Source organism: Lagenorhynchus albirostris, chromosome 4 (assembly GCF_949774975.1).
Source record: "Lagenorhynchus albirostris chromosome 4, mLagAlb1.1, whole genome shotgun sequence".
Classification (NCBI taxonomy): domain Eukaryota; kingdom Metazoa; phylum Chordata; class Mammalia; order Artiodactyla; family Delphinidae; genus Lagenorhynchus; species Lagenorhynchus albirostris.
In genome coordinates, this window is record NC_083098.1 from 126582373 (window position 1) to 126870730 (window position 288358).

Genomic DNA, 288358 nt, shown 5'->3' on the forward strand with positions numbered 1-288358 from the left:
AACTGTACAATATAGTATGTCAAACCTTTCTGGAACCCTCTAGATACTGAAATGCAAAGACCTTGCATTGGAAATCTTTGAAAGAATTCATATCATTAACCAGTAGATGGCAGTCTTATGCTATAGTTAATACATGGATTTTCTTCAATAAATACATACAAAGCGATCGGTTGGTTGAATTTGTGGTTGCAGGACTGCAGATACGGAGGGCCAACTGTAAAGTAATACTTGGATTTTCGACTGGGGAGCGGGTGGCGCCTCTAACCCCTACTGTTGTTCAAGGGTCAACTGTACTTTGACATGTTCATCCATCATCATCCTTCCCTCCTGATCCCCACAAAACCTCCTCCCACTTCAGTTCTATCCCAGACAACTATCTTACCCATCTAGTCACCTCTCTTCAGGTGCCCAGGGATGTCTTACTGCTAGTGTCTAATTAATCACAGGAAAATATCTTTTATACTTACTTATTCATAATCATCTCCTAGGAACGGGACTGGCTACATAATTTGCAGGTCTTCCTGTTCAAAATTTATTGAGAATTTTGAGACACTAGCAGCAGAGCATTAAATTAAGCACACAGCCCTTCTGAGCCTACACAGGTCACACACCCATGAAGCAAGCCAGGCTTCAGAATTTAGAAGATATTTCCTTCTCCCCACCCCACCCTCTATCATTGCAACACCTCCCTGTGATACATACCCAAGGGGCTACTTAAAGGAGGAGTCACTGACTGTTATTCAGATACAGAATCTCAGCACTGGATCTTAGCACTAGAGATCATCTGGTCCAGTTAACTCATTTTAAAGATGATTGAACTAAATTCAAAGCTTGCCCAAACCTCTACCAGCCAAGGCTCCATCTACCACACAGGCCCTGTGAGAGATATTTTAAGAAAAGTTTTCCCATCTACCTAAGCCAGACTTTGCTCTGCTTTCTCTTCAAGAGTAGGGCACAGGTTTGTATTACTTAGTAACATTTATTGAGTACCAGCCATGTGCTGAGCACTGTGCTAGATGTTTTATATATAATACCTCAGTTGACAACACTCTCAGAAAATCATTGCTATTTTCCCTATTTTTCAAGTGAGAAAAATTGAGGCTCAGAACTTGAATCTTAGTTAGTAACTGGAAAGATAAGTGTTTAGGTAAGTCTGTGTTATTCTAAAACCCATTCCTTTTTTACCACATCATTCCTGAGTTCTAGGAAGACTGGGTCAGCCTATATTTCCTGAACATCAGTCTTGTTTTTGATCATCTCTGGATGATCTTGGGGACTCTTACGAGGTAATCCATGTTCTTCAAATTTACCAGCCTTGCTCCTGCCTTAGGGCCTTTGCTCCAGGGTATTTCCTCCACCTGAAACATTCTTCCTCCAGATATTCCATGAAAACAGGAACACATGTCAGATAGGTAATAGGGGATCTGATCACATAGGATATTGCAGGCCATTGTAAGGACATTGGCTTTTTCTCTGAATGAAATGGGAGACATTTCGGTACTTTGTGTAAAGGAGTGACATGATCTGATTTAGATTTTTAAAGGATCGTTCTGACGCTGTGTTGAAAAAGAGACTAAGTGGGCGGAGTAAGGAAGGTAGAAAGAAAGTAGGAGGCTTTTTAGGGATTATTACAGTAATCAAGGGAAGGATAAATGGTGACTGACCAAGGTGATAGCAGTGGAAATGAAATATGTTAAAATTTTTAACCTTTTGTTGTGGAAAATATCGAATACATACAAAAGTAGGGAGAAAAGTTTAATGAATTGCCATGTTCCTACTAGGTACCCCATGAACCTATCATGTGTCAGCATGGGTTGGGCACTTTTCAACAGCTGCAACAGTTGTCAACTTGTGACCAATCTTGTTTCTTCTATACTCCTCCCCACTACCTCCCTGACCCTAGATTGGGGAGGAAGCAATTTGAAGGAGACCCCAGATACTATATTTCATGTGTAAATATTTCAGCTTTTACTACCCCAGCTGCTTCTAACTGCTCCTCTATCCTGCAGTTTACCCTGTGGCTCCTGCTTGTTCATAGCTTCGCATACTCATGTCTTTTACTTACTGCCTGCCCTCTTTGTCCTGTTTAAACCTTTTCAAAAATTTTTTTTAATTTTATTTTTGACTGTGCTGCGCGGCTTGCGAGATCTTAGTTCCCTAACCAGGGATCAAACCCGCACCCTCAGCAGTGAAAGCGTGGAGTCCTAACCACTGGACGCCAGGGAATTCCGGAAACCTTTTTCCTTCTACCAATAATTGTGTATTTCTCACATTCAGACTCCCTAAAGGGAGGTTCTTCTAGGTTCAGTTCATTGTGTTGTTCCTTCTGCACAGAGAAGGAACATAAACTGGCCAAACTGTGTTAGATTGGCTGCTCTTGGGTCAGGCACCCTCTCTTGGTCAATCAAATTGGCATGATATCAAGGTCAGTTTCCCAAAGAGGGGTTATAGCAATGGTAGTCACTTAGCAAACAATAGGCTGCTCTCCAATACTAATAAATAGTGGAGATTTAATGCTAGAAAGGATATAAATTGTAAAAAAAAAAAAAAAAAAAAAAAAGTGAGCCTGCAGTGAGGCTAGAAATAGATAAGTGCCTAATCACTTAATTGCCATTATTTTACAGTCTGACCTGACTCATTTGGAGTGCTATTATTGGGTGCCACTAAGGAATTAAGGGACTTTTTTTCCTTAAGATATTTTTGTTTATAATAGGCTGAGTAATAGCATAGATCATAATGTACTGGACTAAAAGTCAAGACCTACATTTAATTCCTGTGTTCCTCATGGACTCTGTACAACATTAGACAAGCTAATAAACCTCTCTGTGCCTTAGTTTCTCCACTTTCAGGTGAGGTTAATACCTGCCCTATTCCTATTTCACATACGTAGATAAGATCAGAGAGGTAGAAGCACTTTGAACCTTTGTTTTTTCTTTTCTTTTTATTTTTTTTATGGTACGCGGGCCTCTCACTGTTATGGCCTCTCCCGTTGCGGAGCACAGGCTCCGGACGCACAGTCTCAGCGGCCATGGCTCACGGGCCCAGCCGCTCCGCGGCATGTGGGATCTTCCCAGACCGGGGCACGAACCCGTGTCCCCTGCATCGGCAGGCGGACTCTCAACCACTGCGCCACCAGGGAAGCCCTGAACCTTTATTTTTAAAAAGTGTGTGAAAAATCTGAATCATTACTATTTTCAATGTGAAGTTTTTAATGAAGTTATAACATGAACAGTGGTGCTCGCTTCGGCAGCACATATACTAAAATGAACAGTGGATTTAAGTTCTTGTTTTTGCAAAAGATTACATATTCTCTAATCTATTCATCTTCATCACGTATGCCAAACATTTTTCTTCCCACATTGTAATGTATCTGCCATGTTTATATACAACTTAGAATGATACCTGGAACTTGGTAAGAACTATATAAATATTAGCTGTTACCTTCTGCAGTGTGAAAAATAATTAGTCAAAACAAAAGTCCGTAGAGTTAAATGCTTAAAAAATTGACCACCCTCTGTGCCCTGTAATACACAACCACCTAAAATGCAATTGCTTGAAATACATAAAATAGTATATCATGTGAGCATATGAGTGAAAGAAAACTTTTGAGGCCCTAAAAATCTGTCTGTATGTGTATGCGTTTATGAGTAAAGGGGGGATGCCACTTGAAGGTGACACTTTTGGTATCTGATAGCCCACTTTTTCTCAAAGACAGGTTAATGTACCTGCTGCATCAGAATCACTTGAGAGTTTTCTAAAATCCCTGGTTCTATTTTCAGAAATTCTGATCTAATAGGATAACAGTGGAGACTAAGCATGCAAACATTTCTTAAGTTTCTCAGATTATCCTGATGCTTACCCAGGTCTAGGAATCACTGACAATGTAGAAAAATATAATACAGTTCTTTACCCTATTACATCATTTGTTTCCTACCAGATTATTCAAAGTGGTATGTATGGGGAAATATACAAATCCACACCGGGAGAAGGGGACTGGGAGGTTATCTATTAAAATCAGAATAGTGATTATCTCTGGATTATGGGTTTATGGAAATATTTATTTTTCATTTGCTTTTTTATCTCTAAATTTTCTGGTTGAATGTATATTATTTTTATAATAAATGTTACTAAGGAAAATATTTACCACCAGTACAAGATTTTAAAGACCTCCATGCAATGTATGTTTTTAGTTTACCAAATGTGGGAAAAAACCCAAAACCATCTATCAGTGCATATGCTGCATAGCTTTTTTTTTTTTTTAAAGGAGAGACGACTTATAAAGCAATGTGGGAACAATATTTATTCATCTGTTTTTTAAAATGTGACAAATTCTTTTAGAACACCAATAAATGTACATCTTAGAGAATGTAAAACAAATTAAATCCTAATTAGCTTTTACGTGTTTTGCTTTAGCAAGACTGGAAATATAAGCCATTGGCTAATGTTCATAAAAGGACTAATCAGTCAGCAACCTTACACTTGGTGAGGAGAGGAAAATAAGTTCTGGTTCAGTATAGATTTTCCATCTCATATGTGTTCTGGGCTCTGTTCCAGGAACAATGCTCACTCCTTTTTGAAGATCCTCTTGGCTTCCACTCCTTCATATACATAAGTCTGAAACGTGTTAACAAACAGAAGAATTTGCCATTAAGATTAAAGGCTAAATTAAGAAAAATATTAGTAGTATTATAGCTTTGAAATAAGTTTATAGTTTTTTTTTCTTGTACCTGATAACAACACTTTATACAGATACAGGATACATCCATTTAAAAACACGTTTTGGTTTTTAGTCACATTTTTAGTTAAAATAGGCTCAATGTATTGACATATATACGTTTTCTTCAATAAATAGGCATCAGAAAATATCTGTATTTTAAAAATCAGTAAGATTAATGAGAAAAGTAATAGTCTATTTATTGATGATATAACTCAACAACCCCCAAAATAAAATCATTGCTGTGTGATTATTTTCGCCTTTGGAAAATAACTATAATAACCACTCACCTGGACCATTTCACCACCTACAATTTCTCGGACAGTATTTAGTTCATTTCCATTGTCCACCCGTTTGAATTTTCCAACAAGTTTATTTCCCTCTAGGCTCCAAGTCCCCTATATAAAATTTAAAAAAAATAATAAAATAGCATTTTTTAGGGTCTTACATGTGTCAGGCCCTGTTTTGAGGCCTACAGGTCTACTTCTTCAAACTTCACTATGACCCTATGAAGTAAATATTATCTCCATTTCACAGATGAGAAAACTGAAATACAGTAATTTACCTAAAGTCACAAAGCCAGGGTTGAACCTAGGTTATTGGGCTCTAGAGTATGCGCTGGTAACCATCATGCTGTCCTCACTCAATTGTTTCCAAATGCCAGATTTTAAGGCAGATCATCAGGGCTTCTTTTTTCTAAACCTTTCACATTCAAAAGAGTGTTCTAAATTTAGTCATAGTTCATATTAGTTTCATGGAGAAGCTAACAAGCTTGTGCTTGTTTTAATTTATGTAATTGTTGTAGTAATTAAAACATAACCACAATGGATAAAATATTTGACAGTGTGATTGTCATTGGAAACATGTTTAATTTAACCAGAAGAATTCTAAGGGCAAAAAAGTTTTTCAAAACTCAGTTGAAAAATGTGACTCCATAAAATTTTATTTCAAATATTAAAAGTTGAATTCCCAATGACCTAGATTGTAGCATTAGGCCTTTCCATTTGGTCACAAATTCATTCACTAATTTATTCATTTATTGTATTATTTCAGTTACATTAACTAAATGTCTATTACGTTTACGTTAGATAACTCTAAAAGCTTTTGTTGCTGTCAGATATGTAAAGTTGAAAACACTGAACTTTAGTTTTCTTTATGAAGAGGTGTATACTCAGTCATTCAAAGATATTTTTCTAATTCTTATTGTTTAATCCTTTACAGATGTGTATGAAAATCAAAATGTTATGTTTAAATACTCTGCTAACTAACTAACTTGTTTGATATATAATATGGATAAACTCCATTGGCTGCTTCAGTAAATGAAGGAGACCTACATTAATTAAACCATTCAATGACAGAAAGCAGAGATTATTTTAGTATTGTGTAGAAAAATCAAGAATACATTGCTTATAAAAAATTTCTTACAGTGAGTTCAGTTCCATCTGCGAGGCTATAATTAAAAGTGACACCAAGCTCAAACACAACTTCAATGTTTCGAAAAGTGCTTGATTCTTTGACTGTGAATTTGTTTCCTTCTTGTGTAATTATCAGTTTCAAATTGTCATGAGATGCAAGCTTCCTTTTCACCACATTAATACCTGCAAAGGGAAAGAGATTTAAGGAAATAAAGTTAAAAAATGCCATGGAAAATGCTTACTTTTCCAAGTTTTGTTTTAACTAGTTAATTAACCAATTAATATTTTGAGGGGGGAGGAAAACCTGATAGCATTGACTTTGCACAAGAGCATCCAGATTGCTTCTGTAGAAAAAGTTCAGGCTCAATCATATCAAGCTATTTTTCCAAAACTTAAGAAAAATTAAATGAAGCAGGAATTATTGAATCTTAGAACTGAGTAAGTTTTTTAAAATTATCAATATTTTTGTTTCAGTGTTAAGTAAACCAAATTCCAGGAGTGTCAAGTGAAGGATTTTAAAAGTATATTTATATATTTATAAGGATATACAACTTTAATTCTACATGTATGGTACTCTTTTTTTTTTTATTAATGTCCTTTTGCTTTCCATAATGGCTTTAAAATTTTGAACTTCATAATTCTCTTTGTTTTTTGTGGCATTTCCGACTGTCTCAAAAATGAGAAAATTAGCAAACATTACAGTCAAATTTATTATGTCAGAGGAAAAGAGAATTAAGTCTCATTTATTCAGAGCTGTGACTTTTGATAGAATTCATTTTCATTGCTTTATTTTATGGACTTTGCTTTTCCATTCCCTAGAATTTAATGTTTTAAAGTCTGGAAGTTATCATTACACACTGCCATATTTTACTTTCCAAACAAAAAAACTATCAATTTTCAATCAGCAGTTAACGTGAATGAAATGTATCTGGATGTTTTTTGTGTTTCAGAGAATAGCACCCAAGAATCTTTTCTTCCAGTGGTGAGACAGTGTATTCCTTCCAATGTAAGAAGTGGGAATATGGTTTTTGCTACTCTGAACCATCGACCATTCCTGAGCCGCACCGCCACAGCAGGTGTCATTCTCTAAGCCTTAAGGTTTAGAAGGAGTTAGAAAGATGTCTGTGAGAAACAAAAGTACAAGCCATTAAAGTATTAAGCCCTTACCCATTTTTTCCATGAACTTTTCATAGTTCTCGTTTCGGTCTATCTTCCAAGTACCATCGAACGCCATGGTCTCCAGCTGATTGAGCCTCTAGGCAATCAGAGATTCAGGGCTGTCCTTAGGAGAGAATTTATGCTATTTCTTATCTTAGAACCAACTTCATACTGTGATGTGGAAGTTTAAAGTTCAAGAAGTCACTTAACTACATTAATGCCAAACCATCATAGTTTCCCCAGTTTCTATAAATTCCTTAGCTCCTCTCCTGAAATTCAGCTGTATTAAAGCATGATAAGCATACCTACTGTGTCTTAAACTATGATTGTGGGCACATTTATTTCAAGGATTAGAATGCATATTGTCTGTAGATAGTTTTTCCACTTACAAGTTCAAAGTGCACGCTGTGTTGAATGTAACATAATTTAGAGCATATATCAAATAACATCTGGGAAGTGAGACTATTAATGACGTATCCCTTTTTTACAATAGCAATTACCTTGTAAAGTAAGACTTCATGACCGAACACAGCTGAAAAGTTAAGGTTAATAGGATATTGATACTGAATATTTATTTATTTTTCTAATATGTCCTTTTGCATTGTGTTTTTGGATTGCCAGGGCTTTGGGTAAATATCCTGGCACCTGGTACAGTGTGTGACACACAATAGGGACCCATTATATTTTTGTTTTGGTCTTGAATGGTGATAGGCCACTGAGAAAAATTTCAAGAGGTAGCAATGTGGCTGGATAACATGACAACTCCCATAAGAGAAAGAACATCTTTAAACATCTGCCACGTGCTGAAAAAACAAAAGCCAGATGTCAGCTATGCCATTAACTAAAACCATTCCTTTGTTTAACTCTCACTCCCTCTCATCCCCAAACCTGGTGCTGTCCTAAGCCAAAACTCAATGTGTGTGTTGGATGGGTTGGGCATATAGAGGGTAGCTAGAAAGGTGAAGAGAGAAGAAGGTCACCGTATCTGTCCCTGCCCCCACTGCAGGCTTCCAACCTGGAGCATGCTCTAGCTGGTGCGGGAAAAACCATTAACTTAGTGTGAAGTGTGCAGTTTTGATTATTAGTGAGCCCGAACATGCTCATTATTAAAAAGAGACTATTATTGTGCATGAATGTGACCAGAGAACCTCTTATTAACTAAAGCTCAGTAGAGAAACTACAGAGCATGCCCAAGATTTCATTCAGGGTCAGTGGAGGGACGTATCTAACAGATTTGAACAGGACATTGGGAAATAGAATAAAGTTTAAAAATTTTTAAAGAAATATTTATCTATCTCTTTATTTGGCTGCATTGGGTCTTTGTTGCAGCATGCAGGATCTTCTTTGTGGCATGTGAGATCTTTCATTGTGCTGTGCGGGCTTCTCTCTCTAACTGTGGCTTCTGGGCTCTAGAGCGTGCGGGCTCAGTAGTTGCAGTGTGCGGGCTCAGTTGTTGTGGCATATGGGCTCTCTAGTTGTGGTGCGTGGGCTCCAGAGAGTGCGAGCTCAGTAGTTGCAACACGTGGGCTCTAGAGTGCGCGGGTTTAGTTGCCCCGCGGCATGTGGGATCTTAGTTCCCCAATGAGGGATCGCACCCACGTCCCCCTGCATTGGAAGGCAGATTCTTAACCACTGGACCACCAGGGAAGTCCACGTTTTAAAAATTTTGATATCTATTGGGCACACTCTTTCAGTGGAGTTGCCCACTTTTTATTTTCTCAAGCACATTAAACAGTAAACTACCTTCAACCAAATCCGTTATTCATTTAAAAAGGAAAATACATCCAAATATACACACAGACATACACACACACAGAGAGAAAGAGAGGGAGAAAGTGGGTGGGTCAGGGAAGAGAGATCATAATTTGAGAATAATGGGAAGTCCTTTACATATGAAAAAAATTGACTACCTTATCTTTGTACTTCTCTCTTTTGCCAAAGATAATGAAAACCTCATTATTTGGGAACCATCACCGTAGTGTACTTTCAACTTGGAGAAGAGAAGAAAAGTTCATGGTTACTCTAGAGCCAGGGTTTAAATAGTCTCTCAGGTAATCCACTACTTATGGTGATTTGTGAATTTAGCAGGCCATGGATAATGGATCCAATCTTTTTTTTTCTAGATTAGAAAAAATAGATGTATCTGGTCACTGGAATAGAAGTGTAGTGCAGTAAAAAGAACATGTGTTTTAGAAACAAAAAGACTTGGTTTCAGTACTGCCTGCAAAACCCATTATACACTGTACAGGACCTCGATCATATCAGTCAATCTCTCTGAGCCTAAATAATTACTAATAATTAATAATTATTCTCATTTTATAGATGAGGAACTGAGGCTCAGAGTGAGTGATATGATCAAGGTATATGATCAATACAAAAATTATATAAAGCATGAGCCTGAGCAACTGATAGACATCAAGTACTCAATAAACCTTTGCTTCTCTTCTTGTTCCCTGAGAAAGAAAATCAATCTCAATAATAAATTTTTAGAAGTATCCCAGGTCCCAAACCACTTTGATATTTGAGAAGGGAAATCTATGTCTTTCAATTGTTTATTAGAAAGTCACCTGAAATTTATTTATTTAGGTATTTTTTGATTTGCACTAGTGATTAACTTGGGGCTAGGTATGACTTGGATTTGCCTGTTAAGGTTAGCATGATACTTAAGACCCCTCTGGGAATACAGCTTTTCTCTCTATGATCTCACAGCAATGGAAGTAAAAGTGCCTGACTCAGGAAGGTGGGGAGGAGGAAACTAGAATGGCTTCTTACCATTTTTCACCTAACAGTGCCCTTTTTCTCGTGGCCACCTTGAGCTTCCCAGGAGGAGCAGAATAGGATCAGATGAAAGCAAATAGCACTTGGTCTCATGCAAACCTGCTAACAGAATGGACATGTTAAACTTTCAGTCTTCCATTTATCAGTGGCAGTAACCTAATTTAAAGTTGGTAAGGAATCCCTGTTATCTCTGCAGTGTGGCATCATTGGAGTTTTTTTAAATGATTAGATCAAATGTTTAACATTACACTTTTCCTTCTGCAGCTTCTGAACTCTGTAACTCCCCAATTCTTATCACTTACCTGGACCCCATCTAGAAAAGGTTGTACAGAACCTATGGACCAGTTTCCCTTACAGACCTCTCGTACTGATGATACAGTTGGGCTAATCAGCTGAGGACAGACCCAGTCCTTTATTTTCTTCTTTGATAATACTTGAAGATTTAAGGTCCTGCAGCTTGGGAAAGTGGGTGGATTAGGCGTGTGTTTGGGGGGGTTGCAGATGCTGTGGAGGTAGAGTTGTACTCTCTGTGTGGACTCTGTGGTCTGCATCAGCCACTGAGTGGTATGGAAGAAGTGGAAATCAGCAGAAACTCCTGCTCATCCCTATCGCATTCCTCCAAGAGAAAGTACAAACCACATTCCTTAACGTGGCTTCTGAAGCCCCTACTTATATCTCCAGTCTCCTGCCATTCCTTACTGTGTACTCTAAAATCTAAATATATCAAACTTCTTGTAGTCCTCAGGCTGTTAAATGTGCTTGCTTTCTGTTGCTTCAGGTCACAGCTTGGTCACTGAGTGCTCTAAGAAGGCTGCCCTGAACCACCAAGAATGGGTCAAGTAAGTCTACTTCTCCCAAGTACAATGACCTTCTAAAGGTCTCAGCATAGCTCATAAGAGGTAAAAGCAGCTGATTCATAATAACCAGGAAAACAGTATCATCATGAAGTCCAGAGATATCATGAGGAGGGGCAATATGATGTTTCAAGCTCATTTCAAAGGAATAGCTTTCTGGAGATCACAGAAATCCTTTTACCCCATTGTAAAGCAGAAGGGAAAGTTGGTTTTGTTTTTTTTTTTGGCGGTACATGAGCCTCTCACTGTTGTGGCCTCTCCCGCTGCGGAGCACAGGCTCTGAACGCGCAGGCTCAGCGGCCATGGCTCACGGGCCCAGCCACTCCGCGGCATGTGGGATCTTCCCAGACCGGGGCACGAACCGATGTCCCCTGCATCGGCAGGCGGACTCTCAACCACTGCACCACCAGGGAAGCCCAGAAGGGAAAGTTTTTATAGAGCATTTATATATATATATATAATTTATGGGATATAGCATTTTCAGGCATTTACTAACCACTTCAGAATTTCTGAAGCCTCCTATTCAGTCCCAAGTTATTTAACTTTTACATGTCAGAAAAAAATAGTGGTCTCTATTAGGGCCATGTAAGAGAAGGATTTGAGGGACAGATGGAAAGAGCAACAGGAAATTCTTAAGGTTGCTGTCCAATCCTTAGCAGTGAATGGGGAATGAGGGAGAATTGTAAAGTTTGCCTAAAGAGTTTACTTCATTCTGTTTTAACCATAAGCCTCTAAATTTTAGAAATATTAAGACCTTTTAAATTATGTTTTAGGATTTCGTACCTGAGATGGCTGGTTGATTTTCTTCCAAAAAGACTATAGAGTTACAGCAGTGTACAGGGAGGTATCTACCAAATAATGGTGAGTGCAACTTGCTGATTCTCATTAATAACAAGACAGCCATCAGTGGCAGTTGAATGATGTTGCATGAAGGATTTATGACTTCATCTTCTGTCTTATCTTTTTTAATCTGGGTCTGTTTCCCCAAATAATGAGTCTCCCTCAAGCAATTTGAATGGGAGGTTTCTCAACTCCTATACCCCTCATACCACAGAGGAAGATAGGTGTGCATTATCTCAGCTCCCCCCTCCCACATCCATTATGTTTCTGCCTTTTTTTTTTTTTTAAAGAAAATCTTTTCCTTTGAGACCATTTCCATTTGGCTGTCACCTTCCAGCCAACTTCATCATCATTATCTACCATCTATCCCATCTATTGTTGTTATCTACCATCTATCACGGAAAATCATGGCACCAGGCTCACCATCATCCTCTTTGTCTTGCCATCATCCTGGGTGAGCTCAAAGTCCATGTGGATAAGCTACTTGTCACTCTGGCTTCACGGTACCTTAACCTCCTCATCTCTAATAATCTTTACCTCTACACTTTATCCAGTTACGTCCAGGGCTGTAACCTGTGGTTTGTCACTACTAGAGTTGTTCCTTCTGTGAAATTTAACATGCCGCTCTCCGGCCACAACTTTTCATCCTCTCAGCTCCTTCATTTTCTCCCACAGTATCAGCTCTTAGCTGGGAGAGAACTTCAGTCAGTTGTCGCCTCCGTTTTCCCCCAAGTTGGAATCCCCTCCTGGTTTGTTTACATTCTCTATCCAGTCAATACCTGTTGCAAATAAAATAACTCCTGTGCTCTTCCAGGTGCTATTACACGTGCACGGTTTCCAGCTTCAACTGAATCCTCTGCCCTGCCTGGCAAGACTTTTGTGTACCTCAGTCAACTCCCTCCTCATTTGTGACAGTGACTGGATCTTTAATCGTTCTCCTATAGTCTTCTTCCCTTGCCTTCAGCAGATGACCTGGGTATTACTCCACAGGGGAACTAAAACAGCAAGCAATAATTCTCCCAATTTATGTGCTTTCCTTTTCAGTGTTATCTGTTACTACTTCACTTCTATAAATTCTTTCATGCACTTATTCATTCGACATATATTAGAATTCCCACTATAACCTAGGCACTATGCTAAATTATAGAGATAGAATGATGAACACATACAGTTTCAAGAGAAGCAAGGCTTGAAATTACAATAATTTGGTACATATAAAGATTTTTTTTCCTATCTCCATATCTCCCTTTTAATTATTTATTTGGCTGAGGTGGGATCTTTTCTTCTTCACATTAAGAAAATCCAGTCTCTCCCATCTTAAGAAATGAAAAAAAGTCTCCCTGGCTTCTATTGACATTTCTAGAACCTACTCAATCTTTCTCCTTTCCCTGATAGCCAGGCTTCTTGAAAAAGTAATCTATACTGTCTCCTCATTCTTATCTTCTGTTAGAGCCTCAGTCTGCTGCAGTGGGGCTTTCATATTCACCCCTCCACTGAAACTACTTACTAAGCTCATTGCTGAATTTTTTTGTTGTCAAATCCAGTGCACACCCCTTGGCCCTTATTTTATGTCATTACAGCATTCCAGACTATTGACTCCTCCCTTTTTGAAATTTCTCCTTTTCTTTTCTTGACTTCATTCTTTCTTGATATTCCTCTTACTTCTCTGAATGTCCTTTTCAGGCTCTTTCACAGGCAACTCTTTCTCAACCAACACTTTATATTTTGAGGTTGCATCTTAAGATCTCTTTTTATTCCACACAATTTACCTGGGCTATTTTTGCCATTCCCATGGCTTCAGTTTCCGTCTATGTGACTCTAAAATTTTAAGGTACAACCCAGATCTCTCTCCTACCAGGGACCTATTCCTTACCAAGTTGCTCTGTGTGCATGTTCAATTGGCAGCTCAAACTCCACAAACTGGAAAGGACCTTGATGTTCTACTCAGCCTTGTTCTCTCTTTTTGTATGTCCTGGTATCAGTGAATGATACTGCCATCCTAGGAATCATTCTAAAGTCTTTCCTCTCCTTTATCCTTGGCTTTCCATTTTATCAACAAATCAATACAATTTTTACTCCTTAATATCACTTAAATATATCCCCTCTTCCTTTGTATTCCCAGATAATCACCATTTTTCACCTAGGTGACTGCAATAATCTCCTAAATGATTTTCCCCTTTCTATTCTCCCAGAATCCAGTTTATCCAGAGAATATCTTTATAAAATGCTAATTTGACTATATCCTGTCCTTGCCTATGTTTTTCTTTTCTGTCCTTGCCTATTAACATTCACTGATACCCTATTGCTATCAGCATAAAATTCCAGATTCCTTACCTCTCCTGTTCACCCCCATTTACTCTTCCTTCACCAGATGCTATCATCTCTCACATCTCTCTTTGTGCATCCTCTTTCCTCTGCATGGAAATCCCACCTCTCTTGCCATGCTTTTCCTGCCTAACATCCACTCAGCCTTTAAGAAGTGGCTCAGTGTCACCTCTCCAATAGGCCTGACTTGCCTATGTCCTTCCTCCTTGCCTGGGCTAACTTTCCTTCATATCAGTATCATCATCATAACCCTATTTCTTTACACTTATTGTATTGATTGTAATAGTCTGTTACCCTGTTTGTTTCTTCTACTCTTCTACTTTCAGATTTGAGGGTAGAGATGATGTAAAATGGATACATAGTATGAATGAAATAAGTTCATGTATTCTAATTAAAGCCCTTGTTGCCCCTTTAGAAGTGTCACTTTTTCCTACTCTGGTTACAGGATGTGAATATTGACTAGCTAACAGGTTGTTTGATAATGAACAGTACACCAGTGCTGTTTTTTTCTTAGATTTTTTATTGATGTATAGTTGATTTACAATATTGTGTTAGTTTCAGGTGTACAGCATAGTGATTCAGTTTCTTTTCAGATTATTTTCCATTATAGGTTATCACAAGATTTTGAATGTAATTCTCGGTGCTATACAGTAAATCCTTGTTGTTTATTTTATGTATAGTAGTTTGTATCTGTTAATCCCATACTCCGAATTTGTCCCTCCCACCCTCCCTCTCCCCTTTGGTAACCATAAATTTGTTTTCTATATCTGAGTCTGTTTCTGTTTTGTATATAGACTCATTTGTATTATTTTTTAGATTCCACATATGTCATATCATGTAGTATTTGATACATGTCTGACTTACTTCACAAAGTATAATACATGTCTGACTTACTTCACTAAGTATAATCTTCTGTGTGAGGTGATACCTCATTGCAGTTTTGATTTGCATTTCTCTAATAATTAGCAGTGTTGAGCATCTTTTCATGAGCCTGTTGGCGATCTGTATGTCTTCTTTAGAAAAGTATCTATTTAGGTCTTCTCCCCATTTTTTGATTGGGTTGTTTGTTTTCTCAATATTGAGTTGTATGAGCTGTTTGTATATGTTAGATATTAACGCCTTTTTGGTCACATCATTTACAGATATTATCCCATTCTCTAGATTGTCTTTTCATTTTGTTTATGGTTTCCTTTGCTATGCAAGAGCTTTTAAATTTGATAATGTCCCATTTGTTTATTTTTGCTTTTATTTATTTTCCTTGGGAGACTGATCTAAGAAAATATTGCTACAATATATATCAGAGAATGTTTTGCCTATGTTTCTCCTAGGAGTTTTATGGTGTCATGTTTTACATTTATGTCTTTAAACCATTTTGAGTTTATTTTTGTATATGGTGTGAGGCAGTGTTCTACTTCATTGATTTACATGAGGCTGTCCAGTTTTTCCAACACGAATTGTTGAAGAGACTGTCTTTTCTCCATTTTATATTCTTGCTTCGTTTGTTGTAGAGGTGTGTGGGTTTATTTCTGGGTTTTCTGTTCTGTTCCATGCTGTTTTGATTACTGTAGCTTTGAGTATAGTCTGAAGTCTGGAAAGGTTATACCTCCAGCTTTGTTCTTTTTCTTCAGACTTGCTTTGGCAATTCTGGGTCTTTTGTAGTTCCATATAAATTTTGGGATTATTTGTTCTAGTTCTATGAAAAATGTCATGGATATTTTGATAAGGATTGCATTAAATCTGTAGATTGCTTTGGGTAGTATGGCCATTTTAACAATATTAATTCTTCCAATCCAAGAGCATAGGATATCTTTCCATTTCTTTGAATCATCTTCACTTTCCTTTATCAGTGTTTTATAGTTCTCAGCATCTAGGTCCTTCACCTCCTTGGTCAAGTTTCCTTAGGTAGTTTTAGTTTTTCCTGTTTTTTTCCTTCTATTCCTAGATATTTTTTGGCACAATTTTAAATGGGATTTTTTTTTATTTTCTCTTTCTGATATATCATTATTAGTATAAAGAAATGCAACAGATATCTGTATATTAATCTTGTATCCTGCTACCTTGCTGAATTCATTTATTAGTTCTGATTGTTTTTTATGTGGAGACTTTAGGGTTCTCTGTACAGAGTATCATGTCATCTGCAAATAGAGACAGTTTAACCTCTTCCCTTCCAATTTTGCTACCTTTTATTTATTTTTTATCTTTCTATTTATTTATTTATTTTTCTTATCTGATGGCTGTGGCTAGAACTTCTAATACTATGTTGAATAGAAGTGGTGAGAGTGGGCCTCCTTGCTTTATTCCTGAATTTAGTGGGAAGGCTTTCAGCTTTTTACTGTTAAGTATTATGTTGGCTGTGGATTTGTCATAAATGGTTTTTATTATATTGAGATATGTTCCCTCTATACCCACTTTGGTGAGAGTTTTTATCATGAATGGGTGTTGAATTCTGTCAAATGCGTTTTCTGATCTGTTGAGATGATCGTGTGTCTTTTGTCTTTCCTTTTGTTAATGTGGTGTATCACACTGATTAATTTGTGTATGTTGAACCATCGTTGCAGCCCTGGAATGAATCCAACTTGATCATGATATATGATCCTTTTTGTGTATTGTTGGATTTGGTTTGCTAATATTTCGTTGAGGATTCTTACATTTATATTCATTAAAGATACTGGCCTATGATTTTCTTTTTTGGTAGTGTCTTTCTCTGGTTTTGGTATCAGGGTGATGGCGGCCTCATAGAATGAATTTGGGAGTGTTCCCTCCTCTTCAATTTTTTGGAATAGTTTGAGAAGGATAGGTATAAGTTCTTCTTTGTATGCTTGGTAGAATTCCCCAGTGAAGCTATCCAGTCCTGGACTTTTGTTTGCAGGGAGTTTTTTATTTTATTATTTTATTTTATTTATTTTATTTATTTATTTTGCGGTACACGGGCCTCTCACTGTTGTGGCCTCTCCCGTTGCAGAGCACAGGCTCCGGACACGCAGGCTCAGCGGCCATGGCTCATGGGCCCAGCCGCTCCGCAGCATGTGGGATCTTCCCAGACCAGGGCACGAACCCGTGTCCCCTGCATCGGCAGGCGGACCCTCAACCATTGCACCACCAGGGAAGCCTTGCAGGGAGTTTTTTAAATTCCAGATTCTATTTCACGTCTAGTGATCAGTCTGTTCAGATTATCTGTTTCTTCTTGACTCAGTTTTGGCAGGCTGTATGTTTCTAGAAACTTGTCCAAATTAGACCAGGTTGTCTAATTTGTTGGCATATAGCTCTTCATACTATTCTCTTACAATTTTTTGTGTGTCTATGGTATCAGCTGTTATTTCTCCTTATTTGGTTTATTTGAGTCCTCTCTCTTCTTGGTAAGCCTGGCTAGAGGTTTGTTGATTTTGTTCATCTTTTCAAAAAAATAGCTCTTGGTTTTATTGATTTTTTCTATTTTTTAATCTCTATTTTATTTATTTCCTCTCTGATCTTTATTCTTTACTTCTTTCTGCTAACTTTAGGTTTTGTTTGTTCTTCTTTTTCTAATTCTTTTGGGTGGTAGGTTAGGTTGTTTATTTGAGTTTTTTCTTATTTCTTGAGGAAGGCCTGTATCTCTATGAACTTCCCTCTTAGAACTGCTTTTGTTTCATCCAGTAAATTTTGTAAGGTTGTGTTTTCATTTGTCTCAAGGTATTTTCTGATTCCTTTGATTTCATCATTGACTCATAGGTTTTTTTAGTAGCATGTTGTTTAGTCTCCATGTGTTCATTCTTTTCCTGTTTTTCTTTCTGTGGTTGATTTCTAGTTTTATGCCATTGTGGTCAGAAGAGATGCTTAAAATAATTTCTGTCCCCTTACATTTGTTGAGGCTTGTTTTGTGACCTAGTATGTGCTGTATCCTAGAGAATGTTCCATATGTGCTTGAAAAGAATGTATATTCTGTTTTTGCTTTTGGTTTTATTTTTTTGGATGTAGTGTCCTGTAGGTATGAATTAAGTCCAACTAGTCTGTTGTGTCATTTAGGACCTCTGTTGCCTAATTGATTTTCTGTCTGGATGATCTGTCCATGGATGTCAGTGAGGTGTTAAAGTCTCCTACTATTATTGTATTATTGTCCATTTCTCCCTTTATGTCTGTTAGTATTGTTTTATATATTCAGGTGCTCCTATATTGGGAGCACATATGTTAACAAGTATCCTCTTCTTGTATGGATCCCTTTATCATTACATAATGCCCTTTTTGTCTTTCTTTATGGTCTTTGTTTTAAAGTCTTTTTTGTCTTGTATGAGTATTGCTACCCTCACTTCCTTGTTGTTTACGTTTGCATGAAATATCTTTTTCCATCCTCTCACTTTCAGTCTATGTGTGTGTCTTTTGCCCTGAAGTGAGTCTTTTGTAGGCAGTATATTCTAGGTTCTTGTTTTTGTTTATCTAATCTGCCACTCTATGTCTTCTGATCAGAGCATTTAGTTCATTGACATTTGAAGTAATTATTGATAGGAATGTACTTATTGCCATTTTAATCCTTGTTTTCTGGTTGTTTTTGTAGTTTTTCTTTATTTCTTCTTTTTGTTTTTCCTTTTGTGGTTTGATGACTTTCTTTTGTAGTATGCTTAAGTTCCTTTCTTTTTTGGTTTTTGTGAATCTGTTTTATGTTTTTGATTTGTGGTTACCATGTTGACCCGTATGTTGACCCGTAACTAAATCTACGTTCTTTAAATTAACAGTCATGTAAGTTCAAACAAGTCCTAAAAGATCTACATTTTTATTCTCCCTTCCCCCACATTTTGTGACTTTGAAGTCCTATTTTACATCTCCATGCTTATCCTTTTACTATTAATTGCAGTTATAATCGTTTTTACAATTTTTTGATTGTTTTTTTTGTATGCACTGGTTTGTTTAAGTGATCTTCATTCCTTTTATGTATTACCTTCATTCCTACTGTGATTTTCCCTCTTCCATAGATTTTTGCTTCTCTTCTATTTAGAGAAAACCCTTCAATATTTCTTTTAGGATAGGTTTAGTATTGCTGAATTCTTTTAGTTTTTGCTAAAAAACTGAGAAATTCTTTATCTCTCCTTCTATTCTAAATGATAATCTTGCTGAGTAAAGTATTCTAGATTGCAGGTTTTTCCCTTTCAAGACTTTGAATATATCACTCCTTTTTGGCCTGCAACGTTTCTGCAGAGAAATCAGCTGATAGCTTTATGGGAATTCCCTTGTAACAGATTCTTTGTTTTGCTCTTGCTGCCATTAGAATCCTCTCTTTACCTTTAACTTTTGTTATTTTAATTATGATATGTCTTGGTCTGGGTCTGTTTGGGTTCATCTATTTTGGGATCCTCTGCTTCCTGTACCTGTATATCTGTTTTCTTCTTTAGATTTGGGAAGTTTTCAGCCTTACTTTCTTCAAATACATTTTCAATCCTCTTCTCTTTCTCTTCTCCTTCTGGAACCCCTATTATGTGTAGATTGACACATTTTATATTATCCTGTAGATCTCATATGTTGCTTTCATTTCTTTTCATTTGTCTTTCTGTCTGCTGTTCTGGATCACTTATTCATTCTTCTGTGTCATTTAGTCTGCTATTCAGTGCCTCTAGATTGGTTTTCATCTCTGCAATTAAATTGTCTATTTTTGATTGGCTCACGTTTATAGTTTCTAGTTCCTTGTTACAGTGATCTGTGTTTCTGTCAATAATCCTTTTAAATTCAGTTAGCAGTTTTATTACCTCCTTTTTGATCTTGTTGTCTAGTACACTGGTAAGCTCTGTTTCATTTGTTCTTCAGGCGATATCTTTGGTTTTTTTTAGTTGGAGTAGTTCCTCTCCATTTTCATTTTACTTAAGCTTCTCTGTCTCTATGAATTTAGGAAAAACAGTTATCTACTGTGGCCTTGAAGGAGTGTTTTTATGTGGGAGAGTCCCTGTGTACACTGTGCGTGTCTAATGTTTTTGGTGTGAGGGCTGGTTTTGGTATGGATGCCAGCCATGCCTTTCCTCAGGGTGTGCTGGCTGTTACCTCTTGATAGGGGGAGTGGTTGGTGTCGTAGTGTCTAGAGCCTGTGTTGGATGTGAAGCGGGGCTTCCTCTCTGATCTGTAGCTGTTGTCACCCTGTCAGGGCCAGTGTCTGCTCCCCAGATGTTGAAGTAGAAGCCTTGAAGTTTGGGATTGATCAGGCTCTGTTGCCCTTGAGTGTGTGCCCTGCCTCAAAGGAGGTGATTGCTGAAGCAGTGAGGCCTATGTGATCACTGAGAACCTATGCGCCATGTGTGTAGGCATCTGCAGTTCTGCTCAGAAGCAGCCCAGGGTCACATCTCTTTCTCTCTTGTGTTTGTCCCAGACCTAGTTAGTGCAAAGTGTTGTGAGGAGTAGGGTAGGGCTGGGGGTTGGGGTGTTGTGGCTGCAGGAATTGAGGTAGGTGTGCTGCTGTCTGAGATCTGGGCTGCCTCTGTGGCAGTTTTCTCCCAGGACCTGTCTACCCCAGATCTAGTGCTAAGCTGTGGTGTGGAGTAGGCGGTGCCAGGGAGCTCTCCATGGGAGAGGAGCTGCTCTGTACTCCTGAGTGTGCTGACAGTGGCTTCTGCCACCCCACTCAGACAATACCTCAGGCCCTCTGGGCTGTCTCTGTGTAGCTAGACGAGTTCTCTCCCAGGGCTCTCTGCCTGAGATTCAGCAGTTAGCTGCTAAGTGCTCTGTGGTGCTGTCCCTACACGTGTTAACAATGGCTACTGTGGCCCTACCTGCTGCCAGATGTGTGCACTGACAGTGGCCTTCATGGCTCCACCTGGATTATTCCCCAGGCGCCCTGATCTGTCTCCATGTGACTAGACCGAGTCTTTGCCCACATCTCGTGCCAGGCTGTAGTGTGGAGTGAGCAGGGCTGGGATGTTTGCACCTTTGGATTGGGAAGTGCGGTGAGGCAGCAGCTGCCAGTGCAAGGCTCTCTCCACCCTGACTGTTAGCAAGCCAGCACATGTGCACTTCTTGTGAGTAGAGTCTAGGCTTCTCCAGCCCTATCTGTCTCAGTGGATTTCCCAGCAGGCAAGGGGGCTTGTCTCCTCCATGTAGGACCCTAGGACTGGGATTCCCAGATTGTGGCTCCACCTGGTCTCTCCCCAAGGCAAGGGTCCACCCATGTGGACCTTCTGTTCCTTACAGATCCCCCCAGGGGGCGCAGGTCCCAGCTTGATGCCTTTTTTTCCCAGTCCTACCTGATTACATGGAGATCTTTCTTGCAGCTTTGGTTGTACAGGAGTTCTTCTGCCAGTTTCCAGTTAATTTTCCATGAAAATTGTTTCACGTGTAGAAGTATTTTTGATGTGTTTGTGGGGGGAGGTGAACTCCTCGTCCTCCTACTCTGCCATCTTGATCCCTGCTCTACTTCACTGCTTTCTATTCTGACGCTAAGGTCATGGGTTTACCTTGTGTAGTATTTTGACTCCCTGCCTACTTTGCAGCCTAACTGAGGAGCATGCATTTGCAAGCTTTCCAAAAGAAAGTTAGTTGCAGATAATTGGCTCAAAAGCTATCTAGTTGGTAAAATACTACAAGAGACTTTGGCTCCTTGATGAAATGAAGTGAATTTTCATCTCAGAGTGAAAGAATGATATTGCCAAAGTGCTACTTTTTAGGCTTGGCAGAAGTAATATTTCAGAAATAAAGAACATGTTACCAGTTTTAGGAAAAGCATCAATGGGCTTTGCTATACCTTTTATATAGCTTTACCTCCTTGCCACAGAGAATCACGTTTAGTGGGGAGACTATCATGACTATATATACTCACTGTAGACAATTTTGAATATATAGCTAAGCACAAAGAGAAGTAAAAATTGCTCAAGGTATCATCTCCGAAGGTAATCAGTGCTAGCGTTTACATGTATGTGTTTATAGATATATATATGTATATATATGTATATACACACACCATTCATTTACAGTAAGTCCCCTACATACAAACCTTCAAGTTGTGAACTTTCAAAGATACGAATATGCGTTCATGTGTCCAGTCACGTAAGTTGGTGCTATTTGAGGAGGCACTGTTAGTTTTTGAGGCGCAGGACCTGAACATAGAACGGTACACAAAGTTTGCAGCAGCCGTTCAGAATGTAATCCAGTGCTACCATGTCATCTATGATGAGATAAAAAGAGCTACTACCCAGACATCACTGGATCGTTTTCTCAGGCGGGTAGATAGAATTGAATCCAGCAAGGACCCAGAACCTGTGCCATCCACATCAGGCGTGAGTGAAATTGCAGCCTGCCCTCCGTCTCATGTTGCTGACGATCCTTCAGCTCTACCATCTCCCACGTCTTCTCCCTCCTCCAGTCAGTAACTCTTCTTTCCTGTTCACTCAGTGCCAGCCCCTGTATGCCAGCTGTTGTACTCAACTACTGTACTTTTTAAGGTACTGTACTGTAAGATTAAAAATGTTTTCTTAATTTTTGTGTTTATTTTTTTTTAGGTATTATTCGTGTGGAAAGTATTATAAACCTATTACAGTACAGTACTGTATAGCCGATTGTGTTAGTTGGGTACCTAGGCTAACTTTATTGGACTTACGGACACTCTCTTGGAACAGAACTGGTTCATATGTAGGGGACTTACTGTGTATAAAATATACATTTTACACAGATAGATGGGTTCATACTATATATACTATTTCGTAAACACTTCAAAAATTAACAGCTATTTAAAATTTTCTCATTTCATTAAATGTTCTCTATATCATTAAGAAATTTTTAAAAATTATATTAATGAACAGTCAATGCAGTAACTTAGAAAATGTAAAAAAGCATAAAGAAAAATTTAATCAAGGACTCATAATCCTACCAGCTGAACATAATTACTGTAATACTTATGTGTGATTCTTCTGGTTTTAAGTATATGTGTATGTACACACACATACATATATGTATATTTTCATGTATTCCATGTACATACATGTCTGTATATGTATGTATATACATCTTGTATATATACGAATACATAAGTATGTATATGTGTATACTCACATATGTTTGTGTGTGTGTGGATACCTACACACATATTTTCATTTGATCAGATTTATATTTTAGAAGGCTTCATTTGGCACAAAATATAGAAAAGATCTGAGGCACACATCTGGAAGAGAAGGCTAATTAAATATTACTGTGATCTTGGTGAGAAATGAGGACTGAAAATAAGATGGTGAAAATGAGATTGGAGAAAAGATAACCACAGATATGTGGGAACACCCTGGTGCTATCAGAGGCTAGAATAGCAAACAAGACGGTAGATGACAGCTGTACCAGATGGGTATGGTATTTCCCAAGGTCATCAGGGCACAGTATTCTCTTTTCAGCTAGCTCATCTATATGGGAGAACAACCTTTGAAATACAGATAAAGTCTCTAAATAACATCAGTCAATCAGACATTGAAATTTGCCCCCAATGAATGTTTCTACCCTTTTCAACAGGAATTTTCTTCTTAAATCAACTCACTGTTAAGGAAACAGATTAATTTAAATAGAATCACTCTCTTCAGTAACTTAAATTTCCTTTTACTATCTAGTTTTTAATTCATTTCATTCTCCCCCCATCCATCCTTCTGTAACGGTTAAGTGGAATAAGCATAATTTATGGAGTTTAAAATGCAAATTCATTTTTGTCTCTAACTTTCACTGGGAGTTTTTCTTGTGCCTGTATAAAAACCTATGCAGTCCCATGATTTTTCTGACCATTCAAGTAATAAAATGTTCTATCGGGGCCTCCAAGTTGCACAATTCTCGGGGGTACCATTTGCATTGTAATCTTTGTAAATGAGTCTCCTGGAGCCCAGCTCCGATAAATTATAATGGGAATGGTACCGCTGGAGTTTTGCAACACGGCCTTGAGTCCTAGGGTCATTTGAATATCAAAATCATAGTTTTAATTTAGTATTTAGGTTTTGTGTAATATATTAAAGAATACTTTGCTCTTCCTTCAGTTAAGACTTCTCCTCCCCACCCCACCTTCATTCCACGGCCTGGCTACAGGCATGCCAGCAGTCTTCCGGGAAGAGTATGCTATAAACCTTCTTGCTCAACTCCTAGTGTTGTACAGTTGGGAGGAGGGTGGAAAGGTGGCCCCTCTGATTGCCCTGGCCCTCAGCCTAACTCTCCACATGCAGCAGTGCCTCATCTTCAGTTGGTCACCCCAGTGCCCCTTGGCTTCTCCCTTGCAGCAGTTTTCCCAAAGTCCCTTTCTCCTAGGTCATTGTCAACTCTCTCGGTGTCAACCATCCTGTTGGAGAGGATACCTTTTTAAGTGACCCCAGGCAGATATTTAGACCACTATTTTTCATCTAGTCCCTGGAATTCCCATACTTTTGACCCATTACTAGAGGAGAGTGCAGTACCTTCCTAGTCACCCACCTATGTCCTGCTGTCATAGGTGGCTTTTGCAGATACAGGTGAGGGTCAGACGTTATTACCTTGTGCCCATCAGTCAGGACTGGGATTACTGTGAAGCTAGTGAGGCACTCACCTTGAGTGCAGAATTAAAGAGAGTGCCAAAAACCTCAGCAGTCAAGGTAAACAATATTTTAATGAAATATTTTTAAAGTAAATATTAATGCAAAAAAGCATGATGAACAAGATATCAAAACTTTAAATAAAGACAGGATTAGTACAGGAGATGCTTACTGAGTTCTGTGACTGTCTTGAGGTGCATTGCAAACAAGCCTCATCATTGTTCCCCCATAGCACTTCTCTCTTTCCAATGAAGTATTCCTCAAAAAATTTTCTCGGGCTTCCCTGGTGGTGCAGTGGTTGAGAGTCTGCCTGCCGATGCAGGGGACACGGGTTCGTGCCCCGGTCCGGGAAGATCCCACATGCCGCGGAGCGGCTGGGCCCGTGAGCCATGGCCGCTGAGCCTGCGCGTCCGGAGCCCGTGCTCTGCAACGGGAGAGGCCGCAACAGTGAGAGGCCCTCATACCGCAAAAAAAAAATTCTCAGTTGCCATCATTTTTTATATCTGTGTTGAAATTTAGTCTCTGTGTTCTAACAGCTCACTTTGAAATGTGTTTTTGTATATTGTTGCATCAGTCAAAATTTCCAGTTTAAATTATAGTTATCCATCTATCCATTCATTTAATGGGCTTTTGTATGAAGGAGAATAAAAACAATCTTCAAATGCTAATGATTAATTCATTTTAAGAGATGATTAAAACTAATGACTGTTAAATGGAAATGTTTACAGTTACAAAGGGAATACCAAATTGATCTGCCTCACCAAGTAGGCCGTGAGATAGATTTGTAAAATTAAAGGGATCTGCAATGCGTTCTACTTTCCTGTTAGAAATGTCCCATAAAACATTTTCATGTTACCAACTCCTCTATTCTGCTTATCTGTGTAGAGTTAGCCCTTGTGAGCTGTTTTGAAACAGCTCATTTCATGGTTTCTGATTGGTTTGTCAATGTAAATAGAGATCTTCAGAAGTAGAGTGATGAGCCTGATCTTGTTCAGAGAAAAATTAAGGGCCCTTCAAGCTAGTGGATTGTCAGTTCCTTTGTAAGGAGTGTTTTTATTACCCTTCAGCTGCCTTAGAGGTAGTTGTTAACAAAGGATTAACTCAAACTTTGTATCAAGGAGTACAGATATGTATGTCATTGTAGGCATTGAGATTTTTTTTTTTGAAATTTATTTTCAAAGCTTTTTTTTTTTTTAAAGCTGATGGATTAAAGGGGTAATTTAATCAGTAAACATTTGTTATCTGTTTATTTAGCTTACTTCATACAGAGCAATTGGCTCCATTGATTTTGAGTGGTCAAAGACAATTCTCTAAAATCAATTCAGTCACCTTCAGCCTATTTGTGTAACCAGGTACAAATTAGTGAGTTTCCTTCTTGAGTCCAGCTGCAGTGTATTGTTCTGTAAAGTGTCCAGTTGTCTGCTCTAGTTGCCTTGGTCAATTGAATGACCCTGCTCCATAAGCACAGCCTATAGTGCATTTGGCTTAATATATTAAATAAACTAAACTGTAACATGCTGGCCATAGAAGCTAGGACTTTATAGAACCATTCCTGCTTGGAAGAGCATAATTGGGGTTTGAATTAATTATAATCCAAAAAGTTGTCTTAGCCCAAGGCGTATGGCCTCTGAGACCCCAAATGCCAAAATCTTACTATGTAAAAATGATCCATATAATAAAAAAACAAACACATAAGTTGAATTGAATTTCACACCAGGATGTTTTCCTAAAATATACTGTCTAAAGGGTTCTTGCAAATCAGTTCCTGCTGCTATATAAATGGCCATATTTAAATCTAATCACAATATCCCTCCTGCAGTGAAAGGCTCATTTGTTCAAAAAATGATTTAGGGCCCAATGACACCAGGAAGTCTGTGGTCCTGTTGCTGCATGTGAGCAGAAGGTCAGTGAAAATGAAGAATGAACACATACTATAAAGTCCACATTTCTAACAGAACATTTTGCAAAGAATAAAATGGGAATTCAAGAAACATGTACGTTTACTTAATATTTTTATTAACATTAGCACTGATATGAAAATATATTTCACGTATATAGTACAAACAGTAACCAAATAAATCCCATTTTAGCCCCTTCTAGTTTAAAAAGTAGAGTGGTACTGCAGCAGGCCTATCCCATTAGTGCTCAGTATTCCTGAAAAGCACTAATGGCATCTGCTGTAAGCACCTGAGGTGCTTTGCCTTCAGGCTTTCCTCTGGTCACAGAAATATGCTTAGCCCCTGCAAATATGGTATGCTGGAAGTGCCAGAGGATCAAGGCCACCAGGAGCAGCCCTCAACTAATAATGGACGGAGGTGGTAAATAAATATCTAAGCTTCCTTGCCCCTCAGGTAGGATGACCTTGAGATATATTCTATACAGTCTCCAAGAGGTCCCAGTGAAACTGAGCCTTGGTTGTTCATGGTAATAATCTGCTTATTAACTCACCCTTTATAACTTCCTACCTTTCCTTTCCCATCTCACTTCCCTACTCCTTTACCAGTGTTTCCTGGGATAGTCTCCCAAATAAGCTACAGTTGACCCTTGAACAACACAGGGTTAGGGGTGCAGACTCTCTGCACAGTCAAAAATTCACACATATAGTTTATATTGGCACTCTGTATTTGCAGTTCCTCCATATTCGCGGTTCCTCCATATCCCTGGTTCCACATCCACAGATTCAACCAACCTTGGATCATATAACACTATAATATGTACTGTGGAGAAAGATCCATGTGTAAGTGGACCCACACAGTTCAAACTCATGTTGTTCAAGGGTCAACTGTAATTACACCCAAATTCTTGCATCAGAGTTTGCTCCTGAGGTATTCTAACAATCACCAGTACTGTTGAAGCTCCTCATCTTCATCCCCAATTTCAACTCTGTCTCTCCCCAACCAAGGCTAACTACTACTTCGATTTTCTTTAATGTTGTTTGAACTGACTAAATTTATTTCATACTATTCACATTCTTTTGCAGTTTTTTAAAACTAACCATTATGTTTCTAAGATTCATTCATGAGTTACTTCTGGATTTTTGCCATTATGCCAATGCTACTGTAAATATTTCTGCACATCTCTCCTGGTACACATGTCAAGAGTTTACCTAGGAGCAAAACTGTTTAGTCATAGAATCTGCATTTTCATTTTTTTTAAAGTCACATTTCCTAGTAAAGACAGTAGATTTAATACATAAGTCCAATTTTATTTTCTTTCAAAACCCAACTAAAGCTTTTCAAAAATCCATAGAGATGGGGAAAAGAGAAGATGAGACAATATCAATGCAAGTTTTAAACCTGGAAAGTAGATGGTAAGTGGCGAATTACTTGGTAGAACTGAGAAAGCCAAATCTAGGATGGGGTGAGGGGCAGTGGATGGGAATCAGGGAACCAACTTAATTTATACTGCAGAATCTTCAAAAGACTCCATGATTGATACCTCTGGAAGATGGGATAAAGGGGGTTAGCTGAAATATAGTGAATTGATTGAAGAGATTAGAATATACATATAGATAGAATATACATATTACATATGTTATATCATATGTCCTATATATTGTTTTATTACATATATACTGTATATTATTATAATTAAATTGTTGTCTTAAAACTTTTCTCATGAAGAAGATATCAGCTTCAGACAGATTTACAATGAATTATAACAAACTTCTAAAGGAAAAATAGTTATTGATGAGGATGTGGCCTAAGGGAACTTTTACGTACACTGTTTTAGGGAAGGTAGATTGATATTTCACTTTGAAAAAGTATTCAGTATTATATTTCCCCATTTTAAAATATACTTTAAAGTTTTTTTAATCCAGCTTTTATATGCATATTTTATCCTTCAGCAGCATATTTTTTCTTTGTCTCTTTCATATATTTTCTTATTTATTTGTTTGTTTTTATTTTTGTCTGCATTGGGCCTTCGTTGCTGCATGCAGCTTTCTCTAGTTGTGGTGAGCGGGGGCTACTCTTCGTTGTGGCGCACATGCTTCTCATTGCAATGGCTTCTCTTGTTGTGGAACACGGGCTCAGTGGTTGTGGCTCGCAGGCTCTAGAGCGCAGGCTCAGTAGTTGTGGCGCATGGGCTTAGTTGCTCCACGGCATGTGGGATCTTCCCGGACCGGGGCTCGAATCCGTGTCCCCTGCATTGGCAGGCGGATTCTTAACCACTGCGCCACCAGGGAAGCCCCTCATACATTTTCTGAAATGTTTCTTTATCACTTAACTCTTCTACTAAGTATTTCATTTCTTCCATCACATTTTTAATTTCCAAGAGCTGTTTTTTTGGTTCTCTGTTTAATTTTTCATGGCATCCTGTTTTTTTTCCCAGAGATACATATATTCTCTTATATCTGAGTATATTAATTATAGATATATTCCTGTTTTGATTTTCGAGGTTTTATACTTCCCACATATATCTAAAATCATTTCATCTATTTGTTTTGCTCTCTATCTTTCATATTAGAGTTTTTTTCTCAAATGTCTCCTTGATTAAATGTTCATTTTTAGAGGCCTGGTGAGCTTGCCAACCGTGAACTCCCTGTAGAGTGACCTGGGTGGGCCATTTGTTGGGAAAAGTGCCATGTAGTTTTCTTTAGGTCTTTCCACATGGGCTGGTCAGCTCCCACAGAGAAGACTCTTCCAAAATCTTGTGTAGAAAGTCAGGGCTTGGGACTTCCCTGGTGGCACAGTGGTTAAGAATCTGCTTGCCAATGCAGGGGACATAGGTTTGAGCCCTGGTCTGGGAAGATCCCACATGCCTCGGAGCAACTAAGCCCGTGCACCACAACTACTGAGCCTGCATTCTAGAGCCCATGAGCCACAATTACTGAGCCCGCGTGCCGCAACTACTGAAGCCCACGTGCCTAGAGCCCGTGCTCCGCAACAAGAGAAGCCACTGCAATGAGAAGCCTGCACACCACAATGAAGAGTAGCCCCTGCTCACCGCAACTAGAGGAAGCCCGTGCACAGCAACAAAGACCCAACACAGCCAAAAATAAATAAATTAATTAATTAAAAAAAAAAGAAAAAGAAAGTCAGGGCTTGGCTCCTAGTGTTCTAAAATGGGAATTGGGTGGGTCTCTCAATATTTAATAGGCACACATTCAATCAATCTTCCTGTTTCTTCATGTTTTTTGTATCTCAATTGTGTCTAGTATCCCTCAGTCAAGAGTTCTTCTGTTTACCCTCTCCGTAGAATAATTCTGCTGGCTGTGAGAGGCAATTACTCATGGGTGTAGTACAGAGAAGGCGATTCGGGAATTTATCTGCTTCTTTAAAAGCTTTCAGTCCTGCCCTTCTTTCACTGTGGCTGCTGCACTTATCCATTTTCTTTTAAAATTTGGCAAAGAAATACTAAAAGATTCTCCAGTGGGTCATGGGGATACCAAACGTATTCCTTCCTCCTCCTATTGTGTAAGAGCAACCCTTCCTTCTGATACTCGGGGTTGATTACTCCTGCTAGGATGGTGACTTCTTGCCTTGTCTTGGTCTCTTGGGAAATAGAATTCCTAACTTGCTGAAGCCAGAGTTGAAGGAGTGGGAAGTGATGGCAAAATGGCAACGTCTACTTTTACTCTTTATTTCCCAGCACCGGATATTCTACCTATTGATGATAGAGTCTCATATAATGTTTATTAATAAGTATACTATACCCTGGAGACTGATCCCCACCCTTGCAGTGTATGCATACCTTTATTTCCTTAGGAGAAATTCATAAAGTGTATTTATTTGGCCAAATGGTCACAGTAAAATCAGCTCTCATACAGATGAGGGTAAGTGTTCCTACGTCTAGGCCATGACAGAACACACTGGGCTGCCTACAAATGCCCACCACCCCCTTTCCATTCCAAATTGTTTGCTCTGCCTGGTAAGCAGTACCCTGGGTTAGTGCTGTGCAGGAACCCTGCCGTAGGGGACTGGATTCTATCATGGAATTGTCCTGGCATATAGATTATTAAGGGAAGGATATTATTGTAGGTGACAAATACAAACTGAAGTATTCGGTAATAACTTCACTCTTCTGTAATAGTTAAACAAATCTCCAATGGGGAATGACAGATATATACCCCAGGAAAAGAGTCTGTTTCTACAAGAAGTTAGTTTGGCCAGCTTGAAAATGGGAAAACAAACTTCATGGGAAACGGTTCTTATGACTTAGGCAATCACAAATGAATGATTAACTGGCCGAAATCTCATTGATGATTATGACTGTATTGTATATCAAGCTTGATCAGGGGAAGTAAGAGAGCACTTAGGGGATTGTGCTGAAATAAGCAGATTGCAGCAAATGCTCTTTGGTTACCGTTGCAATAAAAAGCTCACTCACCTCAGCCTTTTTTTTTTCCCTTGCGTAAGAGATTAAAAAAAAAAAAAGATGATGGATTTCTGTTTAACTGGGATGTGTGGGAGTGATTTGGAGGAAGGAGGTTTGGATGGAGAAAGAGGAGTAGACAGCACACATTCGGATCATCCATGAGAAGGACTCCCAGCTCAGCTGCCTTTGATCTCCAGTGCCCTCTGAGATAGTAGAAGTGCATAGTGACTCTTCTCTCTGGACAGGATAATTAGGATGTGTGTTTGCAGGCCAAGAAAGATGGCACAGGTGAGATATACACTGTACTCGCCATTGATCTGTGGGCCACAGCTCACACAGGAAGGCCTGAGGTGGCCTCTCAGAGACAGGTGATTAGCCCATTGGGTCACTTCTCCTGTCACAGCACAGTAGTGACAAGAGCAGGGACTTTGAAGCCAGACCTGAGTTCATATTCTAGCTATGTCACTTGCAAGCTGTGTGCCTTTGAGTAGGTAACCTTTCTCTGCCTTGTTTTCATTTCTGAAAACTGGGGACAAAATTATCTACTTAATAAGATTGTTGTAAGGATAAAATGAGTTAATGTATGGAAAGGGCCTGGCACATTGTTGCTGCTCAATAAACGTTCACCTCCTTCCCTCCACTCTGCTAGAAGGCCTTTCTGTAACACCAAGAATTGTCCTCTGGTAATTCTATACGAAAGGCCTCTTTAGTGTGAAATCATCTGCCAGTTGTGCCCAGGACACAGACTTCACAGCTCTTCAGAGCCCTCTAAGGGGCAGGGCTCAGGCCAGAAAGATACTTCACTTTACCTGCAGCAGGGTGGTCCTGAGGACCTCCGCCCTTGCCAAGGTAGAGCTCTCTTTCTCTGCGTAGTTGGGACGGCCCCATCCTCATCTGGAGTTTACCCTGGGTTTTGAAGAGCCTGTAAACTAGAGCAGCTAGGAAGGCCTAGGGCTGAGCAGGAGATCAGCACCCCCCCTCAGATTTTGGCTTCTGATGAAAGCACCACTGGCTTCACCTCCTCTCCTAAATCTCCTTTGAAATGCTTGTGTCTCTGATAGACTTGGAACAGACTGCATGCTCAGGGATGCTTTTTTCCCAGGTCTTCTGCCAGGGCCTTCTTCAAAGCTGGACTGATCCCTTGGTTCTGGTAATGCACAGTGACTGTCAAGACTTGTGGGGTGGAAGCTGGCAGAAATCTTTGCCCTCCCAAATTGCTCCTGGATGTTGATCCAAGCCATCTGGACATATTTAGATGATAAATCAGAAAGAGCACCTTTGCCCTCTTCTCCCAGATCTAGAAACAATGGGGAGAATTATCGGTAAGCAGTATCTGTAAAATATGAAATGTCAGCTCTCCCTTTGCCCATCTCAGCCTATGACATGCCACATCCAATTTGTCTTTGTTCCAACTGTGAGAGGACTTAATTTCATCATCCTGGCCTTTGGCAGTTAAGTGTTCTCCAAAGATATGATCTATGCTAATCTTTCAAAGTCCTGCTTAAGCAATTGTAGATAATACAGGAGGAGAGGAAACCTTGGAAACCATCATGATTATCCTACTTCTGCCCTGCTGAAACTCAATCCAAACTCCCCATGTTTTGACTTCTCTCTTCCCTACATAGATGGAATATGTTGTGCTTTTGTTAAGATGAAAAATCCAAATAATTAGAGAGTGAACAAAGTTTCAGTGAGTTTGCTGTTTCAGATTTCTCTTGAATAAAACTGTTACTTTAATCATTAAATCATTGCTTAAATGGCTTTGTTTGGAGGTATCTTATTTCTCTTTAACCTTGGGATTGTTAGCAGTTAGAAGAAAAGAGCAGTGTCTTAGATCGGTGGTTCTCAGACTTCAGCGTACATCAGAATAAAATGGAGGGCTAATAAAAAACTCAGATTGCTCAGCCTGACCCTCTGTAGGTCAGGCATAGGGCTCAAGAATTTGCATCAATGCTGATTGATGATGCTGGTGGTCCAGGAACCACAGCATGCTGGTGATGCTGATGCTGGTGGTCCAGGAACCACACTTTGAAAATTACTGATTTATATAATAAAAACCTGACCATTTGGAACCTTAGAGAGTGGAATTATTTTGTAATGCAAAGTATACCAGATTTGATATGGGTTCAATTGGCAACTTTGCAAATTATAAAAGGTGAAACAACTGAGTCTCTCAGACTCAGTTTCATCATCTGATAATCAGGAATGAAAATAATGCCTGCCTCACAGAATTGCTATAAAGGTGAGATTAAGCTCATGTATGTGAAAGAGCTTGGTAAATGGCAAAACACAATCTAAGTTTAATTCATCCTAGATATACTTTTAATAGTCAACTTTTATCTTAAAAATGAAAGCTTTTATTTTAACTTCTGGGATAGAAGTCTTTCATTGTTACCATCATAATAACAGTGACAATAATATTGATAGAAGTCTACTAGTCTACTCATTGCACTTTCTGTACTGGGCACTTAACACATTTTCTTTATGTCTTTCAAAAACCTCATAAAATCTACCTTATCATGTAAATTCTTTGCCTATCTAAAAGGAGTATACTGGACAGAATTTAAATTTTTCTTGAGGCCTCAGGGCAGGGCAGCCTCCTTGGGTGTGTGAGGCCCCTGTCTATATAAGCAATATGACTAAAAATGTATTACATGTGGTACACCCATACCATGGAATATTATTCAGAACTAAAAAGAAATGGGCTAGCAAGCCAAGAATAGACATGGAAGAAACTTAGCTGTATATTACTAAGTGGAAGAAACCAATTTGAAAAGGTTACATAGTATGTGATTCCAACCATGTGACATTCTGGAAAAGGCAAAACTGTGAAGACAGTAAAAAAAAAAAAAAAAAAATCAGTGGTTGCTAGGGGCTGAGGGAGGGGAGAGGGATGAATAGGTAGGACACACAGGGTTTTTAGGGCAGTGGAACTACTTTGTATGATACCATAGTGATGGATACAAGCAGGGAGTATATGTGAAATCTCTGTATGTTCCTCTCAATTTTGTTGTGAAACTAAAATGCTCTAAAAAAAAGTCTTTAAATTGAAAAAAAAAGGTAAGTGGTTGTCAGGTGTTGGGGGAGATGAATAGGCAGAGGACAGAGGATTTTTAGGGCAGTGAAATTACTGTTTGATACTGCAATAATAGATGCTTGTCATTATACATTTGTCCAAACCCATAGAATGTACAACACCAAGAGTGAACCCTAATGTAAACTTTGGACTTTATGTGGCAATGATGTGTCAATGTTGGTTCATCACCTGTAACAAATGAACCACTCTGGTAAGGGAAGTTGATGGTGGGGGAGACTGTGCGTGGGTGGGTATGGGGGTATCTGGGAAGTCTGTACTTTCTGTTCAATTTTGCTGTGAACCCCAAACTGCTCTATTTCCTTTGCGTGTGTGTGCGTGTTTTATTGACGTATAGTTGCTGTATGGTATTATATAAGTTACAGGTGTACAATATAGTGATTCACAATATTCAAAGGTTATACTTCATTTATAGTTATTATAAAATACTGGCTATATTACCCGTGTTGTATATCCTTGTAGCCTATTTTATACCTAATAGTTTGCACCTCTTACTCCCCCACCCCTATAGTGCCTCTCCCCTACTCCCCACTGGTATCCACTAGTTGCTTCTCTTTGAGTCTGCTTCTTTTTTTGTTATATTCACTAGTTTGTTGTATTTTTTAGATTCCACATATAAGTGATAGCATACGGTATTTGTCTTTGTCTGACATTTCAGTCAGCATAATGCCTTCCAAGTCCATCCATGTTGCTGCAGATGGCAAAATTTCATTCTTTTTTATAGCTGAGTAATATTCCATTGTATATGTGTGTGTATATATACGCACACCACATCTTCTTTATCCATTCATCCATTGATGGATGCTTAGGTTGCTTCCATATCTTAGCAATTATAAATAATGCTGCTGTGAACATTGGGGTGTGTGTATCTTTTTTTGAATTACTGTTTTTGTGTTTTTTTGGATATATACCCAGGAGTGGAATTGCTGGGTCATTTGGTGGTTCTATTTTTAGTTTTTTGAGAAACCTTCATGCTGTTTTCACAGTGGCTGCACTAGTTTACATTCCCACCAACAGCATATGAGCGTTCTCTTTTCTCCACATCCTTGCCAACATTTGTTATTTGTTTTCTTTTTGATGATAGCCATTCTGACAGGTGTGAAGTGATATCTCATTGTGGTTTTGATTTGCATTTCCCTGGTGATTAGCAGTGTTGAGCAACTTTTCATGTGTCTGTTGGCCATCTGCCTTTCCTCTTTCAAAAAATGTCTGTTTAGGTCTTCTGCCCATTTCTTAATCAGGTTGTTTGTTTTTTTTGATGTTGAGTTGTATGAGCCATTTATATATGCTGGATATTAATCCCTTATTGATCATATCATTTGCAAATACTTTCTCCCATTTAGTAGGTTGTCTTTTCATTTTGTTGATAGTTTCCTTTGCTGTGCCAAAGCTTTTAAGTAGGTCCCATTTGTTTTTTTTTTGCTTTGATTTCCATTATTCTAGGAGATAGATCCAAAAAAATATTGCTGCGATTTATGTCAAAGAGTGTTCTGCTTATGTTTTCCTCTAGGTGTTTTATAGTATCCAGTCTTACATTTAGGTCTTTAATCCATTTTGAGTTTATTTTTATGTATGGTGTTAAAGAATATTCTAATTTCACTTTTTTTAACATGTAGCTGTCCAGTTTTCCCAACACCATTTATTGAAGAGACTGTCTTTCTCCCATTGGATAGTCTTGCCTCCTTTGTTGTTGATTAATTGACCATAGGTGCATGGGTTTATTTCTGGGCTTTCTATCCTGTTCCATTGACCTGTATGTTTGTTTTAGTGCCAGTACCATACTGTTTTGATGACTGCAGCTTTGTAGTATAGTCTGAAGTCAGGGAGCCTGATTTCCTCCAGCTCTGTTTTTCTTTCTCAAGATTGCTTTGGCTATTTGGTGTCTTTTGTGTCACCATACAAACTTTAAGATTTTTTGTTCTAGTTCTGTGAGAAATGCCAATGGTAATTTGATAGGGGATGCATTGAATCTATAGATTGCCTTGGGTAGAATAATCATTTTGACAATATTGATTCTTCCAATCCAAGAACATGGTATATCTTTCCATCTGTTTGTGTCAGCTTTGATTTCTTTCATTAGCAGCTTATAGTTTTCTGTATACAGGTCTTTTGCCTCCTTAGGTAGGTTTATTCCTAGGTATTTTATTCCTTTGGATGCAGTGGTAAATGGGATTGTTTCCTAAATTTCTATTTCTTTTAGTTTGTTGTTAGTATATAGAAATGCAAAATATTTCTATGTATTAATTTTTTATCCTGCAGCTTTACTGAATTCATTGGTGAGCTCTAGTAGATTTCTGGTGGCATCTTTAGGATTTTCTATGTGTCGTATCATGTCATCTGCAAATAGTGACAGTTTTACTTCTTCCTTTCCAATTTGGATTTCTTTTATTTCTTTTATTGTATCACTATAAACTTCCCTCTTAGACTGCTTTTGCTGCGTCCCATAGGTTTTGAATTGTTGCGTTTTCATTTTCATTTGTCTGTTGGTATTTTTTAAAAATTTATTTATTTTATATATTTTATTTTTGACTGTGTTGGGTCTTCATTGCTGTGCGCGGGCTTTCTCTAGTTGCGGTGAGTGGGGGCTACTCTTTGTTGCAGTGCATGGGCTTCTCATCGCGGTGGCTTCTCTTGTTGTGGCTCATGGGCTCTAGAGCACAGCCTCAGTAGTTGTGGCGCAGGGGTTTAGTTGCTCCACAGCATGTGGGATCTTCCCGGACCAGGGCTCAAACCCATGTCCCCTGCATTGGCAGGTGGATTCTTAACCAGTGTGTCACCACGGAAGCCCCCTCTCTTGGTATTTTTTAATTTCCTTTTTGATTTCTTTGATGCATTGCTTGTTTAGTGGCATATTGTTTAGCCTCCATGTGTCTGTGGTTTTTTTGCAGTTTTTTTTCTTGTAGTTGATTTCTAGTCTCATAGTGTTGTGATTGGAAAAGATGCTTGATAAGATTTCAATTTTCTTCAATTTTAACAAGGCTTGTTTTGTTGCCCAGCATGTGATCTATCCTGGAGAATGTTCCATGTGCACTTGGAAAGAGTGTGTATTCTGTTGCTTTTGGATGGAATGCTGTCTATATATCAGTTAAGTTAATTTGGTCTAATGTGTCATTTAAGGACTGTGCTTCCTTACTGATTTTCTGTCTGCATGATCTTTCCTTGATGTAAGTGGAGTATTAATGTCCCCTACTATTCTTGTGTTACCGTCAGTTTCTCCTTTATGTCCATTGATATTTGCCTTATATATTTGGGTGCTCCTCTCTTGGATGCATATGTATTTACAATTGTTGTATCTTCTTCTTGGATTGATCCCTTGATCATGAGGTAGTGTCCTTTGTCTCTTGTAGCAGTCTTTATCTTAAAGTCTCTTTTGTCTGATATAAGTATTGCTACTCTGGCTTTCAGTTGATTTCCATTTGCATGGAATACCTTTTTCCATTCCCTCACTTTCAGTCTGTGTATGTCTCTAGATCTGAAGTGAGTCTCTTGTAGGCAACATGTATATGGGTCTTGCTTTTGTATCCATTCAGCCACTCTGTGTCTTTTGGTTGGAGTATTCAGTTCATTTACATTTAAGGTAATTATCTATATGTAGTCATTATTGCCTTTTTGTCAATTGTTTTAGATTTGTTTTTGTAGGTCTTTTTTTCCCCTTATTTTCCTCTTCTCTTGTGATTTGATGACTATCTTCAGTGTTATTTTGGATTCCTTTTTCTTTTTTGTGTGCATATATAATTATAGATGTTTGGTTTGTGTTTACTGTGAGGTTTTTGTATAGTAATCTCTCTCTCTCTCTCCCTCTCTCTCTCTCTCTCTCTCTCTCTCTCTCTCTCTCTATATATATATATATATATATATATATATACACACATGATTGTTTTAAGTTGCTGACCTCTTAATTTCAAAGCAAGCTGGCTAAGAACAAAACAACTAGTGAAAATGAAAGAGGTCTAGAACCCGAGGCTTAGCATGTGTTCTTTTTTTTTCATTTTTACATCTTTATTGGAGTATAATTGCTTTACAGTGTTGTGTTAGTTTCTGCTGTATAACAAAGTGAATCAGCTATATGTATACATATATCCCCAGGTTTCAGTTTTTTTTTTTAACATCAAATGCATTTTAAAACCCTGCATTTGTATTCTCCTCCCTTCATGATTACTGTTTTTGATATCATATTTTACATCTCATTGTTCTGTATATCCCTTAATTGCTTATTGTGGATATAGATGATTTTACTACTTTTGTCTTAACCTCCCTACTAGCTTTGTGTGTAGATGATTTCCTAGCTTTACTGTATGTTTGCCTTTACCAGTGAGCTTTCTCATTTTGTAATTTTCTTGTTTCTAGTTGTGGCCTTTTCTTTTTCACCTATAAAATTTCCTTTAATTGGTTGTAGAGCTGGTTTGGTAGTTCTGAACTCTTTTAGCGTTCGCTTGTCTGTAAAGCTTTTGATTTCTTCCTCAAATTTGAAGGAGAACCTTGCTGGGTAGAGTATTCTTGGTTGTAGGTTTTCCCCTGTCATAACTTTAAATATATCATGCCACTCCCTTCTGGTCTGCAGAGTTTCTGCTGAAAAATCAGCTGATAGCCTTATGGGAGTTCCCTTTATGTTATTTGTTGTCTTTTTTTGTCCCTTGCTGCTTTTAATATTCTCTCCTTATCTTTAAATTTTGTCATTTTAATTATGTTGTGTCTTGCTCTATTCCTCTTCATGTTAATCCTGTATGGGACTCTCTGCGCTTTCTGGTTTTGGGCAACTGTTTCCATTCCCAGATTAGGGAAGTTTTCAGCTATTATGTCTTCTATATTCTCAGCACCTTTCTCTTTCTCTTCTCCTTGGAGTCCTATAATACAGACGTCAGTGGGCTTGATGTTGTCCCAGAGGTCTCTTAAACTGTCCTCATTTCTCTTCATTCTTTTTTCTTTTTTCTGTTCAGTGGCAGTGATTTCCTCTACTCTGTCTTCCAACTTGCTGATGTGTTCCTCTGTATCATTTAGTCTACTGTTGATTCCTTCTAGTGTATTTTTCATTTCTATTATTGTATTCTTCACCTCTGTTTGGTTGTTCTTTATATTTTCTAACTCTTTGTTAAAAATTTCTAACTTCTTGCTCTGTGCATCCATTCTTCTCCCGAGTTCTTTGATCATCTTTACATCTGAACTCTTTCTTGGGTAGGTTGTCTGTCTCCACTTCACTTAGTTCTTCTTCTGGGGTTTTATCTTGTTCGTTCATCTGGAACATAGTCCTCTGCTGCCTCATTTTGTTTAAGTTGCTATTTATATTTTTATGTATGTGGTAGGTTAGTTATGTTTCTCAACCTTGGAGAAGTGGCCTTCTGTAGGAGATGCCCTATGCCTCACACACTCCCCTCTTGTCACTCAAGCTATATGCTCTAGGGGTTCCCCCTAAGAGGGCTGTGTGGGTCCTTCTGTTTTGATGGGCTATGTGGGTGGTCTTACAGGTTTGGGTGACCCCCAGCCTGGTTGGTTGCCAGGCCCTGCCTCATGTGGATGTTGCTGGCTGCTAGTTAGTGTGGCCTGGTCATGAGGCGGCTGGCTGCAGAACCCTAGGAGGCCCTGGGGCTAGTCCTGGCTCACTGGTGGGTGGAGTCTGGGTCCAGAAGACTCCAGGGCTGGTGCCAACTCATTGGTGGATAAAGCCAGGTCCTGGGGTTAGTGCCAGATTACTGGCAGGCAGAGCCAGGTCCTGAAGTTGCTGCAGGGCCCAGAAATCCTGGAGCTGGTGTCAGGTCACTGGGGCAGAGGTGGGGGGGTGGGGTGGGGGGCACCAGTTCCTGACACAGTTGGGTATGGGGTCTGGGGAAGCTTGTGCTGGCCTGCTAGTGGGCACAGCCAGGGCCTGGCTTGTCCCAGGGTGGGGTCTGGCCTGCTGTGGGTAGGCTGTGTCCACAGGTTGTGTGAGTGTGGTTTTCTTGTGTCTCATGTCTGCCCCCTGATGATTGAGGCTGGTCTAGAGGCTAATACAGGCTTCCTGGAGGGCACGGTCAGTACCTGCCCACTGGTGGATGGAGCTGGGTCTTGGCCCTCTGATGGGCAGGGCCATGTGTAGGGGAGTGTCAAGAGATGGCTATGGGCTCAGGAAGTCTTTAGGAAGCCTGTCTGCTGATGGGTGGGGCTGTGTTCCTGCCCTGTTAGTTGTTTGACCTGAGGTGTCCAAGCACTGGTGCCCTAAAGGCTGTTGGGTAAGGCCAGGTTTTGGCACTAATGAGCTAGAGGGAGGATCCCAAAATGGCAGCCACCAGCAGGTAGGTCCGTGTGGTAGAAGGAGCTCCCCAGTGTGGCTGCTGCCAATGTCTATGTCCCCAGGGTGAGCCTCAGCCACCCCTGCCTATCCGGGAGACTCTCCAAGACCGGCAGTTAGGTCTGGCCCTGGATCCTATCAAATTACTGCTTTTACCCTGGGTCCTGGTGTGAGATTTTATGTGTACCTTTTAAGAATGAAGTCTCTATTTCCCCCAGTCCTGTGGGGCTCCTGAAATTAAGCCCCACTGACCTTCAACACCAAATCCTCTGGGGGCTCATTTTTCCAGTGCAGGATCCCTGGGCTGGTGAGCCCAACAGAACTCTCACTCCTGTGGGACAACCTCTGCTGTATAATTATTCTCCAGTTTGTGGGTTGCCCACCTAGGGCTATGGGACTTGGTTATATCATGAGTCCACCCCTCCTACCTGTCTCACTGTGGTTCCTGCTTTATGTCTTTAGCTGTAGAAGATCTTTTTTGGTAGGTGCAGTCTTTTCCATCAGTGATTGTTCTGCAATTAGTTGTGGTTTTTGTGTGCTCATGAGAGGTGATCTCAGGGTCTTTCTACTCTGCTATCTTGGCCAATCCTCTTCCAACCCAAAACTGCTCTGAAAAATGGTCTATTAAAAGAACACACCAAAAATGTATTACATAATTCGTGAGTCCATGTGAGAGTGACTGTGTTAGACAGAATAATGGCCCCCAAAGATGTTCACATCCTAACCCCTGGAACCTGTGACTATGCCACTTTGCATGGCTAATGGAGCTTTGCAGATATGATTGTTAAGCATTTTCAAATAGGAAACTCATCCTGGATTATCTGGGTGGGCCAAATGTAATCATAAGGATCCTTATAAGAGGGAGACAGGAGTGTTAGAGAAGACAATGTGAGGATGGAAGCGGGGGTCAGGGGGAGTGTGTGTATGTGTGACTGTGAGAGAGGGAGAGTGCTTTGAAGATGTTATGCTGTTGGCTTTGAAGATGGAGGAAGAGGTCATCAACTAAGCAGTGCAGGCAGCCTCTGAAAGCTCAAAAAGGCAAGGAAATGGCCTCTAGATGGAATGTAGCCTTGCTGACACATTTTAGACTTTTGATCGCCTGAATTATAAGATAATAAATTTGTGTTAAGTCAGTACATTTGTGGTAGTTTGCTACACCAGCAGTAGGAAACTAATATCATGTTTTTTCAATGAAAATTTAGGAAACTGAATACAGAAGAGATATGTACATATTTCATTACCATGTAAAAATCAATTCATGTTGATAGTGTTCAATTTCAGGAACCACCTGCTTGTATTCTTTACTGTCAAATGTGTTCTTTGTCTCTAACTTCATAACTCCCACTGACAGAAGAAAATAGTGACTGTTATACTCACAATGCTGTGGTCTTTAAAACCAGTTTGTACAAAAATAATGTAGATCTTCTTGCCTCTGCAGTTCCCTAATACCATTTATTTATATTGGTTATATGATTACTCATGACGCTGCCTCATTCATTGTGCTGCCTGTGAATACTCGCTTCCAATGACTCAAAGTTTGTTCGTGTGCTTCAGTGCTGACTATCACAGATGCAAGTCTTAAACAGGATAGGCAGGAAAAAAATGTGAATGGTAAGTTCTGGTCGTGTGAAATTTACTTTTCAGAATTTTCTAATATAAAATAGAACAACATATCTTCCAACTATGCTTCTCTTGAATTCTTTAGTGAATTCACTGCATTCCTAAAATGGGATCTCTTTCAGTGTTGACTTCACTCCTGCCTTCTATACAGCCAGCAGCAGGAAGGAGAGAGGAGGAAGATGTTCTTATTTGCACATTCTCTGTGCTCTCAAAGGGCACAGCTTACAAGCAGACCCAGGAAAGCGCTGATTTACCACATTCATCAGACACAGGAGAGGACATTGATTGAAAAGACCCATTGGTATGAGCAAGTCTCTAAACCCTAACAGGAGGTAGGCATAGCACTCCAAGAACATCATGGCGACAGTGGCTCGTATGGAGCTTTGTAGAGGTGGTCCTGTAAATAAGTTCCTTTGGAGAGCATGCTGTGGTCAGATGACTTTACTGACACTCCCTGCCTTGACCCCCACCCCTCCGTAGGCTATACCTTGGGACAGCGCACATACTGAACACACTTACCTAGGATTTTCAACTTGCACTGGATCAGGGTAGAAAGAAACAAATCCCCAGTGTTTACTGTTTTTATTAGATTAATCACACCCGTTTTAGGACTGTGGACTGATGGCTGTCACCCTCCAATCACATATCTGACTGGGTTAAGGGTGGAACAGGAGACCAAGAGTGCCATTTTAGGGGTCTCCCTTCATTTGGAAACACAAGAGTGAGGAATCAATGATTCCTCCCAACCACCTCTATCAAAGAGTTCTGTTGCCTGAATTTCTTGGGTATCTGATCGTACAGTCTTGTGGCTTCTGACTTTGTACACTGTGAATTGTTTCCTCATGTATTTTGCAATTACGAATTTTTCTTTAGTGGCATTATTTCTGTGGAAATTTCATGGGCCTATTTGAGGCTGTGTTCTTCCAAAGACATTTTGCCTTTGCTTTTGCCAGTTGTTCAGGGATATTACCTGCCTGAGACTTCTTTTTCTGCTATTTATCAATAACTTGGGTAGTCCTGCATCACATTCAAACCCCAAATCTGTGTTAATGTGAGGATGGACTCAATGTTACAATTTTTTTTTTTAAACCAGAGCTCAGATTAAGACAGGCATGCTTCCTTCAGTTGTCCTGTGTCTCTGAGTGAATTTTACCCCCTCCCCTTTCTACATGTTGAGAGCACAGCTTTCAGAGTTTTCAGTCTTGCTTGGAGGGCCATACCCCAAGTGCTTCACTGGATCTCAAGACCATGTTTCCTGGTCTGATTTAAAACCCCTTCATTATATAGATCTGCAAATATTCCCAGGCCTGACATAGTATCAGCTCACATGCTTGCTGATTGGATTTTTAATTTGCTTTATTTTGGCCTGTGGGGATTTCTCTTATTTTCTTAAAAGCTCAAATATACATTTAAAGGACATTAGCTGGAGTATAATATATAAAAATACTGAATCATCATGTTGTACACCTGAAACTAACATATTGTAAATCAACTACACTTCAATTTTTAAAAAAATGACATTTGCTTTATTTTATATAACATTCATAAGTATTCATAATATTTGTAAATATATTTTTAACCCTTATCATTTAAAAATATAAAATTTATAATTATTTAAATAAATTGTGAGAAGGCTTTCAAGTTCTCAAGTTTGCTACTTCTAGGTCTTCACATGTTTTCTTCTGCCTAGGAATACTCTTCTTCCTTTTCACTTAGCTATAAACCAGTTGTCACACACTTAAAGAACCACCTGTAAACCCTCCACTCCCATCCTCAGTGCATAGACATGGCTGTCTCTTTGCCCTGGTGTGTAGCCTCCTCTGGACTAGATGCTTTGTGAGACCATGCCTATTAGTTTACCCCAGCCTGACACTCAGGAGAGAATCAAGTATTTATGAATGAATGAACGTCTTCTGTTTGCTTATTTTTATTTTTAAATGTAAATCTTGTCTTTTCCACAAGATCATTGGCCTCTAGCCTTTGTGAATTTTCCTTGGCTCCTAGCAATATGGTAAAACTCCCTGGGAGTAACTCCACCAATGGTTATCAATTTATGAATTAAAGCCTGGTAACTAATTTTTCACAATAGAAAACAAATATTCTTACCCCAAATTGTTTTATTCAGTTTTTGTTTTTCATCTTAAAATTCAGCTCTTTTCCAACTGAGAATTTCGAAAAATGCTGTATTGAGTTTTCTGTTGTCCTTCATTGGAATTACCTTCTCCTTTCTTTATAAAAAATTCAATTTTATGTCAAATGGGAAAGGAGAGAAGTCTAGTCTTTCACTCAGTGTTTGTTGAGTACCTTCAAAGTACAAGACAGAGTACAGAGATGCTGGTGGGAGGGCTGTGTGATTCAGGTAGGTGTTCTTAGAGCAGGGGAGAATCAAGTATGTTTGAAGCCCTTATGAATGGAGCCAGAACAGAAAAAGAGAAGCAGAGGTTTAAGAAACAGAGGAAATAATGATAGGACATGGTCCTGCCTTCATACACTCCTCCAAGTGCATTACTCATTCTAACAGACTTGGTAGAGCACCCTTAGTAACTACTTCTGTTGGCTTTTCTGGAGAGAGAGCAGCTGTAGCCGAGGTAGTTGTTGAGCATGTTTTACACTTTTTCTCCTTGGTCAGGGTGCATCAGCGAGATCAGGGAATTAGTGATTTTCAGAGAGCTGGTTGGTAAAGGGGGAAGCTAGTGTCTTAGAGGAATATATGCTGGATTGGCGTCATATAAAGCCTAAAAAACACTCCTGTTGGGTAGGGGAAACAGTGATATGAAATATGGCTCTAAAAGTAATATAGGGGATATTAACGTTTAAAGCTATTGTGATAGTTCATGTTCATTCCTTTTTTCTCCCCCTTAGCCATGCAGTCTTGTCCCTTAAATTCACTTAGAAAGATGAATCCTAAAATGTGCCATTGGGATTCTGTCAGATGACTTGAGTCAACTCAGTTCCTGAATATTTACACACCACACACATACACACACATGCACGCTCATACGTACACTTAAAATGAGGCAAACGTGCCATTTAGTTAGATTTCTTTTGATTCAAATAATTATTTTGATTCCATTCATAATTCTTGTGGATGTTTATTTTGAAAAAATGGGTTGTAAATTAGAAACATAGAGTCTTTCTCCTGCCAAGGCTGAATATAGCTTAAAATCAAGGAATATTCTCTGCAGGTTTCAAAGTGTTTCTGTTAATTTGTTATATGCCTTAAAAAAACAGAAAATTATATACTGACATTTGCATATATCAAATATATCCCTGTTTGCTGAGAAGGCAGCACAGCGGATAGCAAGAATGTGGGTTCAAGAGAGTTGTCAAATGCCTCCCTTTTCTACAAGAAGGGATGATGTCTCTGTGGATGGAATATTGAGTATCAATCAGAGAGACTTCAGGTGATCAGTTATTGTTTGGGGAAAATCTTAAAGAAATGATCCTGGACAAAGGAAAGTAAGCAAATCTTAATTCCCCATTGATTTTTTCCATTTGTTTTTCTTTAGCTGGTAAAAATCTTTAAAAAAGCAGTTTTATTCATTGTTTGTACCCAGTAAGATTACTTCTTTAAATACAGCTGAGACTGGCGCACTCTAGTGATCAGAAGGTCTAAAATACTGTTTTACATGAGCTTTCATTTTACTTTTGCCTTTAGCTTTGTGAATTAGGCATAGCCTAGATATTCTGCTCCACGTGAAGAGGGCTTGTCTAGTGGCAAAAGTAAATAACGAGTCAGAAATCTTGCATTTAATTATACCTCCATGCCTCTAGACTAGCAGCACTGAAGCACGGTGGTACCTGGGATCCTGTGATGGCACGGCATTAGCTATTACTAGATGAACTAAAGGAACGTTAACTCTAAAATCCCAAACAAAACCAGATCTGCTGGGTGTGGGAAATCTTGTATCTAATGCTTCTAGGTAGCCCATTTGATCCACTAAGAGTGGATTTGGGACCTTTTACTATTAAAATTCAAAAAGAGAATTAAGTGGAATAAATACCTGCTTTCAAACTAGACAGATCTGGGATCGAATCCAGCTCATGCCATTTGGCAAGTATTTAATTCCTAAGCCTTAGCTCCGCATGCAACCTGAGGATGGTAACAATCATCACCCTCTATAGAATTGTTAGGGACTTGAGAAGTGGTGAGGTGTATGGAAAATGTTGCCCTCAAACTGGTAGCAAAGAATATTAACAAGAAGACTATTACTGAGGTGTCTAGGCTGAGGAAAGAAAGGAGTTTATTAAACCACATCTTTTTCAGCTAACAGGACCACAGGTTAGCCTGATTAAAGTCTCTCAAACTATTGGGCCCATTCTCCCTGCCTAAAATTCAGAGTCCCTAATAATCACACAACACTCATACCTGCTTGTTCACTCTTCTTTTTATTCTTACAAAGCATGGCAAAATGAGGAGGCAACTGACAAGCGAAGAGTTTGCGCAGTGGAGAACCACCCTGACCGTCTCTTGACTTTACAGGGATCGTAGGTGGGTAAGTGTTCCTTTAAAGTGATTTTGTCATAGGAGAGTCACATGAAATGGTTCTCATGGTGGGGGGAGAGGAAAGACAAGAAATCAACATTCACAATTATTTAAAATGACTTAAAAGCTAAACATAATATACATAGTAACTCCTTTATCCTAGTACAAAAATAGTGCCAGAAACTATATATTTGTTCAAATGTATTGAAAAGGTGTAAGAATACAAATAGATATTAACAGTGGCTAGTGATGATTCATAAGCTTTTTCTTAAACTGAAATAGAAATTTATATTTTCAACTATTTACATGGTGTTCAACATCTATTAAGATATGTTTACACAGACTTTTGAGAAGCATATGGAAGGGCAAAGTGAGCTTTAATACTTTCTTCCTCACTCCCTACGCTGGAGCAGAAGGGGTCCAAAACTGTGTGCAATTTAACAGTCTAAAAGAACTCTTGAGTAATCTCTACCTGGCTAGCATATGGAAAAATAATCTACATAGTGGAATATATGACTCCTTACTTACATAAGGTGTTCTGTAAGCTATCAGGAGGCTAAGTGATTCATGCTTGCAAGAAGACAAGATGTTCACTGACTGACAGATTCTTAATAAGTTCCAGGTAAAGAAGGTCCTTGGAAAACTATGTAATACATATGTTATAGATGGAAATGAAAGTGATAACTGTACCCTATATTTTCATGTTAAATCGGCAGGATCAGAAGCTGGTAAGTCTCTTATCCAGCACTCCCTGCAGAGACTGTGAGCTCCTTGAGGTCACTGCTCTCTCCCCAGTGGAGCACAGTGCCTGACATGCAGCAGGAACTCAATAAAAGGTGGATCGAGGCATGTCTAACACTGAGCAGTTACATTATACCACCTTGTTTTAACTGTAGTTGTTCTCAGGAGAGGAGAGCAGTTACATCCCTTCCCCACCCCGCCTTCTTAAATCAATCTTGTAAAACAAAACAAGCAGCATTTCTTTTGATGGCCTGTAAAGCTTTAGGAGTACAATCAGGTGGAAAACACAGGAAAATTGAACATCAGATTGGAGTAGGTCTAACATTTGTGCTCTGTGCTGAAAATAAAGGCACTTCACTGCTAGGCAAGAATATATCTGTAACCGGTTTCCTCCCGCAATCCATTATTTCCAGTACACTTTCATACACTTTCTTTTCTCCAACACTCCTATGGAAGGAAACCATTCTTCATAGTAAAGAGATCAGTGGTGAAACATCATCGTCCAGGGTTTGTACCGTGAGATGAGGTGCTCAAACAGCTCTAAATCTCACACATCTCGTGATCTGCATGAGAAGCCAAAGAAATGTACTATCTTTTTCTCAGTCTTGGAAACTCAACACAGGAAATGACTTAAGGGATTAGATACCTTGCTCTTTGGCCTGCTATCCCATTTCTGACAGTGGTCTCCAGGGCCCATTAGGGCTTACACAGTAGCTGCCTTCTGTGACATCCTCCTCTGAGACAAGGCTTAGCCCAAACATAACTCCTTCAACAGCACAACTTGTTCACACTCACAGAGGTTAAAGAGACTTACACAAGTTCACACAGGATTGTGGCTGGCAAAGGCCAATCCTGTGAAAAGTACAAGACCAGGCAATTTTATAGACATCTTCTCACAACTTAGTAAAATAGTGGGAACTTTTGGGGCTGAAAAATGAAATGAAATGGTATCGTGGTACTCAGCTATAATGAAAACAAACAAACTAATCTAGAGCAAAAACAACTTCTTGCTAGGTTACAGGTAATATAAATATAGGGTAGGGTGAGAGAAGACTACATATATATTTTTTTTCCAACTTGAGAAGATACTGGAAAGGAAATCCACATAAGAAGAAAATTTGTGCCCATGTACCAGGTAATAATCCATGTATGGAGTGATTTTCCTAAAAAATTAAGAATTATTTGAACCAAGTAACCAGTCCTAAAGAAGTATTCTTCTTCTGTATGAACTAAAATACCCAAAAATGAAATAGGTATGTCACTGCCCCACTTCTTTCAGTTTCTAAACTAGTAAGGTAAAATAAGCCATTATCTAAAAGTAAACCAAAAATTTATAATCTAAATACACTTTCTTGCTTTTTGAAATGACACACATACAGATCCTCCGCACATAGTCTACTGTGTCTTTAAAAATCTCAGTGACATATATTAGAGGGCTCTAAACAAACTACTAAAGTATTTGACTACCGATTTTAGCATAACTGCTAAATCACAATGTGTACGGCAAAAAGATAGGTTATTAAAGACTGCTATTCTTCAGACAATTTTTCTGTACTAAGGAATTGTGTCTGCATGCATAGGTGTATACCAGTATGTAGATACATTATTTTAGTGACAGTCTTTGTAAGTTACACACCAGTGCCACCAAGAGGCAACCTCACAGACCTCATGTATATTACATAAAACAGAATAACATCTTGAAAATACAGGTGTCACAACAGTAATACATAGCCCTTACTGCTACAAAGTAATGGCAATACAATTTGTTTTGCTTTCTTTTTAGAACCTGAAGGGTAAGAATAAAGCCACTTTATGTCAAGATACGTATACACACTCAGAATTTTAAAAACTTAACGAATATGTTGAATTTTAGGTAGTTTAGGGAACAAATGGTTATGAATGGAAAACATGTTTTAATGAAAAGTCTTTGAGAATGCTGCATTATCATATCGCCAAGAGCTTTTCTATACAAACTAGTTTTAGAAACTCAGAAACTTTATTCAGGGGTGGGGAGGGGGGTGAACAGATCAAACAAATACCTCTCTTCCTACTCTTGCCCACAAACAAACATTATTGCATATTTAGAGCAGATTTTCTTTTCCTGAACTAGGTTCTCAGTTCATTATCTACTTCTCCAATATGTAATAAAAGTGTCTTTAGGGGCACACATGTACGGTGGGAATACAATTAAATGGGCTCAAATTCTAAGAAAATGTTAACATTTTCCAAATGTACTAAAAGCTGTGAGAAGTAGATACCACTAACTACAAGCTCAGGGCCAGTGTTTAGGGTACATACCCAAACTTCTGTGATTCTGGGTTGACTAGTCCTGTAAACCAAGATATGGCAGTTTCTCAGTCACAAACTCAATACTGCTAAGTTTATTCAAGCTTAAGGTTTCTTACCATATTGTTCCCTCGATTTAATTTTTGACCCTAATATCAAGCATAGCCCTTTGCTCTTTGCACTTTTCTCTGTACTCCATTTAACAAACAGAAAAAAATATGATTCAGTTTGTACCCTCTTATCTTATACAGTCATCTCTCACTTCAGGCTAATGCTCCCATGATCACTTTTTCTCGCTCTCCTGTTGAGTTTTAAAGTGTTGACTTACAAGCTATGGCTTATAAGGTGAATGATAAGGAAGTTATTTAAAAAAGGAAGTTCGGTATTCAAAACACTCACTGACTGTCAGAAGTGTCTTCCAGCAGAACGTTCTCTTCACTGACAGCCATCCTCGGCTGTTCTGTTTCTGCATCACACTCATCCCTCAAAGTCAGTGACTGGATCTTCTCCCAAGGTTTCCCCTGCTTTCCATTAGGTAGGTTAGATCAAAGCGAGTTTATGGGTAGCCTTTGGATAGATTTATTGCATTGAAATGAGAAATTTCTCTCCTGCCTGTTCTCTAACAACAAAAAAAGCAAAATAATTAAATAATGCCTTTTCTTTACAGTACTACCTTATAGTACTTTCCATTTGTTTAGAGTTTTAACTTTTTTTGTTAAGGTAATACAGTGTTGACAAATATACCCCATTCCTCTTAAAATCCACTCAGCCAATATTTTTCTCTATTCTATGAAGGTTTTAAATGTCACAGAATATATTCACTTTGCTCCTAGCCTGTTTTTAAGAAAAACGATTCCAAACATTCTTGAAAGATTGGTAATTCAGAAAACACAAAACCAATTATTTAAAATCACCAGCAAGAAAAAACAAAAAAAAACAAAAAAACCAGCCTCAGTGCAAGAATGCAACTTGTACCTCGCAGTACACAAAATATCACAAACAGAGCTCTTATCCATGTGCTAAGAGTAGGTGTCATTGATAATCTCAGTTCAGTGGCATAAAACAAATATACAGAAAATATGCAATAGTCCTCTAAAAACATTTCATGCTGTGTTGTCAAAAGTTGTGCAAAAATAAAAATACAGCAGTGTCAAAGTATACACCAAATCTGTACAGTGTATAGCAAAACTAGGCATACTGCAGAATACGCCATCTGTAAACTTCAACTCTGCATGAATAGGCCACTCAGTTCCGCTTGGCCTGGCTGCTTTCCCCATTAATCAATGTCTTCTCCTGCTGTTCTGCAAGAGCCTGCCATTTTTGCCTGTTCTTTCTGCAGCCATCCAGCAAAGGGAAACAGTCCTCCGATACGTGGGTCAGGGCCTAAAGAAAGAAAAGAAAGCCAACAACTAGATGGCAGCTAGGAAATAAGCCCTCTCCCCAGGCCTGACGCAAAGGGCCACATTGTACACTCACTTCATAAGCAGGCCCACTGCTGGGATTCTCACAAACTGTGTGAGCACAGATCATTTATGAATGATTCCTCTTAAGCTATACAGACAGGGAGTACATGCTGAGAGAGAGAGAGCAAACACACATTCCAAAATAACATTATTGAGCTATGGAGGCAGATCTGTGTGGAATCGGCTCTGCAGAGAAATAATCCATTTGCTTTTATGTAGTGCAAATGGTTCTCCCTAAGTGTTGACTGCCTTGAGAGCTGCTTAGTTTTTCTGTTTTTCTATAAAATGACTTTATTCAGTGTACGTAAGTAGATTTTTATCCAAGATTATAATAAAGGTTAATTTATAACTACGTGTATATGTTTAATGTAACATTATTATGTTTAATGTAACAACATTATTATTTACCAACTACAGTGCCATAAATATTTAGCTACAAGAATGTTCACTGCAGATTTCTTTGTAATAGACAAACATTGAAAATGACTTAAATACCCAACAACGGGGTTAGGAATATCGTGTTACTATTTGGCAGCCATTAAAAATGTCATAGAAACACATTTGAAACAGAAAGATGTATCTTATATTATGGATTGCAAAGAGCAATTTTTGTTAAATGAAAAATTTGTGAAAATGTCATAAAGCATATGCACTGAAAGGAGATAACAGTGGTTGTCTCAGAGTAGTAGAATTATAAGTGATTTTATCTTTTTGCTTCTTCATATTCTGATTTTTCTATAACAACATATTACTTCTGTAATAATGGTAAAAATGCATGTCTATATCAAATAGAATTCAACAGGGGAGTCAAATAAAATGAATCCTTGCACAAATAGGAAATGTAGAAGGATGAAATCTATAATGGGTGATTTGACTGTTAGTTTGACTATATTTACAGGCATGGGGAAAAAAAATCAAGAGAGACATTAGTGTCTACAACTGAGGAACTATTAATCCAATCCACAAGAAAAGCATCTGTTATAGAAAGAATGAGATATTCAGGGATGTTGGAGACACTGCTCTGAACACACTTCTGCACAGATTGCCGAGAAAGGTGGGGAGACAGTGGTGCAGAGGCCTGACACCCAGTGTTCTTCTGTCCTGTTTTCTTTTGCTGTCTCTCCTGTCCTTCCCTCCTCAGCCACAGCTTCTTTCTTAAATTCATCCACTGGCTAGAACCCTGGACTCAGGCTGAGAACTGGATTCTAAATACAGTTCTCCCACTAACTACCTGTTGGGGACAAACATTTCATCTCCCTGGAAGTTGGACTTTTTACAGATTCAATGACGGAATCTGTGAGATGTCTGGATTAGAAGATTTCTAGGGTTTCTTCTGGTCTTGACAGTCTATGATTACACCATGATAAATGTTCTTTTCCCAAATACTTAAAACTTAAGACAGTTTCCTGTTTAAACTTCTAAAGACAAGGACAGCATCTACTTTCTATATTTGGGGCATGAACATCAAAACTAGTAAATTGGATGTTTTAGGGAGAATATCTTTACCCAAAAAATAAATAAATAAGCAAAAAAAAAAAACCCAAAACAAAACCCCAAGCCAGCAGGTATATGGAAATGGGAACCTGCAATATTCTTCTAGCCGCTGCCTTTTAATCGTCATAAAAATTTTCTTAAGCCACACTATGACAATGAGAAAAAGTTAGATAACTATTTTTCCTTATGTAGGCCAAAAGTCAGACTTAAAAATAATATGCTCTTAAAAAGAACATAGAGTATGCACAGCGTGCCTCCTGGAGGGCAGTAGCGCTCGCACATGGTTTTTCTTAGCTGGATCCCAGCATGTGGTAGGCACTCGCTAGGTAGTTATACATTAATGAACTAACATTTTTGAGAAACAGTAAATATAAAATGTGTTCCTTATTCAGTACAAACAGCATGTTCATTGCAAAAGAAATTATCCTGATAATTTTATTTCTAGTTTGTTGATTAAGACGCAAAAAATATACGCCTGGTGTTAGTCGCTTCAATTTACTTTAGGTTTTAATTCATAACATGGTCAAATTTTAGCAAGTCTACTAGTTTTCATAATAAATACCTCATACAGTTGCAAGCAGATGGCATCTATGAATCCAACTTGCATACTTGGGATTTTGTTTTTCTTCTCCCTGTTCATTAGGTCCTGAAAACAGAAACAGACACACACAGATCTGCATTTACTTAAAGAACACAATGCAAGTTGGCTCTAAAAAGATGAATCACTGGGTTAGCTGAGGAAGGCTAGATACCTGCCTACCTGCCTTCTTACCACACTCAGGAAGGCCCTGGTCCTCTCTCCCGTGTTCGCCCCGGCTGTGACTTTCCCCACATGACCCCCAGAATTGATCACTGACCTAGAATCAACTGCTGACCTACAGTCAAGCACTGACCTAGAGTCCACTGCTGACATGTATTTGGAGAACACACATGCTTTCAAACTGTCTACTGATGTGGAATCAAACACTCTCAGCTTTGTGGAAAAAGCCACTGAGGCCACAGTTGATTACAATTCAATTCACACAGAGAGCTTTTTGAGTGAAGATTATGCAGATGTCACTGCTGCTTATTCCCAGGAGCTCATGAGTGGTGCAGCGGACAAGCCCAGCACCTCCATGGGGAGCAAAGAGTATGTGTCAGTGCTTGTTTAAAATGAAGCAAATTCTCCATTAGCTGCGACCATCACTCTGCTACCCACCATTTCCTGAGAAGATTCTGAGCTTCTGAACAAGCCCACTACTACATTATAGGAGACTGAATAACTGCAAAAGACTAATGAGACATAGGATGTACCCAGTGGAGGATAAAAAGCATAATGGAGGGCTTCCCTGGTGGCGCAGTGGTTGAGGGTCCACCTGCCGATGCAGGGGATGTGGGTTCGTGCCCCGGTCCAGGAGGATCCCACGTGCCACGGAGCGGCTGGGCCTGTGGGCTGTGGCCACTGGGCCTGTGCGTCCGGAGCCTGTGCTCCACGGCGGGGGAGGCCACGGCAGTGAGAGGCCCGTGTACCGCAAAAAAAAAAAAAAAAAGCAGAGTGGAAGGAATGGTACACAGACGGAGGAGGGGCATCTCGTAACCATGTTCCATTTAATGTGGGCTCAGTAAATGTTCATTTGAATTGAAAAAAAGACTCTGCTTCATTTCCAGGAAAAACTTCTCCAGTGGTTTAAGAAGAATCTTCTTGTATTCGAGATTCCCTACACTATACAAAAAGGCAGTATGTATCCAAAAATCTTTAAAATCTGTGTGCCCTACAACACAGCAATTCTGGAATTTATCCTAACAAGGTAATGAAAAATGGCCCACAGATGTTTAGCAACAAAGATGTTTATCAAAGTGCTGTTTGTAATAGTGAACTCTGCAAACATTGTACCAAAAAGTAAATTATGGTTACATCTATTTCATGTAACCATTATATATGATATATAAGACAGCATCTGTTAGAATGAAAAATGGCTTATGATATTTAAATGCAAAAAGTAAATTACAAAATATAGGTACAATATGATGACTTGTTATTTGCTTGTTTTCTGTAGCAAACATGTATAATCTTCTAGTAAGAAAAGTTTTTAAAAATAACGAGAAATTCTGTTCCTAAGATCTCATAGAAGCATAAAAAGAGTCTACAATAAAAAATGTATATGAATAATTCCTACCAGCAAGGTCTCATACTTACAGCAGGCTCTATGTTGAGTTCTTTTCTCTCTCTGTCTCCTTGGTCAAAAAATTCAGTGGCAACAAGTTCTGCTATCTGAAATCAATAACAGACTAAGTTTGGGTAAATAAAAGCATATTACTCTGTAAAACAGAGACTTTAAATGAAGATAAAATCTATCAAAGCTGTAGCTTTCAACCGCATCAGTAAAATTAGAATAAAGCAGTAACAACTAATAGAAATTTTATTTGTTTTAATGTGTACCTAATCACAAAGGCTAGAGTTTGTAATCTTCTATAATTACACAGAAAAAAGCAACATTATTTCAACTTCATCAGTCAGTGGAAAAAAAGTACCGCGTGCCCATCTGTATGCATAATCAACGATATATTTATTAAGCATCTGTTGTATGAGGTGCTGTGTAAAACACAGTATCAAATAGGTCCATATACTGAGACTGATTGATATGCCTTTTAGGTTTCTTTTAATCTACCAGTTCCTCCTCTTCTCTTTTTAAAAGTATTCCTTATAATTTTGGTTGTTGTTGAATAAACTGGGTTGTTAATCCTGCAGTATTCCACTGTCTGGATTTTGTTGATTGTGTTCGCATGATGAAATTTAATGTTTCTCTGTACCCTGTATTTCCATACACCAGTAGTGAGATCTAGACACTTGATTAGATTGAGACTTGAATTTTTTTTTTTTCCTGCCATGACTGTTTCACAGGCAGTGCCCTGTACTTCTCTCAAGGGCTGTATAATGCCTGGTTGCTTCTCTTTGTGAGATTAACAATCCTTCATGATCTTTGTCTAGATTCACTAATTAAGAGGCTGCAAAAAGGTAATATGCAATCATTCCTTTTTCCTTTATAGCTGAAATAAAATAAAGTTCCCCATATCAATTATTTAGTTACCCTAAAGCAGCAGTCCCCACCCTTTTTGGCACCAGGGACCAGTTTCGTGGAAGACAGTTTTCCCACGGACCAGGGTCGGGGTGGGGGGTAGTTTTGGGATGATTCAAGTGCATTATATTTATTGTGTACTTTATTTCTGTTATTACATTGTAATATATAATGAAGTAATTACACAACTCACCATAATGCAGAGTCAGTGGGAGCCCTGAGCTTGTTTTCACTTGTCACTCACTGATAGGGTTCTGATGTGAGTCTGCAAGCAACTGATTTATTATGGTCTCTGTGCAGTCAAACCTCTGTGCTAATGATAATCTGTATTTGCAGCCACTCCCCAGCGCTAGCAATCACCTCAGCTCCACCTCAGATTATCAGGCATTAGATTCTCATAAGGAGCATGCAACTTAGATCCCTCACATGCGCAGAGCATAGTAGGGTTCGCACTCCTATGAGAATCTAATGTCACCACTGATCTGACAGGAGGCAGAGCTCAGGCGGTAATGGGAGTGATGGGGAGCGGCTGTAAATACAGATGAAGCTTCACTCGCTCACCCGCTGCTCACCTCCTGCTGTGAGGCCCGATTCCTAACAAGCCATGGACCAGTACCAGTCCTTGGCCCGAGGGTTGGGGACCCCTGCCCTAAAGTACAATTTGTATAAGTAAAGCACGAGAAATACTTGATTTTCTCTACTTTAGTTACTATTAAATAAAAAATAACTTGGTTCTCAAGCATCCACCAAAGATGGCTATGGAAGGTTTTGTTTTATTGTTTTTATTATTATTTTGAACTCTTGGATTTAAACATTATGATGTATTTCAATCCTCACTGACACTCAGACGTTGTTCCATTTTGGCCAGTTGAGAGCATATTAAGTTGGCTTCTTTGTTCTTTTGACATGGCTTCATCAGTCTTTGATAGCTTCCTTGCTTTCTGCTATAACAGGATGTTCTAGGCTCATCCTGTACATTGCCTGCTTTGGAACCACAATCAGCCATTTCACTGTGGAGGCCTAATTCCTTTAAACTGAGGTATTTGGAGACCTCAATCTGGGCACTAGGTTCATTCATTACTACCAGGGCGATCATTGTTTTTTAAGCCCTTTTAATGGATGGAGCTAAGATACAACGTAAGTTCATACAGTATTTCCTATTCAAATTCAGAACTACGGGATTTCTGCAAAACCTTATCCACCTTAGATCTTTATCTTTCTACTCATGCTGAAAATCCTACTTCTCAACAATACCCATATAATTTTTCATTTGCTTTTATCCCACATCACCCACAATGATGACTGAATATCTATACAAAGTTACCACTAATATGATTAAAAACAGTTTTAAAGGTTTCTTTTTTTTGGAGTTCTTTTTGTTCTCAGGGTACATCTCACCAGAGTTATATGGTCAAATTACTGTTTTAATGTCACTTGGAATAAAACAGTCCCTCTCAGTGTGTTTCTGCAACCAAAATCATTTTGTTTCATTTTACTTTCAAGGTTAAGTGATTTTTTAAAAATTCAATTTATTTTATAACTATAAGAGCAATTTACATGGTTCTAAATTAAATCTACAAAACAAGTACATGCAAGCAACTCTAGCTTATATCTCTGTTCCCTCTATCTTATTCCCTCCTTCCCCTGAGGGAAAAAATTAACTTTTTTGTGATTAATCCCTCTGTTTTTTTAAAATATAAGCAAATATGTACATATATTATTTCATCTCCTTCTCAGATAAATGGTAGGATACCATACCCATTTTTCTCTGCCTTGCTTTTTTTTTTTTTTTTTTTTTACTTATAATATATCTTTGTAATCACTCCCTGGTAGTATATAGAGAATTCTTATTTCTTTTTGCTGTTGCAGAGGATTCATCATGTAAATGTACTACACTTTATTCAATCAGTAACCTATTAATGAACATTTGGGTTACTTCCAGTGTTTGTTATTACAAATAGCACTAAAATGAATAGGCCTGTGTAAATGTCTTTTTATATTCTTGCCAGTACATTTTTGGGATAACATTCTTAGGAGTAATGGTAAATGAATTTGTGTATTCATATATGTCCAAAGGGTTATAGTATTTTGCATTCCTTTTTTTCCCACAGCTTCCCCAACAGAGTATGTTGTGAAACCTTTGGGTGTTTGCCAATTGGACAATTGAGAAATGGTGTCTCAGTGCTTTTTTTAAATGAAGTAGAATTTACATACTGTGAATTGCATAGACCATGGGTATACAGTTCAGTATATTAATAAATGCATGTAACTAGGTAACACACACCCCATCCAAGAAACAGAATATTTCTGTCACCCAGAAGGTGCCCTCAGGCCCTTGCACAGTGAATCCCTGCACCTTCTTCCCTCCCTCCCCAGCCAACTGCTACCCTATCAATTACTTTTGCCTCTTCCAGAACACCACATAAATGACATAACAGTATTCTTTTGTGTCTGGCTTCTTTTGCTCAGTTTAGTGTTGATGAGACTAATCCATGTAGTTGCCTGTATCAGTTTCAGTTTCTTTTCACTGTTGAGCAGTACTCCGCTGTGTGAAGGAGTAGTGTATTACAATGCATTTATCCACGCTCCTGTTGAGAGACTTTTGGATTGTTTCTAGTTTCTGACTATTAGGAGTAACGCTGTTATTGTAATGAGATTCTGTACAAGTTCTTTTGTGTCAGGGTAGTTTTTGATTGTTTGGTTTTTTGTTTTGTTTCATTTTTTTAAGGCCACACCACGTGGCATGCAGGATCTTAGTTCCCTGACCAGGGATCGAACCCCTGCCCCCGGCAGTGGAAGCACGGAATCTTAACCACTGGACTGCCAGGGAAGTTCCATGTGTCAGTGTAGTTTTAACTTGCATCTTTCCTTATGATTGAGGTTCTGAGAACCTTTTCAAATGAGTAAGAGCCATTCACATTTCTTTTTCTATCAACTTTTTGTTCAAATCTTTGGCCCATTTTCTGGTAGGGTTGTTGGCCTTTTTCTTCTCTATTTTTAAGAAGTTCTTTAATATTAGGGATATTAACTATCTATCAGATAAAAGTTGCAAATATTTTTACCTGTTTTTCATTGTCTTTCTCTGCTTATAGTGTCTTTGCCATGCAAAAAATTTTCTTAATTTTTTAATTTTCTTGTAATCAAATTTGTCAGTCTTTTCCTTTATTGATTCTGCATGTTGAGCCATGGTTAGGAAACTTTTCTCACTCCTTGTTTATAAAAGAATCCACAAACGTTTTTATTTAGTACTTGTATGGTTTAATTCTCTGCACTGAACTCTATGCCCCATTTGGAAGTATGCAGAATAGATCCAATTTCGTCTTTTGCCATCCGGCTATGGAGATGGGAAAATCATCCTAACCTTATTTAGTAAAGTCTATTTTTCCCCCAGTTATTTGAAATGCTATCTTTATTATATATTAAACGTTCTATGCAATTCTAAATGTTCTATTATGTTCCACTGGTCTGACACCAATACCAAACTTTTAATTATAGAGGTTTTATAGTGTTGCTTTTTATGTCTGGACCCCAACTTCACTGCTGTACTTTTTCAGGGTTTCATTCAGAAAAAAGAAAGAGTAAGTGAAAAGACAAATTGTTCCCTCTTCCATTCTCTTTCCTATTTGGAAATGGGCATATAGTCTTTTATTATGGAGCAGGAAGGTCTATAAAGACATTTCTTGAGTGCTTGTGGCATGTCAGCTTTAAGGCACTTTGGAGAGTGCATTCCTGATACCGTTTTCTCAGCATTTGTTTCATGAGATGAGCCTGTCATTACTGGGCTCCATGACTATGCAGCCCAGAGCTGTGACCAACAGCAGTGGTCAATAATCTCAGGTAGTACATTTAGGATTCAAGATGTAATCTCAAAAAACAAAACCACAACATACACATCATTGCATATATACCCACCCCTTCTTTTAGCTTAGGGCCTTTATCGCCACTGCAAAATGTTACAGCAGTGAGAGAGGATGTATTTCTAGCCTCCTAGCCACAGGCCCTGATCAGATCCTTCCTGACATCTTATATCAACATGTCCTATACTTCTAAGCACCAGAAGTGTTTAAGTTCTACTTGTTAATGCCTATTTGGAGTTGAGGTATAGCCTAATACGCTAACCGTAAGAAAATTTAAGTTTGCTTCTTCTAAACTTTAATATTATTAAAGGGCTGTGTTAAAAAAAAAATCCCCAACTAAGCCAGCAGTAGTATTGGAATTAAGCTTTATCAACAGCTAGGTTTGCCGTGTTAATATAGATGCTTTCTTTCTTAATATATCTTACAAATATTATTAAGTGCTAATGAGTCCTCTAAAAAAGAAAACCTGTTTATGTCCAATTATCTGCTTTTAATACTACTTAAAATTTAGATAAAAAGTTCCCTAAATACTTCAAAAACTATATTTAAGAGCAAAGATTTATCTTATTTTGACTTTTTAATTATTACTTTTATCATCACTAAGCAACATACCCGTTGTTGGATAGGCCAGGGTTTTGTAATTGCAGAAAGATCACAAGCTGTCATCAGCATCGCTCTGTTAAGGGAAAAAGAAGCCCAATACTCCTGTTTACTTTTATGTGAATATAAACCCTAGTAAATAGTTACTAATAAAAAAGTTAAATTAAAACCCTCTAAACTACGAGGATGGCAGTTTATAGACTAAAGAAACAGAAATAGAATTTACATAGAAGCAGGGCTGATACAGTGATATCACAGTGTCATTGTTTTGGTTACCCAGTGAACTACTGGAATTTGCCTTCACACTGCCTCATTTATCTCCACATTAGCAGCAGGAGAGAAGTTATTAACCTTTGAGCACAAACTTGCCTGCTATTATTATTTTTTTTTACTTTGGTCTTCCAATCTCAGTGACAGTATGATGAAAACACACTGATTACTAATAATTAACCATTAAAGGATAACTTCAGCTGTCCTACTGATAAAAGTTCCATGACAGCAAGAACTATGGTGGGTCATCCTAATTCACTCAACACATGTAGTGACTCCTATGTGAAAAGCCTTTGAATTATTGAACAGTATCTGCTGGAGAAAAGAGGGAAATGAGAGGATGATGCTGGTTATTCCTTCGCTTGTTAGAGAAGCTGAAAACCATACTGGAGTCTGGAGTCTGTGACAAGGCGCTCTACAACTCAATACTGTATAAAACTACTGTATGAAAATAGTTCCCTCTTTAGTGCAGTGTTTTCCCATGTCAGGTCCAAATACCTGCCATCTAATCCTTTTAATTTGTTTGAAGACATAGGCAAAAAGGCCGTCACTGTCATATAGAAGCACTCAAGGTAAAGGACTGTATCACTTGTCCCTCTCGGGAAACCCAACCTAAAAGTACATTCTCCCTAACCATATTAGGCCACAAAGAAAATAGTTTTCTGCCTCTAATTCTATCTCTTATACCAACTCCCTCGCAAGTAATGAGTGCACCAGAGAAATCTTTAATCATGAAGGATTTCAATAATACTTGCCAATACAAACTGCCTCCCCCAAAGAAGACTATGCACCTGTGTGAGCTTAACTACAATCTGGACTGTGAAGAGTGGAAGAGGCAACGCAAGCACTAGATGTCCTGAGTGCTTGTCTGCCGAGAGGTCAGAAGTTAGGAGAGTGGAGCAGTGAAAACTGTGGCACAGTCTTGGAATTGTGGTCAGATTCCACTTTTGTCATTGAGAAAAACTGTTCACGAATCACAGTAGCGTGTCTGTACTTTTCTAAGGCACTGTTCTAAAAACACGTTGAGACTCTTAGGTGAAGCATGACTAGAGAGAACAGACAGCTGGGCATTTGTATGTTTCCTTATAATCTGCATCTTTGTTTGCATGTGAAGTAATACCAATCTATTCAAAGAAATGTTGGTTATAAAATTGTAATACAGCACTATCCTTAGTATTACTACCTCTGTCTTTTCTTTATTATTGACACTTAGCTCTTTTTTATTGATCCAGTTCTTGTCATGACAAAGGCAGTGATAGTAATAGCAAAGGATGGGAAGGAGGGACAGAGGAACAGGTGAGGAAAAACAGAAACCCTTAAGTTCTGACAGTGCTACTCTGCTATCACGTAAGAGAAGTAAACACTTCACAGCCATGTTCCCGCTCCTGCATTCTTTAGGATGCTATTTTCAGGTCTTCAATTCCAAAGAATTGTGAGTATGAACAAGGGAACTCTATAGCCTGGTACTGATACTCTACCACATTTTAAAGGTCCTTCTAGGACAAAACTGATTCATTCACTTGAATTTGCAAATGCATTTCTTTTCAAGTAAATATTCATTTCTGTACAACACTCAAGAATTCTGACAGCCTCTAAGATCATCACATTGTAACAAATAATTGCAATAAAATTAATTAGGTAGCAAAACTTCACCTTTAAGGATAGTAATCCTACTTACAAAAACAATTCCTTTTGATGAGGATCTTCCAAGTTGAATTGATTTTTTCTTATAAGTTCAAAAAATTCTCCTCTCCTCCTTTAAAATAAAGAAAAATATTTCGTAGTTATGATGAGTCCCCCAAGCTCTTATCCCTTTGGTCTAGAAAGACTCATGGAGTAAAATTTTTGGGGAAAAAAATCTCTAATGGTTTTTTCTCATCTTAGAATAAAAATTATCATTTAAAAATCTTAAATACCTTACCTTCTTCTCTTCTACCATATTCTTTGGTTGAAACATTAAATCTCACCTTGTTTTTAACTACGAATCACAAATAATGGAAATTTCAATTCTTGAACATGATTTTAAGAAAATGAACCAATATGAGTTAAAAGTCTGATGCCAAGAATGATTTAAGAAATTTTGCGTATGGCAATAATAAGATCTATATGCTTTCAGTTTAATTTCATATACCTCATTCACATATATTATGGTATAGGGTAAAAAATGTTCATAATAATTACTCTTCCACTATAAAGTTGTGAAGTCCTTCTGAAGCAAAGAATGACCAAGTAAAGTATAAACTAATATTCATTCACTGTATAGTGAATACCTCTATGTGCTCAACATTGTTAGGCGTCTTGGGAAATTATTAGACATGAGTTCCTTTCAGTGTTTAAAATCTAGTCAAAGACACAAACATAAGAGAAACTTACATAACAAAACTGCCCGTCTGTGAATAAGTACCAAAAATGAAAAGAGGTTTCAAAAGGGTTCAGAGGGGAGACCCATGTGGGTCTCCACAAGGGTCGGGAGGCCTCTGTGGTTATAGGTATTTTTCAAATTCTTGGTAATTTGATAATCTTTATTCTGCAATCATTTTGAATACACTGAAATTTACTATATTTTCTTTTACCCTAATTAACTTTAAAGTGCTCCAAAATCCAAGGAAACAGACTCTTTTAGATGTAGTTACTTTCAGATGCACAGCAGTGGATATCTGGTATATGGTTTTGTGTGTTTCTTCTGTTTGTTTTTACTTCTCAAAAGAGTGGCTAAAACCATAATGCACATCCTTGTACAGAGGGAGAGAGGCCTGTGTTCCTGGGAAATCCCTTGAGTGTGACTGCCGGACTCTCCTCACTCCCAAACTTGCAGCAAAGACCTCAGTCTCTGTGTGGGAAACGAATGCTTGCCCAAAGGCAGCAACATCTTTCCTTGCTTTTAGAAAGGCAGTTTAATGATGCAAACATACCTACATCCCTAATACACTCTAATGCATACTTTAATTTTTGAATCATTAACCTCATTAAAGTTCTGCATTAATATCCTTCTTTTGCCAAAATCCAATAAAAAGAAACAAAATTTACTTGTCTGGCACTCAGCTCCTTTTCCAGCCCACGTAAGCTTGGATGACAGTATAAAGGAATTGTGAAACGGTCAGAAGTTGGGGGGAGAGAAGGAAAGGAGGAAAAGCAAATGGCCTACATAATCTTTAGGTTGGCCAACCCAGCTTGGAATGACCTTGAGATGGTTATTTGCTTTGCGCATTATTTCAGAGACAAACATCAGAAATAACTCTGTATTCTGTAATTTCTATAGCATTAAGTAAGCAGAAGAAGTAGACTTTTCTGGCTTCCTTTGAGAAACTGCTCCATAGTTTGATAGACAGCTTTGACAGGACATTTGTCCTTATAATCTAAAAATAACCCAGTGTGGATTTTTAAAGTTTGAAACAATGCAAACACATCCAAGACCTGTTTATCAACATATTTCTTAAAACTTACTTAATGTACAGTGCTAGGTCTGTAGCTAGAATAGCTTGCTTGATTATTTTCAGCGTGGTCTTATATTCTTCAATGGAGAGGCCACTGAGAATCTGATTGCCCTTTATAAAAAAAGAAGAAAACCATCATTAGCATTCAACCTGGAGAAGCTGCTGATAAGAACAAAATCTGAAAAAATAGTCAATCTCTTAAACACATGCCTAGTATTCTGAACTCAGGAAGATAGAGGACACCTGCTTACATAAAGTAAATACCGTGAAATAATGTTTCCTCTCTATGCACCCACCCTCATCGCCTTGTCATACAAGAAAAAACAGCTTCATGATGGTTCATGGGCCGAAGTATGCATGTTTCTCCAACTCTTCTACTCCTTAGGCTTTAGTCCAGGCCCCAAATCTAATAATTATATACCTTTTTCCTTTGGGCAGGCTAACTGCTATGATCTGAGAACAAGTAAAACTTTGAAAAATCAAAAACTGTATTAATAGATGTGAAGAACAGGGTGAGGAAATTGTAAACAATTGATTATTTTAAAAATCATTTCTCTATGGCTTCTGTAATAAATCCAATAACATTTCTGGTGCAGATTCATATAATTTTAACTTCATATTGAGAACAGTGTGTATTCCTCAGGAACATGCCAATACAGATGGGTAGAGGGTGTGAGCAATGATGTGCTTACTGGTGGTATAAAGAAAGCAAGAGTTGAAACATCTATAAGGAATATTTCAAAGGTGGCTAATCCATGTGCAAGTTATCTAAAGTTTTTGCTCTGTAATCATTTTTTATTTCTTGCCTGTAATTTAAAGCACAGTGACTCTCTAATCTTGAACTAAGTAAAACATACCTTGGGTACCCAGAATACACTCAAAACAACATCTGTAAATTGAGTCAGATGTGCTTCCTAAACCTCAGGGCTGAGAAAAAAACCCAGAAGCTTAGCAATAGGGTCTGGAGGTAAAGGATTTGTTCTGAAGAAAGGAAACTGCTGAGCCAGGTTCAAACATTGGTTAGAGGATAACTGATGCTGAAATTGTGGTATACGTCTAATTAATGAATCTGTGATTACACAAGAAACATTATTTTTAAATATTAAGCCACTTTAGATTCTGGGCAAAACAAAACTATATTCTGATACTTTTATTTATTTTAAGACAAAACTATTTCAAGTGGAAAAGTAGAAATGTCTTTTGGTATTGTATTTTTATTTTCCCTTCCAAAAACAAAGGCTGTAAATTCCTGTGTATTGGTGCTTACAAAGACAGAATATAGATGGGCCTTATAATGTGAGGCCAGCCATATATACAACCAGATTCCTTTTATGTTAAGTAATAATATATTACATAAGTTTTATGTTATCTAATAACAGAGAGAGCTATGATAGGCATACTGTAAAATATGTTTTTTTAAAAAAGGTTAGCATATTTTGTTTAAAACTAAATAGGATATTAAAATGAAGTTTGAGCTGAAGGGCAAAGACAGCAAATTCCAATGAAGGTACAGATGTTGCTGCTATAACTCGACACACACATTCCTGAGAAGTCTCAGTTCGGAAAAACCCCACACTAAAAATAACAGGGTTTTTGGGAGAAACAGTGTTAGGGCAGACCGCTCAGAGCCTATGTGACTTTATAACCAGAGCACAAACCAAATCAGGAACTGGCACCTCTGGAGGTAACTTGGACAGGCCAGGCTAGCGAGTCTAGGGGCTGCCTCTGAGGACATTAAAGCAGCACAGAAACAGCTGAGTGGAAATGGTGGTTTGTGGAAGCCCAGAGGCAGCACAGGGGGAACTGGATGGCGGAGATGGATGGCGGAGACAATGGGGCTGTACTAAGGGAGGTGCTGAAGGAAGAACAACCTCCTTCCCGTGGGCCCAGAGCAGCCCAAGGCGAGGGAGAGCGCCTCAGGGCTAAGTGCCCATTTTCAATATTCCTAAAACAGAACCGAAAGGGTTGCTCATGCAGGAGCCAAGCAGAGGGCTTCTTCCTTCCTTGCTGAAGGTCAAAATTCAACTCCCGTAATTCTGGCACCTCACCCAAGAGAACTTGTTCATGAAACAGTACAACTTATACATTTTACTGACATCATTCCCCTACCTCCCAATCATACATCAACTAATTCACGTTAAACAGTCATATCTGTAGCAGTCTGTACTAGAGCATGTGCAGAATTTATAAGGAGGTGCCCAAACTGGCCACATAACTCTTATCCCTTCACCCGCACCAACAGGTGCGATTGCGTTCCCCTTCACTCAAGTAAGAGAGAGTGGCTTGAAGTCGCGGCGTATGCCTGCTGGAGTCTGCTGGGTGGGGTGGGCTCCAGTACCCTTGTGTCTGATTCCTGTCTGGAAAATCTACAAGGCAAGACACAGGCTGGCTAGATGCTCTGATGCAGCAGTGAAGGAGAGGTTGCTACTGAACAGGACGGGCTGCCTTCTCTGAGTTTTGGAGGCATGGGGTTGGTTTAAGTCCTGTCTTGTTCAAGAGGACCACAAAGAAGGCAAAAGAACCTTAGCAGAAAGGAGCTGAAAGCCAACAATCAGAGTTCTGGGAGCTGAGGAAGGAGCCGTAAGGTGATAAACTGGACAGAGACGATCACTCATATTAAGGCGACGTCAGTGGAAAAGCCACACAGTTAAGGCGCTCGGCCAGGATCATGGAATTACTCGTAAGAAAAGAACTAGGTTTAAACACCTACCAGGCACAAACAGGGGGACACTCATCACACTACCAGTCTCTTGTTTCCTATTCTCCAAGTCTGGGGGAGTAGGAAGGGACATGGGGGTTTGGGGGTGAGGAAGGAGTCAGAAGAAACATAAGGGAGGGACGAAAGGAGCCAACCAGGGTGGGAAGAGAGAACCTGAAACTAAATCAAGCCCCACATCTGGACTACTACATAGGGCTGCACATTTTGGTTTCTAAATTGAGAACTGTATGCTATATTTTAGGACCTGAAGTAGTAACTAGAGGGTAAAACTTATCAAAGAGTGACCACAAAAGTCATGGGCCGCCTGTGTTTTCTGGGGCTCAGGGAAGAACTAGTGCCACTGGGCAAATGTAAAGAGATGGAGGTAAAATTGCTTTAAAATTATATACCATGCGTTTGTGCTTGTTCAACGTAATCGTCTACAACTTTCACTGTTTTCTTCTTATAAAGGTAATACACGCATACAATGGGTAATGTGAATAATGAACAACAAATCAAAACCAGAAAATAAAAAAATATTAATAGTTTAACTAGACAAAGCCGTTGCGAACATTTTGGCATATATCATTTTAACCTTATTTTCCTTAACAAAAATATGACTAGAGTAACATACTATATGCTTTCTTACATTGATAAATATTCATTTAGCCAAATTGTTGAATAGCTTTATTCCTTAATGAAAATGTTTATTAGTGGTCAAAAGTTTCCATAAAAAGAGGAAAAGGTACTGCCTTATGAAAGAAAACCTTTGAGAGTAGTATAAACCACTTCATTTGACAAAAACAAAAACAAAAACAGAACTGAGAGCCATAAAATACCAGTTTTGTTTGTTTCTAATTTGGAATAACCAAATGGAGGTGAGTAACCAGTTTTCCCTTTTCAGGCAACATTTAGACAGTTTTGGTTTCTAGAGAAGTGAGGCTGCGAAGATCTCAAATGTTTTGGCTTTGCCTTTCTTACCCAAAAAGGAATAAAGCATGCTCAAGAATTTATGTTGCTGGGAATAAATCCAAAACTTAAAAATAAAACTGGATTTATAAAGCGCTCTGTTAAAATTCTACAACCATAAATTAGGTACTTACAGGGCTATTAAGGATCATCAGGCACTGGTCAAAATGATGATGCTCCATGATTGAATGGCAGTAGAGCTGAGCAAGGGGGTGTTCACTTCTGGGTTTGTTGAAGAAAGGAAGAAAGTTTAAAAAAATTATCAGTTTCCCCAGTATATCAGTTATCAATTTCTCCTTATTATTGGTTAACTGAAAAAGAGGCTACTTCACAAAAATTAATCCAGCTAACAATTTTCTCTCCTTTTGCTAAGAAGAGTAAGGGAATCTCTGGGAAATACATATAAAGAGTCAAATTGTTTTCAAATACCAATGTTAACTGATGCCGGTTCAAAGTATGAACAATTTGATTGGTTTTAATATTTATTAAAATAGTAGAAGGAATAAGGACAAAGGATTACTTTCTCTACACCCGAAAAAAATCTCTGAAATAGCTGTGCCAATAATAGTTTTCAATTTCAAAAGTGCAATTAATTTAAAATCTGAAATAAATTTCCATGCAAGCCTTTCTTCTGAAATAAGGCTGAAGGTCAGCATCCCTATGTGTGCCTGTATATAAGGAAAGAGTCAACTGAGATGGAATTAGCTGAGGTGTGAGTGATGAGAGGCAAGGAAATGGGGGACAGTGGGTGCACATCCCCTTCTGGAGGAAGGAAGGAGACAGCTGAGTCAGAAAAAGTTCCCAACGTGGGATCCAGGTTATTTCAATGCAGGACATCCTGGCGGTGCTCTAAAATGAACTTGGGGAAAATGGTAAAGACCGTTTGGCTGAGTGAAGTGAGGGGAGGAATATTATAGTCAATTCATTATATGTAACAGAGTCACAAATCAAGTTCTAAAGCATGACAAGCAGAGTCCTCCACCTATTTCTCATGACCCTTCACATGTGAACATAAAGCACCACTTGCACTCTTTGTTCTTTAAAAGGAAGACAGAAAGTTATAGCTCCTGAAAGTCTCTGTTTCTTGAATTAATAGGACAGGGGTTTATGAATTGTAAAGCACGATACAAGTGTTAGATAATACAACTGATTTGTTATTCCTCTGTACTAGTACATGAATCATTATTTTACTTTGCACTTAATTTGCTGAAGATAGAGAACCTACCCAAGACAAGAAATGTAACACAGGAAAAAATGAGTTGGAGTGAGAGAAGCTTAAGGGAAAACAAAAACAGTAAAATGAAAATAAAGGTAAGAGAATGGGTGATCTCATCTACTAGTGTTTAACCCACCACGGATATTGCTGACTTCCAAACTGCCATGTTTTGTTGTTGTAACCTTTCCCAAGTGAACTCCTGCCTTGTCTTCTTTGTTCCTTCCGTATTTAGTGAGTTGTACCATGGGTCAGATACTGTGCTTATCACTGGACAGTGGGAAGGCAATGGATGGACTAAAATGAGCAGATTTGTAAGAAAAGATAAATTTGCTGGAACCAAGACTGGAGATGCATGGAGACTACCGGGATTTAGTTAGGAGACTAGTGGGAAACCATTCTAGTGACCCAGGTAAGAGACAGCCTGGGTTAGAGTGGTGGAATCCCAAGTAAAAAGAGCTGCTTAGGAGGTAGGTTAGTTAGGAGTTGGCAATGAATCCTGATGTTGGGAGCTAGTGGGGATGCGGGAGATGAAGGGGGAAAGTATGGAGGCTAAGCTTCTGCTTTGTCATTTCTGACATAGGAAAAAAGGGAGATGATGATTAGAGATGGGCGATGAAGGAGGGGAAGATGGACTAGTTGAGTGTTGGATCTATTAATTTTAAGGTGCCTGAGGTACAACCAAATGGGTATAACAGTCTGAACTCGGGTCTGGGCTGGAGAGAGAGATGTGGATCACATCAACATGCTTGGAAATCCAAGCCACAGGAGTGGATGAGGTGCTCCAGGGAGATGGCCCGGGATAAGAGAGGGCCCAGCATAAACAGAATCGATGATCTCCCTCCAAATCCTGCCTGTATTCTACAGTCTCTATTTTGGCAATAGCATTTTCTCATCACTCAGACCGGATAAGCTCAAGTCAGCCTCAGTACAGCTACCGCCTTCCTCATTCCCTTCACTTAGAAAAGGAAAAGCTTCTAGAGTATCTGTTATTGTCGTTTATACGAGGAATCCAAGCACATCCAGTATTAGCTTAGTATCAGTTTTATTCTGCTAGGTGTTTATAAGTCTGTTACCCTGTTAGCCTGTATTCCTTTTGAGTTTGTTATCATTAGGGAAAACGAATCTACCAATTACTATTTACTGAGAGCCTGTGCCATGTCCAGCACTGTGCTAAGTAGTTTGCATTTAATTTTTACAATAGTCCTCTGTAGGACACTTCAGCTCACCACATCAGAATCTTCGGTCCCACCTCATACTGCAGCCATTGATGTAGTGTCCAGCTTCACGCCTGCTCTAACGAACTGCACGAGGAGCCCGTCAGAAGGCGCCTGCCCTGGCCCGAGAACACCTCTCACTTCTGCCCACAGGAGGGCTCTCTGCACTCACACTCACTCAGCCTGGAGCGTGTGGAGTTAAGGCCTCTGGAGGTCCCCTGTGACCAGTGGGGTATGGCAGCCTGTGGAGCTGCCCCTCCCCCTGCAGTCTCTGTCCTTTTGCGAACAGTTCTGGGTCTCATGTCGTAAGACTTCTCAAAAGCGCCTGGTGGGACTGAGCACCAGCTGCCTGCATGGGTGGACAGCTGGATACCTCGTCCTTCTCCTGGCTTTCCCTTCTCTGTTTCCCACTCCCAGGCCTGCATTCCTGCTCCCTGGGATCGCATGCGCTAATAAGCTATATGCACGCCAGCTTTTGTCTCAGGCTGTGCCTCCTGGGTGACCCAGGCTGAGACCTCTAAAACTGGCATTTTAGCATTTGTTTTTTAGATGACCAAAGGTACAGAGAGATTATCTAACTTGTTCAAGGTCAACAGAAAAGGCAGAGCCGGGATTCACACGCATCCTTTTCACTGCATCACACTGGCTTGTGACCCACAGCACTCTGCACACAGTATCCACTCACCAACCCAGTTAGAAGCTGGACTAGAAATGCGATTAGGTGGATATAACACAGACATGTTTAAAACTTCTAATGCACATTACATTTTTAGACAGTGCAGAAAGGACGGTTTCACATTAGAGGAAATTCTTGGCTTGTGAGATAGATGAATGCAAATTATGTGTTTGCCTTTACTTCTAAAAATATGGATTTATGAATCAATGAAAGGGTGACAAATTCCCCACATTTCCCATTTACAAAGATATTCATGGAAACCAGTGCATTCTATATCCTGCTACTTTTTACTCTTTCAAACACAAGGCTTCGTTGCCTCTTTATTTGAGGGTGTGTCACAAGGACCCACTAAACCACTCCTGCTGCTGGGTTATTCCCACACGTCAGTGAGCAGTCATGGGCTAGCACGCCCTCCCTGCATCTCCTCTTGTCCTGCAGTTGTTGGTCCATCTCTGAGAGTGGCATAAGGATGCCAATGCAGAAATCAAACCAATGTCTCAGGAGTACAGAACCTTAGAAATCAATAGAAAATGAAAGTTCTGTGAGAAAAACACAGCCACCCCAGCACAGTACTCCTTTTCACTGATTCTGACAACGGTCCTTAATCTGGCTTCTCATCCATATATATTGCTCTGGGCTCAAATCTCTTAGCTACTCTTTGTGACCCATGTCAACCCATTTAATTCTTTTTTTTTGGTAATGTATTTATTTATTTTTAAATTTGGCATTAAAAATTTTTTTTTTTATTTTTTGGCTGCATTGGGTCTTTGTTGCTGCACACGGGCTTTTCTCTAGTTGCAGTGAGCGGGGGGCTACTCTTTGTTGCTTCTCATTGCAGTGGCTTCTCGTTGCAGAGCACGGGCTTTAGGTGCACGGACTTCAGCAGTTGCAGCATGCGGGCTCAGTAGTTGTGGCTTAGTTGCTCCGCGGCATGTGGGATCTTCCTGGACCAGGGATCGAACCCACGTCCCCTGCATTGGCAGGCGGATTCCCAACCACTGCGCCACCAGGGAAGCCCCAACCCATTTAATTCTTAACTTCACAATTTCTATGCAGATCATCACTATTGCCTTCTATGAGTCAGGGGTTATTTTATGTTCCTATTCTCTGTGATCACAGATATTCAAGTTGATGATTCATTTGACCTTGTGACCCCAGTTCTTGGACCTTCTTGACTCTGCTGATTGCCCTTTTTTCACATCAACAATAGACAGTCCCTTCTTTGTTCCACAGCTCCTAGCTGCTACCAGGCATAGTCTTTTTGCTACTCCCTGTCCCTCCCTGGGGAAAAAAAAGCAAGATCTTCAACTCCCATCTGTCCTTAACAGTATCCCCCTGTGAAAATACCTAAAACGTCTTGAGCATGTAGTCTGTGCCAGGTACTGTTCCAAGCACTTTACATCTACTTATACTCCTTAATCCTTATAAGAAACCCTGTGAGACAGGCACTGTCATTATTCTACTATACAGAGAAGGAAACATAGAGAGGGAGTTTAAATGACTTGCCCAAGGTCACAAGGTGAGAGGAGTCAGGATTCAAATTTGCACCATAACCATCACAGCTCCTGCGTGGTCGTCTAAGGACCAAATGAGCTCATGTACATAAGTGCTAGAAGGAGTTCCAAATGCCATGGGATAAGACCTATATTAAGTGTTAGCTTCTATTATTATTATTACTATTATTATTAGTGACTAACTGAACTTGCACTTTATTCATATTCAGATCTCTAGTCTCTCAAGCCCTCCGACCTTACCAAGGATGATCTCACTGGCTAAAATAGACTCTCCTCAGTGTGAACTTCACAAATTGTGATTCCTGTGCTGTCTTTACTGCTCTTTTAAGCCTCTAGGAGCCTGCTGACCCTGTTACCACCGTGCCTATTCACGACCTTAGCTCACTCCTGTTCCTCTGTCACAGAGCAGAGAGGACCATGGTACAGGGCAAGTTCTTCCAGGACAACTATACATGATCTGATTGTCGGTACCAGGAAATTTTTTATTGATTTTGCTGAATCTCTAATCTTGAAAAAAACATTCATTTGGTCATTTTACCTCTTCTAACCTCCATACTATGTATTACTTTCTCCTCATTGCCAAAACTCCTTTCCCCTCCATCCTCCCTCCCAAAGGACACACGCATGCATACACACTTCTCAGTTCTTCATTGTTGTCAGTGACAGCATCATTGTTAATTTCTTGGACCCAGAGTCATGATTTTACCCCTTCGTTCCTGCATATAACTAGCTGTTCAATATTTAAACAATTTTCTCCTTCAGTCTCTTCCTTTCTCTAGCTAATATGTGATGTTCACATACACCTGGCTTTCCCTACCTAACAGCTTTCTGGCTGGAACTCTGTGGTTCTAATTATTACCCATTTACCTTGTACCTTACTTACAGACTTTTCTTCCTAAACAATGTCTTCATTACCCACTGCAGCAATGGCTCTTTGTCTTTTCACTACACCGAATATAAAATGCACGGCTTGGTTTTCCAGCTCTCCCTCGGAAGGGTCTTCTAACTTCCACTTGTTCATCCTCTTCCTTTCCATCCCTAGTCAGTGAGCCTTCTGACCAGTCAGACTAGCCATCATGTCTGTTCCATGAATATGCCCACTTCATGGTGTTCCTGGAGTACCTTCATGCTCTCCCCTCTCCAAATCCTACACACTTCAGAGATCCGGCTGCAGTCTCACCTCCTCCATTAACAGTAAGGATGGGCTACACTGATCATCGTCAGTCTCCTCTACTGACCACTTATAGCCCACGTTATCAAACAACACAGGACTTACTAGATACTTTCTGGCATTAATCACCATTGTTTCATGAAACTGTGCAAATTCCTTGATAACAGAAGCCGAATTTTATACTTTTATAGCTCTCTTTCTGCCTAGCAAAGTACCAGGCCCCAGTAACTGCACATTATCTCTTTGCCTAAAATGTAGGATAATTTCACTATATTTATAAAACACCAATCCTGAATCTAACCAAATAAATGCATCTACAAGAGTCCTCTTATATTGACGGCAGGCCGAACGTGGGGAAATTTCTCTACATAAGCAGATGTCTGCGCTTCAGCCATTTTGTTCCTATGACTGCCTGTTTTTAAAAGAATAATTCAGTAACTATCTGGAATCACTCTTGCCTCTATCCACCCATGTGGGAGAAGAAAGCACAAGCAGTGAACTCTTCTCTCAAAGATTTCACTGGCGTACTTGAAGCGCTCTTCACAATGGCAATCTTCCTAGGCCAAGAAGGAATCAAAGAATCAGATACTGAATCAAAACACAGTTTCCTAAACAAGGAATATCTTACTTCAATTTAATTTTCTGAAAAGATGTTCAACAAGCACAAATGACAGAGTTCAGTTTCTAACTCTGCTACCATATGAGGGCTTTTTTGTCTTTTTGATATATTACGTTTATTTTTGTGTCTTACTGTTTTGGTTTTCTTTATAGAGTGTTTGAATATCTGATGAGGCCTGGACACAGTACACCTTTTTAGAAGTTAGTTCTTTATATGGAAATGTTTCTGATACTCTTAGTCTCCAAAGAGTCCCCTGGTTAAGAAAATCCTACTGGAGGTATCACTCGTTTACCACGAGGGAAAGGAAAAAAAGAAACATCCCTGGGAAATTCTTGGTTTCCTTTACTCAAACCACAAGGATGTAGGAAGAAATAAATATCTCTGAAACTCCTTTAATTTTTTTAAAAGTTATTATTCCTTAGTGTAAGTCTGCTCTGCGGCGTATGTGAAAGCAAGATTGTGTGGTCTGACTTTTTCCCAGGACTTTTTTTTTTTTCAAAGAGAGGATGACGTTTCTCCAGATGTTTTTCCGGGTAATTATTTTTAAATAAACAAAGGAAAAAATAGCTTAGTGGTTTTTTTCACTCCAAAGCAGGGCAGTATGGCAATCCACACACTAATAATCCATATCCCAATGATATGGTGTTCAGTGCTGAGGCAGGAAGAGAAGGCAGCACCGCTGGCTCTCATCCTTAGGCTGTGCTTGACTCTGCGCTGTAAATCTTTTCACGTCATTGTTTCCTTCCAAAATTACTCCTGTGTTGATGGGAGGCTCAGGACCACAATCACATGACAAAGCACAGGGTACAAAGGACATGTCACCCAGTCAGTTCTCCAAAACATTAGACTTTAAAGAGGAGACAGCAAGCCTCTGATAGTCAGGCAAGAGCTTGCTATCTTTTCCCATCAAAGGTCAGCAGAGGACACGGTTGCTACATCGCTACAATTCTTTTTACATGAAGTTTTCCGTTTACTGTATTTAGATAAAGGGAGTGTGATTAGAGAGCTTTCTGAAATTCCCTCAAGATATCAGACATGTGGAATTTCCTAGAGAGATCTATGCTTTAGTTGAATCACTTGCATACCTTAAAAATGCTCTGTAGTAAGAGATTTCACCATTAAAACGTATGCCTTTCAACTAACTTGCTTCAAGAAAATAAAAATGTCACAGTGGCTCAAAAATCTGATGAAAAGTGATATCACCTTTATTATCTCATTTGTCATTGCAAATGTTACTTAAGCGTGGTTCAGAAGGGAACCTGAAAAGCTTGTCTGAAGAGTTAGTATCTTACTCGCAACATCAGCCAAAATGCAGGCTTCTGCTCCTAAGATTTATTTAACACTTAGATATGTACCAGGCATTCTACCTGGTAGTGATGTGTGTTATGTCTTAAAACTTATATGAACGCTGTGAGGTAGGAATGCTGTTATCTCGATTTCACAAGCCAGGAAATGGAGGTGTAGAGAGAGGAGTGTCCTGCCCATGGTCACACAGGAACTCTGTGGCAGATGTAGGATTTGAATCCAAGTCTGACCCCAGAGCCCAAAGTCTCCAACACTGTGTTCCACTGCCTTCGCTAAGACCAAAAGCCTCTTTCTAGGCAGCATTTACTAAGTACTTAGGATAGAGCTAAGCACTCTTCAAATATTATCTTTTATTCCAGGGTGAAATTCTACCTTTTCTGATCTACTCTTAACAGTTTTCCAATGAAGCTCCTAAGCTGGGTGTATATAAACAAAAGCAAAACGCTTGGTAATTATCTAATGAAATAAGATTCTCAACGTAAATAGTTTTTGAACTTCAGGCCAGAGATGTTACCAACACAATATTGGACTTGCATTATTTTTTCCATTTCCCTTAAATAAAACCAGAGTATGTTATGGGACCTTGACCAACTGAAAGTTTGTACCATCAAATTATGCTGTGGCTTTTACTTTTAAAACTACAATTTAAAAGAAACAATCTCTTCTGTTGCTGGGGTGAATGCCTTACCGCTGTATGTAAGAGTTATTCACACCGCGGTGATCCAAATCGTGGCTTAAGGCAGCAATCAGCAGTGCGAGTATCTCCAGGTCAGTCAGCCTGTTCTGCACGACCGAAGAGCAGAAGAAAGAAAGAGAAAGAACAATTTGGTAAAGCGCATTATACCACCTCTTTCCACCAATCACGTGGTTTTCTCCTTAGTGCTTTACATATATGTGCTTTCTAGTCACATAGGACTCACGCTAGAATCCTATTCTGCAGGCAATCAGTCGTACTTTGTTTTCAGAATGGGATTATCATTATCAACCGAAAAAGTTCAAATGCCTCAAATAATCAATAACCTGTCCACCTATAGTCTATATATATATATATATATATATATATATTTCTTTTTAAAGAAGATGTTGGGGGTAGGAGTTTATTAATTAATTAACTTATTTTTGCTGTGTTGGGTCTTGGTTTTCTGTGCGAGGGCTTTCTCTAGTTGTGGCAAGCGGGGTCCACTCTCTTCATCGCGGTGCGCGGGCCTCTCACTATCGCGGCCTCTCGTTGCAGAGCACAGGCTCCAGACGCGCAGGCTCAGTAGTAGTGGCTCACGGGCAGTGGCTCTGCGGCATGTGGGATCTTCCCAGACCAGGGCTCAAACCTGTGTCCCCTGCATTGGCAGGCAGATTCTCAACCACTGCGCCACCAGGGAAGCCCCACCCTATTTCTTATAAATGTTTGCTATGGCAGGAAAGTACTACTATGGTATCTGATATGGCTTCTTGGACAACAATCACTTTTTTTAGCTCTAGCCAGCTAAAATGTGCACTCTATGAAAGTAGAGACAGAGAATAACATTTTTAGAATTTATTAAATAAAAAAGAGCATGGAAGCTCTGAATTAAAAACAGTTTTATGATGTATGCCTGGAATCACTGACATAGAATAACTTGTTGATTCCCACTGAAGTTAGAATCTAAGGACAGAGATATGAAAAATTTGGCCCAGAAAAGAACGAATTACTTGAACGTTTTCTGCATTGATCTTCCTGTAAACAGTCTCTGGTCAATGTATATGAAACCAAAACCGTTTCCATGAAATAGTACTTATAAAATTAACAGAGTGCTCCAGAGAAAATGTGACAGAGAACCCTGGACTCATCTATGGAGCCAAGTTCAGGACCTGAGTGGTTTTTGAGGAATTCTACTATGGAGCAGGTTGAATGTGAACATGAGAAATTTGATACTTTTCTTATATTGTAGAGTTTTCTTCTGAAGGAAGCATTTATTTGCCCAAAGGCCATTAAGTTTAACATGAAGCTATTTTAAAGATTTTTAAAAATAGGCCATATATATTATATATGAAAGAAAATTAGAAATTATTTTGCCATACCAGTCTTCCTTAATTAACAAAATGTAATTTATTTTGTAAGTGGCATTAAATATTATTCTCAGTCATCATTAGTGCACATTAAAAAAACACTTGAAAGAATATGCTGTATTCTTGCAGCAAAGCAACAAAATGTCTTAAATATATAAATGGCTCTAAGAAGTACCTGAATTTTGCCTGCTTTTAGTGCGGCAAACATGCACTGAGCTGTATTAAAGGCATGTCTCCAATTATGATAGGCAACATTCTTCCGATAGTTCTTCTTAACACTTAAAATCCACCTGCAAAGAACCTTTAGGAAATAAAGCGTTATGTAGTAAAAATAACTGCTGACATTTATCACACATTTATTAATCTTCACGCAATGTACAAAGCATTTACATCTAACTCCCGGGACTCTGAGGGAGGCACTACCATTTTGATTATTGTACAGATGAGGAAAGTGACATTCAGAGACTTGCCCAAGGTCACAGTGCTTGTAACCTCAGCAGTTTGACTTCAGAGCCTACCATGCAAACCACCGTGCTAACTAAATTAGATGTGAAATGCAAGGCAGCTCGAAGAAAGGTACTTTTGTCATGGGTAGGGCACAGACTAGCTTTTTAAAAGATATTATGTCCATGTGTCATCAATTAGGAGAGTCCAAGTAGGCAGTCACACGTGCATGAATTCACTCTCAGGGAGCCATGCAAGCAGCCAGTCTCCAGTTCTTCTCATGCTCCCATTCTGTATGTCTGCAAAAGTAATTGTGTGAGGCTCTGGGGATGGCTTGGGGGCAAGGCACACAGCACATGTCCAAGGACAAACTGGAGCTCCAAGTCCCAATCTTTGTCCCTTTTAAACTATGCTTAAATATTCAGGCAGAGTTACTGCTTGGTTACCAAGAAGTAATTAACAAAAAATAATATATGCAACATAAAGCCCTGGGTGTGTGTGTGTGTGTGTGTGTGTGTGTGTGTGTGTGTGTGTGTGTGTGTGTGTGTGTTATACACATATTTTAAAAGATGGGGAAAAAAAGGATAGATTTCTGAAAAATCTCACAAGCTGGGTTTAATTCAACTCCTTAGTGGTGTATTCAGTAAAATCTCCAGGGACTCATGGGCTGTAAGCTTGATAATTTTGTGTTTGTGTTAGCATCAGAGTCTGCCTCTCTTCAATACTGAATGATTTACTATACTTTTGGGGATCTCTAAAAATAAATATGTGCTTCTCCCTACGTGTATCACTGGAGATATTTCAAACACAAAGGGCATTGCCCTGGGGAATAGAAAAAGTACCAGGGAAACGAATGTTGCTTTAACAATATTCAACACAGTTTGATTGGCTGCAAAAGTAGGCCAAAAACAAGGTTTCTTCTTTGTTGGTAGAAATTGTTTATAGAGGATTTGGCAGAAAAATCAATGCTTTCATATCCTCCCTTTTCTTTTCAGGTCTCTTTGTTCCTGTTCTATGACGCAGTTCACAGGGAATTCTGATAAAAAGAACCCAAATGTCCCCTAGCTCTTTCAGCCCCGAGTAACCATATTTCCCAGAGGATTTCCGTATGCCTAAGGTTGACGTGCTAACCTGAAGTACACTGCAGCATGACCATTTCTCAACAAAGTCGACCCCGAAGATGATAGATTTATCTTATTAGGAGAATTTTAAGTAAGAGCAATTAATTTTCTTTGATATGCTTAGAAAGTGAAGTGTCATGGAAAATAACTGGTGATTAATTAGTCAAGGAAAATAAGCAGGAAAACCCAGAAATTTAACCTATGGACATATCTCTTTACTAATCATAAATCTGTAGATATAATTAAATAGGCACTTATGCATATAATGTGAAATAATGACCAAAATGACTTTATGAAACCTAATTCCTGATGGACTACTCTATTCTGCTTCTTTTTATTATCTGGCCACACTGCGTGGCTTGTGGGATCTTAGTTCCCCGAACAGGGATTAAACCCGGGCCATGGCAGTGAAAGCGCTGAGTCCTAACCACTGGACCGCCAGGGAACTCCCTATACTGCTTCTATGGAAATGGGCCTATTGAACTAGGTAACCCAATGGATACCCAACTGTATCTAATTAGTAACTAGATTCAAGTACAGTTTTGGATTCTGTTATCAAATGTTCTTAACAGCGTTTAGGAAAATTATGGTCAGATCTGCTTAATGCTTGGTGGATATGCCTGGCGTGTTCAAATCTGTAGTACAATCTTTTGTACAGGACTACTGAGTAATTATGTGCAGTTTGGAAGACCCTAGGGAGCATGCTCAATACACTGAATCAGTCTCCAACATTAGGCTTCCTAAGTCCCGCACGGCATCCTTAAAGATGCTATGGGAGAAAGCAAAGAAAGAAAAAACACAGCTGAGCTCCTGCCTTCAAGAATTTCAATCAGTAGTGAGTGAAAGTAACAAAAGCACACATATAAAGGAAATAAATTCACATAAAAATGAGAGCACAAATTTATAAACTGTCAATAGCATTCCAAGTGGCATGAAGTCAGTCCTAGGGTTCTCCCAGAAACAGAGATTTTTAAGTCAGGCTCTGAGGAAGAGTATGTTATGGCACAACATACTTGGAGCAGACTTGGAAGTGGAGCCATCCTGTCCATTCAGGGGAGGAACGACACATAAAAGACAGAAGGTCAAGGAAAACAAGTACAGCACACGCAGATTTGTTGGAGTAGAGTTGAAGAATCTGCTTCAGAGATCAGCAAGAATTATAGGAGAGTAACTCAAGATTTGGAAGCCAAGCAGAGACAGGAAGATCTGACATAACTTTCAGTAGAAATATTCTTTGTCGGGGCACTTCATGGTGCTTAACATCCTCTCTAGCAGTAACATTTTAATTTTATCATCCTAAAATTATATCTGAAATGTACAGTGACAATAATATCTCAAATAAACAAAACAGAAGAGTCACTAAGGCAGGAAGGCCAACCAGAATAATAGCAATGTTCGTGTTGATGTTGGCCGGAATTAGAATAGTAGTTATTCAAACAGAAAAGGAGAGTAGATGAATGAGACATGGAGGAGAAATATCTGCCTAATGGATAAACATTCAAGGAAAGGTAAAAATAAAGACTGTAAAAGAAATTCTCAGTGACTATCTTCATACCCAACACTCAAATGCTATCTAAAAGCTTATGTTTTTAAGAAATAAGAAATAAATCAACTTATATAAGAATTTCATAAATAGGTACAAGGATCATATTCCTGTTCTGTCCAGGCCCTTTCAACAGAATCAGCACTAGTGTAAAGTATGGGCGATCTCAGGAATGGAAAGGGATTTGAGTCGCTATCTAGGTTTAGAAGTCCCGTGACTAGCAAGAAGCAGAACTGAGATTTGCATTTAGAACTTCTGGCTCTAAATGAGATCTTCATTCCATTAATAGAAAAGGCTTTTTAAAATGAGCCCTGTAACCTACCACAGAGAAATCTGATAGGGAAATATAACCATGGTCAAATTTGGTCTAAGGAAGGGATAACTGACATGTACTCTACACCTGTGTATTAATCGAAATATACAAGTGTGCACACATACACATGCATGCAAACAGACAATCTCACAGATGCATGTGTAATTCTCACAGGACTCCCGTTGGGGAGGTCGTACCACTATTCCCAATGAACAGATTACAAAACTGAGACTGTGAGAGATTAACTGCCCAAAGAAATTAGAGGTAATCACTAGTCGAGCTATGACTCAAAATCCATGAACTTTCTACTCCACCATGCTATGTCAATTTCTTCATTTGTAAAACAGGGACCATAATAACCAAAGAACCTTTCTTGAGAGCTTCTTAAAATAATTAAATGATATGAGCTCTTAATCAACACGCTCTTATAGGAGTGAAGTATTACTAGAGAAGAGTCTACAGACAGTTGGTCTTTGTTTTCACCCAAGAGTAATATAAACCGGTTAAATTAAAGAAAGAACTAGATCCGGGCCCCCAGTAATACCAGAAATGACACTGTATTAACTTTAGCTATATTAGCCCTCAGTTTTCATGCCTCAGTGAGGCTTTGAGAGCAGGGACGAATCATCACTGAAATGTGTGCCAAGCACAGTACAGGATACACTGCTTACTGTTAATAAATATTCATTTTATGAATGAATGGATTGCTGGATAGTGGAGGCCTTCAAGGTATTTACATTTCCAGATAGGAAATCTGTACGAGGAGACTAGACATTCAACTGACCGGAAAAAAAGTAGTTTTAAAGGCAAATTACTAATTTTTTTTTCATATCGGCCTTTCTATTCTCCCTTATTCTTTGATGAGATACACGTAGCCATTATGAAACAGAATAGAATTCCCTGATATCTCCCAACTGGTATTAGAAGGTATTGATTTCAGTCTTGCTATTTTCTGAGAGGCGAATAAGGTAATCGACGGGGGTTAAAATCAGTTTTCATCTTCACTCCATATGGGTGACCCTGTTTGAACCAAGAGCTTGGCTTCACATCAACCTCTTCACTCCCTCATTTCCAAAGGAGTTCACTCTGTTTTGGTCCTTCTTTCTACTGTGTTATCGTAACCTCCACAATCAGATCACGTTACTTCCCTACTTAAAATTCCTCAGTGACTCACCATTGTTTTCAGGATAAAATCCAAATTCCTCTGAATAGTGTACAAGGTTCTACAGAATCTGCTTCTTGGTTGCTTTTCTCAGCCCCTCACCAGTGCTCCATGCCTCCAGCCCCACTCTCTGTCATCCTGCCTTTGCACATGCTGCTCTCACTGTTGGGAATATTCTCCCCTATTCTTCAACCTGGTGCTTGATACATGTGGGAACCCAATACATGTCTTTTTAATGGTTGATAACTTTTCTTTAAACACGCTGGGTATGCATTAGGTGACAGTATATGAATCTCTGAAACTTAAAAATCCTTATTCCATACTAGTGTCCAAAACTAATTCTCTCCCTTACACACACACACACACACACACACACACACACACAAACACACACACACACACACACACACACACACACACACACACACACACACACACACACACACACACACACACACGCTTTCCAGAGGACATCACTGCATTCCTACCTCATGTTTCATCTGGAAGTTCTGCACAAGGTTGAGGTCAGTGAACATCCGGATTGTGCACAGTGCCGTTTCCAGGTCAGACAGCTCAAAGTCACTGAAGCTGAAGTCGGTGATTTTAAGTGTCTGGGCAGATGGTACCATGGCAGCCTTAGGTAAGGGGAGAAGAAGAAAGTGAGATAAAGCTGTGAAAGCAGCAGTGATTCACAAAGTTTTCTTGATTTGCTATGGGGAAATAGCACACTGTGTTTATTTTTTTTCCTTTTAATGTCATATACTAGAAATCTTTTAATGTAGAAGTTACTCCATTTCTTTTTTTTTTTTAAACTGAGCCACATGTGGGTAACTAATATGGTTCCAGGTAGGCCAGGTGGAGGAGAGAGGGTAACTGTACCTAGAACAGCAGGCAGAACTAAGGACTCCAGTGATCCTGCCCCTTTATACCTCCTCAGTGTTATTCGTTCAACAGATACTTATTGAGTAATTATTGGCCCCGTCCCAGAGGATAAGTGGTGAGCAGGATAATGATAATGTTCTAAGCATTTTACATTTAATCCTCAAGACAACCTTATGAAATCGATACTCTAGCTCCATTTTCCAAGTACAGAAACGTGAGCATGGATGAACACTTCCTTACCCATGGTGGCACAGCCAGGTAAGGACTGGAGCCTGGCTTCCAGTGCAGACAGATTATGCTGCTCTCAGATTTGACACAATCTCTAATCTAGAGACCAACAGAACCTACTTTACTCAAGCCTGACCACAAGAATCACCTAGGGTGCCTATTAAAAATAGAATTAGTGGGCTTCCCTGGTGGTGCAGTGGTTGAGAGTCCGCCTGCCGGTGCAGGGGACACGGGTTCATGCCCCGGTCCGGGAGGATCCCACATGCCGCGGAGCGGCTGCGCCCGTGAGCCATGGCCGCTGAGCCTGCACGTCCGGAGCCTGTGCTCCGCAACGGGAGAGGCCACGATAGTGAGAGCCCCGCATACCGCAAAAAAAAAAAAAAAAAAAAAAATAGAATTAGTGATTCTGATTCAGTAGGTCTGGGATGGGTTAAGAAACTGGTGTTTTGGAGGGGGATCTGTGTTTTAATTAACATCCTCAGTTTTGATTTGTTAGTCATTTAATTGTAGTAAAACACTTGCAATTTCTTCAAATACACCTTGCTCTTTTTTTTTTTTTAAATCAATGTTACTTTTACCTCCTGCTTCTCCTACTTTCTTTAACTAAAGGACTTAAGACACAGTTCCCATCCAAAGAAGAGTTAAATGCCCTTCAGAGCTAATCCCACCTTGGGAATACCTGTTTAATTACACGAAGTTCACTATAATGTAATTTCTTGTTTATCTGTCTCCTAAGTACACTGCAACTGACAGGTGGGGCTGTACCTTACACATCTGTGTATCCATTGTATCTACTGATGGATACAGTTTTGATATTTGTTAATATGAATATTTATTAAATGAATGGAAGGGGAAAAATCTTATTCCCTTCACTTAATTTGAGTTATAAGTTCTGGTTTTAAGGTCCCCAAACTTCTTAGGAGAGTGGAGCCCATTAACTTGAGTTAGAAAACTAGCAGACCTGGCAAATGCATTCCAATTCGTTTGGTTTGGTACTGAATATTTTTTAAAAACCACCGAATTTGTTATACTATTTAAAAATTGGGAGAGTTTTAACAATAAAACAGGATTTCTGGCGTCTCCTGGAAAATCCGGCCACGTTGAGCCCCAATTCCCATGAAGCAATGCTGGCCACAGCCGAGGCCCCCCGGCTCCCTCATACTGAGCAAAGCTGTCAGGCTTCTCTCCTAGATTTCCTGCCGCGCCCCTGCCGGCATGAGAACTTGTAAGAACCCCACTTCTCCATCCCCTTGACTATTCACTCTGCCAGCACTGTAACTGCCTCAGCCAGATGTGGCTGAGATTGACGTGATGAAAAGAGGCTTTAACTTGGTGTGGGGCAGAGGGAAGAAAACCAGGTTCTTTCCAATGTTTTTTCCTTGATTCCCTCCAAACCCCTTAAATTTCTTCTGAGAATCTGGTATATCACTTCTCTGCCTTCCCTCCATCTTTTGTGAAGTAAAAAGGTCAAAACTACTAAAACCTTATGGAGCAATCTAGAACTTTCCCTACCAGCCTGAGGGCGCGCGCACATTCTCTGCTCATCGGGACCCTCGTGTTTTACTTACACATACCAGACCTGATTAAACTTTAAAAGAATGTCACCCTCTTCATACTCCAAACCAAGACTCTTTTGCCCAAGCCCAAAATTCACTGAACGCCTTCTGTTCAGTCAATTCGACAGGCTAATGCGTGGGCTGAACTAGGGGAAGAAAGGAGGGCTGAAAATGCACCGAGAAAGGGTAGCGCTGTTTACACCAGCCTCCAACATCGAGACGGAGCAGACAGCTTGAGGGGACCGGGGAAGTGTGGAGGTGGGAGTAGGCCCACCTTTTAACTCAGAGCAGATGACAGCTGCTTCCCTTAAACATTGCACAAGAGAACAGATGTTTGTTCCTTAGGGCATCATTATTCTTAGAGCAGGAAGTTTTCCCTCTTTCCTTCCACAAAGGATATTCTAAACACAACGGGATGAAGACGGCCAACACGGCTTGTGCCTCGCCCCATTATACACTCTAACTCCCGACCGCTCTCTCCTGAGAGCAAAGACGCTTCTCTTCTGCTTGTTCAGCCACGTCACACCACGACTCAACCTTTCTAAGCTGACCTGGGGGGATGTGCAGACATTTTCCTTCAGAACCTTGTGGTCAGTGATACAGAGGTTCGGAATTCTTGGGATCGATTGCTAATAAGCCATGAGAAAGTCACACATCATTTAAAGCTCTCGTAAACTGCTTCTCTGACCATCACAAGAGAATTCAACTTTCTGTCTGCCCTGAAAGGGCTTGGGATAAAGGGGATTTTAAGTAAAACATATTGCCTGTCATTCTAACTTACCATTTTATAAAACGAAATAGTCTACATCTTACTAATAGCAGGGAAAAAATATGTGGTATTTCTGGGAGAGGTTATGTATATACAATTCTGGATTTTTATAGCTTCCTTCACTGACCGTTTGATTTGTTAGAATTTGCAAAGTGAGACTTCTGACTTTGTTTTTCTTTGGGGGATAATATAACTTATTGCATCATGATGTTGAAGACAAACAAGTAACATATTTTATAGATTCTGTAAAGCTATAAATGTGTATATGTATTATGGTTGACTAATCCAATTCGAACTTCTGGAACTATGATACCACCTAATACTGCACAATACTGCTTATTTCCCCACATGAAAGCACAGTGCCTGTGAATTCTCAGGCAATAGCAATTAGATATTTTAGTGCTTCATCTGAATATAGTTAAGCCTTTCTAGGGTTGGGAGTTCTAATTTGTGTCAAATTAACCAAATACGGAATATAAAGAATATACAAAGCTCCCTGGGTTAAAGATTCAACCTGGCAAACCGTTTGGTAGTACAAAGTCATTTTTCTTCTGAGTTCTTTAATTACATCTGCCACTCAAACTCATAAAGAAACTAGTTACCTCTCGTGACTCTTTAGAGGAAATGCTTCATTGAAGTTCCTTTTTTATGACTCTTTTTTCTAAAGTCTTGATCCCTTTTCACCATTCTTGCAAAAATTAAACAAAACAAAACTCTGGAAGTGAAATTCACTAAGGGTGGAACTGGACATATCCTTGGGAGTAGGACTGGATTGGGTTAAAGGAAGCAGTATTCAGAGCTATAAAAATACTTTAACTGCTCAGTGATCTTTAATTAAAACCAGCTGTTCTGAGTACCCTCTGACTGATGAGGATCTATATAATAAACTGATCCCCAGCCGGCATTATCCTAGATCAGCTACCACATCTGCATTTGGCATTAGATAATGATCATAAAAAGAGAAACCTGAAAGCAAGGTGAAGCACATGGTAGAGGAATGTTTGCTATTAGGGGTTCTAGTCCCGATGCCCCACTGACTTTGTCACCCTGAACAAGATGTTCAACCTCTGCCCATTTTCTCACCTGTAAAATGAGGGGGTTGTCTCTAAGGTTTAATTTATCTCTGTGTCCACAGGACTCCAGGATGTATAACTGCCTTCTCACTTTGGAATCCAAGGCCACCCTGTGAGTGGCATCTAAATCTTGCCAGTGACCTTCCTGTACAGGCCCAAGCTCCGTCTCTGACTCTCTCACCATTTAAGGTAAATGGATGGTGCTCCTTAGCTGTTACGGTTATACTGTGCTTTTCATGGGTACGTGGTAGCCTCTATACTTACTGCAATAATGCTCTAACTGAAAAATTGAGTTTTTGGAAATTGCCATCATTTGACTTTTTTATGCAAGGTGGGGAGAGGTGTCTATGTTTTTGCCATTTGTTTTCAAGGTTAATTAATGCTGTCTCTTTCACTTCCGGGTCTCTGTGGTAGATACTACTGTAGCAAGACTCCATTAACATAACACCTATTTCAACCTTTTCCTAGTGAGGCTTCATTTTCTGAAGAGTTAAGAAAGCTCAAAAATATATTTCCCTGACTCCCTTTCAGCTAGGGTTCCAGATGAAATTTGGTTTCTTCAATGAGGTATACCTGAATTTCAAACTAACACAGTGCCTACCACACGAGGAACCCGTTTTTCTAAAATGTGGTTCCAGAGGGTGTTATGCAGCTGTGGAGACTTCAGTTCTGGCAGCAGCTTTCTCACTCCCAACATATGCTGCGATGGTTGATTCTGGAAGGAGATGGCCTAGTGGCTTTCTGATTCTGGCTTACATGAAAGTTTCCACAGTGAGCCAGATCTCGAAACCCACACACAATCTTATCCTGTAGGCTGCTGAATGACGGTGTAGGATGAAATCACAGACTTGCCGTATCTCTTATGTGAACATTAGTGCACTGATCAGGAGCAAGTGGGGCACCAAGGATGGAACTGAGACATTTAAGAAGATGTGGATAACTACACATATCCCAAACCATTCACTCTAGAATATGTCTATAGTATATAATTTCATGATGCCTATACTTTACAGTCATAGCTTTTTTTTTCTGATAATTATATAATATTATATAATTAAGTTATACCTATAGTCCTTCACTATTCTTTAAGTTCCAAGAGGACAGATTGATTACTTATTGTTATATTTGTAACACCTAATATAATACCCACATAAAATAGGAGATAAATGTGAATGTATAAATGAAAAACTTTTTGTGATCATCAAGCACCTAGTCAGTTCTTCATAATATTTACTTTAATTTGGCAAAGAGCTATGACACAAACATTAGTAATGAACCATGCTGAGTGAGACACAACGGATAAATTATAGACTATGACTTCTCTTACAGTTCAATTATTCACTTTATTTACTTTTGAAAAATTTTTTATAGCTTAATTCCCTCTTTCATCTGCACAATGAATACTTCGCTACTGTAATTTAAAAAACTCAGCTTCAGCTTGTTTTAAGTGTCATTAAATTTTGATTGATTCACTTGCAAGAACACTGGAAACTCAGGATGGGAAAGCAATGACCAAAAGTTTTCTACTTTTTAGCAGCTCTGGGTAGGATGTTACTTAAAATGGTCAACTCTAGATAACTCCCCTCAAGTAGAGAATTGGTTACACTTCACAAACAAAAGGCTTACATTTATTTTAGAACACATGGTGCTTTTTTCTTCCTACCTGTTTTCCACCCACCTGTTGTTCTTTTTTGGCTAATTCAAAAATGAGTGCATACTTTTGTATGGTTGTTAGCATAACTGACACCATCTTGGGCCCATACAGTTCCTCCTGTCCTTCCACTGACCCTCCCCAGGACTGTACTATATGGTAAATCATTTCTCCGTCATCAAGGGCTTTGTAGTTAATAGGTATTTTTAACAATCATTAGGTCCAGGTGGCCTCTATGCTCTGTTAGCTCCAAACAATGATGAAGACCTTCACTGACGAATTCCCAGCGCCCCTGAGACTAGCTACCCATTCATAAATCTTGACTTAGGAATGCACTCCCTGTTTCCAAGCACATACCCGCATACCCTAGATTAACCATAAAATTGTCCCAGTGGCCCCTCGGTGGTGTGGAGTGCAGCTGTGAAGGCTTCCAAATTGTTGTCCATCCGATCCTACCCTGTAAGTTACACTACGATGAACTGATCCATTGATTGTGTGGAGCTGCCTGCCTTGTTTTTCAGTCTCAAGATACCTTCTCAGTTTGGTGGGCACTTTTCATTCCCTCCATCCCCCAACAACTTTCTTGATGGTGCATAATTAGAATGGCTTGGGCAAAAAGGCTTGGAACATGACGGAGAAGATGAAGGCCTCAACGTTGCTCCTACTGCATTAGGAGAACTGCTTTTCCTCCCACTATCACCATTACTAATAATAACTGACACATAATAGCGGGGGAGGCATATGTACCAGGAACTCTGGTCACTACAACTCTCTGAGGTAAGTTCTTTCATTATTCTCTTTTTACAAATGAAGAAACTGAGGCTCAGAGAAGTCACAGATTTACCCGAGATCACGGAGCTGGAATCTGAACCTAGACATCTCTCTCTAGACTCACGTTCTTAACCATCATGCTATATTCATGAAAATGAAAGCTCTATGACCAGTTAGCCGCTGTTTTATTCATTTCATCAACTAGTAAATTATTTCTAGCTTCATAATCACTTTAAGAAAAAAGAAAGCATAATCTTGTTGAATGCACTGAAGGATCGTGAATTGTGTTATTTCATGCTAGATTATAGGCTTCCTAAAAGTCTGAATTTTCCAGAATCATTCACTCAGTTACTCAACAAAACATGTAAACCAGGTTCCTGTTAAGCAGTCACTAAATAGTAGCTATTATTATTATGACTCAAGAACTAACAGTCTGATGGAGAAGATAGACACACAAAAAATTGAAATATATCGTTTAAGTGCAACAACACAAGGATGCTAATAAGTTTGCATAAGTGAACCCTAACAACACAATGACAGAGAATGTAAGTACACATTTAACTACCTCTTTTAGTCACTTGTAATAGTTAATTTTATGTCGCAACTTGACTGGCCACAGGGTGCCCAAATGAAACATGATTTCTGGGTGTGTCTGTGAGGGTGTTCCTGGATAAGACGAGCATTGGAATCTGTGGACTCAGTAAAGGAGACTGTACTCCCCAACGTGCGAGGGCATCATCCAATCCACTGAGGGCCGATGGAACAAAAGGTGGAAGAAGGAGGAACGTGCCCCTTCTTGCTTCCTCCAAGCCCACTGGAATGGGGTATCTCCTATCTTCTCAGGCACTGGGCCTGGGATTTCAACGATCAGCTCCCCTGCTCTCAGGCCTTTAGACTCAACTCAATGACACCGCTGGTCTTCCTGGGTCTCCAGTCTGCAGACAGCAGACTGCGGACTTCTCAGCCCGCACAAGCATGTGAGCCAACTCCTCAGAATCTCTCTCTCTCTCATTTACGCATATATAAAATCTCCTTCTGCTTCTTTTTCTCTGGAGAATCCTGACTAGTAAGGTCACCTATTTTTCTAAAGTCAAAGAGAATTGTTCCTGAGCTTTATCAGTACCTTACTTAAGACAAATGACAGCCCTTCTTTTATTCAACTATTTCTTATTATGAAATAAGTCCATTTACACAACAAAAAGGGACACACTGGGGTCCCTTTTACACAAGCGTGGAAATGAAACTTTATAGGAAATAATACGTTTATAAAATGTATAGTCTCCTTGAAGCCCATAAATCACATGTTCATGGAAAATAATACACTTGGGTATGGTAAATATAAGGGTCATTTAAAAATTATTGAGTTTCCTATTTTTGGCGGATGTCTCATGAAAAAGGTTTATATATTTAGCCTGTGGCAAAGTCTCTGGTAACCTTGGAGGAAAATAAAGACATGTGGCTACACAATTTGCTCAACTGTATAATCTTTGCACAAAAAAGGTCACACTGCAATCAAAGGCATTCTGCCTGCCTGAGGTCTGAAGTATCAGATCTCAAGAGCTAAAATAGAAATTACAGAAACAACTCCTAATTGTCAACTCTTAAGAAAGGCCCTTATTCAGAAAGTTATTTATTAAATTCAGTCTGAAAGAAAGGCAGCCACTGAACTTGGTCTTCCATAAAATGTCAAATTCTTCCAATTAGCTTCAGTGTTTTATGAAGGCATTTTGTTACATTACTCCTTGATGTTTATTCGATACAGATGTTAAGAGGGAAGGAGATTTTCCTCAAAGATCCATTCTTTAAGGAAATTATTTTCAGGAATAAAATTAATGTAGGTATTTGATGAGTTTATTGGTAGCCACAAGGAGAGATGCTCAGTCAGGTATTTTAAGTTCTCCTTATCAGTCCCCATCACTAGCCTGCCTCTTGGGGCACTCTTATGCAGAGCAGTTTGGGTCTGGGTCTTTGAACAAAGCCACGCTGACAGCCATCACATTACACTTTACAGAAGGCTAATGTCTCTCTTCCCCACGTTTAACATGCACAGAAAATGTGTTTTCAAAGAAAAAACCCCACACAATTCGTTTACAAGGCTGTTAGAATATATCTTTCTCTAAGAAGGAATTGGATCCAAATATGAATGAGAAAGAAACCTACTAATACAAAGAGAGGTGAATATTCCAACTCAGCATGTGGAACCAAATCTTAAAGAGAATAAAGAAGTGAATAAGGCCTAGCAGGACTAGATTAGCATATTTTCTTCAATAACTATATTAACATATTTTATTATTTTTCCTTCTTTCTAACATTATATAAATGGATTCCTTTAAATCTCAATAGGGAAGAGGCACAGACTATAAAAACAACTTGAATAATGAGCATAAGGCATGTAATGAAGGCACATAATAATGTCAAGATTCCAATAAAATACATATATGCTTATAAGTAAAACTTCAGAGAAAATGTATGACTACAATTGGGACTAATACACTCAGATTTGGTTGCATCAACTGACAGTGTACAGGAAGTCCAAAGGACCCAAATTGTTCCAGAGTGTTTCTAGCACTTTTTAAGGAAGAAGATGCCTTGTTGGCTACAGTTCGGTGACACTAGTTATCTAGATCATAGGGTCAACTCTTCTTTATTATTATCTGCTCAAAATTTTCCATTTATAATTTGACTATCCATAGAGATTTTCCCCCAAAGTGAAGGAATGTGATGATCATCTTGACATAAGGAAGTGGCTCTATACTCTAACGCTGACTTAGGCAATAGAGATTTGGGTCAGGTATCTGGCTCTGCCCCTTACTGCTGTTACCTGCAGCATTCACACACATGCCTGATCAAGAGGGTTCACTTGAAGTTTCTGGCTCTGAAAGGTTAAGGTCAAGATGAGGTATAAATTCTGTCCTAGGAAATCCTGCCTAAGTGGCCAGCTTTTCCCTCTCTATTTTGATACAGAAGACCTTTCAGGATCACAACAGGGTCTCAGTTTGCTTTGAGATACGTTACGTGTGATTAAAGAAACTGCTATAAAGCAGAAGCTGTAGGGATTGGAACCGAATCAGCAATGACTCTATGACAAAACTGAGAAGTTTATTTTAAAAAACTAAACTCTAAAACGTATTTATTTACTGTTCTTCTAGCAAGAGAAGGCAGAAAAGGCAATCAGTCAATCAAATATTCAGTTACTTATAATACATAAACATTTATTTTATTCTGATATCTTAACTAACAACTTTCTAATAACCATAACCAGGTCAGCTGGGGTCCTTTTATTTTTAGCTCAGTAACTTGTAAGGATCATTAAAAGGTATATGGCAGGGCTTCCCTGGTGGCGCAGTGGTTGAGAGTCCGCCTGCCGATGCAGGGGACACGGGTTCGTGCCCTGGTCCGGGAGGATCCTACATGCCGCGGAGCAGCTGGGCCCGTGGGCCATGGCCACTGGGCCTGCGCGTCCAGAGCCTGTGCTCCGCAACGGGAGAGGCCACAGCAGTGAGAGGCCCGCGTACCGCAAAGAAAGAAAAAAAAAAAAAAAAAAGGTATATGGCAAAATGCTTGTTTGAGGCCCTATTTCTGCTACACCCAATATTAAGCCAAGAGAAAATAAGATTAAAAATGGGATAAAAACTCAAGTTAAGCAAGGGAAAAAAAGGATTCTGAATTTCCTATCAACTTTGTTATACTTTTATGACTAGAAAACTTTTCTGAACATAGGCATAAATATTTAGTATACTTAAGCACATTATTTAATTCTTTCAAGAACTGATTTCTAAAAATAAAAATTGAGAAGCATTTGACAGCTTTTCAATTTATTTTAGGTTTTAAATTGAGATAAACCATCAGACACATGACTAAGACAGCAATTTTGGTAATTTCTGGATGATGCAGACACCTGTGTATTTGGGGCTGCAAAGGAATTTTTATTAGGATGATAGAAAACAGAATTGAAATCAGTTGCTGAATTCCAACCAATTCAAATGAATTATTTGACCTACAAGCTATGTTATCCTAAATTTCTCAATGCAGCTGCCAGAAATCTATTTTCCAAACGGAACAACAGATGGTTTTGAACAATACTGCAATATAGCAATTCTCAGTTTTTCCAAAGTGTTTTTCTCTGGCTAAAATTATTAACATAATTGAGAAAATAATTTTCAAATTTTTCTGGAAGACTATGCTATTTTCAAAGTGAAAAGCAAAGTTTAATATCCTAATGGAATTTTTTTAAGCATTATCTTTAGAAATGACTCTATTTGCTAGTTTTTATTTATCTAAAACAACAAAGTGTACCCTTGCCCTCATTTTAGAGCTAACTTAATAATCCCACAAAGCCTGCAAGCTTTGTATCTCTCCATGCGATCATTTCCAGCTCACAGTATGCAGTTAGTTCAAAACTTTATCACTCTACGAGGATTACACAAACGGGCAATTAAGTCTGATGTGAGAAATACTTTAAACCTCTAAACCTTTGTAAATAATTGAAAAACGTCTCATTCCTTCAAACGTCACCGTGAACAAAAGAAATACAGCCAATTCGAATGAGGCTAACCCCTAGAGAAACTTAATCTTTCAGATGAAATCATCTCAAGTTCCTTCAACTGTTCTTGGCAGATGACTCAGCTTCCTACTCGGTGATTTAATCAAGAACATCTACAAGTCCTGATTCTCTTTCCTTCTTTCCTAGCGCATTCTCTCCAGTGCTGTGCAATGACGTGTGGGCTTTGGGTCTGGACTGCCTGGATTTAGTCCTGGCACCATCACTCACCATCTGGGAGATCCTGAGGAGGACAATCTAAACCCTCTCAGCCTCAAATTCCATTTTCAAAATGCTGAAACTGACCTTATAGTATGGCTGTGGATTTAATACACTTAAGTTAACACACACAAAGAACTTCAAACATGCCAGGTATATAGTAAGTGCTCAATTAAGCGTAGCTATTATTATTTACTATTACTACTATTATTATTATTATTATCCCTTTTCTCTCGTCTTGGCCAAAGAAATGTCTCTTTAATATCTAGGCCACTTCAAGGTCCAGACCTCTTTCAATTTCTTGAAAGAAACTGACTAAATTTCTTAGTCTCACACTCACCCTGGACCTTACGCCTTTGTCCAAGAACATGCTGGCTTTCCTGCTTGTGAGCAAACCCTGCTCACAAACACAAAACAAAACAAGTAAAAAACTTCACATGATGCAGCCAACACCTGTCTTAGCTATTTCACTCTCTTTCATACAAACCATATTTTTAAAAATAGTCTGTATTCATTTCCTCCATTTTCTCACCATTTACTCATACCCTTTGCAGTTTCACTCCTGAAGTTGCCTCCTGAACAATCACCTCATCACTGAATCCAGCAGCCTTCTCAGGCCTATTTCTCAACCTTCCTATAACAAACGATGGGATCTCCTTTCTTGTAAAAACTGTTCTACTAGCCTTCTGTGCCACTGCCTAGCCTAAACCTTCCTCCCAGTTTAACCCCCACTTCGCTGCTTTAGCTGGTTTCTTTTCCTACACCTTCCATCTAAACCTATACCCACAAGAGTTCTGCCTGCAGCCTTGCACATCTTTCTGCACTCTCCCCAACTTGCTCCATTCCCAGTCTTTCACTACCATGGGACTCCCCCAGATCCCGTGATTTAACTTCCAAATCACCGCCTCTAGTTCTGCCCACCAGCCCCTCCCCACTCTAGACCTGCCCTTCCTGGTTGTTGAAGATGTCTATTTGGTTGTTCACTTACCTCAAACTTACCATGTTCTAAATCAAATCTATCCGTTTTCTTTCTTAATATTTCCACTTTTGTTAATGAATGGGATGATCACTCTCTGAATTACCAAGGTCAGGACATCTGAATCATCTTTAGCCTTCTCTCTCCCTAACAGCCCATCACAGATAAGACAGTGATTATATGCACGCATTCTGGAGAGAGACAGTGTGAGTTTGTATCCTGACTCTCCACTTCCTGCCACTGCGACCGTGAGCACGTCCCTTGCTTCATAGCACAGCTGTCCTCTTTACATGAGAAAATGTATGTAAGGGCACGGAGGGTGAACATTTGGCAAGCCATGATGATGACGACAAAGAAAAAGAATCTCAATGATCTCAGTGACCCTTCTCATTCCTTACGTGACTCTCATCAAATCTCATATAGACTTTATGTTGTCTCAAGTAAATTTAAACTCAGAGGGTCAGTCTTGGTTGTCAATGTGTAAGTGGCTCGAATTTTCATTAATCTCATCCAAGGCAATCTCAATCAAGACCTAGAACACGTGATATTCCACTTACATATCAATGTGGTTTTCTCTCATAGTATCCTAAATAAGAATGTAGTGAGAATTCAGCAACTGACCTTATTTGAACCCAATTTCAAATAACATTCTGTAAGCCATATGATCAGAAATTAAAATCACTCTCAATTCTTAAGAACACAGAGTACATTATCAGTTACAAGCTATAAAATCTTTGCTGTTATTACTCTAACCAACCAACCACCTTGCAGTCACCTGTCCACACTTCCCCATGAACTGAAAACTGAATTTAACTTTGGCTTAAGAAAGATGCAAAGATTATAACAATTATTGGAAAAATATCAGAATCATATAATGTATTACAAAATCAATATGATGCTATCCTTTGCTCTGTGTTATCAGTGAGTTTCTAGCCCTGCAAGAAAGTAGATTTGATTAGATATTTTTATAAATGTTCATATAAATATGTACCACATTTAATTAAATGTCTAGGGGACCATTACCAGTAGAAGCAGTTGTCCTGAGAGAAGTATATTTATGTATTAATTAGATGCCTCTAGTTAGTCATTTCTACAAAGAAAGAGGAGGAGGATTACCGCTAAGGATTGGAGCTCTCGTGTTTCTTCCTCTGCAGCTGAAGCATGATATGACAGAACCTACAGGGCGAGAAAAGAAGGAATGCAGGTTATACAAGAGAGGACTACCAAACACAGACCACAATTTCAAGCCTGAGATTCTGCTAAAACTTCCTGCAGAGACAGCTAGACTCCTCAGAACATCATATCTTGTTTGCTGCTTTCTTCAACAGAGAGAAAATCCCAGACTTTGATTCAAATGCTTATTACGGAAACAGAAAGTTATACTCCCTATGTTCAAAGAAAACTGTCACTTTTCCTCTGACATTGTTGATATAACAAACACATTATTTATAAGCCACACTCTTAGGTCAAACTTGGCAGAAAATTTTGGGTCACTTTCTTTTAAAAAAAACTGACTTTAGTTATTTTTACTTGTGTACAGAATCAAGATAAAAGACCTCTGCATAAACTGACATTTTAACGTTGATATTTGGAAAGAAAGTAGCCTAGAAGTGGCTCTCAGATGAAGTATGTAACCACTGCAGAATTCATAAGGAAAAACTGCACAGCGGAGATATAATGTCACACAGACTCAGGATCCTTTTACACTCATATGATTCAAGAACTGAGAAGAGTAGGGCTGGTCTATAAATCTATCCATTAACAGCTGAGGACACCTAGGCTCAGGGATCCTCATGACTTGGCTGTGAGCTCACACCCAGTGAGAAGACAAGAGGGCCTAGAACCCAGCTTTCAACTCCCAATTTAGTACACTTCCCATCGCCCTAGTGAGTTAAGTTGTAAGAAGATGGTAAGGCAGGTTTACTGTCCTCTTATAACTTAACATGAGACTCATTCATTCCCATTTTCAAAAGTGATAACTTTTAAGTAATGGAATAATATTTTAGACATTCTTTTAAACCAAGGTAGTGATTGCATTTTAAACTATCATATTTTAAAAACACATTTTTAAAACTTCATTTTTGACAGAGTCAACACAGATTTACTAAAATCCCTCAAAGTTTTAAAATCAGTGATAAAAAGGTATCCCATGTTCAGACTTTAAATGGTGAGCCAAGTAATTCAGCAGCCCAAACTAGTTTCCCTTGAACTAGTTTTTAAAATTTTAAGCAATTCAAAATCTAAAGCCAAATGGTACATACATCTACTATCTTGTGATTCAGAATGTTATAATACTATGAGATACACTTGATTTGTCTTAGTGTTTGAACCATTAATCACTAGGAAACCTCAGGAACCTTGGACTTGCTGTCTCCTGCTCCTGTGAAATGGACAGGTCATGGCTAAGCTGCTGCTGACACCACAGAGGTGGTTTGTTGAGAAAGGCTAAGGCTATGACCATGAATTAGTCTAATATAAATCAGTGCAATGCAACATGGATAAGTGAATAAAGGAATAACATGACATTCTAAGTTAAAAAAATTAATTTCATCACACACTGAAGATAAAAATAGCACCTTACTCGTAGGGTTGTACGGATTAATTTTGTTAACACAAGTGAGAACACAGAGTAAGCATTTGATAAAGGTTAGCTATTATTGTTGTTGTTTTACTGTCATTATAATGATGTTTTCCAGGTCAAAATAATTCCCTGTCAAAAGAAAACATGAGGGGTTCATGTCCTTAGCTTTTATCCAATACATCAGAAGAAAAAATTTTTCAAGGTTAAACCTGTGCTTGTACATATGCCTTCCTATAATGAATTGAAATTGAAATGTATATATTAAGTGAAAGCCTAATGACTCATATTTAACTGAAGTAAAACTATAGTGTAAAAATAGAAATAAATCTCAACCAGGAAAATATTCAGAGATTTTGAATAAAATGATATGATATGTGGGATTTGCTTCAAAATAATCAATGGATTAATAGGGAAGAAGAGTGCAGAGAAGTGAGCAAGGGTATGGACGGAATAATAGTAGCTACAGGTCAGTAATTACCGAAGTAATGAACACGTGGGGGCTCCTTAAGCTATTCTCTCTACTTCAGCATTATGTTTGAAATTTCCCAAATAGGAAGTTTTTTTAAAAAGAGATAACTTCTAATTGATAGCTGGCTTAGATTCAATTCTTCAGTGCAAAGCCATGGAAACAGTAAAAAAAAATTTGCTTAAAAATTGTATATGCACACACATGTACATATATGTACATGTGTGCATATATGTAATTTGAAATATATGTATATTTGTTTGTATATATACACACACATACGTATGTGTGTGTGTATTTGAAACAGATTTCTACCGGTTTCTAAGCCAAGGCCTCTTATGTAACACTATAGCAAAACTATTAGTGTTATATATTCACATTAGAAAGTAAAGCATACCATCTTGGTTATTGGTAAATCTTGACTTATATATCCTTCTAGCTCTTTAGGTTAGGTATCTGTTTATTAGGGGTTGGAGGAAAAGTTAATGACCCATATCCCAAACATTGATTTCCACTGATCTCTACTAGCTAAGAGCAGGCAAACATTAAAGTATATTTCACACCAGTGTATGAAGGACGAAGTAATGCCCTTTATGAAGTCTATTTCCCTAAGTTGGTCTATGATGTAAGAAATTTCCATGTTACACGAAGTGAACATCTTCAGGCAGTTAGTAAAGTACATCTGGAAAGGGCTGGCCCACTTGGGTAGGCTTGTCCTGCTTGGGAGGGAGTCTGCCTGAGGTCAGTACCCCAAGCCAGTGGTTCACATTCACAGTCACCTGGGGGAGCTCTGTAATAATGCAGATTCCCAGCCTCTACCCAAGCCTTATTGAATCAGAATTTTCAGAAGTGGGATCCACAAATCTGTAATTTGAAAGACTTTCACTTTTCCTCATTTCTGATTCTGAGTGCTTAGGATTTCTGTTTCTGTTTTTTAAAACGTGTGAATACAACTGCTCACAAGGAGAGATGGGGAGGCTCAGGCAATGGGGAAGGGACAGACGGGGTGCAGTGGCAGTAGACATCTGTGTGAATGGATTATTAAGGTCAAGGACTGCTTCTGGCCGAAAAAGCAGAGGACTGAAGGGACCAACGGCTGGAGCTTTGGTTTGGTCATAAGGCCCCTGACAAGTTTCTAAAATATTCTGGGTCTCAGTTTCCTCAGCTGTTTAAATGAGAGAAGGATCTGATCATCTAAAGCACATGACTGTCGTAAGGATACAGTGATGTAACAGACACCAAGAGCTGTTACAGGGAGAGGTGTAAGTTGAGAGTTTGGCCATAGAGACTGAGAAGTCCCGTAAGTGTCAGCCCACCTCTAACGTGACCATCTGCTTGGCCATAGCTCTCTCCACCGCTTCGTACATCTGTGTATTCTGGATCCCCAAGCCACAAAAGATGACAAAAGCTTCCAGAAACTGTTCATCATTTCGGTTGAAAGGCTTAATTTTGCCCGTGGTCTCCTCCATCTTATTAGCAAGTTGGCAAACCCCTGTAAGAATCCAAGAAATCAAGCAAATGTTACTATTCATCCTCACAGTTCTCACTGACTTTAAGACCCACCCCACCAAGACTGTCTTACACTTTTCTCTCAGGAATGCTTGGTATCTCCAAATAAGCAAATGAATCCTCACAAATATAAGCTAGAAAAGTCATCTGAATCAATTTACATGAGAACTTGTTTCACATAGCCCTAAATGTATGTTGTCTGTGTTCAAAAAATCCTAGAGTACTATTTTCTTCCAGACTCGGTCGCGAATTTCAGATCAGCTGAGTCCCCAAAGACAATTTGTCCTTTGGAGACTAATTGGATTTTTGTACATTTGCCAAGAGAGCAATTTTGATGCACATCAGAATTTTGGGTCACACAGACTGCCTCTCCTTACTGAGAAACCGGAAGTTAAATAACACAATTACATACAAAATAGAATGGATGAAACAGACAATTTACATAGACAGTCTAAAGTTTCAAATATGCACCTCTGCATCCAGGAGAATCATATTTCCAATCATTTTTGATACTACAAATAAATGCACATAGAAATGTCTATTTAGTGAGAAATAAAAGCAGAACTAATCTTTGGAGACAATCGTAACCTAACCTCCCAAATCCTGGCCTTTCTTAGAAAGTCAAACACGTAGTCGATATGAATAGAAGATTACATCAAATCTTTACTGAACTAGTTGTTCTATGGGACTCTGAGCCTAGTGGTCTCTGTGAGGAGTCTGATGACCTCCTACCTCTGGGTAACACACTGTTGTTAAAGTCCTCATCTCTTCTGTCTCTGCATATGTAATATAGACTTCCATCATGTGCATGTAGGTACAGTGCTTTAATACACACATGAACTCTAGTCTGCACAGTTTATACTGTGAGAAAGGTGTGCCCACGCCCATTTTACAGATGAAGAAACTGAGTCTCAGGAAGGTTAAGTCATATGCTCCAGGTCACTTAGCTAGTACGCTTATGTCTAAAATTGAAACCCCAGCTCAGCCTAGCCCCAAAGGCTAGTTTATTACCACACTGCTGCTCTGTGCCTTTTCACCCCTGTCAGATCATTGCTAGCAGTTCCCTGACTGCACTTTGCTTGCCCACACCTTTGCCTATGCTTTCCCACTGGCCTATACTGCTCCCCACTGCTCTCTTTCCTGTTGTCCAATAGATCCCTACATGCCCTTCACAGCGAGCTCCCACAGGCCTCCCACTTCCCGGGTGAGGCGGCCACTTCTCCTTTCTATCTCCTTAACTTTGTCATTTGGAGTATCATGGGGGATTTTATTTCTGTCTTTCTTTCTGGACGTACATATCTTGGGCTTAGAGATTTTATTTTTTCAGTTCCACTTCCTCAGCCAGCAATGCCTGGCATATAGCAGGACTCAAAAAATGTTTACTGAGTTAATGAAAGAATGAAGGATTGCAGCTCTGACCCAAACCACTTTCCCATGAAGACTATATTCTGTTATCTCTTATTTTTCCTGGAGCACAAAAGGATTTTATAGCATCCGTGATGATGCATGGTTGCACATGAAATCCCTTTATTACCACTGGTGTGCACTTTATTTTTAACCCTACAAATTATCTGTATTCTCATGTTGCTCTTTTTTGTTTGTGGGAGTTTTTCTACTTTAGACAGTAAAGGTATCCTTATCTATCTGTATTAGTACGGCAGAGATTACTTCTCTAACACATTCCATTATCAAGAAAAATTTTAAACAAGACATAATGAATCTGGACACTGCAAGTAAAAACTGTGAGTAAATATGGCAATCGGTATTCATTACCTTAAAAGACCATGTCCCACGTACGGTAAAAACGCCTGGGTTATATCCTCCAACCTTTGTGAATCCCCAGATTATAAATACAGAACTGTTTATATAGGCTTCTGGCTATCTCCCAAATCACATTTTCTTGAGGGTCACGCATTCTGTGCCTTATCCTCACATCACAATGTGACTGCCTTTCAATTTTTACTAAAGCTTTCTCCTAGTTGATGGCCATTTTTCATAACCAAGATTTTTCTTTGTATCACTGCATAAGATTGACTGCATGTATGGGAAGGAAAAGACAACCCGGAGGGGTTGAGACGTGGCCATCAGGCAGTCTGCTGGGCCTGGGACCGAGGTAAGGAACTCTTTCCTGGACAGCGGTTCAAATCTGGGCCTCAGCCAACAGTCATTGAATGAATATATTAAGCGGTATTAACTAATACCTCAGGAATTGAAAGGTACCAGAATGGCATGTTAAGTGTACAAGTAGGAAGAGTTGGCTGTAACAACCACAGCTCAGGGCAGAACAGCTAAAGTGTGTCTGTGTCACAATCCACCTCTATAGATACAGACACGCAGACACAGAGTTACGCTCAGGGCAAGAAAATGGGTAAAGACAAATTATCCCTTTAGGAATATAATTTAATCCTTCTTTGAAAGCAGTCACATTTATACAGCATTCAAGACAATCCTGTTGATCTCTTTACACCCTTCATAAAATTTAATTCTATCAAACAAAAATACCCAAGTCGGAAAAAAAAAAAAAAGCTATGAAGAAGAAAAGGTTCATAACAAACAAATAGGGTTCTTTGAGAAAATGTAAAGCTTGGGCCCGTTTACAGATGGTTTTCACAACTTATTCATTAAAGATCTGGAAGAGTGGATGAAGAGTACAATAATGAAATTTAAAACTGGTCATTTGAAATGCCACATCTACTAGTAAACCATATAAAATCAGAATCACTTATATATAAAAACAAAGTAGTTATTGCAGAACCAAAAATAAAATCACTCAACGAAAACCAATAACTATATACAAAAATAAAATAAAACATTCAAAAATATATTAGGAGAAAACCAAGAAGTAGTACAGTTAGATAGCAAACTATCAGTGTTAATATTAGAGTTCACAAAGTACTTGTCCAGACATTATTTCACACGGTCATCACTGCAGCTCTGAGAGCTAGCTGGCACTGAAGGCATCTCTGGAAATTATGCTGAAGGGACTGGACAGTTTCTAAACACACACTTATGTTTCCTTTTCTATAATTCCAGGGATCAGATGTTGTTACCAACCACAGTTTTCCTTTTGGCCTCTTGGCAGAGCAGGGGGTCAATTCTTATATCCTGCTTGTGGTCTCCTGTCCTCTCTCCTACACAACATGGGCTCCAAAATTAGCATCCTGCCTTGTTAATGTGTAAGACTTACCCTTCTACCCTTGTCACCTACCTTGCCAATAATTTTTTCCCACTTGTTATTTGTCAATTATCTTAACTTAGGGAGTTTTTTGGTTGTAGAAAAGATTTCATTTCTCAAGTAACTAAAACAGTTATCTTTTAAGTTTTCAACTATAGTGTCTTGCTTTTAAAAGAAGCTTCCCCATTTTAAAATTACATACAAACCTATAATTTCCTCTGGTACTTTTACAGATTCATTCTATCACATTTAATCTTTTAATTCTACTTAATTTTTTCCCTAAATTGCTACTGGATTCTTGCAAAACATAAATAGTTATCCATTCTTTAATAATTTGCATTGTCACCTTAAATAATAAATTCATACTTATTTCAACTATGTACTTTTGTCACATTTAAATGTTATGAAATCAGTATGCATCCTAATCAATTGCTTGTCATTATGTAATTGAAATCATTTTTCTTTCTTAAAGATATATAAAATGGTGTCTTTCAACCAATGGCACCTTAGAAACAATGAAATATACTCTATTATGCACAGTAACACAACTGTTATATCAGACTTGAGTCTGCATTTAGACTTTCTACTGTGTTCCATCAATCTTGCCATCTCTTCTAGCACACATATAATACTTTTAATAATGTTACTTATACAGCATTATTTTAATTTCTGACAAGGCAATTCTCTATCCATCAACTCTGATTATTTGATAATTTTTATGCTATTCTTCCAGATGAATTTTATATATGTTGGTCAAGAACTCCTCTACCCCCTGAAAAAAAAATCTTATGAGGACATGTATTAAAATTGATATAAATCTGATCTGCAAAAAGTTAACATCTTAAATAACAGATTCTTATTGTCAGGAAATGTTATATCAGTTCACTTACTTAAAGATAACTTAAAGACTTGCAAGTTATCTAGTAGACTTTTATAGTTTTCCTCATATAGATGTTCCTATTTCTGACCAAGTTTATTCCTTGTTACTATTGTAAACGGGATGATTTTTCCATTATTATTTTCTAAACAAATTTGTCTTGGCTTGTAAAAAGTTATTTTCTTTTAATAATTTGATAGCCAGGAACTTCCGCAAGTCTCTTTTTAGATAGGTACTTTCAGCTGATTCTTTTAGGTTTTTTCATTCAACAATCATATCATTTTGTAAGTTATTTTGCCTTTGCGTTTTCCATGCCTCACCTTATTTCATCCTTTCCTGTCCTCTGATTGCTTTGGTAAGGATTTACTTTGGGCAAGAGTTGTTTTGTTTTGTTTTGTTTTGTTTTGTTAGTGACTTTAAAAATATAACTTTCTCAACTACTTCCATGAAAAAAAAATTAACATCTTTATTGGAGTACAATTGCTTTACAATGTTGTGTTAGTTTCTGCTGTATAACAAAGTGAATCAGCTATATGTATACATATATCCCCATATCCCCTCCCTCTTGCGTCTCCCTCCCACTCTCCCTATCCCACCCCTCTAGGTGGTCACAAAGCACCGAGCTGACCTCCCTGTGCTATGCGGCTGCTTCCTACTAGCTATCTATTTTATATTTGGTAGTGTATATGTCAATGCTACTCCCTCACTTCGTCCCAGCTTACACTCCCCCCCTCCCCATGTCCTCAAGTCCATTCTCTACGTCTGCATCTTTATTCCTGTCCTGCCCCTAAGTTCGTCAGAACCATTTTTTTTTAGATTCCATATGTATGTGTTAGCATACGGTATTCGTTTTTCTCTTTCTGACTTACTTCACTCTGTATGACAGATTCTAGGTTCATCCACCTCACTTCGTTTCTTTTTATGGCTTAGTAATATTCCATTGTATATATGTGCCACATCTTCTTTATCCATTCATCTGTTGATGGATACTTAGGTTGCTTCCATGACCTGGCTATTGTAACTATTGCTGCAATGAACATTGAGGTGCATGTGTCTTTTTGAATTATGGTTTTCTCTGGGTATATGCCCAGGAGTGGGATTGCTGGGTCATACGGTAGTTCTATTTTTCGGTTTTTAAGGAACCTCCATACCGTTCTCCATAGTGGCTGTATCGATTTACATTCCCACCAACAGTGCAAGAGGGTTCCCCTTTCCCCACACCCTCTTTTGTGAAAAATTTTAAACTCTCCTTCTGTTAGTATTGGTTATTACCAATTTTTATAGAATTTCTCCATTCCATCAAAACATATTATTTTTTTGGTACATTGTATTATCTAACATCTTTTAAAGTTTCTTCTGTATCTGTAATTACATTTCCTTTCTCATTCCTATTTGTGTTTCTTTTATTTCCCTCATTATCTGTGTTTATTATTATTGTGTTTGCCCATTATCTCGTTTTACTATCCCCTCTCATTTCATAAATTTATCTTTTCAATTTCTTTGCTCACTTTCTTCCTATTTATTTGTTTACTTTGGGGGCAGCATAGAGGGTGAGAAAGAGAAAGGTGCTGTCTTTCTAATTTCTTCAGTTGAACACTTAGTTCAAATAACTTCATTATGTCCTAATTAATAATGGCAAAATATTTAAAGCTATATAACTCCTATATATATAGCTTTGACCTTGTACCTTGAGTTTTTACGTTAAATTGATACAACCACTAATTTTCTAAAATGCTATACTTTCATTTTGACTTTTGATTTCTTCTTTGTCATTTGGAAGAATGTTTTTCAGTTTCTAAGTGAGCTTTTTCCTTCCAGTTTATCCTTTTATTACACATTTCTAGTTTTAATGCACTGTGATCCATGACAGTGGCTGTCAATTCTACTTTTCAGAAATAACTAAGTTTGTGTTGCATGTGTGTGTATCACTAATATTTGTAAATTTCTGATGAATATTTGATAGGAATTTGTGTTTTTAAATTATGAAATATAAAAGTAAATATTTATATGCCAATTAAATCCATTTCATTTTCTGTATTAATCAATTCTAATGTTTCCTTATATTTTCCTGTACTTTAACGTTCTGTGAAAAGGATCCTAAAGACTCTCACTATGATCACCATTTTGTCCACTTCTCCTTGTATTTTTAATAGCTTTGGTTTTTGTATGTCAATGATGGTATTTACTTTATAGAAGCATTTATGACAATTACACTTTGTGAATTTAACTTAATCAATGCAAAGTGATTCTGTATCTTATATGTTTTTACCTTAAAATTTACGTTGTCTGATATTGATATCTCTACTCAAATTTTTCCCATTCTGTGTAAAATGTATTCTTACAAATAGTATATTCTTCCTATCTTCTAGAAATTCCTCAATGTTTCTGGTCCAATAAAGGTAAGCGTCTCTGTTTTCCAGGGCTACTATGAGGTTTCTCTTATTTTTCTATTTCTTCAATCAATTCTTGAAACTATAATCCTTATATTTATTTTTATTTTATAGATTTTCACTTTTATAATTTCAAGCTATAATCTCCTAGTTTTATTTTTTTCTCATTTTCTTCCCATTATTACTGCCCCTACAGCCTTATTTCCTGGCACTTCTTATCACTAATCATAATTAACAATTCTTTAATTGGGAAAAACTGTATACTTTAAGCAATATAAGCAGTATGTACCATGGACGACACTGCACAGTGTAATATTTGCATTAGGAAAATCCTAGCAAATATTTTTAAAAACAAATGAATAGTTAGTGATATTGCCAAATGATATAATTTAATATGAAAAATAAAATTAAGGAGTCAAATTTAAACTTACATAATTTTACAATATTTACTTATGCCTTGGGATCATATTGCAACACATAGATGAGCAGAGCATTAGGACGGAAATCAGTTTAGAAAATATATTCAGTAAGAAATACATATTCCCCTCTCATACTTCACTGTCAAACAACGTGTGGTATAACACTATGATTTTTATTACTTTTTCACTAAAAAAAAAAAAGATGAAAATGTAAGCTATTTAAAGTGGAGATGTTCTCAACAATATTTTTTGGATGGGAATGGAACTAATTTCTTCAAAATATGCCCTGAAATTGACATGGAAAATTTAGTCTAATAAATAGGGGATATAATTGGTTAAAATAAGTAAATTTGAATGAGGAAGTATTTTCTTAATAGTGTTGAAAACAAAGTGGTGGAAACACTCTGTGTTAGCCAGAGCACTGAGAAAACATTTGATATGAAAAAATACCTCAGGGAATACATTTGGTGATACAACAGGCCCCATACTGGTCTAATGTCTATAATTTCATCTAATTGTCAGTAATGGGAAAAAAAAGGAAGGGAAAGAAGATTACCAAAAACACATGGGCCCGTCTGTCTTTCTGCATGGAAACTCTGTGGGGATTCTGTATTAGAATTACATACTAGCAGAATCTGGTCTGTGTGACATGTAAGAAAAATGATCCATGGCCATGATATTTTCCTTGCTGCATCTGTGAGTACAAAGTATAGTTGAGAATTCAAATTCTCTGTTTTGTCACACTTATAAAGACAGCAGGGAACACTGGAAATATTCCCTCTTGAAATTAACCTGAAAATGCCCCCCCAGAAACCCCACCAGGGAAATCATTTTTTCTTTCTTTCTTTCTTTTTATTGGCAGGGAATTTTTCCTTTCCAAAGACAACATTTACTTACTTTTGACTCTGTTATCAAGCAGGGTGACACAAAATGTATGCCAAGAGAAGTCTGATTATTTCAACTGGTATTTCTTTCTTTGTTCACTTGTCTGAAACAGTGACAGGAACACAGAATGTGGATTCTGAAGGGATCTGAAAGGTTAGTTAGTTGAATAATGTGGCCATAACCTTTTTTTTTTTTTAAATAAATTTATTTATTTATTTATGGCTGCATTGGCTCTTGCTGCGCACGGGCTTTCTCTAACTGCGGCAAGCGGGGGCTACTCTCCCTTGAGGTACGCGGGCTTCTCACTGTGGTGGCTTCTCGTGTTGTGGAGCATGGGCCCTAGGCGTGTGGGCTTCAGTAGTTGTGGCACAGGGGCTCAGTAGTTGTGGCTTGCGGGGTCTAGAGTGCAGGCTCAGTAGTTGTGACACACAGGCTCAGTAGCTCTGGAGCATGTGGGATCTTCCCGGACCAGGGCTCGAAGCCCATAACCTTTTTTTTTTTTTTTTTTGTGGTACGTGGGCCTCTCACTGTTGTGGCCTCTCCCGTTGCGGAGCACAGGCTCCGGACGTGCAGGCCCAGCGGCCATGGCTCACGGGCCCAGCCGCTCCGCGGCACATGGGATCCCCCCAGACCGGGGCATGAACCCGTGTCCCCTGCATTGGCAGGCGGACTCTCAACCACTGCGCCACCAGGGAAGCACCCATAACCTTTTAAATGCTTAAAGGGAGAGTGGAGCCAGCCGGATGTTGTGAGCCCTATTCCCATCCAGGGACCTTTGCACTTCCCCCAAATCCTCTTACTTATCACATGTGTAAAGTGATGAAAAAGCCTAATGTATAACTTCCTTCGGCCACTCCCCATTCCCAGTTATTCCAAAGAGATGCTGCTGAGAAAAAGCGATGATGTGCCTTGATGTGGCAAGTTGCCACTCTGTCCTCCTTCTTATCAGAACTTATTAGTAAATCATGCATTGCTTCTGGAATCCATTTCACATTTTCAAAGGTCAAAGGCAGCTTGTGGTAAGCTCTATACTTATATCAAAAAGCATTTTAAAGAAGTATAACATGGGAGATTGGCATTGACATAAATACACTAATGTGTATAAAATAGATAACTAGTAAGAACCTGCTGTAAAAAAAAAATGAAATTCAAAAAAAATTTTAAAAAAAGGAAGCATAACATTTATAATGTAGTTTTCACCTAACTCCTAGAGTATAAAATTTTATATCCTAAACATTTATGTAGTTTCATATTGGAGGGCACCCTTGTCAGTTTTCTTCTGTTGTTTATATTAGAGATCTGATCGGTGATAATCTTGAAAAGAGAGCTGACATATGGATTCACTAGGCTCTACTTTTTTCTCTGAGAGCTGAGAAGCGTGCAGGTGATGAACAGCCTTCAGGGAATCGCCAGGCTGGTTTCCAAGAGGCTTTATGAGGCAATGCACTGGAGTCAGCAAGCCCAGCCCTGTAGGGTTACAAACTAGTGTACCATGCTGAGGACAGATCCCACTCTCTGGGGTAGAGAACAGTACCTAAGTTCACAAGACTGATTTATAAAACCAGAATAGTATCAATGTCCAACAAGAAATAGATCTGTCCCAGGAACCCGAGTACGCGCACCTGCAACTCAGCCCATTGCCTCAAGCCCAGTTCACCGATTTACAATGAGAAACAACTGGCAAAGCGAGCAGTGTATTTGAGAGGATACGAAGAATGCATTCTCTTCCTATGAGTTAACATATCTTGGAAAGAAAATAATCAGAACAAGGGAAGTCAGACTGGTGGGTTGTTTAATGGCATAAGCCCGTGTATCCATCTCACAGTGAGGACACATGCCAGCAGACGGACTGGAATCACCGAGCAGTACCAGCTACAACCTGCTGCATCCATCGCCACGCAAGCGCTGGCCTTGCCAAGTGGTCAGCATACCCTATACGCTGCTACAACCTTCTTCATCCATCTCCATGTGAGAGGCAAAGGTTCCCTGACTCCTGCACACAACTGGAGAGGCACTTTCAATATTTGTCCTTTTTTCCTCCCATTTTCATGAACGATTCCCCCCCACCCCCACACCTTTCTGACCAACACTCTTCTTTAATAAAATTATAGTCAAATCTTACAACCTGGAAACTCATCAGAATTTTTAAGGTAAATTTATATAGCTAAGCCTTGCTCCGTTAGGGTTTTAATTTAAAAGTTTAGCCTCTGTTCCAAGTTCTTGGGAGAATATTTAACAGTTCAGACTGTTTTCACAGTGTCACTCATGCACGATTGGCATATAAAACCTCACATTTTCTGTTCTACGTTTAATATAACCTGCAATGCCAAGAAATAAATATGTCGATAATAGGAAACATCATCTCATTTTTCTGAGAATGCCTCCTTCCATCATTCCTGCAGTAGACATATTTTACTAACCTTCACGTAAGAATGTAAACTCCCTGAGGCAGGGGTTTTTGCTTGTTCACTGACTTATCCCAAGTGCCTAAAGCAGCGGAGTGTTCAATGAATACAACCTATGATCTAGACCATGTATTCAAAAAAGAAAAACCAGAAACCAAGAAGTAAGGCCCTAAAACAATATACATCATCGACTTGATCTCCCTGTTTGCTAACTTTCAACATGTCATTCGTAAACCAAACTTCTATTGAAACAGGATTACAATTACCAAAATACATCATAGTTAATAAGATATTTAAGAAATGTTTGTTGACATTTATCAATATAAAATTATTTCAAAATTCTTTTATCATTCCAATTTTTATCTTTTTTTCAAACATTTTAGTCTCTAAATTTACACTTGAAAGAAGTTTCTGAGAATACATGTTTTTCTTTAATAAGTGCAGAGTAGAGGTCAACAAAAAGGCTTTACCTATCACTTTATTCTTCTTTCCATTTTTTATAGGCGTACAAAGCAAACTTCTAATGCACTGCTGTTTTACATTTCCTGTGTTTTCATTCTAAACAAAAACAAAAACAAGACAGCTAAATATTATGAGAAGACTGTTTGTCCATTAGATGCTATAGAAACTATATTGGACCTCGGAAGCCACTAATATATTCATCTTTTATTAGCTGGAGATAACATCAGAGTGCAGAAAATGTACAAATTATAATGAAGTTCACATAAATGTACTATAAAGCAATTAGTCTTTACATTATTAAAAATACTAAATATCCTATTTTCTTTAAAATTTTTTTTCATATTTTCCATTTTATTTACCTGTATTTCTTTTATTTTCCATTTTAAACTCTCCAAGCAGCTTACAGTAATAGTAAGCAAAGTATTTATTCAGTTTCTACTATCCCTGTGTAGTGGATGTCTGAAATAACTTAACAAGAGGGGCAGAAGTCAAAAGCATTACACCACCTAGGATTCTACATGTTACAAATTTGTCCTTGTTTAGTCTTCCCACTGTTATCTATTGCCCGTATCGCTAACGTTCTAAAAAGGTCTCCTAGGTAGGCAAATAACAAAGTCAAGGCAGCTGCCTCGAACTGCAATGCTTTTCTGAAGTTAGATGAGAAAAAATACTAGAATTCAAAGTTTTCAGTGTCTGAGAAACTGACCCTTGTAGCTTTGCTCTCGAGGAAAACAGATATTCAGTTTTCCACAGAGCTGTTCACTGCGGTAGATTACCAACTATAGGCATTTAAGCCATATGAAACTTAATTGTTGAGGGTAAACTCAGGAACTCCAGCCATACAATCTAAAGAATGTCATTAAGTAGGTAATAGTTAAATTACCTCAAAATTAGTTTATGATAGTTCATTAATACATGTTTAAAAAACTAATAAAAGTACAGAGAAAAATACTCAAGTACAGCTGATAACCTCTCAACAGATGTTATAAGCTGTTTTATTCTCCTTCCTCAGATCACAGAAAGCACAGATCACTCCCAAAGAGCCAATTCTAGGGCCAGTCCTTCAGTTACGAGTAACTAGTTTGGGACTTCCCTGGTGGCGCAGTGGTTAAGAGTCCACCTGCCAATACAGGGGACACAGGTTCGAGCCCTGGCCCGGGAGGATCCCACATGCCTCGGAGCAACTAAGCCCGTGAGCCACAACTACTCAGCCTGTGCTCTAGAGCCTGTGAGCCACAACTACTGAGCCCACGTGCCGCAACTACTGAAGCCCGCGTGCCTAGAGCCCGTGCTTTGCAACAAGAAAAGCCACAACAATGAGAAGCCCGCACACCACAACGAGGAATAGCCCCCGCTCACTGCAACCAGAGAAAGCTCACACAAAGCAATGAAGACCCAACACAGCCAAAAATGAATAAATAAATAAATTTTAAAAATTAAAACAAAAAAAGAGTAACTAGTTTAAGTGCAGATCTGATAGGAAAACAGCCTTCAAGCTCCAAGTCTAAAATTGGGTTACTTACTGTCCAGGGAAATCTTTTATCTTTACTGACATCTGGGATATTAAGTGGTTCCATAGTATTTTTGACATACTGAGCATACATGTAATTGATTCTGTTCGCATCACGTTCCCTGTGGAGATAAGAGAGATGAGTTCTTTTTGTGCAGTGAAAAAACGCAGGCAAAACAGAGTCAAATAGATGATTATAAGAGAAACATACCAGTCTTAAATTATAGAGCAAAGTGTATATCTTAGTTGGAAAATGCAGCTTTAAACATATTTGATGATTTACAACTTTGGTAGTTACTATAACTGAAATGCTTTGAAAAAACAAAGACCCACAATTTTTCAGCTATCTAAAACAAGTTTAAAACGTCATTAAGTAATCTTATTACCACTGTTAATGGGCATGTTGATTTTTGTGCTGTTTAAAATCCATATGAATTTTCCCTATGTCTTATTTTCTCATCAGATTATAGAATGACTAAAGTCTAGTGTCTGTTTTTACTTCCTCAGTTATTTATTTAGTCTATCCATTCCAATAAAACAATTTTTTACACATTTCAGACCAAGGGAAAAATCGAGCAGGCCTAGAATAATTTTATTAAGCTCTTCTCTCTTCTTTTTTCTGCTTTAAATTGAAAAAAAATTTTTTGAACTTACAACATTTTCCCAGTTTCTTGCTTAACAGGTTGATCACAAAAGGTTAACCTGATGTCACAGGGTTCATAAGTGCAGTGCCAGTAATGGAGTTGGGAAAACAGAACAGAACGCATCTTTTCATCCGGAAACTTCCTATGTTCCTTGGTGATGGGAATGAATTCCACAAAGAGGGTCAAGTTATAGAAATTTACTCCAGCCATAAGTATGTGCCTGTATTAACTGTAAGATCACTAACTGAAGAAAATAGGAAAGTCTAATAGTGGGAGACATTTCAAAATAAAATATGTGCCTCAGGAAAAATGTCCACTTGGTCTGAGTTCTCCAAGTGCTAATCTTTTCCTGTCTTCCATCCTTCCCACTCAGCCTGCCAAACTGCTTCTAGGACTGTGGTTTCAAATGATGTTCTCAATCACTGTGATTCCACAAAGATTCCTGAAGTCGTGGCCTCATTCCTGGCCAAGATAATTGAGTCTTTCCTTTCTTTGCTGTACATTTTAGGTTAACAGTAATTTGGTCAAATCAGGTACTGGCCGTATGTCCAGTATTATATACAAGTGATAAAGAATGAAAGGGAAATGACAATAGTAACACAGGAATACATGAACTTCAGACTGAACATTTTCTGAGCCTAGATTGATAATGTGGGAAGGCATGCAAAATGTCAGACACATCAGACCTAGGACATTCCTGGGTTTCTATTTCATACATATTATTTCGGTAGAATCCCAAGAAAAGGTTATAAGTGTAGGATGTAGGTTAACAAAACTGTTTTAAAAACCACAAATATTTCATGGACAGCAAAAGTCTCACGAAAAGAAAACAAGAAACTGCAGTAAAGATAAGAAAAATGAAAAGGTAGTTACAGAGAGAAAGAAATACACTGGAGAGGATATCTTTGTCCAAACCTCTTTTAAAATGATGATGATGATGATGATGACGACTTTTATTGTTCTTATCATCATCGTTATGTCAACAGTGGGAGACAGATGAAACCCAAATAGTTAAGCAACTTGCCAGAGATCATAAATTCAGATGTATAGGCATTGATACAGAGAAGCAGGAGTATTAAAATTACTTTTAAATCAATAGAAACCTAACTCTTTTTTCAATTCCCTGAAAATTTTAAGTTTTCCTGATGGTTACTTTAGTGAAAAATTAGTATTAGATTTATTAAGGTTATGTGATAGCATCTTATCTCTTACTCTGTAAAAAGTGCTAATAAATTCTTACTTCCTCCCCTCAATAACAAAAGACTGAGCACTTCGTCCATGAGAGTCACCCTTAGCATCATGGGGAGACAAACTTCTAGAGGTCAGTAGCTGTCATAAGGCGCTTGCAATCTCGTAGAGGACTGTGACAGAGAATGAATAATAATACAATGTCCAGTTGCATGTCCTCTTTGAGCAGAGTCTAGAGCAGAAGCCCCCAGCTGTCCCTCAGTAACTCTTCTCCCTTTCTCTTTATCTAGACACATGGCCGCTGAGGATAAAGACTACATTTATCAGCCACCCCAGTGGCTTGGGATCATCATGTGACTAAGTTCTAGGCAACAGGATGTAAGTTCTAGGCAACAGGAAATGTGACTGCTTCTAGAAAGCTTACCTAAAAGGCAGCTGATGTATGCTCTCTGTGCCTTCTTTCCCTGCCCCCCATCCTACCATTTGAAACGTGGATATGAAGGCTGGAGCTGCATCCTGGACCCTGAAGGGAAGGGCCACTCCCTAGAGATGCAGAGTAGAAAGCCTGCAGGTACCTGGGTCCCTGAGGCCTTTGTAGAACAGAGCAGCAACACAGAGCCTGAGCTGCCTGCCTCTGGGTCTTTACAGGAGAGAGTAATAATATTGCATTCTTATTTAAGCTATTTTTACTTTGGGTTTTTATGATTCACACTCAAACCTAATCCTGACTAATACAATTGGTAACAATGAAAGCGCCACATGTGGAGAAGATGGACAGATAACCCCTTGGTGGAGTGGGTTGGAGAAGACGGGGTATTAGGGAAAATGCGCAAAAGGCTGGTAAGATTTAAGGATGCATAGAAAGACATCAAGAATGAAAAGGGGGGTGAAAAACAGTATAAAAACATTGCTGAAATGGAAGAGTTCTAGGTATATTTGGGAAACATTAAACAGCTACAGATTGTTAGGAATAAAGTGATGGTTTCAGGCTGAAGATGTTAGGACAGGTAGTGGATGATTTTGAAAGTGCAATGCAAAGGGATAGGATCTTTCTTTAAATAGCAGGAATATTCTGGTAGCCTTGCAAATGGGCCTCTCAGACCTACAACTGCAGGAGACCTAAATGACCAGTGTCTCTAGTCACTGTGCTCTGAAACCCAGGACTGTGTTTGTACTGCAGACACACTTCCCAGGGCTGCTCCTGGAAAAAGATGGAGCACACACAGCAGGGGCACTAAGGTAGCCCAGGCTTGGGAGACCCAGGATGCTTCTGACAGGAGGCTTTGGCTACAGAACTCCCCAACAGCCTGGCCAAACTTTCCTTAGAACTGCTCGGCTGCCTAAGACTCTTCCACACAATGCTCTTTCCTTCTTTACCCTCTCTTTCACTCTGGGTCAGACTTGTGTGGGGAGCTCACGGCTCTCTCATCCCCTCCCAGCTCCCTCCCCCTTTACTCTCACATGGGGTTCCCCTAATAAATGTCTTACACATTTAATCTAGTCTTGGCATCTGCTTCTTGGAAGGCCTGGGCTAACTCAGACCTCTAAGGTTTTTTGCACAGTGGATATCGAGGGAGGTGTACGTGAGTACATCCTTGGGAAGACAGTCAGGGACATGAAGCTTGGAAACGCTGAGAAACTTCTGTGCTTTTAGATGTAAATGGGAATCACTTCAGGTTATGTGAACCAAAGACAGAAAAAACACATCAAAGAGACACAGAAATACTAACACTTACTGACTACTTACTATGTGCTGGAAATTTTCTGAAGCATTTTATGCGCATTAACTCATTTGGTCCTTTCTACAATCCTGCCATCAGTACCTCCATTTTACAGATGAAGAAACTGAGGCTTTGAGAGGTTAAATAATTCACACAAAGCGCTACAGCTAGTAAGTGGTGGAACTTAAGTTTAAATACAATCAGTCTGATTTCAGAGTCTATACTCTTACACTCTGTATCTACCATTTTTTAAAGTAGTAAAAACCTTTCTACTATTTTAAAAATAGTAGGTGTTACTGTATTTAACTATAATTGTTTTCCAATATAGTTGTAACTAATAAGTATTAACTAGTATATGTATTCCAAGAAAGTGAGCTTAAAGGAGTAATTCTATGTATTTGTCATTTTATGACAAAATGTGCATTTAAAATTAACATGAAGTTAACTGATATGGAATTATAGCACTAAAATACCTATTTCTTAAAATTAAGAGCTAACATAAACTGTACCTCATCACACTCACTTTTTCCTTTGAATCGAAGCATAGAAACTCTAAAACCTCCCACCATCTAGAAATGAGCTTCCCTTCTGAATTCTTGGGTGACCCAAACTCCAACAGTTTACTGTGCTTTATCCCAGTGATGATATGATTCTAACAATTATGTGTAATGTTCACCCTGAATATTTTTTATTTTTACACTTAACATTTCAAAACTGTCTTCAATAAATTATTTTAATTTATAAAAGGTAATTAGTGGGTTGGTTGGAAAAATACCAAACTGATCCATAACTGCCTAAAAAGGATGATCTGCTTACTGCTAACATCATCAAATTGCCTAGCACTTCATCTCATGGAAGAGTGTTTGGATTGACAAAGTGGTTAATAATGAGAATTGGAGAGGCCTAAATTCTATCAATAAGCAATTTTAGAAACATAATACAGAATCCGCTGGTCAAGTGTCAATACCAGTTAGTCCTTCAAAAAGCTGAAGTTACTAAACACCATTTTAATTCGGAGTTTTCACAAAATTAAGCCTGAAATCTAATTTTATTAAAATAAAGCCATATTTACATCACTAAGAGGACTTTTATTGCATCATTATAATAAAGGCTAACTATTAGCTAATGTAAGGCACTGGTGTTGAATAATTTTCATTACTGTAAAATCAGTTAATGAATCAGTTTAAATGATCCATGTAAATTAGTCTCTTTTAAGGTAACCACCCTGACCTATTTATCCTTTATAAAACAATCTTTATACTAAGACTGTCTTGGTATAATTTTTAAAAGTGGAAAGATATCTTCCATTTTTCCTACAGAGAGGGAACGTGGTATTCATCAGAAACAAAGTAAAAGTGCTAACAAACGATCAAGATGAAATAAATAAATAAATAAATAAATAAATACTAAGACTTAAATATATATATAGCAGGACCTCAGTTTTTTTTAATGCATATTGACCAGTAGAGGTCACTATCATACCAAGTCACGGGCTTGTTCAGCTATCAGAGAAATAAGAGGACCTGTCTGACTTCACAACAAAAATCAAATGTGAATAAAATAAAATAAAATAAAATTACACAGGCATATGCTGCTATACAAATATTCAAAGGTAAATGTAGATAATTCATCATTTTATATAAATATTTTTCTTTTTGGCCATGCTGCACGGCTTGCAGGATCTTAGCTCCCTGACCAGGGATCAAACCCAGGCCCCAACAGTGAAAGTGCTGAGTCCTAACCACTGGACCGCCGGGGAATTCCCATCATTTTATACATTTAATATGCATTATCACACTGATTTTCCTACTGTCCTCTGGATATATGTAAATTCATAAATATACATGTATATATTTCTTTTTTTGTCTATATAGCAATTTATTATTTATACAAGCCAAATAGTAAAATAATCAAATATTTACAGGTTTAGAAGCTTTCTAAAATGTTCTTTATAAAAAGCAACAAAAATGTATGGTATCATAAAATCAAAATAGTATCTATTAATGCTCCTCCTAAGAATAAGACTTCATAACTGACCTAGGCAGTATAGCCCAATACCAGTATTTAAGAAAGATACATACATACTCTCCAGGACATGTGCATATTATCACATATTCAAAAAGGATTCAATTTCAACTAAAACAATGTCAAATATGCCAGAAAATATACACACAGAAGCTTAGAAAAGAATAGATGTGGAGACGGGATATAAACTTCAGTTCACTACCAGCAATGCCAAGAGGGAAATAAAGATCAGCTATTCTGTTCTAACTTTGTGAACCAAAAACTCCAGCGTAGCAGAAAATCTCTGGGTACAGATACCATGGTTTATGTACCCTGACTACCCATCCCACGCCCAAGTCACCAGTGAAGGCCTAAGTTAGGTGTACCTTCTGAGCCAAACCCATTCCTTACCTGCCCCCAAGTTACATTTGCTCCTTTGCTAATTCCTGAAATTCTTTTAATAGAAGAAAAGGTCTTTCATATTGTTAAAATAATCATATTGTTAAAATAACAGTCTTGAAATGAGTTTTGATTTAAATATAATCACTTAAACTAACAACTCTAAATCACTGTAGTCAACAGTTTCTCCATCTTGATGGGGAACACGGAAGAGGACAGGAAATGAGAGAAAAGAGACGAGAAGAAAGGAAAGGGTACAGAGGGCAGAAGACAGCTTCTGCAGACCTCACACTGATCCATGGGGTCAGTCTTAATTAGGAGGGTCGGAACAAAACCAGGCTGTGCACTTAAGTATTTTGTTCTTGCAGTTGCAAACTCAGGCATTTTATATGATCTACAGAGGTGATTTTCATTTTACTTTGTTTCCAAGTTTTTATCACAAACATTTTCTTCCAATTTTTTATGATGAACTTTTGAAATACATAAGAAAGTTGAAAGTAAAATGAATATCCTATTCCTAAATTCAACAATTTTTAATGTTTTGCCACATTTGCTATATCTATATATGTATGTGCAAACATTTATTTGTTTAAATACATGAATTTAGATATATTTACTTATTTATTTTTGGCTGAACCGTATTTTATTTTATTTTTTGTTGGGAATTTTTAATTGAAGTATAGTTGATTTACAATGTCATGTTAGTTTGAGGTGTACAGCACAGTGATTCAGTTATACATATACATATATATGTAAAACTGATTCTTTTCCCTTTTCCAGATTCTTTTCCCTTATAGTTTATGACAAAATATTGAGTATAGGTCCCTGTGTTATGCAGTAGATCCTTGATGGTTATCTATTTTATATTTAGTAGCGTGTATATGTTAGCCTCGACCTTCTAATTTATCACCCCCACCCCCGCCCTGGCAGACCATTTTAAACTAAGGTGCAGACATCATAACACTTCATCCTTAAATACACCAGCCTGAATCTCCTAAAAATAAGAACATTCTCCTACTAACCACGATATCTTCCTAATTCCAAAGAAAAGGTACGAATAATTCCCCACCAACACCTAGTATCCAGTCCATATTCAGATTTCCAACTGGCTTAACAAATGTCTTTGATAGCTATTTGTTTTTAACCAGGATCTAATCAAGGTTCACATACTGCATTTGGCTGTTAGGTCTGGGAACAGTCCCTGCCTCCATTTTATTCAATGACATTGACTTTTTGAAGAGACCAGGCCAGTTATCCTATAGAATGTTCTATAGTTTAGATTTGCACAGAGGTTATTTTTAAAGTATCACCACCAAGGAGCTTGGTTACTGAGAACAGTACTAACTGTGGCATCATTCACCTATATGAAATAATTCTCTGATAAGTCAACTGAAGAGTAAAAAATCTGGAACTTTAATGTCAAATAGTAAAGCTAAAATAATGTTCTATTTCCATGATCATATGAGGCTTTTTGGTTATAATATCAATAATTAGGAGTAATATAAATTGACACAAATTATTTTAGGGAGTGAAATAATTTGAAACAAATGAATAAGGAATAATGTGATAAAACCAGCATTATGCCCAAGAATTCCTGACGCTTTACCCTGGCAGACTTATATTCCTTAGACTATTTTATTGCTTAAGCAAAAACCACCACTGTTTTGCTAAGGGTGCAAAAGGAAATATGACAAGAACACTTGGTAATTTACTCTAAATCCTTTTTAAAATTCTTCAGAAAGCAAATATACAATTGGGCCAGTAACAAGTATAACCTTGATATGTTAATACTTTCTATTGTTCCTGCGTACCAGTTAACAACCACCAAAAAATGAATACTAATTTTAAAATTAAAAATAAAAACATGAAAAAGAAATGAACTACAATAGAGATCTGGTCTGATTCTAGCCATAGGGTACATGTATTGGTGTGACTGAGATCACGGGCTTCCTTCTGGTGTTAGTTAAATCCTATGGCTGATTCCAAAGCAGAACAGACTCATAGAAAAAAATGTGTTCAGAAGCCTGTCAAATTTCCAGTGAGGGTCTAATATGCAATGAAAAAATATAATTGAAATATAGTACTTGTGGGTCTTAAATGAGTCAGTTCACAAAACACACTGTACCCAGGCCTATACTAATTGTGACACCATTCACTCTATGAAAGAATTCTCCAACATGTCAAATGCAGTGGAAAAAACCCTGGACATATAACATCAAATAGTAAAGTATTTTCACAAATGAAATTATTTGTGGGAGGAAAAAAGCAGCTGTAGCTTCTATGCCTTAAATTAAATAGGTCGTGAAGTAACTATGTAGCCAGAATTACATACTTGTGATAAAGACAGACAGATAATTAAGTTTTCTTACCTTGTTAAAGTATCTGACGATTTTTCTAATTCCTCACACTCCATGTGAAACACACTAGAAAAAGAATCCTGAAAACAGAGCAACGACACAGACTGAGAAATAAGTTTGAGAATGTAATGAAAACTATCTAAATACAGACATATGAGCCTGTGGAACTGACTGAAGACACCAATCCTCGCAATTTCTTTTCACTTTTTCAGACAAAACTGACCTAAGTGCTCACGACATCCTCAAGTCTACCTCCTATTCCTTAGAACATGCTGCTGTTGTTTCTGATACTGACTTGCAAAAATGCTTATTTGAGTTTTTGTTCTTCTGCCAGCTGTTAATAAATAATTAGCTTCAAATTTTCTCTATATTTATTCAAAATCCTCAAGTTTTAGCTTTTATGCATACGTTGATTGCTATTGTTGGGTCTTTTGAAAAGACACCTAATTCAGTAATATTTTATGAGATCATTAAATTATGAAGATTTTAACAACACAGAGAAGTATTTTTGAAGTTAAATTAAATTGAAGTTAAATTAAATTAAATTGAAGTTAAATTAAAAAGCAACATTCGAACCCATACTATATTTACAACTGAATAAAAAATTAGAAGGAAACACAAATAAAACAATGATATCAGTTTAATTTGGGAACAGAATAACTAAGTAAATTTCTTGTTCACATTTGGATTTTTGCTCATGTGTTGAAATATTTTTAATCAAAAAATAATTACAGTATAAATGAACATCAAGTCACTTAATTGCTACACCCACCAAATTAAGTCATTAAAAAGCGAGCAAAAATATTAATGGGCATACTGCTGAGCTATATTTTAAAGTAACACTGATACCAGTCAATTGCTGCCATGATAGGGGTTAACTGGATGAGCTGAATGTTAATTAAAGTGATATTTAAATTGTCTAAAAAAAAGGAGTGCCCTTATGTATAACTTTCAAAAATTAAATGCCAAAGAGCAGGTCACAGAGCAAAAATGATAAACTGACATACTGCATTAAAGAGTTCTGACCTGAACTGTAAAAGGATAGTTCCAATCTTGTAATTATCTCTATATTAAGGAGCTTATAACTGATTGCAAATATTAAATAATATCCATGAGAACACTATCTCATAGCATAGTGAATGCTTATTTGATTTCCTATTAATGAGAATCACACACACACACACAATGATTCAGATAATGTTGCATCACACAGTACGGTCTTACTATCTAATAAAATAATTAAAAATATAAAATATAAGTTTTAAATATCTTTTATTATGCTACTTCCCAAAAAACCATCAATTCAGATATCATATGTGGACTGTAATTGACTTTATACACTTGAGAATTCCCATTCTTTTTCCTAACCCACCAATGAAGAGCCTGTTCTCAGGGTCTAAATGAAAACGGAAGCAAACAACTACATCAAAAAGAAATATACCAAAAACAGTGGTTCATTGGTTGAGAAGGAAAAGAAACTGCATAAAAGAAAACAACCTTGCTAACAGCAAACTCAGTTGGCCTGTCTTGAAGTAACCAGCACTGTATGAGAACACTCCATCTTTCCACACACATCCTGTCTCTTTACATTACAAATCAATGGCTTGAAATCTACCAATCAGAACAGTTTAGTGGCTTTCCACGGTGGGTAGAGAATTTGGGACTGGGCTTCCCTGGTGGTGCAGTGGTTGAGGGTCCGCCTGCCGATGCAGGGGACGCGGGTTCGTGCCCCGGTCTGGGAGGATCCCACGTGCCGCCGAGCGGCTGGGCCCGTGGGCCATGGCCGCTGGGCCTGCGCATCTGGAGCCTGTGCTCCGCAAGGGAGAGGCCACAGCGGTGAGAGGCCCGCGTACCGCAAAAAAAAAAAAAAAAAAAGAATTTGGGACTAATAGGTACCTTTAGCAGCACTGCCTCCATTGGGCCATGCCTTTTGGTTTCTACATAATCGCTGGTAAAAAGAAATTTTTATAGCCAACCCATTCAGAAGGTGGTCTACCTGTTCATAGCAATAGAGCACAACTATTCTCAACCAAAAAAGGTCTGCACACTGTAGTGACAATGTATTTCTCCATCAAGGTAGTGTAGCCATTGACAAAAGCAACACACTGACATTACCAATGGTAACTGTAATACTTAGTGGAGGGTCAACAAGGTGAAAGGGTGCATTGAAGGCATCCTCCAACCTCACCTCTACCCCTTTTCAACCAGAACAGCTCATACTTGGATTGGCTTTACATAAACAACCATATTCAGTTGGATTTGAGAGAGAGTTCTGAGGCCAACCTGAGGTTTAAAGCAGTGTTTTAAGGAATATAAATTTTTGTCTTTCTAAAAATAAAAAAGTCATACTCTGTACTCACGGAGCAATCTTCATCCACTATGAAAATGGTGCATTTCTGCACCTGCATGAAAGAGATAATAGTGGCAGCTATTTTCTTTAGAATTACTTCTAATGATTGTTGTTCTTCAAAAATTAGGCTAGCAAGGTCAAGCAGCACCTACACAAAAAAATTAAGAGCTTACTATTAGTAATTGTTTGTAATTATTAAAGCAATACAATGATTTATATGGGTTGTAAGTTGTTTACATATAATCTAACAAGTTACAACCAAGTTCCCATTCAAGTGTTAAATACATAAGTCTCTGCTTACTAACAAAATTTCCCTGTTGATTGTTAGTACAATTAGTACACTGGTTAGGATCACAGACTCTGAAGCCAAAGCCAACCGTTTTCAATCCCAGCTTCCCCTCCTGCTAGCTTTGTGATCTAGGGCAAGTTTCTTGAAAATGGGGATAATAATAGTACCAAAATCATGGAGCTGTTGTGAGGACTAAATAAGTTAACATTTATAAAGCATTTTGAACAGTGTCTGATACATAAAATATACTGTTGTTTTTGGTGATTCAAACTTCTGAGATCAACATTTATCAACATTGCCAACATTTTCACAGAGCACAGCAATATTGTCCAAAATAAACAAAGTTTTAAGAGTTCCTTTTGTGTTCTTCCTGATAATTTCTCTTTTCTTTACTTACACAGGATTTCATCTAGTCTCACAAAGTATTTGTGCAAGGAGCGGGGGAGAAAGGGTATTATAGAAAATTTATTGGAGGTGATACTATCCTTGCTGAGGCCTGAAAGATGAGCAGGAAATGTTCAGGTTAAGTGGGGAAGGAAAATATCTCAATCAAAAAGAACTGAATTGAGAGAAAGTAGCATATTGCAAGTTTTGATCAAATTTTATGAGAATATAGAGTGTAAAGAGGAGAACTAGGGAGATGAAATTGCAGAGGTAAGTGAAGAAGGAACCTCAAAAGTCCTATCTTCTTTTCAAGCAGTTTGGACTGTGATGGACTGCAGGAGAGAAGTGACAAGAATCACAAGTATGTTTGTAAAAATGAGGACTGGATTAATGGGTGGCAAAAATGGAGCAGGGAGACGTCAGGAATATGCTGAAGTTGAAGTCCACGGAAGGTCCACAATCTAACATAAGTTCTAAACAGAGAAATTAAAGGGTGGGGGAGATGAATTATCAAAGAGGTAATGAAGGGCTTCCCTGGTGGCACAGTGGTTGAGAGTCCGCCTGCCGATGCAGGGGACACGGGTTCGTGCCCCGGTCTGGGAAGATCCCACATGCCGCGGAGTGGCTGGGCCCGTGAGCCATGGGCCTGCACTCCGCAATGGGAGAGGCCACAACAGTGACAGGACTGCATACCGCAAAAAAAAAAAGAGATAATGAAAAAGAATTACATAAAACCCAAGGGCTTAAGTCTCCAGACTGAAAGGAATGACCAGGTACCAGCATGATGAATGAAAAAAAGAATCGTATGGTGAAATTCAGTTACAAAAGCAACAATAAATAAATAATTCAAAAAGCTTATAGAAAAAAAAAAAGCACCAAGAATCAGAACAATATGAATGCTAATAGAAGACAGTACTACCTTTAAATTCTGAGAAAATAATTTTTCAATGCAGAATTTTATACCCAGCCAAACTGGTAGGATGGTACAATAGATATTTTCATACATGCAAGGACTCAGAGAGCTTACCTCTCCAGTACAGGTTCTCAAGTAGTTAACTGAGAATGTGCTACACTAGAACAAGGGAGTAAACTGAGAAAAAAAAAGTTCTGGGATCCAGTGGATAACCAGTGGAGTCTTTCTAAGAAAGCATTGAAGGAAAGTTCTATGATGACCCCTCTGCAGCAGGCATGGGGAAAAATAGTTTTGCTTGAAAGAAGAAAGAGAGAGAACCTCAATTGGAGGATTCTCCATGAAAAAGAACTCAAGAGAATGCCTAAATAATGGAGAGTTTGCAGGGGGAGGGGGACCAACAACATGAGGCTACACTAGAGCAAACAGTTCAAGGAAAAAAGAAGAGATTTCAGAAACAACAAGAAAAACTAAGTTATATAACAAAGGTAATATGAACAACAACATTTACATAATTAGTAAGAACAACATTTACATCACGGTACTTATAAACACTTTATTTTAAACTGCAACTTTAGAATTAGCCTAGACAAAGCTTTAGAAAGGTCAAACATGGTTGTAGCACAATACCAGATCTTCCTCGATTTATGACGGGGTTACATCTTGATAAATCCATTGTTAAGTTGAAAATATTTAAATTTGAAAATCTGTTTAATACACCCAACCTACCGAACATCACAGCTTAGCCCAGCCTACCTTAAACATACTCAGAACACTTATATTAGCCTACAGTTGGGCAAAATCATCTAACACAAAGCCTAGTTTATAATAAAGTGTTGAATATCACATGTAATTTATTGAATACTGTACTGAAAGTGAAAACCAGAATGGTTGTGTGGGGACAGAATGGTTTTAAGTGTATTGGTTGTTTACCCTTGTGATGGCATGGCTGCTGGGAGCTGTGGCTACTGCCACTGCCCAGCATCATGAGAGAGTGCCATGATATGTATCACTATCCCAGGAAAAGGTCAATATTAAAAATTCGAAGTATGGTTTCTACTGAATGTGTATAGCTTTCACACCATCGTAAAGTCGGAAAATTGTAAGTTTAACCAGTGTAAGTCGAGGACCATCTGTAAATATGTTACCAATGTGGGCAATATAAATGAAAAAGTCCAGATAGGAAAAGCAGAGGTAAGGAGTAGTAATTAGGAAGGAGAGATGAGGGGTGCTAAGATCATCATTTTATAAAGCATGAAATAAGAGATGATGTCTAACAGTGTTCTACAGTGTTTCCTGAGCTTATTCCCATGCTTCTAGAAGTTCTCTACAATAATGTTCACATTTTGTATCTTTTAACATGAATAATAAAATACAGAAGCATATTCTGAAAAAAAAAAAGAGATGATGTCTCTGATAGAATAAGAACTAAAACTCTTAATATTACACGCACAACTCATCCAATAACTTTAAACAGTGACATAAAAATACTGGTACCATAATGGCAAAGTAAAGGGTGGTGTAAGTTAAATAAATCTTCATCTGTTAACAGTGATAAAGCCACAGCTCATGGAAAATACAAAATGGAAAAAATAACTATTAGAAGAAACAGTTAAAATATTTAGAAATTGAATCTGCACGGTTTGGATTTCTAATGATATATATAAATATATATATATATAATATACATATTATATATATATATATATATATATATATATATATATATATAAAACTTGGATAACAATTTAACCATTTTTTAAAAAAGAATTTCTACACTCTCTCTTTAGTAATTAGACTTGCCTGATTTCTCTTGTTCTCCAGCAGTGAAGTCTCATAGAGTTGAGCATTATGAAGAACAATTCCACAAAATGCCAAGTAAGCAGCAAAGTCCTAGAAAACAGGCAAGACAACAGCCAAATAAGAACTGTCAATAACCTGTCTTGTTATATTGCTTGAAACACAAACAACATTCAAAAATATTTACAGTTCAAATAACTATTTGGAAACCAGCAGCGTAGATGTTTATTCTGCATAAAATTAGGAACTGGTGCAAAGCAACTGTTAGCTAAATGGTACAACCAGTAGATGACAACTGTTAACACAGTCTCCTAAAGTCATACAGTAGTTGGAAATTAGCAAAGAGAAAGAGAGGAGACACAGATCTCTGTACACCATGTGAAACTGAAATTCACTCTATGCAAAATTTGGTGTAGTCTCTAAATGATATTAAGACTTGGGTTTCAGCTAAGACCATAAAAATAGCCTGTAACTTATTACTGGGGCAAACTGAAAGCTCACAATCTTGTTAGGAGAATATTGGCAATAATATAGCCAATATTAGTCCCATACTAAATTGCAAATTTAGTATTAGTTTAAATATATCATTTTAAAGTTGATCTATCACCCTCATTATACTATACGAAGGTGATGTGCTCACAATTATACTAATTATTGATGAAAGGAAATCCTTACATGGCATACTTTATTCACAATCATGAATTTATTTTGCCAAGAGATGATACAGCCTAAGAATTCAAATCTTTCAAGAGGGGTTTACATTAAGGGACTATAAACAAATAGTGGAATAAATAGCCAATCTAGAACCATGTTCCCCGCCAAATATCCTCAGGTGTCATTAACGGAATAGGAGACTAGATGTCTATTACACTAATTTAGAAAGGTACTTGCTATGTTCTGAAGCAATTAAGACACAGGGACCAACACTAGTGCCAACACAGCCTACAACATGAGACAAAAATAACTCTGTCTTGTTGGAATGTCTTCCAAAAGCTCCTACTAATTTTCAGGGGAGTGACAGAAATAGCAGTGGGCTTGAATAGGAAGAACTCAGTGGGCTCCATGATATACATATAATTGCATATTCAAGGAGAGAAATAACAAGACCTACTGACAGAACGAAGTTATAAACAGGTTTAAGGACTTCTGTCCTTAAAAGGAAAGCATGTCGATGTGGTGTGAGGAATGTGTTCCTTCAGAGTTGGACGAGAAGGGTAATAAAATAATGCTGACTGCACTCTTTCTGAAGCTAAATTCACATCATTTAGCCTGAATTCACACCTTGGCACCCCACCGTCTGCATACAAAGCTTATAAAACATTCTGCATTTGCTTCACCAGGAGGCAATGCTAATTTTAAGCTGACCTGGAGCAACTGAACTTGGAGCAGTGCTTTAGGGATTTTACGTAAGGTTGAATTTCTTTATAGCAGTGATGAAAGGTAAATGAGAGAGTTAGAACACCGTATCACCCTCCGGATGGCCGCAACATGCACACAGCCCTGGGGGAGGCCTGGTGGCATGGTGAGGAGGCAGTGGGGACGGGGTTCTGTTGACTGAAGACCACAACTACTCCACAACTCAGGTCAGCACTGATTTAGTCAGAGGCAAGAGACACTTTTGAACATTTCGGATCATTTTAAACCATAATGTTTTGGTGATCAACAATTTCAGCAATCACTAATTCCAGAGGTCTATACAACTCTAAAGAGAAAGCATCTTCCTAAATTGAGATCATACCAGACCCAAGTTTTGGTACCTTTTCATCTTTTTCGGTGAATGTCCCACCATTTCCCGATTTCTTGTTGATGGCCTGGGCTACACCAACAACCTGGTATAAGAAGAGAACATTGGTAATTTCGCTGACTGAAATTATTGGTATAAATTCACCAAAGCGTGTTTACAGAATAATTTCTACATGTGCTTTACAATAACGATAAGCTACAAAATCAAAACCAACCCCACAGCATCTGAACTAGTCCTGTATCATTTTGTACATTCTTTTTCCTAATAAGAGTTCAAATGTTTCTAACTTCTTGGGTCCCAAACTATATTTCATTCTGGGATTTCACGCTGCCCTGTGAAAGAAATTATTGGCAATCACTTTTTATGTGAATATTTTTCATGGCTTTTGAATAAAAAATAAACATTAAATTTATATCACATTTCAAACAGAATATATGATTAAATGAACATTTTATATTGGTTTTAAATATAATATTTCAAATGGGCTAAATGATCTTTTACTAAAAGTGAAATAGGACGAATGGCCAGTCACAGAATTGAAAATGCAGGAGGACCAATTAGGGTAATTAATGTAGGGATGTTGTCCAACTTCTTTTGAAATTTCTGAACTTGAAAAGTATCTTACCTTCAATAGACTTACTTTGGTGGAAAGAAGTTTTATTGAAAAACAGACTGAGCCTTATTTCAAATCAGAAGGTGTTTGAAAGATAAACTACATCTTAAGAAGACTGAGCTAAACTCTGGGAATATGTCTTAAGTTTCCACAACACATTTAGCAAGACTTTGAAGAAACTTCTCATCTTCCTACTTAAAAGTATATTTTACTTACCCATTTAGTTCCAACTTGAAGCTTGTGTTACTACTTTATTAGTCTTTTAAAGACCTTCAACTTACTTTTGCTTCCTCTTTACTACTTATAAATTCTACTTGTTTCCTCCTTCTACAATATGATATCAGTGTAAAAAGCTATTATCCTCTAAATGGTTAAACTTTAAAGTCCTGAGTTTTGTGTGAATGGTCCATCGTTTTTTCTCAGCTCACTCTAGCCCATAGCTTTAAGAAATGGATATAAAAAAATGCCCTTCCAAGATAGCAGAGCAAGGACAGAGAAATACATTCTTGTCTGATGTAGTTTTCTGTTCTCAACACGTTTCCTCCCCACCCTACGACAGAGTAAAGAGATGTTGATTTTAAAAAGCAGAATCATCCAATTATCCTGTACCTATTTTACACTCTTTAGCTCTTGGCTAACAGATTTCTCCATACTCCAATCTCAATGACAAAATGCCTACAAAAGCTTTTGTCTGAGGTCAAAACGTCTGGACTGCAGCCAGGCACATTCACTTGAATATAACTGATGGGAGCCTCTTGAGGGTCACTGGGGTCTAATACATAGTGCTACCAGTATGACTTGGTGATTTCATTTTAAGCATTCATTCATTTACTCAACAAATATTGTGGTGACCACCGTGCACCAAGGAGTGATAAAAACTGGGAGAAAGACTACCCGGAAGGAGCTCAAGAATCAAGAATGGGTGATACACAGACATATATTTACAGCACACATATGATCACTTTGATGATACAGGCGCCCACAGATTGTTAAGAGCACAGAAGGGAGACCAAATATGCATAAAAGAGAAGGTTTCTCAGAAATGATGACATTTGAGTTTTTATTTGTCTTTAATACACGGTTTGATAAAAGAGTTAAATTTTTAAATCTTCATTTTAAGGAAGAAGAGATTAAAACAGATAAAGAGACTGTTATGCAAACCTTCTTGGATAATTATACAGTAATAAAAGAAGCATGTATTGATGTGCTGTTTGTACCTGGAGCCGTGTGAGTCAATGTGCTACAAGCAAGACGATTTTCAACCAATACAACACTGCTCACGTAGTTCAATAACCGTTCTCCATTTCGAGAATTTCTATTTGATTTTTTTCTCAGCCCCGCCTCTTCCTCCTCCTTCCCCTCTTCCTCTGTCTTTTTTTCCTTTAAATACTAGTGCCAGCTGCCTTCATCTCTTAGAACATACTGAGTTTGAGTGTAAGCTCACCCATAGCAGGGACTGTTTTCCATGGGAGCCTTAGTCCCCTGAGTCATGAAGTGTCAGGCATAGCAACTTGCTGCTTGTCTGGCACTGCACTGGTGGCATGAACTTGAACTCCATACCCTGTGGGGCACAAGCCCTGCTCTCATGGCTCACCGGTGTCTCTTCTTTGTCTCGCAGCTGCAGGCAGAGGCAAACTTTCCTCGTTGCTGAAAAGTTTTCCAGGCCTGATTCCACGGATGGAAACTTTACAGACCTAGGCTTCCCCTGGGAATTTAGTTTCCCCTCCCTGCCCTCACCCGTGCCTGTGGAGGGGACGCATCACCCCTGCCTGCAGGTGTTACCCGCAGGCATTCACCCTACCATCCTGAATCTCACATCTCCGAAGCCCATCTGGACTCTGGTCATTCACGCTGCTTACCTTGGGTTCCCCTCTTTGTTTCTGATACCTGGGGATTTCCCTTTCTTGAGCTTATCTGTAATTTTTAAAATCGCTTTTGGTGAAACTTTATTCTCTACTTGTTGGCAGAATGGGGAGGTGGGTGGTGTTCTGCAACTGTTCAGTCTGGCAAACTGATCAGAAGTCTTGTTCACAGGCTTTAAACCCTACTTTGTACCCCCTGAACACCAGCTCTTTACTATATTTAATTTTGTCCCCCTAACATTAGAGCAAGATATTAATCATTAGGCAACTTCATGGAATGAAGACTTCCAGTGAAGAATTTTTCACCCTTTTCGGTGACCAATTATTTCTTTCGCTAGTAATTTTATAGATTTAGACATTAGAGGTTAATTTGTTTAAGGGATGATTATTTAAATATAATTAATTATTTTTTTAAAAAACAGGCAAGTTCTTTCAAGGGACTATTAGATCAGGAAAATAAATATGGTACTCACATGTGCCTCAATACTTAGCTGGATGACATTTTAAAAATACCACTGATAGAAATAACAGATAAAAATCAGAGAAAAGGTATAGTGTTTGTCCATGGTAACATAAGACAGTAAAAGACAAAAAGACTTTGATTCTCCAAATTTCAAGGAGCCTAGCAAAACCTGCACCCCCGGCCTCCTTGTGTTGATAAAAAGTCTTTCCTCCTTCTACCATCTATTGCTCCTTTAAACAAATTAATTTTCTTCAAGACAAGGTTTTTAAATGTCAGTTTTCAAAGACAGCTTTTATGGCAAGAATTTGTCAGACCTCATATCTGAGAGGCAAAGCCCCTAAAAATTTTAGCTTCCATATCAGAAGCCCAATCACTTCTGCCTACCTGCTATCTACCTGCAGTACTCTCAAACACCAATACTTTATGCTATTTTTTTTTTTTTTAAAGCACAAAGAGGCTTCTCTGTTTTCTATTTCACTGGCACTTTTCAGAGCATAAATGAATATTATGTCCTCACAGGGTCAAGTGTTCTTTTAGGAATGCAAAGGGCAAGACTTGACTCTCGCTGGGTGATCAGGGAGGAATGTGACAGCTGGTCGCTTCAGGGACAAGTGATCGCTGCCACAGCGAGCAATTTCTTCTTTAATCAGCAGCTGCCCCGACCCTTACTGAGGCCATACATCAATCCCTACTATACATTTCCCTGTTCCTAGTTCCAGGGGATGCTCAGCATGGAGGCTAAAAGCCAGGGAGAAAAGGAACAAACTCTACAAATCTTAGCTATCCCTCTGTCCCACCTGCAGAATGTCTCTATTATAATGACAGGATTCTAGACCATCTGTAACCTAAGCTGAAAACCTTACTTCACCAGGAAAACAAGAACTTAATGTAGACAGGAGCCAGTGGAGAATTCTTCCCAGTGCTCTTTTCAAACTTTCTCTTGACTCGGTCACTCATTCAGCAACAAATATTTTACTCAACAAATAATTAATACGTACCTTTAATATACCAGTCACTTTCTAGACAATGAAGATGACTCAGTAGTGAACAAGACAGACACAAATCCCTGTACTCATGGAGCTGACATTCTAGTCAGAGTGTTAGGCTTGGAAGGGAATCCCACCCGCATCCTCTTGCCCACCCCTGTTTTACGGGTAAAATGAAACTGAGAGGGTTGACATGACCAATCCAGGCTTTTCCACCTCTCTTCCAAATCCTAGGCAATCAGCAAATTATGGTCATATTCCTTGTGGTATAGGCAAAAGAATGGCCTCCAAAGACGTCCTCATCCCAATCCCTGGAACCTATGACTATGCTGCCTTAATGAGACAAAAGGGACTTCGCAGATGTGATTAAGTTAAGGATGTGGAGACGGAGATTATCCTGAATCATCTGAGTGGGCCCAATGCAATCACAAGAATCCTTATGATGGAAAGTGGGAGGCAGGAGAGTCAGACAGATTTTAAGATGCAGCTGCAGGGTTTTTTGGTTTTTTTTATAAGATCTTTTTTGTTATTTTGATGTTGACCATTTTTAGAGTCTTTATTGAATTTGTTACAATATTGCTTCTGTTTTATGTTTTTTTGTTTTTTTGACCTCGAGGCATGTGGGATCATAGTTCCCCGACCAGGGATCGAACTGAACCTACACCCCCTGCATTCGAAGCGTGGAGTCTTAACCACTGGGCCGCCAGGGAAGTCCCGCGGCTGCAGGTTATGAAGATAGAAAGAGGCCACAAGCTAAGTGATGTGGGCAGCCCGTGGAAGCAGGAAAAGGCAAGAGAATAGATTCTTCTCTAGAGATTCCACATAGAAAGACAGCCATGCCGACCCTTTGTGTCAGCCCAGTGACAACTATTTTGGACTCTGACCTCCAGAACTATAAGATAATACATTTGTGTTGTTTTAAGCCACTAAATTTCCAGTAGTTTTTGGCAGCAGCAATAAGAAACTAATATGTTCCATTAGAATTACTCGTACATGCTCCCATTCCTTGTTCACTCTTCCTGACCCCACAGTATATCTTGTGTTTCACCATCTAAATCCTCACTTTCTTTGAAAGCCCTGGCATCTCATGGCTAATTGTTTTCTTGCCTCAGTCCGTCTATGACACTTAAGTCCAAATTTCCCTTCCTGGAACACTACTTTGCACATACAAGTCATCTCATTGCTCAAAGCTTTTAATACTTCCATGCGTCCATCTATAGGACAAAACCTGAAGACACTCATTCCATAGGCTCAAGTTGAACTAAAATCACTTACATGAGCCTTTGAAGTAGAATGCTACAAAGACCTTTGCTCACGTCACTCCTTGAAATATTACCTTCTAGTTTCTCGGTTGAGGCTGTCTCCAGAAAGCTTCCCTTCAAAGCCCTCTGAAATTCTGTGTTGCAGCTGAAGGTGCTATAATCTGACAATGAGGTATTCTCATTTTTAACCTCATTTTCTCTGTTCACATCCAACTCAATTGTTTCCTAAGGACATGATTTATATCTTATGTCTTAAGGAAGCATCAGACTCTGAATGTACTCAATGCTTCACAGATATTTGTTCTTGATGATAATGGGAGAAGCGTCAGATATCAAAGTTTTATTTAGGTGATGTACTTACTGGACAATTCACATCTGAATAATAGTTAATAAACATTGCCCATTTCGGTGTGCTTGGTGAGGCCTGCATTAAGGGAGGGCTCTGGGATGTACGGAGCGCATTAAAGGACAGGTTTGGCTCACGCTTTCAGAGGGGTTGCCTTGGACAGGTCTGGCCCCTCCTCTCACGGTCGCCCGGACCTGAGCCCCCACCTTCAGCGAGGTGGTAGATTTCTTTGGTCTGGGCCAGAGCGGTCACCCTCCTTGTTGATCTAGGAGGAACTGAAATGGGCCAGAGAATGCTGTTCTCTAAGACAGCTTCCTGATCTGTATGCATTAGATTATACTCCATTTATAGTTGTTACAAAGGGCGTAGTCAAGTTGGCGGACTAGCAGGATGTAGAATGCGTGTCTCCGCACAACTAGAGCACCTACCAGGCACCAGTGGGGGACCACGGACACCTAAGGGGATGGGAGGAACCCCCAGCAACCGGTTTGCGGGATCTTGGTTCTAGCTCCTGTGCTGGGAGCTCCGAGTCCAAACCGCTGGACTAACAGAGAACCTCAGACCCCAGGGAATATTAATCAGACCAAGGCCTCCCAGAGGTCCTAATCTCAGCACCTAGACCCAGCTCTATCTAACTGCCTGCAAACTCCAGCACTGGACACCTAAGGCCAAACAACCAGTAAGGCAGGAATACAACCCCACCATCAAAAAGAAAAGAAAAAAAATGAAACGACAAAAAAGTATATGTTACAGACGAAGGAGCAAGGTAAAAACCTACATGACCAAACAAATGAAGATGAAATAGGCAACCTACCTGAAAAAGAATTCAGAGTAATGATAGTAAAGATGATCCAAAATCTCAGAAACAGAATGAACAAAATACAGGAAACATTTAACAAGGATCTAGAAGAACTAAAGGTAACAAACAGTGATGCATACACAATAAATGAACTTAAAAATACTCTAGAAGGAATCAATAGCGGAATAACTGAGGCAGAAGAACGGATAAGTGAGCTGGGAGATAAAATGGTGGAAATAACTGCCAGGGAGCAGAATAAAGAAAAAAGAATGAAAAGAATTGAAGACAGTCTCAGAGACCTCTGGGACAACATCAAATGCAGGAACATTCGAATTATAGGGGTCCCAGAAGAAGAAGAAAAAAAAAAAAGGGACTGTGAAAATATTTGAAGAGATTATAGTCACTCTGACATGGGAAAGGAAAGAGTCAATCAAGTCCAGGAAGCGCAGAGAGTCCCATATAGGATAAACCCAAAGAGAAACACTCTGAGACACATATTAATCAAACTATCAAAAATTAAATACAAAGAAAGAAAAAACATTAAGAGCAGCAAGGGAAAAACAACAAATAATATACAAGGGAATCCCCATAAGGTTAACGGCTGATATTTCAGCAGAAACTCTGCAAGCCAGAAGGGAGTGGCAGGACATATTTAAAGTGATGAAAGGGAAAAATCTACAACCAAGATTACTCTACCCAGGAAGAATCTCATTCAGATTCGACAGAGAAATTAAAACCTTTACAGACAAGCAAAAGTTAAGAGAATTCAGCACCACCAAATCAGCTTTACAGCAAATGCTAAAGGAACATTTCCAGGCAGGAAACACAAGAGAAGGAAAAGACCTACCATAACAAACCCAAAACAATTAAGAAAATGGTAATAGGAACATACACATCAATACCTACCTTAAATGTAAATGGATTAAAGGCTCCAACCAAAAGACATAGACTGGCTGAATGGATACAAAAACAAGACCTGTATATATGCTGTCTACAAGAGACCCACTTCAGACCAGGGACACATACAGACTAAAAGTGAAGGGATAGAAAAAGATATTCCATGCAAATGGAAATCAAAAGAAAGCTGGAGTAGCAATTCTCATATCAGACAAAACAGACTTTAAAATAAAGACTATTACAAGAGACAAAGAAGGCCACTACATAATGATCAAGGGATCAACCCAAGAAGAAGATATAACTATTGTAAATATTTATGCACCCAGCATGGGATCACCTCAATACATAAGGCAAATGCTAACAGCCATAAAAGGGGAATTCGACAGTAACACAATCATAGTAGGGGACTTTAACAGCCCACTTTCACCAATGGACAGATCATCCAAAATGAAAATAAATAAGGAAACACAAGCTTTAAATGACACATTAAACAACATGGACTTAATTGATATTTATAGGACATTCCATCTACAAACAACAGAATACACTTTCTTATCAAGTGCTCATGGAACATTCTCCAGGATAGAGCATATCTTGGGTCACAAATCAAGCCTTGGTAAATTTAAGAAAATTGAAATCATATCAAGTACCTTTTCTGACCACAACGCTATGAGACCAGATATCAATTACAGGAAAAAAGCTGTGAAAAATACAAACACATGGAGGTTAAATAATACACTACTAAATAACCAAGAGATCACTGAAGAAATCAAAGAGGAAATCAAAAAGTACCTAGAAAAAAATGACAATGAAAACACGACGACGCAAAACCTATGGGATACAGCAAAAGCAGTTCTAAGAGGGAACTTAATAGCAATACAATCTTACCTCAAGAAACAAGAAAAATCTCAAATAAACAACCTAACCTTACACCTAAAGCAACTGGAGACAGAAGAACCAAAAAACCCCAAAGTTAACAGAAGGAAAGAAATCATAAAGATCAGATCAGAAATAAAGGAAAAATGAATAAAGGAAATGATAGCAAAGATCAATAAAACTAAAAGCTGATTCTTTGAGACAATAAACAAAATTGATAAACCATTAGCCAGACTCATCAAGAAAAAAAGGGAGAAGACTCAAATCAATAGAATTAGAAATGAAAAAGGAGAAGTAACAACTGACACTGCAGAAATACAAAGGATCATGAGAGATTACTACAAGCAACTATATAAAATGGACAAGCTGGAAGAAATGGACAAATTCTTAGAAAAGTACAACCTTCTGGGACTGAACCAGGAAGAAATAGAAAATATAAACAGACAAATCACAAGCACTGAAATTGAAACTGTGATTAAAAATCTTCCAACAAACAAAAGCCCAGGACTAGATGGCTTCACAGGCAAATTCTATCAAACATTTAGAGAAAAGCTAACACCTATCCTTCTCAAACTCTTCCAAATATAACAGGGGGGAGGAACACTCCCTAACTCATTCTACGAGGCCACCATCACCCTGATACCAAAACCAGACAAAGATGTCACAAAGAAAGAAAACTACAGGCCAGTATCACTGATGAACATAGATGCAAAAATCCTCAACAAAATACTAGCAAACAGAATCCAACAGCACATTAAAAGGATCATACAGCATGATCAAGTGGGGTTTTTCCCAGGAATGCAAGGATTCTTCAATATATGCAAATCAATCAACGTGATACTCCATATTAACAAATTGAAGGAGAAAAACCATATGATAATCTCAATAGATGCAGAAAAACATTTCGACAAAATTCAACACCCATTTATGATAAAAATACTCCAGAAAGTAGGCATAGAGGGAACCTACCTCAACATAATAAAGGCCATATATGACAAGCTCACAGCCAACATTGTTCTCAAGTGTGAAAAACTGAAACCATTTCCTCTAAGATCAGGAACAAGACAAGATTGCCCACTCTCACCACTATTATTCAACATAGTTTTGGAAGTTTTAGCCACAGCAATCAGGGAAGAAAAAGAAAAATACAAGGAATCCAAATTGGAAAAGAAGAAGTAAAGCTGTCACTGTTTGCAGATGACATGATACTAAACATAGAGAATCCTAAAGATGCTACCAGAAAACTACTAGAGCTACTGAATAAATTTGGTAGAGTAGCAGGACACAAAATTAATGTACAGAAATCTCTTGCATTCCTATACACTAATGATGAAAAATCTGAAAGAGAAATTAGGGAAACACTCCCATTTACCACTGCAGCAAAAAGAATAAAATACCTAGGAGTAAACCTACCTAAGGAGACAAAAAACCTGTATGCCTGTATGCAGAAAACTATAAGACACTGATGAAAGAAATTAAAGATGATACAAACAGATGGAGAGATGTACCATGTTCTTGGATTAGAAGAATCAACATTGTGAAGATGACTATACTACCCAAAGCAATCTACGGTTTCAGTGCAATCCCTATCAAATTACCAATGGCACTTTTCACAGAAGTAGGACAAAAAATTTCACAGTTTCTATGGAAACACAGAAGACCCCGAATAGCCAAAGCAATCTTGAGAAAGAAAAACGGAGCTGGAGGAATCAGGCTCTCTGACTTCAGACTATACCACTAAGCTACAGTAATCAAGACAGTATGGTACTGGCACAAAACCAGGAATATCGATTGATGGAACAGGATACAAAGCCCAGAGATAAACCCACGCACATATGGTCACCTTATCTTTGATAAAGGAGGCAAGAATATGCAATGGAGAAAAGACAGCCTCTTCAATAAGTGGTGCTGGGAAAACTGGACAGCTACATGTGAAAGAATGAAATTAGAACACTTCCTAACACCATACAGAAAAATAAACTCAAAATGGATTAAAGACCTAAATATAAGGCCAGACACTATAAAACTCTTAGAGGAAAACATAGGCAGGACACTCTATGACATAAATCACAGCAAGATCCTTTTTGACCCACCTCTGAGAGAAATGGAAATAAAAACAAAAATAAACAAATGGGACCTAATGAAACTTAAAAGCTTTTGCACAGCAAAGGAAACCATAAACAAGACAAAAAGACAACCCTCAGAATGGGAGAAAATATTTGCAAATGAAGGAACTGACAAAGGATTAATCTCCAAAATATACAAACAGCACATGCAGCTCAATATCACAAAAACAAACAACCCAATCCAAAAATCGGCAGAAGACCTAAATAGACATTTCTCTAAAGAAGATATACAGATTGCCAACAAACACATGAAAGGATGCTCAACATCACTAATCATTAGAGAAATGCAAATCAAAACTACTCTGAGGGGCTTCCCTGGTGGCGCAATGGTTGAGAGTCCGCCTGCCAAGGCAGGGGACACGGGTTCGTGCCCCAGTCCGGGAAGATCCCACATGCCACGGAGCGGCTGGGCCTGTGAGCCATGGCCGCTGAGCCTGCATGTCCGGAGCCTGTGCTCTGCAATGGGAGAGGCCACGTCAGTGAGAGGCCCACGTACAGCAAAAAAAAAAAAAAAAAAACTACTCTGAGGTATCACCTTATACCGGTCAGAATGGCCATCATCAAAAAATCTACAAACAATAAATGCTGGAACACTCTTGCACTGTTGGTGGGAATGTAAATTGATACAGCCACTATGGAGAACAGTATGGAAGTTCCTTTAAAAACTAAAAATAGAACTACCATACAACCCAGAAATCTCACTACTGGGCATATACCCTGAGAAGCCCATAATTCAAAAAGAGTCATGTACCACAATGTTCATTGAAGCACTATTTACAATAGCCAGGACATGGAAGCAACCTAAGTGTCCATCGACAGATGAATGGATAAAGAAGATGTGGCACATATATACAACAGAATATTATTTTGCCATAAAAAGTAACAAAATTGAGTTATTTGTAGTGAGGTGAATGGACCTACAGTCTGTCATACAGAGTGAAGTAAGTCAGAAAGAGAAAAACAAATACCATATGCTAACACATATATATGGAATCTAAAAAAAAAAAAATGGTTCTGATGAACGTAGGAGAAGGACAGGAATAAAGACGCAGACGTAGAGAATGGACTTGAGGACACGGGGAGGGGGAAGGATAAGCCGGGACGAAGTGAGAGAGTAACACTGACATATACACACTATGAAATGTAAAATAGATAGCTAGTGGGAAACAGCTGCATAACACAGGGAGATCAGCTCGGTGCTTTGTGACCACCTAGAGGAGTGGGATAGGGAGGGTGGGAGGGAGACACAAGAGGGAGGGGATATGGGGATATATGTATACATATAACTGATTCACTTTGTTATACACCAGAAACTAACACAACACTGTAAAGCAATTATACTCCAATAAAGATGTTAAAAAAATTTTTTGCCCATTTTTTTCTCTGCTCTTTGCTTGATATTAAGAGATCTGTCCACATACAAAAACTTCGTGTGTGAGTAAGAAATACATACTCTTAATAAGCCTTTACTTATGGAGTTGAAACTTATAGCCTAAAACGGCTTTGGGAGAGTGGGAAAGAAAAGCTTGAGATTGTCAGTTTTAATTTTTAATATCAAAAGTACAGTAAGTATCCATGTCATCTAGAATAGTGGTAAAATGGGGCTTGTCAAAACACAGCTTGCGGATCCCACCCCCAGAGTTTCAGAGTCAGAGATATGGGTTGGCGCCTGAGAACTTGTTTTACTAAAAGTTCTCAGGTGATGTCAAAGGCTGCTGGTGTGGGGAGAAAAAACACTTTGAGAGCCATTGATATAGAACTACTAAGCATTAATATTTGTTAATGTTTCCTCTTTTTTTTAAGTTCAATTAAGATAACAACAAACTGGACTTTTTCCTTCCCAGTCTCATTGTATTCCATGCCAAATTTTGCTCATTTGATCCCCAAATGTTTGGGTTGTTTGCAATTTTTTGCTATTACAAATAATCCACATTGAACATCTCTGTATAGGTCTCCTTGTGTACATGTGCGAGAGCTTTTTTGATGAAATCTTCAAAGGATTACAGAAATTTATATTTATCAGCAATGTATAAGGGTTCCTGCTAACCTCACGTCCTAACCAACCCCTAGTATTATGAGGCTAAATTTTTAACCTATCTGTTGGGTATAAAAATGTATCTCATTATTGCTTTAATTTGCATTTTCCTGATTACTAGAGAGCTTTTTAATTATTATTGCTTTTTAGTTATTATTGGCTACACTGGTTTTCTTCTTCTGTGTTGCCTATGTGTACCTTTGCCAATTTTGACCTTTTTGTTGTTTTGGGTTGTCTGGCTTTCATTAATGAGTTTGAGAATCAAGGTTTGATATTTCTTTAAATGGTAAGACTGACTTTACTTGGTTGGGACTCATTTTATCCCTCTGTATGTACAGGCACCGCTACACCTATTTCTCTGAGGAGTATGTTTATCGATCTTCCAGGATTGGAAGACAAGACAGGAACACGCATAGAAGTGGATGATTTTAGTTTATTCTCACAGCCTGGGTGGCCAGGAAGAGGGAGCCAAGGTGAAGGGAAGCTTCTAGGAAGTTTGAAAGATATAAAGAGCAGTGCTCTGAAGATGACTGGCATCAGAAATACATGACTGATGGCCAGTGGCCCTAAAATAGTTAATTAATAAACCTATTCACAGCCAAAAAGAAAAAATAAAAAAGAAAGAAAGAAAAACTTATAATGTCAAAAAGTTTGCCACTTAAAAAAAGGAAAAGGGGGGGCCTGTTATGTAACAGGCACTTTGTCTGTTAATCCATCTAACCTTTGTCACAACCCTTTCAGGTAGATATTATTATTCCCATTTTATCACAAGGGCAGCTGATGTTCAGAAAAGTTAAATAGGTAGTGCAGGAATGTACAGACCCAGATGCTCTCCAGGTCTGATCCCAAAGCTTGTGTTTTTCCTGCTACTCCCCCGCAAGGGAAAGTGAAACCAGCACTAGTGTATATAAAATACAGGTTCGTAAGCACTATTGTTTAAACTAGAGGAATCATGAAGACCATTGGTTTTCCAGTACATCCAAGACTGTCTTCAGACCCCATACATAGGCTTATCTTTTTTTTTTTTTTGGGCAGTACGCGGGCCTCTCACTGTTGTGGCCTCTCCTGTTGCGGAGCACAGGCTCCGGACGTGCAGGCTCAGCGGCCATGGCTCACGGGCCCAGCGGCTCTGCGGCATGTGGGATCTTCCTGGACCAGGGCACGAACCCGTGTCCCCTGCATCGGCAGGCAGACTCTCAACCACTGCACCACCAGGGAAGCCCCATACGCTTATCTTTTTAAGGCATGCTTTCATCAAAGGGAATGGAACAATTTCAAAACTATAACTTTAAGAAACAAAGACAGCGCTTCCCGGCCGCCTGCCACTGCAGGGGACACAGGTTCGAGCCCTGGTCCAGGAAGATCCCACATGTAGCGGAGCAACTAAGCCTGTGTGCCACAACTACTGAGCCTGCGCTCTAGAGCCCGCGAGCCACAATTACTGAGCCCGCGTGCCACAACTACTGAAGTCCGCGCGCCTAGACCCCGCACACCGCAACGAAGAGTAGCCCCCGCTCACTGCAACTAGAGAAAGCCCATGCGCAGCAATGAAGACCTAACTCAGCCAAAAATAAATAAATAAAATAAATTTTAAAAAAAAAAGAAAGAAGGAAACAAAGACAAATCCAAAGTGGCTGCTAAAAGTTCTGCTTTCTTTGATTTCGATTATAAACCTTAAAGACACATTTTTATAGCCAAGAACTACTTACGTAACATAAAGAATCCTATGTTTCAGGGGAAAACAGGTAATAATGCAGTTTCAAAAATAAGCAGATTATTCAAGAAAAAGCAGAATTAGTCTATGATGATAAAAATCAGAACTGTGTTGCCCATGGGTTGTGGGCATTGACAGAGGTGATGAAAGTGTTCTCTGTCTTGACTGGGGTGTTATACAGATGAATAAACATTTGTCAAACTCATCAAACTGTACATGAAGATCTGCATATTTCACTGTATGTAAACTTTACCTTGTTTTTCAAAAAGTATTTGAAAGTCTTAAAAGTAAATTTGTAATTGCTGATGACATTTGAAAGTGGTGGTCCACGTGCTGAGCTCTCAGCTGTCCTGGAGCGTGCTGAGGTCCTGACCATCTGCTCTGTGCTATCAGACAGGACGGATGCTCCCCAGATGGCGCCAGGACAAATCCACCGCTGGGGGTCAGTAGCTGCCCTGCCCTGGGAATGTCGAGTGGGAGAGGTGCCAACCTGAGACTGCATTCCTTCCAGACAAGGGGAAGCTGGGAATAATTCTCAGTCCTAGCGTTTATTCTTACCCCTTTGCACGCGCATGCACACACACACACACACACACACACACACACAATTTCCTCTTCCTTGCCAAATACCAAACTCTCTGCCACACCAGCTTTTAAGCAATGAGGTGTAAAGGTCTTAGAACCACAGGGACCTGCTGCCTTCTAATCAGATCTTTCTGTCCATGGGGATACAGAGATTCAGGCCTGAGACAGAGCAGCACATAACCATTGCGAGCAGAGTCTCCTTCTATGCCCTTTAAAAACTGCAGAGACACAAAGGGTACATAGCAGAAAGGAGCCTGCTGTCTTTCCCATGGCAGGGTACGCTCAGTGTTTACCATTTTTATTTAACTTTCCATTCCTCCGTTTGTCTGGCCTTGCAACACTCCAAAGGGAGGGAACAGCCATTTTCTGAACCTCCACTAGGTGACGAGCTCTGTGGTGGACACTGTCACGTTTCTTGTCTCACTATGACCACTGTCAAACCCCCCACTGTGTGTCTGTACCTCATGTTGGAGCTTCACAGACAAGTCACCTTAAGCACAGATTGGTGAAGAAAGTTGCTCAAGGAATCACTGATCTTAAACCAGCACTCAAGACGTTTTGCTAGAGTCGGAACTCTTTCTTTCAAACTCTATCTCTCTGCCTATTCGGGAATAAGTCCAAAATAACAATTAAAAAAAATGTGTCCTCAATATATATTGTACAAACTGCACTTTGTATCAGAATAATTCTATCACTGTTATGCCCACCGCTACACATGACATTGCCAAAAATGACTTCAGAGCCTTGGATCTATTTAATAACTATGATTTATTTTCAGGGTGGTGTCCTGCATTCCGCCAGATGCTGGCCTGCAAAGCACACCCTGGACAGTGTTGTTGGATTTGGACTCTGTTAACCCAGGATTGAGTTTGTTCCAGTACTGCCTGCACTTACAACAGGTCCATGCCTCTATACCCTGGCCAGGTGCTGTGCTAGTAGAGCTTCCTGATAATTACAGGGTAAAGGGGTGTGCTCATAAATGTGGGCCTAATACAAACAGAGGAGAAATAACACAGCAGAAGTGGCAAAAAGCAAGTTTCATGCATCAAATCACTGAATAGGTTGAATCTCACTTGCAAATTAAAGTTGGTATCAAAGGAACGCCATCTCAGTGGGAGTTGAACTAAATGTTCAGATCAGTGTTCTTGCCTCTACTGTACCATCTAACTGCATCATAGCCAGTTAGATACTCACATCATAGAAGCTAGATATTCCTAACATTTAACTTAAGAGATCCAGGGGAAAAATGTATGTGTGTTTATAATTTTTTTACACTCAACAAATCCTTCATATAGAGAATATAACTTATAATATTTTACCTCTAAGTGCTTTTTCCTCCAAATGGAAGATGAGCCTGAAAAGATAATCACATATGAAATCTCAGATGCAGACAGACAGCAGTCTCACTGGCAAAACTCCTAGCTTGTAGGTGTTACCAGCACAAAAAGACATGCCCTCCTCCACACAGCTATGCCAGATAATATACAAAGCAATTAATTTGGAATCATAGTTGGTAACTCTAAATTTTATCATTCTATTATTCCAGTCCATAATTTGCATTTTCAAAAACTAAAACAGTACAGAGTTGGCTGGTAGCTTTTCAGGTACAATCATGAATAAAGATGAAAGAAGGTAATTATTTCACAGTGAGAAAAATGCAGCCTTAGAATAAGATGACATGGGTATCAATTCCAGCTCTGCTACTTAATAGAGATGGAATATCAGGAAGTTTCCTTAACTTGATGCAGTGCATATTTCTTCATCTATAATGGGGAGGATAACATCAATACAGAATAGTTATTACTGATCTCTAAGGGTCGGCAGGAAGATCTTAGTCCTACTACTATTTACCACATAGCCTTGATTAAATTTCTACCTGAAATCCCTTAATTTGTCAATCTACTTTGGTTTCCATGCTTCAAGACGGCAGAGAAACATTTTTGAAAAAGAAGTTCTCAGGTCAGCTAGCATTACTGCATACCACAGATGCAGTTTAAATGTCACCTCCTCTGTGAAGCATTCTTGTTTCACCTTGCTCTCATGGAGCCTACAGTCTAGGGAGGGGAAACAGAAATGAACCCGTAAGTTAATATGTAGTATGTCGAATGGTGATTAAGTGCTTAAGTGTCATGAAGAAAACAGCAGGGATAGACATAATGGTAGACAATCAATAAGGATGGCCAAAGAAAGTCTTCCTGAGATGTCATTTGAGTAAAAACCTGAAGGAGGTGACAGACTGAGCCATGTGGAGAACTAGGCAATGGAACTTCAGACAAGGAAACAGCAAGTGCAAAGGCCCTGGGGTGCAGAGAAAACAACAACAGTGTGCTAGAGAGGATTAGCAGGGGGAGACAATAGGTGATATCAGAGGGGCTTCGGGAGCCAGGTCATGGGGGACCTTTCTTAGAGAGTGAAGTGGAAATCCACTGCAGGGTTCTGAGCAGGGGAGGGATGAGATCTAGCATGTTTTCTAAAATTTGTGTTGAGAATAGACTGAAGGGCGTTAAAGGCTTGAAGCAGGGACACTAGTTAGGGAGGCTACTATAATAATTCAGGTGCTCCATACTGATGGCTCCACACTGAAGCTCCAGTGTGGTAGAAGTACAGGTGGAGAGCAGTGATTGAAGGGAAAGTCAAGAGTGTTTCCTGATCAGCTGGATATCTACTGTGGGAGAAAGAAGGAATTTAGCCTGAATAGCTGGGATGACAGAGAAGTTAAGTGTGGTGGGGATGAGTATAGAGCAGGTTTAGTGGGAAGGAAGATTAGCAGTGATGTTTTAGACATATTAAGTTCACGATGCCTGCTAGACACATATAGGTAGTCAAGTAAGCAGTTGAATATATGAGTTTAAATTGAAGAAACAATACAGTTGCAGTGTAAGTTCGGTTGGCACACAAATGGTATGTAAAACTATGAGAGTAAATAAGATCACATAAGCAGTGAGTGAAGGTCCAGGGCTGAGCCATTTAGCAGTGTTGTGATGAGCGGGCCCCAGCTAAGGAGACAGAGAGGCAGTCAGAGAGATGGAAGGAAAAAACTAGGGAGTCTGAGGTCCTGGAGAGCAAGTGAAGACAATCTGTCCTGGAGGAATGAGTGATCAACAAGGCCACATGCTGCCGCCCTGCCGGGTAAAGTGAGCACTGAGAAATGATCGTAAGCTCCTGCCCTATGGACGCCACGTGATCCTGCCAAGAGTGGTTTCCACAGAGCGGTGAGGGTGAAGGCTTGGGTGGAAGGAAATGGAAATGGCAAATGTGGACAACTCTTTCAAAGGGTTTAGCTCTGATGGTAATCAGAGAAATGGTGATCTCTGAAAGGAGATATGCAGTCCAATGAGCTTTTGCTTTTGTCTTTAAGATGGGAGAAATAACAGCGTGTCTGTATGCTGATAAACCAGTTTGGTAGAGAGGGGAATTTTGGTGACTCTGGTCACAGAGGGGAGAGCTGCTGAGCCGTGTCTTGGAGCACATGAGATGGGATGAGATCTGGTGCACAAGTGCGAGACTGACTTTGGCTATTTCACAGATGGTTAATGTAAAAGGGAAACCAGAGGGTGTAAACTCAGACGCAAGAGCGGGGGAAAGAGAATGGGGAAGTTCTCTTGTGGAATTATTCCTGTAACTGCTTTATTTTTCACTGGAAGAGTGAGCAAGACCACCGGATGAAAGTGGAGATGGGGACGCAACACCGAGACTTGAGGAGAGAGGAAAAGGAACAGACAGTAAAACAACACCCCCCGCAAAAGAGCTAATGGTTTTGATCCCCACAAACCAATTCTCTCCGTTGCATGTTTTATTTTAGGGAATATCACAATTCTCCCCACTAGAAAACATTCTAGATTCTTCCTTCTACTTAACCCTCCATCAAATCAATCCCTCAACCACCTAAACAGAAGTGTAACAAACCCACTCCTAGTCTGGATTATGCAAAAGTCTCCTTACCAACTTCCCTGCTTCCAGACCCAGGGCTTTCTCCGTGTATGAACAAATATGGAAATCAAAACCTATCAAGTATCAAATTATGTGGCTCTGGTTAGAGATTAAACAAAGAAAACTCTTCACCCTTAATGCTATGGCCACACAGATCTTTAAATGACAGCAAATGTTTCTTGGCTTAAAAAAAAACAAACCAGCACCTCCTTTGCACGGCAGCTTGAGGACGCTTCATGATCTTGCCTCAGCTTGGCTGCACAGCCTCGCCTCCAGTGCTAAGGTATTTACTAGACACGTTCCCTCCAATCTTGATCCATGAGGGAGGCAGAGAAATAATAAGGATGCACCAGTGAGCATTTTCCATGGGAATTAAGAAGCAGAGTACCGAGCTTCCCTGGTGGTGCAGTGGTTGAGAGTCCGCCTGCCGATGCAGAGGACGCAGGTTCGTGACCCGGTCCGGGAAGATCCCACATGCCGCGGAGCGGCTGGGCCCGTGAGCCATGGCCACTGAGTCTGTGCGTCCGGAGCCTGTGCTCCGCAAAGGGAAAGGCCACAACAGTGAGAGGCCCGCATACCGCAAAAAAAAAAAAAAAAAAGAAGCAGCAAAGTACCTAAGCTACACACAAACAGTGATCTCATGAAGACCTGCATTTGCGACATAACATTTTAGAAGACTTTTAATACCTCGATGGTTTGCCGCAGCTCAAACAGCAAGCATCTTCCTCTTCTTCTCCTCAGCCCTCCTCTTTCAATTCTACTTCCTCTTTTCCCTTTGATTCAAGCCAATCTGGCAGAGCACATACCCCAACTTGCCACCTTATTTAAACCTAGTCTGTGTTACCTCTGGTAGTTCATATTATTTTTAGTATATGGAAGGTTGAGAAGTACTAATTTTTAAGATTTTTTTTATTGAAGTATGGCTGATTTATAATGTTTCAGGTGTACAGCAAAGTGACTCAGTTTATACAAACACACACACACACACACAATTCTTTTTCAGATTCTTTCCATTATAGGTTATTAGAAGATACTGAATATAGTTTCCTGTGCTATACAGTAGGCCCTTGTTTAAGATATTATTTTAATTAACAAGCAGAGTTCCTCATTTATCAACTGAACAGTTTTTTAAGGAAAGAGACTAAAGCCTCAAAGTGCACATAGTACTTTTGGTGGCTTCACAACATCTCCACACATTCTTTGATACTCTTCTCTTCAAGAGGTGGAGCCTAACTGCCCTCCCCGGGTTCGGGCTGGACCTGATGCCTGGCTTCTGATGAATGGTTATCGTGAGGCGAAGGTGAACAGGTCTGGGGACTTGGTCATACAAGGCAGTGCCGCTTCCTCCTTGCTCACTCTGCCACGTGCTAAGTACACGGAGTGACTTGTGGAGAGACCCGCTTGGCCGGGAACTGAGGCCTCCTGCCAAAAGCCACGCGAGTGAGCCCTCTGAGAAGTGCACGCTCGACCGTGAGTCAGGCGTCCCCTGCTGCCTCCTGAGTGCGGCCACAGGCAGGGAACCTGGGCCAGAAGCACCCAGCCAGCTGGGCCGCTCTGGCATTTCTGAACCACGGAAACTGAGATAATGAAGGCTGTCGTTCAGAATCACTAACCTTAGGGTAATTTGTTATGCTGCAAGAGATCACTAATATACTTATGATCATCAAATAATCTGTAATAATCAAATGGATCTGGAATTCTAAATCCAGGTCATTTTCACTTTATCACTGCTACCAAGTGACACCAAAAAAAAAGAAAATTATGATTCAAAAATTTTATAAGATAACATTTATACTTTTATTTAAATTCTGCCCAGAATATTAATTTCCACTCTATGGTAGACGAGAAACAAGTAGGAACTTTTAGATGAGGATTTAATAAGAAGGAATACAGAGTACATAGTTTATAAAGCATTTTACCTATATAATCTTGGCTCTTAGATGAATATAGATGTTTGCATATATATATATATATAGAGAGAGAGAGAGAGAGAGAGAGAGAGAGAGCACAAAGCAATTTCACTGACAACCACCTTAACTCTTTAAGAATGCATGAAAATTATTTAATAATCAAAATCCATCCCCAGGTCTAATTATGTGGTTCTGGGTCAGATATTATACAAAGAAATCGTTTATGCTTATCTGCAACTGGTTCCAGACCTCTACTAGTCATAATTCAGGATCTATATAAAAATTCTCAAAATTAAACTTACAAATGCTCTATCAAATTAAAAATGCAATGCATTCCAACAAGTGCTGGAATGGTTATTCTAAAACTGCCAATGAAGATAAACCCCATACTGAATAAATCAGAGCATTCAGTCTGAACCAAATTTTCTGAGCATTCAAAATGAGATTTGGGTAAATATAGCCTACCATTAACTTAATCTTCAGCCTCAAGCTTTTATTCACTCTTTCTTCTTCTCCTGGATCAGTAGTGTAACCTCAGGGATTGAACCTACTAGCATTATGTTTTTCATTTGATACTCTTGAGAAATGTTTTTTCCCTTAGGAAAGCGGTTACCGTCTTCTTTGTAAAATACACTTGTTTATTATTTAAAGGGTAATGTGGAAAAAGAAAAAGAAAAGATCTTCACCATCACCATATCAAGTCCAGAACCGACGGAAACTTTTCTGAGTATTTTAGTTTTGTTGCTAAAACAAAGCTACGAGAAAATATCACAGGGGAATAAATGCAATGGACAATTTATAAGTTTTCAAAAAACACGTAACTAGCCAATTCTTTAAGACTAAAATAGATCTAGATCAGCTGACAGTCTGCAATTAAACTCTGCTTATTCTTATAGTTATATTTTCATCCAGTCTGACTTGCAATTGTAGGATTATGTATAAAGCTGTAATGTTCTTCATCTGTTCCAAACTTATATGACAAGTTTAAGAAAAGCCCTAGTCAGTAGTGTGAGCAGAATATCATAGGCAAGCATCTACCCTGTCTCCGCCCTCTCACAGAAAGCATGTTCAAGCTTCCTCTCTTAAGCCTGTGGGATAAACACAGCAGGGATCTGCTGTACGAAACCACAGCTTTTGTTCTTCCTGTGATTCCTCCAGTTCTTGAAATCCACAGACTTTCCTTTGAACTTGGGTGCTGAATATTTAACTCATTTAACATTTGTTTTGTTACCTTGTATTGATATTTGCTTTTTGGTATATAAGATCTCCCTCTTATTGAAATTGAAAAAAAAGTTTCTAAGTATCTTCCTTGCTTCATTTTTTTAATATCCTCACTGCCTAGACCAGGACTCTACATATTGCAGTGATTCAGCAATTACTTTCAAAACAAGATAATTTGTGGGGGGGGGGGATGAGAATATTTTTAACTTAGGCGGGGGATGAGCAGATAAAATTATGTAGCTTAAAAAAAAATAAAAAATAAATAAAAATTTAAAAAATGTTACGTAGCTTAAATTCTAGAAAACATTTACTTTTATATAAGTTGGAATTACACATTTGGTTCCATTAATGCTTTACTTTATGATTTTTGGCAGGCATTAAATCTCTCTGATTCATCAAAGCATTATATTTATTTCATAAAAATCTCATAAAATTCGCTGATATTTTTTGAAGTTTTTCACTGTTCTTTTAAAAGAAGATATAAACAATTGGACAGTTAGATAAAAATGCCCCTTTATTACACTGTAAAAGAAACTTACCATAATTCTTTTATTACAACTGCTATATTTGCATCAAAGAATTATATCATCAAATATGATAAAACAAAATCAAAATGATAAAAACAGAGAAGGAGGATAAGAGCTCTGATTCCAAATGAGATTTTTACTTAATAACTGGAGTTGACATTCAATCAAGAGAAAACAGGTATCAGCCTAGCCTGACATTATTGGATATAATCTCTACCTCAGATCAATACGAAATTTTCACAGAATTTGCACTGTTTCACAATGTCCTGCCTTCTACCTCATTGGTGCAGCCCCTATAAATTAAAAAAAAAAAAAAGCACTCATCTCCACCATGTCATAACAAGCAATACTTCAAGAGAGGGCAGTATTTCAGAAATAGGTCATCTGAGATTAGAGAGAAAGAGTTGAGTTTCCCTGCACTTCTTTACTAAACATAAAAGAACCATCTGGTTATAGAAATAACTAATGCATGTGACAAAAATAAAAAAATTGATCCAAGTGCCCAGGTCTGAAAAATCCAGTGTTAAGCCTGAAAGAAATTTAACAGCAGCTCTAAAAATTCACACACTTGCTGCACATTTTTTTCATGATGCTTCCTGTTCATATCACAGAGCACACTGGCCCAGATTAACATCAAACATGCTCCTGTAACTCTTTTATCCCTGGTAAAGATTTCTTCTTGTTTACTGGATGGACTCCTCTTAAGACATTATAGAGGATGTGACTCTGACCCCTCCTTCTCTCCCCCGCCCCTGCTCCCTGCCCTTCTTTCTCCCCACCACCACTCTCTCTCATTTTAAAGAGTCCTTCTGCAGGGTGGTTGCAACACTGAACTTTGAAGAGCCATCAGAATATAGCCAGCTCTCCTTGTCTCCACCTTCAAACCCTGCTTCTACACGTAGCCACATCCCACATCAGTGCACCTCCCACCCCCAAATCAACAGTAACCTAAATGTTTACTGCAGCGGCTCAAGAAAACATGAGGGGGAAGAAAGGAGAGTGTAGACATCATCCACGGCAGAATTTTAAGAAACCCTCTTGCCTAGGTTTAAATCTCAGCTTTGCCAGTTTTTAGTTACGTGACTTTGGCCAAGTTCCCTAAATGTCCCGTGTCTCAGTTTCATCATCTGTTAAGTGGGGATAAAATAATGACTACCTCCTATGGTTGTTATGAAGATTAAATGAATTAATATATGTCAAGTCCTTAGAATAGTTTCCACCGGATAGGCAGTTATTTCCAAAGTCCTACTCTGTCGTCCCTCAAGCCATTCTGTTATAGAGCCTGGGCTGGCTCTCTTCTCTCCCCAGACCCCTTTACTTTTTGTCTTCATTCATCTTCTCTAGCCAGTAGCTCTCTGACCTTTCCAAAATAAATTATTTCAGCTTCCTCTAGCTTCTTCAGTCCCCACTCACACACACACACACACACACACACACACACACACACACACACACACTTTGCCAGTTAGCGCCATTGTCTTAGAAGGGAGTACGGAGAGGGGAAAATTGCAAAAACTTATCCTCTGTGATTTAAAAAAAAAACTCTGTCACAGAAGTTTTAGGAATATCTATGATCCTGACTTCTAAAAAAGCATTGCACTATTACACTTATGATTATAACACTAATGAAAAGAACTCCTGAAAAATTTTAATTAGTTGAGATACTTCACTAGAGGCAGATGAAGTGATTATACATTTTACTGAATCTTAAAAATCTTCCTGAATTTTCTGGACTATGTTGTAGTTCAGACTTTAGTGTTCAATATTCAACTGCTCCCTTCAGGCAGCTCTCCAGAGTTGGTACCTTAAGTAACTGGGGTCACTAAAAGGTACCAAGGACTGTTTTATAAACAGTCAGTAATGACATTTCTTCTTAGGTTTCTTGGTAATTAGTTGGAATCAGTGTTGGCTTACTCAATACAATTGGACTAATACAAAGAGAAGAAACCAAATTTACTTTGCCTCGTTTATGAGGAAAAACAGTGAAAAGTATTTTTCTTTTACGCTTCAAGTTTGTCACAGGGTAACAGACCAGTTAAGTCAGGGACCGAGCTGCCTGTCATTTGATCCCAGCTGTTTGGTTATTACGCGGCTGATGACCTCTGCATACAACTTTATCATTCCTTGTTTCTCATAAGAGTTCAGTTAGTTCTACGTCTGCTTTAAAAAATAACAGCTGACATTTATTGATCACTCCCGGTGTGCCAGAAAGTGTGGGAGCCCTTTGCATGCACGAACACATTTAACCTTTACAACAACGCTGTGAGGCAGGTCCTCTTATAACCCTCATTCTGCAGATGAGGAAACTGAGGATCAAAGGGATCAACCAGCTCCATCCTGGTTACTCATCATGTAAGTGGTGAGGGATTCAAGCCCAGAGCAAGCAATCTTAACAATTACTCCCCAAAGCCTTACTGTGACTCTCCATTTTGATTTCAAAAGCTTCGTGGGAGAAAGAGTACTTCCTATTACGTGTATACAACAGCAAACATTGCCCTGAGTTTGTTTATGTAGCTATAATCTAAGGATAATTCTGGAAGTCGTATATGGCATCTTCTTAGGGGCCTTGATTCTCGGTCAGCCAAAGTACTTTTTATACTTCAACAGCCATGCTGAGAGTATGCCTGTTTTTCTGACTGTTTCTCTTCATTCCTTTTTTTCTGAAGAAATAATTCTCACAGGAAATAATTTCAAACCAGGCAGGGTGAGCGTGGGAGGAGAGGGAACAAGGGGGAGAGGACAGAGAATAGGGAGGGTCAGCAAGATGTTTAAAAAGCTGTTTGGAAACCTTCCCATCAGTAAAGTTACTAAGACTCCAGTGAAGTTACGGAAGGTTGTTTATCTCATGAAATGCTTCATGTGAAAAAACTTGTGTGGAAACCAGTGAAGAGCTCAGCCTTCATATCAAGTTATCATAGGGGGAAACAGACAGCGGGAGAGGATGAAGGAGCATGGAGGAAGATCGCCCTGAGGACGCTGAGGAACCCAGCGGAAATCTTAAGGAGAGCTCTGGACAATCACAATCTGGGGACCTGCAGCTGAACCCACTTTACTCAGGTCTGTTAGTGAGCAGACGACCCCCGACTGAGAGTGGGGTTATTCATTCATGCCATCAAATTTAACGGCTAAGATTTTTTAAAAATTGACCATACCATGCGTTGCCTCGGATGTGAAGCAATTGCAACTCTCATACATTGCTGGTAAAAAAGCAATACGGTACAGCCACTTTGGAAAGGAGCTTGGAAGTTTCTTATAAAATTAAACATACACCCACCATTTGACCTGGAAATTCCCCTCCTATATATTTACCAAAGAGAAATGAAAACATGTCCACAAAAAGACCTGTATGCAAACAGTGGCTTTTCTTCTAACAGACAAAAACTGGAAACAACTCAAATGTATATCGACAGATGAATGGATTATCAAATTGTGGCAGATCCATACCAAGGAATAATCACTCAGCAATAAAAAGGAACACACTGCTGACACGCAATAACATGGATGAATCTCACAAGCATCATGCTAAGTGAAAGAAGCCAGACACACAAGACTACATACAGTATGACTCCACTTATATGATTTATATGACACTCTAGAAAAGGCAAAACAACAGTGACAGAAAACAGATCAGTGATTCTCAGGGGCTGGGGGTTGAGGGAGGAGGGGGTCAACTACATGGGAAATATCTGAGGGGACAGAAATGTTCTGTATCTTGATTATAGTGGTGGTTATATAACTGTACATGCATTTGTCAAAAACTCATCAAATTATACACTTAAAATGGGTGAATTTTATGGTACGCAATTTATACCTCAATACAGTGGGGATTTTTGTTATTGTTGTTCTAGTTTAAATCATCCTCACTGGTAGTCATAAAGACAGAAACGCGTGTATCCAGAGGTTGCTCTCTTACAGAAGGGCAGTCTCACCTACTTCACCCTGTTGATTTTGCTGCACATTCTCATGGGTTCCCCCAATCCCCACTGTTCATGCTATTTAAAAAGAGATATTTAACCAGAGCATGATTCAAGCTGAATCTCTCACCCAGTACAAAGTTGTTTTTCAGGCCATGGTTTTAAAACATACTTACAAATTAAAAGCTGAACATCATCTTTTTAAGTGCACACAATCATAATCCTTGGTTTATAACTAGGGCAGCCAGATAAAATATAGGATGTCCAGTCAAATTTAATTTTAGATGAACAACAAATAATTTTTTAGTATAACTATGTCCGCAATATTGCATAAGACATGCTTTTTATTTGCTTTATCTAGCAGTCTGCTTAAGAACACCACTGGTCCATGCATGGCCTTTTCAATTTTATTTATTCATTCACAATTAATTAGCTAATTAATTATTGAATCTCATATGCATGTTGTAGCTGCAGGAATTTTTAGTAATTGTGGCTGTAACTACCCTCTTAAAAAACCATGTAGCAACTCTAAGGCACTGAGAACTTATCTTAGACTACTGATAAGTGACTGATTTAGGATCCTGTTCATCAAAATATCTGTAGACCCAGTGCATCAGCATCAACTTGTTGCTTGCTAGAAAAGAATCTCACTCAGGTCTCACCTAGACCTACTGAATTCAGAATCTGCATTTTAAGATTCATATGCACATTATTGTTTTAGAAGCACTGATTTAGAAAACCGTGTTTTAGGAAAATTCCCAAGGGCATATGCAGGGTGGATTAAAGGGAAATTGACTTAAAGTACAGAAACCCCTCACAAGAATATTTTAAAAGTTCAGGCATTACTTCAAGATCTGAATTATGGTACAGGCAGCAGGAATGAAAAGAAAGAGATCAAAATGAGAAACAGTAACAGAAAAAAAAAAAAAATCGATGGGACTTGGTAAAGGACTGGATGGAGGACGGAGAGGAAAGATGTCAGAATCTGAATATAAATCGAGTAGAACCAGCAAAGTGTTTCTTGTATCCCTGGCAGTGGTTCTCAACCTTAGCAGCACATGAAAACCACCTGGGAGCTTTAAGAAATACTGATGCCTAGGTCCCAACACCAGAGATTCTGATTTAAGGTGAAACCTGGGCATTAGAAGTTCGAAATGCTCCCCAGGTGATTTTAACGTGCAGCCAAGGTTAAGAACCACAAATATGGGCTCTTTCAATCTATTTGTTTTCACTTAGGAAAATGATTTTCAACCCTGGTTACACTTTAGAATTCTTGGGGGAATCTTTAAAAATGTATCCGTATCTAGACCCTGCCCTTAGGGATTCTAATTTAATTGGTAATATTTTAGAGTCTCACAGTTGATTGTAATGTGTAGACAGGGCTGAGGACACTCAATTGAAGCATTCAGTTTAAATGATGATTAACTATTTTTTTCCTCAAATGAAGAGAGAATTCAGTGCTTACAGAATCCAAACCTTCTAGTTAGATGAAATATAAACCAACCTATTTTCATTTGCTTGTTACAATTTCACAATAAATTTTGCTTGGTGTTATATACAATTTCTATTTTTTCAAAACCTCATTTTGAATCCAAACAAAAAAATCAGCTGATTACCACTGCAATTGGATAACCATTTATGAAACAAGCGTTATTCAGATGTGTAAAATATAACATGAAATAAATTGATTACAACCACAATTATACATCTTAGGATTCAGTAAGGTCCTCAGGAAAGAGGGGTAAAGAAATGACATGTCTAGGGACTTCCCTGGTGGTGCAGTGGTTAAGAATCTGCCTGCCAACGCAGGGGACATGGGTTTGAACCCTGGTCCGGGAAGATCCCACACGCCATGGAGCAACTAAGCCCATGTGCCACAACTACTGAGCCTGCGCTCTAGAGCCCATGAGCCACAACTACTGAGCCCGTGTGCCACAACTACTGAAGCCCACGAGCCTAGAGCCCGTGCTCCACAAGAGAAGCTACCTCGTTGAGGAGCCCGTGCACCGCAACAAAGAGTAGCCCCCATTCAACGCAACTAGAGAAACCCCATGTACAGCAATTAAGACCCAATACAGCCATAAATAAATACATAAATTTATTAAATAAAAAGAAATGACATGTCTAAAATTTATTTCTAAGTCAAAGTAAAGTACCAGGAGTCAACCCTATTACTAAAGTCTAAATAAAAAACATCAAGCAGAACATTTAAGCACTTTATAGTTAACTTGTCACTACAGCATTATTTCGTAAGTGTGCAAAGTGAAAAATTGTTTTCAAAAAGAAAAATGTTTCTAAATGACCTTTTAGAATAAAATGGAAAATTGGCTTACCTCTTCCCTATGATTCTTAATTGGCATACAAAGAATACTTTGTGTCTTGTAGCCTGTAATTTGGTCAACTTCTGCATTGAACCGAGGATCCTAGTAAAGAAGAAGAAATTCAATTTAGCGACTGACCTGTTCAAAGATTGATTTGATTTTTCTGATTTATAGGATTAGAGAAATCTAATTGTCGACTCACCTTGTTGCTCTGAATGACAATTTTATTATTGTAAAAGGCATCAAAGCATACAAGTACATATCATCTTTGACAAAGATAAATTTAAGGGTTTTTTGGCAGCTAGTATTTATGAAAAAAATACAGATGTAAACAAATGTTAAGAAATAAAGGAAATTCAAAATATTAACCAATTTAGATAGCCTCACTTAAACTCAGGAAAAAGTGGCAACTCTCCTCCTCTGTAATACAATTTGCCTATTCCCATCGCACTGATTCTTCTGGAAAAGAAAAGCATCTTTGGTCTGAAACTTTTCCTATAAAACCTACCACCTCCAAAATGACCTTTTCAATACTGACTTGACTTCCCTTGTAATGACTGTATATATATTTCCTCAGTACTCTGTATTTCTATCTCAGGTGTTTCATAAGAATTAAAATCTTATCTTTTCTTTCTTTTTGTATATAATAAAACTGCATGGCCTTCATCAGACTACAAACAATTCCTCAATCTTTTGAATCTCTTTCCCCTTTTACAAAGTACATCTTCCCACATCCAATAATCACAAAGGACTGCTGAAAGGTGTAAAAGTTCTAAATGTGGGTTAAAGAAAGAAAGATACAGGCTATCTTCCATTAAACCAGATTGAGAAGATCAAAGGTAGGCTGTAAATTCTATGAGGGGCTTTTTTTGGTTCACCACACTGTATTCCCAAGATTAGCACAGGAACTCAAAAACATCTGTTAAACAAATGAAGGAATTCATTAACAAATGATATCACAGTTATCCAACGTGATCACTTTTAGCTTACTATAGTTTAAAGCAAACCTTACAGGTAGGAGGAAAAATATACTCAAGGAAATGGACACAGACCAGTACAGGAGATACAATTAGAACGGAAGCAAACATACCAGAACATAAACATCTGAATGAATATTGTTCCCCTCAAAGCAATAGCCTTGGGAACTTACATGCTCAACCTAATAATAGCATTATTGTTCTAAAACCTCTGCTTTTGGAATTCCCTTCAGAAAATATGGAATAGTCACACTGGAAAAATCCTCATCTTTGAAGGTCATGTCTTTTTTTTTTTTTTTTTTAATTAGTCTAAAGTCATGCAAAGCCAAAGCTGTGAATGAAGTAAACGATTCCATCAACTCGGGTCAGAAATGAGGCCGATTTTCCCCATGGGAGGACCAAACATGGCATTAAAGGCAATTTCAAAAGAAGAGCTATAAAATGGTAGAAAATCAATGCAAATATTTTATATTATAAATATACACGACTGCATTTTTAGTTTTTCTGCAAACATGCTCAAAGTTATACTGAAAGACAGAGAAAACCTTGGCTCAATGTTTCCAAAAAACAGTCCTTAAATAGCATACTATATTGCAAGGTATCTAAAGAAAGCAGACAGGATACTGACACGGACAAATTAAAAGAAGATAAAAATTATGACTTTATATAGTGAATTATTCTACAAGTTAATAATCAAAATATGAATAGAAATGCATCCTCAGCAATTATTTTGTTAATGAATATCTGAATTACAAGACCAATTTATAAAAAAGAGGATTAAACCCAACTATCTAATCAAAGCAGGAGTCTGAAATTAGTAGCACTTTCATAGAATTTTTTTGTGCATACTGGAAGTTTAAAATAAACAGCAGCCCTGGATTTCATTCTTCATTGAAGGAGGTAGGAGTAATGTATACTTCAAAATCACTTTAAGTGAATTTTGGCATCTCAAAGAATTTTTCCTTTAATAATGTACCCAGTGCAGGGGCTATAAACACATAGAGAACTTCTAACCCCTCTAGGTCCAAGTAAACATTGAAAGAAAAACGGAGCACTATTATTTCATTATTATTGTGATTATTTCTTTCACTGTTTATGAGAACATGACAGTGTAAAAAAACCACAAAGCTTAGATATCCATCTCCCATACTAAAACAACTAGTACCAGACTTGCCCTCCTGCTGAAAAATACAAGATTAGACCAAATACATGCGATAACTAAACTACACACAGTGAAGAAGGGAATACACATGATGGCCTTGCAATAATCCGGTTCCTCCTGGGGGCAGGCAGGTGGTATCCTGGGGGCAGGCAGAGTAACAGCTCCAAATAGAACTGAATTCAGGGCTTCTAAAGTGGCTGGTATGTGCAAGGCAAAGTACCTGATAAGAGAGGCTGTGCTTTGGGTGGGGTTAGGGGTGTAAAGGAGGATTGGCAGAAGAGTGAGTGGCTAGTCACTTCACAGACATGTATTTGGCAAGACTCTAAGAGACCTAGCAAAGATTACCTGTTGAAGGCTGAAAGTGAATGGCGATAACCAATTCTAAAAATGTTTGAAGACACTGGGGTTCTACCCACCAGAGGAGATACCTCACTAGGCACCTCAGGCATTCAGCTGAGACGCAGAAAGGCCACTCCTTGGGGGGTAAGGACCTGAGCAGCATTCCCTAAGACTAAATTTAAAACTAAAGTAGATCCATCCTAACAAATAATAACACCAAACCTGACAGGACCGAAAGGATCTTCCAGTAACTCCACTGTCTACAAGAACAAAGGTCAGCTCTGTTTTAAAGGAAGTTGATATAATCCAAATGCCCTGCAACAAAACATTTGCAATGTCCAGCATACAATAAAAAAAAAATCACAACACATGTGAAGAAACAGGAAATTGAAACCCACCGTGAAGAAAAAAAGCAGTCAATAGAAAACGACCCCAAGATTATTCAGATGTTGGAGTTAACAAACAGGGACCTCAAAGCAGCTATTATAAATGTATTTAAGGACTGAAGAGAAAATATGGTAATAATGAACAGATGGAAATCTCTGCAGAAAGAAAAAGTATTTTTAAAAAGCCAAATGTAAATTCTAGAACTGAAAAGTACAAAGTCTAAAACCAAGAGTTCACTGATGGATTTAACAGCAGATTGGAAACAATGGAAGGGTCAGTGAACCTGAAGACAGATGGACAGAAAGTATCCAATCCAAAGGACTGAGAGGACAAAAAAAAAAAAACCTGTAAAAAGTTAACAGAGCCTCAGTGTTCTGTGGGACAACATCAAATAGTCTAACATATATACAACTGGAGTCCAAAGAGAAGAGAATGGAGCAGAAAAAATATTTAAACACATGACCAAAAATTTCCCAAAGTTAGTGAAAACCTTAAATATATACACAGTGTGAAAATGATATATACTATGAAACATACAAGGTGAAAAATGAAGCCGAGCAGACTTCTCATAAGAAAAGTGAAAACCAGAAAAAAGTGGGAGAACTTTTTAAGTGTTAAAAGAAAACTACTATTAACTGAGAATCGTCTAGACAGTGAAAATATCTTTCAAGATTACAGGCAAAATAAAGCCATTTTCAGATAAACAAAATCAGAGAATTCGTCACCACCAGACCAGGACTAAAGAAATGTTAATGAGAGTTCTTCAGCTTGAAGAGAAAGATAAGAGATTCTACAGAAGGGAGTAAAGGGCTTGGAACATGGCTTGAGCACATGCACAAATATATGAAGAATAAGGAAACGAATCCACAAAGACATTGCTATGATTTATGTCAACGAGTGTACTGCCTATGTTTTCCTCTAGGAGTTTTATAGTATCTGGTCTTACATTTAGGTCTTTAATCCATTTTGAGTTTATTTTTGTGTATGGTCTTAGAAAATGTTCTAATTTCATTCTTTTACATGTAGCTGTTCAGTTTTCCCAGCACCACTTATTGAAGAGACTGTCTTTTATCCATTGTATATTCTTGCCTCTTTTGTCAGAGATTTGTTGTGTGTGTGTGTGTGTGTGTGTGTGTGTGTGTGTGTGTGTGTTATGGAATATTACTCAGCCATAAAAAAGAATGAAATAATGTCATTTGCAGCAACATGGATGGACCTACAGATTACCATACTACGTGAAGTAAGCCAGACATAGAAAGACAAATATTATATGATATCACTTATGTGTGGAATCTAAAAAAGAAAAGAAAAAGACATAAATGAACTTATTTACAAGACAGAAACAGTCCCTCAGACATAGAAAACAAACTTATGGAAAGGGGAGGGTAATAAATTAGGAGTTTGGGATTAACATATACACATTACTATATATAAAACAGATAATCAACAAGGACCTGCTGTGTAGCACAGGGAACTATATTCAATATTTTCTAATAACCTATAAGAGAAAAGAATCTGAGAAAGAACATATATATATATATTACATATATAATATATATAATATTATATTATATATATTAAGAAAAGAGGAAGAAAAAATATACCTTGAGGTGTTAGATTGAAGTTGGAGGTAAGAATTCATTGTTTATCATATAGTGAGTAGTTACATATAGGAATAAATAAAATATAAGTGTCTGTGTATCTGTGTATATATTTTTTTCTAGCTCTGTCTGCTGATAAACTAGTAGCAGTGAGCACACCTACTGCCTAGATCCTGGTTTCTAAATACCATCCCCTCCACTGAAAGGAACCAGGGCTCCTTGGGAAAAAGAATGATCATAGGGCTAGGGCAGGGAAAGTAAAAGATGAGTCTGGAACATCTTGTTAAGCAGTTAAAACTTTCAGCTCCCCTAGAAAGCAAGAAAATGCCAAGAGTGATGGGGACATTATCAAAAAGACATAGGAGCCGGTAAATCTGATATAATCTGAGAATTTGAATAAATAAAGATAGTAACAGAGCATAAGTCATTAAACAAAATTAAAATGTCCATAATGATAGAAATAAATAAATAATGAATGAATAAAGAAGGCAAAGCCCTTCTTTACATTGGAATGCCGACTAACATATATATAAGGTATTATGAAGTTGGAAAATCAGTGGATGACAAAACTGGTAAAGGTACTGATGAGGAATAGAATATCTACACAATATCAAAATATCTCCTCTTAAGATACTTAATTACAATGGGAAAATTATAACTTTATAGTGGAAAAACCTAGTGGATACCGCTTTAACCAAGTTATCAAATTTAACATCATCAATACTGGGGTAGAGTAACATCATATGCTACCTGGTAACATATGCTAAGAAGGTCTGTGGTATAATAAAAAATATACTGGTCTAGCATAGAGCTCCTCAAACCCTTGGAATTTCCTGAGTGATAGGAGATTCTTTTTATATTCATAACAAACCCCTTACAACCATTCCTGAGTTCATGCTAACGAGAAGACCCACAGGGGTGTGGGGGGGCGGGGGGGGATGGCCTCAAATAGCTTCAGGATGGGGGCTGGCTGCCAAGTGATTAGAGGATTAGAACTTTCAGCCCCACCACTGACTTCTGGATAGGAGAGAGGGGGCTGAAGCTTGAGTCCGATCACCAGTGGCCATGATTTAATCAACCGCGCCATCAGATCTGAGGGAACTTTTGGGCTGGTGGAGATAACTGTGTGCTGGGACGGTGGTGCACCTCTCCCTTCCCCGGCCCCCGCCGAGAGGGCATGGAAGTTTTGTGCCCCCCGCCTGCCTCGCTCCTTGCCCTATGCACCTCTTCTATTTGGCTATTTCTGAATTGCATCCTCTATAATAAAACTGTCATTTTAAGTAGTGCTTTAGTGTTTTCCTGAGTTCTGAGTCATTTTAGGACATTATTAAACCGGAGCAGGGAACCCCGGAATTTGTAGTCAGCCAGACATAAGTGTGGCTAGCCTGGGTATCCTATTTAGGGCTGGTATCTGAAGCGGGGACGGCACTGTGGGACTGAGTCCTTAACCTGTGGCGTCTGCACGAACTGCAGGAGCTAGTGTCAGAATTGAGCTGGATTGTAGGACACCCCAGCTGGTGTAGGAGAAGCAAAGAATTGATTGCTGTTTGTAAAACCAAACTAGGTCTCAAGATCAACATCTGTCGTATTCCTGCCAAAACTGCCTGACTTGAATCAATTCAAGAAAAACATTCTACAAGATAACTGGCCTGTATTCTTCCAAACTACATGTAAAGAAAGATAAAGAAACACTGAGAAACTATTCCAGATTTAATGGAGACCAAAGAGATAGGACAAGTATGTGCAATATGTAATCCTGAATTACAGCCTTGATCAGAGTGAAAAGAATAACTATAAAGGACATTCATGGAACAACTGACCAAATTTGACTATGGAATGTTTGATAATAGTACAGTATCATAAAATTTCCAGATTTTGATAAATGTATCACAGTTGTATAAGAGAATATTCTTGTTATAAACTATACACTGAAATATTTAGTAAAAATGTCTCCAAATGGTTCAGAAAAAAATAATCTGCATATATTACTTATATGTATTATATATAGGAAAAGAAAATAATAAAGCAAATGGGGCAAAATATAAACGATTGGAGAATCTGGGTAAAGGGTATACACAAGTTTCTGATGCTGGTCTTGCAACTTTTCTTTAAGCTTGAAATGGTATAAAAATAAAAATAACAGGAAACAAAAAGGAAATAACACAGTAGACTTGCCAAATTATATGCACTGGTTTTCTTCCACAAAGTGGAATACCTAGAGATTATTAGAACATTGAACAAAGATATAGCAGTTCCCAAACTGTGTTCCCTGGGGCACAATTACACCATGACAAAATTATCAAATTTAATAATTTATCAAAACTAAATAATTTATCAAAATTAGAACAGTTGCTATTGTTATCTCTTTCCTCTGAGATTCATTTTGGAAATAATTTTATTCACCAGAAATTCACTTGAGCAGCAAGTGAGACCTGCAGGATGAGAGATGGTGAAGATTTATTTACCTGGAAAAGGACTGAAAAGGAAGGAATGAAGTGCGAGTGGGAGGAGTAGCGGCTCCACGGTGAAGGCCACATGAGTGACAATGTGACCCTTCCCTAAGATCCTCCAAGTTTTCTCCCTAGCAATCATAGGATCCATGGAGAGGTTGTCCCATGGAAACAGGAGAAGAGCCCAGGTTTTGCATTCCAGTTGACTTAGGAAAAAAAGGGCTGTGTAGACAATAGAAATCCTCTGACATAGGAAATCTTGCGGAGTCTTAAGGCTTCCATAAGACGTGGAACCAGGGGTTCAGGCAATCTGTGATGGTTAATTTTATGTGTCAACTTGACTAGGCTAAGGGATACCCAAATAGCTGATAAAACATTACTTCCAGGTGTGCCTGTGAGGATGTCTCCAGAAGAGATGAACATTTGAATCAGGAGAATGAGTAAAGATCTTCATCAATGCCAGTGGGCATCAGCCAATCCCTTGAGTACCTGAATAGAACAAAAAAGGCAGAGGAAGGACAAATTTGCTCTCTAAGATATCCATCTTCTCTTGCCCTCCTGCTGTCCATCAGAGCTCCTGGTTCTAAAGCTTTCGGCCTCAGACACAGACCAGAGTTATACTCTTGGCCCCCCTCATTCTTAGGCCTTCAGACTCTGAATTACACCATCAACTTTCCTGATTCTCCAGCGTGCAGATGGCAGGCAGACTGTGGAACTTCTAGGCCTCCATATCCAAGTGGCTAATTCCTAGAGTACATCACTTCTTATTTATCTCTATTTATCCCACTGGCTCTGTTTCTCTGAAGAACACTGACTGATACACAATCCAATCTAGATACTGGATGATATCTAGTTTTTATATACGAGGACAATGCCAACACATTTATACAGTGGCTCTGATTATTATGTGTTAATATTTTATTATGATGAAATGCTCTGCCATGTTCAAGAAAGTTGCGTGAATGATGGGCTGACGAAGGAGGAGATGATGTGTGACTGAACGTCACTGGTGTCTGTGATCTAATTGAGACTCACTGGTCTAAGGTGTTGATCTTGTCTTACATTTTAAAATATGAATGTGTTATTTTATTAGTAATAAAACAGTTGAATCTCCAAGTTTATATCATTCTGTTACAAAGTTTTAAAAAGTGAATCAAATGTTGACCATGTCTTACAATTAATCTATCTAGGAGACTATTATTTCACTCTGAGCTTCAATCTGAGCACTACTCTATTTCATGGCCACTTCTTGGTTTTCTACTGCTACGTCATAACTTTTAAGTGTTCTATGGTCACATAAGCTAAAGAAATGTGTCATTTTTACAGACACCTATTTAAGGAAGTAGGACTCAGAAAACATAGAATATACTTTGATATTCTGATTATTTTCACAAAAGGCTATGAGACAGTATTTTGACTATTCAAGCTATGAGTGAGCTAAGTAATGAATTAGCCACTAGCCAACTGACTTCCACTGTTAATACCAATGTAAATTATGTCACAGATCAATCCCACAACTTCTAATGAAATTCCTGGGACAGGAATAACTTCCGCAAGGCCTCTATAAACACAGATCAAGGGTGTCAAGGGTGAAGCAGCAACATGAGAAATCCACAGGCTAAGAGGCTTCACCCTGGGGTCACTGCAAATCAAGAACACTGGGCCTATTTCAGATGGCAGTACAAGAATTAAATTATTACTAACTGCAAGACAAAAACTACACCATCAAAACTCTAAAGATGGTAAACAGATTAAATAAATTGTATATAAATGAAGAAATCCTCAGGGCTGGAGAAACTTAGGATCGTGCAGACAAATGGAGGCTTTCTCAGCAAAGCTACAGCATATTTATGGTCCTACTGTACTTGGGACTATAGTGCCATTGAAAAGCGGAAACCCAGCTGTCACCTAAGACAGGAAGGGAATTCTGCAAACTCGGCAGCGATTCTGCAGCTGTGTCCTTAATACCCCTCTTGGAGTTTGCCATGGTGTGATGTTACTCACAGAGCTCAAGGAGGTCATGGAGATAGCTCCGTGAAGAATCAAAATGGAAAAGACTGCTGGTATAGAGTGGATTCTGACACCTATCTCAGGATCTAATCTATCCGAACTATCACATCTCTCCCCAGATCCCTGCCCTCAGTATTCCCCACCAGTTACCATTATTTATTCAACCAACTTCAAAACCCGAGTCTTCTCCAACTCCTCTCTCCTCCTCACTTCCATCTCCTATTAGCTGCCAAGTCTAGCAGAGTCAGCTTCTTCTTCGTTAATCCATTCCCTCCTTTTGGTCCTGAAGGCCAGTGCCCTGGTTCAGGTCCTTACTTCCTCAGACTATTAAAATAACCTATCCTCCCAGTTTCCAGTATTTTTCCCCAATTCCTTTTATGACCACCATATTATTCATCTTTCTAAATCACAGTCTGGGGCTTCCCTAGTGGCGCAGTGGTTGAGAGTCCGCCTGCCGTTGCAGGGGACACGGGTTCGTGCCCCGGTCCGGGAGGATCCCACATGCTGCGGAGCGGCTGGGCCCGTGAGCCATGGCCACTGAGCCTGTGCGTCCGGAGCCTGTGCTCCGCAACGGGAGAGGCCACAACAGTGAGAGGCCCGCGTACCGCAAAAAAATAAAAATAAAATAAATCACAGTCTGAATCATGCCGGTTCCCCTTTCAAACCATCTTCAGTTATTCCTCATAGCTCTGAATCAAACATATACTCCTCAGCTTGGCATTCAAGACCCCAGTAATCTCCAGCAGCTCCTCAACATCTATACTATCACCCACACGTTTCCATACGAGCACCACATGGTCCAACTTCCTGTCTCTTCTGCAAACTTCTCTTTACATCTGGATCTCACTATGCACACAACTCAATCTACTCCAATCTCACCCATCTTCCAGGGTCCACATCAATCACTGCTTCCTCAAAGAAACCTCTCTCCGTCTCCCCAATTATATGTGATCTCCTGCTTCCCTGAACCTAACACATTTTCCCTGGATCTATTATGACCTGCTTTCCATTCTACTTATTTATCTCATCTACTATAATTTTCTCCCAATCACTATTTATTAAGACTTATCTATGTTCCAGGCACTATGTTCCAGGCATCAGGAATACAGGGGTGACTAAAACATCTATGACCCCTCAAATTACACAGAGGAGCCTCAAGCTAGTATTACTATGGAAACTTCATAGTGTACCACGTGATAAGTAGCTAGAACATAATTCATAAACATAGTAAGTATCATTCAATTAAGATGCTTTGTTTAAAACCTCTATTTCTAGTAATAAAAGATTAATTTTAACTGGGAAATTTCAAGAATCATATAGTGTAATCTTTAAGTCCATAACTGAAGTAAAAGTGGAATAAATATCAAACCTTTCCATCGAAATACTGTAGGGCAAAAATTTCCATTTTTTGAAGCTATCCGTAAATTTATTTGTTTAATAAAACAAACGAAAGAGTGGAAAGAAAGAAAATCAGACTTTGCTGTCAATGGGAGTTCAAATGAATGAATATGATTAACTGAATGAATGAATTTAAAAAGACCATGGGTTTGGTTTTCTGATGGCTTTTGGACCTATCATTTTAGAATATTAGTAAATTCCCAGAAGTTCACATGGAGATAACATAGATAGGGGATATGTAGAGTGATCAGGTAAAAAGATGAAAGAATACAAATATGAGATGACCTATGTTAAATTATCATTAAGGAGAAAAACAGGACAAGACTTCTCTCGGGCCTCTATCCTTGACCCAGACATTAGCGAAGAAACTCTGACATTTAAAAGATGGGAAAGTTCTTGCCATATATTCCCATTTTAAATAAGTACACACGTTACTACATCTCAGTGTCAAATATCCCCACGATTCACAGTAGTTGTCCAATGCCCCACCTGTGTTCCACCCCTCACCCCGCCTCTGTTCCAACAGTTTATTTACCTCATATGCATCTTTGATGTTCAAGGGCTCACCAAGAGCGGCCACGTGTCCCACGATGCCTTTATTCCACTCTAAGCGGATACAATTATTTGAAGCTTCTTCCAGTGTTGAACCTTCTGCAACGTCGAAGAGGCGGCTAATAAGAAACTTGTCGTTGGCGCTGTCCTCACAGACGAGGAACAGGGAATAGCGGTCAGCGGAGATGAGGCCATGGATATGCAAGAAAATTTTGTGACATAAGGCTGTGACATCCAAGTGGCTAGAAATATCTTTCACTAATTCCAAGAGTCTCGAGCACTGGTCCCCTTCATCATTATCAAACCGTGGCGGGGTTAGAGGCATCTGTTCCTTCTTTTCTGAGTCAGAGAGGAAGCTCACAGTTCCCTCAGAATCCTTGACAACGATGGGTCTAAGAGGTCGATCAAATTCGGAGGCAGAGATCTTCCTGGTTGGTGTTCCAGGGACACTGCTCTCTGCACGGGGACTCTGCTCCGAGGGGCAAGAGCAAGACTCCACGTGGCCTCTGATGCCTTCCTTGCACACAGGGATGGTGTGAACTCTCTCAGCAAACCATGCATTGACCATTTCTCTGCAGAAAAGAACATGTAGACACAGTAAATACATAAGGAAGAACACCCCTCCTTAAATATTGCTACCCCTGAAAACTTCTAAAAATCCTCTCATGGTAAACTGAGGCAGTAATGGTTCAATCTGTCATAGAAAATAAAAACAAGATGGTTTATTTAAGACAGTTTTATTCTGCAAATCTGTAGAGGACAGTTGCTTCAATGAACACTTTGATAAAGCCTGACTCCTATATACATGTATTTTCAAATATCTGATTTACCACACGTCAAGTGTCAAGTCTGCTCCTCTCAAATTCAATTTGTATTAAAGTAAAAGACGCTAAACTTAACAATAGTCTTAGGAAAACATAGATATGGAAATTAATTTGCTATTTAAAACACACAACTTGTTCCGAAGTTAAATATTTTTAAAAATTTATCTGAATTTGGCTAGCTAATATGCTTAATTTTAGATAATTGTTATCTAAATTGCTATATATACGTTAGATTTAGAAAGGGAAATGAAAAATATAAACAATTTGATCTGGTATGTAGTAAAAAGATTGTAGATTTTCATTAATATCATCCTGATAATGTTTGTTCAGATAATGGTAAAAATGATCTCTTCTTCTAGATTACCTATTCCTTGTATAAAGGAGGAAAACAAAAAAGTAAGCATAACTAGTATAAAAAATTCAGCCCAAGAAAACTTAAATTATTTATGTTGTTAATGTGCCATCCCATGAAGAGACCTGTCTGAGATAAAGCCTTCACAGTGGGTGATTTTTTAAAACAAATACACCGGATCATATATATCCAAATGATTGTTGTTCAACTGAAATAATTCCTCTTGGGCAGCTGTAATCTTATGCCAACTGATGGTGCCATTACTTTAGACATTTTTGAAACTCTTCTTTTGAAACTAACTTCTAAAAAATTTCATAAGCCATATAAGAATATTAGCTTTATCTGAAAGTTAGATCTTCTTTTTCACTGAGCCTTCCTCTCAAAACAAGCAAATAAAACCGCAAAAAACCTAGAGTAATGGCTAACTTCATATATAGCTTATGCATTAGACTTGACTTTTTCCAAAACTCAAATTTACTTTCAAAAGACAAAAACTTGCTACCACTGAGGATATTTAAAAGAACTGGCCTATAAGAGCAATGCAATCTCCACTCTACAATGACTTACTGATTATTTTCACCAAAGAGCTGGGATAAACAAGTCTGACAGTGTACTATTTCGGACAGTGTAGGGATACAGACACTCTCTCATCCTTTTGGATGCAGTAGAGATTGATAACACCTCTTCAGAGGGCAAGTAGGCAATATCTAACAAGTTTTAAAACGCATTTATCCTTTGTTCCACAGATTTTACACATGTGGCAAAGGAAGTACCAGGGTATTTATTTACTGTGGTACTGTTTGTTACAGCAAAGATGAGAAGAAACCTAATACCACAAACAGAAGCCTGGAAAACACATCATGGCACATTTATAAATGTAACACTAGACAAAGATTTAAAAATGGTCATGGATACTGATATGAATAATCACAACAATTTATTAAGTGAAAAAAGAAGATCCAGAAGGGGGGAAGAAGAGTTAGCCTTTTTTCAGAGTCTCTACTAAGTCTTTCACTTATAGAATGTTCCCTTAATTATTTTAGTTTGAACAACACTCTATTGTTTGGTAAATATATATTACCCAGAAATGGTACCGGTCTAGAATGAAATGGGTCAAAAAAAGATGACACAGATATTATCAGAATTACCTCATAATTCCAAGTGTTAGATATAGTTATACATTTTAAAGCTCTCTTTAAAATCCTATGTAGGGACTTCCCTGGTGGTCCAGTGGTCAAGACTCTGCGTCCCCACTGCCAGGGGCATGGGTTTGATCCCTGGTCGGGGAACTAAGATCCTGCATGCCATGCACCATGGCCAAAATAATAATAATAATAAACAAAAGTTTTTTAAAAAGCAATGCAGTAAGTATATTGTACACATCTCTGGTGTATACCTCTAGCACAGAGTCGTTTAAAATATAATTGCCTAATGTTTTATAAATGCATGCCATGGCTTGAGACAAAACTTCCAGTGATGAGAACATACATTGATATTAAAATAATGCTGTATCTCAAAAACTTCGATAGAAATGAGGGGAACATACTTTGGGAAATGCTTACATAACCTCCAAAATCACAGTAGTAGTGCCAAAGACACTGATGTCAGACATGCATGTGAAAAATGTACAGGAAGCATTTGAATAAACTGTTTTGTAAAATGTAAGACAGGAAAAAAGTGATACATTTAAATTAACATATCATGTTATTTAAAAATATGTACATGCAACTTAAATTCTCAAATCAATATAAAAAGAGGCATTTTAACTACTTCAGTTACAAACCTGAAACACAGCCTCCTCTTATTTCTAACCTTCTCATTGGAAAATGGTGGTCAACTTTTTAATACAACCACCTACTTGACAGCTCCATGTGAATGTCTAAACAGACAACTTAACATGGTGAAATCAGAATTCCTAATGCCCCATCCTTCATCTTGCACCAGCCTCACTCCCTGCCAGGTTTCTTCGTATTAGTAAGTAGCACCATCATCTCTAGTTATTCAACCAAACATCCAGGAATTATTCTGGATTTCTGTTTCCTTCAACTCTCTCTTCTAATCCAGCAGCCAAGTCCTGTCACCTTGACTTCTAAAACCCTATAGTCCAATCTGCTCATTTCTATCTCTTGTACCACTTCCCTGGTCCAAACCCCACCATCTCTCACCTCGGACTGCGGCCACAGCCCCTTAACTGGTCTCTCTGATATTATATTAGCCTCCCTTCAATCCACTCTCCACACAGTAGCCAGAGTCATCTTCGAACAAAGTAAACCTTAACATCTTAACTACCCTACTTGGCTTCTCACTGAATCGAGAATAAAACTCAAACTCTTTCAATCCCTTACCATAGTCCCTCTCACCCATGCCTCCCTGACATTCCTTAAGCACGTCAGACTGCTCCCAGTCTGGAAAGCTCTCCTCATCTGCACCTTGTTGATCACAGCTTCCATCTCCTGTGCAGACAGGTCTTCCCTGATCACTCCACCTCAGGTGGTGCCGACACGTTATGTTCTCCCCCGACACTATCTGAATTCTTACTATCATCTATTCTGGTTTATTAATCTGTTGGTTTATTGCCTCCTCCGATGAGATGTAAATTTCGTACTTGTCTGTCTTCTTCACGACTGCATTCCTGTACTTAGAAAACGCCTGTCACATACTGAGTCCTTGATAAATATTTGAGTGAAGTGAATGAATAAATAAATGACGACTCCTAAATCACCTGCATTAAAAGGGACAACAGTCTTTTGAAAATGTGAATGCTGATATATTTGTTACAGAAAATCAACATTGTGTTTTAGCTATTAACGTTCATCACCCCTTGGATGTAAGCCTCATAACTGACCATGGCTAATTTACCCTCATATATCCTGTAGGGCCTAACATATGTCTTAAACAGAGCCAGTGTCCAAAAATTCTTTGTTAGGTGTTTTGTATTATTATATTTAATAGTCTCACAAGTGTTGTATTTCTAGATATTCTCTTGGAGAGATGAACTCAGTATTAAATGACACAGGAACAGTAGACCTGGTATATCCAGTGATTCAATCAACAATTTTTATTAATCACCAGTAATGGGGGAAAGGGTTTTCTCATGACCACATTATTATCTGAGTCCCTGTAGATATATCCCTGTGTATGGAAAACATATGTTATCATAACATCAAAACAATCACTTATAAACCAACCGTAAATAAAATTAAATCATCTCTCACACCTCTCTCCCTTCAGGCATCCCTTGACGTTTTGCAGTGCATGACCTATGTGGCTGTATGAAGTGGGCCGTCCTTCCTAAGACTAATATCTATCATTTCCTGTTGATTGTTTTTTAATACTTCAATCTCTGCAAATACAAATCACCTGCAGACTGAAATTTAAACTCTTATGTAAGATACAGAATTTCTAGAAGTAAACCAAAGTGATGTTGGAGAACTATTCTAATATTACATAAAGCCACTGATAATTAAGGTTAAGCTCAATAAAAAAAACTGCTAACAATCAAAAAATTAAAAACCAGCAAGGATCATGACATAACAAATACCTGAAAAGAGAATTCTATTCAAATAACTGCATTCTAGATTAAGAAGGGCTGCTGGAAGAACTGATGACATCTTCAAATATTAATTTTAAAAACCTATATTTGGGGAAAAAGACTCTATGATCCTGCTGCAAATGTCAGATAAGAAGTAAAGATATTGGTTTATGGCATAGTCTTGCCAGAAAATTGTGTATTTTACAAATTAGCTTGGAGTTTTCATTATAATCTAAATTTTACTAAGTCCAAAATAAGGTAAACTTACTTTCATAACCTGTGGTTCCATTTTTCAAGATCAAGTTCCAATCAAAACCTTTTCAGTGATATTTTTCGCTTTTAACTGGATTCACTTTTAAGTGTCTTTTTTCTCTAGAATGGATTATTCTCATGAAGGTCCTTGAGAGTGTCACTAACTAGCACTAACTAGGCTGGGCACCAGGGATACAGGAGTGAGCAAGCCCAGACCTCTCCTCCCTAAACTGAAGCTTATATTGTGTCCAGAAGTTAATTTATACACGTACTGTATTCGCTGTCATGTGAAGTTATACGTAACTGCATGTGAATGAAGAAAGATGGAAAGATGGACATGTCAAATACGAGGGTAAATATACCAGATGAGATTCAAGAAACCTGGCTGGTAGCTCTGACTGGAGCAAATCACCTCTATGGCCTGAGACAGGATCTCTATTTTCCCTTCTTTCTCTTCCTTGAGTCTATGAGATTTTGAAAAGTATTTACATTAGTGATACTGAAAGGAAAAAAAGCACCATTTTATTTCAACCTGGTGAGGCAGACACTAACAATCCTACTTTCTCAATTATGCAGCTAAATTAAATGGCTGAACCACACACATTCTGCTAGCTGGCAGCAAAATCAGGAATCAAATCTAGGTCTCCTATTCCCAGTCTTACAGCCTGTAAGACTATAAAAGTTCCCAGAACACCAATGTTTGTCATGAAGACACTTCATAATGTCTAGCTGCATCTGAAAGAATCAAAAATCAAATTTAAACACATAAGGCATAGAGAGAATAAAATCACTTATAATACACATTCTCTAACTTAATTCTTTCCATCCATATCGTAAAGGGATGGCACACTAAACCACTGAGGTAAAAACACTGCCCCAAGGGACTCAGAGAACAAATGTTCTTAAGGATTGTGTCCTGAAAAAAATCTAACTGAATCCCATGCCTATGTTTCTCTGAAAACAGGTCATGGTTTATAAACCTAAAATGATGCACTGAAAAGAATGTATAATAAATGTGTTCAAGAGAAGAGTAATTCTCAGGGCTGCTAGATTTAGCAAATAAAAATACTGGATACCCAGTTAAAACTGAGTTTCAGATAAACAATGAATAATTTTTTAATATAAGTAGAATCTAAAATTCAAATTGTACGGGGTGTCCTGTATTTTAGCTGGCCACACTAGTCGTTCGATATTCTGTTCTTCCCAACTGAAATTATTGGCAGATAGACAACAAAGAAAAGGTAGGTTCTGTGGAGCATACTAATGAGCTCCAGGCTATTAAACCACTAACACTAATTTTATCATTTAAAGAGCACAAAGGATCCTGTGTACCACATTGTGATCCTGTGTTTGATAACCGAACCTTTTGAAAGCTCTTGGATTAATAATTTGTGGCATAAAATTCTTCCTTAAATCAAGCCTTTTCATTTTACTGTCCAAACCATACCATATATTTAATAGAGAAAAAAACAAACTGCAATCTACTTATAAAACGGAGGTTGACTAATTGCTAAAAATTCTTGGGACTTACAAAGCACCCCGAGAAGTTGTGTTTTTCAGCCATAAATTCAAAATTCCAATCATTATCTAGCATTTGCTGCCAATGGGATTTGTGACCAGTGGCAAACAATTTTATTCTTCTGAGTTTCAATTTCATCCTCTACATAATACGGGAAATACTGCCTGTTCTACCTTCTTCATGAAGTGCAAGGTACTGACTGTCTTCAGCACAGTATAAAGTCAAGAATACCAAACTGGCCATCAGGAAACAACTCTAGTTCCAACTATAAGAATACACAGATGTGAGGCTGAACCAATCACAACTTCTCTAGAGGCCGTCTTCTCCAGAGTACAAGTCCTTCATTATAAAAATGGTCAGCTGTATGAACAGGTCATGAAGACTCCCACAACTTCTTATGTTATCAATAGGCCAGTAGGTGATGATTATTAGTTTGGTCAACTCCTGTCATCTCCTTTTGCCCCTCAGCTTCCCCATTTTCAAACAGGGGAAAGACTTCTTACTGCTTCACTCACCACACAGGGTTGATGTCTGAGACAAGTTATAAAATGCATGTGGGGCTTCCCTGGTGGTGCAGTGGTTAAGAGTCCGCCTGCCAATGCAGGGGACATGGATTTGAGCCCTGGTCCAGGAAGATCCCACATGCCACGGAGCAACTAAGCACGTGCGCCACAACTACTGAGCCTGTGCTCTAGAGCCTGCAAGACACAACTACTGAGTCTGTGCGCCACAACTACCAAAGCCCACGTGCCTAGAGCCTGTGCTCCGCAACAAGAGAAGCCACCACAATGGGAAGCCCGCACACCGCAATGAAGAGTAGCCCCTGCTCGACGCAACTAGAGAAAAGCCCACGAGCAGCAACGAAGACCCAACACAGCCAAAAATAAATAAATAGATAAATAAAGTTTTTAAAAAAGGAAAAGAAAATGCATGTGGAAGCATTTCAAAATCTCTTCCATATTTTTAAGATGTTGCTATCTCCTAGACCCTCAGTACTCATTCCAATGGAGACGTAGGGCTGGGGTAAAGAGCAATGGCTGTTCATTTCCTCATAAAGTCCAGCCAAGAGAATCAGAGGAAGTGAGGGGGAAAGAGGTCGTGTTCCAGGTGGTATGGGTCCACAGGCCGAGTGGGTCTAATAGCGTTTGGAAATAGGCTGGCTACATGCATCCTGAGCATTCCAAGTCCTTGTCCAAAGCAGATACTGCAGACTGTCGTTTATTATAGAATCCCACTAAGTTTTCCCCTTAGATAGAAGAGTTACATCATAACTCTCCATAAGCTACATCCTAGCTATTTGAGCAGAAAGAATGAAATGCATGCAAGTTCCACAAAGGTATTTTACCCTCTGCTCCAAGCGCTAATAACTTAGAGACTCTGCTTTCATGTATAAGCAAGTCTTTGTTAACTGTCCTGCAATCACAAGCAGAGTGGCCCTCTTGAAGTCTTAGAGTTGATTTAACTTTTACAAGGCTGTTAATGAAAAACAATAGGCCCTGGACCCTTGAAATAAAGCCACAGCCAAGGGAAATACAATAAAAATTAATGCTGAGAATTTATAATCGATGACAAGATCCTGATGTTTAACATCCCATCCAAATCATTCCTTCTCTCCTCACCAAAATCTGTTTTATTATTCTCCAGTCATTTATTTCCTTCCATATTTTATTACACAAAAAATTGCTTACCTCAAAAATGAGTTGTATTATATATCTTTTTAAAATGGGTAAATTTAATTTAGTTTTGTTTTTAAACCTTTACAATATGTCTTAAAATAACTAGAGAAACCCTGGAGGGTACCAGAATCAATGCTGGGAGTTATTGCTCTCAGGTAACATGCACCCATCTAACTAAAATGTTAGCTTTCATGTTAGTTTAACATGAAAACCATCTGTGGTTTCAAACTTGTGGGTACCACAGCTGCTGCTCAGCGCTCACTAAGGAACCCTTTCCCATACTGAGCAAGTAACGAACCCAAAAGATTGATATTAATTAGACACCAGGAAATAAAGCCAAGATAAAAACTTGTCATGAGTTTACCATAAATGTGAGTTGGATTTTAAATCTCAACTCTTTTAAAACAATGAATCCAATCAGAAGTTTACTGTCTTAATATTCTACTTTACTGAAGACTCTTGTAGCTCAAACTGTCCATGCAATGATGATTTAATATAAAAATCAGTGTCACGAGGAACAACATTTAACACATTTTGATTTCATGAGGCTTCTTTATAGCACTAACAGCACTGCATTCTCCAAGACAGTGCTTCAGTGTGGGTAGAGCACACTACAAAACTAAATGAGTGCATGCACTCAAAAGGCCAGGCGGCCAGGTCCTAGCAGCTGCTGCAGGAAAAGGCTGAGCTCGACATTTCCATTGTCAGACATTTGGGGTCTTTAGACCAGGGTCTTTAGCCTCTTCCTGAGTTAAATTCCTCATGACATTAAATCTATGAGTCTTTTCATTGCTTCCATTAACAGTGATGCTGAACTTCAGTAGAAAATGGTGGGTAAGGGCCCTAGGTGGGACAGACTTAGGCTTCAACTCTGGAGCTGCTTCTAAGATAAGACCTCAGGTGCACTATTTACTCTCTCTATAAGATGGAGATAATGGCATTAACCCTCACAGGCTTCTTAAGAAAATTAAGGGAAATCATGCCTATACAGTGATGGCATAGAGTCTGGTACACAGTGTTTAATATGTGATAGTTACTGTTTTTAAGTTAATTGAACATTGTTTTTTTGGCCATGCCACATGGACTGCAAGATCTTAGTTCCTAGACTGGGGATTGAACCTGGGTCCTTGGCAGTGAAAGCACTGAGTTCTAAACACTGGGCCACCAGGGAATTCCCAAGTTAATCGAACATTAACTGGAATATATTTTCAAAAGCAATTAATTTTTTTGTAAAAATAAAAAGAATTTATTCATGGGTTTCTACAGAATAATGATGTTAGCCATTATTTCTTTTTAAGCTCCTAGTTTAAAAGCACTAATTTCTCTATAGAAACACCTGTGCAAAAAAAAAATTGTTTTAATGTTGGTATTTTCTCAAATTAGAATTGAAAAAACATAGACTCCCTAGACCAATAACCACACTTACATATAACAAATTTTCTGAATAACACATAAAGATTAAGAGCTGAACATGTAGTTAAGAAAAATCACTTTCTATTACTACTCAGAACTTAATTTTTAAAAATAAGTTATAGAATTTGGGGGACGATTTTTTCAAAATATCACAGATATCATAAAACTGTTTGACAACAAATGTGATATACAACTAATTATCTATAATAAAAACCATAGCAATATTTCATAATAACCATAATTCTAAACTGGAGAATGATTTTAATACTTGATAAAACAATGCTTCAACACTCTGCTACAAGAGATCTGGGGGTTAAAGTTGATCCATTTCAGTTCCTACCCAAGGGGGCTTACTTGGGGGAATTCTGTAAGTAGGTTGATGCCTGGGTCTCAAGGAGGTTACCCAGGAACAGTAACATTTGGGGAGATTTGCAGAGTGCCTCAAACAAAACAGAGGAAAAAGTTGCAAGCCCTGAATGGCCCACAAAACACAATGCCTGATCGTGTTTTTTAAGTCTCCTATAAAACTTCACCCCTTTCTCTTTCTCTCCAGTGCTTTTTTCATCATTCATATGAATTAACCACTAAAACCAGAATTACAAAGAGTGTGTTAGTTTCCTGTCTAAAAAGGGATGGTTGATAATTTATATGGAAATGTGCTTTATCTGTAGGAAAAACATAAAAATAACTCACATAAAATATAATGTTAGATATTTCTCCTGCTCTTGGATCCTTATTTTACACAGTTCTAGCTGCATTGTTTGTAAAATTTGACCTAGATCCACCACTCATACTTGGAAAATACTTAAAGGAAACTATTCAATCTAAGAAGTTGATACTCTGCTCCTCTGGTGAGAATCAAGAATACTTAGAGCTGAAAGAGATTTTTAAACTCATTTATGAATTTCTCTGCCTTGATTTCTCACCCCCTCCTACCTCCCATTTTAAAGCCAAGATTTATTAACCTGGGCCAGTCACAAAGCTTGGGACACAGTCGGGAGGTCTGGACTCCCATTCCAATTCCCTTTCCAGTACCTTACACAATCCACAAAAGGTTCTGTTTAAACCATTAATAAAAATTCTTCTAAAAAATGAGAAGGACACAAAGTCTATTAAATCCCTGTTCTGTTGTTCTAATTCCCACTTATCAGAATAAGGGGATGACTCTCAAAGTTTGCAATTATAATTAAGGTACTGATGATTCTCAAGGTAAAATAAATAGTAAACTACTGAAAATCACTCTATAAAAGATAAGGAAATATGTATTAGTTCCTTTAAATTTCTTAAGAACCCTAGAAGTAAATGCTATTATTCCCATTTCACAGAGAAAGCAAATAAAGTACCTAAAGGTCATACTTTTAAGAAAGAGGTAGTTCTGGGGTTGAAGCTTAAATCTGTCCTATCTGGGGCCCTTAACCACCATAAATTGAAGTAAATTTTAAAGAGTTCAGAACAGTGGCTCCCAACCAAGTAGTGGTGCTAGCTTTTGGGGGCATTTGGAAGTGTGTGTCACAATAATCAGGTGCTCCTGACATGTAGTGTCTGGGGCCCAGGGATGTTAAACATCCTGCAATACGCTGAACAGTTTCTCACAATAACAAAAAGTATCACTACCAAATGCCAAACAGCATCCCCTTTAAGAAGCAATGGTTTACTATAATGGAAAAGAATATGAAAAAGATTAATCACTTTGCTGTAAACCTGAAACTAACACAACATTGTAAATCAACTATACTTCAATTTAAAAAAAAAAGAAAAAAGCAAGTTTAGAAGAATAAAAGATTAACCTACTATAACAGTGTATCAAATGAAACAGGGGCTATCTGGGACACCTCCAAGTGATTCCTCCAATAATCTCTACTCTGATGTTACAGTGAGTAGTTCCCTTGCTTCTGGCATGGATTAGAAGCAAATGCTGTCTAAAGTTATTTAATGTTCCCAAGTTTTCTCCAGCTATGAAAACATCTGAGAAGCTTACTGGGACCAAATATAAATAAAATGCAGAACTGCTTCACATGGTTTTACATTCAAATTTGACCAAGAGTTGGAAGAGAAATGTTTTGTAATTTTCCATGCATTCACAATCACATGTATGGAAAATGTTCCTTAAAGGAAAACTTACTTGCATCTGAAAGAAAACCTAATAACCAAAATCTATGCTGTAAATATGTAAACCGATTTGTTTAGCAGCTTAGAGATGGGAAAGATTGGACTAGATTGGCATGGCCCAATATGAGGTATGAGAAGCCCTGAGAGTCCAGAGCAATTATGTTTTGAAGATCTGTAGTTTGTCTATGGAAATGCTTCAATTTTGCGTTTTCACACTAATGACAATTAAAACCAAAAAAAAAAGTAAAAGATGTACACTTTAAATTACACTTTAAATTACTGGGATGACCACCTTATAATCAAATACTATCCTGCAATTTTAGCAGTCAAGTTTATATTTGTATTTACAATCACACTGCCGCCCAATGGTTCTGAGATAAAGAGAAAATAAAAGAGGTAGATTTAATATGTAAATGTGCTTTCAAGCCAAATAAAAACCAAAAGCTGGTGTATTGTGCTATAGGACTAAAAGTTTCATGATTGTTACGAGAGACCCAGTGGGAGAAGTGAATCATCACAAGGCAACTGTAGCAAAGGCAAGCTGACCTTACCAGACCCCCCTGCATCCCAATCAGGGCCATATTCACTGTACAAGTATGAATGTTGTCAATTTGCATTTGGCTAGAGTTTTATCATTTTATTCATAATTAACTTTTACATTTATTTTGGTATTACAGTTGCATAAATGCTATGATTAAATTATACCTACTCTTAAGAATTCCTCATTTAACTCACATTAAAATGAGAGAAAGTCAATACTAGGTATGGCAGATATCTGGAACTTCTGGATGCACTCACATCACTTTCTTTGGGGAATTCCCCTCCCCCTCCCCCCCCCCCCCACTGACATATCACACTATGCGTTACCTGCCCCAACAAAGTAGTGAGACAACCCTATTCTTCCCGACACGACTGGCCCAGAGCAGGCAAGTGATGCAAGCAAGGCCAAATAATTTTGAGAGGGCTGATATAGATAAGAAGGTACTTTTCAAACATGAGAAATTTAAGAGCCACATAAACTTGCCAAGAAGAAACTTTTCCAGCTCATGAAGAAGTCTACCGGAGAATAAAGCCAATGCAGCATAGGGCCAAAAGGACAGATGGAGGGAGGAAGAGTGGGAGGGAGGGAGGGAGGGAAGGAAGGAAGGAAGGAAGGAAGGAAGGAAGGAAGGAAGGAAGGAAGGAAGGAAGGAAGGAAGGAAGGAAGGAAGACAGACTGGCTAGATAAACATACAGACAAAAAGAATGTTGACAAGATTATTTCACACCCAAACCAATCTCCAGGAACGTCAATCATGTGAGTTAATTATGTACGAGTTCAAGTTGAGTTTTTGTCACTTGTGACCAAAAGCTTTTTAACTAAGATACTGGGGATCAATAAGAATGTCTTTCTTGGGCTTCCCTGGTGACGCAGTGGTTGAGAGTCCGCCTGCCGATGCAGGGGACACGGGTTCGTGCCCCGGTCCGGAAAGATCCCACATGCCGCGCAGCGGCTGGGCCCGTGAGCCATGGCCGCTGAGCCTGCGCTCCGCAACGGGAGAGGTCACAACAGTGAGAGGCCCGAGCAAAAAAAAAAAAAAAAAAAAATTTGAAAGACACTGAACTACATGATTTCCTCCAACTCTAAAGTTCAAAGATCCTGTGTGTGTGTTTTAATTATTTCATCAGCTTAAAAAATCAGGATCTGTATATGTACAGCTGATTCACTTTGTTATAAAGCAGAAACTAACACACCACTGTAAAGCAATTATACTCCAATAAAGATGTTAAAAAGAAAAAAAAATCAGCTTTTCTCTTCTTATGACCTCAGTATACTTATTATTACAAAATATAATAAGTAACAAAATTATTCAGAGAAGACAATTTGCAAAATGTTAATCTTACTTTACAATTCAGAATCAAGAGAAAGGTCTCAAAGAACACAGAAGCTAACGATGCACCTAAGACTTCATAAAGCATGTTCACTACAAACTACAAATGGGGCACGTGGATATCTGTATCTCCATATATATGGCTTTTTTAAAGCTTTTTAGAATATTCATCAGAATGACTCTTATGAACTTAACACTCAGTTTTCTTTACCTGCCTTAAATATTTAGTTGGCAATAGGTATAAATTCCTACCAGTTAGAGAAAATGAATAAAGCACTCACACCATGAAAAAAACTATGATTCAAAATAAAATGAGAATACCAAGTCGGTAAATAAGATTACAGAACTAAATATCAAATGAATGACTCAAGTGGAAAGACTTTCTTCAATTTTTATTCTTATGTTGTAATTCACAGGCACTTTTTTTTTTTTTACTGAGAACCTGATTTAACAGATATTTCCAAGGCCACATCAATCAGTTATAACATTGCTCAACTGAATCTACATCTGTCCAGCTAAAGTAATCTCATAAGAAGTCCTGCAAAGTCAGTAGCTAGTCTGCATTCTAAACTCAAAAATTAGTCATTTTCAACCCTCCAATATCAATCAACTCAGTGATTTATTTAACTGCCCTGCAGTCCTTACCAAAGGCTTTTATCCTAAGATGAGTTTTTATCCTACAATTAGCCCTGAGAACAAAGAAAAAGATCTAACTCAACACAACAGTTACAGGTTTAATAAACTGTTAGTTTAAAAAATATTTGGGGGACAAACTAATAAACACCAAGCACTTTTTTTAAAGCCTTTTCAAGTATGAAAGAACTCTTTTCCAAGCATTATTAAAATGTAGCAGGAAGTTCAATCAGTTTTAAGTTAATTCACATTTTCAAATATAGAGGAAGGGAAGCAACTTAGTAAGACATACTACTCTCTGTAATCAGATAAGGGTGAAGGTACAAACTTTACCCATACAATTTGAAAGCACTTTCAAATATTTTAAAAGAAATGATATCAGAGATCAGACTCAAGTCATTTCTTTAGGTGGAACTATTTAAAAAGGAAATTTTGTTGTACAACATAATCAAAATGCTAAAAACTGCTCATCTTTAGGTACTGAAGACGATATTAAGAAAATATTGGCAATTCCAATAGATCTTCAGATCACAAACTGAAAAAAAAAAGCTACTGAATTGTACCACAAGCCTATTTAAGTGTTATACTAAGCAAATAGATTTATTTTGAATGACTAATTGCAATGCATTAGTTGTACCACAGTTTTAGGAATCATGATCTTGTATTGGGGGCTTTAAAAATGGAACTGAATATGAAACCTTGAGAACACTAGTGATAGAAGAGCAATGAGAAACATCATTTCAGGGGCTCATACGGATTCTTCCAGATTCAATCCTATCCAAATTCAATCCACATGAGTACTTTTAGGGCACTAAAAGGTATCTTCGAGCTGGCTATAAGGACCCTGGTTATAAGCAATACAAGGATAAAAGGACATTATTACACCAGAATTACCATAATGAAAATATTAGAAATAATATCAAAGCCAGACTGAGTCAATACCCACAGGATTTTATTATCTTCAACACTAGTGACTGCTTAACAAAATATGCTTAACAAAACGTGTCTGAAAATTGTGAGTTTATATTCCTATATGATCACAGAAACAATCATTTTTAAGATTGAATAGCAATATTTATTTTACACCTATCATCTGACTTTAAGATAATATCTTGCAAAAAAAGTTACAGCTTTTAGAGATGAGAAAAAAATAAGAAAAGAAAGAAAGAAAGAAAGAAAGAAAGAAAGAAAGAAAGAAAGAAAGAAAGAAAGAAAGAAAGAAGAAAGAAAAGAAAGAAAGAAAGAAAAGAGAGAGAAAGAAAGAAAGAGAGAAAGAAAGAAAGAATCCCAAACTCAGGACCTGGAACATCAACTAATTCACCACAGCTTTGCAGTGTCAAATAAAAGGTCTATCATAGAAAACTACATGCGAGTGTAAAACTTCTGTTTCTGGACTTTGATCCAAGTGGTCATAAAAAGTTGTCCTCACTTAGTATCTCCTATTTCCAGTATATGCCAAATATTCTCAAGCTTTTGTCTAGTACCAAAAAAAGCAATAAAAAGTCAATCATATTACCCCTACAATTCTAAATGATCTAAAACATCGTGCACAATCACAGAGCTGATTAGTAACTAATGAAAGGTAAGTTATTCTAATAAGCTGTCAAGAATAACAACAGCTGTTAAAGTGGCATTAGCACCAGAAAGGCTTCATCTGTGAATGCACAAGCATTAAAGCCCTTAATGAACGCAGCATCTCAAACTCGTAGGACTGCAAAGTTTTCTATGATAGCAAGGGTGGAGGTTTTCCATAGGTTTTAGTTACTAGTCTCCAAGTAATTTTTATGCCTATAGATTATGTTATGAATCGTTCAACTGACACTCTCAAAATTCACTTAAACAGGTTTTGATTGCTGAAAAGCATCTATTTGTGTGCTGCAAGCTATAGCTTTTAAGGAGGTGCTTAGCTCTGTATTTGCAGATAATTATAGGAAACAATGTAATACAGCAGCAATAACTGCTTTCAAGGTCAACCAAAATTCACAGGTGTTTAAATGAGAATTTAGTGCCAGAACCTTCCTTCTATTCAGTGACTACTATTGAGTGCAGACCATTCAGTCTGGGGAGAGAATAGAGAAGCATGCATGAATGTCAAACAACAATTAAATCAAATAAGGTAGAAATAGTTCTATCAATGAGACTGTTTACAGGCACAGATGGCCAATCTCAGTGAGTTCAAATTTATTTAAAATCTTAAAACTCGCCAAATGCCTCTACAGAGCTATTCTGTTGCATGGGTTTCCTGAATCACATACAGTATTCATTTTTTACATTGTGTAACAAAAGGGAAAAAAGCAAAGTAATGTGATCTTCTTGTTAAAGCAAACAAACAAACAAACAAACGACTTACCTGTAAAGTTAAGGTGTCTGTAATAAGATTTGACCACAACCATGTGAATCACACCGTGTTCAGCAGGTTGGCCTTTTTATAATCAACTAGTGCCCAATCTCTGATTCTTATTTTAAGTTTCCAGTTAATGCCATCAAATATAAGCCCAAACTGGAATACTGTTTCTTGAAAAACCTCTGGCTACGCATAAGACTTAGATTATATTCTTCACACTGACAACTTTCAGCGCCTTGTAACTCCTAAAATTGAGGGCCTGCCCTACTCTTGAATGTCTTACACTTTCATTTTCCGGCTTACACTCAGCATAAACTCTTCTCTCAAGATTGTATACACACACATATATATCACAGAAAGGGCTCAGCCTCTTGTCAACATCAACTGTAATATAAAAACCCTAACTGAAGGTCTAAACTTTACACTAAGCAGTGTACTTTTGAGAACTGGGATTTTAATCCTATGCTACTTGGGAAAAAAAGCAATGTGAAAAGAAATGTAACTTAACTCACTCAATTTATTTTCCAAAAAAAAGTAACTCAAAGTTTTGGCAGGCTCTCAAAGTGAAGTGTTTTTACGTATGAGTTAAAACCTACCGCCAAACAATCCCAAGTTTATGTCTTTAAAAGGGGGGGGGAGACAAAGGACATTTACTCTGATTTTAAAATAAGTAATTTTGTTCTTTCTTAATAATCTGCCTGAAGAACATCTCTAAAGAACATCCCCCTACACATTTAAAATATCAGCCCAGTTCTCCTGCCCATTCCCCATTCTATGCGCTATATAGTTCATTAAGGGCGGAAGAGTGGAAGTGTGCAAGGGTGAAAGCAAACCGGGGACAGATGGCCTACGAGGAGGTGACCTCTAAAAACTGTTGGCTCCCAGAAATCGATACTTCCAGACCTAGATGGTCTTAGTGCCTCACCCCAAACTCGCAGAAAAGTCCTCTTCGAAAAGAAACCACTTTCCATTCAGGGTTTATCCTCTGGTCGCTCCAGATTTAGGATTTTGATAGAAGGCGAAAGCGGCGAACAGGATTTTAAAAGGAGGGCGGAGTAATTAAACAGAAGAGATAAGATTTGCGCCGAAGCCACCGCCTCTTATTAAAAACCTCCGAAAGTGATCAAATCGACACCAACTCCGAACGTTCGTTAGAAGACGTAGAGTTAAAAAGAGCCCCATCTAAGACCTCAAAGTATTACATCCACGGGAAAGTAAAGGAAGACAAAAATCTCATAGAGTCCATTTTCAGTGAAGCGTCGCCCGCCGGTGTGACCCGGGTGCCACCCCCCAGCACCCGGCCCCCACCGCGCCCCCGGGGAAAGTGGGAAAGACGGGGAGATGCTGAAGGAAGTACCTTGTTTTGTCCCCAAAAGGCAACATAGCAAACGTGATGAGTTGGAGGTGCAGATCAGGCGGCCTCGACGGACCCCGGACTCCAGGAGGCGCCGGGGGGCGACGACGTGCCCAGGTGAGGCCGGTAACTCGAAGCCGGCTCCCCTACCGCCCCCGCGGTCGCGCCACCGCCCGCGGCCGCCCGTTCGCCCCGCGCTGCACCGGCCCCTGGCTGGGAACGCCCGGCCGAGTCGCAGCGGTGCGCCGGCGAGTGGGAGCCCAGCGCCCAGCCCCGGCCGGCCCTTTCACCATCACCGCCCCGCGTGCGTCTCCCTCCCGGCGAGGCGGCCAGCGTCAGCTGCCCGAAGGCCGCTGCCGGGAGCCGGCGACGGCGAGGTTCGGGCCCCTTCTCCAAAGGGGTGCGTCTGGGAGTCAGCCGGAGTCCGAGCGCAGCAGCCTTGCCCGCGCCCCGGCTTCGCACCAACTCCTCCGGCTTCGGGGCACCAGCCTGCCACGCACTCTCCGTTCCACCCTCCTAGCCCCTCGGCTTCAGCCTCAATTCCTCTCTAAGTCTCCCGCGAACGTTTCCCACGCGCGCCCCGACTGCTCGCTGCGCAGCCGCCTCCCAAAGGACAGGACCCCGCCTCCCAAAGGACAGGCTCCCTCCTCCCCGCCCTCCGCAGCAGGCGCCCCAGCGCTTGGCTCCGGACCAGGAAGAGCTGGCCTCTGGGGTCGCCTCGGGCCGCGGGACCTGTCACCCGCCGGGGTCCGCTCACTGCCGCGCCTCCCCACCGCCCTTTGTGTGCACGCCACGAACCCCTCCGCGGAGCCCGTTCGGCGGCGCCGCCTTGCGCGCAAAAGCGAAGTAAAAGGGGAGCGCGAAACAACCAGGGGACTGGAAGGGGGCAAAAGGCGACAGCACTCACTTTGGGAAGGTTCCGGCATGTTGCTGCCTTTGGGCTTCTTCGTGGTCTCGCCCCTACCCTGGCTTCCCCGCCCCGCCAGGGCCGGGGCGAAGAGAGACGGGGGAGGAGCGGAGCCACAGGGAACGCGTTGGAAATGGTGCTTCCGGAGCTGCAGGGAAGGGGCTTAAAAACTGTTTTGGTTTCGCTAAGGATTTTTAGGGGAACCAGGAGGCTAGAGAAGGGCTAGAGGAAGGCCTGTGAGCGCAGATATATGAAAATAATCAATCTTGCTCCCAGGGAATACCGGGGCTGCCAGCGTGTGTGTGTGTGTGTGTGTGTGTGTGTGTGTGTGTGTGTGTGTGTGTGTGTGTGTGTGTGTGTGTGTGTGTGTGTGTGTGTGTGTGTGTGTGTGTGTGGCGGGGGGGGGAGTCGGCACGTTCATTTTTGTATTTGAACTTTGTGAGCAAGTTGGATCGAATCCGACGGTTTTTCGACTGTACTGGCCTTAAAGTCGAGGTCTCTACACCGTAACAGGATCATGGCCCTACTTCAAAAGCAAAGGGCCTGAGAGTGGAGACGGTTTAATGGTTAACGAAGGGGAAAATTCAATAGGGGAGAGAGATCAGCCCCAGGTCACGCTCCAGGCCCCGGCAGGGTCTTCCGTGGGTCCTCTTCTTACCTGGTGCCTTTCCTAACAAAGTAAGAGAAGGTAAGGTCCCAGTGATCGTCCAGCCACGCTTCGACCGAGTCCTGGTCCCACTGCTGCTGCAGCCGCGCGGAGCCGGGGCCGCTCCGCTCCATGATCGGCGCGGCGCGTCTCTGCGGCTTGCTGGTGCTGGTTTTCCACCCCAGCTGGGGTCCCTCCCTTGGAGGAGCTGGACTCTGCCTCGAGACCCTCCCCGTTCGCCCTGCTCCAGTCCGGCCAGCTTTCGGCGAAGCTGCTCAGGCACCGGGCCACCCTCCTGCCGTGCCCCGCCTCTCCCGGTCCTCACCGCTCCCAGGTGTGGCGGGGTGCAGCAGCCCCGCGCTTTCCCTGGGGTCTGGCTGAGACTGGCTCTCGCAGTCTCTCCAGTCCCAAGATTCCGAGGCGGCCGCGGCGGCGACTGGCGAGCTCTCCGGAAGCCTGGCCAGGACTAGAAGGAAGCCAAGGCGGCCGCTGGGGTGCGCTGTGTGCCGAGCCGGCTCCAGAGGAGCGCGCAAAGGTGACTCTGGGTGTGTTCGCTGGGCGTCCCACTCTAGGAAAGGGAAGGTCGCGCTGTGGAGAACCATCCCAAGCCCAGAGAGCGGTAGCTGGGGTTATTTTCGCCCGAAAATGAGAGGTGGTGGTAGCCCGGGCACTTTTCCTCAGGCCTGGGAGAACAATGACTGTCCCGCCTCGCTTTCCACCAACCCAGCGCATGGGTCTCGGAGGAGCGGGGACGCACCTTCCTCGGAGCTCCACCAGCGCAGTGGCTCAAAGCGCCCCAGCCAAGGACCACTCCTGGGTAAGGAGAGTTGGGGCGTGTGTCACCTCAATAGATTTGCAGGTCCTGGTGGGTAACTTCCAACAAAACCATTCCCGTGATTTAATGTTAATAATAACAATAATAATTATAAATTAAGTGCCTTCTCATCAAAGGCTTAATTTGCATTAAGCCCCTTTTCCTGACTGGAAAAAGAAAAAGGTAGATTGAAATACAATAATCACGATGGTTTGTGTATGAAGTCAGAAAACAAGGGCGTCTCCGTACAATTAGGTTAACGAGAGTACGGGCACTACCCAGGTATCAGAGCAGCCAGTTAGCCCAATTTTAAGTTAATTCATCATTTATACTGAACTGGAATTAATACACACACACCACGAAAAAAGTATCTGTTTAAAAGGGCTCAGCCTTACTACCCTGTTTTGTCCAATCCCTATCATGCTTTACAAAAAAGAATTGGTGTCTTCCTTTGCTTTATCCTCATCCCCATCTCTGTGCAGTTTTAGTATGGTATTTTGCCATGACCTAATTTTTTTGGCAAAATTAAACTGGAGCTGTGTTTCACAACGTGCGAATGACACCATTAGCAGTGATATACCAAAAGTGATTTAGCCGACATACTTTTTACAAACTCCTTTCAAAATATTCTTGGCAAGAATGTAAGACATTACTCACCACATAGAAACACATCATTAAACAGATAATATGAGAACTTTAAAAAATGTCTTCCAATCCCCCAATGCAATGGTTTATACTTCCTGCATTAAATAATTGTCCTTTTGTAACTTCAGTTTCTTTGAAACTTCATTGTTGTATGCAAGTAGCCACAAACCATTAAAAACCAAGCAAGGGAGTAGAGAATGAAGTAATGTATAATAAATTATATCAGATTTTAAAATGGGAGTTCTCTTCTAATTTGTTACTATGATAGTGATTACAGTGCTCATGAACAAAAGTGCTCAGTTTTTCCTTGTGGAAAGCCATGCGTTTCTCCTCTCAAGAGGTCAATTATAATTTAAAACTCTACGTCCTACTAAAGATGGAGTGGATTTTTGGCTTGAATTGCTTACCTTGGCTGGCTACCATGATTAAATTAACAGGCATTATCCAAATGTCCATTTTCTCTCCTAACTTCAAAGAGTTAAATTATCAGAAATCAGGAAGGCTTCCGAAAAGTTTGTGCAAGACAAACAATCCGTGGACTATCGCATCATGAGTTTCATTTCTGTGTGGTGTAGATGTTGGGTTGAGGGTTACTGTGAAGCCCTGTTAACCTGAGTGAGTATATCTCAAGGGATGGGGAATGAGGCATTTCAAAATGTTCTAGTCTCTAGAAAACTCAGATAAAACAATACCTCTTGTGACTTTAAAGTACTTTAAGTTAAGCATATTTTGAACTGGCCTCACCCTGGCCTTTTGTTCTACAGCTCCATTTATTCTTTATTCCAATTTGCCCCATTATTTTATGTATGTTCTAACTTTTTGGTATGGATTGCTCTAACCATCTCAAATCTGGTTTTAGAATAAGTTGAAGAATGAGTAAATAATAAACATTACCAGGAAATAACTTGGAAAATGATGTGAATGCTACTTACAACAAATGCAATGACTTAACAGAAAGCCCTCCAATGTATTCCCATTGAATAAAACCCAAACTCTCTAACATGGCTTACAAGGTTCTGCATGATTTTTACTGACCTCTACTGCTAAAGGTTTTATTCAAACAACTAGAAAAAACAAACAAAACCACAGATGATCAAATTCCTTTTCCAAAAAAGAGAACACAAATTATAAAAGTCATGACATCTTCCCTTCCTTTTTTTTTCAAATACCACATAATATCTTCTGTTTCCTTGCAGCAAACCTATATGTTCCAGGCTTGAAAAAATTGAGTAAATATATTTGCACATATAATGGGATCTAGGTTTCCCATGGTTGAACAGGAAGCCTAGAAGGTACATTGTGGTGTTGAAATGGAATTGGAGGTTAAAAATTAAATGTGTGTGTGTGTGTGTGTGTGTGTGTGTGTGTGTGCATGTGTCATGTGGGGAAATCCCACATGACAAGGAAATGCAGGCAGCTTTTAAGAGCTGTGGGCAGCCTCCAGCTGACTGCCTACAAGGAGCTCTATCCAGAAAGAAAAATGAATTCCTCACTCTTATAAAGGCAAGGAACTGAATGCCACCAACAACTGGAGTGAGTGCAGAAGCAGATATTTCCCCAGTCAAGCTTCAGATGACACCATGATCCCAGCCAATAAATTGATTGCAGCCTTGTGAGATGCTAAGCAGAAGACATCTTCATAATTGACATCTTAATTGACACTGAGTCCTAGAATCTGTTAACATAGTATATTTATCCATTTATTCTGATCTTTTAAATTTCTCCCAGCAATGTCTTATAGTTTTTAGTGTACATGTCTTGCACATATTTTAATAAACTTATCTCAGTATATATTCCACTGTCACTGAGAGATACTAGAAGCAATGACATTCATGTGACTATGAGTACACTTAGTCCCAGATTTTGGTTTCTAAATACCACTCTTCACTTTAAAAGAAACCAGGAGTCTTTGGAGAAAAGATGCCAGGTTTGTGACAGGGAAAGTACAAAATATGCCTGGAAAATCTTGTTTTGACAGAAAATAAGAAAGACTTAAAAATGATACCAACATATCAGAACAGAGGACGTATATGAAAGGGGCTTCCAATGTACAAGTCTGAAGCAATTGGAATATCAAAATATATACTGATAGCAGCAAATTTTAAACCATTGACTAAAATAAGAAACTGTGATTCCATACTGATATAAATAAAAAACTAGATAAGCAAATAAATAGAAGAGAAAGGAATGTTCCTTACAGTAGAATGCCAACTAATAAATATAAAAGGAATCAAGTAATTAGAAAATTATTAATAGTTGCTAAAACTAATTAATGAGACTGTGATGATGGGTGGGATATCTACATAGCTTAAAGTATTTCCTCACATAAGAATCGATATTGTCAAAATGACTATACTACCCAGAGCAAGCTACAGATTCAATGCAATCCCTATCAAATTACCAATAGCATTTTTCACAGAATTAGAACAAAAATTTTTACAATTTGTATGGAAACACAAAAGACCCCAAACAGCCAAAGCAATCTTGAGAAAGAAAAATGGAGCTGGAGGAATCAGACTCCCTGACTTCAGACTATACTACAAAGCTACAGTAATCAAAACAGTATGGTACTGGCACAAAAACAGAAATATAGATCAGTGGAACAGGAGAGAAAGTCCAGCAATAAACCCACACACCCATGGTCACCTAATCTATGACAAAGGAGGCAAGAATATATAATGGAGAAAAGACAGTCACTTCAAAAAGTGGTGCTGGGAATACTGAACAGCTACATGTAAAAGAATGAAAGTAGGACACTCCCTAACACCATACCCAAAAAGAAACTCAAAGTGGATTAAAGATCTAAATATAACACCAGATACTATAAAACTCTTAGAGAAAAACATAGGCAGAACATTCTTTGACATAAATTGCAGCAAGATCTTTTTTGATCCACCTTCTAGACTAATGAAAATGAAAACAAAAATAAACAAATGGGACCTAATTAAACTTAAAAGCTTTTGAACAGCAAAGGAAACCATAAACAAAACAAAAAGATAGCCCACAGACGGGGAGAAAATATTTGCAAACGAAGTGACTGACAAGGGATTGCTCTCCTAATTATACAAACAGCTCATGCAGCTCAATATCACAAAAACAAACAACCCAATCCAAAAATGGGTGGAAGACCTAAATAGACATTTCTCCAAAGAAAACATACAGATGGCTAACACATGAAAAGATGCTGAACGTCACTAATCATTAGAGAAATGCAAATCAAAACTACAATGAGGTATCACTTCACACCAGTCAGAATGGCCATCATCAAAAAGTCTACACACAAATGCTGGAGAGGGTGTGGAGAAAAGGGAACCCTCCTACACCGTTGGTGGGGATGTAAATTGGTACAACCATTATGGAGAACAGTATGGAGGTTACTAAAAAAACTAAAAACAGAGCTAACATATGATCCAGCAATCCCACTCCTGGGCATATATCTGGAGAAAACCATAATTTGAAAATATACATGCACCCCAGTGTTCAATGCAGCACTATTTACAATAGCCAGGACATGGAAGCAACCTAAATGCCCAACAACAGAGGAATGGATAAAGATGTGGTACATATATACAATGGAATATAACTCAGCCACAAAAAAGAACAAAATAATGTCATTTGCAGCAACATGGATGGACCTAGAGATTGTCATACTGAGTGAAGTAAGTCAGACTTCTAGAGAAAGACAAATATCATATGATACCACTTATATGTGGGATCTAAAAAAAACAGTACAAATGAACTTATCTACAAAACAGAAATAGAGCTACGGATGTATAAAACAAACTTATGGTTACCGGCGGTAAGGCGGGAAGGGATAAACTGGGAGATTGGGATTGACATATACACACTACTATATATAAAATAGATAACTAATAAGGACCTACTGTATAGCACAGGGAACTCTGCTTAATACTCAGTAATGACCTATATGGGAAAAGAATCTTAAAAAGAGTGGATATATGTATACGTATAACTGATTCACTTTGCTGTACAGCAGAAACTAACACAACATTGTAAATCAATTACACTCCAATAAAAAATAAAAAATAAGTAAAATAAAATAAAATGAAAGTATCTCCTCACAGGTTTCTTATTACTTACTGTGGGAAAATAGTATCTTTACAACAGAGAGACCTTGTGGATGTCTCTCTAACCAAGTGATTCGATTTATTATCACTCATACTGGGACAAACCAACAGTGTACACCTTTTAATAGAATATCCTGAGAAGGACACAATGTTACTTCTGTGTCATTACTGCCAAAATCATGAATCTAATCATGAGGATGAGATTGAGGGATTTACATAAAACACACCTAGATTGAGAAATTCTACAAAATAACTGGCCTGTATGCTTCAAAGATTTCAAGGTCAAGAAGGACAAAGACTGAGGAGCTCTTCATTATTTATTGCTATGCAATGATATTACCACAGCATTAATGGCTTTAAGAGACACACGTTTGTTACCTCTGTTTCTGTGAATTAGGAGTCTAGGTTGGTTAAGCTGGATCCTCTGCTCAGAAGTGTCTCACAAGGCAGTCGGGGTATCAGCCAGAGCTTCAGTCTCATCCGAGGCTCAACTGGAGAAGGATCCTCAGCTAAGATCACTCAGGCTCTTGGCAGAATTCAATTTCTTGTGATTGTAGAACTGAGAAATTCTTTTTCTTGCTGGATTCTGGCTGAAGACCTTTACAGGTTATTGGTTGGAGGCCAATCTCTGCTTCTCAAAGCCACTGTCAGTGCCTTGCCACACGGATTTTCCCAACATGGCCAGTTGCTTCCTCAAAGCCAGCAAGGGAGGCAGCCTCCACCAAGATGGGCAGTATAAGCTTATAATAATGTAATCGAACAGTCACATACCCATAATCACATAAATACATACATACCTTTGCCATATTCTATTTGTTGGAAATGTGGACAAAAAAAAGTTCCCTGCCATTTCAGTAAAAATGAATGTTGCCTGCCATCAAGCCATCAGCCACTGCAGCTGCCTCAACAGTGTGCCCAGAGGGGAATACAGGATGGAGAAAAGCAGGATACTGGCCCTAGATATTGATAGTTAAGATGCATAACAAAGGAACAATTTCTGTGAGCCCAGACTCTTGCATCTTCCCATAAATAGAAAAGCACTAAAAATCATTAAGATGAAATGTCTGGGTTTTGTCTGTTTTTTGTTGTTGTTGTTTTGTGTGTGTATGTGATTAGTTAGCAGTAGTCTTTTGATGTTCAACTACATGGGGGTTTTTTTGTTGTTGTTTTGTTTTGTTTCCCAGCAGAAACTCTTCTATGTCCTGGTTCCTCCCTTACATCTATGGGATAGTTCCTCAGAGCTGTTTGAGAGGGTGTATCCTGGGATATAGTCCTCAGTAAGGCCACCAAATAAAACATAACTCTCAACTTTCAGGTTGTACCTTTTTTTCAGTTGAAAGAAGCAAGTCAAGGTTTTGCCCTCACATAAGGGGAGGGGATCATACCAGGGTGTAAACAGCAGGATGAGGGGGTCGTGGAGGCCCCCTCAGGAATCCAACTAGAATAATATTATATAATAAAGCACCATGATTGGGACATAGCATGTGTTCAGTAGATATTTGCTGGGTCAATTTAAAAAGAAATGTGGGATTTTTCTTAGAGTACTTTGGCAGTACTTTTGCTTATTGTATGTATGTAAATATGTCAGCAGTTGATCTCTGGGGAAGGGTTATTTCTTTTAGTGGTCTTTAGAAGTCGTATCACACTTAATAAGATCAGCTTATTCTTAGCAGCAATAGGCTCATGTGATATAGCAGTTTTCTGAGGACAGTGTTGGAGCACATGTTTCAAGTTGTTGCACAGTAGGGCTCAGCCTAATATTTTAAATGCGTGAATTTAAATCAGACCATAATTCTCAATTTCAAAGACAGAGCCAACCGATGAATGATAAAACTGTGTTATAGTGCAGTGCCATGATTCCAGTCAGTACACAGCATTTTCCCCTCAAATCAAACATAGGGTTTTCTACCCAAGCCTCTTGAAACCGTCAAGAATTCACTTTGATATACAAAGGCTGATCCATGTGAAAAGACATTACACAGACGATGGCAAGCAGCTGTTCTTCATATCAAGGAAGGTCACACATAGAGGAAATGGACTTACATTAAAACAGGAGAGATTTTGGACAGATACTAGACACACTTTCCTGACAGAGGGATGCAACACAGATGGATTCATGATGAAAAACTTCTGTGGACTTCTTCCCTAGAGGGGAACCTGGAGGTTCCTCACTGCCCTTTCACCTGCATATGGAGAATATGTTAAAACAGAGGAATGATGTCGTTTTAATTGATATATAATATTAACCATTCACAGAAACATGAAATAACCTAAAACACCTACATCCAGAACAACTCTATATTTTTTTCATCCACTTTCCTACTAAAGAAAAGATTTCATTCCCTAGAGAAAATATCCTGTGCTAGTCAGAATGACTAAAAATAAAATAATTAGTTTAGAAAGAAATAGCAAGGAGTGAAACACTTTTAAGTTAACTGTATCCAGGTGTGACACACTTAACTAAAAACCAGTTTAAAAGTAGGTCATTTAAAATAAACTCTTTGAAGGTTAAAGGAACAAAAATGTGTATTTTTACAAGAAAGCCAAGAGATACAGGTTTGTTGATCTTGATTCTAGCCTAGAGAATCATTTGTCTTTCCTTTATAAGTTATAGATAAAAACTTTTTAGTTGGTGCTCAGCCTCATTTAAAAAATCTCAGATGGCTGCGTAGACACCATTGTGAAGCCTGCCTCTTTCCAAATATATAAGGAAAAGTGTGACTTAATTATTATGCCGGAGAAAAAGAAAGAACCTCATGACTGGAGATAACATTCATCTTTTAGGAGTAACTTTTGGATAAACTTCTTTGACTCAATTCTTTGAAAACAAAAATCAACATTTTACAATTTGGTAAAATCAATTAAAACTCAAACAAGACCGCCAAATTAGGGATACTTAAGGTGTACAAAAATTTTCACTCCACTTTGATACATGCCTTGAAAATACTCCATTTTTTAAATAAACAAAGGTTGTACAGAGATCTAGATGAAGCTAGAAGTTCAGTCCTTTTATTGATAGATATAGTCACAGTGACTCAATTTTCCCATTCCTTTCTTATAGGGAAATGAAAAGTATATTTAAAGGTGATAACATGCAGTCATAATATTTGGAAGTTCTAGGATAAAATTTCCAGCTATGCTTACATAAAATGTTGTCTTTAAATAATAGCACTTCCAAGAAGAGTAATCAGTAAATCAGTCGAAGAAGGAGATACTCCACAGAACAGGCCCCAATTCCTTCAGTTTGTTTTCATTCTTCTCTGTCAATGAAATCACTGAGGTGGTACATATATTAGAAGTATTGTGCAAGATATTCCAACATGAGAGTAAAGCCTGCAAAAATTCTTTCATATTAGGTCTGGGAACCTGAAAAACATTTCAATAATGTCTTAAAACTCTAGAATTGATCAATGCAAGTGATTTTCTCTTTGTAATAGTTACCTTGGAAGGCCATATGTTGTTTTTTTCTAATATTTATTTATCTTTGGCTGCATTGGGTCTTCGTTCCTGGGCGCAGGCTTTCTCTAGTTGCAGTGATCGGGGGCTACCCTTCCTTGTGGTGCATGGGCTTCTCATTGCGGTGGCTTCTCTTGTTGCAGAGCATGGGTTCTAGGTGCACGGGCTTCAGTAATTGTGGCACGCGGGCTCAGTAGTTGTAGCTCGCAGGGTCTAGAGCACAGGCTCAGTAGTTGTGGCACACGGGCTTAGTTGCTCTGCGGCATGTGGGATCTTCCCGGACAGGGGCTCGAACCTGTATCCCCTGCATTGGCAGGCAGATTCTTAACCACTGTGCCACCAGGGAAGCCCAGCCATATGTTTTTATAAACTGTGTTGCCATTGCTCAAAACATTTTGGGAAATTCCTCTTTGAATGCTTTCAGAGTCTGCATTAGACTTTTTTTTTTTTTTTTTTTTTTTTTTTGCGGTACGCGGGCCTCTCACTACTGTGGCCTCTCCCGTTGCGGAGCACAGGCTCCGGATGCGCAGGTTCAGCGGCCATGGCTCACGGGGCCCAGCCGCTCCGCGGCATGTGGGATCTTCCCGGACCGGGGCACGAACCCGTGTCCCCTGCATCGGCAGGCGGACTCCCAACCACTGCGCCACCAGGGAAGCCCTGCATTAGACTTTTTGCATCTCTTCAGTAGTGACATTATTTTGGTGTTTTTATTTTATGCTGAGAGTGAATTTGTTTTTTTGTATATTTTACTATGTTTTTTAAAAATAAATTTATTTATTTTAGTTTTGGCTGTGTTGGGTCTTCGTTGCTGTATGCGGGCTTTTCTCTAGTTGTGGTGAGCAGGGGCCACTCTTGGTTGCGGTGCCCAGGCTTCTCATTGCGGTGGCTTCTTGTTGCGGAGCACGGGCTCTAGGCGCGAGGGCTTCAGTAGTTGTGGCACGTGGACTCAGTAGTTGTGGCTCGCGGGCTCTAGAGCGCAGGCTCAGTAGTTGTGGCGCACGGGCTTAGCTGTTCCGCGGCATGTGGGATCCTCCTGGACCAGGGCTCGAACCCGTGTCCCCTGCATTGGCGGGCGGATTCTTAACCAAGGCGCCACCAGGGAAGCCCTGTTTTTTTGTGTATTTTAAATAGCCAAAATTACTTCATCTATGATCTGGTGGGAAACACATTTTTTCTTTTTGGTAAAATGAGAAATGTTTATAAAGTAGTGGCACTGCTTTTTGTCGTCCGGATTGGAAATTTACACAACCCTGTTTGCCAGCTGTGTGACTGCCCAATGCCTCAGTTTCCTTCTCTGTAACAGTAGTAACAATGGCTCACATAGACTTCTTCCATTATGGGATATAATAAATATACTTTAGTAGTCAGAGTGCCCAGCACACAGTTAGAGCTCAATAGTTCTTACCTGGAGAATAGCTACATGAAGGGATTTCTAGCCCTCTCCTTTCTATTAAACTCCTTACTCCATCTATTCAAATCCAGCACAGTCAGTTTCAAAACTGACTCCAAATCTATTCTCTGAAGTCACCTTTTTGGTGTAAATAAATCATTTCGTAATTTTCTCTTTTTCCAACAATCACGGAGTCCTGAAGATTGATTATACATCATGACTCTTAAATCCATCCTCTTTTCTCCAGCCCACTTCCTGTCTTCTATCCTTGAAGCCATGCATTCTCCATGTTGCAGGCAGAGTGATCTTTCCAAAGTGTAAGCCTGATGGAGTCACTTCCCTCTTAAAACATTTTAGTGTTTCCCCATTATCCTCTGGATAGAGGACAGTCTTCTCAGTGGGACATATAAAGCCATTTGTGATCTGAACCTGGTTTATTCTAGAAGCATCAGTGCCACATTTCTTTAAATGTAGTATATTCTCACTTTCCCAGGATTTTGCAAGAGGCTGAAATTTGCTCCCTTTGGCTTCTGGGTAACTCCTACCGTTCCCTCTGGATTTGATTTAGAGATTAAGTTCTCCAGGAAACTCACACTCCCAGGCCCTCTACGGGTCCCACTTCCCACCCAAGGCTCATTTAGGTATACCTCTTAAGTATTCTCATAGCACCTGCTCAACCATTGCCCTGTATTGTAATCCTCTACTTGAAATTTATTTCCACAACAAGACATGAGCTTCTGGAGGGCAGGCCCTGTGTCTTATTCATGCTAGTCTTAGTTGAACACCCCGGGACCTTGTATTCATATTTACATCCCTAGGAACATAATAGGGCTCAGTAATCATTTATTGAATGAACGAATAATGTTTCTGATGTCTTATTTACTGCTCTTGTAGCTCATTAACGATTTTTATTGTTATTAAGATAAAATAAATCTCCCAAATTTGGGCTTTCACACCTTCCCTCTCTGACTTGAAAAAACCCAGAGCTGCAGCTCAGCCTCTCACTTGATGTGGATCTTTGCTCACGCATCACCTCGGAAGGGTCTTCTGAGTAAGTAAATAGGACACACGATCAGACCATTGTCAAACACAGCTATATTTTTCTCGATACACTTATCGACTCTGACATTATATTCTATATTTATTATTTGTTTGTTTATTCCTGATGTCTGTAAGCTCCGTAAAGCTGAGTTTGTTTTATTCACCACTGGGTCCCAGCTCCCACAATACTGTCTGGCACATGCTGGGTGCTTAATGTTAAGTAAAGTATTGAATACCAGATTATAAGGTCCTTGAGAACAGTAAATTGTGTATGCTCCACATAATAACCTAAAATATTATAGTATGTAATTGATAAATATATGTACATGTATTTGCTGTAGTCACCTAAAAAAAGTAACAGGGTGCCTGTTGAGGCAGGCAATACCTGTAGGTAAACTTTGAGGGGGGGAAATTAAAAATTAAGTGAGCACTTCCAACCTGTAAGAAAGGAGGCAGACAGTTTCTTTGAATCAGGTCTTCTGCTAAAAATCACGGGATATTTTGCCTTTAGTTATGTACATGTGGTATAGGAAGGTTTCCCTTGTTTGAAGGGGGAATGACAGTTGAAACAAAAGGCTGCCATGCCCTAGGACCCCTTGAGTAAAAAAGGTCCCTGGGATGGAATGAATTTGTATAAGGAATTTGGAACATCTGGAAGAGAGGAACTAAAACATGTATCTTTATTACCTGTGATTTAGCATTGGGAGGCGGCTGGGGGCGGCGGGACTTGGAGGGGTACAGTGTGCCAAGCTGAATCAGGATGCCCCTGATCTAGGTACAAAGGCAGAGAAGAGCAATGGTTCCCCCTGAGGAAAAATCATCTGCAAAAGGGGCAGAGGTGGATTTATCCCGAAGTTACAGAAGCTTCCAGGATCATTCATTTACAGGACCCCTTCTGAGTCTCTGAGTGGGTCCCTAGCAATGTGACCACATCACTGCAACTATTTAACTGCTAACTGATTAAGACAACCGACTCTTTCCACCCAAAATTCCTCCTTGGACTTCTTCAGTAATATCATTGGAGTGGCTGAAGGCGTTTTGGGGATCCAGCTAAGAGGAAGTTCATAGGTATACATTTAGTTTGGTTTAAGGGGGATATCTTTATTTGGTTCAAAGTCAATTCTTTTTATTGTTAAGTTTTTGCTAGCTGCCCTGCTGGAGGAATGAATTATAAGAATATTCCTACCACCCATTCTTCAGAATCACCTAATCTCAGGACAAGAAGGGTCAGACATCCTGTTGAAATATAAATGTGTCTTACACCACCTGTCACTAGAAGTATGTGGATAGTTCAGGAGAAAAAAGCTCTTTCTGACTTGGGGAATCTGGAAAAGTGTGATGAGACTTAGTTTAAAATGAAACTGTAGGGCTTCCCTGGTGGTGCAGTGGTTGAGAGTCCGCCTGCCGATGCAGGGGACACGGGTTTCTGCCCCGGTCCGGGAAGATCCCACATGCCGCGGAGCGGCTAGGCCCGTGAGCCATGGCCGCTGAGCCTGCATGTCCGGGTCCTGTGCTCCGCAACGGGAGAGGCCACAACAGTGAGAGGCCCGCACATCGCAAAAAAAAAAAAAAAAGAAGAAACTGTAATATGTTTTAAAATTACTGGATAGTAAAAAATTCTGGAAGGTATAGAAGAAGAATGCTACTTTACTAGTCTTTGCTGAAAAAGGTATTAACTATTTGATTCCAATGATAAACTAAACAGCAAAGGATGTAGAGTATGATTTTAAGGGCTTCACCTGATACTCTACCATTCCCTGCCTTCCATCAAAAAAAAAATTTTTTTTTGTTTAAAATAGAACCTCATGATGGAAGAGGACATAGTATCTGACATTGCTAGACTCTTGGGGTACAAATGCACTGCATCCCAAGCCTCAGCATGCTAGCACACACAGACTAACATGTTGCTACCCACCCTGTGTAAGAACGATTTGCCAGGAATATTCCAATGGTGGGATTCCAGTTGGAGGGGAGTCTAACTGGAGGGGATATTGAAGCACCAGAAATTGAGGGTATGTAGGGAATGAAATTCTAGCCCAAACCAAAGAACACTGTTCTATATGAACACAGATTAAGACTGCAAGAATGAAAGGTACAATAATAGGAAATACAAATGTAGGTAATGACGGGCTTATATGATCCTCTCCTCTTGGTCATTCCTATGTTCTCAAGAACACTCTCCTATATAACTCTAGCACAGTGCTTGAAAGCCTTAAAACAAGTATTTGAGGATTAAGAGACTCATTGGATATGCTGGATATCTTCTGTTTGTTCCTCCAGATCCTACTCTGTTCCCCACAAGGCTGACCTATAAGGACCATATAAACAAGTTCCTTTGGAGCCAAGAATATACACTGGAGAAAAGACAGTCTCTTCAATAAGTGGTGCTGGGAAAACTGGACAGTTACATGTAAAAGAATGAAATTAGAACATTCTCTGACACCATATACAAAAATAAACTCAAAATGGATCAAAGACCTAAATGTAAGACAGGATACTATAAAACTCCTAGAGGAAAACATAGGCAGGACACCCTTTGACATAAATTGCAGCAATATCTTTTTGGATCCATCTCCTACAGTAATGGAATTAAAAACAAAAATAAACAAATGGGATGTAATTAAACTTAAAAGCTTTTGCACAGCAAAGGAAACCATAAACAAGATGAAAAGACAACTTACAGAATGGGGGAAAATATTTGCAAATGATGCAACCAAGAAGGAATTAATTTCCAAAATATACAGACAGCTCACACAGCTCAATATCAAAAAAACAACCCAATCAAACAGTGGGCAGAAGGCCTAAATAGACATTTCTCCAAAGAAGACATACAGATGGCCAACAGGCACATGAAAGCATGCTCAACATCACTAATTATTAGAGAAATGCAAATCAAAAGTACAATGAGGTATCACTTCACTCCAGGAAGAATGGTCATCATCAAAAAGTCTACAAACAATACATGCTGGAGACAGTGTGGAGAAAAAGGAACCCTCCTACACTATAGGTGGGAATGTAAATTGGTATAGCCACTATGGAGAACAGTATGGAGTTTCCTTTAAAAACTAACAATAGAGTTACCATATGATCCTGCAATCTCACTCCTGGGCATATATCTGGAGAAAACTATACTCCAAAAAGATACATGCACCCCAATGTTCATTGCAGCACTATTTACAATAGCCAAGACATGGAAACTACCTAAATGTCCATCGACAGATCAATAGATAAAGAAGATGTGGTATATATATATATATATATATATATATATATATGTATATATATACATACAGTGGAATATTAGCCATAAAAAAGAATGAAATAATGCCATTTGCAGCAAGATGGATGGACCTAGAGATTATCATACTAACTGAAGTCAGATAGAGAAAGACATATATGCTATCACTTATATGTGGATTCTAAAAAAAAAAAGGTACAAATGAACTTATTTACAAAACAGAAATAGACCCACAGACATAGAAAATAAACGGATGGTTACCAAATGGGAAAGGGGGAGGGAGAGATAAATTAGGAATTTGGGATTAACATATACACACTACTATATATAAAAGAGATAACCAACAAGGACCTACTGTATAGCACAGGGAACTATACTCAATATTTTATAATAACCTATAAGGGAAAAGAATCTGAAAAAAGAATATATATATATATGTGTGTGTGTGTGTGTGTGTGTGTGTGTGTGTGTGTATACACACACACACACACACACATATATATAAAACTGAATCACTTTGCTGTACACCTGAAACTAACACAACACTGTAAATCAACTATACTTCAATTTTAAAAAATAATATGAATATGACTGTATTGATATTAATCATATATGTAATTATAAAAGTGTAATATAAATTTGTATATTTATAAATTTGTAAATTTTCTCAGCTTATTAGATTTTAGCAGAATTAAGAAAAACAAGCTTTTTTGCCCTCTGGCTATTGGCTGCCTTGGTTTACAGGGAGCATCAGAAAGAGATGGCAGGCGTGGAGGAAAATGAGCTCAGAATCTTTAATAACCCGATATGGTAAACTAAACATGACATCAGTTTTTTTTGCTATTTCTCCCATGGAAGGGTGGAGTCCAATTCCCCTCTCCTGTTTAATCAGGGCTGGCCTAAGTAGCCTACTTGAACAATTGAATGCAGTGGCGGTGACATTTGGAGACTCCTGAGGCTATGGCATCACAAGAAGCCTTGAAGCCCCCACTACCTAGGTCTCTCTTGGAACACTCACTCTTGGAGCTCTGTGCTGTCTTGTAAGAAGTCAACTACCCTGAGACTTCCCTGCTGGAGGGAGACATAGGGAGAGCCGGAGGAGAGAGAGCAATGCTGGCCATCCCCTAGCTGTTCCAGCCTTCCGGGGCAGACATGTGAGTGAAGACAATATCTTGGAGGATACTGCAATCCCAGCAGACATATCATGGAGAAGAACCAAGGAACCCAGCCAACAACTGTACGGAGGCCCCAGATATATGACCCCTGTCAAGCTGTCTCAAACATCTCCAGCTGTTCAAACGACCCCAGCTGAGACTCCAGGCTTTTGTGAAGCAAAAATAATCCATCTCTGCTGTGCCCTTGCCAGAGTTACTGACCCACAAAATTGTGAGCACAATATGTGATTATTGTTTCACAGCAATAAGTAACCAAACACCTGGTAACCTCCCAACTGGGTCAGCCCTGGTTGGCTGTGTCCCTCTGCCAAAGTCCCTTCCAGACAACCCTCTCCATAGAACTAGGCTTGCCTTACAGCCTGTGGGAGCTAACGGCTCCCTGCCATGTCTAGCTGTACTATCCTTTGTTATTGCCTTTTAAAAATCTTCTCCACCTTTCAAAAAAAAAGTCAATTAAATTCTCCGAGTGTCATCTGTTTCCTGTCAGGATCTTGGCTTATATACCAGACCTGATATACAGGTCTCAAGATTTATTAAAGAGCAGGGGAGAAAGCTACACACAGTCTATGTAAGGAGGTTCAAAATTATGCTTTAGAAAGCCAGAGACAAATTAGCAAAATAGTATGTGTGTATAGTCGTATCAGGTAATTAGTATGTTACCCTTAATGAAATACTTTAGAATACTTTAGAAGAGACTAGGTTTTTAATGCCATCCTTTACGTTTTCTGGATTCAGTGACTCTTACCCATTCTTTTGCTTTGTGAGGAAAGTGGTCGTTTTCTGGCATACTGTCTTATTTTATTTAACAAACAGTTATGTCACACTTTCTATATTTAAGGCGCTCTGGAACAATATACAAATAATAATTCATTTGATCCTCCTAATAACGCTATCCGTCATTTTACAAATGAAGACGCTGGGGCATGTAGAGATTATATTACAGGTTCAAGGGCTCACAGCTAGTAAGTGGCAGAGCTAGGCTAGTACTTGAAGCCACACAGTTCAGCTAGAGGGTGTACACTCTTTACCACTGTGTTATGCTGTGAAGTCTTGCCAGGAAAGACTTAGGAAATGGGAGAAATGAGTCACCCTGCTCTGCTGTGTGATTAGGGTCAGTGAGTCTTGGTACCACCTCTTCTCACAGGTGTCAGAGATGATGGACAGCGAAAAAGAGAAAGAGGTTGGGAGTTCCTCAGTGGACAGACACTGGAGAGGACAAGTATACTAGTTATCTGTTGCTGTGTAACAAGGTGCCTCAAAATGTAGTGGCTTAAAGCAACAATAATACGTTTTTATGTCTCATGGTTTCTGTGGGTCAGGAATTCAGATGGGGTACAGCAGGGTTGCTAATTCACTACACCTGGAGTCTCAGGTGGAAGACGTGCAGGCTGGGGTTGGAACCATGTGAAGGCTCATTCACTCCTACGTGGGCCTAGCTGGGTCTGTAGTCTGGAAAACCCCTCACAGCCCCCTACCCTCTTTCTGATTCCAGAAGTGCTTAGAGGAAAGGTTACCCACAAGATGAAATGTGGTTTTACCTGTAGGAGTTACTATTTTGGAGAACCTGGCTTGCGTGATTATTTACAATTGTTTCAGTCAGGATCTCTGAAGAAAATAGAGGATAAACTCAAACTGATTAAAAGGATTATTATTTAAAAAAATTTTTTTTTTAATTTATTTTTGGCTGCGTTGGGTCTTCATTGCTACGCACAGGCTTTCTCTAGTTGTGGCGAGCGGAGGCTACTCTTCATTGCAGTGTGCAGGCTTCTCACTGCCATGGCTTCTCTTGCTGTGGAGCACGGGCTCTACACAGGTGGGCTTCCGTAGTTGTGGCACGCGGGCTCAGTAGTTGTGGTTCGCGGGTTCTAGAGCGCTGGCTCAGTAGTTGTGGAGCACAGGCTTAGTATCTCTGCGGCATGTGGGATCTTCCTGGACCAGGGCTTGAACCTGTGTCCCTTGCATTGGCAGGCGGATTCTTAACCACTGCGCCACCAGGGAAGTACCTTATTTTTATTTTATTTTATTTTTTAACATCTTTATTGGAGTATAATTGCTTTACAATGGTGTGTTAGTTTCTGCTGTATAACAAAGTGAATCAGCTATACATATACGTATATCCCCATATCTCCTCCTTCTTGGTCTCCCTCCCACCCTCCGTATCCCACCACTCTAGGGGGTCACAAAGCACGGAACTGATCTCCCTGTGCTATGTGGCTGCTTCCCACTAGCTATCTATTTTACATTTGGTAGTATATATAAGTCCATGCCACTTTCTCACTTCGTCCCAGCTTGCCCTTCCCCTTCCCCATGTCCTCAAGTCCATTCACTACGTCTGCGTCTTATTCCTGTCCTGCCCCTAGGTTCTTCAGAACAATTTTTTTTTTTTTTAGATTCCATATATATGTGTTAGCATACGGTTTTCATTATTCTTTTTCTTACTTCACTCTGTATGACAGTCTCTAGGTCCATCCACCTCACTACAAATAACTCAATTTTGTTTTTTTTTATGGCTGAGTAATATTCCATGGTATATATGTGCCACATCTTCTTTATCCATTCATCTGTCGATGGACACTTAGGTTGCTTCCATGTCCTGGCTATTGTAAATAGAGCTGCAATGAACATTGTGGTACATGACTCTTTTTAAATTATGGTTTTCTCAGGGTATATGCCCAGTAGTGGGATTACTGGGTCATATGGTAGTTCTATTTTTAGTTTTCTAAGGAACCTCCATGCTGTTCTGCACAGTGGCTATATCAATTTACATTTCCACCAACAGTGCAGGTGGGTTCCCTTTTCTCCACACCCTTTCCAGCATTTATTGTTTGCAGATATTTTGATGATGGCCATTCAGCCTGTGTGAGAAGATACCTCACTGTAGTTTTGATTTGCATTTCTCTAATGTTTAATGATGTTGAGCATCCTTTCATATGTTTGTTGGCAATCTGTGTATCTCCTTTGGAGAAATGTCTATTTAGGTCTTCTGCCCATTTTTGGATTGGGTTGTTTGTTTTTATGATATTGAGCTGCATGAGCTGCTTGTAAATTTTGGAGATTAATCCTTTGTCAGTTGCTTCATTTGCAAATATTTTCTCCCATTCTGAGGGTTGTCTTTTCGTCTTGTTTATGGTTTCCTTTGCTGTGCAAAAGCTTTTAAGTTTCATTAGGTCCCATTTGTTTATTTTGTTTTTATTTCCATTTCCCTAGGAGGTGGGTCAAAAAGGATCTTGCTGTGACTTATGTCATACAGTGTTCTGCCTATGTTTTCCTCTAAGAGTTTTATAGTGTCTGGCCTTACATCTAGTTCTTTAACCCATTTTGAGCTTATTTTTGTGTATGGTGTTAGGGAGTGTTCTGACTACATTCTTTTACATGTACCTGTCCAGTTTTCCCAGCACCACTTATTGAAGAGGCTGTCTTTTCTCCATTATATATTCTTGCCTCATTTATCAAAAATGAGGTGACCATAGGTGTGTGGGTTTATCTCTGGGCTTTCTATCCTGTTCCATTGATCTATATTTATGGTTTTTGTGCCAGTAACATACTGTCTTGATTACTGTAGTTTGTAGTATAGCCTGAAGTCCAGGAGCATGATTCCTCCAGCTCTGTTTTTCTTTCTCAAGATTGCTTTGCCTATTCGGGGTCTTTTGTGTTTCCATACAATTTGGGAATTTTTTTGTTCTAGTTCTGTGAAAAATGCCAGTGGTAGTTTGATGGGATTGCAATGAATCTGTAGATTGCTTTGGGCAGTAGAGTCATTTTCACAGTGTTGATTCTTCCAATCCAAGAACATGGTATATCTCTCCATCTGTTTGTATCATCTTTAATTTCATTCATCAGTCTTATAATTTTCTGCATACAGGTCTTTTTTTGTCTCCCTAGGTAGGCTTATTCCTAGGTATTTTATTCTTTTTGTTGCAGTGGTAAATGGGAGTGTTTCCTTAATTTCTCTTACAGATTTTTCATCATTAGTGTATAGGAATGCAAGAGATTTCTGTACATTAATTTTGTATCCTGCTACTTTACCAAATTCATTGATTAGCTCTAGTAGTTTTCTGGTAGCATCTTTAGGATTCTCTATGTATAGTATCATGTCATCTGCAAACAGTGACAGCTTTACTTCTTCTTTTCCTATTTGTATTACTTTTATTTCTTTTTCTTCCCTGATTGCTGTGGCTAAAACTTCCAAAACTATGTTGAATAACAGTCATGAGAGTGGACAATCTTGTCTTGTTCCTGATCTTACAGGAAATGGTTTCAGTTTTTCACCATTGAGAATGATGTTGGCTGTGGGTTTGTCATATATGGCCTTTATTATGTTGAGGTAGGTTCCCTCTATGCCTACTTTCTGGAGCATTTTTATCATAAATGGGTGTTGAATTTTGTTAAAAGCTTTTTCTGCCTCTATTGAGATAATCATATGGTTTTTCCCCTCCAATTTGTTAATATGGTTTATCACATTGTTTGATTTGCGTATATTGAAGAATCCTTGCATTCCTGGGTTCACGAACGCCACTTGATCATGGTGTTTGATCCTTCTAGTGTGCTGTTGGATTCTGTTTGCTAGTATTTTGTTGAGGATTTTTGCATCTATGTTCATCAGTGATATTGGCCTGTAGTTTTCTTTCTTTGTGACATCTGTGTTTGGTTTTGGTATCAGGTTGATGGTGCCCTCGTAGAATGAGTTTGGGAGTGTTCCTCCCTCTGCTATATTTTGGAAGAGTTTGAGAAGGATAGGTGTTAGCTCTTCTCTAAATGTTTGATAGAATTTGCCCGTGAAGCCATTTGGTCCTGGGCTTTTGTTTGTTGCAAAATTATAAATCACAGTCTCAATTTCTGTGCTTGTGATTGGTCTGTTTATATTTTCTATTTCTTCCTGGTTCAGTCTTGGAAGGTTGTGCTTTTCTAAGAATTTGTCCATTTCTTCCAGGTTGTCCATTTTATTGACATATAGTTGCTTGCAGAAATCTCTCATGATCCTTTGTATTTCTGCAATATCAGTTGTTACTTGTTCTTTTTCATTTCTAATTGTGTTGATTTGAGTCTTCTCCCTTTTTTTCTTGATGAGTCTGGCTAATGGTTTATCAATTTTGTTTATCTTCTCAAAGAACCAGCTTTTAGTTTTATTGATCTTTGCTATTGTTTCCTTCGTTTCTTTTTCATTTATTTCTGATCTGACCTTTATGATTTCTTTCCTTCTGCTAACTTTGGGGTTTTTTGTTTCTTCTTTCTCTAATTGCGTTAGGTGTAAGGTTAGGTTGTTTATTTGAGATGTTTCTTGTTTATTGAGGTAGGATTTTATTGATATAAACTTCCCTCTTAGAACTGCTTTTCCTATGTCCCATAGGTCTTGGGTTGTTGTGTTTTCACTGTCATGTGTTTCTAGGTATTTTTTGATTTCCTCTTTGATTTCTTCAGTGATCTCTTGGTTATTAAGTAGTGTATTGTTTAGCCTCCATGTGTTTGTATTTTTTACAGATTTTTTCCTGTAATTGATATCTAGTCTCATAGCATTGTGGTCAGAAAAGATACTTGACACAATTTCAATTTTCTTAAGTTTACCAAGCCTTGATTTGTGACCCAAGATATGATCTATCCTGGAGAATGTTCCATGAGCACTTAAGAAGAAAGTGTATTCTGTTGTTTTTGGATGGAATGTCCTATAAATATCAATTAAGTCCATCTTGCTTAAGGTATCATTTAAAGCTTATGTTTCCTTATTTATTTTCATTTTGGATGATCTGTCCATTGGTGGACCTTGGGTGTTAAAGTCCCCTACTATGATTGTGTTACTGTCGATTTCCCCCTTCATGGCTGTTAGCATTTGCCTTATGTATTGAGGTGCTCCTATGCTGGGTGCCTAAATATTTACAATTGTTATATCTTCTTGTTGGATTGATCCCCTGATCATTATGTAGTGTCCTTCTTTGTCTTTATTTTAAAGTCTTTTTTGTCTTTATTTTAAAGTCTATTTTGTCTGATATTTGATTTCTTTTGATTTCCATTTGCATGGAATATCTTTTTCCATTCCCTCACTTTTAGTCTGTATGTGTCCCTAGATCTGAAGTGGGTCTCTTGTAGACAGCATATATGCAGGTCTTGTTTTTGTATCCATTCAGCCAGTCTATGTCTTTTGGTTGGAGCATTTAATCCATTTACATTTAAGGTAGTTATAGATATGTATGTTCCTATTACCATTTTCTTAATTGTTCTGGGTTTGTTGTTGTAGGTCTTTTTCTTCTCTTGTGTTTCCTGCCTAGAGAAGTCCCTTTAGCATTTGTTTTTAAAGCTGGTTTGGTGGTGTTGAATTCTCTCAGCTTTTGCTTGTCTGTAAAGATTTTCATGTCTCCGTCATATCTAAATGAGATCCTTGCTGGGTAGAGTAATCTTGGTTGTAGGTTTTTCCCTTTCTTCACTATAAATATGTCCTGCCACTCCCTTCTGGCTTGCAGAATTTCTGCTGAAAGATCAGCCGTTAACCTTATGAGGATTCCTTTGTATGTTATTTGTGTTTTACCCTTGCTGCTTTTAATATTTTTTCTTTGTATTGAATTTTTGATAGTCTGATTAATATATGTCTTGGCGTGTTTCTCCTTGGATTTATCCTGTATAGGACTCTCTGTGCTTCCTGGACTTGATTGACTATTTCCTTTCCCATATTAGGGAAGTTTTCAACTATAATCTCTTCAAATATTTTCTCAGTCCCTTTCTTTTTCTCTTCTTCTTCTGGGACCCCTATAATTCAAATGTTGGTGCATTTAATGTTGTCCCAGAGGTCTCTAAGACTGTCCTCAATTCTTTTTTCTTTATGCTTCTCTGCAGTAGTTATTTCCACTATTTTATCTTCCAGGTCAGTTATCTGTTCTTCTGCCTCAATTATTCTGCTATTGATTCCTTCTAGAGAATTTTTAATTTCATTTATTGTGTTGTTCATCATTGTTTGTTTGCTCTTTACTTCTTCCAGGTCCTTGTTAAACGTTTCTTGTATTTTCTCCATTCTATTTCCAAGATTTTGCATCATCTTTACTATCATTACTCTGAATTCTTTTTCAGGTAGACTGCCTATTTCCTCTTGATTTGTTTGGTCTGGTGGGTTTTTACATTGCTCCTTCATCTGTTGTGTGTTTCTCTGTCTTGTCATTTTGCTTAACTTACTAAGTTTGGGGTCTCCTTTTCACAGGCTGCAGGTTCATAGATCCTGTTGTTTTTGGTGTCTGCCCCCAGGGACTAAGGTTGGTTCAGTGGGTTGTGTAGGCTTCCTGGTGGAGGGAACTAGTGCCTCTGTTCTGGTGCATGAGGCTGGATCTTGTCTTTCTGGTAGGCAGGACTGAGTCCGGTGGTGTGTTTTGGGGTATCTGTGACCTTATATATGATTTTAGGCAGCCTGTCTGCTAATGGGTGGGGTTGTGTTCCTGTCTTACTAGTTGTTTGGCATAGGGTGTCCAGCAGTGGAGCTTGCTGGTTGTTGAATGGAGCTTGCTCTTAGAATTGAGATGGAGATCTCTGGGACAGCTTTCGCCATTTCATATTATGTAGAGCTGGGAGGTCTCTGGTGGACCAATGTCCTGAACTCGGTTCTCCCACCTCAGAGGCACAGGCCTGACACCCGGCCGGAGCACCAAGACCCTGTCAGCCACATGGCAAAAACCACCAATTTGATTTGTCTGGTCCCTTACATGATGTTGAATAAGAATATACAGGGAGATTCAGGCAGCTTCCTTGGGATTTCTCAGTTCAATTTTTGGAGTGCCCTTTGAGGCAAATCCTTTCCAGTCTTGAAATCTGGATGCAACAGGCTAATGGTAACAAAAGCTTTGCTGAAGCAAACTTCGCTCCTGATCCAGGAACTGCGTAACTGTTATACATGGCATACCTCTCCTCATTAATCAATGAGCTTTGGCCACTTAAATGTCTTGGGAGTCTTTTGCTAAGGGCACCTGAAATGAACAAACCTCCTCACTGAGCCCAGGAATGGCTGATCTCTGCTAGCTGACCTGATGCAAGTTGAACTCTGAGGCAGAGCACCGCTTGGACGAGCACGGGAAGGAACGTCATGCGGACCAAGCCCTGACCTTTGCCGGGGCCTTCACAGCAGGGCCTGGGGCCTGGGCGCTGCTTGTTCAGAAGTGGCTCATTTTAATGTGCTCTGACCTAAAGCTGCAGCTGGTTTCTAGAAAGGGAACAAAAAACACTGCATTTAAAAACAGCAGCCGGGCTTCCCTGGTGGCGCAGTGGTTGAGAGTCCGCCTGCCGATGCAGGGGACACGGGTTCGTGCCCTGGTCCGGGAAGATCCCACATGCCGCGAAGCAGCTGGGCCCGTGAGCCATGGCCGCTGAGCCTGCGCGTCCGGAGCCTGTGCTCCGCAACGGGAGAGGCCGCAACAGTGAGAGGCCCGCGTACCCCCTCCACCCCCCCCAAAAAAAAACAACAGCAGCCAAGCCCTCCCTTAACCTTGCCTGATCTCTGGGGAGTTAGTTCTACCCCCCACCCCATCCCTGTCACAAAGAAATCTGCAATCTCCTCTTACGTTTAAAAGTGTGGGAGTGTTTAAAGGAACCAAAACATCTCTCCTTCTTCTCGTGTTCTGGCTAAGTAAGCCAATAAGTATCTGATTAAGTTAGTTTGAGTTGGGTTTTCTGTCATTTGCTGCTGAAAGTATCCTAACTGCTGAAAGTATCCTAATCTATGTACTGTCAACACTTTATTCTGGTGCTGAGTCAATAACACAAGTAAAAAAGATAGTCCTTGCTCGTTGTATCAAAATGGTAAGACCTATGCAAACTCAGAAGTCTATACTTAGGGGCCCGCCAAGCCAAATAAACACCTCCTAAGGACCGCATTAGTTTAAAAACTTGCCAGTTCAAATATACCCGTTCATCTTACGTCATCAAGTTTCAGTTCCCTAACATTGTACATTGTGTGTTTTGTGAAATTACAAGTTTCCTGTGATAGCAAGAAGCCCAAGTAATAATTTACCTGGCAAAGGAAGGTGAAGAGTGAAGATGGGTATATATTTGTGTATGAATTGCTGTAGAACCTCTGCATATTTTTAACACATGACATGATTAAAATTTTTAAAAAATTAGCTGATTTTTTAAAATCCAACAAATTAAGAAAAGGCCATGAGTTCCTTTTCAGGTACAGTTAAAGAGAATCACTAGAATCAGAGCCATTAAAATTTGTTTCAAATTGTTACGGTACCTTAAAAAGAACATTTGATCCTTGAGAAGATGACAGCAATACATATAATATTTAGCAAGCATTCTGAATTGAAATGATCACAGAACTATCAATATGGGATTTCAAAGTGAGACTGACTCAAGCAATTAACCTAAAATTATGTGTCCATGTTGTTTAAAGATCTAGCAGAGAAGCCTAATTGGCACTTATGAAATACCATTTCACTTACACTCCAATTTAAAAGTATGCTTGTGCCTTGAATAATGCTCTTGAGTATAAAAATAGGAACCAGATGTACTTTAAAAATTTAAATGAATTTGTTTAAGTGATTATTTATGGTCTATAATCAAATTATTAACTTTTTTAAAAAAGCATTTACTTTTTGTGTAAAAAAAGATTAAGTTTGCTTGCTTTCCTTCCCAACTAGCATTTATGGTACATTTATTTGGTATAAAGGGGTAAAAACAATCCAGCTCTTATGTAAGCTAGAGAACTGACTTTTGGCATCCCAGAGAGATTTCTTCTTTGCATTATACATTTACTTTGTATTTATGTATTTTGAAAAAAGCAATAATTCTATGTTTTTAAGTAGCAGGACATCTGTTCTGTTGGTCAGAATTTGTTCGTATATAATCACAGTATCGTCTCCAATTGATTTTTATTTATTTATTTATTTTTTGCGGTACGCAGGCCTCTCACTGTTGTGGCCTCTCCCGTTGCGGAGCACAGGCTCCGGACACGCAGGCTCAGTGGCCACGGCTCACGGGCCCAGCCTCTCCGCGGCATGTGGGATCCTCCCGAACCCGGGCACGAACCCATGTCCCCTGCATCCGCAGGCGGACTCTCAACCACTGCGCCACCAGGGAAGTCCTCCAATTGATTTTATAGTAACTATTTTCTAACCTTTTCTTGGATTGATGGTTTATTATGTTAAACATTTATTACTTCATGTGAAATAGGTACAATCTTTAAACCAAATTAACAAATATTTATTGAATATATATATATGCAAGGTGTAATATTTAAATATTATTATTTTCCCTGTTGGACATAAAAATCCAGGTTGTTTAAGTCACACTGTCACCTGATAAGGTGCAGACAGTATCCCAACTGCTTTATTTACAGTAAAGAAAAACTAATCACTAACTGTAAAGAAACTTTAGTTGCAAAACAAGTTAGTGAAAACATGAATAGTGATAATTATAATCATATCCAACGTTCGTTGAGCATTGAATTTAGAAAATAAATGTTTCCTAGTGCCTTCTGAAATCTCTATTACCTTGCCTGCTCAAGGCTTTTTCCACTATCTAATAAAAATACGACTCTATTCAGATAAATGTATCCCTTATATTAATTAGTTCTACAAAAGCTAATTGACTTAGAGCTTATAATACTTTTTTCTTTTGCTTTAGGACCCAAATAGGCAATGTTCTATTGCCCAATATAAGGGAAGGTAACTCATGTTTTGAAGAATAATTGGACTATTCATAGGATCCAGAAAACTCCTCAATGTTTCTTCATCCATCTGTGTATTCATTAAAAAGGATTTTTTTTGAATGCCTACTATGTAAAATAAATTCTAATTATTTGTAAGTGTTTTGTGAAGGTATGTTAATAAATTCTAATTATTTAAAAGTGTTTTGTGAAAATACACTATTACTGGGAAGATAGCTATTAGGGCATTTATTTTCTGTTTATTTTACAAGGAAATGTACCCCTCTGAGTTTGATTTAGATATGTATTCCTAAAGTAAATATTGCTATTGATGGCTTCCTGTTTAATGTCAGGATAGTTAAGTGACCCTAGAAATCTTCCAGTTGTGTTAAAGTTTCCTTTACATGGATTCCAATATAATTGCTGTCATATTATTTGATATGTAAAAACCAGCTACCTCCTATATTCAAACTTTTATAGCATTTTATTCTTACATTTACTAAGAGACAAATTACTTTATGAAAATAATAGTATTATTTTTAAGGAATAATACTATGTCTTCTTTAGGCCAACATTTAACATGTCACAATTTTTAGACAGAAATTAAATTAACTATACTGGCTTCCTGGTTCTTGGGAAGTTATTTATTACTATTTTTTTTTCTTATCTGCAAAATTAAATTCTACCAAATCTACTGAGTTTCCTACATCTGGATCCACATCCTCTGCTTTTCCTGCAGTAGCATGGCTCTTACCAACCACCTCCCCCCACCCCCCAGCTTGTGTACTGGGTCCTGTTCCTCCTTAACCTCTCTGAGGCTAGGCTGATCTCTTCTCTCTTCTGCATCATCCTTTCTTTCTGCACTAAATTATTCCCACCAGCTAAAAGCATGTGGAATATCTCCCATCTCGTTAAAAAGAACTCCTCATCCCACACCAGCGCTGCCATTTCTCTACTCGCTTGTGTGCTAGAACTCCATACCTGTTTCTATTTTCGTCACTTGCTCATTCTCTGCCTGGATCTTTTATTTGAACCCACATACTTGACTCCTCCACAGCACTCTCTTAAACCCACTGCAGTTAGGTTTTCTGCCATTTCAGCTTCATGGAAGAGCACTTGTTAAGGTCACTAATGACCTCTACCCTGCCATATCCAACATAAAATTCTCAGTCTCATCTTGACTCATCGGCAGCATTTGGAGCAATGACTACCCCTTCTCTGTTTTCTTCATTTGGTTTCCAAGACACCACTCCCATCTCCCTTTACCCCCATCTCACTGGCTGCTTGTCTCTCTTAGTTGCTGGATCTACCTCCTCTTCCTGATTAGAACTCAGTCTTCAGCCTTCTTTTTTATTCATACTTATTTCCTCAGCAATCTCATCTCTTTGCTTAAAATTTCCAAAATTTTATGCCCAACCAATGTAGAGCACTGATTGTTATTTCTTATTGTGACCTACTAACAACTAGGAAAGAAGATTCTGTGGCATCCTTCTTTCTTGATTCCATATTCAATCCTTCATCCTACCTGCTATCCTTGGGAGCAAATGTGATGTTCACTTGTCCGCTCATCTGACAAATACTTACTGAGCAATGTGTGCCAGGCTCTGTGCCGCCTTATCCATAATCTAGGCTTCTAATGGTTTCTGGCCTTTGCCCTCTTTTCTTTTTCCTATCAGTTCTTCTTGCTCAATCTTATCCACTCCCATTAGTTCAGGAATGTTCTAATGACCACTCAAATATATATCTCCAGCCCAGACATTCTCCCCCTCACTGAAAACTCAAAATTGTACCAACTAGATTTCTAATCCTGGAGCAAACACTTCAAATTCAACATTACAATTTAAATGTAATTTTATTAGAAATGGAAACAACACAAACAAACATCTTCCTGCCTGAGTCAGAAATGAGTCATTCTCAATTCCTCCTCTTCCCTCAGCTCACGGTGCCTTTCTAAGTGTCTCCATACCTGGTCACCTTATCTCTATTCCTGCCAATAGTGCTTCATCATTTACTTGCCTTAACCATTTACTCTCTAAGAATATCTCAGCCTCTAGCCTTGTAGTCCTCCAATCCTTGACCCACATTGCTGCCAGCATGATCTGCTTAAAATTAAATCTGAATAATTGACTTCCTTGAGTATTATCTTTTTTTTTTTTTTTTTTTTTTTTTTTTTGCGGTACACGGGCCTCTCACTGTTGTGGTCTCTCCCATTACGGAGCACAGGCTCCGGACGCGCAGGCTCAGAGGCCATGGCTCACGGGCCCAGCCGCACCGCGGCATGTGGGATCTTCCCGGACACGGGCACGAACCTGTGTCCCCTGCATCGGCAGGCGGACTCTCAACCACTGCGCCACCAGGGAAGCCCTTGAGTATTATCTTTGATGGCTCTCCGTCTCCTATGGAATAAAGCTCATAGTTTCATTCCTTGTAAACACAAAACCTTTTGAGCCACATCAGCTCTTCTGCAAAAACTATAAGTTCTGGCCCAACAGAATGACTTGCAGACCCATGAAGCCAACATGCTCTTTGTATCTGCATGTGTTTGCACACCCTGTGTGTCTGGGGAAGATGCACTCTTCCATCAAGACGCAGATCAATTTATACTAACTTTGAAGCTCCTTAAGCACTGATGCCACCAAGAGATAGACCCTCTCTCTTGTATGTTATATTACTTTGTATAGATCTCTCATTTTTTCCCCCATGTATTTCACGTAGTGTAATTATTTGTCTGCATGTTGTCTATTCCACTGTACAGGGAAGTCTATGTAGGCAGTGACCTTGTATAATTCATCTTATCATTTCAGTCCACTATTTTTATTTCATCTTTTCTAAAGAAGAGGGAACAGCTGATGTGCACTATCCTTTTAATGAATATTTTTAAACTGCAGAAGTTTAGTTTAGTTTAGATAAAACATTATTTTTCTAAAATATAATAACTGTTTTCCTAATATTAGTTACTCACATATACAGTTTTTACATTGAAATATAATTCACCTATCATAAAATTTATCCTTTTAAAGTGTACAATTCACTGGTTTTTACTATATTCACAAAGTTGTACAACCATCACCACTATATGATTCCAAAACGTTTCTAATCCTAGAACACTTTTATTACCCCCAAAAGAAACTCTGACCCCATTCCCTGTCACTCCCCAACCCCATCCCTTCTCCAGATCAACTAATCTATTTTCCACCTCTATAGGTTTGCCTATTCTGACCATTTAATATAAGTGGAAATATATAATATGTGATCTTTCATGTCTGGCTTCTTTCACTTAGCATAATGTTTTCAAGGTTCACCCAGGTTGTAGCACATATCATTCCTTTTTATGAGCGAATAATATTCCACTGTATGGATATATCATTTCTTGTTTACCCATTCTTCAATCGATGGACATTTGGGTTTTGATACTTTTGGCTACTGTGAAATAATGCTTCTGTGAATATTAATGTACAAGTTTTTATGTGGCCATACATTTTTAATACTCTTAGGTATATATAAGGAATGGAACTGTTGGGTCACATGATAACTCTGTTTACCTTTTTAAGGAACTGACAAATTGTCTTCCAAAGTGATTGCACAATTTTACTTTTCCATGATCTATATATGAGGATTCCAATTTCCTTACATCCTCATTAATACTTGTTATTGTCCATCTTTTTTTATTACAGCCTTCTTAGTGGGTATGAAGTGGTAGCTCATTGTGGTTATAAGGGTTTGATATCATCCTCCTGTAAAAGAGTTATAAAGAGTTCCATTCTATCTAAAATCAGTAAACAAATATTTTGTTTTATTCTACACTGAAATAAATGTGAGGTTAAGACTCTCAGAAGACAGCTATTCTTTTCTCTTATCTAAACATCTTTAACGTTTCACAGGACTTAGCATATTTTAAATTATTTATTATTCCTAAGATTCTTCCAAGACTCTCTCCTGTTTCCCAATTTTGGGGGCAATATAAGGCCCCCAAATACAAAGCTCTTGATTTGACACAGATTAACTTTGAGGGAAAAATACTTTCTAGCTCCCATCTTCCTATTTATCCTATATGTAAGCGTTATATGACAGTGTAGGGCTAAGGATTGAGATAGCACGTTTAATTTGTTGTCCTTTGTGACTCTTTAGATATTTTTCCTTTTCTTAACCAGTCTCTCCTGGTAACTAGCTATCACCTTGTTTTTGTCTGTAATTAACCCACCTGTCTTAGTATTATTTGAAAACTTTCATAAACATACTATAAATTCCTTTCTGTTGCCTAACATGGTATTCAATATAGATAGTGGGTTTTACAAATTGGATGATTTATTTGAACATATGGTAGGGTGAAGTGACATTTGCTATGGTGCCTGTTTGTACCTTTACACACACATTCCTTTGGTTGAGTCTTTCAAATGAGGTGACTGTGACTGTGGCCAGGACTCTAGTCTCTAGTTGAGGAGACGATTATTTTAGTTTACACAAAAAAATGGTGACAATGATTTGCCCAGATGGATATTCTAAGCTGATAAGTTAGGGCCAGGTGCTGCAGGCCATTTTCTGCAGTGTTAGGGCTTTTGAGAGACTTCTGTTGACATGTTCAAATATATTCTGTTGGGGTGACTTCTCTGTTTTTCCCATGCTTACATAAATATTCATCCAGTGATCTTGCATTCATACACTTTAAGCATTTCTCAGTTTTGCTTGTAGGCTTTTAGCTTAGTCATTGACTAAATACTTCATTCATTCATTTATTCATTCATTCATAATTAATTCACCCTGGATCCATAGTAGTGTGCCTATGATTTTCACTATTATTATTATTATTATTAAAGCGTTATATCCTCAAAGACCTCCCTGACTTCTCCTTCAAGCTATCATACGTTTGTATAGTTGTATAAAGCCTAATCCACCCATTCTGTGCAACCTTACCTTAGATATCCTAGCTTAAATATTACAACTTTACCCTCATGTGAGTGCATGCTGGAACATTCAGCTTAGTGTCATTTCACCCTTGCAAATGTGCACAACTAAACATTAATCACCATGTAATTCATCTTACCAACTATACACAATTATTTTATTTTGTCCTAGAAGTCTAAAGTAATAAGCATTCATATTTCTGTCTGTTAATACACAGTAACTTTTTTTAGAAAAAAGTAAAGCAAATTATGTATGCATTTTGTGTCTTGCGATTTCTTTGTTATACTAAGGAGGACTGAGATTGTTTTCAAGTTGACATTGATATTGGAAAGCATCCAACTTCCCCAGTTCAAGTACATCTTTCTCACCATTAAACTTTCTTGCTTTTTGTTGTTTACATCTTTAATAAAATTACATTTAATTTGAGCCAGTGGGAGCTCTGATAATGAACCATAAAAAATTGTTCTCTCTCCCATCTCCCCCAAGGATATCATGTTTAGCTAACTAAAAATTTGAGCAGATTAAATTTCCTCAAATATATGAAAAGTAAGAATAGACAAGGCTATGTATTCTAGCAACTGGAATTAAAAGATGTGGTGCCCAGCAGATATTCCATTTATCATGCAGTTTATATCATGAGGGGATTTGTCACTGCTGCAATTAGCATGTACACCTGTGTAGTCTGGGACCTACAGTTATGTATATAAATGAAAGGTTGTATCCAGAGTTCCCATAGGTACTGCATCGTTTGTTTCAATTTGGATGTGCAATCAATGACATGGTCACAGTCCATAAACTTGAGCAGAATGTAGCATTGGGCTTGGATGACATGGTTTTATGGTTATAGATGTTCTCTCATCTTTCAGACTTGCTTTGTACTAAATTATCCACCAAATACCATATCTTTAGAAAACTTTTTCTCTCATTACCAGTTGCATTCACTTTTTCTAAGGAAGAAGATGCATCTTGACCCCCAAATAATAAATTCAGTGAGTTCCCCAGGTCCTATTCTATGTCTTATATCATCATATTATTTTCAACAACTTTAGAGGTCAGGAATTTAAAGTTCTTCTCATTTTGTTGGCTTCATTGTTCAACTTCTTATTATTAGAAATGATTTTAGAATCCTAATTTTAGTAGCAATACTCTGAAGGACTAAGACTGGATCTTGCAGAATGGATGTCTGGCTGTGATCTTAGTCAATTTATAGAGCCACATAAAGCCTCAGTTTTCCTGTATATAAAATGGATAAGAGCCAGATCAAGAAGGCAGAATAGAAGGATGTGGACCTCACCTCCTTCCACAAATACATCTACATGTGGAACAGGTCTCACAGAATACCTACTGAACACTGGCACAAGATCTCATACAACCAAAATTGCAAGACAGATCACAACGTAACTGGGTAGGATGAAAGACAAAAAAAAAAAAAAAAAAAAAAAGAAAGGAATCAGGGTGGGACCTGCGCCCCTAGGAGAGAGCTGTGAAAGAGAAAAGTTTCACTCACCCTGGGAAGGCCCTTCACCAGCAGCAAGATGAGCTGGGACAGAAAGGGAGCTTCAGAGCCTCAGAGGAGAGTGAAGCAGCTGGATTGTAGTGGGAAGAACAGAGAGAGACCTGCACAGAAGGTCCTGACCATCTCACTGCAGTCCCCAGCCTGAGGCCTCATGGTGGCTGGTGAGCGCAGGGCCTGGGTGCTGAAACTCAAGCTTCAGAGAACAGACCTGGAGAGAGAACTGGGCTTGGCTGCATGAAGACAGCCTGAAGGGGCTGGAGTGTGGTCCAAGCCACAACTGGGGGTGTGATCAGGAAGGAGCCTGGCTCCACCATTGAAGCCCCATTGTTAAGTTGTGCGCTCAAAGGGAGGGGCAGGGACAGCCACAGCAGTCTCATTCTTGGTGTGCACACGCTGGGTGAAGCTCCACCTCTACCAGATCTGGGAGCACACAAGCACCGTCAAGTTGCACACAGAGGCAAGGCTGAAATCCTAGTGGATTCCCAAGGGCTGCATGACTTCAGAAGCAGGGCTGAAATCTGAGTGTCTCAGCAGCTGTGTGATCTATGGATTTACGTACCACAGGCAGCTTTGTAAACTCAGTGCCTGTGGGACATCTGAGTGGATTACTGCAGTCAAGTATGCAGAGGCAGGGCCAGGGCCTGGACTGACTCAGTAGCTCCCAAGGCAGGTCCAGGTGCGCAACTATGGCAGTCCCAGTGCCTGACCACGGGCTGAGGGCAGTTCCAAACACAATGTACTCTGTGAGCCCACACAATGGGTGGCAGGTGACACCATGGAGTGCACTTCCTGGTGAACAGCTCCTACAGAGGAATACTCAGTGACTCTTCTCCCAGCAGGAATGCTCTAGTCCTGCTTACCTCATACTGCAGTTCGGAAATGGATTGGGGGGTGTCTATTCCACAACCAGGGAGCAGACCCTGCTCCTGACAGGGCTGTGACAACCACAGAGCAAAGATGAGGCCCCACTCAACATCCAGTGCAGGCTCTGGTCACCACAACAGCAAAAATACCCCTTATCAGGGGGATAACGGCCAACACACACTGAGGAAAGACGTGGCAGGCAATACTCCCACATAAAAATAGCCGTTCAAGACCACAGTAGAAAATTGTTTCTCCTAAACTCATAGATTCAGAGAAATATAAGTAAAATGAAGAAGCAGAAGGACCACTCCCAATTAAAAGATCAAGAGAATTCCCCTGAAAGAACAAACAGTGAAACAGACATCTCCAGTCTACCAGATCCCGAGTTCAAAAAGGAGGTAATGAAAATACTGAAGGAAATGAGAAAGGCTATTGATAGAAATGCAGATTACTGGAAAAAGGAAGTAGAAACTATAAAGAGAAGCCAGTTAAAATTAGAAAACCCACTTGCTGAGACAAAAGCTGAGCTAAAGGCAATCAATAGAAAACTGGATAATACAGAAGAGCGAATAAGTGATCTGGAAGATAGGATAATGGAAATCACCTAATCAGAACAGCAGACAGAAAAACAAATGAAAAAAATGAAAGCAATATACAAGACCTAGGGGATAATATAAAGCACTATAATCTATACATAATAGGGATCCCAGAAGGAAAGAAAGAGAAAAGGGGATCAAAAAAGTACTTGAAGAAATTATGGCTGAAAACTTCCAAAACCTAAAGAAGGAAACAGATATCCAGTTACAAGAAGCACAGAGGGTCCCAAACAAGATGAACCTAAACAGACCTATACCAAAGACATATTATAATTAAAATGGCAAAATTTAAAAATAAAGAGGATTCTAAAGGCAGAAAGAGAAAAATTAAGAGTTAATTATAAGAGAACCCCCATAAGGCTGATTTCCCTACCAAAACATTGAAGGCCAGAAGGGAGTGGCAAGATATATTCAAAGTCCTGAAAGGGAGAAACCTGCAACCTAGGATACTCTACCAGCAAGATTATCATTTAGAATATACAGAGAGAGAAAAGTTTTCTCAGACAAGCAAAAACTAAAAAAATACAGCAATACTAAACCTATTCTAAAGGAAATAGTGAAAGGTCTTTTCTAAAGAGAAAAGAAGTAAGAATCTATAGGAAAGAGAAAATCACATTTGGAAAGTAAATCACTTAAATAAGCCAGTACTCAGATTAAAAAAAAAAAGAATTAAAAAAATTTCTGTGAAAGTGATGACCACAATGAACAGCAAAAGGATGAACATGAAGATGTAAAGGAGGACATCAAAATCATAAAATGTGGGGGAGGAAAGTAAGAAAATGTAGACTTTTTTCCCCTAGAATGTGTTTGAGCCTATATGACTACCAGTCTAAGGCAAATAGAGATAGGAAGGAATTAACATACTTGAAAAACAGGGTAACCACAAATCAAAAACATAAAACAGAGTCGCAAAAACCAAAAAGAAGAGAACATAAGTATAATACAAAAGAAAACCATCAAACCACAAAAGGAAAACCAAAAAGAAAAAGGGACAAAGAAGAAATATAAAATCAATGGGAAAACAAGGTTTAAAATGGCAATAAATACCTATCTATAAATAATTACCTTAAATGGCAATGGATTAAATGCTCCAATCAAAAGACACAGAGTGGCAGATTGGATAAGAAAATAAGAGCCTACAATATGCTGCCTATAAGAGACCCACTTTAGGGCAAAGGACACACATAGATTGAAAGTGATGGGATGGAAAAGGTATTTCATGCAAATGGAAATGACAAGAAAGTGGGGTAGCAACACTCAAATCAGACAAAATAGACTTTAAAAACAAAGACCATCAAGAAAGCTGAAGAAGGACACTATACAATGAAAAAAGGATCAATACAAGAAGAGGATATTATATTCATTAACATATATGCACCCAATATAAGAGTACCTAAATACAGAAAACAAATATTAACAGATATAAAGGGAGAAGTTGATGAGAATGCAATAATAGTAGACTTTACTACCTCACTCGCATCAGTGGACAGATCTCCCAGACAGAAAATCAATAAGGCAACAGAGATCCTAAACAATACAATAGAACAGTTAGACTTAACTGATATTTTCAGGACATTACATCCAAAAAAAGAAAACAAAACCCAGACTACACATTCTTTTCAAGAGTGCATGATATAGTCTCTAGGATTGACCACATAGCAGGACACAAAACAAACCTCAACAAACTTAAGGAGACAGAAGTTATTTTAAGCATCTTTTCTGACCACACAGCATGAAACTAGAAATCAACCACAGAAAGAGAAATGAGAAAAAAAAAAACTATTACATGGAGACTAAACAACATGCTACTAAAAAAACCCCAATGGGTCAACAATGAAATCAAAGAGGAAATTAAAAAATACCTTGAGACAAATGGCAATGAAAACACAACCATACAAAATCTATGGGATGCAGCCAAAGAAGTTCTTAGAGGGAGGTTCATAGCAATATAGGACTTCCTCAAAAAAAAAAAAAAAAAAGGAAAAAAGAAAAGAAAAATCTCAAATAGATAACCTAAACCTTCCACCTTAAAGAAAAAGAAAAACAAGCAAAACTTAAAGTCAGCAGAAGGAAGTAAATAATAAAGATCAGAGAGAAAAAAAACAAAATAGAAACTTAAAAAATTTTTGAAAAAATCAATAACACCAAGAGCTGGTTCTTTGAAAAGGTAAACAAAATTGACAAATTCCTGTCCAGGCTCACCAAGAAGAAAAGGGAGAGCACCACCAAATAAACAAAATAAGAAATGAAAGAGGAAAACTAACAACTGATATAACACAAATACAAAAATCCATTAAGACCATACTATGAACAATTATATGCCCACAAATTGGACAACCTAGAAGAAATGGACAAGTTCCTAGAAACATACAGCCCACCAAAACTGAATCAAGAAGAAATAGATAATTTGAACAGACCAATCACTAGAAGTGAAATAGAATCTGTAATTAAAAAAAAAAATGAAAAAATCTCCCTGCAAACAGAAGTATGGGACCAGATGGCTTCACTGGAGAATTCTCAAACATATGAAGAAGAATTTATACTGATACTTCTCAAGCTCTTCCAAAATATTGAAGAGAAGGGAACACCCCCCAAGTCATGCTATGAAGCCACCAACACCCTGATACCAAAACCAGACAAAGATAATACCAAAAGAGAAAATTACAGGCCAATATCTTTGATGAATGTAGATGCAAAAATTCTCAAAAAAATTTAGCAAACTGAATCCAACAACACATAAAAAAAATCATACACCACAATCAAGTTGGACTCATCCCAGGGTCACAAGGATCGTTCAACTTACGGAAATCAATCAATGTGATACACCATATCAACAAAAGAAAATACAAAAACCACATGATCATCTCAATAGATGCAGACAAAGCATCTGATAAAATTCAACATCCATTCATGATAAAAATTCTTACCAAAGTGGGTATAGAGGGAGCACATCTCAACATAATAAAAGCTATTTATGACAAACCCACAGCTAACATAATACTCAATGGTGAAAAGCTAAAAGCCTTCCTGCTAAAATCTGGAACAAGACAAGTTTGCCCACTCTCACCACTTGTATTCAACATAGTATTGGAAGTCCTAACCACAGCAATCAGACAAGAAAAAGAAATAAAATGTATCCAAATTGGAAGAAAAGAGGTAAAGTTGTCATTATATGCAGATGACATGATACTACATATAGAAAACCCTAAAGCTTCCACACAAAAACTATTAGAACTAATAAACAAATTCAACAAGGTAGCAGGAGACAAGAGAAACATACAGAAATTGGTTGCATTTTTGTACACTAACAATGAAATATCAAAAAGGAAAAGTAAAAAAAAATCCCTTTTAAAATTCCACCCAAAAAAAATTGTTAGGAATAAACCTGACCAAGGAGATGAAAAGACCTATATGGGGAAAACTATAAAACACTGAAGATGATTCAGAGATATCATATGCTTTTGCATTGGAAGAATTAATATTGTTAAAATGGCCACATTACCCAAAGAAATCTAAAGATTTAATGTGATCCCTATCAAATTACCCATGATACTTTTCACAGAACTAGAAGAAATAATCCTAAAATTTATATGGACCCTAAAAAACCCAGAATTGCCAAAGCAATCCTGAGGAAAAAGAACAAAGCTGGAGGAATAACCCTCCCAGACTTCAGACAATACTACAAGGCTACAGTAATCAAAACAGCATGGTATTGGCACAAAAACAGACATATGGATTAATGGAACAGACTAGGGAGCCCAGAAATAAACCCACACACCTAAGGTCAATTAATCTTGGACAAGGGAGGCAAAAATATACAATGGAAAAAAGACAGTCTCTTTGGCAAGTGGTATTGGGAAAGCTACACATAAATCAGTGAGGTTAGAACATAATCTCACACCGTACACAAAAATAAACTCAAAATGGCTTAAAGATTTAAATATAAGACATGGGGGGGCTTCCCTGGTGGCGCAGTGGTTAAGAATCCGCCCACCAATGCGAGGGACACAGGTTCAAGCCCTGGTCCGGGAAGATTCCACATGCCGCGGAGCAACTAAGCCCGTGCGCCACAACTACTGAGCCTGCGCTCTAGAGCCCGCGAGCCACAACTACTGAGCCCGTGTGCCACAACTACCGAAGCCCGCATGCCTAGAGCCTGTGCTCCGCAACAAGAGAAGCCACCGCAATGAGAAGTCCACGCACCACAACGAAGAGTAGCCCCCGCTCGCCGCAACTAGAGAAGGTCCACGCACAGCAATGAAGACCCAGCGTAGCCAAAAAAATAAATAAATAAAATAAATTAAAAAAAAAAAAAGACATGGGACTTCCATGGTGGCGCAGCGGTTAAGAATCTGCCTGCCAATGCAGGGAACGTGGGTTTGAACCCTGGTCTGGGAAGATCCCACATGCCACTGAGCAACTAAGCCCGTGTGCCACAACTACTGAGCCTGCGTTCTAGAGACCGCAAGCCGCAACTACTGAGCCCATGTGCCACAACTACTGAAGCCTGAGTACCTAGAGCCTGTGCCCCGCAACAAGAGAAGCCACTGCGGTGAGAGGCCTGTGCACCACAACGAGGAGTGGCCCCTGCTCACCACAACTGGAGAGAGCCCGCACGTAGCAATGAAGACCCAACACAGCCAAAAATAAATAAATAAATAAGACATGACACCATAAAATTCCTAGAAGAGAACACAGGCAAAACATTCTCTGACATAAATCGTACCAATGTTTTCTTAGGTCAGTCTTCCAAGGCAATAGAAATAAAAGCAAAAAGACAAATGGGACCTATCAAACTTATAAGCTTTTGCACAACATAGGAAACCATAGACAAAACAAAAAGACAACCTATGGACTGGGAGAAAATATTTGCAAATGATGCAACTGACAAGGGCTTAATTTCCAAAATATACAAACAGCCCATACAAATAAATATTGAAAAAACAAACAACCCAACCAAAAAATGGGCAGAAGACCTAAAGAGACATCCTCCAAAGAAGACATACAGATGGCCAATGGGCACATGAAAAGATGCTCAATATCACTAATTAATTATTAGAGAAATGCAAATCAAAACTACAATGAGGTATCACCTCACTCTGGTCAGAATGGCTATCATCAAAAGGTCTACAAATAGGGGCTTCCCTGGTGGCGCAGTGGTTGAGAATCTGCCTGCCAATGCAGGGGACACGGGTTCGAGCCCTGGTCTGGGAAGATCCCACATGCCGCAGAGCAACTGGGCCCGTGAGGCACTATTACTGAGCCTGCGCATCTGAAGCCTGTGCTCCGCAACAAGAGAGGCCGTGTTAGTGAGAGGCCCGTGCACCGCAATGAAGAGTGGTTCCCGTGTGCCACAACTAGAGAAAGCCCTCGCACAGAAATGAAGACCCAACACAGCCATAATAAATAAAATTTAAAAAATTATTTTTTAAAAAAAAGGTCTACAAATAATAAACGCTAGAGAGGGTGTGGAGAAAAGGGAACCCTCTTGCACTGTTGGTGGGAATGTAAATTGGTGCAGCCACTATGGAGAACAGTGTAGAAGTTCCTTAGAAAACTAAGAAATAGAGCTATCATATGATCCAGCAATCACAGTCCTGGGTATATATCTGCAAAAAATGAAAACACTAATTCGAAAAGATACATGCACCTCAATGTTCATAGCAGCACTATTTACAATAGCCCAAACATGGAAGCAACCTAGATGTCCGTCAACAGATGAATGGATAAAGAAGATGGGGTATATATACACAATGGAATATTACTCAGCCATTAAAAAGAATGAAATAATGCCATCTGCAGCAACATGGATGGACCTAAAGATTATCACACTAAGTGAAGTAAGCCAGACAGAGAAGGACAAATATCATATGATATCACTTATATGTGGAATCTAAAAGAAGTGTACAAATCAACTTATTTACAAAACTGAAACAGACTCACAGACGTAGAAAACAAACTAATGGTTACCAACGGGAAAAGGGGATGGGAGTGGGATAAAGTAGGAGTTTGGGATTAGCAGATACAAACTAATATATATAAAATAGATGAACAAAAAGGTCCTACTGTATAGCACAGGGAACTATATTCAATATCCTGTAATAAACCGTAATGGAAAAGAACATGAAAAAGAATATGTATATATATATGTATAACTGAATCACTTTGCTATACACCAGAAACTAACACAACACTGTAAATCAGCTATACTTCAATTTTTAAAAAAAGGATAATAATAAAATAGGAGAGCCTTCTTACCTGAGCAGGATTGATACTGAAAGGAAAACCCACTTAAAATGAATACACTTCAAATATCATTTTATATTATTCATAGCAAATTGCATTCAGTTTGCAAATTCATCTTCAAAAATTCAAGTTAAACTATATGAAAATGAATTCCTCTTGATTCATAGTTAACATTTCAAAAAGTTATTTCTTTGCATAAAGAATGATTCAGTTATTAATTTTTGGTATACTTTTGGGGATAAAATTATATAATATCATGACAGACAATCTTTACTTCACATTTGGATCATAATCTTTTGATTAATTCTTCTTTTATGAAGAACATAACCTGCTAAAAGTTTGCTTATTTTCTCTTTTTCAGTTGTTAACTATTCTAAATTCTGCCAGGTCCTCAGTTGTTAATGTCTTTGCCTGTGATCTGAACAGTGTTCCAACATTTTTTTTTTTTTTTTTTGCGTTACGCGGGCCTCTCACTGTTGTGGCCTCTCCCGTTGTGGAGCACAGGCTCCGGACGCACAGGCTTAGCGGCCACGGCTCACGGGCACAGCCGCTCTGCGGCATGTGGGATCTTCCCAGACCTGGGCACGAACCTGTGTCTCCTGCATCGGCAGGCGGACTCTCAACCACTGCGCCACCAGGGAAGCCCCCAACATATTTTTTTATCAACTTCACCTTTTCCAAAATCTACAATTATACTTTGTCTTTGGTTTTCACTGTGGTGCTGGATGTGTGATACAATTAACAAGAAAGTGAGAGACAAAAACTTTGGCTCCTGGCCTGGGATGCTGGCATTAAATAGAAGTGATGCTTGTCTGAGTGGGAATTCATTCTGTAAGTGGTCAACTTATTAGTGAATATTTTGTGTTATTGTGACTTTTACTTTCCTCTTACCTACTGGGACTCAGTAAATGAATACTGATATAAAATCTCCCTAACTCATCTACCTTATTGAGAAAACTAAATGTGGGACTATATCCAAAACACTTAGCACAGTGCCTGGCATACATTAACCAATCCATACATACTAGTGATTGTTACTATTATCATTATTTTTACCAACATTCTTTAAGAAAGATAGTTAAACCGTAAACAGTATGTCTTTGGGGTACCCACTAATAGAATGGACTTAACCACCTAGCAATTCACAAACTTTTAGGTTCTTAGACCACTACAGTGATCTGGGCCACCCATTTCTTTTATTCAGTTCACCAGAGTTTACTTCTACAAACCAACTAACAAAAAATACTTTTGTAGGGGCTTCCCTGGTGGCGCAGTAGTTGAGAGTCCGCCTGCCGATGCAGGGGACGCGGGTTTGTGCCCCGGTCCGGGAAGATCCCACATGCCGCGGAGCGGCTGGGCCCGTGATTCATGGCCGCTGAGCCTGCGCGTCCAGAGCCTGTGCTCCGCAACGGGAGAGGCCACAACAGTGAGAGGCCCACATACCGCAAAAAAAAAAAAAAAAAAAAAAAAACTTTTGTAGAAACTCTTTAGCCCAATCCATTCGTGCTGTTTTTCTCTTCAAAGGGAGGACATAGAAAGTATAGATAAAGAGTTTAGGACTCTGAGTTTAGGACTCTAAGTCAGAGAATGAGAAGAATAGTTTTTGGCCAAATCAGTATCTGAATGAGAGACCATGAAGCATGTCAGCTGCAAATTCTTTTAGAGACTTTGCTTCCTTCCTTTCCTCCATTTTATTTCCCTTCAGTTTGCCTGCAGTCCTCTTTAAGCTAAGATAGAAATCAAAAGTAAAAGTAAGATCCAATCATTTTGATTTTTTTGTGTGTGTGTGTAGAAAAGAACCAAAAAATGGTGATAAATGGAAAGATAAATAGCCCTGGCTGAGAGCATGCAGTGCCCAGTTCCTGGGATTTGCAGTCAAAATGACCTTGCTAACAAATAAACTGACCTTATAATACAGGATGGTTACCATTTCTTCAGCTTGACACCCGCCCCCCGCCTCCTTTCTATCCTTGCTTCCATTCCTAGCTTTATTTTTTAAGTGTGGGTTATCAGATCAGTAGACACTTTAATCTGCTATCTGGTCCAGTGCTTCTCAAAGTTAGAGTGCTTAAGAATCCCCTGGGGGGCTTCCCCAGTGGCGCAGAGGTTGAGAGTCCACCTGCCGATGCAGGGGACAAGGGTTCGTGCCCCGGTCCAGGAAGATCCCACATGCTGTGGAGCGGCTGGGGCCGTGAGCCATGGCTGTTGAGCCTGCGCGTCTGGACCCTGTGCTCCACAGGGGGAGAGGCCACAACAGTGAGAGGCCCGCGTACCGCAAAAAAAAAAAAAAAGAATCCCCTGGGAATCTTGCTAAAAATGCAGGTTCTGACTCAGTAGGTCTGAGAGTCTGCATTTCTAGCAAGCTCCCAGGTGATATTTACACTGCTGATACAGGGCTAAGGCCCACACTTTGAGGAGCAAGAATTTAGTATATTCCCAGGAATGTTGGGTAGGATGAAATGAAAGCCCTTAGTGATTAGATTAAAGAGTTTTCCCTTTATCAGCATTGCTATATATAAGGAAAAGAAATTAAATTGGTCTTTCCAGCACTACTTGGGTTTGCAAAGCCATGCTAATTACTCTTTTTCTGGCCTTTCAAGGACATTTCAAAATAATGATATTCTACTTTCTTCTTGAGTATCAACATTAAGCTGTCTTACTAATTTTGCTTTGACCAAATTATGAAAGTAGATAGTCTCATGTTTTCGAAGTTGCTTCATGACCTCTTGATTTTTACTCTCAGGGGAGCCCCTCTATTTATTCTAAATAGAGTGTAGATAACTGATAATGACAGTGTAAACAGGTGGGAGTGCAATATTAAGCTCCTACTGTGTGACATATGCTGTGGTAAGTGCTGGAGACACAACAATGAATAAAACATATATGGTATCTAATTGTCTCCTCCCTTTAACGCAGGGAGATGGGTATGACTTTAATTGTGCAGATGAGAACACACACTGAGTTAGATAACTGCAGCAGTTACAGCTGGTAAGTGGTAGGAGTGAAATATAAACCTAGTTCTTTTTGACTGTAAAACCCTTGCTAAAGATCCTGAACTCATTCTGAATAGGGAGTTGCCTACCCCCTCACCACCATAAATAACTAGGGGCTTTGTATTCTTTAGTGTCCAAAAAGAGTCACTTTATTTTTCTTTCTTATCCTTTCAGAATAAAGCTGCTGACTCCATAGTGACAGCTGCCAATATATTTCATAAATAAGGATCCCATCTTCAAGCACAAGTAATCTAAACATATACAATATTTTAAGACTGCTTTACAATTAAATTGTTTTTTTCACTTTAGTGTGATTTTCCTGTTGTGCTACCTCTTGTCCTGGATGACCGACTAGAACAGGTATTTTTTCAGAAAGGAAACTCCTACCACACACAGAAATCAATTCAAAGTGATGTTAAGATTTAAATGTGAAAGGTAAGACAAAAAAGTTTACAAAGATAACCCAGGAGAATAACTTCATGAACTTGGAGTAGGGAAAGACTTCCTAAGCAGGATACAGAAAACACTAATCAAAAAGGAAAATACTGATAAATCATACTATATTAAAACTTATGTTGATAAAATATAATATTAAGGAAGGCAAGCCACAAAGCAGAGGATATTTGCAATACACAAACCAACAGAATTAGAATACAAAAAAATATTTCAACAGATCAGTAAAAGATAGAAAACATATTAGAAAATGTTGCAAAAGACTTACATGGAGAGACACTTGACAAAAAAAAAAAAGTGTATCCAAATTGCCAGTAACATGTGAAAATGTTCTCAAACTCATTTGTCATCAGGGAAATGCAAATTAAAACCACACTAAGATATCACTGCACGCCCTCCAGAATGTCTAAAATGAACAAGACTGACAATACCAATCTCAGGCAATGGTTTGGAGCAACCAGAACTCTCATATACCATTAGCAGGAATGTAAATTGATACAGCAACTTCAGAATAACTTTTCGTAATATTAAAACTGAACAAATGCACAGCCAATGACTCAGCAATTCCACTCGTTGGTACATATACGGCAGATATGTGAACTACAGAAAGTCAGGTACATGAATATGCATATTCTTAAGCATTCATAATAGCCACAACTGGGAACGATTCAAATATCTATAAATATAGAATGGATAAGTAAACTGCACTTTATTTATTTAATGACATACTATTTAGCAATGAACATGAACAACTGCTACATATAACAATAAGGGTGAAATCTCATAGTGTCCAGCAAAAGAAGTCAGACGCAGAGAAGTACACGTTGTATGATTTCTTTTTTCTTTTTTTTTTTTTTTTGCAGTACGCGGGCCTTTCACTGTTGTGTCCTCTCCCGTTGCGGAGCACAGGCTCCGGACGCGCAGGCTCAGCGGCTATGGCTCACGGGCCCAGCCGCTCCGCGGCATGTGGGATCCTCCCAGACCGGGGCACGAACCCGTGTCCCCTGCATCGGCAGGCGGACTCCCAACCACTGCGCCACCAGGGAAGCCCCTATGATCTCTTTACATGAAGGTCAAAAACAGGCAAAACTGATCTATAGTGTTATAAGTCAGGAGAGTTACTTTTTCAGGGCAGGGAACTGCCAGGGGCTCGAGGAGGACTTCTGGAATCCTGGAAATGTACTATTTCTTGATCTGGGTGGTGGTTATCCAGGTGTGCTCATTTTATGAAAATTCTCTGAGATGTATACTTATGTATATGTATGTTATTTTTTTCAATAAAATGTAATATATGAAGGAGTAAAATTGAAGTCTGTGTTTTTGATGTCATCTGTTACTAGTTTTTTTCCCTCTACAGCAAAGAAGCAAGCATTTTCTTGATTTCATTCCTTTGCAAAACTGAAATCTGTCTTTTAAACATATTTTTATGACATTTGTAAAATATATTTCTATTACTGCTTTTTTGTTCCCCAGGTTTTGTCTTTTCAATATCAAATCCATTCTGTGATAGGTTTTTTTTTCTTTCTTTTTTTTTTGAGTTCTGACCCAACCCTATTTTGTGTCCCTTTTCCATTTGCTTTTATGTTTCAGTATAGTTCTGGTAATAATCCCATTTGACCTTAAGACAAATGCATTATCAAACATTAAACAAAGACTGGTTGCCATGGGCCTGATGTGTGACCTCATTCCACCTAACATTTAAGGAAATAACAGTCCTCTAAGAATGATGGGACAATTGCTTCCTGAGGATGTGAGCCTTATGACTGAATAGATGCTCTTTGAAAAAAAACATAGATGATGGGAGTATAAAGGGAGTTTATCCTGTCAGAAGTGAAAAAACACGCTGTCATCATAGCTGTGCACACACACTTTCCACTGCCACCACCCAGTGTAACTCATGCCAGCACACGGTGAGAATGATTTGGAAAAGACTTGAGTTCTGGGGTCATCAGATAGGGATTCAAACTCTAGATCTTCCTAACAGTGTGTTTTTGAGCAAGTGTTCAATCTCTCTGGACTTCAATTGACTTCTCTATAAAAATGGAGATAAAAATATCAACATCACAAAACTGTTGCAGGGGTTTCAATTACATAAACATATAAATGTCTCTAACATAGTATTTAGCACATCTAGATGTTCAAAAGACGAAATTATTCTCTTTTCTATCCTTTTCCTTTTTAGGCAAAAATATGTCGCTGCAATGGTTTGCAATCATATTTGAGTTTTTGATTCACAGCAATTTGGCTTTGGAGATGATAGGCCCTGGAGTATTTATTTCATGAATACATGCTGGATCCATATATCTTTTCATAAAGTATTGTTTTTTTTACCTTTTAAATTTTCTAGATGCATCTTTACCCTAAATGGGATAAGAAAATAATAATTGTAAAATTCCTTTAATGGGGAAGAAGATATTTTAATATTTGATTTACTATCTTAAAGGAATAGAAGGAAATAGTGCAGATGAGAATTTATTTTGTATCTTTAATTCCTATTTTAAAGTCTCACAGATTTGTAGACCTGAACGTAAGTGTGGTGTTTTTAGAGAAATGCACATTTGGCTACTTTTTCCCCCCAGTTTTATTAAGAAATAACTGACATACATCACTGTATAAGTTTAAGGCATACAGCATGATGGTATGATTTACATACATTGTGAAATGGTTATCACAATAGGTTCAGCTAACATCCATCTTCTTATATAGATAAAACAAGAAGAGAAACAAAAAAAGAAAAAAAGGGGGAAAAATTTCTCCTTGTGATGCAAACTCTTAGGATTTACTCTCACAACAACTTGCCTACACAGGCACACCTTGGAGATATTGCAGGTTTGGTTCCAGACCACTGCAATAAAGCGAATATCACAATAAGGTGAGTCACTCGAATTTTTTGGTTTCCCAGTGCGTGTAAAAGTATATTTACACTATACTGTAGTCTATTAAGTGAGCAATAGCATTATGTCTAAAAAAATGTACATATCTTAATTAAAAAGTCTTTATTACTAAAAAATGCTAACCAGGGACTTCCCTGGTGGCGCAGCGGTTAAGAATCTGCCTGCCAATGCAGGGGACACAGGTTTGAGCCCTGATCCGGGAAGATCCCACATGTTGGTTGTGGAGCAACTAAGCCCGTGCACCACAACTACTGAGCCTGTGCTCTACAGCCCGTGAGCCACAACTACTGAGCCTGCGTGCCAAAACTACTGAAGCCCGTGCACCTACAGCCTGTGCTCCGCAACAGGAGAAGCCACCGCAATGAGAAGCCCGTGTACCGCAACGAAGAGTAGCCCCCACTCGCCGCAACTAGAGAAAGCCTGTGCACAGCAATGAAGACACAACGCAGCCAAAAATAAATATAAAATAAATAAATAAAAATTAAAAAAAATGCTAACCATCATCTGATAATGCAGGGTTGCCACAAACCTTCAATTTGTGAAAAACACAATACCTTTGAAGTGCAGTAAACCAAAGCACAATAATACAATATGCCTGTATATCATTCTTCAGTGTTAGCCATAGTCATCATGTTGTACATTACATCTCTAGTCCTTATCTTATAACTGGAGGTTTGTACCTTTTGACCATCTTCCTCCAATTCCCCCTCCCTCACCCTCTGCCTCTGGTCTGATCTCTTTTTCTGTAAGTTTCGTTTTCTGTTTGTTTTTTAAGATTATAAGTGAGATCATACAGTATTTGTCTTTCTCTATCTGACTTATTTCACTTAGCACAATGTGTTCAAGATCCATCTGTGCTTTCACAAAACGGTAGGATTTTCTTGTTTTTTTTAATGGCTGAATAGTATTCCATTGCATATATACACCACATCTCCTTTATCCATTCATCCAACAACGGACACTTAGGATATTTCCATGTCTTGGCTGTTGTAAATAGTGCTGCTATGAATGGCGGGGAGCGGGCGGAGGGTGCTGCACAGTTATCTTTTTGAGTCAGTGTTTTTGTTTCCTTTGAATATATTCCCAGAAGTGGAATTGCTGGATCATGTGATAGCTCTATTTTTAATTTTTTGAGGGTCTTTCATTTTGTTTTCCATAGTGGCTGTACCAATTTACAGTTTCACCGATAGTACACAAGGGTTCCCTTTTCTCAACATCCATGCACATTCGACTACTTTTGATTACAGCCAGCTGCAGCTGGCTTTAAAAAGTGTATTACTTAGTAAAGTTGAAATAGCTGAAGGGACTCTTAGTATTGAGCATTTTATTCCTAAAAAATATAGGGAGGTGAAGCAACTTGCCTAAGGTGGCCATTGAAAGTTAGGACTCAAAAAACAAAAAAGTTAGGAGTCAATGAGTCACACCCTCTCTTCTCTGAGTTCCAAGTGGTAGAAAGTATACACAAATGTTGAGAAAGAGTTAGTGTATTAATGGCTGCTAAAGCTGAATTCAAAAATGGAGCTGAGACCCAAGGCAGTGTTCCGTAGCTTTGACTCAAAATGGACACCTTGGAGCCCTTCTGCAGGTGGTGTTGGCTCGGCAAAGCTGACTCCACCTACACTTGCCCACCTGCCTCACGGAGGAGTCTAGGTCTTCCGCGCAAGCTCAGACACTGCGGAGTGCAGGTTAAGAGGGAAAGATGAGCCTTCGTGATTTCTGTGCAATGACCCTCCTCGGATAACACTCCCCCCCCCGAACAATGCCTTGTAGATCACCAGATGCTTTTACCACGCCAGCAAATATTTATTTGAAATACTATTTGCTCTGTAATCTTACCCAGAGTAGTAATTTGTTTAGCCTGCCTCTTCAAACTACTTAGGCTAGAGAAAATGACAACCTAGAACCTGCCCAAATGATAGTTAATGACAGATTATTATTATTATTATTTTGGCTATCACTTTTCTTATCATTTGGTAGAGTCTCCCCTTAACATCAAACAACTTGGTATAATACCTCGCAAATAGAAGTCTTTGAAGGATGATGCAGAATGTTGTCCTTTGGCTTATTCATATTGATACAGAGCTAGTCCTCCAAATTCTCAAGGAGCTCTTTTATAGTTTCAAACAGTAAAACTGCTCCAAAAAACTGTAAAGCCTGAAGAGAAAGAAAGGAAAAAATCAGCCACATAAAGGCTAAGGATTTTTTTTACTACATGGCAGTCAAGATAAAATTAGGTGAAAGAATGCGTTTCTGGGCACAAATAGCAGTTTATTCCCTAAAGTTAAGAACCTCATAGTGAAATATAAGTAGGGAACTATAACTACCATTTTATTGTCACCTCATTAGCAAATCAGGTTGATATCAGTGCAGGAATAAACACGGGAGCCTTTGAGCACAGATATTAATTTACTTCTTTATACCCCCACCATGTCCCCAAAGATCTGAAGCGTCTAAACATTATTGAGAAAATAACTACCTTTTTTTTCAGGAATTTGGCACCTAACACAATTGCATTTAGCAGTGTGGATATGAATGAAATACACCAAAAATGCCCAGTGAATAATTCACATATGTAGTCTCTGTAATTTGTTAAATTTGTGCCTCTGGAAAACTCCAGGAACTAAAATAACTGAAAGGGTTTGAGGGTTGACACTGAAAGGCACTGCATCATACGTCTCCATGAGGAATCAACAACTCTCAAGGTAAATACACACGTTAGTTTTAAGTTACTACTTTACTTAGCCTCTTTCACTTAATCTCTTCCTTGCTCCTTTACTCTTACTCTCTCCTCCTCCAAATAAAGTCTTGTTTTTAAGTACAGAATAAATGAACTTAATAAATTAACCTTCAATCTCTGTGATCTACTATCACAAATTTAAAGATATTTCACAGAGTTTTGACCATAAAACATAGGTTAAAAAGGATATTCTTTTTCATGTAGTAAAAATGGAGTATGCAGCTGTATATTTAGCTTGGTGGGTGGCTACCTTACAATGGTACTTCTTTCCATTTCTATTAATGGAAAGTGCAACCTACACATGCTGTAAGAGAGGTATTCCTTGGTCTTCCTTCACCTCTGGACTTAAATTTCTGTATTCTCTTGAATATAGTATCTAACTCCTACTGCTGCAACTGTGATGTCTTTTGTTGACAGGAGAGTGACAGCTTGGGACCTGTATGTATGTGGCTTGGTTTCTTTGGATCGTGATTATTCTCAAACTGTTTTACTGTATTTGTCACTGTGACACTGCACTCATTTTAATCATTCCTATATTCCAAAGATTTTGAAAAGCCTGCTCAGATAGAGTAATGAGAATAAAAACAAAAATAAACAAGTGGGACCTAATTAAACTTAAAAAGCTTTTGCACAGCAAAAGAAACCATAAACAAAATGAAAAGACAACCCTCAGAGTGGGAGAAAATATTTGCAAATGAAGCAACTGACAAAGAATTAATATTCAAAATATACAAACAGCTCATGCAGCTCAATATCACAAAAACAAACAACCCAATCCAAAAATGGGTGGAAGACCTAAATAGACATTTCTCCAAAGAAGACATACAGACAGCTAACAAACACATGAAAAGATGCTGAACGTCACTAATCATTAGAGAAATGCAAATCAAAACTACAATGAGGTATCACTTCACACCAGTCAGAATGGCCATCATCAAGAAATCTACAAACAATAGATGTTGGAGGGTGTGGAGAAAAGGGAACCTTCTTGCATTGTTGGTGGGAATGTAAATTGATACAGCCACTATGGAGAACAGTATGGAAGTTCCTTAAAAACCTAAAAATAGAATTACCATATGACCCAGCAATCCCACTCCTGGGCATATACCCAGAGAAAACCATAATTCAAAAAGACACATGCACCCCAATGTTCATTGCAGCACTGTTTACAATAGCCAGGACATGAAAACAATGTAAATGTCCATCAACAGAGGAATGGATAAAGAAGATGTGGTACATATATACAATGGAATATTACTCAGCCATAAAAAGGAACAAAATTGGGTCATTTGGGGCTTCCCTGGTGGCGCAGTGGTTGAGAGTCTGCCTGCCGATGCAGGGGACACGGGTTCCTCCCACCGGTCCGGGAGGATCCCACATGCCGCGGAGTGGCTGGGCCCATGAGCCATGGCCGCTAAGCCTGCACGTCCGGAGCCTGTGCTCCGCAACGGGAGAGGCCACAACAGTGAGAGGCCCGCGTACCGCAAAAAAAAAAAAAAAAAATTGGGTCATTTTCAGAGACGTGGATGGACGTAGAGAGTGTCATACAGAGTGAAGTAAGCCAGAAAAATATCGTACATTAACACATACATGTGGGATCTAGAAAAATGGTATAGATGATCTTATTTGCAAAGCAGAAATAGAGACATGGATGTAGAGAACAAACGTATGGATACCATGGGGGAAAGGGTGGGGGGTGGGATGAATTGGGAGATTGGGATTGACATATGTACACTATCGATACTATGTATAAAATAGACAACTAATGAGAACCTACTGTATAGCACAGGGAACTCTATTCACTGCTCTGTGGTGACCTAAATGGGAAGGAAATCCAAAAAAGAGGGGACATATGTATACATATGGCTGATTCACTTTGCTGTACAGTAGAAACTAACATAATATTGTAAAGCAACTATACTCCAATAAAAATTTTTAAAAAAGAAATAGTGAAAATAAATATTTGGAAAAGTTTTTGTTGAAAAAAAAAAAGACTATCCCTTCAAAGTCCTTGCTGCTCTTTAGTTTATAAACTGAAATTGATGGTTCATCTATTTCAGTAGTTCTTAACATAGGGTGCAAGAATAGAATCACCTGTAGGGACTTTAGAAAATATATGTGATGATTTCTGAATGGGGCCCATATATCAGAATGTGTATTAATCTTCCCTCACCCCTCTCCAGGGTGATGCTACTGAGCCTTCAGGACTGAGAATCACAGAGCTATTTACACAACTGTCTTGTGCTGTTTGGAGGGGTAATGCAGCCTAATTGTGTAATAGACCCCGTAGCCAATCTGTCCGGCTTCAAACCCTGGCTGCTACGTTTTCCCAGTGTGACTTCAGGCAAGGTCCTTAGCCATTCTGACCCTCAGTTTCCTCATTTGTAAAATGTGGATAGTGGTAATAATAGAACATACATCATACATGTAAAACAACCAGCATAGTGTCTGGCAATAACATGTAGTATAAAAGTGTATTAATAAATATTTGATTCTCACTCCCAGTATTTTTTTCATTTTAAAATTTCTCCCAAATGTTAAGGAGAGCCTTATTTATCTGTACGTGGTCTATGCATTTTAAGTGGTTAACAATCTGCTGTTCCTAAATAAAACACTAAAATTTTCTACTGTTTCCTTGTTTCATCCCTGTAATCACTTAGCATGTGCTTAAGAAAATCCAACTAAATGATTATACTATTTAATTAAAATTTGATTATTTATACCCTCACTTTATTCCAAAAGGGCTTGGGCAGGTTCTTATAAAATACAAATATGACATAACAAGCTAAAAGCAGAGGAAGACAAATTAACCTTTTAAGTTTGGCTCCCAAGAAGGCACCCTATAAGGTCCTGTACTCTTTTAGTTCAGACCCACATCATTCATTCAAGGCTAAATTCATACCAGAGGGATATTTTACACTATCTGCACAATAGCTTTCCTGGTAACACAAGAAACAGAAAGATGATTTTTATTATTGCTATTTTCATAAGCAGGAAAATTTAGGATCTAAAAATGAAGCAAATTATTCTAGATGATTTTATAGGTTAGAAACATTAAAATACCAATATTCAGATGCTATTTGTTTTACCTAAAATGGCTTAATTTATATAATAATGTTAGATAAAATATAAAGCCTTTAAAAATACCTGTTAGACATTACTGCCCCATAGAAGACAATGGTTCACATTCAACTGTCCAAAGAAATGAGTTTAAAATGTGTGTCAAATATGGCATTTATTTCCATTTCTATGATCTACTTTTATCAAAGCATGCAACTGCTTGTGGTTAGCTCTTAAGCCTATAAAAGGAGACTAATGAGAAGTTGAGAAGTTTGGCCTAGCAGTCACCCACAATCTCCTCTAGACATCCTTCCCCACTGTTGTCAAACAGCTGTCACAAGTACACCCTCCAGCCCCATCTGCAGGGCATCCATCCTGGACGGCTGCCTGCAGGCAGATAGGTTAGTGTGTATTTCCCTCAGCAGCCAGAAAATGTGCAGAGTTCTTGCGGACTAATCCACTAAGACAAGAGAAAGAGAAAATAACTGTCAAGGCTAAATTTGTTAGAAAGCCACTTAGTGTTTCAACACTATTACTGTCAGGCTTGATTGCAGTAGCGTTTCATTCTCTGTGTCAGAGGAGCCAGGTTTGAGATAGTGCACATTAGTTACTGACGATGTTAAACTCTTCAGGATTGTTTTCTTGGTGAATCTATTTCAAGACTAAAACTTTCCAGGGATCTTAAAAGTTACGGTGCCTCCCAGGACTTCCCAGGAGAATTCATGTGTATTAGTGTGTATGTAATGTTCCCCCTCCCAGACAGCCAACACTGATCTTAATCTCACTGAAAATGATAGGTTGGCAGGAAAAGTTAGAATCTGAGGTGAAAGTCTCCTGGTTATTCTAATTTTAGTTTTGATCTTAAGTTTTAGTGTCTTATATTTCAGGCTGATAATTTTTACTTATATTCTTACCAATCCATTCTGAAGGGTGAAGGATGTTAGAGCATAGAAACCCAATCTGTGTTTTGTGTGCAGCACACAGACAGCTATAGCTTTTAATTTCTTTCTTTGGCTTCAGGGTAACTGGTGGGTTATACTTAAAGATATAATTATCCTTCCTTACATGCCACTCACTCCTTTATAAGATAGCTGTCATCACCAGAAGCATTGTTCATTCACACATTGGTTACTTATTGACTGATTACTAGGTACATGATCCTGGGGTAGGTATTTTGGAGAATACAGAGAACAACAAAAAAATTAAATGGTAGTGGGGAAAACATGGATTTTCATGTCTGATCTGGGTTTGAATCTCAGCTCCATAATTAATTTGTTGTAAAATTCTCAATTATTTTCCTTTAATCTGTTTGTCTATCCTCACGCCAGTTCCACACTGCCTTAGTTACTGTAGCTTTGTAGTACTGAAATCCGGAAGTGTGAGTTTTCTAGCCTTTTTTTTTTTTTTTTTTTGCTATTTTGGTTCCCTTGAATCTCCATATGAATTTTAGAATGAGCATGTCAATTTCTGAATAAAATGTCAACTAATATTTTTGATAGGAATTGTGTTGAATCTGTCGGTCAATTTGGGGAGTATTTCCATCTTAACAACATTGAGTCTTTCCATCCATGAACAGGTCTTTCCATTTATTTAGGTATTCATTGGTTTCTTTTAATGATATTTTGTTGTTTTCAGCGTACTTACGTTGCACTTATTTTGTTAGATTTATTCCTAAGTATTCTTTTTGACACTATTGTCAATAGAATTGTTTTCTTAAGTTCATTTCCTAGTTAATTACTAGTGTATATTAATATAAATGATCATTTTTGTAAACTGGTTTTGTATCCTGCAACCATGCTGAACTTGGTTATTAGTTCTAATTGTGTGACATAAAAATCATGTAACTTTCAAATAGAGATGGTTTTACTTCTTCCTTTCCAATCTGGATGCTTCTATTTCTTTCTCTTATCTAACTTCCCTGGCTAATACCTCCAGTTTAATGTTATACAGAAGTGTGAAGAGTGAACATTCTTATTTTTGATCATTGAGAGAAAACATTCAGTCTTTCACCATTGAGTATGATGTAAGCTAAGGTTTTGATTTTGTTTTTGTTTTTTTGTAAATGTCCTTTATCAGGTTGAGGAAGTTCCCTTCTATTCCTCATTTGTTGAGTGTTTTTATCATGAAAGAATTGTGGATTTTGTCAAATGCTTTCTGTGACTCTATTGAGATGATCATGTGGCTTTTATCTTTTATTTAGTTAATATAGTATATTACAATGATTGATTTTCATATGTTGAGTCCATCTTTCATTTCTGGGTTAAATCCCATTTGGATATTTTTATTTTTAAACCATTGGTCTAGAGCAATATTTCCCCAATATAAGCTTCAGAGCAATAATTCCATTGGATGTTAATAGCTGCTCCATGAAAAAAGAGTTACATTAAGTAAATTTGAGAAAAGCTGCATTAGAGTTAAATAGGTTTCTTTACAGCATACTATCTCAGAGACTATAATATACTAATAGACTTTGCAAATCTCCAAGAGGGAGGTATGGTATGCCATGTTTTATAAACTTGTCTGGCAAGAGCACTTTGTGAAATTAATTTTCCATCAAATACATCTTGAAAAATATTGGTCCCAAGAATTTTTTAGTTGGTTTTTTTTAGAACTAGGTGTCTCTCTTTTTCAAAAAAAATTATTTATTTATTTGGTTGCACCGGGTCTCTTAGTTGTGGCAGGCAGCCTCCTTAGTTGTGGGAGGTGGGCTCCTTAGTTGCGGCTCATGGGCTCCTCAGTTGTGGCATGCGAACTCTTAGTTGTGGCATGCACGTGGGAACTAGTTCCCTGAGCAGGGATCGAACCTGGGCCCCCTGCATTGGGAGCATGGAGTCTTAACCACTGCGCCACCAGGGAAGTCCCGGTCCTAAGAATTTTGATTAAATTTCTTTAGCATGTAATAGTGACCTAGAAAAGCTTAAAACTGACAGGATCATCAATTTTTAAAATTATATATTGCTGTCTAGAAAAATTCATTCAACATACAATAAATATTCACAGAGTGTCTATTATGTGCCAGGTACTCTTCTAGGCACTGGAAAAGTAGCAATAGGAAAAAATGACAAAAGAAATCTCTGCTCTGTGGAGTGTACATTCTGGAAGAGAGGCAAACAATGAACATAAAAATTATGCAAACCATAAGATATGTTAGAGAGTACTATATATTACATAAAAAAGAAAAATCAAGTAAGCTTGATTGATGACCAGTCTTGACACCAGTCTTGATGATGATTTCCTGGATTTGACACCGAAAGCAAAAGCAACAAAAGCAAAAATAATCAAATGGAACTACATCAAACTAAAAGGCTTCTGCACAGCAAAGGAAACCATCAATAAAACGAAAAGGCAGCTTACTGAATGACAGAAAATATTTGCAAATCATGTATCTGATAAGGGGTTAATATCCCAAATATATAACTCATACAACTCAACAGCAAAAAACCCCAAACAATCTGATTTAAAAATGGGGTGGGGGGAAGGATGATCTGAATAGATATTTTTCCAAGAAGACATACAGGTGCCGAACAGGTACCTGAAAAGTTCACCAATTATCAGGAAAATGCAACTTCACCAATTATCAGGAAAACGCAAACCAAAACCACAATGAGATGTCACCTTACACCTGTTAGAATGGTTATTATTTAAAAACCAAGAAATAATGTTTCTAGGTACTTTTGCCATAAGCATCTTTGCCACAAGCATTTTTGCTGTATAACTAGTTGGCTGTAAGGCAACTTTGCTGTAAAAGATAAACTAACTGGTTGATAGCTTGGTTTAACATACAAAAAGCATGATGATGATTTTACACCAAGAATTGGTTTTTTATTTTGAAACACACTACATGGGAGGAGAAAGAGGCCAGGTCCACATTTCCCATAGAATTTTGTAATGTCTCTCAATGGACATGTGACATAATATTCCAAGAACAAACAACAGTGTGGAAGGCTTTCACAACACAATACAAAGCTCAGTTATAAATATGCATTCTAGTATTAGGAAAGTCTATCTTAATGAAGGAAGAAATTTTAGTGAAAAAGAAAAAGTGTGATGCTCAACAAGGAGAAGGATCAACAAGCAAAAAAAAGAAAAAGAAAAAAGATACAAAATACTATGAAAAAAAGACTTTGAAGACAAGTGCTTAGGTACAAACCACAAAATAAAATAAGTTATTTGCACAGTATTGCCAAGAATCTTCACAGATTTTAAATGTATTCAAGTATTTTGTATTTTGCGATAGTCTTTTTAATTTTATTATTCATTTTTGATGTTTCCTGGTTATGTCCCTTTTAATGTCCCTCTTTTATTTTTTGTTATTTTAACTATTATGGCAAAACTGCCTTGTGGCTATGTAGTTATGTGGAGAAAATATTTCCAGCAAGAATGCTTGCGGCAAACACATCTACAGCAAAGATGGTTACAAAGAAACTACCGGACGTGGAAATAGCAAGTGTTGGCGAGTATGTGGAGAAAAGAGAAACCTTGTGCACCATTGGTGGGAATGTAAGTTAGTGCAGCCGCTGTGGAAAAAAGTATGGAGGGGTCCTCCTAAACTTAGACATAGAACTACCACGTGATCCAGCATCCGGTATTTACCTGAAGAAAACAAAAACACCAATTCAAAAAAATATGTGCACCCTCATGTTCACTGCAGCATTATTTACAATAGCCAAGACATGGAAACAACTTAAATGTTAATTGACAGATAAATGGATAAAGAAGATATGGTATTATACATACAATGGAATATTATTCAGTCATTAAAAAAATGGAATTCTGCCATTTGCTACAACATGGATGGACCTTGAGTGCATTACGCTGAGGTAAGTCAGATGGAGAAAGACAAACACAATATGATTTCATATGTGGATTATTTAAAAACACAAGCTCATAGACACAGAGAACAGATTTGTGTTTGTCAGAGGTGGGGGGTGGGGGCTGGCAAATGGGTGAAGGGGCTCAAAAGGCACAAATACAGACTTCCAGTTATAAAACAAATAAATCACGGGGATGTAATGCACAGCATGCGGACTGTAGTTAAAAATAGTGTGTTCCATATTTGACAGTTGCTGAGAGAGTAGATCTTAAAAGCACTCATCACAAGAAAACAAAAATTGGTACCTATGTGTAGTAATGGATGTTAATAGACTTCTTGTAGTGATCATTTTGCAATATATACAAATATCAAATCATTATGTTTTATACCTGAAACTAACATAATTTTATATGTAAATTACACCTCAATTTAAAAAAAAGAAAATGAAAAATTGGCTTAAGAGGTTTTGGAAATTCTGTGTAGGAGGATGGGAAACACAATGAAATATTTATAGGACATTCAGGCTAAAGTGGACTGATTGAGAGGGAAGGTGGTAGGAGCATTCATGGCCTCTTATCTGGATTACTGCAGCAGATCCTAACTAATCTCACTCCTTCAACTTTTGCTTCTTTCCCCCACCCCATGGGCTGACAGTTGTCTCTGAGTGTGTGTAGGGGAGATGGAGGTCTAGATGATGATGGGGAGTAGGCAAAAGTAAAAGCAGTGAAATTAGTTAGGGGTCTATTTCAGTAATCCAGGTGAGAGAGGATGGAGGCTCAAACCAGCAGTGAAGTGTTCATATTCTGGATATTTTGAATATAGAGTCAACAGGATTTCCTGGATAAGAGAAGAGAGAAGCTTGGATAAGAGGTATGAGAGAAGGAGAGAAGTCAAAAATGACTCTAAAGTTTTGGTCTTGTGCAACTTTGGGATAAAGTTTCATCAACAGAGAAGGGAAGACTTCCCGTGGTGCAGTGGTTAAGAATCCGCCTGACAATGCAGGGGACACGGGTTCAAGCCCTGGTCCAGGAAGATCCCATATGCCTCGGAGCAACTAAGTCCATGCGCCACAACTACTGAGCCTGCACTCTAGAGCCCACGAGCCACAACTACTGAGCCCACGTGCCACAACTATTGAAGCTGGCACGCCTAGAGCCCATGCTCCACAACAAGAGAAGCCACTGCAATGAGAAGCCTGTGCACTGCAACGAAGAGTAGCCCCCACTCGCTGCAATTAGAGAAAGCCCGCACGCAGCAACGAAGATCCAATGCAGCCAAAAATAAGTAAATAAATAAATTTATTTTAAAAAAATACAGAGAAGGGAAAGTTTATGGGCAGAGCAAGTTTGTGAAAGAGAGTCAAGATTTCAGTTTTGGAACATACTGCACTTACAATTTCTACTTTTATATATGCTAACTCAGTGTAAGAATTAAGACACATGGTCTCTATTGTTGACTTGATGAGGTACATCTTTTACTCAATACCAGTAGAGACACCAATGTGCCAGTACTTTACATTGTGAATAGCTCAAGACACGAGAAAAAAGCCAGAATTAAAGAGATGCTATTTATACTACCTATTCTTTCATTTGTATCCTCTCCCCCACAATTTTCCAAAAAAATTGACTGGTTTTTAGAATTTGTCTTTTTTTTTTGTAGACTAAGGTGCTTGCTTATTTTTTGATCCTGTTTTACCAACCAACCAACCAACCCAGCCCACAAAATAACAACCAAAAACAAAACAAAGAAAACAACAAAACTCCTCCATTTGTCTTCTTACGGAGTTATCATTCTCCAGTCTTCTGCTTTTAAAATGCACATCCAGGGCTGATGCATAACTGTGAATTAAATAGACTACTTTCCTCCAGCAATTGAAGAGGTGATGGAAACAACTAGGAGAGCACTAGTGACTGAGGAGAGGAAACTATAGTCTGCAGGGTACAGATTATCCACAGGAGGGTGGCACTGTTGCCTGTCATCCTGGGCATATCTTGGGCTATATTTCCCAGCTTCCTTTGAAGTGAGGTGTGGCCACGTAACTGAGTTCCAACCAGTGGAATATGAGTAGAAGTGGCCTGGTCTACTTCCAGGCCTGGTCCAGGAAACCACTCCACTTGATTATATTTATTCCATCCCATTTTGATTAGCTGAAGACTAGCCTGACATATTGAAACATGTTGAAAATAATGGATCCAAAACTGGAAGAAACCTGGGTCTCTGAGTTCTGCTCAAAGAAGACCATCTGTCAACCAAGAATTCCCATTTTGGACTTAATATGAGTGGGAAATAAATGTTTACTGTATTTGAGCTATCCTACATTTGTAGGTTTATTTGTTATAGCAGCTAATGGTCTCAAAATTAATGCAAAGAGAGAAACGGGGTTCAAAAGCACACTTACTGCTCACATTTCCCTATTTAGCTCTCCAGTTTGTAGCCAATTATTATTATTATATTTTTTAAAATTTACTTTCCATTTATTTTCTATGCATGTACTTTTAAACAGTTAAGATCAATCAGGGCAAATAGATTATATCTGGAGCCAATTATTTCCTTCAAATGTCCTATAAGCCTATAGTTTGAGGAGTGGAATTACAAGTGCATACCTTGTAATGTAGGGCTTCAACTAAGCTCATGGAACATTCCATATACTATAATACTGACTTAAGCATGAATTTAAAGATACAAATCTTTGAGGCTTGAGAAATTGGCAAGCATTACTGAGATATTCAGTTTTCCCAATTTGATTTGCATTGCCAGCTAAATCTGTTTACTGAGTGCATGGTGGCATTTAGAGATCTAATTCAATACTCTATTTGAAAATTTCTGATCATGCTTTTGGATCATAGCCTTTCTCAAATATTACATCCTTTCTAGGACAGTATTTATTATGGAAAAGTTTTCTTAGAAGTTTTTCACATTTTTAATATATCCATTCCTTGGCTTTAGAGGCATAAGGGTAAATACTACATTTTCAAACTTCATTTACACATGTCCTTAAGAGAAAAATAAATTTGTTTTCAACATGGGAGACATCTTCTGCAATGACTCCATGTTAAATATACGTTCTTTAAAATAAAGTACAAAATTACAAAAGTGTGGAATTTCTAACCTTGTATTGAGAGGAAAAATATAAGTAAATTAACTTTCTATAAGGAAATGAAAATATTTGAAGATTTTATCTACAAATTTAGATACCTAGAGTAAAAATCTTCTGATATTTAAACTCTGGCTTAGTTTCTGTGAAGACAGATACTACCTGGTATACTATAATAATACATGAATATTGGCAAGCTCCCCTTCCTCAAATATCTCCTCTAAGTAGGTGACGCAGGGTCTCAAATGTATCTATGTCTTGCAATACTCCCAATAGTAGTAGCAGTAAAAAAAAAATAATAAAGATAAAGTTTTATTGAGCACTATCATGTGTCAGGGACTATGTAAAGCACTTTTTATGAATCTTTTAAGGTAATTCTCACAAGGACTCCATGAAGAGGCAAATATTATTTTCTACTTTCCCAGTGAGGAAGCTGAAGCACGGATAAGTTTAATGACTTGTTCAAGGTTATATTTAGTACGTGAGAGAGCTAGGAACTGAACAATTTGGCAGTCTGGCCCCATAGCCAATGCTCAATATTCCTGGAAAGGCTAACATATTAAGTCCCTTTCATTAAGTGCAAATCAATTCATCATTTTTATTAATGATAGCACATATAAGGTGTTAAAATAATAATGCAAGAAATTAAAAGGAGAAATTACTATTACTTATCTCTATTTTAATACATGTAGTTATTCTTATGGTTATATAAGTATAGTTAAACTTATAGTACTTATTATGAGGAATATAGTACTTACACTAGTACATTAGTGCTATATACTATATATAAAACTAAATCATGGTTTAAATATTGGAAAGTTTTAAATTTATTGTTACCTAAAAATGTAGCCAAAACTTTAAATATTGGAGATATATATTATACACACATATATACTATACTATATGCTAATATATTAAATAAACTATAAATCATATAAATAATCAGTATGAAATACAATTAAATGAAATATTAAAAAACATTACTTCGTACTAATCTGGAAAAAGCTCAGAAACATATGACATACAATAGATAAAGTGCTGGTGACATCTTTAAAAATGAGCTTTTTTGGGGGGACATTAAATGGTTTAATGTCCTTGCATATCTTCAAGGTGATAAATATATTAATATTTATGTTAATATTAAACTATAATAAGTCAAAGATACATATTTAATTTCTAGGACAAAAATGAGCTTCTTGAAGGCAAGTCTTTTTAAAAATCTCCAGCGCTAGTCCAGTGTCTGGCATACAGTTCAAATAAATGAATAACTATTAAAGAGTTGTATCAGGCAGGGTTCTCCAGAAAAACAGAACCAACAGAATATATACAGATATATATATAGGAGATTTATTATAGGAATTGGCTTTACGCCGTTATGGAGAGACAGGAAAGCTGGTGGTATAATTCTGTCTGAGCCCAACGGCCTGAGAACTAGTGGAGCTGATAGTTTAAGTCCCAGAGTCATAAGGTCCAAGAATCAGGAGCTCTGATGTCCAAGAGCAGGAGAAAATGGATGTCCCAGCTCAAGAAGAGAGAATGATGCCTTCCCTTTACCTTTTTGTTCTATTCAGGCCCTCAACTGATGGGATGATTCCCACCTGCTTTGGTGAGGGAGGATCTCTTTTCTCAGTCTACTAATTCAAATGCTAACCTCTTCCGGAAACAGACACACCCAGAAATAAGTTTGACCTGGCCTTCCCTTAGCCTAGTCAAGTTGACACATAAAATTAACCATCACAAGAGTGTTTCCAAGTAAAGGTCCATTTAGACCTGCTTCACATCAATGAATACTAAAAGTGATTATCATCTAACAAATTTATTATCTATATTAATTTATAAAGTTTTAATAGTTCTAAACTAGGTCTTGTAATGAGTTCCTATCCCTATAAAAGTTGATCTTTTGATCTATAAATTTTTTACATTATTAATCTGATTATCAGCCATTTTCTTCATAGTTCAAAAAGTCAGTGATATACTAGTTCAAGTCAAATAATCATGGTTTCTAAATTGGTAGTTTGGGAATTAATGAAATGACATTGTATAGCTAGCTGAGCATGATAACTGAAAGGCATATTTGAGAGCTGTGCTGACTAGTACAGTAGCTATTAGCTACATGTGGCTATTTAAATTTTGTTTAAATTTTTATTGGAGTATAGTTGACTCACAATGTTGTGTTAGTTTCAGGTGTACAGCAAAGTGAATCAGTTATATTTATAGTGACTATTGAAATTTAAAATAATTAAAATGAAATACAATTAAAAATTTAGTTACTCAGTGGCACCAATGGTAACTGCACTGAACAGCACAGATACAGAACATTTGTACCATCACAGAAAGTTCTACCAGACAATGCTATTCTAGAGAAAGAATGTATAATATGAATCAATTATCTTCATAGATAATTAAAAAACCTCACTTTTGCTGGTAATTTCTTATCTTCCATATCTTTCTCAAAGTGTTCATCTAATAACATAACTGGCATGAATTTGAAGTCTTGCTCTAGCTCTGGAGAAGGCACTAACCATGGGAAAAATATGCCTAAAGGAAGCAAGGAGAAAATCAAAAGCAAGAAGCAGGATAATGTACAAATTGTGCCATCAGCTTTTTTGAGATCAAGAAATCTGTGTATAATACACCATAGATAAGTCATTTAGTCTTACAATTATTGTGAGCAAAAATTTCCTTAGAGGAGACCTAATAGAACTATGGAGCACTATGTGGCTCATCAGTTGGGTGAACAGCCTAAAATCAAACAGTACAAATAGAAAAAGAAATTAGAAACAGTAAATATAAAAGGACATAGGTAAATTCCAAACCATTCAGTAACAATGTCATCCAACTGCTGCAGAGGATGGAATTTTTCCTTGATGCTTCCACACTTACAGGATTGGGGTTCCTGCTGCTTTCTTCCTTTCAGCAATCAGCGATGTCTACTTTTCCAAGCACAACTCCTAGCTCATCTCTAGATACTCCCCTTCTGCTCTGAACTTTTCAACCTGGGATTCCTTTCTCAAACTTAATCTAAAAAAATGACTGATTACATCCAAGGCAATGGCACAGTATCAGCTATTTAAATGTTCCAGAAAAGTTCCTATTTCCATTACAGATAAATTCATTCCTAGCCTTTTGCTGACCCAGTTATGGGAGGTTCGTTGTAATTAGATCTCTTACAGTTACCAACTTCTCTTGTTCAAGCTGCATTTTAACCTGTCTCTTTTTCAAACACAATGTAATAAATATTAGATTTCAAATATTCACAAAGACAAGCAAAAAGAAAAAGATGTTTGCACATGAGCGCAGACGTAATTCACTGCAGTGTTTAATCTTTATCTTTTTAAAACAAACTCTAGCTTTGGGAGGAATACTGCAGGAAATACAAAAAGGAAACAATGTCTCACATGCTTCTAAATGTAGTTGAGACATTTTAAATAAAATATTTAGCCATTTAACCACAACTTTCACTTTTCATCACCAAGGAATTCTGATAATATGAATTGTTCATACATTGCATTGTGTAAGATGCATCAATTTCATTTTGACTAGAATTAATAAAGAATATTTACAGGTGTATTTTGGGAAGTCTTATTTTGGTGCCTTATTTTGAACCAACCAAAAATAAATAAAACTTTTAACTTCTAATTGTAGCTTCTTAGGCTGCTGTTTACAGTCACCTGCTGGTTATCCACCTGGCATAAGACACATGCAAGTCACACTGGGCATGCTCCAGAGAAGAACTCTGAGCCTCCTAGAGTTAACTTCTGGCACACTTTTCTTTAATAGAAGGAGAGCTACAATATTTTCTAGAGGTAAGACTTACTGTGGTGTTAAGCTTGGGAGTATGATAATTTTTCCGGAAAGTCAAAAAGTTATAGACTTGACTCAGAGCTAGTACATACTTCAATATTTTTACTAAAATGGAGGAATGGATGAGATAATAAAATGACTGGATAATGTGTAGTGGAAGTCCACATTTGAGCTACGCTTACTGCCAGAGTTCAGATATTTGCTGAAACACATCTATAGATTGTTTGAAGTCTCTTTCAATGAAGAATTTAGAAATCTCCTTGGAAAGACATTATCTTAAAGGAAAGAGAAATTTAGGTGTGACAAAATTATCCCTATAACAAAATCTTCACTATTGGAGTTTCAGTTTTGAATACAACCATGCTGGTCTGGCTCTAAATTAATTCCTAGGGGCAATGAGGGACATGTTCTCTGCACCTCCAGATTGCATGTTTTTTAAATAATAAAAGTCTTTTCAAGGTTGTTGCTCCCTCAGTTGAGGTCCAAAGGGTCAGTGTTATACACAGTCAAAGGAGCAGAAAGACTGACATTTATGTGTAGATGAAGTTCCAATTCCTTCTTTTTCATACTAGGTACCATCCTTCAATCAAATCAGACAACATTCAAAGCCTTAATCTGTTATGGAGAGCATGACAGACATAGTCTCTTCCTTGAGAACAGTTATGGTCTTGGAGGAGGCAGATCTCAAAAACAAGTACATCAGTAATTATATTGTTACAAGAAGGTGAGCTTTTACGACAGGGGATCTAACAAGGGACAGGTAAGGAAATCCTCTTAAGAGTGAGATTTAAGTTGATAGCTGCAAGATAAGTCCAGTTAATCAGGTCAATGGAGAGTGGAGAAAGCATTACAAATACAAAGAAGAGCACATGCAGACTTTGGGGGCTAGAATGAATCTACTGTGTTTGAAGAACAGAAAGAAGCTAACGTAGCTGTTGCAAACAGATTGAAGAGGAGAACAGAGGGAGATGAGGCTGCAGCGGTAAGGCAGGAACCAAATCATAGAGGGCTCTGTCAACCATGATAAGGGTTTTCATTTAATCCTAAGAGTAATGGGAAGTCATAAGAGGGTTTTGAGTAGGAAGTGACATGATTAGATTTGCCATATTACAAGTCCACTTTGGCTGTTTGTTGGTAAACAGATTACAAGGTAGCCAGAATGGATGTGGGGAGCCTACTGCAATAACCAAACCAAGAGACATTTGTGACTTTAGACTAGAGTGGTAGTTCTCAAAGTGCTGTCCATGGACCCCTAGCAGGCCCAGAGATGCTTTTATGAGGCCTGCAAGGTAAAAATTATTTTCATGATAAAACTAAGATATTATTGGCCCTTTAAATTGTTTTGACATTCGTACTGATGGTACAAAAGCAATAGTGGGTAAACTTTTGGAAATTTAGCTCTAATTAAGGCTTATAGTCATTGAAGTCTTTATTTTAACATATTCTCATTGAAAACTGCAAGTTTTATTTAAGAATTTCCTTGATGAAGCAGAAACGTTTACGGATTTTATTAAATCTCATCCCCTAGTACACCTCTTTTTAATACTGTGTGACAAAACGGTGGAACATATTGCAGAAGTAGCTCAAAGTTACTGCCAGCTTCCCATAGCAGAAGCTGTTTTTCTGTTTGTGGTAGCAGAGGTCAGTTGCTCAGTGTAGCAGAGGGCTAAAGAAAGACAGCTATTGAGACTGGATGCTCTAACAGAAGACAGATAAAGACAATGTAGGCAAATATAAATATATCTATGGGCATGTATGAGTCACTTTGCAAAGCTATTTAACCTCCCAGTTCTTCCTGTTATGTAGTCACAGATAGGCTCTCAGGGTGACCCCGGAAAGTCATTGTTGAGTACTAACAATGATGTGCTAGAGGGGCTCATAAGGGATCAGGAGAATGGATTATGTTTGTCTCTTCCCAACTCCACATTCAGTGATGTCAGGTTGGTAGACTGAAATCAAATGTGGTGGTGGTATTAACACCACATTAATTAACAAACACTGCAAATGGGGCTTCCTTTTTTTTTTTAAACCCTGGACAGCCAGTTGTTAAACATTTATCATCACACCTCTGGTCCAGCCAGGTCTCTAAATTCTTTCTCCCTCTCATGTTCCTAAGACAAATAAATCATCTGTTCTCTCTATTAATCCCCATTTATTTAATAATCTTTGTTTTAAAAGAGAATTGGAGATAATAGTTGGCATTGTTAGATGGATATATTTGGCATATAATATGTGCTCAACAAATATTTGTTGAATGCTGATAATTGAATAAAATGTGGGTCAAAAAGGCTAAGAATATACATCTTAATTACTACTGATATAATTTATTGCCTGTCTTCCATAGCACATATTTTGAATACAGCACTTACATCGTATTAGAGTTGTTTAAATATAAATGCCCAAAATCTAGCCATTGAGACAAGCAATAAAGTCCCTGAGTTCTTTTATTTCCAACTTACTTTCATGAAAATATATTTAGAGAAGAAACTAAAATCTTAATTTCTTTTCTCAACGTTATATGACTTGTATAGTTCTAGTGTTAACATCCATTTAGGGAAAAAATAGGGACTTGAGCCTTTGAGAGAGCCTCTGTTCAATCATGCTTTATGATGCTTGGCAAAGCCAGCCTTCTCTAGTCAATAATTGAAACAAAAAAAATGGGCTCACTAATAATCAATTCCCAGTCATTCAAGGATTAATGGGATAGTTTGTGGAGTTGTTTTTTATCTCCATCTTTGCTTTTCTTTATTCTCTTTTTGGCTTACTGCCACTGAGTTTTTTTGCATTATTCATTAGAACCCACACTAGTGCACGGTTGGGGAAAGAAAGGGCTCTGAAATGCAAATCTTTCTTTTACTGTTTGTTAGCAGTTCTTCAGAAAGTGCTGTTGCAGGAGGAGGAGGTCAAAACAATTAAATGAAACTTGTTTGTATTTACAGGTTTCAAATAATCCATTTAACATAAAGGTAGATCTGCTTAACTTTAAAGAGGGGCTGGAAACACTATTTAAAGTTAGGTTGTTTAAAATCTCTAAGAATCTTATATTTTGTCCACTCATACAAGGGATCAAAAATCTTAAAAAATTCGATAATAACCCTTCTTCCTCCAAAAAAAGTCTTCATGTCTCACAATTGTAAAATGTATTTCCACAGCAGGTACTTTGTCATGATGAGTACATTTGAGCATGTTCCTTGGAAGATAAACAGTGGAACATAAACAAAATGTTGGGCTTCAGTTATAGTAGAGCTTTCCAAAAGAAATAAAGTGACTAGTTAATCCTCAGAGTACTGGAATTTGCTGGACTGTTAGCCAAATGAATATTTAGGAGATTGCCATGTGTTTCTGTGTACATATGCTCATATCTTGACACTCTGGTCTGAGGAAAGAGCAGAAAGGAGACAAATGTGGGACCACTCACCTCAATACAGAAGGTGTTAAGGATTGTAGAGAAACAGTTCCTATTCATGAATACACGTGGGTATATGTGTGGGTGTGGTGGCAGGTGAAGGTGAGGCAAAGGCGGGACAGCTAACTGTTGATTAACATCACTGTCCCTGGGGCTTCCCTGGTGGCACAGTGGTTAAGAATCCGTCTGCCAGTGCAGGGAACACAGGTTTGAGCCCTGGTCTGGGAAGATCCCACATACCGCGGAGCCACTAAGCCGGTGCGCCACGACTACTGAGCCTGCGCTCTAGAGCCCGTGCTCCGCAACAAGAGAAGCCACCTCAGTGAGAAGCCCGCGCACCACAACGAAGAGTTCTTCCCACTGGCCGCAACTAGAGAAAGCCCGCACAGCAACGAAGACAAACGCAGCAAAAAAATAAATAAATAAAGCAAATGCAAAAAATATATTTTAAAAAAATATTAAAAAATAACATCACTGTCCCTGTTGACGCTTGGAGCTAAGCCGCCGAAGTCTCTAAGAGAATTTTCCTGATGATCTCCAAGGCTGCCATGATGAGGACCTTTGGCCTGGGTGAGGTTTCTGGCAGTCTGACTGTGAAGGTTTTTTTTTTTAAATTGATGGTGATGCCATTTCTCTAGTTTGAAGATTAAGCTAAGCTTTACTACAGTTCAGTTGGTCTTTCTGCCTCTCCACTAAGTGTGTATGGGTTTATGTGTGTGTGTATTTTTCAGCACTCTCTCAGGATTTTGGAAAACACCTAGCCACATACAAATAAGCACACAGTTACCATTAAATTTACTGTGCGGCACCTAAGAGTGCAAAAACGTATTGTTCTGGGCACAGAAGAGAAATCTACGTCCTCAAATCCTCTCACAAATCCAGTCTTGATTATCAGACTTAACTGAATCAACATCATGTCCCCCAATCTCTCACTTCTACAGCAGCCATTCTGGGGCTGCACTGGGACTAGGAAAAAAGCCTCTCTGCTTGCACTGGTTTGGAGGGCATAGAAAAATAGGAGCTAAAAGAGGCAAACCTAGACACCATTGATGCAGTTATCAAGAGACTTATAAATGCTGTATGATTCCCAGGAGAACTGTTTCCTGCCCTGGTCAGGTCAACTTCTGGGGGTGATGTGTGATTTCTCTTCCTGAGCCAACAAATAGTGAAGGTCAACCTCCTACTGTGGGGTAGGGGTCAGGAGAAGAGGAGAAGAAATGGATTTTCTATATTGGTATTAGTTGTGGGCATTTTAATTTCACTTTTTAATTTATATACTTGTCTCTGAATAAAATGCTATTTCAAATATTTAATTCAAGGCACACACTGGTGCCAAAATGCAATAAGGTGCAACTTTTGATTTTTTATTTAGGCCCTTAGATGTCATTATTCTTTATGCCTGAAATTTCCCTTGAGTCCTTGGCATATTTCTGCTCCTTTGCCTGCTCTGTAGTTTCTTTGCTTCCCAGCAGTTCCAGAGTTTGATTCTGTGGATCACACAAATTCACATGGGGTCAATGGAGGTGTGCATTTTGAAAACTTACCTTTGACCTGCTATTTTACCATGTTATTTTCCCTGTATCAACCAACATCCTCTGATGGAGACTTATTTCCCTTAACCTCATGAGACACAAAAATATCTCAGAACATTTTTCAGAAAAATGTATGTATTAAAGATCAAAACTAACATAAGGCAGAAACATCCTCTGTGAAAACAAAAGAGGGGATAATTAAGTACAGTTTTTAGTCAAAAAAAGACCCTATATGTATAATTAAAATCAGAATTCAAAATCCTGCAAATGGCTTTGCTGGAATTATATAATCACATAGGTAAATAGGAAAACAAAACAAAACAAAAATAATATTGAAATGCAGTATTTATTTTCACTTACTAAAAGACTATTAAAGGAGTCACCCCAAACTGCAACAAATCAGAAATAATGCATGCTCAATCAACAAATAATTTTTAATATCTATCATGTCAATGTGCTAGGCCTAAAGCTTTTATGAAATACTTTTATTCTTCCTATTAATCAGGATGGGGGATTTAAGCTTTATCCTCTTCAAAATGACCTAAAAGTAATTTTATTGGGAATTCAGTAGATATTTAATAATCATTCTAATTTCTCTAATTACTTATAAATGTTAATTACAGAAACTGATTCCTAAAAATTCAGTCTGAATAATATTCCAAATCAATAAGAAGTCAGCAATTGCATCACTATTCCTACTGTTTCATAACCACAAAGTGAAGACCAACAAGACTTGATCTATTTTATCCGTCTTCCCTAATGTGCACCTTTAAGTAAGTTCTACCTCCTGTACCTGACTGAGTACCAGCTGACCCATGAGGGCATACAATTCACACTCCAACTCCACACCCAGTAATCCCAGGACTTTGGATCCCGTTCCATTCCAGTTGGATCTGTTTGTTGCCCACTTGGATCAGCCTCTCATGGTCAGCCCTGCTCTAGGCTGTGGTTCTATTACACATACTTGGTTTCCCCAGCTATGACTACTGTGCTTCTTAAGAACAATGATTTGCACCCTCCATTTCCTCTCTGGATTTTGGCTCCTTCTTGTTGAATTCCTAACTGAGCTTTAACACATCAGGCTCTAGTCCCTAAGCTTTGTAGCATCTGGCCAGTGCCCTTGTTGAACCCATTCAAGTTATAATGTAGTTATATATTCAAAAGAGTAAACTCAATAGAATTGATAGTAGTCATGGTATATGCACTTTTATAGTTAAATGAAAAACCGTTTTTCCGACATATTTGTTCATAACCTGTATTTATTTCTTCTGGTTAAATGCTCTATCTCCTTATCAGTAAAATACTAATAAAAGTTATTTGAGATATAAATTTAGGGTTTTTTTTCTACATTTTGAGCAATCCAAAAAAATTTATTGAAGTCTGTAACTATTTGTGATTAAATGATAATGTAAAAGCACTTTCAATAGTGTAAAGTGTTCTACAGGTGCTTATGGTTACATTATCATTACACACACCTGACAGTCTCAAGATAAGCCAATGTCTCAGCTTATCACTAAATCTATAGTTGAGTTAGATTTCTGCAGGAGGTAGCATTTTCAGTATATGAAGTTTCATATGTGAACATGTCACTTTGGAAATAATATTATAAATGCTCTACAAAGAATAGTATCAAAATGAATTATAAGAATGAATGTAACTTTCAAATATGCTTACCTTGCTTTTTTTGTGAATGTGCTGAAAAAACCTGATTAAATATTAAAGATTTGGATACGGATTTTTGTACTTTCAGAATCTCGCACCCCATACCTCATATAAAAACAATTTCTTTTAAAATAATATTATATCTGGGTGAGAACACAAGGTTAGCCAACTAAAGCAGTCACACGACAATTATCTTGAAGAATAACATGTAATTTACTTAGCAAAAGAAACCTGAGTTTTCCTACATTTTAAAAAAGCTAGGTAAATGTGGGTTTGTGTGTGATTCATATTATTCCACAGGGAGAAATCTGAATGCTTTTCAAAATATGGGTCAACTGAGTTCACTACACATTTTGAAAATTATATAACTTCCTGACTTGCTTAAGATGTAATGATCATTGTCTACAGAATTTAATTTATAACCCAAGTGGGAATGTATTCAATAAATTTAGTTTTTGTTCTAAATAGTATACTCTTAAAAGAAAATAGCTCTCATTGGAAAAAAATTGTTCATAACTATGTAGTTTCTAAACATAAGTGGACAAACATGCTGAAATCAAAGTCACATCAGAGAAACTGACCCAAAATAATTTGCTAAAGGGAAGTTCATGTATACTCAGAACTCATGGAACTCTAGCTCTGGCTGAAGACTTTGTAAATAAATCTCGTACAGCATAGTGAACCGGAGGTTAGAGGCTACTTAGTATAAATAAGCAAAAACAGAGCTTGTATTTGACATACCCTATTACAGAAGACTTTCCCCCAAGGTTTTCAAGTATTGGAATTAATGATAGAAAGCCAAGTATGTCCTTGGAAGTCTAATGGATGTCATCAATTATGTGACATTTTTAAACATGTATATTGGAACCATGAGCTATGAACTATTTAAAAAATCCTTACGATGCTAGTCCTAGGGATTTGTGTGCAAATTTAATTTCCAAATTTGGGATATCGCTGAGCTTTATTAAGCGAAAAGATAACTGCCTACTCTCTGCCAAGCAGAGTATAAGGTTTTTCATTTCTAACTCTCAGTTTCCTGTGACAATCAACAAGGTAGGCATTCTACCCACAATTTACAGATGAAGACTCTGAGATTCAAGCTGTAAGAACCAACTTTGTGGGAAGTTCTCAAACTTCATTCATTCATTTATTTATTTATCTTAAGCAAATAAACTCATGCTTCATTCATTGAGAGAGATATGTTTATCTACTACAGATTGAAAAGGAAATGGTGTGATTCCCAAGTCTGCGGAAATTCCAGGAATGACTGAGTATGTGATAGGTCATTGATCCAAGGGGTCCCTTTCAAGAAACAAATGATGAAGCAGGAGTTTAGAATGTGGAGAAGACGATCAGGGAAAGAGCAGAACATAGACTTATGCATTTGGAAGAAGCTACTATATATATATATATATATATATATATATATATATATACACACACACACACATATAGATGTATGTTTCACAGCTCCATTTTGAATCTCAAGGTGCTGAGAAACACCATTTTCCTTCTGTATTCTTTATCTATATCCCTTGCCTAGTAGTTACTCCACACTTAGGAGCCAACCCATTCACCAGCTACCATATATATACATACAGGTTCAGAAGACATGAAATAGTTCTAGGAACCAGAGGAAATACTACAAATTTCTCATTCCCCAGTGTCTTGACCCTCAGATTCCTGTGGAGGAGAACCTGGAATGGGAGTGGGGGTTAAATTCAATTCAGTTCGATTAAATTATAAAGTATAAGCTTTCTAAGAAGACCAGCTGTTATGCCTCTCTATGACTGTTCCTTTCTCCTTTCTTCAGGGTTAACATGAAAAACATGATCCATCACTTCCACTTTTGGAAAATTGTCCCCTCTAACCCCTGCCCATTTGAGACAAAGATAAGATGAGTGGTGCTTATATTAAATCTCTTATTTCAGTTTGTTTTAAGGCTTGACTTATCTGAAGCTCTGACTCTTTCCTTTTGACTTCCTAGCCTGAGCAATCCTTCAGCAACCTATGACCCAGGAGAAAAATGATGACAGAGCTGGGGCTGGCAAAGTGTAATATGTAGACAAGAGTGATTTTTATCATCTTTGACATAGCCTATTATGAGTCATATCTGTATCCATCTGGTTCAGTATTTTATTACCAATAGAAAATCTCAAGAGTATGGCATCAAATTTAAAATTTAGGTACATCCAGCTTCTTTTAGTAACATACAATCATAGAAGTTTAGAGCTGAAAAGGACTTTTGTTTTTCCATTTAATCCAATGCCCTCAATTACCTTAGAGAGAAAAAAAATAATAACTTCTGATACATGCCAAGTAAAGTATCAGGCTTTTTATATACATGTCGTCTATACATATATTTTACATTCTCTCAAATTACTATAATAACCATCAGTGTAGAAATCATTATACTCAATTTATATTTGAAGACTCTGACATTCAAAGGATTTAGGGAGATTTTAAGATTTTTAATAGGGAGGGAAGCAGACATTTAAAGAAATTACTCCATTTGTACCACAGAAAAATTTTCAGGGTATGAAAGTGGACTTGAGGAAACCAGTTGTGGCTTACTGCATTAGTTTCATGATGTCAAGTCTGGACTAGAGATGGTGGGGATGGAGAATTGACAATAGAGTCAATAGAAATTCAGAGTATAATGGGACTTAGTGATAGATCCATTGTGGGAGGTGAGAGGAAGGGGAAGGAAGAGCCAGATTTGACAACTAGCTTTTAACTTGAACACCTGGCTGATGGTGGAGACACTTGCAAAGGTAAAAAACCCTGACAAGAAGATTTGGGAAGTGGGGGTGAAGCAGGGAGCAGAGGAGGCTTGCAGGGGGCAAGGAGATCAGGAACTGATGACATGATACAGGCAATTTTTTGTTTTCTGTTTTTTAAATATTTTTTTCTGTTTCTGTAGTTTATTTTTTTAATTGAAATATAGTTGATTTACAATGTTTCAGGTGTACAGCAAAGTGATTCATATATATATATATATATATTCTTTTTCAGATTCTGTTCTATTTTAGGTTATTACAAGATATTGAACATAGTTCCCTGTGCTATACAGTAGGTCCTTGTTGTTTATCTCTTTTATATATAGTAGTATCTATTAATCCCAAATCCCTAATTTAGCCCTCCCCCCTCCTTTCCCCTTTGGTAACCATAAGTTTGTTTTCTATGTCTGTGAGCCTATTTCTGTTTTGTAGATGAAATCATTGTATCATATTTTGAAGACTTTTTCAAATAGTTTTTAAGATTGGAGACCTGAGTATACATTTTCTACCCAACGCCTTCTCAATCTTTTTCCCTCCCCTTATCAATGGGGCAATCCAAAAGACACTTGGCCCTTGGGTTTGAAAATACAGATGTTAACTGCATTTTCTGGGTAACCACAGAGGTTTAACAACTCACTTAATCTAAGACCTTGCGATCCCCTTGGACTTAGCTAGATTTTAGGTAACTTGAGAGAAAGGGTATTGTCGTAAAAGAATTACTAGTGTAATAGGGATCTCATCTCAACCTAAACTGGGATTTGGAATTTTGGTATATGTTTGATGAAAAGGTGCAGCTAAAATTTCAAAGAGGCTATTTTGGTGAGGTAGTTTACATAGAAGGAAAGTATCTTCAAAGAGGAGGGTGTCTGGAGATAGAAATGGAAAGGGATATGGGTGGACAGGAGGCTGTCTCTTCTATTAACGGGTCCCATGGAATTAGTATGAATCCTGATGGTGACATGGACTGCAAGATGAATCTGTTTCCACTGGCACCAAGGCACCTATCATGTGGCTTAGGGGCCAAGGTGATGAAGCAGGTTAGAGGTTAGGGAAAAACATCATTTTCTCTCAACACTGTAAATATTATGCTCCATTCTCTTCTTTCTTGCATGGCTTCGGAGAAGTTGGCTGTGATTCTTATCTTTGTTCCTCTATAGATAAGGTGTTTTTTCCCCTCTGGCTTTTTTCAGGAATTTTTTCTTCATCTATGGTTTTTCATAATTTGCAAATGATATGCCAAGGTGTAGGGTTTTTGGTTTTGTTTTTTGTTTTTTGCATTTATCCTGCTTAGTATTCTCTGAGCTTCCTAGATCTGTGGCTTGGCATATTACATTAATTTGGGGAAATGTCCAGTCATTATTATTTCAAATATTTCTTCTGTTCCTTTCTTTCTTCTCCTTCTGGTATTTCCATTATGCATGTTACACTTTTTGTAGTTGTCCTAAGTCCCTGGATATTCTGTTGTTTTGTTCACTCTTTGTTCTCTTTGTTTTGGTTTTTGAGGACTGCTCATCTGTTCTTGCATGCTGTCTTCTTTATTCATTACAACCCTTAGCACATTACTCATAGGTGTTTTAAATTCCTGGTCTGATAATTCCAACATCCCCGCCATATCTGGTTCTGATGCTTGTTCTGTCTCTTCAGACTGTGTTTTTTTGCCATTTGGTATGCCTTGTAATTTTTCTTGAGAGCTGAACATGATTTAGTGGTAAAAGTAACTGCTGTAAATAGACCTTTATTAATATGGTGGTGAGGTGTGTAGGGAGGGGAGTAGTTCTCTAGTTCTGTGATTAGGTCTCAGTCTTTCAGTGAGCCGGTGCCTCTGGACTGTGAAGGAGCATCCTTTCACCATGTCTAGGCATAACACAGCCTTGTTCTGAGATAACAAAGCCTGTTTGGGTTTGAGGGGTTTTACTTTGCAAGAACCAGGATGGGAGTCAGCACTCTGAGTAGGGAGCCAGTGTTAAGTCCCACTCTCAAGTGACTCTGCTAGCCAGGACCTCAGCAAGGGAGGACATGCAGAAAAATCTTGGAGGAGTGCTCTTCAACCCTGTGCTATGCATTTGGGGACTATGGAAATGGGTGGATGAGACCCTCAATTACACCTGGAGGGTGATCAGAGTTGTTATTGTGGTTTTGTTTGTAAGCACAGAGTGGTGAGGCCTGGGGGAAATATGGACTATATGAGAAAAGTAGTTCTTAAACTGAAGTATGCTTCAGAGTAACTGGGGGAACTTTTCAAAAAAAGATCTCTGCCCATGTCCCACTTGCAGGGTTTCTGTTTCAGAAAGCCTAGGGTGGCATCTTGGCAACTGTGTTATGAAAAAGCTCTGTGAGTAATTCTGATGCTTATGCCTGATTAAAAACTACTGCCTTAAATTTACTAGAGTCGAGTCATTTGACGCTAGTCAAGTAGCTAGTAAAAAAGAAAGAATTTAGATTTTTGGACGTATTTCCCTTTTAGACTTTATTGTTTTATATTATTAGCCCCTTCTCCCAGCTTTCCACATTCCCACTAAAACAGCTTCCTTTCCCTAACATTGGTTTTCTTAATTCCTCACTGAAGGCTTCTCTGAAGGAGAATTATAGGGAGATCCAGCCAGCCTTAGACTCTTAGATTCTCCATACTTGGACTCAGATAAAAAGAAAAATTAAGAATGTAAACATCCTATTTTCCTTAGAAGAAAATGGCTCACAATTTTATTTTGTTTGATCAGTTCAATGTTAAACAATTGTGTGAATATTTTTCTTGAGACATCCACTCTCTTCCACTGCTATTTCCACAACTCACTCTACTGTTATTTTTGTTTAAAAGTTATCAATGGAATTTAGACATCAAAGCACCTTCACTTCATTTGTCCATTCTGGCTCCACAGGCTCCAGAGTTGTGAGCCACAAAAATGATCCCTCACCATACATAATTTCATTCATTACTGTGTAAACTGGAGGACAATGTTTTTCTCTTGTAGAATCTACAGTATTTAAAATAAACTAGGTTAGTGACAATTCCTGGTTAATGAATCATTTATTCCCCAATTTTACCCATAACTTTCAATCCAAAAGGAGTCTAGTATTCTTGAAATAAAGTTAAAATAACTGTGTAACAATTTTTTTCAGTGCAAAAATTTCAAACGTCCATTCTATTAAATGGAGGTCAAAGTTACATCGTGAATTAAACATATTTTTTCCATCTACTCTCCAGGAATTAAAAAAGAAAAAATAGATCAAGCTCCAGTTTGAAAGAGCCATAATTCAAGCAGACTTTCGTATTACTTCTCAGAGGAAGAAGGCTGAATTTCTAAAGAGAGAAACGATGCATTAAGTGCTGGGGAAAGAAAAGGAGGGTCTTCAGTCTTGGGAATGTAATAACCTGTGGTCCACTGAGTGCCTTGAGGCAGACTGACCCCATCAGCTGTTGGGAAAGTAACATCACTGCTCTGCTGTAGGGAGAGACACATTCTATCTAATAAGACACAGTACACCACGCAGGGAGCTTTTGGCATCATGAGAAAAGGGAGTGCTGTTCCTTGCAACTGAGAAACTGTAAAATGTCTCACCTGTATTCCTTATTTTTTTTTAAATGCTCTCTTCTCTTTTTTATAAAATTTTAATTTAAAAATTGATTATACAAAATAGAAGTGCTTAAAAATCATCTACTGGGCTTCCCTGGTGGTGCAGTGGTTGAGGGTCCGCCTGCCAATGCAGTGGACACAGGTTCGTGCCCCGGTCCGGGAAAATCCCACATGCCGCGGAGCGGCTGGGCCCGTGAGCCATGGCCGCTGAGCCTGCGCGTCCGGAGCCTGTGCTCCGCAATGGGAGAGGCCACAACAGTGAGAGGCCCGCGTACCGCAAAAAAAAAAAAAAAAAAAAAAAAAAAAAATTCTAATTTAGATATATTTTATTTAAAAATTTTTTAAATGAGAAATAAATGTCATCTACAAATGTTAAATAGTAAATGATTAGATTAAATTAAATTCTCTAAATTAGAATTTAATGTTTATTGCATACAAGATGAAATGAAACTCTTTATTGAATTTTTTAATTTCTTAACTTATTCAGTTGATTTGGATTTACTATTAATAAGGTGAAAAGAAACTTTCCTCTTCCTCAAAACTTTTGTCCTTGTGCTCCGCAACAAGAGAGGCCGCGATAGTGAGAGGCCCGCGCACCGCGATGAAGAGTGGCCCCTGCTTGCCGCAACTAGAGAAAGCCCTCACACAGAAACGAAGATCCAGCACAGCCAAAAAGAAATTAAAAACGAAACAAAAAACTAAAACAATATATGATTATACTGATTTTGCTGTTTGAATAAATTCATTTGACAACAGTTATAAGATGCAATTTAAAGACTTTTATGGGCCAAAGTTTGGGCTAGGCATATACTTTCTACCCTGAAATCTCTGGTATCTTCGTATTACCCAGAATATGTAGCATGGTCAATGGATATGCCCTTGAAAAAAATAGAAAAAAGAAAGAAAAGAAATGCCTTCTACTTCTCAATGCTTATTAATTTAAAATTCAAATTTTATTTACATTTTCAGTGGCGGAATCATGTGGTTTAACATATAAAGTAGCATATGAATGGTGGCTACGCCAAAAAGAGGCTTGGGGAGCCATCTTTAAGTGCCCTAACCCTCCCTCCAGTTACCTCCACAAATTTATTAATATGTTTACCAGCTAAACAATTACCATTCTCTTAATCGTATGAAAATCATCTTTTGAAAACGTTTTTATTTTCATTGATCTGTGATATGTAATTTAGATAAAAACAAATGAGCCAAGCCTCCTAATTTTCCCACCCCCCACTTCCTGCTGCCCCTCAATCCCCCCATGTGAACATGCTGATCCCAGCAGATATTTAAGTGAATATGGAAACATAAATTTGAGTGTTCACTATCCTAGAATATTGCCAGTATCCCACAAAGATCCAAACTGTCATGCAAATAAAGTCCTTACTAAAGGAAAAGAGACAAAGATGGTTTTCTGGAGAACAGAAAGACTCAAATTAAATGGCTATATAGCATATGCTCCATAGATGACTGGGATGAAGTCGTATCATTTAAACAGCTTTTATTGTATCATTTTTATATAGGTGTGTTTTATAGGAAAGCTGTACTGAAAAATAAAGAAATGACAGGGATTGTTTGTGGATTTCTTTTCTTTTTTAATTCTTGAATTGATTTGGGCTTAATTTTTGAGGGTTTCCACCCACAGCCTATTTCTACACATCTGCATCATACACACAAAACTGGAGGAAAAGGGGAGTGCATTTTATAATTTCGGAGACTGGAGAACAGGAATATTTAAGAGGATGTTTGCCTGGAGAAATACTATACTGTTTAAAATGTTCTTTTATAGTTATTTGACAAGAACCTCAGATTCTTCTGTTTCTGGGAACTCAAAGGAATGTAAGGGCTGTAGCTGATTTTGAGACTGATGTATGTGTAAAATAAGGATACAGCTGAGGCTGAAATGCCAGTCTGAGATTTCCCCTGAGGTATTGCTTTAGTTTCTGTTTCATCAAAAGCATATCAAGAAGTCACTGTGTGTAAAACATTGTAGTTTGGGGATGGATAGAAAGAGGAATTAGACATGGCCCTTGGTTTCAAAGGAGATTTTAATCTGGTGAGGGTGACAGACTGGAGAGAGTACACAAAAAGGATTTAGGGAGGGAATAAGATAGAGGTTGTGGGGAAAATGCTGAAGGTGAGCTGAGAAGAAAAGGTTACAGCCTTTTATGTTGTTGGAGACGTCTTTTAATCCCCATTTCACAGAGTCAACAATGTTACACTACCTAGGTTGGAAGGTGGACTTGCAAATATATCTCACTTGAATCTAGAAGCTGATTGCACTCATTAATCCTACCCATAATATCTACTATTTTAATAATATCTATAATCTCAGTGGTTCTTATACTTTGGAACAGTTTGCATCCTTTAGAAAACATGACTAAACTATGATTCTTTCCCACAGGGGAGGAGGGGAGGAGGAAGCACAAGAAAAATTTCAGGGACTTCTTTCTAAAGTATTGGGCAATCATTTAACCTCTCCATGTCTCAGTTTCTCAGTCTGCAAAGAGGGAATGACAGGACCTACTCCATAAAGTACTTGAGAGAGTTAAATAAGATAATTATATACCATGCACCTGTGGTCAATTAATTTATGAAAAAGGAGGCAAGAATATACAATGGAGAAAAAGTCTCTTCAATAAGTGGTGCTGGGAAAAAAGGACAGCCACATGTAAAAGAATGAAATTAGAACATTATCTAATACGATACACACAAAAAAAACTCAAAATGGACTAAAGATCTAAATGTAAAGCCCAATACTATAAAACTCCTAGAGGAAAACATAGGCAGGACACTCTTTGACATAAATTGCAGCAATAGCTTTTTGGATCTGTCTCCTAGAGTAACAGAAATAAAACCAAAAATAAACGAATGGTACCTAATTAAACTTAAAAGCTTTTGCAAAGCAAAGGAAACCATAAACAAAATGAAAAGACAACCCACAGACTGGGAGAAAATATTTGCAAATGATGCGACAGACAAGGATTAATATCCAAAATATACAAACAGCTCACACCGCTCAAGATCAAAAAAACCAAACAACCCAATCAAAAAATGGGCAGAAGATCTAAATTGACATTTCTCCAAAGAAGACATATGGATGGCCAGCAGGCACATAAAAAGATGCTCAACATTGCTAATTATTAGAGAAATGCAAATCAAAACTACAATGATTTGCACTTCACACAGGTCAGAACTGTCATCATCAAAAAGGCTACAAATAACAAATCCTGGAGAGGGTGTGGAGAAAAAGGAACCCTTCTATACTGTTGGGGGGAATGTAAATTGGTACAGCCACTATGGAGAGCAGTATGGAGGTTCCTTAAAAAAACTAAAAACAGAGCCACCATATAATCATGCAATCCCACTCCTGGGCATATATCTGGAGAAAATTATAATCCAAAAAATACATGCACCCAATGTTCACTGCAGCACTATTTACAATAACCAAGACATGGAAGCAACCTAAACATCCATTGACAGATGAATGGGTAAAAAAGATATGGTATATATACACAATGGAATATTGCTCAGCCATAAATAAAAAGAATGAAATAACGTCATTTACAGCAGCATAGACAGACTTAGAGATCACCATACTTAGTGAAGGAAGTCAGACAGAGGAAGACAAATATCATATGATATCACTTATATGATATCACTTATATGATATCACTTATATATATATATATATCTAAAAACAAAGATACAAATGAAGTTACATACAAAACAGAAACAGACACACATACACAGAAAACAAACTTATGGTTACCAAAGGGGAAAGGGGGGGAGGGAGGATAAATTAGGAGTTTGGGATTAACATATACACACTACTATATATAAAATAGATAACCAACAGGGACCTACTGTATAGCACAGGGAACTATACTCAATATTTTTTAATAACCTATAAAGGAAAAGAATCTGAAAGAGAATATATATATATATAAATATAAAACTGAATCACTTTGCTGTACACCTAAAACTAACACAACCTTGTAAATCAACTATTCTTCAATAAAAAAATAATTATATAAAGTACTTAGCACTGATCCCAGAGCAAATACTCAACAAATGACAGGCATTTTTTTTTTTTAATTTTTTTTTTTTTTGCAGTACGCTGGCCTCTCACTGTCGTGGCCTCTCCCGTTGCGGAGCACAGGCTCCGGACGCGCAGGCTCAGTGGCCATGGCTCACGGGCCCAGCCGCTCCGCCGCATGTGGGATCTTCCTGGACCGGGGCATGAACCCGTGTCCCCTGCATCGGCAGGTGGACTCTCAACCACTGCGCCACCAGGGAAGTCCGACAGGCATTATTTTATTCTTTCTTTCTTCCTTTTTCTAGGATGGTGTGTTCTTTCATTCACTGTGACTTGATGAGACAGTGACAATGCTGGGGGATCAAATAAGGGACTGTTCACCAAGGAAGGTGGCGGAGATAAAGAGGATAGCCGAGTTTCATGCCCAGGCATAAAATATGATAGAATAAGGAAATCAAGGAACTTCATAGGAAGTTATCTGTGAGACTGTCTAGGAGAATACTGTAAAGGAACTATGAAGGTGCTGCTCTAGATGTAAATATTTTGTGGATTTACTATAGTAGTAATACTAACGGTATTAATTTCAATAACAATGACAAATGCACACTTACAGAGAACTTACTATGTGCCAGGCCTTGTGCTTGACTTAGCTTACATAGACCACCTCATTTAATCCTCAGAACAATATGAAATAATACAGTCCATAATACCTCATCTGAAGGCTAAAATAAAAATCTCTGAAAACTAAAATCTTGAAATAATTGATTCAACAGCAAAATCTGACCTGAACTGACATGAGGATATTATCAGTTTTTATTTATCCCATTAAAAGCAAATATTTGTGCATTTTGCTATAGAAGTCTTAATGTTTGGTCAAGGGGTGTTTCTCAGACCCTACTAGGGTAATGTTCCATATTGCCATTCTAAAAAATGTCTCCAAATTCTAAAATTTGCCTCATCTCCAGGATTTCAGATAAGGTAGGGTGAGTCTTTGAAAAAAGCTAACATTTATTGAGAACTTGTAATGTGCCATGTTTGGGTCCAAGTCTCTACTTATGTTAATGCATTTATCCTCATAATAATCCTCAGAGGCAGATACATTTACCATCCTTCCTGCTTTATAGTTGAGGCAACTAAAGTACAGAGAGCTCAAGGAACCCAAGGGTACCAGCTAGTAACTCAGAGACAGAATTTGAACCCAGGCAGTCTGGATCTGGGAAGCTTTTGCTTAATTGCTATACATACTGCCTCATTTATATTATTATAATTGTTATCCTCATTCTACAGATGAAAATTCTGAAAATTAAAGGTTACATAATTTTATCCAAGATAAAGTGTCTATGTCATCTTGGGCAAGATACTTTACCTCTCTGTGCCTCAGCTTTCCTTTCTGTAAAATAGAGGTAATGATAACACATACCACATAGGATTGTTACAGGGATTAAGTGAAGTTAAAACACTTAGAGAAGTGCCTGACATAACTTATGCAATCAGTACATTTAAGCTCTTACTATTATTACAACTAGGCCATGTGGATGCTAGAAGAGAGGAAGAGGATATGATGAAAGCCAATCCTCATGCAAAGATTTACTATAAAGAAGGTAAAAGGGATAATACTTTTTCAGGTATTAAATCAGTGTTTATTTTTTTGTTCCCTAGTCCCTGGGTGTTTAATGCCTGCCCTATCTGTTGAATCAATGGCATTTATTGCTTCAGAGAGTAGGTACAGAACAAAGAGGTCTTTTACTCCTCTTTTGAGTCTAAGAGCTGACATTTTTTAAACCATTGCAAGACTTTATTCATGAAGTCATGCTTTGTTAAAGAACAAGAGTGTTTTATAAGGTTCAAAAGCTTCTCTTTACAAGTAAAAGTCTGGGTTTGGTTCACTCAACCCTATAGTATTGTATTTATAAGCCACAGCATGAAGAGAACAAGGACTATACTGCAAGGAAAGTTTCCTTGTAACAGGATGGGGAGTTCCTTTTCACTAAGAACAGGATTTGAAACCTAGAGAAAGAGAAGTGGGAGAGTATAGATATGAGTGACATACTCACCTGCTTGGGTGCTAATGCCCTGGGGAGAGGGAAGAAGAAATGCTGTAAGTTCTATAGCAAACCCTGCATTTAGCGTTGTGTTGGTGCTATGTAGTCTCTGGGAAGAAGAGCAATGTCTGAGGCAATGTTTGAAGACTGCTTCAAAGAATTCTGCATATTGTGAAATGGTGAGGAAAGTCTGCTGATGGCTCCTGGGCCTCCCACAAAGGTCACAGATTGAGACCATCCGTAAAACAGAAAAGAATCACTATAAGGACCTTAGGATGAGGGAACATAATAAGATCCAGAGGCAGCAGTGGCAGAAGGAACCATGGAAAAAGACCAGACCGGTCATACATCAGCAGGCATTGGTGTGGGCTATTCAGTGATAAGGGAGGAAAGGAAAAATTGCTTAAGACAGCATGTGGGGGCTTCCCTGCCATGGAGTGGCTGGGCCCGTGAGCCATGGCTGTTGAGCCTGCGCGTCCAGAGCCTGTGCTCCGCAACGGGAGAGGCCACAACGGTGAGAGGCCCGAGTACCACCCCCCCCCCAAAAAAAAAAAGACAGCATGTGGACCAAAGAGCTTTCTCTATACCACCATGTTGGCCTGGACCCACAAGCCAGTTGTAGAGGAAAGAGATTTAGAGAAGTCTCTGTAAGAGGGGAGAAACGGTTGTGACTAACCTGTAATTGACTTTTTTCCCTAAAATATTTTAAAATGAAAAGAAGTTGACTTAATTTTATTAGTCCAATGTTATTTTTATCTTTTCCTGCTTGTAGAAGGAATTAGACTTCAGAGGATGTGTGAGATTAAATAATAAAGGTAGCTGCATTTTTTTTTTTAAACAGCCAAATGTATGTTTTAATTCTATTTCAAAGGTACTAAATCTTAGAATTTTCTAAAACCAAACCCCATTTTAAGTTATGTCAGATTTTGGCCATGAGAGAAAACAAGGATATGTAATCACCCTCCATTCAAAAACAATTAGAAAACTGGACAAATTTTAGTAAATAACTATTTTAAGATACTTGATGGTAGGCAACACAGGACAGTAATCCTGGATGAAAGAGAAAGAAATGGGTTAGGTGAGCCCTACTGTTGCCCAGGCTTTCTGCCTGGAAGTAACTTCCACTGAAGTACAGGAAGAAAGGGGGAATACAAACAAAACTTGGGTATGTCAGTGAATTGAAGAGACAGAAATTATCACTTGGGAAGCCAAGGCAACTAGAATTTGTGGAACAGACTGCCTAGGAGGAAGGAGCTATGGAGAAGTGCTCCAGATATCTTCAGAGGAGTCCCACTGAATCTTTGGTTGAATATCAATCTAAAAATATATCATTGGACACGAACAGTATCAGAGGACAGAACAATCATCAGGGAGTTGTAAGCTGTAAAAATTTCTGGAGTTCAGGTCTGAGAATCATTCAAGTTCCCATAATCTAAAGTAAAGAGACCTTCGTGAATATATGATGCATTTAGTAGAGACCCCAGAAGAGCCTCACCTTAAGAGTGGGGCTAAATAAGCACTATAGGTAATTCAGATTCACCCTAAAAAGATATAACAAAATGCAGCACTCAAAAACATAAAACCATGATGTCCAGCATCCAGACAAAATTACCGCGTATTTGAAGAAGCAGAAAAACATGACCCATAGCTTGGAGAAAACTCAATACAACAGATCCAAAATGAAAAAGATAGTAAAATTAATTAACAGACAAGAACTTTTAAACAGCACAAATCCAACATACATATTGAACAGTGGTAGAAAGTATTCAGAATGAAGCACAGAGGAAAAAAAGATTAAAAAAAGTTAGTTCTCAGTGACCTGTGAGACAATAACAAATGATTTAACATATTTGCAACTGAATTTCCAGGGAAGAAGGAAAGGAAGAGAAAAATATTTGAAGAAACAATGGCCAAAAGTTTTCCAAATTTGATTAAAAAAAACTAGAAACCCTCAGATCCAAAAGGCAAAATGAAGCCCAAGTGAAATAAACATAATAAAATCTCTCCAAGTTTCATTATAATCAAACTGCTGAAAAGGTGTTAAAGAGGGAATCTTAAAAGTATCAAGGAAGGAAAGATACACTGCATCCAGAAAAACAAAGATAAAAATAACAGCAGACTTCTTGTCATAAATTATGCAATTCTAAAGATACTGGACTTATCTCTCTAAAATGGTGACAGAAAAAAGTGTCAACTTAAAATTCTATATCCAGTAAATATATCTTTCATAAATGAGTGCAAGTAGAAATTGACAAGCTTATTGAATAATTTTTAGGAAAATTCAAAGGATCTAGAATTTCCAAATGATTTTTTAAAATACAGTTGACCCTCTGTATCCATGGGTTCCACAACCATTGATTCAACCAATTGTGGATCAAAAATATCCATGCCCCCCCAAAATCCAGAAAGTTCCAAAAAGCAAAACTTGAATTTGACATGCCCCAGCGACGCAACTACTTACATAGCATTTACAACCATTTACATAGCATTACATTGTATTAGGTATTACAATTAACCTAGAAATTATTTAAAGTATACGGGAGGATTGTGAAGGTTATATGCAAATACTATGCCATTTTATCTAAGCACCTTGAGCATGCATGGCTTTTGATATCTGTGGGGGGGCAGGGGTCCTGGAACCAATTCCCTGTGGATACCTATGGACAACTGTAACAAAACTGGAGAATTTATATCATCTGATTTCAAGGCTTACAAAGCTATTGTAATCAAGGCAATATAATAATGGTGAAGAATAGACATGGATCAATGGAACAGAAATGATAATGCAGAAACAGATCAACACACATAATCAACTGATTTTCAACAAAGGTATCAAAAAATCAGAGGGGGAATGGACAGTCTTTTCCAAAAACTGTACTAGTATAACTGGATATCTGTATGGAAAAAAATGAATCTCAGCTCTTTCATTAAACCATACACACACACAAAAATATTTCAAAATAGGTCATTTATGTAACTATAGGAGCTAAAACCATAAATCTTTTAGAGGAAAACATGTGAGAAAATCTTTATGATCTTGGGTTCGCCAAAGACTTCTTAGACAAAACAATCATAAGCAATACATGAAAAATTTGATAAATTGGATTTCATCGAAACCAAAACTTCCACTTGTCAAAAGACTTAATGGAAAGGCAAGCTGCAAAATGGGAGAAAATATTTGCAAAACATATATCTGACAAAGTGTGTAAACGCACATATATACACAGAATATAGGAAGAACTCTCATAACTCAATAATAAGACCATCCCAATTAAGAAATGGACAAAAGAAAAAGATTTGGACACTTCATGGCTAACAAGCTCAAGAAAAAATACCCAAAATCTTTAATCATTTGGAAAATGCAAATTAAAATCACCATTAAACATCACTATACACCCACTGAAATGGCTTACACTGAAAATGCTAACAATTCCAAGTGTTGGCAGGGACGTAGAGAAACTGGAACCCTCATATTGCTGAATGTAAAATGTCACACTCATTTTGGGTAACAGTTCAGCAGTTTCTTAAAAAGTTAAATAAAAACTTACCATAGGAGGTACTGTGTCTGAATAAACAATTAGTAACATATAGTAGAAATAAATTGCATGAAAATTATGGCACAAGGAATGAGAGAGAAAAATGGAATTATATTCTTAAAATTCATATATTGAATTCGTATAATACCGTTGAAAGGACGACTATATTAATTTAAAAATGACTGCTCCTAAGGACCTTGGAAAAGAAGAAAGGATCCCAGGTCTTTCCTTTCCAGTTCCCAAAATAATTTCCTTTCTTGGATCTGCAGGGAAAGCTTCTCCTTTGATACCGCCCCAGCCTCTTCCCTACATCTCTGCCCCTAGGCAGCAAGCCCAGCTGTGCTGGAGTCACCATCATCCTCCTCTCCCGCAGCCCGCTGGGCTAGACAGCATTGACCGCTTCCTGACCTCTGTTCTCCTAGGGCATGAGACATCGCGGGTACCAAGTTCTCTAGCCTTTTCCTCCTGTTCTCCCAAGGAGAGATCCCCATTTCTCCTCGGCGCTTGTCCCTAGCTGCGTTTCCATGGACCACAGGTTTGACGGACTGACGGTATGAGGAAGAATCTTGATAGGGAGGGAGGCACGCCAAGTACTGTGAAAACCGTTCCCTCTGCTGGGCCCCAGTGAAAGCCGGGACAGCACAGTAAATTTGATGTTTAGGGCAGTGGCCGCCACACACACATCCAAATGGGTTCCAATTTCTCTACATCCCAGATAGGGTAAGCAGGGGTCTGGCTCAAGCTATCCTGCCAGCTTTGCTGGTCAATGGGTGGAAGGGGTTAGGGGGTGGGGTCTAGCTCCTGGACGACGCTCACCTGTGCCGAGCCAGACTCTGGTCCAACAGGCCGTGAGAGGATCAGACCGGCACAGGCCAGTTCCGGGAAGCAGACTGCACATGCGCAAGCTGAAGGCTCTCAGCTGCCGAGAGTCCCTGCGCCCCCTGTGGGCAGAGAGCGGGGCAGGCGCCCACATGCGCCCGTCAAGGAGCGAGGAAGGTCTCAGCAACGGGAAGGCCACCGTTCCTTCCCAATATGAGAAACTTAGGGGCTGTGGGGCAGGAGGCCGCCGGAATGGCCCGCCTGCAAGTACCGGCTCTGTCTGCGTTTACAGCCCTCCTGCTGCGGAGCCAGGACGCTGCTCTCCGTCTCCTCTTCATGCCGCTTAACCGAGGACGGCTCCCTCCAAACACCACCCGCTCCTGAGCACTCAGAAACCACTGTCCCTGCCACCCTCACCTGCCCCGTGCCTCCTGTGACCAAGGTAAGTCTGGTGTCCTAGCCCTGCCTGCCCCAGGGGGGTGGGGGAGGGGTGGATATCAGACGAGTCTAGGGAGCAACACAGCGAGCTCGGTGACGGAATGTTCCAGGGGAGGTGGGTAAGGGGTACCGTGATGGGGATATGTGTTTTTGCAAGAGACGTTGACAAGTTCAGGCTTGAAGAGTGAGTTGAGATAAAAAGGGCATACATGTTTTAGAAGGAGTAAGTTCACCCCGCAATTCCTTCGCACGTTGAGGAAAATAGAAGGGAAAACCGAATTTCTGGCAAAACACCAGTTGGCCATTCTTAAGCAACTCCTCCAAACAACGGTGCATTCGAGGGCATCCTCCTCCCTTTCGGTGCCCTCGGATACAGTCACAGGCGTGTGGCCGCTGTAATGCTGTCTGGAATGGTCCCTGACTCTGTTGGAATTTGATCGTTTTCGGACTTTGCCTTCCTTCATTTCAGTCACTCCTGAAGTGGGAATGGGGGGGGCGCTGGGGGGGGCGGGAAGTTAAGATTCCTGGGGTCAAATACGAAGAAAATTCACAGAGACCAGGAGGACCAAACAAACAAAAACCAAACAGAACAAAACAACAGCAACAAAAAACTGGGACCTAGAGTTCCATCAAAAAGGCAGAAATGGGCTTCCTTGGTGGCGCAGTGGTTGAGAGTCCGCCTGCCGATGCAGCGGACACGGGTCCGTGCCCTGGTCCGGGAAGATCCCACATGCCGCGGAGCGGCTGGGCCCGTGAGCCATGGCCGCTGAGCCTGCGCGTCCAGAGACTGTGCTCTGCAACGGGAGAGGCCACAACAGTGAGAGGCCCGCGTACCCCCCCCCTCAAAAAAAAAAAGGCAGGAATCAAGAAATCGGAGGAGCTTCAGGACTTAAAAGATGACCTGGTTATGGGGGGCATGGGGGGTGGTTAAAGGGACAGGCTCACTCTCAGCAACTAGGAGGGTCGCAGAAGGAGCAGAAGCCGTGTCCCGGCATAGCCAGTGGGAAAACCACCTGGGTCACTAGGCGCCTCCAGTCCTGGTTCAGTTCATTATTACTTACACACCATGTTGCGATAGAGAACAAGGAAAGGGAAATGTAACTAAGGCGAGTGACATTTAGAAGTAATTGTAAGCTGTGTAAGATAAGGGGATATTTTAACAATGGATTTGACTACATTAGTACTTTTATGGACTAACTCTTGTTTGGTCCATAAACAAGCTGTTTATAAACAAACTATTATTTCCTGTTACGCTTTCCATTCTTAGCTTTTAGAAATCTTACCAACAAGTAAGTCTGGGGTATGTTCTTTCTATTGCTTGAGTGATGGTTTCGTGTTTGTGCTTTTCCCCCACCCCCATCCATTGGGCTTAAGGTTACAGAACTAGATAGTATGGAAATAATTTCAGAAGTGTGCATGAAGTGAGAGAGTATGTGTTGATTTGCGTTTCACAGGATAGGTATTTGTTATTACTGTTTGTTCTATCACATGTTGATATTTGGAATTATAAAAATAAGACAGATTTTGTTTTATGTATTCTGGAACTCCACATGCATGGCTTATAGTGTTGGTGAAATGCTCTCTATAAATCACAAAATGTCTTCTTTTTAAACCAACAAACTAAATGTTGATCAGTGAATTTGCTTCTTCGTGACCTCTTTGGACAAAAGAGTCTGAGGCCGAAGAACCAGGAGTGCTTAAGAATGCTGGGATCTGTAAGGTGCTTTGTGAACACAAGAGGCTGTTCACTATAGCTTCATGACAGCAGCTGATACTGGTGATGGGGAGGTTTCAACTTTTCTCAATATAAGAAGAAAGATTTAAATAAAGGTATGTGGAACACTGGTGAATAGCAGACAATAAATTTTAGCATGAGAACTTGGAAAATTTCCTACCCTGTATTTTGTTTTGAAGTAAAAGTCAGATAGACTACAAGAGTCACTGTTTGTCTGAAGGGCATCTTATTATGGGACAATTTGAATTTGCTGTTGTTAGGGTCTGTGCAAGTATTCATGGAGTCATGTACTTCACAGGATCAGAAGGGCCTTCAAGAAGTAAGCTAGGGTCTGATCTCCAATAGGATCTCACCTTCCATTCCAAAAACCAAAGTAGCAAAAGTAACAGATTAGTACACACACGGAAAATGTCTTTTGCCTCACTTTCCCTTCATTTTTTGAAATATCAAAATGATCTTTCTGATTCCAAAGCCTCAATACTTATTATAGATGAAAATATACATAAACCAACATCTTACCTGTCTGAAACAGTAAGTTCTGTTAGATGCCTTGTATTTATTTTTTAATTTTTTATAAATTTATTTATTTTTGGCTGCTGTGGGTCTTCATTGCTGCGCGTGGGCTTTCTCTAGTTGTGGCGAGCGGGGCTTACTCTTGGTTGTGGTGCACGGGCTTCTCATTGTGGTGGCTTCTCTTATTGTGGAGCACGGGCTCTAGGCACGTGATCCTCAGTAGGTGGGGCACACGGGCTTCAGTAGTTGAGGCTCGCGGGCTGTAGAGAGCAGGTTCAGTAGTTGTGGTGCACGGGCTTAGTTACTCCGCGGCATGTGGGATCTTCCCGAACCAGGGCTCAAACCCGTGTCCCCTGCATTGGTAGGCAGATTCTTAACCACTGAGCTGCCAGGGAAGCCCTTAAATGCCTTTTAGAGAGAAAAGATAAAGGTCAGTAGCTTGTCTGTGTCTTTAGCTGCTTTCCCAATATCTAGTCTATTCCATCTAGGAAGAATCTAGAGCAATGTACTAAATCAAGGTAAGTGATGTCCTTAAGCTAGATGGTAACTTGAAAGTTTAGAGTTTGACTTATATGGTTGTTGTGTGTATAAATGATGTGTTTTATGAACCTTAACGACAGGTGATAAAATCTTATAAACATCTATAGAAGCACTCAAATCACCTTAGATTAGATAATGAACTTTTAATTAAAATCTTCCTACATTTTCTCTTAGACTTCCTGGTTGATTTCTTGGAATCCTGGAAGCTTCTGAGCAATAGTTTTCCCAAGACTCTCAGACAGTAGTTATGTCATTTAAGAATCCAGTCGGTAATTTTATCTTTATTCTGGTTACGTTTCCATTGTAAACAGTTTAAGCATGTACACACACACAAGTCTATACATAGAAGACTCCTTCCCTCATAAACTATTTTTGCCTTATTCATAAGCCAGGGCTGTGTACTGTCGAGGATCAGATAGTTCTCCAAAAAGCTATTAGGGAAAAACTTTGGATTTAAAGGGAAATAATTATTCATTAAACCTTTAGAAAATTCTCAAGCTACAATTCACCCTTAAGTTTAAAGAATGGCAAACTCTAATACCACCAGTTTTTATCTTATTTTTTCCTCTAGTCTTTGTGAAAAAAAATCCAATAGAATTTGTCTGGTGGTGTTTTGCTTATTCTAATAAGGTTGCTTTAGTAGCATCACTTATGTTCCTGTTCTCTTATATTACATTTCTGAGTTGTTCATTTACAATATATTTATGTTGTGATTTCTCACAATTTCTTTATGGAGTGTGTTATTTCTAGATATCTGATCATATTTAAATGCTTCAATCTTTCTGTTCAAGTAGCAACTTTTTTTTCTTCAATGTTCTGCAGAGGAAGTAAGCAGATTCTCACAAGTTGAAATGTTTAAATGTGTCTTCCTACATTCATGGGAAAAAGAAAATATAACTGTCACATTTTTAGCAGCAAAATACTTAAAATAAGTAGGTCAGCAAAACTACTTGTTGTGAAGCCCACTAAGAGATACCCCCATCCTAAATTACCCAACATATAACTATATTCCTATGAAAAAGAGCAAAACATAACAGGAAAGTAAGATAAGTATCTCTGAAACATGTCAGGTCCTACTGTATATTAACAAATATCAGTCAGTTTCTAATTTAGACTTTTAAATTACACAAAAGGAAATTTGTTTGAGAACTTTCTATGTTATATTTGGAAATTTTAGAGTAGTTTTAGAATAGGTTATATTTAGAATAGGTTTTTGTTTCCTGGTTTGAGGAAATAGTTGGGAAAAATAAACAGTAACAGTCTGCATAGCTACCCCTTCACCAGCTGGGTCTCAGAAACAGTGCTCTGTTCTCACCAAGCTTTCTGTACTTTCTGCTGCTGGGTAGACACTAAGGATGGACAGTGAGAGAGAAGGAAGAGAATACACCAACTTCTCTTTTTATTTTAGTCCTCTTATCGCCCATCAGCCACTGAATTGACCAATCCTTGTTTCTTCCCACCTGGAGCACCCTGAAATGAAGCTGTAGGAGATAGCTCCCCCAGTGGTCATGGACTGATAGCCTGTAGATCATATTGGAGTGTTTTTAACTTAACTTTGCTTTATTTTGTTTTTTTGTTTTTGCTTGTTTTAAAATAAACTTTGTGTTCAAGTACATATTATACTTTAATGCAGAATAATATACAAATCAAAGTGTATAGCTCAAGGAATTTTCACAAAATGAATATCTTTGTGTAATCAGTACCCAGTAATTAATTGCCAACACTGACAAATCGGGAGATTGCTACCTAAACATCTAGATTCCTGATTTCTCTTGAAAAATTGGAAAATCTCACCATATTGAAAATCACTAGCATCAGCTAAGAGACCTAAGCAGAGAAGCAGCTGGTTCCATAAGTGGAGCATATGCTCTTCATTTTTTCCACAGCCCCTACTGCTCTCTAATATCCCACCTGTAAAAGCAAGTGTTGGTTGCTATTGACGAATGTAAAATTATGATCAAGAGCCAACAAAAATGTGAGGGGAATTCAGGAACCAATGGAATACTATTAAAATGACAAACATTTGACTGAGCTGGATGGAAAGGAATCTAAAAAAAAAAATGCAGATTCCAATCGGTTAGCAATTATTTTAATTGGAACTGATCATATCGTTGAGAAAGTTGGCTGGAGCCAGAGTGGCGGTTACAGATACCAGCTGGCTGAATCACATGATGGACGTTGATCTATGAAAGGTTTTAGGGTTAGGTTTTGCCAAACTCGATAGCTATTCTCAGACTGTGGTATGTGCCTTTAATTCTGTAATTACATTTTGGCTGCTTCAGATCTATCTTATGCCAATGTTTGGGTTATACGGTCACAGTCAGACTCTCCCAGTGTTATCTGTTTCTTGAAAATTAATTAGCTACCTTCAGCTTAACTCTGGCTGATGAATGGGTTATGCTTTATTAGTGACAACTTGCTAAGTACAAATTCCAGTTTCAGTATTAGTGTTGTTTGACTACTCAATAACTCCTGCACCCCTCCTCCTTCCTTCTTTCCAATATGGGATTTTTGTGCAGATAATTTAACCTCTTCAATATGGCCATATGCTTTCCCATTCTTCTTGGCTGTTCATATTTTAGCAATAGGTATGATGCATTTCTGGTTAATGCAAGAAGTGAAATCTTCTGGGGAACTTTGGGAACATTTTTGTCACAATTAAAAGGAGACACACAAAAAAAGACATTATTTTTACTAGATGTTATTTTGTGTGGTTATGATATAAGGTAGTTAGCCTAAGGACAAGCCTACATCCTAAAGAATGCAGTATAGAACTGTGGAAAGATCCTTAGTACTTCATGATGTTGTTGAGACATTGAATTTAGCAACCCCCAAGCTGCCTCACCTCAGAATTTCTTATATAAAACAATAAATTTCATAAGGCTTCAGCTTGTTAGGCGAGGATTTTCTGTTTCTTGTAGCTGAAATCTTCCTAATTAATACACTGGGGGAAATACTTCATTAGTGAATGATTTACAGTTAAAGGATTTGTCAGATTAAGTAAAAAGGTCTTTATCTTAGCCTGTCTCACAGAACAAATGAAAGGAGAGAGAAAACTGAATGATGGTAGAAAGATAAAAAAGGGTCAATAAGGTAAAAACAAAAGTATATATAAAGATGTGGCACTAGCCTAGACCAGGAGTCAGAACCTATTCTAACAAATTCATTCCGGTTAAAAATTTTAGATATAAATGTTTCCTCTAAGATTGTTCAAATAGTTCATATAGATTGTGCTCTTGATGAATTTTGAGTACTTTCATGTTTCTTAAATTGCTGATCCTAAATTATTAATGTTATGTTAATTCAACCAAGACCTCTTAGCTACCCCTTATTAGTGACAGGTCTCTATTGAACTCAACTTCAGTAAACTTTAAACACTAATTAAAGGCTTCTATGAATTAAGCTTCTTTTATGATACTGATTTGTTTAAAATCTCAGTATATCATAAGGTATGCATATCAAATAAGGAGTCTTGAACCCTGACGGCATATTTAGAAATGCTTAATATGGTTGGTTCAAATTTAGGGCCAAAGAGTTCTTCATCAGGATCAATTTTTCATTCCTTCAGAGGCAGGTGTGTGTGTGTGTGTGTGTGTGTGTGTGTGTGTGTGTGTGTATATGTATATATATATGTGTGTGTGTATATATATATGTATATATATATGAAATCTATTGATAGGTAGATAGATCTATAAATATTTCTTCCTAGCTCAGCTTCTCTGTGCTATGTTCTATTCTGCTCATGAAAAAAAGATGTAGTATACCATCACATCATTTGATAGAAATATTAACAGAAATATATTACAAGTTAGAAATTATATAGGAGGAACAGAAATGTATTCTAGGATAAGTCAGATAAGTAACATGTAACTTCTTTAAAGCCACATGAGCTAGAAAATGTAAATAGGTGTTTAGAGTCTTGGGGAGAATTAGTGGGGAGGGGCAAAGTATTGGCTCAGCAGTGATGCCAGTAGCCTAGACTAAGACTGCAGACTATGGGCCAGATCCAGCCTGCTGCCTGTTTTTCTATGGTCCATGAGCTAAAAAAGGTTTTAACATTTTTAAATATTTGAAAAAAATTTAAAGGGTATTTTGTGATGTAAGATAATTATATGCAATTAAAATTTCAGTTTTCATAAATAGTTTTATTGGTATAGAACCATGCCCATTTATTTACATGTTGTTTATGGCTGCTCTCGAATTAGGAAGGCAGAGTTGAACAGGTGCAACAGAGATGCATCGCCTCAAGGGTTAAAATATTTACCATTGGGCCTTTACAGAAAGTTTGCTGACTCCTGGCCTTGACTAGTGCATCTCAACCTTTAATGTGCATATGAGTTACTTGAGGATGTTGTGTAAATGTACAGATTCTGGTTCAGTAGGTCTGGGGAACCTGAGTGTCTACATTTTTGACATGCTGAGGTAGCAAGGGCCTGGTGCAGGATCAGCAAATGTGTTTATTTATTTTTTTAAATTTATTTTAATTTACTTATTTATTTTTGGCTGTGTTGGGTCTTTGTTGCTGCGCGAGGGCTTTTCTCTAGTTGCGGCAATCGGGGGCTACTCTTAGTTGAGGTGCGCGGGCTTCTCATTGCGGTGGCTTCTCGTTGCGGAGCTTGGGCTCTAGGTGCGCAGGCTTCAGTAGGTGTGGCACGCGGGTTCAGTAGTTGGTGGCTCACGGGTTGTAGAGCGCAGGCTCAGTAGTTGTGGTGCACGGGCTTAGTTGCTCTGCGGCATGTGGGATCTTCCCGGACCAGGGTTCAATCCTGTGTGCCCTGCATTGGCAGGCGGATTCTTAACCACTGCGCCACCAGGGAAGTCAATGAAAATTTATTTTTTAAAGGACCAAATAATAACTATTTTAGGATCTGCAGGTGGTCTTTTTTACAACTACTCAGCCTTCAGGGGAAGGTGGACATAGACTACATGTAAAAGAACAGGAGTGACTGTGTTCCAAAAAACGATTATTTACAGAGGCAGGCTTTGGACTGTACTTGAACCACAGGCTTAGTTTGCCAGTCACTGGCCTAGAGTGTTGGTATCAGGTGTCCATTAATAGGCATGGTCCTACCCTTAACTTGCTTCCTGGTTCTATTACCCGCCCCAGTAATAATGATGTTGAAGATAACAGTTAACTTTTATTGGGTGATTATTATATGCCAGGCTGTATGTTAAGCACTCTGAGCTTTTTCTCATTTAATCCACACAACAAATCCTAGGAAGCAGGCACTGTCATTATTCCGGCTTACAAACGAAGAAACTGATCTTCAGAAAAAAATTAACTTACCCAAAGCTGCCACAGAAAACTAATGGTGGGCCTGGAATAAAACATAACCTGTGATTATTGATTATTGCATGGCTGTTGGATTATTGGATTACTGAATAGAACATGTACACTCATAGGAATGCCACAAGCCAGAGAACTGGACTGTCACTCTGGCTTTCTTCTTTCGACTGACTGAACTGGCTTCCTTCTTGTGCTCACAGACCTGAACAATAAAAGATGAGATATTTATTTAGAGCCAGCAGTAAATGTAGGTGTCAGAAAACTGGATATTTGGCTCAGAGAGGGCAGAGCTTTCTATTTTATGACAGATTTAGCACCTTCACTGCAGATTCTTAAAGTTAAGGCTTAGAGAGATCTCAGAAAGCACATTTTCATAGTCTTGGATTTTCGATGCTCTAAGAATGAAATTGTTTTACTTTATAATAATGTGTTATTTTAGGCACAAATAGTATGGCATTCTGCCTTCCTTGTATATTTTGGAATTTTTAGTTATATAATGACTATCCCTTCTAACGACAATGACTGAAATTACATTTCTAGTTCCAAATTCTTCTAGGTTTTTTTCTTCCTCTTTCTTAGCTACAGTTTCTAAAGTAGAGAGTAGACCTTGATCCTGGCCTAAAATATAAGGTTAGTTTTATCTGTCTTTACACTCCACTCTTATTTCTGTGTAAGTTAATATTTCGAGGTGTAGGGCACATATCAGCATAACACTATAATAGATTAATAGACCACTAAGAGCAAATATGTTGTAAGTAAAATGCTTTGAGAAAAATTTTCTAGCATCTCAGACGCAATATCCTTAGATTACAGATAACATATAAAGATGAATAATTATGTGATTTTTATGAATCATCTGTTGAAAAACTTTATATCACTGCCTTGATGATTAATAATAATTTTCATTTTATGAGTAATCAGTGTAGGTTACAGGGCAAGGAGGAATGTAGCAAAGTTTTCAAAGTCCTAAGAATCTATCATCTTAGAAATTTTTAGATGGGGAAGTTAAAATATGACTCTAAAATAGGAAATCACACAGAATCATAGATTCTTAGAGCCAGAATTTTTGATGATCTAATACAGCCATCTACATGTGCTCCTATTTTTCTTTGTAAATCCAAATTGATTAAGTGAAATTCTTAAAGCCTTTTGTTTCTTCAACACAAATATATTGGAGTTTTTCCCCTAAATCTGGGAATATGTGTTAGTTTCCTAGGCCTGTCATAACAAAGTACCACAACAGGCATTTATTGTCTCACAGTTCTGGAGGCTAGAAGTCTGAGACCAGGGTGTTGGTTGAAGGCCCTCAGAAAGAATCCTTTCTCTCTTCTTCTTGGCTTCTGGTGAAGGCCAGCAATCCTTGGCATTCCTTGGCTGGTAGATGTGTCACTCCAAGCTCTGCATCCACCTTCACATGGTGTTTTCTCTGTCTCTTTGTCTTCATATTGCTGCCTTCTTCTAAGGACACCAATCATATTAGATTGGAGCCAATCCTACTCCAGTATGATCTCATCTTAACTAATTATATCTGCAACAACCTTATTTCCAAATAAAGCCACATTTTGAGGTACTGGGTATTAGGACTTAAATATATCTGTTTTTTAGAGGGCACAGTTCAATCCATAATACAAGGATGCAAAGATATTATTGTTTCCCATGAAGATCTTACAGTGTAGGGGAGAAGGTATATATAGATCTAGGAAGACGCATGTTGTAATAGTGCGATATGCACAAAATGCTGTAAGATTACCACAGCGGGGGCAACTACCTTTTTCTAAGTGAAATGGTACAGGAAGGCTTTCAAAGAGAGTTGCCATTTGAACCAGACTTTGAGGGACAGATAGGAATTCATTGAAAAAAGGATGCCAGGTGGGAGGGTCACATCAAGCAAATAGCTTTGGGTAAAGGCGTGTAAGTGAGAGTGAATAAAGTGTTAATTTGCTGTGATTAGTACTAGCTACTCTTTATTGAGTAATTGTGTCATTTAATATTAACAACAACCTTTTGATACCAATTTTGCAGATGAGAAAACTGAAATTTAGAGAAATTAAGTGCTTAATTTTAGCTCACACGTCTAGAAGGTGGTACTACTGGGATTAGAACTGAGATAGTCTGATCACACAGTCTGTGTTTTAGCCATTGTGGTAAAAATTACAGTTCAGGGTATTTAGAATGCATAAGGGATGGTTAAAGATAAGGCTGAAGAAATAGGTTAAAGATGAATTGTGAAGAAATTGGTTTATCACTTGATTTACCTAATAGAAAATTGGTGTACTTAATGGAGTCAAGTACAATAGGCAGTTGAACAATTGCCAAAGCTTTAAGGAAAGGCGTCAAATGGCCAGATTCCTGCAGAGTAGTGGGTGGGTTGGGGGAGAGGGAGACTGGAGGCCCAGAGCCTTGAGAGGAAGCTACTGTTGCTGGCCATGTTAGAAATAATGAAGGTTGGAACTAGACAGAGATAATGGGGTGAGAGCGGTGATAACAGACAAGAGAGACTTGTCGGTTAAGATCAGTCACACGTTAACGCTAAAATCAGCGTACTCTCTGTTGCGTCGCCATTCCTGCTCCTTTGCCTCAAGTGCTGAAAGTAGAGATGTCTCAACTCAAGCGATTAAAGCAATAATTTCAACCCATAATCCTAATGTTGGAAAGAGTCCAGTAAGTACTAATGTTAATGCTATTTAAACAGTTACATTATAGAAGATATTAAGATATTTTTTAAAATTCTGAAGACTGAGTTAACATATTCTAAAATAAACTACATGAAAGTGGCAGAAAATATTTTGCCAAAATGCTTTGATGCCATCTCATATATCTTTATTAAGTTGTAACTCCTTTGGGTTAAATTCACTGCAGTGTTGCTCTAGGTATAGCCGCACTTTGATAGCTCAGCTTATTCTACTAAAGCGTGGTTATTATTATTTTTTAAATTAATTATTAGTTTTTCTTATTAGTCATCCATTTTATACACATCAGTATATGCATGTCAATCCCAGTCTCCCAGTTCATCACACCACAACCCCTACCCCTTGCGAGCGTGGTTATTTTTAAAGATCTATTCTTTCTTTTTTTTTTAACATCTTTATTGGAGTATAATTGCTTTACATTGTTGTGTCAGTTGCTGCTGTATAACAAAGTGAATCAGCTATATGTATACATATATCCCCATATCCCCTCCCTCTGCGTCTCCGTCCCACCCTCCCTATCCCACCCTTCTAGGTGGTCTCAAAGCACCAAGCTGATCTCCCTGTGCTATGCAGCTGTTTCCCACTAGCTATCTATTTTACATTTGGTAGTGTGTATATGTCAATGCTACTCTCTCACTTCGTCCCAGCTTACCCTTCCCCCTCCCCGTGTCCTCAAGTCCATTCTCTACGTCTGCGTCTTTATTCCTGTCGTGCCCCTAGGTTCATCAGACCTTTTTTTTTTTTTAGATTCCATATATATGTGTTAGCATATGGTATTTGTTTTTCTCTTTCTGACTTACTTCACTCTGTATGACAGTCTCTGTGTCCGTCCACCTCACTACAAATAACTCAATTTCGTTTCTAAGATTTATTATTTCGTATTGATAGTTTTAATTTATTCCCAAGTTAATGTAACAACAGTTAGCATTAATTTGAAAGCAAAGCATTAATCAGGGGTCCCAGGTTGCCTTTGTGTGGGACAGAGGAGACCAAGTCTGTGTCCCCTTGTGATTTATGGGAAGCTGCCCAAACAAAAATGACTATCCAACAGGATATTATTGAAATTTCAAAAGAAGAAATATACCAGAGGAAAATTTCTTAAAATAAGCTGCGTTTCCCTTAAGTGAATTTCTTTTATTTTGAGGAATTATTTTAAGCAGGTGTTTGGTGCCACCACAAACCACGCATTGTGACTTGCTTATCTTTAGTGACGTTTGGTCTGTCTGTGTGTACTTGGCAGCCTTCCCCAAGCATTGGCCAGGGCCATGTGATACAACTGCCATTAGTCAGGCAAAAGCAAACATAAACAATGTTTGTGAATCTTTTTTCTACTTTTAGCCCGTAACTTGAAAGTATAATATCATGTATTTGGGGGAAACGAGAAATAAGCTGACATATTCATATACACACTATGTCTCACTAAATGAGAGTCTAATGAGTAATGAAAAGAATGCTAAAAATTCTATTCGAATTGGTTTTATATTGCACAGTGGAAACTGAAGTTACCTGAAAATGGCAAACATTATTGTTCTAGTGGTCTCCCAGGCGCCTGAATGCAAAGCCAAACATAAATTATGTAGAAATTGTATGTCTTCTTCTTGTGATTGACTCTCAACTTGGTATTTTGCATCATTGCTAGATAAAAGAATCCTTGGAATGTTAATTTAGAATGTTGAGACTAAATTAGAATTCAGTGTTGTAAGACTTGAAACAAACATAGCAATTAAGGGGCTTAACATTTTTGTATTTCATCACTTCTGAGAGACCATTCTTTTTATAAATTAGTGTTCTGTATAACAGTAGCCCAAAGGACAGGAGATGGAGAAGGAAATGGAAAAACAGGAAGAATTATCCTTCTTTATTTAGTTCAAAGGCACTCCCAAAGAAAAATATTAAGGATAAATAGTGATACAAAATACTGACAGTGTAAACTCACTGGCATTGACTAAGCAGCACAAACATATTAATATTGTGATTATTAGATTACTAATAAAATATGTAATACAACAGGAGGAAAAAGACCCATCCTTGTTCTCAGTATCTAAGCTATTGCTGCTAACGTGAAGAAAGACCCTGCATCATATAATGCTCTGATGGCCTTACTGTAGCTTAGGTCTGTGGGACTATCTAGAACTAACATGCGTGAATCAGAAAGTTAAGATTGACTGGGAGACGCTTCTTCCTTTGCTTAACAAAATTCCTGGAGTCTGACAGGGAACCAACCTGGAATCAGATGGCTAAATGGGGCCTGTGATGGCTTTTTCATAGTAAAGGGTCCAAACACATACAGAGAATGATCATACAGATGTGTGCTCCACATGGATATGCCGTCTACCCAGAGTTTCCTAGCAGTTTAAAAATGGGTCTAGATGAGGGAGCTGGACATAGAGCCCAGAACTAAAGGGAGAGGTAGGTCTAAAGCACTTTCTGAGACCATCAGCTCTAAGATCCTGGGGAAAGGGACGGACAGGGTTGGTTCTGCTTGGCCCACTCAGAGATGCACTTGATTAGGCTTCCATCTGGGCTAGACCCCCTCATACCTGGACACTCTGGTTTTAGTGATATAAAACAAGGGCCTCAAATAAGTTATTTAGAGTCAAGAGCATATGTTCAGGGAACCCTTGCATTTCAGTTCCCCTCTGGTCAACTGCCATTCACTCAGAGAGAATCCAGCTGTGGTACGTGACACTTGGCCACTGCCCTAACAGATGTTAAAAAGTGGTGGACACAGCCGGATTCACACCAGCTGGCTCATACTCTATCCTAATGGATTTTTAAATGATTATACATTGATCAAGTTCATGAACATCACTGGTTCACAGAAAGCAGCAGTGTATCTGGTATCTTGTATGCTCTAAGAAAAAGCCGTTTGCCATTTATAACTTTTCAGAGTTAGTGTCATTGAAGTAATATTTTAACAAAGAAAATCAGTAGTATTATAATATCTGTAATTTTACAAAGATACTTGATTTATTTTAAAAGAAACCGATTTAGAGAAAAATTGTACATAATGGTGATGTGAATCAGAGAGGAGGTAGGAGTTCACTGGTGTGGAGGTCTTGTCCTGCCTGACCTAGGAAACTCTGTTCTTACGTGTTATGTGGAGTATAGATACCAGTGCTCTGGAGGGCTTGAGTCTGAATCTGCTGCCATAAATTTGGTTCTGAGCTTAGATCATTTGTTTAAAGCAGTTATCTAACTGAGACAACATTTACAAAAAGGTACTAGGACTGTTGGTTAAAGTTCCTGAAAAACCACAGAACAAGACAATTTATTGAGCAGAATAAATAGTGGGAATTTGGAATGATCTTTTTGAATCTATAGCAAGTGGTAGGGGAAAAGGAATTACCAATTTTCCAGCTGTTTGGGATGAAACAACACTTTTCTGGGATTCACATTTCGTATCAGAGTTTAACCAGCAAAGTGCTGAAGTGATTAAATATGAACCCACAAAGCTAAAGCTCGAGAAAACTATTTGGTCAGAAATGTTTCTGGAACAAGCCTTTGGCTGTAGTACTTATTTCTCTTCTGTTGGTCAGTGATGAAATGTGCTATAATCAGCCTGCTAAATTATCCAAGGGAAGGTTTACTTTGATGGTTTTAAGGTATCTTCTTTCAGAATTTTGATGTGGCAGCACATCCCTTAACAGCTCATTTCCTGAGGGATACTAAACAAGAGCCAAACCCAGGAAAAAAGAAAAGTTTAAGCTCTCTCACCTCACTGTGAACCCTGTCCACCTGTAAACATAGACGATACTCTCAGAATCTGGTTTATATTGACACTGCCACAAAGGTGCTAAGTACTTACTATGCAGAGATCCAGGGACTATTTTTCACCAGAGAAATAAGAGAAGATGTCTTTACCAGCATTGTGCTTTCCTCAAATGTGAAACTAAAGCCAAAGTGAATAAAACAACCTTGTTTTTTCTATAAAAATTTAGTTGGGGAAAATTTTAGTAGGT

The 288358-nt window shown here is 38.6% G+C and overlaps 2 protein-coding genes and 1 long non-coding RNA gene across 3 annotated transcripts; 1 reads left to right on the forward strand and 2 right to left on the reverse strand.

Annotated features, from left to right (window-relative positions):
• Positions 1-4563: 4563 nt before the first annotated feature.
• On the reverse strand, positions 4564-7363 carry FABP2 (fatty acid binding protein 2). The gene is made up of 4 exons (XM_060148657.1): positions 7297-7363; positions 6140-6312; positions 5005-5112; positions 4564-4614 (listed from the first exon to the last, which is right to left on the reverse strand). Exons 1-4 carry the CDS (start codon positions 7361-7363, stop codon positions 4564-4566), a joined length of 399 nt encoding a protein of 132 aa, XP_060004640.1.
• A 38383-nt stretch (positions 7364-45746) lies between these two features.
• On the forward strand, positions 45747-119561 carry LOC132520011 (uncharacterized). The gene is made up of 7 exons (XR_009540409.1): positions 45747-46346; positions 49789-49898; positions 51725-51880; positions 86116-86242; positions 105188-105217; positions 113012-113099; positions 119415-119561. It is a non-coding gene; the product is annotated as an uncharacterized LOC132520011 (long non-coding RNA).
• Positions 46220-185809, reverse strand: PDE5A (phosphodiesterase 5A). Its single transcript, XM_060148656.1, has 21 exons — positions 185387-185809; positions 165926-166514; positions 155079-155168; positions 126693-126764; positions 124939-125028; positions 121563-121700; positions 119215-119282; positions 110903-111011; positions 109388-109475; positions 98574-98749; positions 95327-95386; positions 82034-82180; positions 77138-77263; positions 75608-75702; positions 67339-67426; positions 63548-63648; positions 61782-61859; positions 59846-59909; positions 54497-54571; positions 52883-52966; positions 46220-50746 (listed from the first exon to the last, which is right to left on the reverse strand). The coding sequence occupies exons 1-21, from the start codon at positions 185506-185508 to the stop codon at positions 50609-50611; spliced, it is 2598 nt and encodes an 865-aa protein (XP_060004639.1). The 5' UTR covers positions 185509-185809; the 3' UTR covers positions 46220-50608.
• Between the last annotated feature and the right edge of the window lie 102549 nt (positions 185810-288358).

What these genes read in the sequence shown, in the direction of transcription:
- FABP2 (XM_060148657.1), bottom strand. Translation starts at nt 7,363, where the DNA reads ATGGCGTTCGATGGTACTTGGAAGATAGACCGAAACGAGAACTATGAA. An exon ending in AAAGTTCATGGAAAAAATGG is followed by an intron (nt 6,313 to 7,296) that starts GTAAGGGCTTAA and finishes TTCCCTTTGCAG; the next exon opens with GTATTAATGTGGTGAAAAGG. An exon ending in TAGGTGGTGAAATGGTCCAG is followed by an intron (nt 4,615 to 5,004) that starts GTGAGTGGTTAT and finishes AACACGTTTCAG; the next exon opens with ACTTATGTATATGAAGGAGT.
- PDE5A (XM_060148656.1), bottom strand. Translation starts at nt 185,508, where the DNA reads ATGGAGCGGAGCGGCCCCGGCTCCGCGCGGCTGCAGCAGCAGTGGGAC. An exon ending in ACATCAAAGATGCATATGAG is followed by an intron (nt 155,169 to 165,925) that starts GTAAATAAACTG and finishes CTTCTTTACTAG; the next exon opens with GATCCTCGGTTCAATGCAGA. An exon ending in TAGTGGATGAAGATTGCTCC is followed by an intron (nt 119,283 to 121,562) that starts GTGAGTACAGAG and finishes CTCTGTTTTCAG; the next exon opens with GATTCTTTTTCTAGTGTGTT.